General features: G+C 48.0%; 6 protein-coding genes across 6 annotated transcripts; 2 read left to right on the top strand and 4 right to left on the bottom strand.

Annotated features, from left to right (window-relative positions):
* Window positions 1-18,151: 18,151 nt before the first annotated feature.
* On the bottom strand, window positions 18,152-101,235 carry IGDCC3 (immunoglobulin superfamily DCC subclass member 3; the record flags this gene model as incomplete). Its single annotated transcript, XM_079540921.1, has 14 exons — window positions 18,152-18,316; window positions 18,481-18,688; window positions 19,338-19,476; window positions 20,284-20,388; window positions 20,637-20,825; window positions 25,450-25,614; window positions 25,957-26,204; window positions 33,685-33,850; window positions 40,005-40,163; window positions 46,140-46,277; window positions 50,259-50,389; window positions 52,886-53,030; window positions 92,569-92,874; window positions 101,172-101,235. 14 exons carry the CDS (start codon window positions 101,233-101,235, stop codon window positions 18,152-18,154), a joined length of 2,328 nt encoding a protein of 775 aa, XP_079397047.1.
* An 8,563-nt stretch (window positions 101,236-109,798) lies between these two features.
* Window positions 109,799-185,307, bottom strand: IGDCC4 (immunoglobulin superfamily DCC subclass member 4; the record flags this gene model as incomplete). The annotated part of the gene is made up of 20 exons (XM_079540694.1): window positions 109,799-110,329; window positions 112,047-112,211; window positions 118,375-118,609; window positions 119,301-119,406; window positions 119,908-120,045; window positions 120,178-120,348; window positions 120,766-120,893; window positions 121,172-121,355; window positions 122,090-122,197; window positions 126,109-126,342; window positions 126,598-126,771; window positions 128,161-128,298; window positions 129,351-129,515; window positions 130,132-130,542; window positions 131,064-131,219; window positions 133,607-133,741; window positions 146,466-146,599; window positions 151,470-151,611; window positions 159,348-159,677; window positions 185,211-185,307. 20 exons carry the CDS (start codon window positions 185,305-185,307, stop codon window positions 109,799-109,801), a joined length of 3,882 nt encoding a protein of 1,293 aa, XP_079396820.1.
* Window positions 185,308-200,789: 15,482 nt separating this feature from the next.
* On the bottom strand, window positions 200,790-219,315 carry DPP8 (dipeptidyl peptidase 8; the record flags this gene model as incomplete). Its single annotated transcript, XM_079541150.1, has 19 exons — window positions 219,054-219,315; window positions 218,398-218,510; window positions 217,315-217,488; window positions 216,254-216,422; window positions 214,905-215,015; window positions 214,415-214,543; window positions 212,634-212,695; window positions 211,522-211,622; window positions 210,261-210,438; window positions 208,799-208,958; window positions 207,341-207,420; window positions 206,970-207,122; window positions 206,223-206,358; window positions 205,427-205,572; window positions 205,030-205,176; window positions 204,338-204,490; window positions 202,269-202,411; window positions 201,491-201,602; window positions 200,790-200,912 (listed from the first exon to the last, which is right to left on the bottom strand). Exons 1-19 carry the CDS (start codon window positions 219,310-219,312, stop codon window positions 200,790-200,792), a joined length of 2,649 nt encoding a protein of 882 aa, XP_079397276.1. The 5' UTR covers window positions 219,313-219,315.
* A 2,576-nt stretch (window positions 219,316-221,891) lies between these two features.
* Window positions 221,892-229,486, top strand: HACD3 (3-hydroxyacyl-CoA dehydratase 3; the record flags this gene model as incomplete). Its single annotated transcript, XM_079540762.1, has 11 exons — window positions 221,892-221,978; window positions 222,119-222,161; window positions 222,819-222,892; window positions 224,196-224,360; window positions 225,144-225,195; window positions 225,564-225,674; window positions 226,077-226,204; window positions 226,692-226,804; window positions 227,361-227,467; window positions 228,425-228,556; window positions 229,410-229,486. The coding sequence occupies 11 exons, from the start codon at window positions 221,892-221,894 to the stop codon at window positions 229,484-229,486; spliced, it is 1,089 nt and encodes a 362-aa protein (XP_079396888.1).
* A 2,628-nt stretch (window positions 229,487-232,114) lies between these two features.
* On the bottom strand, window positions 232,115-241,833 carry INTS14 (integrator complex subunit 14; the record flags this gene model as incomplete). Its single annotated transcript, XM_079540895.1, has 11 exons — window positions 232,115-232,366; window positions 233,375-233,440; window positions 233,789-233,907; window positions 234,005-234,138; window positions 234,365-234,509; window positions 236,049-236,141; window positions 236,666-236,808; window positions 236,912-237,030; window positions 238,147-238,302; window positions 240,135-240,242; window positions 241,612-241,833. The coding sequence occupies 11 exons, from the start codon at window positions 241,831-241,833 to the stop codon at window positions 232,115-232,117; spliced, it is 1,557 nt and encodes a 518-aa protein (XP_079397021.1).
* A 4,338-nt stretch (window positions 241,834-246,171) lies between these two features.
* Window positions 246,172-260,615, top strand: SLC24A1 (solute carrier family 24 member 1; the record flags this gene model as incomplete). Its single annotated transcript, XM_079540866.1, has 9 exons — window positions 246,172-247,092; window positions 248,828-248,887; window positions 249,893-250,001; window positions 255,640-255,726; window positions 257,281-257,381; window positions 257,973-258,173; window positions 258,537-258,626; window positions 259,474-259,640; window positions 260,366-260,615. The coding sequence occupies 9 exons, from the start codon at window positions 246,172-246,174 to the stop codon at window positions 260,613-260,615; spliced, it is 1,986 nt and encodes a 661-aa protein (XP_079396992.1).
* Window positions 260,616-260,934: the final 319 nt, after the last annotated feature.

Below are 260,934 nucleotides of genomic sequence, written 5' to 3'. Positions count from 1 at the left end.
AGCACTGATCCCCAACTGCTCCCTACCTCTGAATTTCCAATGGACAGAGCTTCCATTACAGCAAGCTGGGCCAAGTTGGGCAATGACAGCTATTGATAAGTTTGCTGTGTTGAAGCCGGCTATCCGCTCCCGTTCCTCTGCCATTGGATGAAACCCCATTTCACAGAGCAGCCACTTTGCTGGAGATGAAGTACGGAAAGCTTTCGGTGCTGCTTTTAAGGGAGATGTATCCTTGTGTGTTCTATTGCTGCAGGGCTGGCTGTGGCATGGGCAAGCAGCTGTCCTCCTCTTTCTTCTCTCAGACAAGTGCCCTTCAAACCTATTTACCTTTTCCCGTGTTGTTTTTTGCTAGATAGGAAAGCTGCCCTCGGTGCTTTGCTGCAGCTCGGTGCAAAGATGGCTTTGTAAGAGGGTCACTGCCAGCACAGCAGATCGAATAGCACTGCTGTTCTGCTCCTCATGAAACTGAAGATCTGATTATTTAACGTAGGCTGTAATAAAAATAGTTTCTGGTGTCGGTGGATGCATTTCAGCGTAGAAACAGGGCTTAAATGTCTTCATTTAATTCCAGCGTGTTTAAAATTGATCTCACGGACCGGAAAAGAGATTTTTTTCCCCTCCTTAACTAGGGCCTGTGAAGGAAATTAATATAGGGAAGGGAAAATAGAAATACAATACTACACTCAGTAAAACAAATGCTTATGGCTGAGGGGTTCGTTACTAGCTGGTAAGGCTGGAAAAGCCAGCTGTATGAGGTATGTTTTATTATGGAATTAACCTTGACCCAGGGTTCAAAGAGAAAGGTTAGCTGGAAATAAATCAGTGGTACGCTCAGGTCACTTCAAAGAGCCTAAAGCTGAGCTTGAAGATTACATGCTGTTTGTGTGTATGCCATTGGAAGGGAACATATGGTAAAGATAATAGATGTAAACTATTTATCTCTCTTTTTCTCCCTCTTGTAGGGTTTAATTTTTTTTGTCCTTTGCCTATAAGTGCTGCAGGGTTTGGCCTGGCTCCCTTTTCCCCAGTGCAGTACATCACTGTGCAGATCGTGGCATGTTTTAAGATTCACGATGGCCTGATTTTTTTTTCCACATTATGGGGAAATCTGATGATTTTCCATTTTAAAGTAATTGCTGAACAATAGGAAGGAGTCCACTTGTTAAAAGTGAACATAAAAGCAAGCTGCATCTACCTTAGGGCACTGCGCCTTTGCTAGATCTGCTCCTTACAGCACTCTTTAATCTGCCATGCTGGGAAATGAACACAGTGGGAGATTGGAGGTGGGATATACAGCAACTCACCTCTGGGTCATAGGCTCTGATGCAAGGCAGGTGAGGAGCTGGCCTGCAGGGCAGCATGGAAGGCAGCAGTGTCCTTCTGGAACAGCACTGTTGGGCTTGCTCTGCTAGCAAAACACAGCATCTCCATCAGTCTCTCTTTAGTCCTGCATTGCCACGTTTCAGCGTGGGGTGAGGTGTTTGATGTGGACCAGAGTTCCTCATCTGATTACAGATGACTGCAGTACAGCAGCCCAGTGCTCTGAAGCTTGAAGTTTGCCCCTCCGGGCTTGGCAATATGGGTTGGCCACCAGCGCTCCTCTGTGGCTGCTGCTCCTACAGCCAGGGCAAGGAGATGTGGTAGGGGCTCAAGGAGAACCAAAGGCACTGCTGAGGTTTACAAATGGGACTCACATACCTGTCCTCAGGTGGGAAGCTGCCTGGTGGGTTGCTAGAGTGAGGGTAGCCTTACAGTCAAAAAGATTAACACAGTGGAAAGGTGATACAGGATAAACAGTAAAAGGGACTAACACAAACAGGATGGCATTACAAAGAGAAAGTGCTCACCTGTCTCTGAAGGTCTAAGCTCACAGGGAAGCTCTACAACAGAGGGACCTCCAACCACAGATCCTTCCCCAGCAGCAGTCAGTCCTTAAATGAGGTCTAAGAGAGGTGAAGTTGGGTTCCACCCCTTCCTGTCTCACAGCTGAATCGCCTTCACCTGTGCTCCCATGGCTGACCGGTCCTTTCCCAGGTGCTCAATCAGTGGTTCAGGCCATGACTTAACAGTTCCCATACAGGTAGTATGGTTAGGTTGTGGCTGGGCTTGATGACCTTGAAGGTCTTGTCCAACCTGAGCAATTCTGTGAACCCCAGAGTGGATTCCTTCATGTGTTGCTTTATAGTCACCCTGCCCCAAAACCTGACTCTGAGCTGAGAAGGAACGTGGGAGAAAAATAGAAATCAGGTGTAAGAAGTGAAATGCTCAGGGACCTTCAGTGCTGGGGAAGGCATTTGTGTTCTGTCTGATGGTTCCAAAAACGGGGATTTTGCTGCACCTCGGCTGCATCAGATCTGAGAACTGGTTCTGTTTTCCCTCACACCAGAGGCAACTGCCAAGGTTTATCTTTGTGGGTTTTTGTTGCAGAAAGGGAAACGGGAGCGTGAAAGGTCCAGAAGCCTCGTGTAGCTCTGGCCAAAACCGCATTGTCTGCAATAGCAGGTTATCTGAACCGTGGCCAAACCTCACTCTGCACCTCTCTCAACATCAGGCTAGAGCTGTGAGGATAGAGCCAAACCCTTAGAGCAGACCCAGGCTGTTTGCTGGGGGCCTGCACAGCTGAAACGTGGGTCTCTGTCCCCAGAGGAACAGTCTGGAGAGGCTCCAAAGGAAGCTGAAGTTCTCAGTGCAGGTGGCAGCAGCCTCCCACAGCACCCTGTCTGCTGCCATGCTCCTATTTGTGGCCCTAAAGGGCGCTTTCCTTGCCCCAAGCAGGATCGTGCCCCTGTGCTGGTTCTGTTTGCCGGATGATGGCAGCAATGCATCTAACCTGGAGGCAGCCGCTCTGCCTGCTCAGAGCATCCCTTTCCTTTGCTGCTTCCCACCAGCCTGTGTGAGACAGCCGGTGTGCTGTATACAACATCATGTGCTGTATTTAGCAGCTGGACAAAAACGTTGTCAGGTAGAACTTCTCTCTTTCTCTTGCCTGGGCTCATCCCAGACTTGGGAATCTCAGCACAGCATTGAGCAACAGCGTGCTGCTAAGTCTTGATGCTCATACAGGTCTTTATCACACCACCCTGCAAAGTTCAGGATGGGTTTTTAAAGCCTTTTGATGACGTTGCTATTTGGAGCAGGACCCCTTTGGTGTGGGGTTGAGTCGCTCATAGCCGTGCTGCTGAGAAAGGACAGGGAAAAATGGGGCAAGAGGGAAAGAAATGCATGCCCTATTCCAAGGAAGTTACCTTTTCACCTCCCTAAGCCTCTGAGGTGAAGCTCTTGATAAATTTTGGATTAAAAGGAGCAGTATGCCTGCATGGACATCTGATCCATCATCAGTAGTGATACTGGGATCTGTCACGTAGGAATTGCCATCTGTAATCTGGTTGGAGGTGTCCCAAAGGGTAGGGAATGGGAGGTGTAGTAGGGGGTTGAAATACAGGGGTGGTTTGCTGCAGGGAAGAGTGACTACAAGCCTAAAAAGTGCCTGTGCCCTTTCTTTCCAAATCACTCCATTCCTCCACCAGCTTGAGGAAAAAAAGTAGAAAAACTCAGGAAAAAAAAAAGGAATTTTTCTATGGGATGGGTGCTGCATCCATGGGACACATAGGCACCCAAGATTAATCCAACCACCAGCCATCAGCTATTTATTTAAAGAGGTAAATTCTCATCTTGTGTTTTAGCCATCAATCCCCATTAGTTTCCCTCCATGGTTGATTGAATAGTCCATCGGCTGTACTAATAAGCACCCATTAGCTGTCCCACGGAGCTTTCATTTTATTAGAAACAATTCACGTCAGCCTCAGCCAGATGGAATGCTTTTAGCCCAGTTGTTTTGATTGCATTATTTGGAAGGTGCAATCTGAGCGCCTGGATGGCCACAGAGGGGCAGGAGCTGTGGGGCCATACAGGAGCTGTGGGGCCGTGGGGAGCTGTAGGGCCGTGGGGCCTTCCTTCATCTCTTCTTCTTTGGACCAAACAAACCAAGAGACCTCAGCTGCTCCTCACACCTTTTGCCTTCCGGACCCTTTCCCCATCGTCATAAGCCTCTTTTGGATGCCTTCTGATAGTTTTATATCCTTGTATCGAGGTCCTTGAGGCAATGCCTTGCTTGAAGGGATGAGTTTCCTCCAAGGATTTGCAGCAGTTGTTTCCATCACCTCCCCTCTGTCTTTGGGCTTTGGAAAGCCCACACCTCAGGACTCACTGTCAGTGTTCCTCATCCCATTTTGTCCTGCTTCTTCATTCCTCAGAGCACAAGTGCAGAAGTTCCCCCTTTTGCAGTGTTTCAGGTTGGGGTAAGCTGTTCCCAAGCAGTTTGGCTCACTGCTCCACAGGGATTGCTGCAAATCACTGCTCAGCTGCTCTTCATCACGCAGGCCTGGCTTCCATCTACCCAACAGTCCTGCTAAAAGGATAATAATGCTTTAAAAATTAAAGTCAGCCAAACAACTACTTCATAAATTCATGGCCTTGCCCTGATCCTTTCCAGAAGTTTTTCTTTTGGATGGAACCCGTATCAGACCTTGGATTCTTTTCCTTTGGAAATGCTGCTGCTTTTCTCCTTTGAGAGCGTGCTGGGTCACCCGGCTATGCAGAGGGGGTTACCAATTATCTGTCATTAGCTCAACACAAACAAGCCTCACTTCAGAATAATCTTGTGATCTCTCCTTCAGAGAACACAGGATAATCTCTCCGTGATATTGTCTCATTGTGGGATTTTTGTCCTTGATGGATAAACCAGCCCTGAATCCTATTAAGAGCTATTCTGCATCCCTTGAAAACAGACAAACTCGTGGGAGAGGCAAATCCCAAAGAGACTCTCAGTTCCACCTACCTGATGAGAAGCAGCTCTGTTTAGCAGCAGCTGTTTCTATCTGAAGTGCTTCTGAAAGCAGTTTAGGTCTGAGCGCAGCCCTGGCTCTTCCGTGGGGCTGATGGTCCTCAGCTCTTCAGATCTGGCCACCAGCAGGTAACCATGGCAGATGAACTGAGGGCCAGTGGAAGGCAGCAAGGCTTGTCTAATGGGTGATACAGCATCTTCTCCATCAATGACAGGTCCCCAGGTACTAAGGCCTTGGAGCCCCCTGCAAGGCGCATGGCTCACAGCTGTGGGTTTCAGCCCAGGCTTTTCCCATGCTTTGCTCTTTAGGAACGGGCTTTTTTTTTTTTAAATCATCCTCTTGCATCACCACCTGACTGAGGACTGCCCTGATTCCCAAGGAGATCCTTGGGTGGGGACTGATTGAACACGACGTGCAATTTGCTGCTAGGTGTGCCAGCGGGGGTCAGGTGCCTGTTGCATCTAAAAGAACCAAGGAATTGACTTCTGAGTACTGAATGTGAAGCTGTCAGTGCCTTGGCTGCTTTCCCATGGCAGCTTCATGGCTTTACACTGGCGCATAGACTTCAAGGAGCAAAGAGACGTTGGCTTAGCAGGAGTCTCTCAGACACCACTGCAGTAAATACAAGTGGTAAATTTTTGGCAATCCCTGCTTTCTCTTAAAATCTGTGGTCTTTATATCTTGAAGAGAGTTATGACAGCGAAAGAAAAACAAATCCATCAGCCACGAGGGGAGTTTGGAAATGTTTTTTTTTTAAAAAAACAACACGTAGATTTGATAGGAAATATTGAGCAAAGTGTAAAAGGGAAAATCTCATCTTGTGGAAATCTGACAGCTCCAGTAAAGTCAAATTGCTTCTCAAGGGATGTCAGTGGGAGGAAGGAGCCTACTAAAGCCTGAAATTCGTTAAAAAGAAAGAAAAGGGAAAGAAAATTGTCTACCTTGCCTTAGATATTTTGTTTTTCAGTGCTGAGGTCCCAACAGTCTTTCTCTTCCCAACCTCTCCTGGTGCCACCAGCCATTTCCAATCGGTGCAAAGAGTGGATCTGATTTTTAGCAGTGAGTGTTCCAAAGGGTTTAACCACGGTGTTGTGCTTTGTCCTCTGGGTCCCAGGGGATGGGGCAGCATCCTGGGCAGCTCCTTGCCTGGGGATGGCTAATCACACAGTGGTTTTCAGCAATAAATCCATTGCAGGGGCAGAGAGTGGATGGGGATGCTGAAGATATAAAAGTCATGTTATAAAGGCCTGTTAAAATATGCTCGTAGGGAACTACAGCTCGTAAGAGCCCTGTTATCTGATTACTTCTGCCAGGCAGAGAATTCTGGGCAGCAATTATTTTTAACCGGACCACTGCTGGAGGAGCTTTCTTGCTTCTCAGCACTTCTTAAGGGCAAAACGAGAGGCTCTGCAGAACAAACCTCTGTCTCAAAGGGTTCATTTTTCACTTCTCCGGTGTCTGAAATTCAGGTCGCTTCTTTCTTTTTCTGGCATGGGATTGAACAGGGCACATCTGCACCCCAAAAAGGAACCAGGTGTTTGGGCTGATGGTCCACACAACCATATGACACTGGCTGGGCTTCCAGCGCCTGCATGACCTCACGTCTTCCATCAAGCTGAGAAAAGCTTCCTAACCAAATTAATTCCTCTGTCCCGTACAGAGAGATCCTGGGACAGCATCTCATCTTACAGAGCACTTCAGTCCCAGCTCTTTGACCCGTGCTTGGGGAGCTGCCCCCTGTTTTCTCAAGGTCTTTTGAATATCAGTGGGGACGTTCATCATCCCGGGGCATGCAGGAAGGTATCGATCACATATGATGAATTGGTGCATGTGTCGTGCAGGAGGAGTGATTAGTTAATGGACGAACGATGGCAAAACTTGTGCTTTCATCCCTAATGGCTGCTTGTTCCCCTTCCTGAGGAGGAGGAACTTTGGGTTTTGGGGTGAGGGAAATGGTGCTGTGAAACCACGAGGACCTCACCCAGCAGATATCACAGGGGGCCACACGGCTCTTGGTGAAATCAGTTTCTCTTCCAGCTTCCCACCAGTGCAATGGAGCCCTCCACAGACCAGCGCCGATTCCCCCCTCTACCCCCTCATTTTTTTTTTCCCCTATACGAACGTTTTGGAAGCAAAGCACATCATTCCAAATGGGATTAAGTCGTTTGGAAGAGGATTACGGTGTTTTGGGAATAACACCCTCTTATTCCCGAATGAGATCAGTCACACAGGGAGTTAATCGGGGGCTCTGCTAAGCCTGCAGCCCCACATCAATCCCAACCTTGGCATCATAGCAAGCAGCAGCAGCCATGCAGCCATGGCTTGCATCATCCCCCAGCGTGATTTGTTTTTTTTCTTTCATCCTCTGATATGTATTTATTATTGAAAATTAACGGGTTTCCTAAATTTTGATTTCCAGGCTGGGACCAAACACAGCTTAGGCAGTTAGCGATGCATATTTATTTCCATCTCGAGCAGGAAAAATATAACTTCTTTACTCGTGTTTCTATAATTTCTTTTCTGCCCATATGCAAATTGCTGGTTTATTTGTGCGAGATTTATGCAGCTAAATGATGGGGAATTATAGAGGCAATTCAGCACTTAGAAAGGAGAGAGACAATTGCTGCAATTTGCTTGTGCCGTGCACTAATTCCTTCAGAAAATGCTTCTGCTCATTTATTTGCACCAATTTCTGCACCCCTAAGCAAGCTTGGAAAATCTTCTCCAGGGTCAGTGCGCAGCAAATGGTGTATATTTCTTTCTGCCCATGCCATCGCCTCCCCATAATCCTTTATAGCAATTAGTAACAATAATGAAATATAGCTGTGATTTCTCAGTGCTGGCTGAAGAAACGCAGCCTGTGCTGTGAATCAAGCACATTTTCTGGTCAAATTGGCCATGCGAGCTCGCTGCTCAGGAAGCTTTAAATCCTCCTCTGCATTGCTACGAGCTAAGCTCAGCAGGGGGAAAAACAGCGCTAGGAGCAGAATTGTTCCCTGTTCCTACCCAGGACTTTGTCCTTGCCAAAAACACTCCACCGTGCAATGCTCACTTTTGGGACAACATGGGATCACAGAATCACTCTTGGAAGAGAGTTCTAAGTCCAACCCATCCCACGTGGCCATGGGATGGAGATGGGACGTGGGGCAGAGGAGCAAGGCTGCAGGTCCTGCAGGGGGACTTGCTGTGCTCGGACATCACCGGGCAGCTGGAGGCCAACTATGGGAGAAAGGGAAGTGATTTAGGTTTGACCATTAGCAGAAAAACATGTGCGGAGGACGGGGCAAAGAGAAGAGCAGCCGTTTCCTATTAGGATAAGAGTAGGTCAGGTGTAGTTAAAACTGAGTAAATGGAGCAGGAAATGTGGCCGTATATTACTCACCCAAGATATATTGCACACATTAGCTCTGTTTGATCGGGCTGTGCTGAGGTGCGGGGCTGTGGGGTGGCCAAAGCCCAGCTTTGTGCTCTATTAAAATAAATATATGGCCGGTGTTTAATAATGCCGCTGCGTTTGGATGTAATCGAAAGGCTGCGCGGGCTCTTCTGGAAGGCTGTGCCTGTAATGAATCCGTGCCTTTTGAAGGCGGAAGGTGCGATATTAATACTGTTTACATAGCAAAATAATTTATGGATATTCACTTAGCAACGTCACTGACTTGTAATGCGTGTCTGCTCCTCCCAGGAGCAGCTGGGGCGTTTCTGGGAGTTGCAGCTGGGCAGAGATGAAGCTCTGCTGCCTTTATTTTTGCTAGGAAGTAGGAAAATAATGCACTTTTTTTTTTTGGTTAAAAACCACACGTGGGGTGGGCAGCATCAAGGGTGAAAATGTGCTGAGATTCTGGTGATGGAGCTTGGGCATTGAGTCTTAATGGAGAGTTGTGCTGCTTCTCAGCACAGAGCGGTGGGGATGGGGCTGTGCAGGACAGCCACTACGGACGGTGCAAATCCATTTGCAAAAATAATTGGAAAATAATAATAATAGAAAAATGCCAGCATGGGCAGAAGGTGCGATAGGTTCGGGGGAAGGACGCTGTCGCCCCAGGGAGACGCCGCCGTGTCCTGTGCGCATTAATGAAACACTTTCTTTCCGGTTAGGACTTGAGTGATGCTCATTGAAAATCAGGCTGCCATGGAAACCGGAGGTGTTTGGTCTTTTGGGAACGCTGTCGGACGGAGGTGCGGGGAGGGGGAGGAGGCGGCTCTGCCAAATGCCCCATTTGCTGTTCCCGGGTCCCCATGGCCGTGGCTGGGGCGGGCAGCCTCATGATTTTCCTTTCTCTTTGCACTTTGGTTTCTGTCTCTGGGATTTTACAATCTCCTTTTGGAAGCGGTTGGTGGTGGGTTGGGCTGAAAGGTGACGTTGTTTCCCAACGGCCAGAGCCGCTCTGTGCGCTGCACTGCGAGGATTCCCAAATCTCCCAGTGCCTGCGGCTGTCCTCCCAGGGAGGGGCTTTCCTTCCGAGGTTCCCCCAGAGAGCGCGCATTAGAAATACCCTGGGAGAAAACAGAGGCTGTAAACCGAATCTGGTGATACTCAGCCTCTCGCCTGTAGAGATTTTTCCTCTTTTTTTTTTTTTCCCTCCTTTTTTTTTTTTTTTTGAATCCTATAGAACCAAACCCAAAGCCCCAAGCCCAAAATCACTGTGTGTTCAGTAGGTCTCTACCCCTAAACCCACACGTGAGGGCTGAATTTGCTTCCACCCTGAAGGCTTGTGTTCCCTTCGGGGGTGCTGGGCTCTGCACATCCGGAGTTGGACTCAGTGACCCTTAGGGGCCCCCCTTCCTCCTCGGGATGTTCTGTGGCTCCACGCATCCAGAGCCACATGTGTGGTTTTCTGTGGGCACCCGTGTCCCTGCAGCTGCTCGAGGTTGGTCTGTGTGTTGCATGCAGCTTCGTGTAGTTCTGCTGTAGCAAATACAGAAATAACGTGAGGGTTAAAAAAAAACGAAAAGTCTGGAGGATGGCATTGTTCGTGCTGGCTAAAATCCTGTGAACAAAGCAAGCGGCGTCATTTCACTTGCAAATCGAGCAGCAGAGCAAAATACCGTTTATGAAACTGTAATTTATTCTTGGAAAATCAAGCACTTGGAGTGTCTGCTCATCGCAGGTTACGTTACAGAAAGGGAAAAAATAGATTAATGATGAACGTGACAACATTTCAGGCTCAATCATTGCAGCAAAATCCTGCTCAGGTTGGGTTTCTGTGGCATTAAGGCAGCGATTGCTTTAGGGTTGGAGACGTTGATCCCATTGGCAGCTGGGGACATTGCCAAACCACCAATGGGCACCAAAGCCCATCACTGGGGGCACTGCAGGAGGTGCTCCATGGTTCATTTAAGGTCTCCCAAAGCCTGCTTTTGGCACTGGGCTTTGCTCCCCGTCCCTCTCAGTCCTTCCATGGCACAGAGCAGTGTGGCTTCCTGTTGTGGTTGAGTCTGGTGGGTGGCTTGGCACTGCACAGCTGTTTGCTCACTCCTCCATTCCCGGTGGGATGAAGAGAGAATGGGAAAAAAACAGAGTATAACTCATGGGTTGAGGTAAAGCTATTTACTGTGATAGAGAAAAGGAAAAGGAAAATAGTTATGACTGTATATACAAGTGATGCACAAGTGATTGCTCCCCAACCCCTGATGCCACACTAGTCCCTCAGCGAGTGGAAGAGCCACAGATGAACTCCCGCCCCTTTCAAAACTCTCCTTCCATATGGTATGGAACATCATTTTGGCCAGTTAATTCAGCTGTCCTCATTCTGTTCCATCTATATCTCCTTGGGCCCTTGGCTGAGAATAACGGCCTTGGCTCCTTACAACACTGCTTAGCAGCACCTATAAACATCAATGTGTAATCAACATTGATAGACCCAGAACACAAACCATACCAGGCACTGGGATGAAAACTATTCCATTTCAGCTGGAACAAAGACAGTGCCCCCTTCCCTGGAGGTGCCCGAGGCCATGGATGGTGCCTTGGGCAGCCTGAGCTGGTGGGGCAACCAGACCCCAGCAGGAGGTCTGGTTAGGGTGAATGGACCCAACCGTTCTGATTCTTACTGCAGGTGGCGGCCATATACCCAGTGCTCAGCCCTGGTGCCAGCACTGCACTCCCCTGGTACTGCAGGCGGTGACTGTTGCTCCGTGTATCCCTGCTGCCTGTGATTGCCACTGAGTGCCCTGAGATCCCAAACCCCAGTCCTGCTTTTCGGGCTGCTGGTGGACCAGTGGGAGGCTCCGTGTGCAGGAACAGCACTGGGTTTTGGCTCTGCACCCTGGAGCTGCCAGCTCAGTGCACTCTGTAGGGTCCCACACTGAGCTCCGATGGAACGGAGTTCGCGACCTGGGGAGCTGTTGCCAGTGTAATAGTGTGTCACGTATTAAGGGAGCATGTTTGAAACCACATTATATTATTAAAATTCATAGCAGTGATTTATAGGGTGTTTTAAAAACAGCAGCTTGCCAATATAAATTGGCTTAGAAAAGTCAACTGTAATCCACACAGGTCCAAATAATGACATTTCCTCCAATACATCGAAAAAGCTGAAAAGCAGAAAATAATATCCAGGCTCCAGAGATAAGGCGAGTGCCCAAGGGAGAGAGGACTCTGAAATATTCATGCAGTTGTAGATTGAATGTTGGAAACGGCCGTTCCCAGTGGCTATGTTTAGGGACTGATGAATTTAGTTACTGTACCTTTATATTTATCGCTCAATAAACAAGACAAGCTCCTTTACAACTCCAAGCAAGACTAATTTAGCTGTTTTAGTGCTTAGGAAGTGGCTTTCTGGACCACGCTAGGGTTTGATAAGGAGTGAATTTCATAGGAAATTAGGAGAGCTTTAATTCAGCCCGATGGGAGGCAGAGCACTGGGGTGGAGCTGTACATAGCTGGGTGGAAAACCCCAATTTGAGGGCTGTGATGGTTAAAAACCAAGGAGGTGGGAGCCAGGACCCCCCATGGCACACGTGTGGCAGTCAGGGCACCCAGAGCCCAGTTTTGTCCCTTGGTGAGCACAGGACCAGCCCTGTCAGACGGCGCTGATGAAGATGTTCCAGCTCGTGGCTTTTAAAGGTTATTTTTCGAGGCAGAGAACAGTGCTGTAAAGGTTTTACGGCAGCTGCGCCGGAATTAAGCGGCGATTCATAAAAGTGTCACAAATGAAACTGTAATGCCTGAGCTGTATTAGCGCTAAAATGACCTTTCAGATAGAGAGGGTTTATGGGATATTATAAATTCCCAACGTGCTGCAGGGTTACACCTCCAACAGCAGCAGCGGCAGCATGTGAGGCAGGAAGAGGGAGGTTGGTGCCATTGGCCACACCAATGAGGCCATGGGAACGTTTGGGATCCCTGAAACACCCATCCTGAGCATCCTCCTGCTGCAGGGAGCGGGGGACATCTGGGGACCTTTTTGGGGTAACTTCTTGGGAGCGCTAATCATCCCAACAGCCCCAAATCAAAGAGATTTAGAAGTATTGCTTGGCTTCTTTTTCTTTCTTTAGTTTCTAAGGCGTTAGCTTAATATCATCGAGCTTTTTGTTATTGCTCTGAAGGCAGGGGAAGTCCTTTTTTAATGAAAGCTGAGAGCTCTGTGTAATACCCCGACTCCAAAGCCGCGATTTGAAGCACCGTATTGCACAGAACTTACAAGAAAATCCCCGGAGTGAACCAGCTCTGATCTTTCTTCACCTCTTGCGTTGCCACTGGGAAATAAGATCAGTTTTTATGCCCGTGTTTATTAGGAGGTGTGTGTTCAGCCGGCGCGTGGCAGGGAGCGGCTGCGGGGAGCTGTGACGCGGCCCTTTGCACTCACTGCTTATTGAAGGGCTCTTCCCAGGAGCGTCTGCCTGAGCGGCAGGGTTGTGTTCCTGTCTCCATTGGGACCCACTGTGCCCCAAAAAGTCAATGTTCAGCCCCGTATCCAGGCATCCCCCAGAAAGCAAAGGGCCCAGCACGGTGTCTCCGTTGCAGCTCACAGTGCTCAGCCCATCCCAATGGGTCTGCAACCAATCTGCGGTCAAGGAAGCACTTTGCTTAATTGCCAAGACTTCATTAGCTGTTCTTAACCCAGTTAAGAATCGTCTGCCCATCCCCACGCGCTCTGCTCGCTGCCGGCCCCCTCCCTCCCTCCTTCTCCCCTGAGACGTTGGCTGAAAATACCATTCTTCAGCAGGTAGAGGAAGGAGCTCAAAGCCTCCTCCGATGGCCGTGGGGCCGCCGATGGCTTTGTGCTTCCCAGCCGGTTCCCAGCCCCAACCCTCAGCCCTTGCTGATGGCCTTTCGGAAGCCGTTCTGTACCGAGAGCAGCCAACCCAGCAGCCTCCGCCGCCGCCATCCCGGCACACCGCGCGCTTCCCACGCTGCCGCCATTCATCTGCTGCGGCAGGAACAAAGCACGGCTCAGGCTGAATAGCTCTAGCTCATTTATTCTAGCTTTATTTTCCTTGTACAAGTAGACACGGGCTAAAATCTAAACAGAGCAAACTACAAAAAAAAAAAAAAAAAAAAAAAAAAAAGAAGAGGGGGTTTTTCCTTTTTTTTTTTTTTTCTTTTCCTTCTTTTTTTTTTCAATACAGAGCTAGCAATTGTAGGATCAATGGGATTTCAAATATCAAGACAGTTCAAAGTAAGAAAGGTAGAAAATAAACAGTAGAAAAAAAGTGCTTTGCAATTTGGGTTTTTAACATTACTCTTTAACGGTAGATTTCCAAAAAGGACCGGGACAAAAGCTGAGCATCATCTTTTTTATTACTTTCTTACAAACTCAAGGACATTGCAAGTTCCAATGACGCAATGATGACCAAAGTGAAATCCCTCAGCTCTGCAGGACTGTGACCACAGCTCTTAAAATCTTTTCCCCTATCTCTGGGCTTTGCCCTGGCCCACCACCCTTCTTGTACAAAACGAGTTGACCAAACATTGCTCCAGGGGTAACCCTGGAGCTGCTGCCCTGGGTTGCACCACTGCATGGATGTGATGCACGTTGGCAGCCCACATAACCATGTCCAGAGGTGCTTCCCTTCCCCTATTTCTTTTTAATTTGCCGAGGGAGGAAAATAAATCAGCCGGTGTTGGGTTTGCTAGATAGGATCTTTAATCTGCCTCGAACAGCCCAGCATCGGGAGGGATCCGTTTCCAAATCCTGTTTGCACAGATGAAGGGAGTCAGTCGCTCCCCCTGTGCTGCTTGTTTTCACAGGGCTTTCATTTCCTTTTCCCCTCCTTCCTGGGCAGCTCGGCGAGGATCCCAACGCCTGATGGGTTTGAGGCCATTGCAATGAGCGTGGGCAGGGATGGAGGAAAATGCTGCGGGCATGGAGATGGAGTATGCATGGCCACACTGACTGCCTATCAGTTTGAGTGGTGGTGGAAATGACCGCTCAGTAATTCTCTAATTAGCAGCGTGTTTGTACATACTTACATAGAATAAACCCGTCGGTGCAATTATGGTCTGATTTTGGGGTGGTCCCATGTGGAGCCAGGAGATGGAATCAGTGATCCCTATGGGTCCCTTCCAATTCGGGATATTCTATGATTCCATGAAATGTATTACGTTCAGCTCTGCTTTTGCAGCCCTGCACCTATCTCTCTTATGCACACACCAAGCAGCTGCCACCCAACTGACACCAAAATGTCTCTGGCACAGCATCTCTCATTGTATACTGCCAACCAAAAACATACCATCTGGGGTGGAACCTTTAAAATTCCCAAATTGGTCCAGCACTTAAAGATTTCAGCATCTTTCCAAAACAAGGAAGAAGAAAGGTACGTTAAGACAAATAAATACCTGAATCCAACAGCGTGAAAATACCCTGTCACAGCATCAAACTAGTCCCTGTCCAACTAAACACAACGTGGATACTATCCCTGAGGTAGCAGCCATCTCTGGTAGACTTGAGAGCTCCGAGAATAGGTTGTGCCCATTATGGGTTACAAAAAAATATAATAAAATGAGAGTCAGTTTTTGGATACCTTAATTCCTTGCTGCAATTTCATCTCACCACAGCCAGAAAAGTGAGGGGGTTTCTGGATGTGCCCTGAAAAGGCAGGTGGGGTTGAATTAGTGGGATTATTTTCTTGTAAAATACTTCAGGACACGACTCCTGCCCCAACCATGGGTGATCGCCAGCAGCCGGCTTGGGATCCAGAGCCTGCCCTTATCCACTGCTTTTTGCATCTGTATAAAACAGTCTGAGCCAAGAGGAAAAGGGAAGAAGAGAAGGAATCCAAAAGCCGGCAAGCTTTGGGTTGAACGTTTAGGACGTGGTGGAGCACAGCAGTGGGGCTCATCTGCATCTTCTGGAGACCCAACACCCAATGCAGAAACAAAGCCCTGGTGACACAGTACAGGGAAGGGCTCACAGAACACCTGCGATGAGCATTTTGACACCAGCAGCCTCCCCCCAAAGCCACGTGGGGACCTGCTGTCCTACTTGTCCTCCCAGTGGCAGCACAGAAATCCCATGGTTTCCAGCAAAAACAGGGCAACAGTTTGGATGAACCGAGGGCAGGCTTGATCCTCTGCCCCGAACTGAAACCAAACACAAGCTCTTATTTTTTCCTCCTTCCTGCTTTACAAATTAAAGCCACTCCAGACAACACTTCCCTCACTTTTTCTGGCACAGGTTTGCCTACAGCCTGGCTCATGATGACCCCACAGACCGGCTCTTGCCACCTTTTGGAGGGTTTTTTTGCCCAGTTTGGTATACTCAGGAGGCTTTGATGAGGTGGGGAAGGCTGCATCCTTCTGGCCACACAGCCTCAGCCCTGCAGGGCTGCCCCACCATCGGCATGGGTTGACAAGAGCGTCAAAGAAACCCAACAAGAGGAAGAGCTACACACCTAAAAACAGCCTTTAAAGATTCACATCCATCTTCAAGCGTCTCAAACCAACCCAGAATCTGCACTGGTTTAAGCCATTACATATCTGCATAATTATTTAAAAAGAAAAAAAAAAATCTACTCTCGACGTACTACCATATTCCAACTAGTCAAATGGCACAGCATTTCCCTTTAATAAAAGGAAGTAATGAGAAATACTATTACAATATCACAATAATATGATATTAAATTAATAGCATATTCACAGCTCCGGGGATCCTGAGCTGAAAGCTACTCTAAGTCATGGGTTCACTTTGGCAACAGTACTTCAACGTGAGCTTCGGCGTTCCGCGCAACGACAAGGAAACAAGAAGCGGGGCCGGGAGCAGGATGGGAAGAGGTTTGGGTTTCTGGTCACGGCTCAGCTCCGGCCCTGTTTCAGTGATGGATGGATGGTGCTGTCCCCATGGCACACCGGAGCAGGAATACGGCCAGTGGGGTGAGAGGGGCTGCTTGAATCTGGTCTGGAAGCACAGGGACCCGCTCACACCTGGCCCTCGCCATCCCCAGGATGCAGCACACGGGACAGGACTTTCCTTACCATCCCATATATTGTATTATTTACACACTTACTGGCAGCATCCCGTTGCCAAATGTGAAGGTGGTGGGGGATGCTTCTGACATAAGAGACTCTCCCATTGGTACCATTTAAAAAAATACAATTATTATTTCTCTTAAACTTATTTCTTTTCCTGATTCTTTTTGCTTTTCTCTGCAAACACGGTGACGTTGGATTTGCCACCACCTCTACAAGAGTTCAAACCTTCATGCTTGTCTGGTTTTAATAACCACATGGCAGGGGACCTGATGGGCAACATCAGTCACACACCAAGCTGTGAGGCTGGGACAACATAAAACAGGCTGCCCAGTGCTGTGGGTGCCCATGCTCAGGATGGATGGGGCCCTGGGCAGCCTGAGCTGCTGGAAGGCAGCCCTGTCCCCATCAAGGGGGTTGGACCTAGATGATCATGAATGTCCCTTCCAACCCAACCGTTCTGTGATTCTAAGAATCTATGAATCCCAAAATGGTGGCAGGTTGGTGGAGGTCACAAAACCTCTCTTTGGTGTTGCTAGCCCTTCTGCATTGCAGTCAGAGCTCCCATACTCCGTCCTGACAGGAACAACAAGACCTTGTTGGCCATGCATGGACCACGGTGGCCACTTCAAGACGAGGTCTTGCTCACTGGAAACCCATTCAGGAGCATCTCAGCGGGTTCTGGAAGTGCTGAGCTGGGGTTTCCACGAGCTCCTGGCCAGAGCACCCATCCCACATACACCCAAGGATGGGCCAAGACAGCTATTTGGGACCACCAAGTGGGCACTGTGAGAGCAACGGTGCTGGCAAGCCGCAGGGCATCAACCACCATGTGGGCCATATCCGTGATGGTCCCCAGAGTCTTTAAAGTAAAAAATAAGAAACACGACACAAATCTCCACCAGGCGAAATCCCACCGTGCCTAAAATAAAGCTCATAACACCAGCTGCCTGCACGAGAGGCAGGAGGAGGGGGTGAGGACGCACACACACGAATTTCTCGCACACTTGAGGTAGAACATTGCTTTCAAGGTTTGGAAGTGCTTTACACAGGAAGGACGACAACAAAAACAACAACGATGCGGCAGGTACAGAGCGGGACGGCTGAGGTAGGACCAAGCTTGTACTGACCAAGTGCTACACTACTTGTTTTTGAACACGAAGGAAGACGCAGGCATTTCTGCTTCCCAGAAGACATTCATTCCGGTTGAGGTAGGTTCTGATTTCACTCGGGTTGTTCATCCAAGTCTTTCAGTAGCCCTCAGGCAGGCTTCCTCTGACACATTTTTTTTTCTTTTTTCTTTTTTTCTTCATATTCTATAATCAATCAGCAAAAAAATATCCTGAGAAATAGTGAAAGTGTACAAAATCATCCAATCCACAGAGAAATGGCCTTCCCAGGCCTCAATTTTTGGAGTCAAGTTAGAAGGACTGCTCCGAATCCAGTCTTCTCAAAATAAAAAATAGATCCAAAAAGTAGTCCTAAAGCTGCTGGTCAGGAAGAAGTCTGTGATGCCAAGAGACCGAGGCATCCCGGGCCGTCGGGGACAGGAGTTTGCCAGGCTCTGCAAGGAGCCTTTTACTTAGCAGCTATGGGAAAACCAATCATGACCAGTCTTGGTAAAGCCATCGTTGAAAGAAATGCACCAAGGGGCCTGAGACAGGTCAGAAAGATAAACTTCACAGAGTTTCAAAAAGGCTGTATATACACATACATATATATATATATACTTATATATATATATATATATAAAAAAATAAAGCAAAACAAAAAAATAACAATCAGACTGCAGAAATCTTCAATTGACCTGAGATTGATGAATCATTGTAAAGACATCACCAGCTGCAGTTTTGGTTTCTGGTAACTCCTGCAAGAGGGTTTGAGTCTTGGCAGTTTATCCTTCATTGGCAGGGCCGTGGCGGGGAGCCGAAGCAGCGGGGCTGCCATTGTGAGGGCTTTTGGGGGGAGAGGCTGGCTGCTCCTCAACAATGCTGAACTCGTCCATTGGCAACGTGGATATCTGGGTGTCGTCGTGGGTGGCAGGAGAGCTGTGAGCAGGCTGCAAAGAAAGAAAGTTCACTGATGGTGGCAGGTGACCAATGCTCTTAGGCATTTCATGGAATCGTAACGTCATTAAGGTTGGAAAAGACCACTAAGATGAGCTAGTCCAACCAGCAACCCACCCCCACCAGGTGCGCTCCCACCTCGTGCTGCTAGACTTACCATTATCCCCTTGTCCTGCTGCTCTGGACATGGTGATGCTGGGAACAACCTCTCCAGCTCGTTCATGTCCAGCTGCTTTCCGTTCAGGTCCCGCTCGTCCCTGTCCCTGCGGGCGGCTCCGTTCAGGATGATCCCCGCAGCGCTCCTCTGGCTCCTCGGGATCTGCGGAGTCGACAGCTGCTCCTGAACATTTTTACACATCAGCAGCCTGAAAAACAACGAGGCAATGCCTGAGGGTGAGCAGAGCCAGTGGCTCTCCTTCCTTCTCCTTCCTTCTCCTCCCTTCCTTCTCCTCCCTTCCTCCTCCTCCCTCCCTCCCTCCGTTCTCCTTCCCTCCCTCCCTCCCTCCGTTCTCCTTCCCTCCCTCCCTCCCTCCCTTCTCCCTCCCTCCCTTCCTTCTCCCTCCCTCCCTCCCTTCCTTCCTTCCTACCTTCCTTCCTTCCTTCCTTCCTGCCTGCCTCCCTCCCTCCCTTCCTTCCTGCCTGCCTTCCTGCCTTCCTTCCTTCCTACCTTCCTTCCTCCCTCCCTCCCTTCCTCCCTCCTTCCCTCCCTCCCTCCCTTCCTCCCTTCCTTCTTTCCTTCAAGCTTAAGTCTGCCTTAGCTTAAATCTGCCTTATTTCTTAAATCCCAAATTTCTTAAAAATTCTTACAAATTTCTTAAATCCCAAGCTTAAATCTGCCTTATTTCTTTGCTACCTTCCTTCACTATTTAAATCCCTCCTATAAAGTTACATGAGGGTCTGTGTGCCTGGGGGGAAGGCAGGGAACACGGTACCGACATCACCAGTGTGGCATTCCCAGGGCTGTGCAATGATGCTGCAGGATGCACAACCCACTGCATGGTGAGCAGCTCTTACCTTCCTCTGTACCCAAACATGAGGAAAAGGACGCAGAATATGATGCACGTGACGCCGATGTGGATCCCAATGATGATACCAGTCGCAGAGGTTTTGTTGTTCTGCTCATCCTTCATGCAGTCGCACGGGGGGTTCAGCACTGCCAGAGGAAAGCGGGGGCAGGAGGTTAGCAGTGAAAGTTTCCTTTTTCTTGGCATACATAAGCATCTCCCCTGCTCCTGGTACCCCATAGAGGCTGTAGAGAGCCATCCCCATCACGCAGGCTGCTGTTATCAGACTTTCCCTGAGTGAGCACGGCACCTGGCAGAAGGCACAGAGCTGGCAGCTGCCAACAGGATGAGTATTTACTCTAGCATAGACAGAGGAGTAATACCTCTCTCTTGGAGATATTCCCACTGGAAGGCTTAAAAGAACGGTAAGAGCAGCAGGATGTTTTTTACACATAGGTGAAAATTAAAGGTGTGAGCAGTTAGAGATTCCCTCTAGAGATTTCCTCTTCTGCTTCATATTGTAATGCTCTGCAGCCCTTCTTCTCAAAGCCACGTGACCTCCTTCCTCACCACCAATAAAGCTCAAATGTCCGTGGGGGCTGAGCAAAGATGCTCAGTGCGCCATGTCTCTCCTGAGGACAGCAGTTTTTACCTAATGCTTTGAGGTGTTGGCTTCTAAACCTAATGAAGGGCAGCTGGGATGGATCGTGGCAAGGGAGCCAAGTCCTATCAGCACAGCATGGTCCCAGCCCCACACACTCTCATCATTTGTGAGGCTGAAAATAACAGTGACTGAAAGTGGTGCTGTCTGGGGGATGTGTTGCCACTTGCCTCCAAATGGTCTGATTTTTGAGTGGTCCTTTTGAGTCAGGTAATGATCCTTATGGGTCCTTCCAACTCGGGACAGTCTATAAATCAGTATTCATTAACTACAACTGAGAACAGCCTCGTCCTACCTGTCCTCTCCGCAGTTTCCCTCAAGGACACAAAGCGGACGGTCGAGTTTCCATCCCCATGCTGGTTGTAGGCAAGGAGTTTGACCTCATACACCATTGATGCATCTGTTTGGAGAAACAAGAAGGGTATTTCAGGCTTCATCATCAGCGTTCTCTCCACAGCACAGCAGTTCTTTAGGAAACACACGTCACCAACACCATCACCAACGAGATGCTGCAAACAAGTCACAAGACAAACTGCACCACCTGCAAAGTGCCCATAAACCTGAGACAGAGCTGCAGCACCCCCGGCTCAATGGCTGAGCCCTCCGGGTGTCAGGAGGTGGTGCAGATGGAGCAGTCAGTGCACTCACCCAGGTGGGTGATGTTGTACGCCGTGACGTTGCTGGCCAGCAGCACCGGGCCCGTGTACTGGGAGAGGTGGACTTTGCGGTAGTAGAGCTTGAAGCCTTCGTGCTGGCCCAGTTTGATGGAGGGCTCCCACGTCGCCTGCACGGCCGTGCTGTTAATGACTTTAATAAAGAGGGATGGCATGGCTGGGACTGAAACATACAAAGAGAGACAGTGGGTTGTGCGCGCTCTGTATCTGTACAATGAGAAATTCCCCACCAGCATTTCTCTGCAGCCACTGCGACAAAGAATGTGCTAGATGAGACTGAGAAAATCAAATTAGACCAGGGCCCTGGTTTAACAGCATAGACTCTCTTCAGGGAGCTGTGTGAATTTCCAGGGGCTCCCTGTGCTCAGCTCATCCGGCACAGAGGCTACTCTGACAAGCAGCTGCAATCCGATGCTCAGCCCCGCCGGGTCAGGGCAGGAATGCAGCCACTTTGGAAACGCATTCTCAGCTTCCACTTTTCTGCCCTCACCCCGAGGGCAGCGAGGACCTTTCAGAGTGATTAATCCCCACGGGAGGAAGGAACCAGAAAGGATGGAGCCGGAGACATCTGTCTTAAAGCAGAACGTGAGGTATGTATGCTGCTGCCTGGCTGAGCGCACTTGGTACCTGCAAGGGCTTGCACGGTGTGCTGGGCTGCTCTCCCTGCTGGCTTTCAGAGGGACATTTGGTTCCCTGCTGGGGGAATGAGGAGGGAATGGAGGCATCTTCAGTAAGAGCCCTACTTCCCTGAGCAGCCTGAGCTCCATGCACAGCTGTGGCTGGCACTTACCTGGCTGTAAGGGTGCAGGGGGATTTAGTGGGGAAGACGGCCATGCTGCTGCCCACTGCCACCAAGCCCTGAATCAGAGCCCACCTGGATGCCTTCTGCTACCATCAGTGGCACTCTGCTCAACAGACCCAAAATCCTGCCTTCGTTTTTGGGGTTACAAACAGCAAAGTGTCATTGCCACTTTGTCCCCAGGTCCCCAAAAGCTGCCCAGTCGCATCCTGCCCCATCAGGCCAAGGTTTGCAAACCAGAGTCGTTTTCTTTGAATCAAATAAATGTTTTCCAAAGCTGGTTCTGCACAAAACCCCGTGCAGAGCGGTGGCACACAGCACCACGTGCCCCTAAGCATCCTCCTTCCCATCTCCCTCCCTCTCTCCCACACTGAGCACATCAGTGCAGAGATGTGTCTCAGCAGGACCTTTCACTGATGATTTTTTCACTTCATTTCCACACAGCTCCCCCAGGCCAGATGCTCCCATCAGCTCCTGTGCCTTTTTCAGAAGGTGGATGGATGGCAGCAGGCACTGTGGGCTCTGTCTTGCCCAAGGGCTCTGCTCCCACACGGGTTTTTGGGCAGGGAGCTTGGCTAAACCCAGCACAAAAATCACCGAGCAGAACAACAGCCCTGCTTGTCTTTCAGCCTTTAGCTAAGAGAAGGCTTTGAGGCAGAGTTATTTTCCAGTTCTGAGTGATTATAAGCTCAAAATACCCCAAACATGAGGGCTGGTGGACTTGCATTGCACTGACGCTGCTTTTTATCTGGTTTTCCCCACAGGTCTCTAAACGATGAGCAGTGAAACCCGGCCCTGACACTGTCCTTTGGCACAGAGTTCAGCGCAGGCATTTAGCGAGCACTGCTGAAAAGCAGATGAAATGTGGCTGTGACAGTCTGAGACTGACAAGAGCTAAAAAGGGCACTGCCTCCATTTAATAGGAAAGTCAGAACAACACAGCACAACAGTTGGCCTGTTCCCGGGCACTGAGAGCCCAGGTGTTCCCACAAGGAGATTTAGGGGGAGGCGAAGAGATTTCTCCTGGTGAGTATCCCAAAAAGATGCCCTTCTTCTCTGAGCCAATGGAATAACAGAAACACGTTTAATTTCTCTCAGTTCCCATTAGGGCAAAACAAGGAATCGGATCTCCCCTCCGAGAAGTCGAACCCTTGCTCAGAGCATCAGTTCCTGAATCATCAGTGCAAACACCACAGGAAGGGAAATTGCATTATGGAGAAAGAAATACTAGCGTGGCCCATCCTGATTTGTGAAGAGTTGGCTTTATTTTATGGTTGCAGAGCCTTACATTTAATAAAAACCACAAGAATCTCTCCCCTTCAAGGTATGAAATATATAGTATTTATTCAAACTCTGAGTATATATAAGTATAATATTGATTAGATGGACGTACTTGTAGGATGCACGTGCTGCTTATAATGCCATTACACAAATAAGTGTATACAGATGGAGCACATCTGTGTGTGCAGCAATATATGTACTACACACACGAGTGTATATGCGCTTCACAGAAGTATATATTTAAAACATAATATGACTCTAATATAAGTAAGGCATCTCCCTCATGCTAAGGGCTGGGATATTCGTTTTCCTCTTCTGTGCTGTTTGGAATTTTCCCCAGGTCATTTCAACTTTCTTCTTGAAGGCGTCTTTAGCCGAAGGTGACTAAAGGAACAGTCTTCATCCTAGAGAAATGTCAAAAAGTCCTGGAGAAAACCCTAAAAAGCATTAAAAGACAAGAACAGGACTGCATGCTGCTTAATGAAGCGCACAGAGTCTGAGATTTAAAATACCGTGGCATAAAGAAGCCCTGAGCTGGGCACAAGAGCTCCCAGAAAAGCACTGGGTTGCCAAATTGAGGAAGTCAAAGGGCTTTCTATGGCGAGTGCTCCCTGCCTACCCAGATCCCAGCACCAGCACAGGACGGGCACCAGGCAGAAGGGCCACCAGTGCCGGGGGGAGGAAGAACAGCGAGGAGGCGAGCAGACCTTTCTAGCAAGGAGGACAAGGTTGTCTTGTTTGGTTTCTCTGCAGCACCTTGCTGCCTTCCTCTCATCCAAAATTATGACTGGCCACAAAGGAAGGGGCACTGTGCTTACAGAAAGCATTGGGATCTTCAGCCATGTGCACTGTCTCAGCATATTACTACCCTGAAAAGCAGCCCTGCTCTGAGAACCACACCAGCAGAACACGGTCAATGCAAGGTGGGTCTGAGCAGTTCCAGCTGCCCACACCTTTGCCTGCAGCTCTGACAAGCTCTGTGGAGCTGAGCTATATCCTGCAGCCAAAAGGAGCCCTCAGCTTCTTTCCAGCAGAGCAGGACAACTCTGCTCCCTTCCAAGGCCGTTTAACAGTACGGCTTCACAGCTCCCCAGATACAAAGGATCACTCACTGCTCTTTGGTGTAACCTGGGGAGGCACAGTGTGACATGGCTTGGCTGTGCATGAGAAGGGGCATATCTGCAGCAAAACTGAATTTGGTGGCCAGAGCTGCTGGATCCTGGCTCCCTGCCCCTCTCAACTCTGTGAGCAAGAGTGAAGCAAAGCAAAAAAAATTCAGAGAGAGCCAGCACTGTCTGCACCATGTCTACTTACAAATCAAGACAGAAGTGGGCTTGTAAATCTCCTTTTATCATCCTGGGAGGCAACCCCAGGTTGAGTGATCTTAACCAGGCCAGCCTGTCCATCCTGAACACGTAGCTAATTGCTGCAGGTTCATTAACACAGAATAAGACTTTTTGAAGGGTAGCAGAGCAGGACAACGATGCTTTGCAATTTCAGAGAGCCTGGAAATTTATGATCCCATTACCAGATACTTAACTATTCCTGCTGTGATTGAAAGTAATAATGACAAAATGCCCTATCTTGCTTGACCCAAACTTCAGCAGAAGCACCAGACTCTGTGAAGCATGGCTGGCTTTTAGCTGCAGTAGCTGAACTCAGAGCATCGGGTCAAGGAATTTCAAGTTGCAGCTTGGTCAGTTCCTCTGTCTCTAAATTGGAAGGAAAAACAAACTCAAAGGGTGACTGATTTCCTGTGGAGCACCAATAAAATAAACTTGCGAGGCAAGTGTCTAGTGGTGGTGTTGCTTAAATGCTGTAGTAAATGGCAGCAACAGCTCAAGATGGAAGGAGGGCCGGATTCCCCACCTGTAAGTCAGCGTACTCTTTCATTTAATCTTACATTGTACCTCATGCCCTTCCTACTGCAAATTTGTAAATACTGAGTGTTCAGGAGAACAACGGCAGGCTCCTAGGAAATGATTCTCAGTGAGACAAGGATTCAGAGGTGCTGGAGAGGCACATGAGATGGTAGGAAAACGTCCTCCAAATGCCAGCAGCTAGATGGGTGATGTTTGCAGATCACACTCAGATTGTGGTTTCTGGCTGGTGTCCATACACAAAGTGCCCTGCATCAGAGTTCCCACTTTAACTGGAGAAGCCAACCGGTGGCCACATCTGGGAGGCCAAGGCAGAGAAAAGACCTGGAGACCTGCCTAACTTCCCACTGAAACAGAGGGCTGCTCCAGGGCAGGGACTCGTGGGCTAGGACAACCCAAGTCAGTGTGCTTTCTCAAAGGCAGAGCATAAAAAGGTTAAATTCAGAAAAGCGTGGCACCTATCAGGTAAGAGCTGTGAGTACCAGAGCTGCAGAGAGAACTTCTCCAAGAGGAAATGTGCATGTAGCAAGCAGTATAGGAAAAGCCCACAGCTGCTGCAAGATGAATGAGAGGACTGATTTGCACTCACACTCTGCTACAGCGTGAGTAAAACACAACATTTAAGGCCATTGGTTGATCCCCATGTAACAACAATAAATGTGAGCTTTAAACAATACCCCACAGTGTGAGAAGAGCAGGAAATCAGGAGCAACAACAACACAGGCTGCATGCCAAGGTGCTGGGGAATGGGTATCAGGGTGAGTGGTGCTGCTGCTGTGCACAGCAGGTTTCAGCATCTGACGGCCCAAGCGCAAAGCGATCCTTACCTTCTCCCAGTGTGCTCACCACTGTGACTTCTGAGGCTTTGCTGGCACCCCGGGAGGTGTAAGCCTTTATATAGAAGCTATAGCTGGTCGAGGGTTCTAAATCAGTCACTAGCTGCTGGAAGGTGCTCTTGCTAACAGCCTCCTGATACTCCATCTCCACGGGATCTAAGTTGAAAGACAGAACAGAGACACATTAGACTTTGCAAGAGGTAAAGGGATTGAAGAGATTTTGTAAGCAGTAAGTTTGGTCCCTAATGAAGAGATTTTTGGGTCCCTATACCCTCTTTTGGGTCTCTATACCCTCTTTTGATGCAATTTGATCATTCAGCTTCACTCTCCCAACCCTTTTGCTACTCATACCACCCCTTATTGCCCGACCAGTCTTTCAGAAAGACGGAGGAGATGGAGTTGATGGCAGCACTGCAGTACAGACCCGGTGCATCTATTGGACCTCACTGCTACATTCTGTGAAGGCTGAGGAACCTCTGGGCAGTGGGCAGACCATACCTGCAGCTTTCCGGATGTGCAGCACGTAGCCGATGATCTCCTTGGTGTTCTGCAGGGGCTCCTCCCAGGACACCTGGATGGTGGTGGCAGACACCGTCTCGGCCCTCACGCTCTGCGGGGGTCCAGGCAGCCCTTCTGCCCACAGGACCGTCAGGCGGGCGCTGGCCTGCGTGGAGCCGGCGCTGTTCTCGGCGATGCATTGGTAGATGGCTTCATCCGCCTGGTTGATCCCATAGATGGACAGAGTGCTGCACGGGGACACGAGAGGGCCAAGCATAGAATCATCAAGGTAGGAAAAGACCTTAGATCGTCGGATCCAACCATCAACCCATCACCGCAATGGGGATTACGTGAGTTCCCAAGGACACTCCTACCCGAATCCATGCTGAAGAGGTGAAGGTAAATACAAGGATCTCCAGATGGCCACAGGTAACCCAGCCACACAGCATGCCAAACAGCCACCAGCAGTGATTCTGTTCAGGCACCGCACATGGGTGCTAAGCCAGGACTGACTGAGTGCAGCCAGAATGCCCCTCGGTGATGCTCTAATTGTATTACAGCATATTAGAGCAGTCTTGGGGTGACAGGAGGATTAGCTGACTTATTCAGCAGGGTTACGTGCTCAGCTCCTAGCTCTGTATTCTCAAAGAAACAGTCACCATGAGCCCAAAGCCAAAGCCTATGAGTACAGTGCAGGTTTAAAGCATCTGCAAAAACCCTCAGTGCATTTCCATGCATCAAAGACAACCATAGGCAGCCCTGCTGGAAAACAACCCTAATAGAGGGAGAAAGCCACTGAAGCACCTCTTCCCCAAAAGACAGTGCTCCTGTCTCTGCACCACCCCTGGTGAGCACACTCTGGGATGCTGCTGGTGGCTTGATGGGCACATAGACAACTGGACTGCATGTACACATGGGCACCTCAACTGTTTCATTTCAGAGGTAAAGTTCCTGCTCGAGCCCCCGGTCCACTTCATTTGAATTTTGGCAGAACGTTTGGGAGACCTCAATGCCTCTCAGTTTTAGCATCATCTCTTTGCCTTGTGCCAAAGCTTACACGAGCCTTTTGTTCACTGTTTTTTCTGCAAAAAATGAGCCAAATCTAACCAAAACCACACCTGCTGCTTCTAGGGAGGATGAGACCAGTTTCTTCTCCTGAAGTGAATTCCAGGTGGACCTCAGAGCTGAGTGCACACGAGTAAATCATGAGCACCTCTGCTGATGCAAGGGGCACTCTGTGGTTTTTAGGGAGTCGTAATCAAAGCTGTCTTTTATGCAAATGAAAGACAGTACATGGGAGGAGGCAATGATAAATAACCTGCCTGGATGACAGAATGAATGCTTCTAATTGCAGCAAAATATTGGTCTTCCAGTGTTAAAATTTATTATCGCTGTTGATCTAACATTTGTATTTCTGCCTTGCAAATTATCCAGACCATGGTGACTGAGCAAATGTTTAACAGCCATCTATTTATGCCCCGTGCCTTTGTTTCCTTGGAAACATTGTAAATGGAATATCAAATGTGATGGTTTCAGCTGATATGGTGATTTTACAGAACAAGCCCTAAGCCCCTCTCATCGCCACGGGCTCAGCAGATCTGATTAAATGGAAGGGGAGCCCTGGCGTGTGGCTCAACTCAACGGCCCCACTCCGGCGAGGACAGATGGCAGCAGGCAGGATTATGCAGTGCAAGAGCTGCACTTGCAGCTCTGCATAAAGCAGATGTGTGCAGGGAGCAGCGGTGTTTCCTCCTGCCCTGTCAATGTGGGGATTATTTCTGCACGGCTGCAGTGCATCTGGGCACCGAGAGCAGGCAGCCAGGGTTGGAGCAGGCAGCCAGGGTTGGCATACACACCGAGAGCAGTGGTAAGCACAAAGCCAGCCAGGAACAAGGACCATTTATCTGCTGCCTCCAAGTGTACTTACTTATCTGCTTTGCATTTAAAAGACAGAGAGAGGAGGGAAAAGGGGAGGATGCTTGAGATGCATTGGCAGAGCCCCGGCCATCCTCTGCAGAGTGCTAGTGGGTGCCACGCCAGAAGGAATAGAAATATGGCAAATTCCCTCAAAGTGATCATGAAGATAGCTTCAAATGTGCCTCTGGCTTTGAAAAGTCCATCTTAATCGTGATTTGCAATGAAAAACAAAACAGCTGGGTTTGGCTGTACAATGAGTCACCTGGAAGGACGCACAAGCAACAGGGTCAGTAAAGCTGCCGGATTTGCAGCTCTGCCTATAAACCTGGGGGAGGAGCACACATCAAGTGAGTGGGATGCCCAGCATCTAAACACCAGCTCTGTGAACACCAGTTTCTCTCCCTTCAACTCACAGACAGAGCCCTACAAGGGGCTGCCAAGCTGCAATATAAGGAGTTGGCAGTGGGTTATGGGAACCCCAGTTCCCATACTCTCTTTGCTGTGCATCCTTTTGCATCTGAACTACTGACACATTCTGCCTACCTCACACAGCACCCCTGGATGCAGAAGATGCTTTTCTAATTGTTCTCTTTTTCTAAGGAAGATCCAACAAAAGGAAAAGATGTGGCTGCTGTGTGAGGCAGCGCAGAGCATCGCTGCGCATCAACCATCTGAAATAGGAGGTGTCCTTTTCTTCCTTCCCGTCACCGGGAAAAATCTGTCACTCCTGGGACATCTGCTGCTGGAAAACTTTCCTGTGAGCGGCAGGCCGGCAGCGCCGCCACCACGGCGAGATGCCAGAGGACTTTGTGCTGCTCACCAGAGCCGTGCGGGCTGCGTCACATCTGGGCACAAAGCCCCACTGGGTGTTGATGGAGGTGGGGAAAAGAAAGGCTGTGGGTTCACACTCTGCTGAGCCAGAGTGAGGAGGGGAGTGGGAGGGCTCCGAGCTGCTATTCCCAAGCTGTCTCGCGGCTTGCAGGCAATCAGGATGACTGATCTTGCTGAGGTCAGGGGTCCGGGCCGTTGACCAGAGATCAGCTTTCCAAAGGCTCCTCTGCAAAAGTCTGAGGATTGAAGGAAGGCTCTTCATCGATTCAGTGGCACAAAGGAGGAGAGGGGCCCAGCTGGAAGGAGATCAGCATGCGCGCGCACGCACAAAGCGGGAGTGTGATGAAATTAATGCAGAAATGCCTGGGTTTGGAGGCTGCCTTTAGTGTAGGCTGAGAATAAGGTGCAAAACATAAAGGGTGACACTCGTTGGCCCAGACGGACGCTACAGATCATTCCCAGCCTTTCACACACATTCTAACGCCCCTAGGAATTAAATGCCCTGCAGGCTTCTTAGGTGGAACCAAATCGCCTGGGTCGTGCTATGCAGGACAGGAGGATAATCCCTTTCTGTGCAGCCTGGCTGGTGTCTAGAAAACACAAGCCAGGATCCCACCCAGCTCTTTGGTTACAGACTCACCCCAGTGCAGTTCCTGCAGGAATGCTGCCATTCCCAAATAGGATGCATGGTGCCAGTGGGAGCCTCCCCACCCGCTCACCTGCAGACAAAAGGGTCACAGCCAATGCTCAGCCCTGCAAAGCTGTCAGACAGAGATGCTGCTTTTTCTTGCAGCCCTGGGAGAGGACAGCTTCCAGCAGGACAGGGATGTGGCTGTAGGATGGCTTTTCTCAGAAGAGGATGCTGTAAAAAGGTACAGCAGCAGGACCACTTCATCCTGAAATGCTCATTCTTCCCTGCTGGCTTCAGGACACCTGGGTTTGCAATGTTATATAGCACTGAGGACATGTAGTGAATGAGCTGCTGCCACTTGCTCTGTTTGAAACTACAGATTTAACAGAATCCCGTCCGAGGCAGGGAGCAGAGAAGGTTTTACATCTACAGAAACACAGAGCACAGAACATCTCAGAAGAAGCTCCTGGAAAGGAGGGTGGATGCCTGTGTTGGTAGCAGTAATACAGACAGCTGAGAGAGCTACTGCTGCTCAATAATAAGCCCTCCCAGGTGTATTTTGTCCCAAGAAACACTGAAGCCCCTGAACTGAACTTCCTGAGTAGAGCAGTAGCAACACAACAGCAGCCACAAGAGGACAGACTGACACCCATCACCACCACCTGCCCTGGGGCTGCAGTGTGACCCTGGCACAGGACTGGTGCCCATGGAAGGGGCTGCCCCACCGAGCATCACGCTGTGTGCGACCGTGCGCAGACCCACCCCCCCACAAAGGCAATTAGGAGCCTGCACAGCCTCCCCACGTGTCTCTTCCAAATGAAGTCAAACCCATAAATTATTCTTAAATCACAAGCAGCTGGTTCGCATCCCGGTCCTCCACGTGCTTATTTGTCATGCTTCTGGGAACTGAAATATGATTTTCAATATCTTCTCATAATCACCCAAGGTCTTTAAGCTCATTGCGTGCACAACCCACAGGCTCGCCTGTCCTCCTGCAAGGCGCCCAAATCCCTCCAAATTCAGGAGCTTGAAGGGATGCACAAATCCCTTTGTACCTCTCTGCACCCAGCTAACATGGATTCCGTAGCCAAATGCCTCCTTGCCAGCAGCAGGCTGTGGTTGCCATGGGTTTGGTACCCAAAAGCACATGAGGGTATCTCCTTGAAGCCCATTCTCCATATCTGCGACACAACCAGTCAAGAAAAGCAAAGTTGTCCTCAAATCTAGGTAGCGGAGTATTTTCTCTGATAATCCCTTGAAGTACATGCACAGCCCTTGAAGTGAGTCATTCCCACTGCACTAAAACAAGGACAAACCAGTGATGAAGAATTTAAGCAGCAGACAGTTCATAAGCAAAGGTCACAAGGAGAGCAAACACCACCTGAGCCTGAGTTCTAACGAAGCCTTCCTCCCGTGGAACAAATTAAGTCCCTTAATTACCATTTTGTAAATAAAATCTTCTTGGAAAATCAATATTTAGAGCCTGCCTTCTCTGAAGATGTTAGCCTTTGTTCCTTGCTATTACAGCAACATAACCCCCACTCCTGGGCTGAAAATTATCCCCCTGAATCTGATTGGGTTAAAGGAAGAAAAGCAATAAACCTCTCAGAGCAGTAATTTAGGTAGTATTTCATGCTTCCTTGTAGATTTTGAAGTAATAACCTAAAAAGCATGATTTTACACAAGCTCACAACTAATACATCCAGTTACCACCCCTTCCTGCTGCAGCAGCCCACATGTGTTAGGGCTGTGTTGCCAGGTGGGAATGCAGCTGAAAATGCCGATTTCTCTTTCTCTTAGGCCAGAGCACTGGTATCACCATCGATCCAAATCACCCCATCAAAAGCAAGGGCAGCATGTCAGCTCTGAACCCAGGGGCACGGCTGAGCACAGCATCCCTCTGACACCTCTCAACCCCCTCCCCAACCCGGGGATCACATGGCAGGACACCCCCCATCATCAGCCCCTCCAGTGCTTCTTATTCACAGATTTTAATGGCAAACCCCACAGTTCCCCACACCTGAGCCTTCATGCATTTTTCATCAACAATTATCCACTATCCCAGAACTGCTTTTGATTTTTGCTAATCATCGATTGGGTATTTTGTTCCCACGCAGCTGGCATTTACAAAACATAACAACCACCTCCGGAGAGGGCACAGCAGAAGGCTGATCTTTAATGCTAATGTGTCAAGAAACCATAAGCACACCAGGCAGCGACGATTCGCATCAGAAGGACCACGAGGGAAGAGGAATTTATTGGACACAGCCAGAAGATCCATGCTTCAAGCAGGGGCTGTGCTTGCAGAGCTCCACCTCGGACACTGCAGGTCCGGATCGCACTTCTAGTTGGGTTCCTTTCCAAGAACAAGGTTGCTCTGAGTAACATACTTTGAAAACAATTAGCACGTGGTATGATTTGGGATGATGATTTGGGATGATGTACTCTTTTTTTTCCTAAAAATCCCTATGGGGGCATTGAGACCTTTATTGCTATATTAAGCAGAGTTTTAATCCAAATGAATTTTCTAGGAAACCATGAAATCTAATTAAGTAGCTCACGGTGCAGTTTAGTAGCTTCATTACTAGTAGATTTGTGATCCATCTTTACATGGACAAATATTTTCCAACTTCAATAGACTGATAAATCCAAGGCACAGTCGCAGATTCTGCCTGGAACTAAGTGAACTCGGTCATGCCCATGAGAAAGAAACAAAGCACAGCTTGAAAAAGGTCAAGAATAAAACACTAATCCATCTTTTCCCTCGATTCATGGAGCACCAAACAACAAACTGGACAAGCAAGAGCATTTTTCAGACTGAAAGCTTTGGAAACTGCCAGGCACGGACATTTTGCTGAACTGGGGGTTGGAGTAGGCCAAAGGTAGAGGAAAAGAAGCCAAAAGTTCAGTATTGTCAACAGCGACGGCCTCGGGGTTCTGCTTCACAACTGCATTACTACAGCTGCAGAAGACAGCACATGTCAGCTGAGCCCAGGAATTGGCTGAGCTCCCCCAGCCTGTTACAGATGCACTGTAATCTGATCGGTTTGCTTGCAATGGAAAAGGCTGCAGCTAAATTGCATTAAATGACTGCCATAAGAAAATGATTACAGCCATGTTCACCGAGTGGCAGTTAACAGGCACGTGGAGCGCAGCTCTGGGCAATGGGACTGGCTGGAAGTCGTGGTCATGATCAAAGACCCTACTTTTGCCTTCCTTTAACAGGGAGGAGGAATGATTTCACAGGCAAGGCACAAGGAAAGACCCAGATCTGGACTCTGTGCGAGTTTATTCATGGCTTTTGAAGTCTTTGATCTCTCGTGACTCTGCCTCCTGGCCGATACAGGGGGACGCACCGATTTCCCTTCTCCCATTTCTGTTCATATTCTAAGGGCAGACATGCCTCAGAAACCCAAGCAGTGAGCTATTACACCGTGAGGATGGAATGAGTGGCACAAAGTTCACTGAAGTTTTCTGAAATCTCAGTATGAAAAACCCTCCACTGATCAAGAAGATGTTATTACATTTCACACCTTGTCCTTCCTGCAATTCACATCCTTCATGGAACAAACCTTAAAAATGCCTCGACCCTGAAAACAAAAAGCTGCCTTACAGAGAACCTTACAGAAATAAAACCCCCTTTTCTCCTAGGGAACACGTGTTGGTACCAACCCAGTCTGAACTGAAGGTCCTGACTTTCCATCGAGGTGGACTTGTGAGTCACATTCATCAATACAGAGAGCAACTGCATGACACTACAGAGTGCAAATCTCTACCAATAATTTAGGTTTACAACACAGGTAATACTATTTTTCAGCACATTGTTCAATGCCATTTCCATAGGAAATATGTTGTCAACTTGCAATTTTCACACTAAGTGCATCCCACCGTATCATTTGCGCAGTGCAAACATCCCCATCCCCTCAAATGGAAATGCAGTTATTTAGTACTCAGAGAAAACACTCTTCCCTGGTGAGATAAAAGGCTGTAGTTCAGTGACAGCCAGCTTCCATGCAAATATCTCAAACGGAGAAATGCATTTGCACACCCAGGCAGATCAGTGTATGAGCTCTTCCACCGTGGAGTGAGCGTGGTGTCCCAGCCAGCATCAGGGACAACATTTGGCCCTCCCAGAAACACCCAGAAGAGGATCAGGACGGTTGCCAGGTCCCACGGGTCAAAGCCTGTGTGAGCTAACGTGCTCTTTATTCAGTTTGATCCCATGTTTGTAGCTAAACAATGTGAAACAGACCTGCAGCAACAGCTATTTCTGGGCCATCAGGTAGGTGATGTCAATCCTTTGTGCATGGCAACTCCAGGCTGACGCTGCCCTTCACCCTGGCACTTACCTGTTGTTATTCTTCAGCTTGATGTGGTCACTCGTCTCCAGGATCTGCCCATTCCTCAGCCAAGTGATCTGCGGGGGGGGCTCCCCTTGGGCCACACACGTGAAGATGGCTGTGGTCCCCACGGGCCTGGAGATGGACTGGGGATGCTGCACGAACTCTGCAGGGGCTGCAGGGAGGAAGAAGGAGAGAAGTCAGGATGATTAGTCTTCATTCTGGCATGAAAAGCAACCTTGTAGCTTGGTTTGCATCGTCTCAGGTACTTGGAAAGAAAGTCCTATTATTGTCAGATCCAGGGACATTTGGCTAAGCCACAGCATAGGCAGCAAATAACATATAAAATGGCATTAGCAAACTGCTTGCAAATGGACAGGAATGTACAGACATGCACATGGCAATCTGGCAGGCTCTTCTGTCCCCAGCAAATATGGGATTTGCTGCACATCATCCTGATGGCAATAGACAGGAAGCCCTTTTTAGCTCAGATCCGCAGCTTGGGACCCTTCTGGAACTGCTGAGCCTTGGAGGAGATCGCATAGCCTGTAACTGCTGTAGCCTCATAACCAAACATTTTTACCTTCAGATTTGTAAACAGAAAGTGATTTCTCCCCCTCCCAGCAGCTCTGAATAGATTTAAAACCATTTATCAGAATAAAACAGCACAGCAGCCTACAGAAAGCAGGGCTGAAAGGCGCTGCCAAACCGGTGAGTTTATTCAAGCAGTTACGCTTCAAAGGGCAAAGTGATAAATACACTCCATGCTGATGCTGAGACCTAAAATCAGGTGGAACCAGCAGCAGCCGCAATGAAGACAAACAGACGAGAGGCATGAGCCCATAATGAATTTACCAACCAGTGCTGCACAGCGGATGGCTGGCGTTAAATTCTTCCGACAAAAGCAAGATCATCCAGGGAGAAACACTCAGTGCTACCTGCAAGATTTTCCATGCATGGGGCCGGTGTGAGATGCAGAGATGGGAGGAAGGAGCAGACTGGTCCAGAAAAATGTGCTGGCTGGGTGCAAGCTGCAGGCAGAAGCAGCTATGCAAGAGCAGAGCCTCGTGGTTCATGGCCAAAAAAACCCCAGAACAAAAACCAAGGGGTTTAGCTATGACAGCACAGCACGATTAAGCTTTTCCCCACCTGCATGCATGCAAGGAAACAGCATCATTATCACTGCAGTAAGGCCAAAGCACACCAAAAGGTGCCTCTGTCTCAAAGCAAAGTCACTGGTTAGAAGTCCTGCAAGCAGAAAAACACAGAAGCTCACTGAAGAGCTCATCTACCTTGAAGGAACCCCTTATTTCAGTTTTAATAACCAAAGGGAAGTGGAGCATGGCAGCCCTGACTTATGTTAGCAGTCAGGGGCGTCCCCCAGCACAGTTTATTGTCAGGCACTCGGGTCTACTAATGAACCTGAGCTCAACAACCTAATGGACACATATTTTCAGAACCTCCTGCTAAACTTCGCCAGGTGCCGATCGATGCATTGTCCTTCTTTTTCCTTTCCACATTTTTCCCCCTAGACTTATAAATTAAAATAAAATTCAGGACGGGTTCGATAAAGCTGAGAGCACAGACAAATGGGGATGAAATCTCCCTTCCCTGCAGTGAACGGTTCCCTTTGTGGCACACACTGAGAGCACAGCACGTTAGGGACCTGATTTTCAAGGCTTCCTTAACCTCCTGCCCCCCATTTTGTGCTGGCGAAGGTTTTGCAGGAGCAATTATTCTGCAAGTGGCTGTGTACCTCCTGGCTTTCATCTGGGCTCAGGAGTCACGCCTGCAATGCTCACAGGTGCAAGATGCAGTGCTAAGGAAGGGCATGGCCATCTTTGGATAGCTTCATTATGGACCCCTCTGATGGCTCACCCCATACCGAGGGGTTGGAAATCACCTCTAAGACCACCAAATCCAATCCCAACCCATCCCCACGGCCTATGTGCCTCAGTGTCACATCTCCATGGATCCAGCCTACCCACATCCCTCTGTAGGGCCTTCCTGCCCCCAGGCAGATCAGCACTTCCTCCCAACTTGGTGTCATCTGCAAGCCTACTGAGACTGCACTCAATCCCCTCATCAGCAAGAAAGGAGCAGCAGCACAGCCCTGTCTTATTTTCATTCATAATTAACAGAGCATCTCATTAGTGCTCAGCACATTGAGGCACAGCGGCCTCAAAAGCTCACGTCCTTCCACCCTGCAGCCAAAAGGCCACTGCAGGTGGTGAGGGGAAGCATCTCAGCCCTCCCAGGAAAATCTTAATGTAGACCTTAACAAAGATCACTCTTCAGAACAGAGGATTCCATCCAAGGAGGAGCAGGCAGGCTCCAGCTCTTGCTTCTGTGGGATGAGGAAACCAGAATGTTGATTCTTCAGGACTTAACGGGAGGGAGGGGATCATTTTTAATGAATTTTTAATGAATATTTAAGGGCATGACATTAGTATCAAAAAGCAATAATGCTTAATGCCACCTTCAGAATCGTTAACAAAGTGCTGCAATAGGTTTTTCTGTGCACAAACTGTGATAGCACAAAGATGCACTGTAACAGCAGGCTGCAATGGGAGAGCTGGGCTGGATCCATCTCTTCCCAGCCCTTGGGCCTCAGATAATGGGGAGCCTCTCTATGCAGCCCCAGCCCCAGCACTGGCTTGGTGTGCAGTCTTTATTGCAGTGAAATTCGAGGTGCCAGTGCCCCTTGCACCCAAAACACTAAGCAGTCATTAATTCTCAATTAGCTACAGTCATAGGTTAAGGGAGGGAGGCTGGGGTAAGGAGGAGGAAGAATAATCTAGAAGCAACAAAACCTCATAAATTAGGCGTCCACAGTGCACAAGAAGGGCATAAAGGAGAAGATGGGTCAGCAGGGAAGTCAGTCAAGCACAGCATCAGATGACAGAAGATAGAGAACCACCTCTCATTTTGCCTCTTTCCACTGCCTAAGAGGATGCACAGATGCTTCTGTGAGAAACTGCGTAAGCTGCAGAGCTGGTGGGACTGCTGGGGCCAAAGACAGAACCATGGCCATGTCACCTCCTGGTCACCTACCTGGCCCAGGGTGGACACACTGGGGCTCCAGCATCACAGCTCACTACATCATCCTAATGGATGAGATCCAACGCCCCTGCTCAGCTGCTTTCCTTGGGAAGGCAACCAAGCAGGTGGGCAGGCTGACCCAGGCAGCGGGTCACAGGGCCAGTTCTGAAGCATGAATTGCAGCCAGGGCTGAGGTGCAAACCACGTGCCACGGTGCTGAGCCTTGACCACAGCAACTGCAGCACATCTGCTGGCAAACTGAGCCCTACAGCAACACCAACACGGCACGGAGATGGAGGAAACACCAGGAAGTGCAGCGGCAGCCAGATCTGTTGGACCGAGGAGCAACGCTCTGTTCTGCCAGCAGAAAACAACACGAACAAGGCAAGCATTGTTGGCAGAGCCTTCAAAACCACGTCCTTAAGATGGGTACCCATTTATGAGATGGGCTCTCATTTTTCTGCATAGCTTTCAGGAGGAAATGAAGCGTGGAGTGGAGAACACTGGTGACCATCTGGCCATTCACAGCCCATCAGTTTGTTATGACACCAAACACATAATAAAGCACAAAAGATTGCACAGGAGGTAGGGAGAAAGCGCTTTGATATGTTTTTCTCCCCTTGCCACCAAAGCTTGCTCTTCCCTTGCACTGCACACACGCATGCCCTATGCTTGGCCGTGCTGCGTTTGGCCCTTCCACAGCTCCCCTGGGAGACTTCCATTGGCAGCCCGGCACAAAGCAATATTCAAATGTCTGCACTGGGATCTGGAGAGAAAATGGAAACTTTCTTGTGTGAGAACCTTACAAAAGAGATCAAAGGAGCCTAAATGGCCAGGGGAGGGCAAGGAGGGAGGGAGGGAGGGGGGAATTGAGGCCTTATCCTCTGAAGGGAGGAGGAATTCCCAGGAAGATAATAAGATGATCTGAAGGAGAGCCTGCAATGCGAAAAGCTGGAGGAAAAGCAGAGCCCTGTGACAAAACACCTCTGTGGCTGCTGGGATGGGGACCCTGGCATCCTGCAGAGAGGCAGAGGCGGCAGCAGGAGGGCGGATGGGGTTTCAGTCCCTGCCTCCTGCCAGCTCCTCGCCTTACAACAGGAAACATTGCTCTTTCTGCCCGTGTTTCCCATCTATAAAACTGTGCCTCCTTCAAAAGGCACAGGGCAAGTTAATTTGTGCCTGCAGGCACTTCAATGGCCCTGTATAAAGGCAGCAAGTACCTGGCCTGGCGCTTTGAGGATTCTGGCATTGTCCTAGCCCTGTACTAACTTCCTCTCCAACCAGGCTTTTGATAGCCTGTTCTTGGCTTTTATTCTCTTTATGGATGTAATCTGCATCGCTGTCATCTCAACAAAGATAAAAATCAGTCTCCCACATCAGTCATTACCGGTGTTTGCTTCCCAGGCAAACCTGAACGGCAATCATTTGTACCTCTCAGCTGGAAAAATTCAGGCAAAATGAGATTCAGATGGAGAAGTTGCTTCTAGAAGGAGGGTGAGCAAAGCCGGGATGAGCCCAGCTGCCTCCTGGGGAAGCACAGCCTGCCTCAACATCGGGCACTTTATGGATGGCAACGCAGGTTCGACTCTTGCACAGCGCAGCTCATGTCCATAAGTGCTTCACAAAGGATATTCCACACCACTGCCCACTTCTCTGCTCATCTCCAGCACTGAAACAACTCCCTTCTATAGTGAGGCTGGGCTCCCTTTTAGGGACGAATTCTCATATTGGTTTCCTAGGTGAAAATCCACAGTAATCCTACTCCAGACAAACTGCTGCTGCTCAGGGGCTGATGTTCAGCTCTCCAAAGAGACTGCTTTGTGGCACTGAGAAACTGTGTTACCCTTTCCCCTCTCCTCCAATTGCTAACTGGAACCCCCAGGTGTATCTAATTTCTGCATTTTTACAACATCATAGATTTTTCAAGTAATTTCTTCTGGCTCTGCCTGTCTGCTACCTAGAAATCAGCTTTGTGCTTGGGCAGCACATGCAGCATGTGCAGAGCCATCTTGCAGCAGCTCAAAATTGTTTGTGTCAGTACAGTGAGGTTTTCTCAATGCTTGGGTTGTTCTCAATGCCTGGGCTGTGTTGCTTGAAAAGAGACTCCCAGGCCAGCTGGCAGTGCTCACTGCACAGTTCAGTTAGAAATGCAACAGCAAAAGAAATGGCAAGTTCTCACCTCCTGCCGGCACCTGAGACCCAGGAGGATCACTCAGCCCTGTACAAGCTCCCCTTCTGCTGCTCCCAAAGCAAAAGGGAACAGGGATGCCAGCACACAGGGACTGCAGGCGGTGCTGGATCACCGCAGCCACTCTCAGGACCTGTCAGGTGAGCATCAGGGCTGGAGCAGGGCACTTTCCCCATCACCAGCATGAAAGGTTCAATTAGCTCGCTCCGGCAGGAGGTGTATAATTTCAGATTCAGGATATCATCAGTCAATAGTTAATGAGTGAACTGATGAGAGCACGCACGATGCTTTAAGTGGACTAGCTTGAAGAGGAGGTGAGTGCCTGTAATCAGGGGCGGATTACTGCCATTCAGAGCACACTGCCAGCTGGGTTTGCTTTCTGAAATACTTGCCTGGCTCCCCTCACCATGGAGACTGGTTACACAGAGCACATGCAGGGGATTTGTTTGGTTTCTTCAGGGCTGAACTCTACTCTGGGCTGAATCACCCTCTCACAGTGACATTTCAGGACAGTTGCTGCAGGGAAGGGGAGCAGCATGCATTCTCTGAGCGTGAACCCAAATGGGGCTTTACTCACACTGGAGCAAGATGCTCAGATGCAGTGTAGACTGCTAAAGTAAACAGTCTTGCTGACTTTCTGGAAATGGCTTTAGTTTTATTTGTGCCATATCTACTCCTGGATATCACTGCATGAATGATGCAGATTTGTCCAGTAAGAGAACGGTGTCCACATCCCTGTATCACTAAGACCACACAGAGGGAAAGAGACAAATCTGGCTAACTAATTCATCCTGTGCTCTCTGCTGAGATGTACAGGTAACAGCAGAAGTCTGCTCAGCCATATACTTCCGATGAGGTGCTAAGACACTGCAACTCTTACAGCTGAGACCTCAGTTCAAGGATACCAAGTTACCACTCACCTTTGTGGGATACAGAAACTTTCACCCACCTGAAGAACCACTGCTAAAAAAGAACTGCTTTGTCTGACACCGTCAGCGAAGCCCAAACCAACCCGTCTCACTGCCCAGAGACACACACAAGCTGTGCAAAGCGCATGGGTACCATCACTCTGCAATTGTGTTACCCCTGCTGTGCTCACCTTGTACAACGAGCCTGCCCTGAGCAGTCCTTCGCACCCGAGTGCCAGGTTTGTTTGCAGCACACACGTAGATGCCAGAATGCTGCACGCTGAGGTCTGAGATCATCAGATTTCCTGTCCCCAGCACCTGGATTCCCTCCACACCAATTGGGCGGCCGTCTGTAAGAAAGGGAAAAATATAAAGGTTGCAAACTGGGCCTTTGTCTGAAATTCTCCAAGGCACAGACTTTCTTGAGGTCCAATCCAAGTTCTTACGGAGTGGTACCACGCACTTGTACTGGGATCTGCCAAGTAAAGTCAATGGCTTATAGCTGATGCTCTTAGCAGAGCTGTCTTTGGAGAAAAACAGCATTCTCAGTTAAGCGTTTGCCCAAAGCCACGCTTTGTGCTGCTTGGAAAACCAAGGCACCATCACAGGAAATGTGGAAGCTTTCAACATCACGTTCAGGTTAAGATGAAGTTCCCAGAATGCTTTTCACTAGAGCAATAAAACCAAATAAAATCATACCAACTTCTGCAAGTCACTGTCCAAGTTCCTACATTGGACTGATGAAGGATTCAACAGACATGTTGTGGAAAGCAAGCAAACACCCTGATGCACTTCCCTTGCCACCAGCAATTTATGACTTGGGGATTTCCTGAGCTAGAAGTGATGCTTTGTGTCTGTTAACCCTTAGTGGATTTGTGCACTGCCTTCAGAGACTGCATGAACATTGGGTTTTCGATTCCTGAACTCCTGAGTACACAGAATAGCCAGGAGTCAAACTCTGAGCTGAAAGGGCTGCCTTCATCCTGAGTGCTGGGTCTGAAGGAGGACGGCTGGAGAGCAGCAACATTTTCAAAACTGAAACACTTAATATTAAATAGTTCAGAATCAGAGAATTCTTCTTTCTCCAACAAAGCCTGCTTTCACTGGAAAACTCTCAGCCAGCTCTAATTACAATGTGTTTCATTAGTATCAGGCTATTGCTTTTTATTGTTTCATTGGTTTGTGTTTTAAGACACTGTCTGACAAAGGCAGCTTTAAATCACTCCTAGCATGTGTCAGGGTGTCTGAGCAGAGGGGCAAGGCAGGGAATTCGCCTTACTGGAGCAGCAGTTAGAAAGCATACTTTCCTCACATGGGAACTGGGAATCCAGTTTAAGGAGCTTACAGAAAAGGAGAAGCAAGAACCACCCTTGATGATTACTGCATCTGAAAACCCCGTGAGCCCTCCAGAATTGTGTGCTTCCCAGCAGAAGAGTCTGTGCCTTACACTTCAGAGCTGTGGTTAGGAAAGGGAAACATTAACCCAAAAAATTTCCTCCCAGGAGCTCTGCTGGTCTGTGCCATAGTCTTACCCACCTCAAGTGGGTAGAAATTGTTGCTGGGGTCCATTAGCACCAGACAACCTCAAGAAAGTCACCTTGTAATGGTACGCTTTAGATCTCATCTTATGCTTTGCGTAATAAAGAATATTATGAGGATTGGATCCACTGGATAACCAACAGGCTCTGGAACAGACTGGGAAAACAGAAAGGCAAAGCAGCACCTGGAAGGAAGGGCAAATTAACTACCAAGACATACGGATCCACTTGGCAGGGCAAGGATGGGATGGGGAGCTCACGCCTCTGACAGCAGCATTGGAGGGATCCCATTTCAGACTGGCAGCATCAGGCTATTGGCAAAACACGGTCCAAAAGCTACCGAGCACTTCATAAACATTTCTCCTGTCATGCTCGTTGTATTGTTTTTCAGGAAATTTTTAAGCTTCAAGGTTTCCTTGCTTCATTAGGCAGGCAATGCTAGATCACTTCATTATTTGCATTGCAAAGAAAAATGCTTGGGTCTTCTAGACAGAGAAAAACAATGTCATTAAATGATTAAATGATCACATAGCTGGCCAAGCCACTGCAGCAGTAAATGGCTCAGTCATAAAAGGGACAATAAAACATGACCTGTCCCGCGTTTAATGAGCAATAAGAAGGAACCATTTCCTTCAAACATCATTTGAACTGAAGTGTAAAGAGGTCTGAATTAAATTCAAATTGAACTTGATTTCATCTTTTAAATTAGACCTTTTGGATGCCTGTATTTACAATGGGTGTAAAAATCAAATCTCCCTCTCGAGGGAGGGACGGGATCAGCAAAAATGCAAAGCAGCCGTATTTGGATGCTTCATCCCATCATTGCCTTGAGAAACACCACAGAAATGTGACTTGAATGTCAGTAGATTTACTGTATTATTTATCATGTGCTGCATAATTTAAGCACAACGGTCCCAGCCTGCAGCAGATACTCCACACAGCCTGAATACCTGCATCGATACTTCCTTCAGTCGTTTCTCTGGCTCCAAGTATTAATTAGAGGTGTGATGCTCTGAAGAAACTCTCCTGTCAACCCAGCATCTTTCATCTCCCTGAGGAACAAAGCCCTCCGAGCCCAGAAGCCCCAAGGGAGCTGCTGTTTGATTCAAATAGCACAGCCACGTCTAGCAGCCACACAGGGTCCCTGTGCCAAATCAGCCCATATGTTTTTCTCATTTGCTGTTTTCTAAAAAGTCCTGCAAGCTTCTAGCATAACATCTGTACGTTCCCAACTTCTTATCCTTCTTGTTCTATTTGCTTTAAGGATAAAGAGGCAGATCCAGCACTCTTGAACCCCAATGGGAGGTCTGGGACACAAGGGAGGGTCATGCAGCACCACACAGCTGTGATGGGTTTGGAGAAATGTATGGAAAGGGCTCTGGAACCCAAACCAGCTCAACCTGAGCCACGCTGTGATCAGTTAGGTTTTCAGCTAATATGAGGTCTAACTTGGTAACACCGACAACGCGTACAAATAATACAAAGCATTTAAATAAGAAATCCTTTGTGCCCAGGAAGCTCAACACATTGCAGAAGTGCTGCGCATTGGGACTGATGTCTCACATCCACTTTGCAAAGACTGACATCTCTTTTAACCTTGTTTTTCTTGCTGGGAGGCTTGGATCAGGAGATTAAGACCCTGAAAACCCACCTTCTTGGCACTGCTTCCCATCAACAAGTCATTTCTCCAGGCTTCAAACTGTTGATCATTTACTGTGACCTTCCACTTATGAACTCAAAAGCAGAACATCTGAGAGCTGAAAACAAGCCAGACTAGGGGGAAATGACCACCAGGTTATCTCTGTCGGTCCTTAATTGCAGACAGATGAAGGACGTGAAGAGCAGCCTGGAATAAACTGGAGTGTTCTCCTAGTGGGAGATGCTCCCAAAGAATGCCTGTTGTGGAGCATTAGAGGCTCCCAGGTTTCCTGTTGGAGCAAAGGCTGGATGCAAGATGCCTGGGCTTTGGGAGCTGCGTTATTTGTTTTTCCAAGGTGTACACGATGCCTTCAGGAGTCCTTTCTCTGCCTGCTAAGAAGTGATTGGCACACTGGTACCAATTACAGGGACCTGTTAAAACACGCCAGGAGATATGAATATGCAACAACACCAACGCCTTTCTTTTTTAAGTAGCAAGTAGAAAGACAGTAACAACTTTCCAATGTTGATCATTTAGGTCTTTTGTGAATTCTTTGTATTGTGCCATAGTAGCCTTCTACTTCTTAGGCACATGGGTCTCCTGCTCCAGCGGACACTGGGCGCACTGGATTAGCATACTTAGAGCACATTGCAACAGTTGACTATTCAGTATGTGAAGTGGTGAAATTTACTCTATTATTTCTAAACACTTACAGGAACGGTGCTCCTGTCAACCAGTCAGCCATCTATTGCAAGCTTCTGTGTCCAATAAGTTACCAATTAATTGGCTCCTACAATTGTTGTATAGTTTACTTCTTGAATGGCTCCCTCTTCAGTAATTTCCTTCCCATTGTGTGACCCCTTCTGACAACTCCTGTATAACGCTATCAGATAATCACTGTCTTTTCTTGTTCGCCTCACTTTTCTGTATCTCTCTAAATAGTGTATTATTCTGCCTTGGTACCTTTTATGGAGGCCAGCTCAGTGGCCTGTCAGTTAAAGGGTAAGGATACATTAAAATCGTCATTCATTCAAAAGGCTTTGCTGGAAGTGCCCAGGATATTCATTTGTGCACACATACAGGTCCAAGCCTGAAGTGCGTAGCTCTGAAAGGAAAAGCCCTATCTTCCCTGAACAAACTCTTAATGATTTTACATTTCTCTCAGAGCCTGCTCCCTAATGAATGTTGACATTACACGCACTGCGACACACAGGAATTCTGTTTGTGGTCAGCAGCTACAACATATTCCCAAGGAAATTAAATTCAAAATTGATCGTGTGACAGTCAAAAACTGGCCCAGAATTATAGCTGCCTTTCCCACTGAAAACCAGCCAGGTTTTAGCAAAGGCAAAGCAGAACGTGCAAATGTTTTTATGGCTTGCTTCCCCTTGCAACAGATAGCTGTAAAAGCAAAAATGTTCTTCTGCTTCTTTCTGATAGAAGAAATGCCACAACATGAAAACTGTGAGCAAACGGATTGAAACAGACCCTCCAAAATGGCAAGACTCCCTGGGCAAAGTCCTGGCAGAACAGCAATGCTGTGACTCTTTCCCTCCAGCAAGCAGGAGGGATTGCCATATATCATTAACTTTGTTTAAATTAAGCCAGGTCTACAGCCAAAGCAGGTGCACATCTTTAAGACCTCATGACCATGGATTTTATCACTTCTGGGAGGGGATGAAGGCAGGAAAATGCTTCTGAAATCCCTGCAAAGAGACAGCAGGCTGTTGAGATTGTTGAAATGTCATGAAGATATCGTCATCCTTTGGATGTGGAAGGTTCACACTGAAGGGTAGGGAAAGTAACGAGATCTCCTTCCTGTTCAGCAGCTCTAAATCCGCTGCTTTGCCGCAAGGGGTGTTTATTTTTGGTGGAAGGCAGTGCTGAGCTCACACCATCCAGACAAATCTAGCATGAAGCCATTACATCTTCATTATTGCACTGCTCTATAGAGACAAGTGTTTTGAAGAAGGTAATAAGCACTTATAATTAAGGCAATTATAACATAGTTTATTATAGTTGAGCACTAACATAGAGCTGCTTTGTGTCCAGGAGAACCAGAACAGTGCTAGAGCTTATCTGGGGAATTTTTAAACCAGCATCCATCTGATGGTTATGGCTCTGGGGGAAAAGTAGTCAGTGGCAGATTTTATAATCCACCAGAGGACGCAAGCAGGAAGGCAAGCATGGAGAAATGCACTATTACTGCTGGTACGTGTCCTTGTGCCCTCACAGATGGCTCTGTGGTGGGACATCACTCCTCCCACAAGCCTCACTTGACCCTAGCAGCACGGACCTGAAGCCCCGCATCCAGCTCAGCAGCAAAGGACAAGATTATCCCTGTTTGTGCTTCAGAGCCACTTGGGGTGACTCGGAGAAATTAGCTTCTAAGAACCACACGACCTTGCAGATCACAAGGCCTTGGGGAATGCTGACTAAACCCAACCCCACAGCACGCTCACACAGAGTTACAAGCTCCAGAAGACAAATCAAAAGCCATCAGCTCTTCGCTCAGCACAGACATCTGTTGGGCAACAGAAATGTTGCTCTGCACAAAGTATTTTCTGAGTATTCCAGTTAGAGCCTAAAATAACCCTTGCTTTCAGACTGGGAATAACGTTACATTCCGCTTGTATGATGCCATCAGACACTGGCCCTGGTTTCCATGCCGATTAAAGAATATCACTGACCTCGGCAGTGAGCATCTGTTTTTTCAGAGCTTCAGACATGGCTACTTTAAGCTCCCTCTGCTTTTATAGAACTCTCTGAACAGGCAGCAAGTTTCTTTTAAGTCTGTTTTACATGGAAGACATGTTTGTGTTGTATGATTCTGTTTCTCTGGGGCCAACAGTGGTGATGTTTTTGATGCAGCTGAAGGAGACGCTGTCAGTCGGGGAAAGAAAATTATCACCTTTCATGATACATCTACAGATTGAACCAGCCCACTCCTTAACAGCTGAAAACAGGATCTCGGCAGAGGGAAAAAGCAAAGCGTAGACAAGGAAATAAAAAGCACTTCAAGCATACAATTAATCACTGCAGGAATGAAAAGAGTGAATCACTTGTTGCTGAGACAGCCAGTGGCACTCCCTGTTTCCCCTGCGATGGCGATGAGGAGACATGAGGCACCCCATCACCCCAGGGCTCACCTAGGCGGCTCCAGGAGACGATGGGCCGGGGGTTGCCTGTGGCGATGCACTCCAGCACTGCAGTCTGATGCACCGTCAGCGTGAGGTTCTCTGGTCCAACAAGAATCATGGGGTCCTTGTAAACGGTGGAGTGGGAGCCTGCAAGGACAGAAACATCATTAGAAGGCATCCGCACGGCCTCGCAGCATTTGATTCTCTCTTGTTTGATGGAAACATAGAGGGCTCTGTTCATCCTCTAAGGACAAACGATGTGGCTGGTGCATCTTCAGTATATTTAGGAAACACATGAAACAACAGGATTGCAATACTTGTGAGGCAGCTGCATTGTCTGAATGTGTTTTAAGAGGGCACTGATATTTCTGGGGAAAACTCAGCCATCTGACAAGCAGTTCTGTTGATCCCTGCACACATATGGTAGAGAGAAGGGAACTGCTCTGCTGGCTGCAGGCCATAGGGCAATCATTCCTTGTCTTCTGCAGCACATCAGTGCTGGTTCACTTCGGTGTACCAGGGTGCATGATGGGCTGCATCACATCGCCCTGAGACAGTCACGGTACAATCACTGCTCATGGTGAGATCACAAGTACTCAGCTGCACTACAGCAGCACCAACGTGCAGCAGCCGAGAACAAAAACCATCACCCAAGATCAGAGATTCATGGAATCTCCTGACATGGAAGGGACCCTTAAGTTCCATTGTGTCCAACTCGTGGATCTACATTAAAAGCTCAGGTGCAAGGACACTGGGACCAGCAGACGCAAAGGATAAGAGACAGAAATCACATTTCACCAGGCAAAAGACAACTAGGGACAAAACCATCACCCTGTGTCACAGCTGAACCTCCTGTGAACCCCAGAAAGTGCCTTATTCTGGGCTGAAGCTCCCATCAACCTTCACCCCCATTTCTTTGGAAGGAAGCGAGAGGAACTAAAGGAGGTACTCTCAGTTCTCCACCAGCGAACAAGAACACTGACAGCTTCCTCATTAGTCTTCACGCTCCACATTTCCAACAAGAGCTGGGTTGCACTCCAGAAATGCTGAGGTCAAGCAACATTTGAGCAACCAAAGCAATCTGACAGCTGCTGCTGACAAAAATGCTCTGTGAAAAACACCTGCAGGGAAGAAAACATGGGCTAACCGCCCCAAAAGGGCACTGGGGAGTGGGAGCAGAGGTCTGCCATAGGCAGGAATGCAGTGCAGGGCCTGTTCCCCACCAAAGAGTAAACCTATCTACAACAGTTCTTCTCCAAGATTTCCTCTCTTCCTGCATCTTTTTAGGGCTACCCTGTCGGAGCAGGGGCATTTCACAGTGGTACACATGGCCAGCATGGATCAGAGCAGCTCGTGTGTTCATCATCCCTGCAGGAAAAAAGCTCTGAGGTTGTGTCTAAATGGGCAAAATGCAAGAAAAATCACCGTGTCGGTGTGACTTAAGAGCTGACTTTCTCATTGAATGCATTTCACTGCAAGCCATAAAATGTAGATTTTTTTGATGAGAACCAGAATGCACAATAAATTCATATGACCGGTTGGCTAACCCCAAGAGATCTGAAAAACAATACCTTCCCCTCAGTATCTCAGAGTGCCTTTAAAACCCATGTAAATTTATTGTTCTAAATCACAATAGTAAATGTTCACGCTTAGAATAATACGATATTATCATCGTATTATATACAGATTTCAGTATTTCAAAACACTGAAAAATGAAACGAATTATCCAAGGTCACCCAAGAATATCAGCAAACGGGAGCTGAGACCAAAGCAGAATTTATAAAATGCTCCATTTTGCCAACAACAACAAAGGAATCACACTCTTTGATTTACACCCTGAGTCCTACATATGCAATCAAGCTTCCAGGCATGGGATCAGCTCCATGAGTTTGGTCAGATCATGACCATCTCTGGGACTGATGCTTCCGCCACTGCCAGCTCCAAAAGGTCCCAGAGGGGACAGTCGCCACCCTGGCCATCAGGGAGGAGGTTTCCTCCTCCAGCCAACATGCAGGGGGGAAGGAGCGACACAGTGAGGGATTCTCATCCTCAATGTTCAAGGCAACGTGAGGGGGATTTCTTCTGAAAGGGAAAAAGCCTCCATTGATGCTTGCGGTCTGCAGGGACTCCGCCAGCAACAATTGCAGAGGATGGGGAGGTCCCCAGCTCTGTTGGAGTGACAGGCACTTCAGCAGTGACGGCACGGGCCGTTAGATCTCGATCAAAAGGATGGCAGCAGAGAGAGATGCAGCTCATGCTGAAAAGGTGTCAGCGCCGAGAGGCAGGCAGCCCCTGGGGAGCAGCTCCGCTAAGCAGGCACTTGAAAATAATCAATCAGCAAGGCTGCAAGGCAGGGCTGTGGGCAAGAGGAAGGGATGGGCTGCAAGCAGGCTGCTTCCTCCCCTGCAGCAGCCATCCTCCTCTTTGCAAACACCCAGAGCACAAACCTGTTTCTCTGAGATTTAACCCACTGCAGTGCGTTTTCAGCAGGCTCAGAGCATGCAAGAGTGCAGTTACAGCTGTGCTGCTCACATGCAGTAATTGAAGCACAGCCCAAGCCCTTCAGCAGACACTTAAACGCTGAGCCCGTATTCATCATCTGAGTGCTGTAAGGAAAAGAAAAACCACAAACATCGCATAGACAGGAAACCTGGAAAATATCCATTTGCAATGAGGGATGGTAAGACGACAACAGCTAACAGCTTTCTGTCTTACAAGAAACAATAGCTCAGACCAGAAAATTGACACAAAGAACTTCAATGCATTGATAATTTACTGTACTTTTCCCCCCTCCATGCAGTTACTGTTCACAGAGACCAAGAGAACAGGCATCAAAAGCTCCCAGGTCTTTCAGAACCGGCTAACCTGATTTCTTTCTCCACAAGAGCTGACATACACAGCATCACTCACTCCTCAGCTTCTCCCCATTTCACACACACTGCTTTTTTACAGTCTGTAGGGGCTCATCTGACACTCAGTGCAGGTGTAAACCTCCCGCTGCAGGACCAGTGGCCAGGCAGCTGAAGGCAGGCCGTGTGATTTCTAAGAAGAGAGACAATGGTGTCATTCACCACCGAGGCTGGGTTGTATAATTTGACTTAATACTTTCCACTTGCTCATGCCAGGAGCAGCTACTGAAGCACCAACAGAGACTTCTGAAGCTAAAAGCGTTTCGAATTAAAAAGACTGACCGGCAAAGACATTCCTAAGCAGAAGGAGGCAATCTAAAAATCAAGTTTAGAAATTGCCCCACAGGGCTCCAAGAGGTCAGCCTGAGTCCCACATGGATGGCTAATGGAAGATGGGCAGTTGGCAGGGCAGTGGAGTATGACACAGCTATGGAAACGTGGTAGTGTATTTGCAACCTTCTTCTTCCTCAACTACATTCAAGCTCATCACTTCCAGGGCACAGTTTGTGTAGCCTCCTAAACAGATTGAACTTCTGCACATGCAAAGTGTGGATAGGAGTTGCTTTGGTTTGAATTCACAGTAGTTCTATCGCATTGTATTTCCAGCAGCACACAAAAAAGCAGCCAGTATATGGCTTGGGTCTGTGTTTTCTGTGCAGGGACCATAAGGCACTGTCATTCCTTCAGCTGGAGCTTTCAGAGGTGAAAAACCAGTTTTCTGCCAATTGCTTCATATCTGGATGGAGAGCTAAGTCAAAATTCAGACCAGGGAGCTCAGGGCTTTTCCTTCTCATCTTCCAAAAGAAAGGTTAGCTCACTCTGGTTGCAGTGTAACACTAACAGCCTACAGAACATAATTCCCCTATTAGATAAATAATTGATCACCGTGTGTGCTGCAATTACTTCCAGGGTGGGCATGTCTCACAAGGAAATGATAAATCTTCCACGTTTCCAGAAGAATTTATTTAATGTAAAGATGCTCTAACCCTTGTTTGCACTGTCCTCCCTCTCTCCAGAAACTGGCATTAATTTGAAGGCTAAGAGACAGATTTATCTGCTAGCAAATGGGCTAATCCTGAACAAGGAAAGTGCTTTTGCCTGACAGAGGAATGCTTCTCAGTGCTGTCAGCCTGAAGCACTCTTAAATGGTTCCAGCTTAGAACAGCAACAGGTAGAAAAAGAAGGAAAGGCAGCCAGGATAGCGTGTGCTGGTACCGACCTGACACAGTGAGCCTGGCCTCCCGGCTGAACTTCACATTAGCAATATTGGTGGCAACACAGTGAAAAATCCCACTGTCTTCTGCTCTTAGTCCTGTAATCTGGAGGACCCCCTTGGGAAGCAGCGTGTACCTGCAGCAGGAGGAAAAGCTGAATCAGAACCCTGCAAAGCAGGACACGATGTGAAAGCGGGACGTGACATCACACAAGGGAGGAAGGTTGGATCCCTTTTTCATCTTCTGATGCATCCTTGGGAAAGGATGGATTCTGATGGAAGGCTACAAAGTAGGTGTTTCCTACTTACCTGTGGAAAGCTTTGGAAGTGTGTTCTCATGTGAACACAGCTGATGTGTGTTACGTCCCATCAGCTGAAGCACAACGACTGCGAGCAAGCACCAGGGGAAGTGTGCGTTCCACACTCCCAGCTCCAGGCCCAATGCAGGACTCAAACCCATGCAACCTTAAAACCTCAAATGCACGGAAGAGAGTCTTTAAAATAGATACTGTGCAGGCATATATGTAACTGTAAATATTTTGTATATATAAAACAGATTAATTTGGAGCATGCATGCATACACACACACACACGTGTACACACATCACAGGTTGCTTGGCAACTGTGTGTTTAAATTGGCTGTAGTATGTCATTACACTGTGATGAGTTAATAATCCACTTCTGCCTGGAAGATGAGGAATATCTTCTTCTATGGCAGCATATGGTTAAATGCCTGCAACCTGCTCCCTGTGCCACCTTCCACGTGTGTGGCTCAGTGTCAGTGGCAGCCTGACAGCAATCAGTTCTACACGTCCTGAAGTTGATTGCAATCTCTCCGGGACTTTAAAATGCCCGTTGTTTTGGATGAATTATACCACAAGAAGCCTTCATTTTGTTAACAATCTGCCCATAGCATTAGAAGATTCAATTCCAAAGCTATTATTCTGCCTTCAAAGCCTCCAAGTGCAAGACTCAGCATACAAATTTATATACGCGTCTATAAGCAGAATTGTGCCAAGCATGATTAATGCAGAAATTCAATTCAGTTAGAGAAACAACCCTCACCACCTAGGACCACTGGTGTCAGAGATTAATCTACTGAGCTAACAATAAAAATCTTCCCTATAAATGTACTCCTATTAAAAGCCTGTTCAAAATCAGGACACCAAACATAGAAAACCTGCTCCTAGGCCACATCCTGGGCAAGCTCCCTGCCCCATACAGAAGCAGTGGGATGAATGCAGTTCGTGGTGGTCTGCCTCTTCCTCCCCAGTGGAAAAAAAGAGCCCTTATCACACTTGGATCATGCCATAAGTCTGGCTATCCCCACATCAGTAACCTTGAGCTCAAAAAGGGGGCAATGAGCAACTTCACCCATCCACCCATCCCGCAACATCTCACTAGGATGTACACGAGGTGTCAGGCCCAATTCTTCACCTCCACTCCTGCTGATGCTACCTTGGACCAGATGCCCTACTCTGCTACATAGTTGGTTTAGCGCTTGTTTGAGTGAGGAGCCTTCAGAGGAGATTAAATTTAACAAACCAACCATGTACCAGGCTAAAAAAAGCTCAGATGAAAAACACCAAGAAAAACACAACCTGACAGTTGCAGTTTTCCACTGCAGGGTTGGGCCTCTTGGGTCCTTCTACTGTAAGTTCACCGTAGCACTGAAAAGGTCAGGTATTGTTCCAATCCTCATGTTTTCTCCTGCCTCCAAAGAACCCAACCACGCGCTGCAGAAGGACTGACATTTCAAGAATAGAGGCTTTCAGGAAAAATATTTACAGCTTCCTGGTTTCGCCTATTCCCAACACACAGCCATCAGTTGGTGATGGAGGTGTGCTGCGACCGATTGTCTCCCACCGCCGGTCATGAAGACCTCCAGCTGCAGCTGGGAACACTGGTGTGGAGCACGCACTTCCTGCCACCTGTTGGGATGTAGGGATGTTTCCGACACGAATGGAGCAGCCTGGCAAACACAGGAAGTGAGGACGTGCCGTCCCAGGTCCAGCATGGGGGAAGGGGAGAGGTTGGCGTTTCTCTGCTGGAAGATTGCAGGGGAAACAGCAGCACTGTGGGACGCTCTGCAGAGCTTCCCTGCTGCCACCCGCAAAATGCTGTGGTGTAACTCGGTGCTTGTAGAGGTTCAGGAGACACCTGTAAGACCAGAAATCATGATTCTAGCTTGGAAAGAGTTGCACAAAATGGGGCCATAGAGTGATGAGGGGTGCCAGAGTTGCACTGAGCTCTGCCAGGACTGCTGGTGGCTCACCATGCTGGAATGTCAGCCTGGAGGAGGGCTGCCTCCTCTCAGGAGAGGGCAATGTAAGCCTATGCCCCAGAAAAATCAGCTAAAAGGGTTTAACTAGCTCTCCCGTAACATGGAATTATCGAGTTGGAAGGGGCCTTTAAAGGTCCCTACAACGAACAGGGACACCTACAGCACGCGCTATTTCTGGACAGTCTTTAGCCAGAAGGTGCCCAGACAACTCAAAACATGAACTGAAAGAGTTTTCCATGGCAGAAATGGTAGATAAGAGTCTCAGCCCACATCAGTCATGCCATAGTACAACTTTGTCACCTGTTTCCACGGGTGTGGAATAGTGTTATGTGGCTTGGACATGCCCTACCTTTCATTGTCCGTGTTGACCGGCATGCGGTTCTTCTGCCAGAGGATGACGGGCTCAGGGAGACCATGAATCTGGCACTGGAACCTTGCAACGCCCCCTTCCTCCACCACTGCATTCTGAGGGTGGATGTGGAAGTCGGACATGGCTGGAAGACACAAAGAGAGACAAAAATCATAGAATCACAGAATGGCTTGGGTTAGAATGGACCTTAAAGACCATCTAGTTCCAATCCCTACCATGGACTGGTTGCCCCCCACCAGATCAGGTTGCCCAATGCCCCATCCAACCTGTGGATCTCCAAGGATGGGGCATCCACAGTTTCTCTGGGCAGCAGTGCCAGGGCCTCAAAAATATTCACGTATGAAAAGAGATCCATGACCAACAGCTGCACATCAACTACAAATGTCTCAATTTCCTACAGCTGGCAAACTGCATCGCCCTGCATCCGCCGTGGCAGAAGAGCAGGCTGCTTGAAACCTCTTCTCCTACCTCGTGGCCAACTCTTGCTGTACACCTGCACACCGAGCCAACTGACGCACTGCACCTTCTACCTGCAAGCATTCCCAGACTGCAGAGCAACAGGTTTCAGGCAACACATAACAGGCTGCCAGGAGCTCAGCAGCCCCGCTCACCAACGTTGGTGATGTCAAGACCACCCTACAGCGAATGACAGACCCCAGCATGCCCACACAGGGTGCATGCAGACCTGCCCACTGCAGCACAGCCACAGCTGTAACCATTGTGCAGAAAGACGCTGGCGTGTTGTTAGAGCTACATAAATAATACAGTAATTATTACTATTAATTAATTGGAAGGTGCTGCCTGTTGACTCCGCAATAAACATATTCAAGGCTAATAAACATCCCAGTGGTTACTTAGCTCGTGATTCATTGATAGTGCTGCATCTGCAGGAAGATTGCTCACATTATCATATAAAATAAACTCAGAGAGAGCCCCTGCTCCACCACCCCAGCCCCATCACACCAGCCAGAAAGCCCCATCCCCGTTACATGTGTCAGGCATAATGAATGTACCTCTGCTAAGGAACAAGCTGCCCATGTGTCAGGGCAGCTTAATCATTCATCTGCAAACTCCAGTTGGGCTCAGGCAGATGGGAGGTGGCCATTAGCAATCATACATTAAATATGTGTTGCATTAACCCGCCCTGCTCCCCGACCCACGGCTCGCAGCAGATTTGTTAAGAGGATTGCAACGATGCACAGCAAAACCTCGACCTGGTCGTGGGGTCCGAGGGGTTTTCAGCCATACAGGGTTGGGTTGGGGCCCCCAGCCCCGTGCCAGGCTGCACACATCAGCACAAGGCAAAAGATCAGGCACTGATTATTTCCCTTTCCCAAGATGAAAGCTAATGCAAATAGCCCCTCTGGCACGGGGCAGAGCCCAATGCTCAAATGGTAATTTACCCAGTTGCTACAGGTTCAGTCTGGAAATGAGACTGCTCGTGTCCCAGAGCACCCAGCCATGTGGGAAGGGCTCCAAAGGCAGCCGGTGGGTCTTGCACAGCAGCCTCCAACGCAGGCAACCCCTTTCCAAAGTGAAACAAATGGGAATTCTCAAGGCAAGAGAACTCAGGCTGGGGTGAGCATCTCACAACCAAAGCCGATGAATCCTCAGCTTTGAATGAAGAACTGTGAATCCAAGAATTAAAAAGAATGACACAGAGGTTGTTAATAAAGAGGAAAAAAAAGAAAAAAAAAAGCAGGGATTCAGATGCCTGCAGGAAAATTGGTTACAAATGTACAGATGCTCAGCACTGAGGTTTTTTCAGTGGCTGACAGGGTTGATAAGAAGGAGGTGTGAATGAGAACAGCCCCAGCACAGACGTTGCTCTGCTGGCTGTAGAATTCACTGTCGTTCCTTTATTTCAATAATATCACCTCTTATAGGTAAAACTGCAGCAATAACCTCCGCTCCTAAAGACACCAGTATTAATATTTATCATGAATAAAACATGGGAAGTTATAAATAATTCAGTTATGAGGATGTTAAGTAAAATATTACTTTTCAACGACCCTATAATGTGGCTTTGAAGCACGGTTTTATGTTCAATGCCTAGGAAACACTGTGACCCTTGCCAAGACCAGCTGGTTTGCAGAAGATGCATTAAAAATTCATTCACTGAGCTACAAAATGCTATTTTTAACACAGGTTTACGAGTTTATTTACACTTGACAAGACAAAGGCTTTCGTAGCACCTCCTGTAAAACAGCAACCAAACTTAAATGCAGGTGGCTGCCTGGATGCTGCTTTCAGCCAGCAATAAATCTCAAGGTGTGCGGAGAGGAGCGGAACAGGAGCACGGCTGCTTTGCTGGGCATTGCTCAGAGGGCCTCCATCTCTGCTGAGCCACCCAAGAATTTTACATATGTGCCAGGTGACTGTAAACAAACTCCTGCAGCAAAGTGCTTGCTCATGGTTGTCACTTGTCCTTCAGCAGACTCCTGCTGCCAGCACACACAGAGGAGCTGCACGGCAGCCCGGTGGGGTTGGCCAGCAGCCAGGGAGCTGCATCTAATTTCTCTGCTAATGGCTATAATCATTTAAAAAGTAAATACATGCAATCACAATATTACCTCTTAATATAAGCCCCTAAGCAGGGAGACACCGGGAATCCAGCAGCCCATGTTACCCATCGCTCTCCCACAGTCTCCACCATCCGTGTGCCAACGGAGGGACTGGTGCTGCCCCAGGGCCCTCTGTAGTGTCATCAGGTATCCCATTTATCTGCCCTCTTTCACCTCCTTGTCAAGCACAGTTCCATGCATGGTGAGCACAGGGTACCCAGCAAACAGTAAAGCCAGACCTGGATCCTGCACACAGCCCCTACTCCACGCTGATGCTACAAACCATGGTGTCTCAGTGCTTTTGCTCGCGTCACTCCTGGACTTCAGCCATGGTACGCAGAGGCTGACACAAAGCAGAGAGATAAAAAACCAAAATGCCACAGAATAAGGCTTGCAGAAAATGGGGAAACACAGAATCACAGAATAGAATCATAGAATCACTAAGGCCGGAGAAAACCACTTACTCAATCCATCACCACCACAACCACCCAACCATGTTCCTCAGTGCCAATGGCTTTAACAGCCCCTCCATGCTACTGATGTAGGTGCACCTTCCCACCTGGGACAGACGCCAGCTGGGAAGTCTAAGGCTTGAGGGAAAGGAGTTACTCTTCCATTCTTTTAATCTTGGAGGACCTCTGTCAAAATGGAGTTGGTTCCCCAAAGAGAAGCCCTCATCCCAGTACATCTCCTACAGACACAGCTCCAAAGCCACAGCACCACGCAGGTGAGCAACAGCTCTCATCCTCATCCATATTCACAAGGGATTTGTTCTGGCAAACAAGCACGCTGGGGCTCCTTTAATCAAAGAGCAAACACACTCCCAACCTATCAGCTCCCGTGAAAAGGCCAATGGAATAAAACTGAGAATAACTATCAAATGAAATTTCCTTGACTCCATGAAGAACTAAATTGAAACCATTAGTGGCCAATCCTTTTTTGCTCAGCACAGCATTACTGCTAAGCCAGAGATTGACCTAGATTTGATATAGAAAAAGAAAACATTAACTTGGTATGTCAAAGTAAATCCCAGGCCTGCTAGAATCATTAAAACGCAAACATTATTATCAGCTGCAGACATAAGAGCAGGAAGAAAACTTACAAGGTTTGGTGCCAAGCATGGTGTTAGGAGAGTACTGGGAAGCCCACCTAGATCTGGAGTCGCATTGCCTGTTGCTTCTAAATTTCTTGTGGGAAGCAAGTACCCAGGGCTGCGATGCCCGAGGATGCTGGGGAGATGCTGAACATCCCAAACCAAGGCTAGAGAGCCCACAAATCGCAACCCAAGGGAAAGACCTTTTCTCCACATTTCTGCCACCAACCCATTACATTTGAGCCTCTTCCAATGGAGGCACGTGGCTAAAATGCCTCTGAATTAATTCAGTACATGGAACAAGGAAGTACCTGAGCTTCCAGCTGCTCCTGATGAGGAAGGCAGGCTTCGTTAGCTCTATTACAGTTGAGAAATATGAATCCTGAGAAGAACATGGTGAGAACAAGTCACGGGCAGGCACAGTTCTATCCTGGTGCTGGTAAGGCTGCTGATTTTCATACCAATATTTCCAACTTCCTAATTAAACTGAATTTCCCTTTGGGCCAGCAGAAGTCAGGGTTGTTTTTAAATCACCACAGCCCACCATACCAGTTCAACACAGTCCTGAACTGGTCTCAGATCAGGCTCACAGCTGCAGCAGAACCAACCCTTGGTATGGCTGAGGCTCATTAAATACCTGTCCTGGTTGGCACCACATCAAGGCACCTGCCTCAAACCACAGACTCGTTGAGGTTGGAACAGAACTCTCAGATTCCCAAGCCCAACCCACCCCCCCATGCCCACTGACCATGTCCCCAGCCACCACATCTCCATGGCTCTTGAACACCTCCAGGGACGTCGATTCCACCACCTCCTTTTCCAATACAAGCGGAGAGAGAAGAGCTTCTTCCACTTTCTCCCAGCCTAAGTCACCTTCCCACTGCCAGACTGCTTCCTCAGTCTTTAAGACAAGACGCTGCATCTTCTTTCCCCATGCTTTTTAAAATAAAAGATGCATTTATGTACAAAAAAAGCTGACACCACCTCAGCCCGGTGGCAGCTCCAGCTGCAGAGCTGCCCTGCGTGTCTAATGATGCCATTGTGCGAGGCCGGCGCCCAGCGCTGAGCGTCAGCCGCTTTGTGCATAGCGAAGCGTGAATGGCAGCGCCGCCCATTTGGCTGTTTAATTCTCCAGGAGGAGCGGCGGTAAGAAAAATCGCCTTTCTCTCAGCTTTGGAAAGGGAAAGAAATCTTCAAGAGCAGCTGTACTGCTCCCAGCACAGCGAAAATCCCCTCTGCCCCTGCCCGCTAATCAGAGCGCCGAAATCCTCAATCTCTATTGTCCGTGCTGGGCCTCAGATCCCAAAAGAAAACAGGCAGCAAGACTTAGGAGTCAAGGAAGACATTTTGGAGTTTAGCTCACGGAAGAGAACCCAAAATGCATGGGGGTAGGAAAGAAGGGGAAGCCCATCCCGCCCTCTGTGCCGGGCAGGTGGAAGGAGGGTCACACTTTGCTCACAGCCTCTGCACCAAACGCTCTCTGCCTGCTGCTGTCCTTTCCTCCCCAAGCTGGCGCAGGCTCTCTGCCTTCCCTGCATTCTGGGAGCTCCTGTTTGCTGCTGTCACACACTGTCGGCCTCAAACAGAGCTGAGTGCAATAATTTAAACGAGGTTGGGCGGTGCTCCCATTGGTCACGCTCCTCTGGCTGAAGGATAAAGTTCCCACCTGGCTTTTCTTCCCTGCCTTAAGCCCCTGGGACAGGGATGAAAGGGAGAACGCAGAGTTAATGCCTAGCAGCAGCTGCCCACAAGAGGCAACATGCAACAGATACTTTTGCAAGAGGGGAAAAAAAACTATCGGTTGCTTTGCCCAAAAACTCCAGTCCACCAGGAGGCAAGTTGCTGTAGATGCAATTCCATTCAGATGCATCTCAATTGCATTGAGATGGTAAATCTCTGCTAAGCACCAACCGAAGGAGGAGTGAGGCTTTGGCAACATCTGCAAGCTCAGTGCCACCCTTTGGATTGCACATGGAGCATCCTCGATGCCCAATGCCCACGGTGCCATTGCAAAGCTCCCTCTGAAACCCAACAAGCAGCCAAGGCTCTGTGCATCCTCTAACCTCTCCTACAACCCACCTACCTTGTTATAGAGTAGATGGGCACAAAGTGACACCCACAATCACGGCCCAAACCCAAGGTCCATCCCTACCAAGAGGCAACTCCATATATAAATCACTCCAAAAGATGCATCTGGGCAATCTCAGGGACCGAAGGCCTCCCTCCCTCCCCAGCACATCCCACCATGTGCACCCCATGTGGCCATTTGCCTTCCTGCACCCTGTCCTTGCACAGGGGAATCAAGTAATAACCAGTGCCTTCAGCACTCTAAAATTGGTTTCAGGGAGGGAAGTTTCTGGAGGAGAAACAGAAAGATTGGGAGAGACCTTTATCATGCAGTGCTATTGCAGTAATTTTTCAAGATGAAATTGCTCTCTGGCTCGTGACAGCATTTAGTGTATCCTGAGGCGACCATTTGTGACGCCAAACCTGTGGTCCTGCTGCCCTGCTGCTGGAGGGAGGGGGGAGTATTAAATGTCATAAACAACTCTTAATTTGCTCAGGAGGGCTGCATATGGGGCCTGCGATTCTGCAGTTCAGGAGGAGGTTATCTGCCAGCGTCACAGCATGCCGGCACCAAGGGTGATGGTGGTGATGAACCACAAAGGGCTCCTGTGTGTCTGTAAGGGGATTTCTCAAGTACAGCAAACCCCAGCACTGCAGGAGGCTCCTGCACCCCAAGCAGGTCCAGCATTGCAGCATGCCTCCTGTTGCACCCACAACTCACTGTGCCCTGTGCCACTCCAACGTCTCACCATCTGCCGGGCTTTCTCCAAAGCACGTTTGCTCTTTGCAAAATATCTATGTGTTATCCCACTGCAATACCAAGGAGATGGAGGGCACGTTGCCCCACAGACTGCAGGAGGCTGCAGGAAGCAACACGTGGCAGCCCTGCCAGCTTCCAGCGTGGTTTTCCCACTCCGATGCAGACAATTAAGGCGAATTACAGGGTTACCACTGTCATTTGTTGCACAATCGTGTTTTTCAGCCCGCTCCCAAATGTTGATGTGGATGGTACAAGAGGAAGCTCCTGCACAGCCATTTTTGGCTGCGGAGCATCTTGTTTGCAGCCAAGTGCTCCTGACAGCAAGCACAGACAAACACTCCCACTTTTAGCAACCCAGAGAGGCTGTGAGCCATCCCAACATTGCACAGAAGAGCAGAACAGTGCCAGGCGCTCTCCAGCCCCACTGCAATACCCCCATAGGAGCATCTCCATGTCGGTATGTCCCCACTCAGAGCTCCTGGCTGGGTTGCACACATAGCACTGCAAACCCTACAGCTGTGCCCATCTTTTTGAGCTTACAATCATTTCAGTAGCTCCAGGGGATACAGTGGAATTCAGAAAGGTGAAGGACAGGAAGCATCCCATCAGCGCTGCCCACGGAAATGCCATTGGCCCCACTCGCAGACTGGGAGCCAGCCTGATTTACAGGCTAATGAATTTTAAATGAGATGCATTTCTTAATTTTTTGTTGTCAGCCCCCATTTTTCTGCTAGCCATCATTCCAATAATAGCTTTAAATTTTCAGCATCTGTTTTTACCAGCTCTCTTGTAATTAGTTTACTAATGTATTTCAGTGCGCCTTTGTTATTTTCAGAGAACTGCCTCGTTCCCAGCTATCAGAGATAGCGCACTTCAGTCTATAAGGAGTTTGGCCTTTGTTCCCTCCTGGTTATTCACAGGGGGGAAGATGGCACGGTGAATGACAAGCCTTTCTATCACCGCACATTCTCCATTTAATGTCTTTATACCGGCTCATTAATTACCACAGAAAACTCCTTTCCGAATGGAACCTGTGATTTATAGGAGACTTGGGCAAGGTGCCATTTTTATCAGGCCGACAGCAACCAGCCCCGGCGCCGCTAATTCACTCTGCATTTCCCCTCCTGCTGCAGGGTCGGAGGGACTTCTACACAACATGGGCTGCTCTTGGCTGTAGGACCCCCAGACGTGTCAGGCTTGCAAACATTAGGGCCAGACCAAGGAGAAGAGCTGCACAAAGACATGGAGCAAAGCTTCTGCAGAGCTAACCCAGGTTGAGAGCAGATCCCTTCCTTCCAAAGGGAGCAACCTGAACAGCGGTCTCTCTGTCCAAGAAAAATGAGCTGAAAATCCCTCCATACATTGCTTCTTTCACCACTCCCATACGCTGCGTTGAGCAGAACAAGCGTCCTCTTTTTTTTTTTTTCATAAGTAATGAAGTGGAGGTAGGAACGGTGCACATGCTGACTAAAGAAGTGATTCAAGGTGGAAAATGAATCGCCCTGGATGTATTCCCATGGCTGGATGCAGAGGAGCCACCTCACAGCACTGCATGGGATCATTCAGCATCCTCTGTGCAGAGGAGGGACCAGGGGCCAAAGGACCAAATGCAGACGCAGAGCAAAAGGCACAGAGTTAGCATCACAAAGCACTGCCCTAACACTCCTTTCCATTCATTTTAACACCCAATTTCTCTTGAGGGTACGATTTTCCAACATGTTCTGCTCCCATCCCTGGTGGCAAGCAATGCCATTGTGTAACGGTGCTACCTGATCCAGACTGAAGGTGATAACGATAAGATTTAGAAAGGACTGAGCTGCTGTGATATCGAGAAAATACAACTTCCTCCACGGCTTGCTTTCCTCCGAGCAGCGGCGAAGCCGTCAGCTGTCATCTCTTCCCTGTGGCTGCGTTACTTACATAAATTCCTGTTCGCTCCTTGGCAATAGCAACAGCTTCCTATTTTTCTGGCAGCCATCCAGGGAAATTCAAGCTGAATTACAGCCATTCTTCAGAAAATAGGCCAAATCCACGAAAGCGGCACACATGACCGCGGACGTAGAGCTTGTCCTTTTTTTTCCTTTCTATTTATTCGCAGCGAGGAGCCCCGGCGGCTGAAAATAGCTTATCTCTGGAAGTTCCCTTTTCCGTTCGCGGCTGCCGCTCCTGGCTGCTGGCCAGACCATTACCACCTCAAAGAGAAAGTTCACAGCCGAGGCACGTCGGCCACGCTGTGCAGTGGCTGCGTTCTGATGTTGGCCGTGATTCCTCTCGGTGAGATGCAGATTGCGTTTCGGCACAAGCGCCAATGCCTGTTAGCTCCTTTCTGCTCCTCCACTGGGACGGCTGCGACCCCAGGGCTGAACCCATTGCAAAGCAGGGCCTGTAGGATGTCTGCATATAGGTGCGTGTGTGTCAGAGCTCTGCGGACAACAGGAGCTAGGCTCTGAGACCAGGTGAAGTGAAAGTGAAGTAATGAGATCCCTTCTGACACCCCAGGGTGTCTGAGAGCTGTGGCTTACCCTTGTGGGGTCCACAAGGAGCAGCTGCTCCATCCCACAGCAGTTCTGTGCCTGAAACGAGTCCCTGTCTCCTCTACCTGCACCACAAAAGATCCTAAATATGGTTGGGAAATGCATCCCTACCCAGAAGCACGCAGAAACACAAGCAAGGGACAGGACAGTGATGTGGAGGATGTTAATGCTGAGCATGAAACTGATGGCAGCCTTCAAAGAGGAGTCAGAACCTGCAGATCCCACCTTGCTATCACTGGACCATCACCAAACTCACAGACACACTCCAGAAAACATCGTTCTCCAAAGACAGTTGGCATCTGGTTGGCAGGAAGCAGGGAGGCTTAGCTCCCAACCTCTTCATACAAGCTCTACTGATCAAATTAAACTCATCAGATGTATCAAATCAAACTCCTCACCTTTGAGGACTCCCCAGAAAGAAACGGATCAAGGAGGCACTGCTCCCACCATCCCGCTGCGCTGCTCCTGGCTCTCATCGCCTCCAAAATCATCAGCAATGCCACAATACCCCAATATCACATCGAGGCAGAACCACAGCAAAGGTCAGAAATAGGGGGATGCACAAATCCACTGCGAGTGCTGAGGTTTCCACAGGTACACACACCATGGAGTGCTGTGGATTTCCCGTCCATCACGTGGCATAGAACTGCAGCAAGGGAGGGCCAGTAGCTGGCAGGGCTGCATGGAGGGACTCTATCAATTTGCTGCAGGAGGAGGAGGAGGGATGGGAAGAGCATGCACTATTTCCTATTGTGGAATTATGTGGAAAATATTTTACCCAAATGTTTGAGGAAGCAAAAACACATGAAGAAGCGTGAGCACCCCTCCAGAAATACACCACCACTTGCCAGCATTGCTTCTCAACATCTCCTTGGCAGCAAAATTCATGAGCAACAGACAAGAGGAGATGCACCATGGTCAGCCCAGAGGAGGACTCAGCTCCTGCCAAAGGAAAGGCACAGAAGGAAAGCTGAGCATGATGATCTTAGTTGGACTACACGATCGTAGTGGTCTTTTCCAACTTCAATGATTCTTTGATGCTACGAAAGCAGCCAAGAGATCCCAGTCTACCAACCAAAGAAACGACATTCAAGCAACTAAGCTCCCTGTCCTCATGAGGTTCCATTTTAGTTAAGGCGTGTTAAAGGTTTGGGATGCTAAGTAACAACGCTGACAAAACAATTTGGGTTCTGGAGAGCAGGCAGGGGTCGCACACTGTGCCTGGCCAGAGGGGCTGCAGGGGGCATTATTACTGACTATGAGCTCTGAGCTGAGCTTTAAGCTTTGCAGCACAGGGGGGAAATCAGAGCCAAAATCTTCTTGGTTTGCTCCTGTGTGAGCCGAGCGCTCCCCAAGCCTGGCTATCAGTCCTATCCCTTCTGAAATCTGCATCTTCGTTGGAAAAAATGCTCACACCTCAACTTCTGCTGTTACCCAGAGATGGAGAGCCAGTAACAGATGTGTGATTGAGGCACAGACTGCCAGAGTGCTGAAAAACTGCTGGGACACCTGAAATAAACAGGATGGCGATGAAGTGCATCTTAACAAAACCTCGTGGCACATAATGGCTCCCTGGGAGACTGATGGTGACATCCGAACAACTTGTTTATGTGACCAGATTGTCCAATAAGGGGTTTTGTGCATGCACAGGGCAGCACATCCTGCATGTACATTCAGGTGGGGAATAAAAGATAGGAAGCAGGAAAATCAGTAAGGTGCTGGCCCGGGACAAGGCACAGGAATCTGCATGGAAAACATCAGTAGCGACTTCACAGCTCTCCCAGCCACGAAATGAAACAAATAAATAGAGATCTCCAGGAACTAGCTGCAATGGTGACAGCGATGAAAGAAAATGAAAGCAGAAGGGGGAAAAAATAAATAAATCCAGCCAGGCCAGCTTTTGTGTCACCGCACAATGGGGCACGTCAGCCCTGGAGCCTCCGCAAGCCATCACCCGCCATCTGGCACTGGGCTGGGCTGCTAATGGGGGGCCCCGGCCCCCAGCTGACTCGCAGAGCCACGGGGGAAATCAAGCTGACGAGCTACCCGCATTAAGCCATCTAAATGAAGGCAGATGCGCGGCCGCTCGCAAGAAACTTGGCTGGTGAGCTGCTCGGATGGTGCAAGATCGCTGCAGCACGCCCTGGAGCATGCACAGCACCGGGGCTGCAGCAGGGTCAGGGTGTGTGCAAGTCATCCCTGCCTGTTTGTAAGATGAGCTGCGTGCAAAGGGATCCCTTCTTACCGTTCCCAGCTTGGTGCAGAGATGCACGATGGTCCCCACATGCAGATGTTGGGATGCAGCAGCCCAGCTGAGCACTGTCTGTTCAATGCACTGTTCTCAAAAGCAGCCTCCAACTGCTGCTCTTCTAACACTTCATCAAAGCAGATTTGCTAGGAGATTGCTGTGCAAGGGATGCATGCAGAGAAGGGGATGAAGGTACTGATACAGTGCCAGGCTCACCATCCTGCAGAGACGGAGGGCAGCACCTCATCCCTCTGAGCCAACCCCATTGATTTTGGCAGGGTCATCGCCACAGAGGAACACTCATCTCATTTCCCCAAAACTCTGTGGTACTGAATAAGGGTCCCAGAGCCTGGCACTGCATCACAAGAAGAAATTCTGCACTGTTCTGCTGAGGCAAAAGGTTGGCTGAGTGCCTCACGGCCCACACAAGGTCCGGCTTCAGTCCTCTCCCTGCCAGCTGCTGCACAAGATCAGAACAAGCCACTGGGGATTAAGGATGCACGGCACTTCCTACACAGGGAATTACAAGCTGGGGAGCACATCTTCATCCCATGGAGCATGCACTGCTCTGAACAAAGCTTAGATGCCAACATTTCAGCATTGCTATGTGCACTCGAGGAACCTCCTGGAGGGCAGCAGCACCTCACAACAAGCAGGTATTTGGGATCTATCACAGCTGCTGACAGCTGAGCTCCCGCTCACAGCACTGAGGCTAAACCCAGAGCCTTTCAGCAGGCAGCAGCCTGAGTGATTATGGTCCAGCTCTGCAGAGCTGCTATCAATCGCAGGGAGGCAGAAACACCCATATTTTACCTAATGAGGAGGGTGGTAGCATATGGTAAGCGTGGGTTACACTTGGCCCCAGGAGCAACGCTGCAGCTCCTGCACAGCTCCCACTATCCCCACATCACATTCCAGGTCTGTAATGTCCCACCAGAAGAGAAGCAGAGTTTTTGCTGGGGTGAGAGAATGGGAGAAAACCTCTCCACACAATTAATTTGCCTCCAAATTGAGGGTCGTTGAAATAATCTGTTGGTAAACACAACACACCACTGGGATAACAGCTGAGCAGAGGCTCGTGTTAAACAAGTATCTCCAGATGAAAATATCACTCATCTAAAAGGCATCACCATTCATTCATGCTCAATAAAACACAAAATGGTTACAGATAGAACTGATGGAAAATGAGAGCGAGAAATGGAAGCAAAGGTAAACCTGCCAGGCAGAAAACGGCGTTGGAAAGGAAAAACAGAACTGTGAAGAGGCTGACTCGGCAGCCTGCTTTAGGAGAATATTCAAAGGCGGGTTTTAATACCTAACAGAACTTTCCTGCTGGCTGATGGAAGCGCAGGAAGGGACTAACAGCCCCAGCACCCCACAAAAACACATTTCAAGCAGTGTCACTTTACTAAGTCCTGCTGCTTTTAAGGACATTAATGGTTCATGTCCATCCCTCAGTGCCTTACACCCACCCCGAGCATCTCCTCTACCTGCCAGGCAACGGCTTCACCCACGGCTGAGCTTCTCCAGCTCACACACTGTCACAGCTGTGACACTGCTGCAAGGGGCCAAGCGTGAAGGATGACAGGAGCCAGCCAGGACTGTCCCCTCTGAGCTCTTCCAGCCAGTACTGCTGCCTCTCAACTGCTTGGCTCCCTTTTGCAGATGATTTCCCCATCTAATAAAGAAGCAAAACATTATCTGCCACTGCTTCTCTTATTTCCCAAGGAACAATAAGGCTGGCAACAACATCTTTTTGTCTTGCTAATAAAACCTTTACAACCTTCTTCCCTGACAGCCCCTGAGCAACAGCATTTTCTTAGACAAGAAACATGGGACCAGTGGGGAAGGAAGAAATGCACTCTGTGTTCAGGGACCACCCCAGCTCGGGTGGGAGTGTGAAATGCCACACCAGCACTGCAGACAGCAAAGCTCTTCTCCCCATATCTCAGCATTTCCAGCATTGTCAAGCTGGTGTAGGTACAGAGGCAAAGCCATTCAAAACACAGAGCAGGCTGTAGCTATCATGAGATAGAAGATGATAGTAATTTCTCCAAAAAGCATGTGGTCATCAACAAATAAACCCAACGTGTATCAGTAATTTCCACTCTGCATTTCCAGGAAGGAGACACAGAACATAAAGGGCTGTCAGAATCTCTGGGTCGATGTCAACTGAGAAAGGAAGGGGTTGGCTATGGCAGATAATTACTGAGAAGCCCTAATTAGAAGGATGAACGGGGAACAAGGAGGAGAAAAAAAACACCCAAGGCAAGATGGCTTAATCACACAGGAGGAGCTTCCATTCCGGTCCATCCACACATGGATGTCTTTGAAAGCATTTAAATCCAGGAAACTGCTCCTGGCCACAAGCACAGGTCAGAAACAACAGCAAATCCATAAACCAGGGGGAAGAAAGCTGCAGAGGAGGAGGAGGAGAGCAGGGAACATTTTCTTTTTTTAATCACACAAATCAAAGGACAGAGAAGACTCCATGTCACAGAAACCCAAAGCTCAGCTACTCACAGTCATAAAGCCCAGGAAGGAAAGCGCTTTCCTTCCTTTCCGCCAAATGCTTTTTTTTTTTTTTGGCACAACTGGTTTTAATTAGCAGCCTGCCTCTCTGATGCCCGTCCATGAAGCTGAGCATCCCAGCAGGACTCAGCCCTGCTCCCAGCGGCAGCTCGTGCTCCTGGACCCAAACCTGAGAGCAGCAGGGGAGCAGAGCACGGGGTTGGTGTCAGGACGGTCAGATTTCTAAGGGCTCTCCGTGCTTCTCAGCAGCCTTGCGCTCCCCAGCAAGCTCCAGGTACAGCTCTGAGCTCCCTCTCCTCCCCACTTTTAACCAGTTTCCACAGATCAGCAAGGACACGGCTAACACAGCACTGCTCCTGCGTCAGCACTCCCTGGACATTGCCAAGAGCTCCACTATTAATGGCCAATCCCACGTCCAACCGAGTGCCCTCCACGTGCCAAAATGTCCACGCCATTTCCTTGGATGCTCCCTAGGTTTACGGACATGGTTTAGTGGGCATGGTAGTGATGGGTCAACAGCAGGACTAAATGATCTTAGTGGTCTTTTGACCACAATGATTCCATGATTCTAGGGTTCTTGCTCTTGTCCTGGACCACAAGTTGCTCAGATCCTAGCTTGGCATGCTGCGAACAGCTGAGAAAAAGCTCCTGTTGGAGATAACATTATCCTTTCCCTGTAGTCATTCAACATATCTGATAATAAGAACTACTGGTTCCTAAAAGCACAGTCTTGTTTAGAAGAGCACTCACCACTTCCTTCTACATTAAAATAGCAACCTGACCTCAATAAAGTACAGAACAATTAACTTACTAATTAGTCAACAAATAACTGTTTCACCCAAGTAGATACTAAGTTGTTAGGAAATCTATTAGCATTTCCACTGTAATTTCATGCTTTGCTGATGATGAATAAAACAAGGTTGAATGGGACCTATTCACAACCTGAGCACAACGCCCATTAGCTGTAAGGATGCTAGTAGGAAACTGCCTCCACAGTGCCACGTGGAGGGACCTGAACCTCTGACATGGCATCACCAACACCACAGCAGTCCCAAAAGCCAGTCAAGGTGAGTATAGTCAAAAGGAAGAGCAAGGGCTAGGAGGGAGCAAGCTCTCCCTGTGCTCCCCATGGAATCTGTAGGGCAAGGTCATGCATGCAGTTGGGCCAACGCAATCCTATTTAAATGAACTGTTTTAACTATCCCAGCCAGCCCCATCGTAGGCAACAGAAATTTTACAAGACAAAAGTTGGCTTTTTGACCATCCTCCTTTTTGATAGGATCAGTGCTCCATTCACAAAGCACAGCTGCTATCGCACTCACCGCAGGGTGACGATGCTGGGACCATCTGCAGCTCTGCCATCCAAGAGCCCACGCCACCCAGCAACGTGCAACCTCACAACACAGCCCCGCTTTCCTTTTATCCCCATGTACGCCAGCACGGGAAGAATTTGCATGTTAGAACAATTAGACGTGAAACATTACATGCCTTATCTCGGTGATATTACATAATTGGATTTGCAGCGCATAGAGATAATGAAAGCCAGAGCTTCCAGCAGCCAAAAATATAAATCATACGCTGCATTTTCTGCAGTTAAAGTTTGGAATATTTTAAGAGGCCTCACCAAAGACACTGTTTACATTAAGAAATCAAATCATGTTATTAGGCCCTGCATTTATCTAGTAAAATCTTTAAAAAGCTCATAAACTCGCTACTATATTAGTTCAGACTTATTATACGTATTTGAAGTGATACTCGGAGGTATTGTTAAGCTACTGCAGGCAAGGGTTATAGGTCTTATGTATTTTCCTTTTGGTAGGACCAGATGCGTAAGGGCTGGTCTGGAAGCTTTGCTCAGAGTAAACCCAAGCAAAACTCTGTGTGTTCCTGCTCCGCTGGGACCTCCAGCATGCTCAGCTCAGGTTTTGGGATAACTCTTCCCCTGCCTGCCCTCCCCCCAAAAAGGAAGGCCACCTGTCCATGCAAACCCAGCTGCAGACCTGCTCCTGAGGTGCTGGTGCCTGGATTCCTTGTGCTAATTAACCCAAATGCATTCCCGCCCTGTCACCGGAGCACCCAGTGTGTGTAAGATCCTGGTGTGACAGAGAACCGTTTACACAGTGATCCATCTCTATCATCCTCTCCGATGCAGAGGTCTTATGCAAATAGATTAGTGCGTTCATTTGCATGTTTGATGAATATGCATTGTCACGCCCATAGAAGTGACAGCAAACATCCTAATTACCAGCTTGTGAAGCAGAGCGGTGCCAGGACTCTGTCAGTAACACCATTACTGCTTGCAGCTCTGGTGGGAGCAGGGCAAAGAGCTCTGATCCTACAGCCTCCTGCTACCTCCCACATGCATGCTTTGATTTGCAGCACTGCATGGGATTCCCCTGCCACCCTGCTCACAGGGATCTGTGGGAGGATGATGGCTGAGATGGGGGGAAATAAAACCCAACCTCAACAGGGGAACCCACAGCATCCTCAACACCCAGAGTGCAAAGCCACAGATCCCCAGAACGAAGGGGATGTTTTCTGATGGCAGTCTTGTTATTTTAACCAGCCTCTCTGATTTTGGGGGCTTGGATTTGATTCAGAAGGGCTTATAACCATCCACAGCAGGATGCATGACCATAAGGGTAGAGAGCCCAGTCTCCAAAGGGAGCACCCCCACGAGCCAGAATCATGCTCCCAAGTCTCCCAGACATGTGCAAAACTCTGTTAAATTGCTTTGGGCAGCATTACTCTGACAGAGCCATGCTTTTTCTGCTCTGCCTCTATGTTTCAGCCCCCCCACCCCAAAGCTGGCCCCGCAGTATCCCTCCGGCTCAGTCCCATGTCCCCCCATCCCACAGCAGCTGGGCACCAGGTGAGCAAGGAGCCGCTCAGGGGCTCGCGGTCCCCATGACCCCACTGCTCCTCTCCCCACTCCCCGCCGCCCGCCTGCCTTTGAAGCTCGGCTAATGACAAAATGACATCCTGCCCCTGCCACCCCCCTGCGCAGCCATGGGGCCCCTCTCCTGACCTTAAGGTGTGACAGCTCGTCAGGTTCAAAGCCCGGGGAGGATGCTCAGAGCTGTGGCCATTTTGCAGCCCCAGAGGCGACAGCGCTAATGGCCGGTGCAAACCACCATGTTCTGCCTTTCCCCGCAGCCCCCAAGCACTCAGGAAAACAGTTTTCCCTTTTTTTTTTTTTTTTTGTTGTTTTGCCAGCTGAGATATCAACAGATTCAAAGACAACGCTGGGAGTTTGTCCCTGGAAATCAAGTCTTTCCCACAGAGCTCCCCGTGCCACCAGAGCCTCAATACTTTATAAGGTCTAATTATCGACTCACGCCAACGGGGCACTGATCGCTGCTAAGAGAGGGATTAGATGAAAGCAGCTCTGTTTGATTTAATATACCATTACATCAGGCTCCCCCTACCTGCTTCTCAGCTCTGACACTGGTGAGAACAGCCAAGGCTTTATCTCTTCAAGTGTCTCCTATCTCCTCTTTAAAAAACAATAATTAAAACACTTGAACAAAGTCCTCCCAAGGTTTCTGAGCAGACAGGGAAAACATTTTTAATCTCTCCCTCCGCAGTTTAATATTGGCAATCAGTTACCCTGGGCTCAGATTTATTTAATAGAACATACAGCATGAACAAGCAAGCGTCTCCTATTAGAAGCTGGGGATGCAAAACTCCATCACTGGCGGCTGCAAGTGTCATAAAGGCCATTAAGGGAGCCAGTCTGCCTAAACGCACATAATCAGCAAATTTATGGCCTGTTCCTTCTGTGCAGTGAGGAATTGGCAGAGGAAACTAAGCTGTGAGATGCTCAGGAGCGTCGGCTCCCTGAAACCCGCAACAGTTTGGTGCAGGAATGCGCCATGTGTGCACACCGAGCGGCCCGCGTTGATTTAATGGACTCCCCCAAGGGCTTTGGTATGGGTTTTATAGTGCATAACTAATACTGATAAGCAGGCGTGATAAGGTAGTGTTATTACCCAACTAATGGGTCACTTCATCCACAGATACTTTTTAATTTAATTGAAAACAGCAATGTGAGCTGCCAGCAGCCAAACCTCTGCTACCATCGGCACCAGCACTCCTGGTGGTGTTCTGCTTTCCCCTTACCACCTTCAGTAGCTCCTGAACCATGGCAGATGCCTCCAGACTGTGTTTTGTGACTACAGATTCACAGCCAAAGACCTCTGGATTCAATTCAGCCGTGCAGCGAGGGAGTGCAGCTCCCAGGGACTTCAAAGGGAACTGCATCCATCACTTTCAGCAGGGCTGAATTGCCTTTTGCTTATACCTACCTCCCCAGGTCTGCCCTGAAAAGGAAATTCCTTGAATAACTTTCATGTGCTTAACCCTTCGGAAATGGTAGGCATTAATAAAGCCCCCCCCCCCCCAGCATCCGCTCACCCAACAGAGGTTGGAGGCCATCACAGCAGTGATGCTGGCTGGTCATTAGCAGAACAACACACCTCCATGTTTCCATTCTGCTGGAGAGCAGCGTACTGCTCGCCTCTCCCGAGGACATTCCTGAAGAGCACAGCTCCCATTAAGCAAATTGCTCTAATGAGAGCCTGGCCTCCTTTAATAACAGCGACGAGATCAGACTGAGATATCAGATCAACTTCTCAGTTACTGGGTGCTGGGGGAAAACACCACAGCTTCTGACCCACAGAGAAGAAAACATTTTCTCTCTTTTCTCCCTTTCCAGTTGGCACAGAGCTAGCCCTGCTCCTCGGGGTGCTTCAGCCCATTCTCACCAATCCTCTGCTCGGTTCCATGAGGTGCAGCACATGGCAGCGCTCCGGCTCGGCTCACGCTCACAAATCAGACCAATGCCTATTGCTGGAAACGAGGATTACTGAAGTATCAGAAGTTACCTCTCCAACTTGTGCCTACAAACGCCGTGAGAGGCGGCAAGCTCCCGTCCTGTTTAAAATCAGAAGTTTTCCTTAATTAAACAACAGGAAAGGCAGACCCCCTCATCCACCAGAAAGCACTGAGGTTGGCAAAGCAGCAATACGTCTAAAGGAAAATAAAATGTTTCCCAGCCCGTCTGTGTGTGCATTTCCTTTCATTAGCACTAAGATCAACAATTTAACAGGAGGCAGCTAGGGGATAGCAAGACCAATCCAAACAGTCTTGCTTAAATTCCATCTAAATGAACCCAGTTTTCTGGGCTTTTAGCAATGGAGGGATAATGTATGGCTATTAAAGAGCATGTCAAAGCCCCAGTCACACAGTCTGGGCATTCAGTTAAAGCGAAGGTCACAGATATGTGCCCTGGGGCCAAGAGAAAAAGGCTCAGAGGAAGAGGAGTGGCCATCTGGTCCCCCGCTTATGCAGAGGTCACTGCTTTCTGTCACCCCCCTCCCCGTGGCCTCTGACTTCTAGGACTCAAAGAGAAAAAAAAAAAGCCAGGCATGATGAAAGCGGAGCCCTGATGTGCCGAGACAACTTGCTAAAAGAGCTCTAACTAAAACCAGCCCCGTGCTCCGTGCGGATCAAGGGACAGCTCTGACCGCCGGCGCCCGCTGTGGCTCTGCCGCGTGTTTTTCCACGCACGGAAAACACTTGGGATGAAACCCGGAGCGGGGCAGAAACCTGCAGCCCTCCAACAGCTGCGATGGGGCAGCAGCGACCTGGGGAGATGCACACGAATACAGCGGCAGAAAGGTCGGGCTGGAAAGCAGGGGCAGGACAGAAGCACAGCCAGTTTGCAAAGGTCTCTGAAGTGCCAGATCCTTGCACATGCCTGAGAGCAAGATTGATGTTATTCATGCCCAGCGTGCTCGCTTCCTGCTCAGCAATGGCATGTGCACTGAATCGAATCCACTAATTGTTCTGTCCGCATTGCCATTTGCAAACTGGATGGCTGAGGAGCCAAGAGAAAATAAATGAGGTGTTTATGAGAAGGAAGGCTGGTTTCATACTCTTTATAAAAGCTGAACAGCGCTGATTCTCCGTGCCCCAGCCCGGCTTTCTGGGTGAGATGTGACTTTGAGCTGTGAGGGGCTTTTATCCCTCCGGAGATACCCATTCAGCATTCAGAGCAGAAGGGCATTATAGCAACTCTGCCATTTATTTTCAGAGTAAACAGGTTTCTTGTTCATTAATTACATGGGTCTTCAGATAACACGCACCATTTCCCATTACCTGGGCTCCGTGCAGTTTGTTCCCTGCGTGCCTGAACACTGCAGTCGTTTTATCAAGCAATCCCGCTTCATTTTAATCTGTGATTTATCTGAGGGCCCAGCATTGGTGCCTGAAGGGTATTGTTTAAGTAACAATACTGATGTACACATTCCCACATCAAATGTCAAGGGAGAAGAGGCTGCTCCGAAGGATGCACGGCCTCAAAGGAAATCATTAAAAGCCACTGGCCTGCAGAAACCAAATTGGATTCCAAAAGAAAAACTAACAGCAGGCAGGAAGCCATTGGCAATCAGGCACAGCCTAGGGGGCAACAGCTCAGTTCTCCCCTACAAACTCTCATCACAACCCAGGTTTCATTTTTAGGCAGGGACAGTCCCGGACTTCAATTCCTAGTTGTGTGGATCGGTATCGTTTGAATTTAATTCTTATTTCTCAACATCACAAAAAATCCCTCTGAGGCAATGGGGACCCCTCACCTCCTCACTCCCCAACAGCTTTGCAGCCATTGCAAAGTAGTGCAGTCCCATCAGAACCAACAACTCCAATTCAAAGCTCTTGAGAACCCTTCCCACTTCACATCCCGAACGCACTCCTGTTGCAGCAGAGCCCAAAGAGAGCACAAATCAACCTCAGGGAACACAGTTCTGTGACAGTCAGAAAGGAGTCACCTCGTGCTGCCTCTCTCCCTGTTTGCTCAGGAGCAGTGCTTGCTTCTAGGATGCAACCTGCACCACAGTTGAGTTAGGAGTTACTTCTACACCAAGGAGCAGGCACAGCACTGTGTGAAGGGTTAATCAGTGCAGCTTGGACTGGAGCCTCTGAAGGGTAGCAGGGAGAAGAGTTCTGGCTTTAGTTTTTCAGTAACTGTGTTATTAATGTCTCGATGCTATGGAGGATTTGGGCTGCACTGCAAGCACAGGTGTCATCAGCTCTTTCCCTCCCTGAAGGCCAGCAGTGTTGGTGGTCTGCAGGAGCCAGGGACACGGCTACAGCCAAACTCTGCAGCAGCTTCCAAGACAAAACGGCTATAAAGGTGCTCCTTCCTTTGGAAGCCACTACGAAACAGAGGGAGAAGGGAAGGATGCCCTAAGAACAGTGAAGCTGACAAGAACTGAGCTGGGCTGCGAGGTCCTAGGGGCAAGCATTGCTTTCTGAGCACTGTGAGACATGGTGACACCAGTTCCAAAAGCAACAGCATCACCAGAAATGCCACTTACTGCTCAATCATCAATGGACATCGTTGTTTGCAGCACAGTTGCACTCTGAATTCAAACAGCAGCTCCTAGATGAGTTAGAAATGTAATGGATCTCCTCTCAAAGCAGTACGAAATGCCAATGCCTTTAGGGAAAAAAGCATTTCCAATATACTTCACAACAAGGAAGGGATAGAGGAATTAGATGCTAATTCATCTGCAAATATAATTAAAATCAGCAACACTAAGACTTCATTGTTAATCTACTTGCATGTCCGTGTCATATATGCAACAAATCAGAAACAGGCCCATTAATTTACAACTTTACATATAATATATCCAGAACGTAGCATAAAATGGCAGGAATACAGGCAGTTCCATCTAAAACTCTGCAGTTGGTAAATTAAATCTATTTGCAGCAAAGTAAATTGAAATACATACTGAACTTATTACTGTGTCTAGTTTAATATCTACAAATGGGCTGGATTTCTCCAGGTGAATGTTAGCCATATGCAGCGGAAGAAATTTGGCTCTTTCCATCCCTGCTCATATTGCTCTCATCCTAGGGGTGCTCCCAAACCCTGATGCTGCTGGGGTTTTGGGGTGGACGGTGGGGGGAATTGCCAGCATGCACAACTGCCAAAATTTCACAGTCTTCCAAACGCTAATAGGAATAAATAGCATCTTTTCAAAGCATGGGTGTGTTCTGCAGCATCAGAGTGGAAAAATGGCCGAACCACGGAATGGTTGGGGTTGGAAGGGACCTTAGAGATCACCTGGTTCCAACCCCACACTACAGGCAGAGCAGGGCAATGGGAAAGAGCCTTTAGAATAACAGAGAACGGCAATGCCAGAAAATAAAACGTATTTTGCTCTGGTACTTAAGGAAATAAAAGACAACACAAGATGCAGCAGTAAGGAACACAGCTGTATTGGAACGCTTCCATGGAAGCACTGTTTGGAAACTGTCCTAGCAGAAAACATCATGCTTTTAATTACGCAAACGAATCTACATAGGGGCCACACTCACTAAATACCAACAGCCCTTTTCTCTGGCACTCCCCAGAATCACACCCTGATGCAAAGCTGTTATTATTCTCAAAAAGGAGAAGAGTTTCACTGCTGCGCCTATGAGGCTCAACTCCAGTTGAGCACCAATGCAAGAGGCGCTCCTGTCCTCGTCCTCCTCCAACATGAAAAGAAATGGGGAAAAAAAGAAAATCACAGGCACCTCATGGATATAAAGGTGTTTTAGTCCTCCGCAGAAATATTTAGATGTTTTCACACCCTGGTGACCGGGCACCGAGCCTCCAAACGACGCAGCCAGCCGGAGCTGGGCTGCGCTCTGCTAACTTCAAGCAAAGAATACCAGGAGCAGCACATGAGCCTGCAATCAAATTTAATTTTCAGAAAAAAACAGCCCTCGTTCCACCCCCACCAGCCTGCTCCTGCCTAATGGGCTTTATTTAAACACAGCTCACAGCAGCTCTCCCCCCACCCGCCAAATACTTTCAATCCATAATGCCTGAAAGGATCTTTCCCTGGACCTTGCACGGTTTATAGGGTTAATTGAATGCACACTGATCTACTAAGTGTCCAGAAGAAGAAGAGCCATTCTTTAAGATGTCATTTGTCCCCCCCCCAGCCCCCTCCCCGGTCCCCCAGACAATGCTGTGGGGCTGTGCCTGGCCAGCCCTGGCCCCAGTGAGGTTATTGTTCCAGGGCAGGGGGGGCCCTTCAGAAACAAAGCAAAACAAAAGAATCCCTGACATGCCTAAAAAGGAGACTTCATGCCAGAGCTAACCTTTGAAGATTTATTCCCCGCTGCCCTTGTGACCCAATTCAACCTCCATTACTCAGGAATTCCCCAGACAAGCCCCAAAAGGCAGGGATGGAATTTCGGACTTTCTAACTCATTTGTTTGTGCAGGACAGGGTGGTCTGGCAACCCTGGCCAGAAAGGGGACTTGTGTGCTGGAGAGGGGTGAGGTTTGCATAGATACACATCAGTATTTATAGGTACTTTAGGTATTATATGTAACTATCATGACAGTTCCCTTGCCCTCTGCTTAAAATTACAAATCCCCACCTTGCAAAATGCGACACAATTGTAATAGGCTTTTGTGTGGTTGCTTCCTTCAAGCCTTAGAAGCTGTACGCTTCTAGGGCTGGAAACTGGATGGGGCAGAGGGGGGGGGGAGAGGTTCATCTACATTATAAAACTGAAGCATGTTTCTCTTGAGAATATCTCTAGTGGAGTGAGAACTTGGGAAATGCTCATTTGAGACATCTGCTGCAAAACACACCTTGTGTAACAAAGGCTTGGAAGAGCTGCGGGCAGCCCTTAGAGCAGGGCCACGGGAAATGCCCGGACAGATGTGTCTGTGCTTGGCACAAAGTCAGACAAACCCTACAGGAAAGATGCAAGAGCCATGAAGTCAGACAGACCCACCCTGCTCACGTTATCTCCACATCGCTCTTCATCTGCAGATGGCTCCAACAGCACCGCTGGGGGCAGCGGGAAGAATCCAATTTAAGCACTGAAAACTTGGAGGAAATAGCTTGGGAAGGAGTCATAAAAATGTCACACGCCTGGTCTCATTAGTCCAGCAAAGGGACGTGTCCCACCCGCCATGCTGACTGCAAACTGAGCCAGAGCACGAGATCGTCCTGGGGGGACAAACGGCGCAGCCCTCTGAGCAAGGTCCTTGCAGCCCTGGGGTCTGGGTAGTGCTGCATGAGGTCTGTGGCACAGCACAGCACTGCCTGGTAAGCTAGGCTGGGAATAACAGGGAAGCTGTGCTTGTGCTCCGGCCAGACCAATGCTGCCAGCTGCCTGAGAAGTGCCGTGCTCCCTCCAAGCCTCCTGCAAAGTAATGCAAGCAAGATTTTTAGCCAGTGTTTTGCTCTGGGCTCGCTAATCAGCCGTGGCCTCCCTCGGACCCTTGCTCCAGGATGGCAAGGGGGATTTTGCATGCCTCAGGTGCTGGGAACAATGAGGTCTCGCTCTCCGGAGGAAGGGGAGAATTCTCTCCCCACAGGAAGCAGTAGGTTAGAAAAAGTGCCTGGATGGAAAATAACTGCTTGCATCACCAGCTGCCCACTGGCCCTGTGCTGTGTCCATAGCTTGGGAAGAGTTCAGGCCATATCTTTGCCCAAGATACCATCTCCACACAGAGGAGATCCACTCCAGGGAGCAGTCCTTATCCCAGCCCCACTTCGCTGTGCTTGGTGGAAAAAAAGAAACATTTTTGCTAAGAAATACCAATGGAGCTGCTGAATGCCCCAGAAGGCACAGCCTGCATGCAAGCAAGAAGCCAGCAGAGGTTTTTCTGCAGGTGACCTTAGAGATATTCTTCTCCATGAGACAAGCTGCTCTACACTCACCAGCACAAAAAAACACATCATTGCTTTCTCCTTCCAAAAGGCCTGGTCCTGCCTGCTTATGCTGGGAGTAAGGCAGGAGAACTGAGCACTTGCAGGCCATTGAGCATGACATGGAAATACCCAAAGCCAACTGCTCCTCACAGTACCAGAAAAGCACCACTAGCGCTTGAAGCTCACAAGCACAGTGCATTTAAACACTGAAATCGGTTAAGTGCAACAGTTAATGAACTTTCTGCCACTTGTGCATCTAAAAAAATCTAATTAGAACAGGAAATTTTGACGTTGGCTTTGAAAAAGCATGAATGACTCCAGCAGAGCAGGTCTGAATTCCTCTCCAAGCACCAATCAGTTCCGCAGTAGAGCTCTGGACTGTCTCAGCACTTTCCTACCCCTCCTGTTTCTTCAAGTCCCCTCTGAAAAATGACAGTGATAGCAGTCACCTGCTTTGCTGGCCCTGCAAGCATTCCCTCACTAATCTTGGCACCGTCCTTTGTAGATAGAGAGCTGTTCTCAGCTTGAACTGTGCTGATATACACCAGCTGGATATCTGTCCCATTAAAGAGTAGGTGTTACTCAAGTCTATGTTCAATACCTAGGAAACAGGCTTGGGAAATGAGGTTATGCACACAGCATGGTGCTGCACATGAACTAGTAAAAAGCTTTCCTTCTGCCTCGCTGAGGCAGCCCCGAGTGACTGGATGATTACTGCACCTACATACAGTAAGGCTACGCTGTAAATACGTCAGCAAACAAACCTCAGAAGTGGTAAACACAAGGTGAGAGTATGGAATGTAGAAACAATCACACTTTTTGCTGGCATTTGCTAAGTGCATTGGCTAAATGCCTGAGCTACTGCAGGAAGGAGCTTCGAAGGCGCTCAGCACAGCCCAAATCACAGGCATGGATGCAACACAGCCTGATGTGCTCACAAACCAGGGAAGAGTCGATTGCAAAATTCACCATCGGGTTATCTGAATCTTTACAAAGTTACAACAGACTTACTAAAAGTCCCTCGGGTTTCTTCTGAAACTTCTCTCCCTAAGAAAGTCCCCAGGGGACATCAGCATTAAATTCCACATAGCCAGAAGCCCCCAGCTAAAAGCCCCGCACACCCAAAATGCAGATGTGTCCTCCAACACACACAGGGCAGGCTGCAACACCCTCACTAAGTAAAACTCAATTAATCTCCTGACCCTCCTCATTAAGATAAATGAGGTCTGACTGTCACTTTACCTTGCCACCCTTTCACTTAAAGCTGAGAAGGAAGCAGATTCTTAATTAGCATCCATTACGGTATTCACAGGAATTACTCAAGGAGTAAGCAATCTGCTATGGCTTAGCAGCCCTGGGTGACATTCTCCATCCCTGGGGGATGCCTGCCTTGTGCTGCAGGGGACAGAGCCCCAGCTGTGGCACCAGGGCAGTGCTGCATCTCACCTCCAGCACAGAAGGCAGCCAGGTGCCCACGTCAAACACCTACAAGGTCTGTGTGATCTCTGCATCTCTTCACTGTGGTTAAGGCTTAAGGTTTTCTAGCTCTTAGCCAAGATAACTCATCCACTCCAGTTAGAGCCAAAAATCCCATTCGCTGTCAGACGTGCACGAGCTCTCATTAGCAGAGGAGAGCTGGATGGTGAATGAGCAACCCTGGCTGCCTTACAGAGAGCTTCTTTTGTTCATGCCAGAGAGCTTCCTGCCACAGAATGCAAGGAGCACAGAACAGTTTCAGGAAGGATTAAAGAAAGCAGGTGGAACAGATTCAGGTTTTTTATACAGCCAGGGTTTAAGAAACTCATTGAGGAGCTGCAGCTACAAGGCCACTCTGACACAAACCGCAGGGCCCAAGCAAAACCACGTGTACCTTCAAACATCCCAGTGCCGGCCACCTCTGACCTGCATGCGATGCCTTCTCCTGAAGCACAGCTTTAACGCTCCCAGGGCACGAATGCAAAGTGCAGCCTGCATCTTACAGCACTTCTCACCTGCATCTCAGGGAGGAGCTGCTGCAGGGAACGTTAATGAGGAATAGGAAATCCCTGGGCTGCTGAGGTTGTCTCAGAGCATCACACACCGAGGTGTGACCCAGGCACTCCTGCTCCACCTGATGGGACAATCAGCTCCTGCCTCCAATGAAAGCACTGTGATCTCCATTGAGGAAGAGCAACGGATTTGATCCCATAGGAAAAAAGACCAAACGGTCTACTGGCTGTTTTAAGAATTCCTGACCTGAGGAGGACGGGACTGCGGTTCAATTTTATCAGCTGCTCAATAGGTGCGTTTAATGAACTTCATCGCTGGCTCTCAGCTCAGATGGGGATTAGCATTAAGCTGGGAGAAAACAAAGCCATGTGATGGAAAAACACAACTGAGGGTGGAATGCTATGGGGCCAAACCCATAAAAAAAAATCCCCAAATATTCCCACGTTATAAAGAAAATCATAAATCCCCCACAGTTCACCTTTCAGCAATCCTCCATTTATTCCCCATTAAAATCTCCCGGTTGTGCAAATTGGATTCAAATGAACGCATTTCCATTTGCAGGAGGAACCTCGACGTCAAGCTGTCAAAATGTCACTCTGTCACTCATGTTTTCATTGCTCCCTGTCACAACAGCGAGGCGTTCCCCTCCCCAGCGGCCTCCTTGGACACAAGGGAATGAGTGGCAGGGGGGGGACGGCTGCTGGCGGGGCGTCTCGTGGGGATGCCATGGTGCAAAAGTGTTGTTTGCCCGTGAATCCAGGCCCACCGGGCCCTTACTGGCATTGGCTGTCAGCCAAGCGCCGCCGGAGCACAAAAAGTCAATTTAGATGGGGATTTTCATTGACTGGCTGCCCCTCGTTCTTCATGTTTTCAGGGCGACTTATTACGAAAGCTGGCACCAGCCATACGCGGAGCTCTCGTGTAATGGTTTGACTCCGTTAGCAGCACCCAGGATGGAGACTGAATTATAGCCAGTGTGAAAAATATGTGTTATTAATTGAGGATAATCTACTGTGTGTCAGGGATTACGCTGCTCCTCTCGCCTTCCTTAACGCCAAGCCCATGGGAAAAGTCTTTAGAAACAGACCAGACCCATAAAATCCCTCTGTTCTAAGGGAAGTTTCTGAAAGCAGGAAAAATCTCCAGAACAAAAGTAAATCCCAAGTAGGGCCAAGATTTACCACTTGAGGCTACAGGGGGAAGGGGAAGCAGCAGTGACATTGCATGTGGGCTGGTTATAGGGCGCAGGAGACGACCAGGGACACAACCCAAAATCCAGGAGACAATGCAAAATAAAACTAGGGATCTTAAAGCTCAGATCCCAATTTTTATACACAGCTGCTCTCAGTGCAGAGATGGGAGCTTAACCATGCACGAGAACATCCCATGTTTTATTGATCATACTGAAAAAATACAAAGCACATCTCCTGAATGCCCAAACCGTGGGCACGAGACCGTACCAACCAGAGCCCCAAACCACCCTCAGTTCTGCACTGAGATGTTGCCTTCCAGCTCATGACCCCAAGCCTACGTTGCAAAGACTTGAATGCCATCATCTCACATCCCAGCAGGAAAAGGAAAAAACCACAGAATGAGATTCACAAACCCGTGATCTAACAAGGAAAGAAACTTCCAGTCCTGAAGCAATTGTCAGTTTCTCATCCTGCAAAGCACATGGGACTGCCGCTACACTTCTGCTTCCATAACACCCAGCAGTGATCAGCGTTAGGCCTTCCTAATGTGTCTCTGAAACAATAGCAATTAGAAAGTCGCCCATTCATATCTAAAGGCTTAGCAGACTACAACTTCCCTCAGGAGGCTACAGACATTTCATTGAAGCAATTATATTTATGTTGCATTAAAGTACTTTCCTTAGAGCCCCACAGTCACCTTTATACATAAGAAGCAGAGCGGTAAGGAGGAGCCCTCTCAACCCATCCAACTCCTCCAAGCAGATATTTTTGCCTGCTTAAAGACTGCTAAAACACACATCAGGGTTTCTTGCTGCCTTCTTTTTAATGCTATTATACTCGCTCATCCGTGGCATCTGACATGCAGATTGGAGCCTATTTACATGACAAGGAGCCAAAATGGAAGACACTCATCAGTTTATTCCACTCTCCCAGCGCTTGGAGTCTCATCAAGGAGCCAGTAATGCCTGGCAGTGTTGTGAGACCCCAACTTGCGGTGTTCTGCACCTCTATCAACCTTAGCTCTCATTACGATGAGATGCTTTCTAGCTTTTTTCTCTTCACTTATCATGCTATGCTAGAAACAGGACTCCAGTGTAGGAGAACAGCCATAGGTCAACAGACAAGCGAAAGGAATTAATAATTTGGTAGGTTTAAAAATCAAAATTAAATATCTGAGTTCAGAACCAGTGTTGTAATTTTGGGAGGGGAGAGATAGCCTGACTCAGAGTGTCTGAACACCAGAAGCTGTCAGCACAGTACAATACTTATTTTTCTTTTTTCCTCCCCTTTTCCTTCAGGAAGCAAAGCAGTCCTCCAGAGATATTCCACCTATGCATTTCAGAGCATGCAGTCAAAAATCATGTTGTCCCAAAGCCCTGCGATCCAGCAGCTGAAAACCTCTCCCTTCTGAGCGGCTCCAGCTGCTCCCTCCCAGCACCCCTGGGGCTCCTGGTCTGTGCCAGCAGCTAAGATCCAGGGCTGAAAAGACAGGTCTTGCAAAGCATACACACTGGGGGAGATCTTAGCACTACTGCTCAGAGCACTAAGGAGGGGACAGCTTCTTTGGCTCAGATCTGGGCTCCCCATCTGCCCTCCCAAGCTCTCTGCGTTGCAGGGCAATAGCTACCACAGCTCTGCATGCTGGTGCTGCCCAGCTCAGTGACCCAAAGGCATTGCCAGAGGCTGGAAACCAGCAGCCTGACTTCTGCAGCTAGCAGAGCATCTTGCAGGCATGAAACCCATCTCTGCTGCCTTGCTGGACATCACTGGGAATGCCACGGGCTGGGCTGGCCCCTGGTCGCATTGTCGTGTCGCATCCAAGCTGTCCTGGCCTAGGGATGAACTTGTTGCCATGGCGGGAGTCAAGGCATGCGTCGCGCTGCCGGCACGGCTTGCTTTTTGTTGCTTCGTTCCCATCCTCTCGCAGTGCTGGAGCAGCACAGCAAAAGCCAGCTGAGCAGAAAGCCCAAGGGCTCGGCGCTGCATTTCCCTGCTGCACACACTGCCTTTCCCCTGGGCTGCCTCCCGCTGGCAGGACACCACAACAGGCGAGAGATGCCAAAGCTTTGAGGCAGGAGCTCTGACCTGTGCAGAACAGGCTTTAAGTGACAGGAGGCAGCTCGCTCCATAAGGAGGTTGTCTCCTGCAATGTCACCCCTGGGCACGGCCAATGCGGTACTGCTGCGGGGATGTTTGTCACAGCAGCAGTATCTTTTAAAACTCCTCTCAGCATTGATTAGCCTCGGTAAAAAACCGAGGGTCTCTCTCATTCATACATTAATGAGTTGCTGAGGTTGGTATCCCTCGTCGCTACGGGCTTTAACAAGGAGGAAAGCAAAGGTGGACTTAAAAATGAAAGCGCCGCTCCTTCCTGAGCAGCGGTTTCAGTGCCTCTGAGATTACAAGGCAGCGCTGCTCTGCGTGTCAGCAAGCCTTGCCAAAATAATGAGCCTGCTTCCGTCCCAAACAGCTCCTGTTGCACTGGAGAAATGAGCAGAAAGGTATTATGGGCTCACACTCACCAGATGGATGTCCTGCTTTGTTCTCCGCTTACAGAAAACCCTACACACACAGTTTGGATTATCTTCATTGTAATTCTAATCACTGCCTCTCTGCAAGGCAAGGAGGGAAGGAGGGATCCTTGCCTCGGTCAGGAGAGCTAATTAAAAGTTGTGAGCCATCCAGGCTCCTTCGCATGCAGGAAGCACTCTTTGGAAGAGCAGGTAATCTCTCATTCTTAGGGGAGCCTCGTTAGTGAAAGAAAAATTAAGCAGGCTTCCCTTGGGCAGGGCGCTGTGCAAGCACGAACCCTGCTTCTCCTGCAGGACCACAGAGGTGCTTCACACGGATGCAAACTATACAGAAAGGTTTGTATGTGGTCCGTGGGTGCACAAACGCCTCTGTATGTATATCCAATGCTACCTTTTCTAAGTAGCTGCCTAGGAGCTGTAATGGAGCTGGACTGCTCCAAGCAGGAGCAGGGCCCCAGCCAGACCCAACCAGTTGGGAGGGGACCAGGAGGATCGGAGCCTCCATCCCCAATTCCAGAGAACAGATGGCTGTCACAGAGGTGCCCAAGGTCAATAGGATGCCATCAGTGGAGCCAGGCTTCCCAAGGCATTACCCACCACACTGCTTTGGCCAAAGCAGTCACACCTGAATCCTTACAGCCAGCTCCCAGGTGCTGTGCTTAGGGTGCAGACAAGTCCTTTGATAGGTGATGGGCAGCCCACTGCTCTGGGTTTCTGGGGCAGAGCCTGCAGAACCCCAAGTGTGCCCTGGAGCATCTCCTCCACAGCCCCTTCAGCACAAGCCCTGTATCTATCTAAAGACAGATTTTTCCCAATGCTCATAAAATACCTCCAAGCCTTATTACCTATGGGCTCACTTAAGACTCATTATTTTTATATGGACTTCTTCTTTCCCCTCCTTATTTTGGAGAGGGATTTTAAGCTGACCTACTTCTCCTCTCTGTGCATCAGGATCATCACAGACAGAAGCAGTCAGGACTTCCCCCGTCACTGCAAAGAACTCAAGATGAAGCAAAACCCTCAACCAAGACTGTCCCACAGCCCTCTGGGAGGGAGGAGGCTTATGGAAAACAAACACCACCAGACCTCACAGCTGTTATGTGAAAACCACAACCCCAAAATGTGCAGGAGCCAAGCCACAGGTTTTCACTGCACAGGACGGTGGCAGGACAAGCACAGGAGATGCTGAGCTGCAGGGAAAACACACAGCAATGGGCAACCACACCAAGAAACAAGTGGAAATAGAACTGCTGCTGTTGCCTGATCCTTGGGGAGTAGCACGAATCTGGTCTTTGCCTCAAGGGAATCCAGCTGCCCTGGGGAACTCTCCTGGCAGAAGGATGCTCTGGTTAATGCTCCTACCTTTATGCCCAAAGCAAATCCAAACACAAACAGGATCCGTTTCTACTACCAGAAGGATCTGCAAACTGACTTTAAACGGCACAGCTTAGACATCTGCAAACAGCTTACCCCAGAAAACACATCAACTCTCACCTTTCTTTTTATGAGAAGACTTGGGAGTGGCCAAAGGAACACAAGAAAGATCCCACTGCCAGCCACAACCATCTCGTTGTGATCCACAATGACTCGATGCGGCAGGATTGCTGCCCCTGCCCTTCCTGGGCACAGCAGGCAGGAAAACACTTGGTTTTCCCTTGATGAATGAGCACACAAGTATTGATCAAATGCAGCAGAGCACAATGCTGCAGCTGAAGTATGCACACACAGAGTCTTTTCTGCTAGGGCAACACCGCCGCTCATTTACACACCAGCAGCCTAAAACTCTCTCTTTTGTACATCCAAATTGATCCTCACTCTTAATTAGCGCTCTCAGTTGCAGCTAAATTTCATTTGTTTCTTCCAAACGTGGCCTGATCCATTGTCCCTCTCCTCTGACCTGTGAAAATTAGTCATTGAGCTCACTGACAGTGGTAAGTGCGAAATGCAGCATCAAAGGGACATAATGGGGGCCTCAGGACTGACAAAAAACCACCATTAATCAAGGCATGCTCAAGAGGTGCCAACTTACAGAGGCATGCGAGAGGTGCTGGTCTCAGGGAGGAGGGACAGGAGAGGATTCTGCCAGTACACAGAGAACATCTCCGCTCCTGGAGACATCCCAAGGATTCGCCTGCCTGCTCTCTCAGGGATCTCCTCGGTGCGAGGAGTGGGGACGGAGCTCGTCTCATGACATCACTGCTCTGCTCCAGATGCAGCCTGGCCCCTGCTGCTGTCAGGAGTGATGTGTGGGACACCCCAAGGGATCACGAGGGGAGCATCAGCGCTTCCTCCTGTGCTTCTAGAGCTGACACGAGTGCCTGCAGGCTCCCAGAGCTGAACATGGCATCATTCAGACAGGAGAGCCCAGTGCTGAGCCCTTGTGTCATCCCAGGGCTGAGCCAAGGAGAAGCTCAGGCAGCACTGACAGCACAGCGAGGCAAAACCGGGACACAGTCACCACATGGAGAGGGACCCCGCAATAGGACTGCAGCTACCTTTAGCTGGTAGGGGCAGAGAGACTTTCAATATCAGGAATCCAAAGCGAAGAGGAAAATCTGCAAAATTCCAACCTCTGTAGCCGAGCGGCGTGCTGAAGCCCTGTCCCGCAAATCCACATCGTTAAACAGACTCAGCAAATCCAAACGACTCTCACTTTCAAGGTCCTGCATTCAGAAGCCCACAATGGAGAACAATGAGGTAGAGAAAAAAACGAGGATCTTGACGCTGCATTCAGAAGGCCATCTGGTCCAGCCGGCACAGCCAGCGCTGGGAACGGGCAGCGCTGTGAGTTGAGATTTAATCTGAGCCACTTATTGAGTGACCTCAGGCGAATCGTTTGACCTCCTTTTGCCTCAGTCAACCCAACTGTAAAATTGGGTTTAAAGCAAGAACCTCTCTGAAAACCATATGCTGTGCCAAGGAGGAGTGGGAGCAGATCCCCTTCCCAGCAACAGGGCTGTGATGGAGGGTCAAGCCAAAAGTGGAGCAGAAAAGACAGGATCCAGCATCCCAACTGCTGTCTGCTCACTGATTTGTCCCTCCCAGCTTCGGGAGGAACGCTGGGGAAGCATGGAGGTCACTGGGGGACTGCCTTTGCTCATGTCACTTCTGCACCCAATGACCTCAAACATTCCAAATCAGGGTCCTCAAATCCCAAACTCATGGCGGGATCAGGGTGAACTACACAGCCCTGAGATGTCTCTACCAACAGCTTCCTACGTCTCTTTATTTATTTGTATTTTGGTCATTTTCAGTAACTGTAAGTCACAGGCACCATCAGAGCTTCGAGGCAAAAGCAGCAGCACATTCCTTTACCTTGGAGATACTTGCTGTTACCCACCAGATTAAGAGCATCGACTGCTATGGTCAAATGCCCTGGAAAGTTAATTCCTACTCACAGCCTTGCCAATGAAGGGCAGCAGGAACACAATCCCCTCTCTCACCTGAGCACCAGCACTGCATTGGCCTCTTGGCAGGCCTGCAGTGAAGCAAAGACGCAGATGAAACAATTCCCCAGCTAATGTGGGTCCCCAGCTTGTCCCCAAGGTGCTCAGAGCGCTTTGCAATAGCACTGACATGCACAGGGATTTGCAAAGGGCAAATCACTCCTTGTTCAGAGAAACTGAGGCACAGCTGGCTGAGGGGCTGGGCCTTTCTCAGGATACGAGAATGAAAGCCATACCTGTGGCACCATGCTAACACCCCAGGCAGAGAACTGGGGAGCATCCCCACACTGCAGAGCTGGCAGAATTTCTGTGCTCCGAGAGTTAATTGAGACAAATAACTCAACAGTGCTACCATTAATGAAATTCTTCTGATATATTTCCCCTGAGCTTTCTATAAATGACTAAGTGACATTACTGCCTGCAGTGCAAACCCACTATATGAGAGATAACATTGCTGGAGCGAAGGTTGGCGCATCTACGTCAGAAGCCTTGTGGAGAAGTGTGAGATGATATTTAAATAACTATCACACTGCTACGAAATGAGCAGCCGAGAGAAATATGGCCTTATAATGGGCTCGAGTCTCAGGATGGATTCTGGCTCTTAGATGCAGACACTGAAATGTGGCGAGTGGTTAAGTGATAAACTCTTTTAATCCCCCAAATCGACAAGAATTGCCAGCCAAATCTCCCCGCTCCCCCCGGTGGCTCCTAAATGTGTGTTTGCTTTGCAGCACATGTGGGGCCACAGTGTAGATGTAAGAGGCAGCATCATGTGAGCCAGAGTGTCCTGGAGGCAGCAGGAAGAAGAGCTGGTGAAGGGAAAGAGCCCACTCACCATCATCTCCCTCCCCTGGAAGCCTCTCAGTCTTTTTGCTCCACTCCATTTTATTTTTTCCTTCTCTTTTCCTGTAGCTCCTGTCGGGAATTTTTCCCCCCTGAGAACCACTGCTACACACCCAGAATTTGTGCTGGGTTCACCAAGACCTGTGAGCACCGAGAGCACAGACATCAGGAGGATGGAGGAAGTTTTAGGAGGAAGCTTAGGAGGAAGGGTGGTGAAGCACCGGAACAGGCTGCCCAAGGAGGCTGTGGATGCTCCATCCCTGGAGGCATTCAAGGCCAGGCTGGATGTGGCTCTGGGCAGCCTGGGCTGCTGGTTGGCAGCCCTGCACATAGCAGGATGATCATTGTGGTCCTTTTCAACCCAGGCCACTCTATGATTCTATGACCAGCCAGAGAAGCACAGCAGGTACCAACATGAAGCCCTTCTGCTCAAACTCAATATTCAGCACCAGATAAGAAAGAGCATTAAATGCAAACACAACTGTGTGTGTGAGTGCAGGAAGCCTGGTACGCAGCCCTGGATGTTAAACTGTGATAAACTGCAAGTGAACAACAGCCAGAAGTCGCTGGGAGGAGCACAACTGTATCTACAAAGCAGCAATGTGACACCAGGACACATTCTTTCCCACCAGCACGTGTCTCACACCCCAGAACAGACCACCACAACAGCATCCCATCCCAGCAGTGAGAACAGCCTCGCACGGTGCAAGCACAGGTGACAGCCAGGGCTCCGCTCACATGGAAGGCACAGAAAATCCCATAGCAAACCCATGTGTTTAAGGTCTCACTTCCCAAACTCAGCCTGCATCCCACAGTGGCACTGCCCAGGAAATACGCTGGTGACAAATTTGGTGCCACCTTATATAAACCTTAATTTTAAATGCTAACTTCATAATGAGTGGAACAAAACTGTGTAAAAACATTTCCCACTCTAAGCCTGGTTTGATCCCCCCAGTATGGCCTTCTTTTGTAATTACATCCCTTTGTGATCTCGCTCTAATGCCTTGTATTGTGACCCATAAAATAATCAGCCCCCTTTGTCTCTCTCTAATCCTTTTAGACTTCCTTCTTGTCTCTACACTCTTATAAATGCTGCCATTATTTGGGCTCAGCAGCTCTTCCCACCACCCCAGAGCCTGGAAAAGGGGCTGCAGGTTAAACCCTGAATGTATTCCACGCAGAGGAGCTGAACCCATGGGAAGAAGTGGGCTGCTTGGAAAACCCCACAACTCGCAACCTCCTCCCCTCAGCAGCAGCTTAGCAGGGAAAACAACTCGTGAGCATGCATATTCAGCAGACCTCCCTCTCTTTATATTTTGTAAACGGCCTCCAGACCCTCGGCCTGGGAGTCTGTGGGGAGAGCAGGTGACCCCAAGATAGGCTGAGAATGACCAGGGGGATGGAGGAATGGGACACAGGGCTAGATGCAGAAGGGAAGGGGTAAGGGAGCCCTGTGGGCACAGGGGATGCACGGTGCTAAGATAGGTGATGAGTGGTCCCCGATGGCAAGGCAAAGGAGGAGTGTGGCACTGCCAGCCCAGGTCTGTCCAGAGCTGCTCTCACACCAAGCTGTCACACACTGGGCCCGTTTCAACAAGCTTCAAGAAATGTCTCTGGATCCAAGTTGCACGATTGACTTACTTTCTCTTTTCTAATCTTTTTTTAATAGCACCAGATCAAACAGTGAAAATTGCTACTCTCAGGCTGGATGCGTGCAGAGCCTGAACCAATACCCAGTTAGATGGTGATTTCCAATTAGTGGTAACTGCTTGTTATTGAGTGATATAATCAATGGGTCTTACTTCACTGGCCGGCCTGTGATTTATGATGATGCAGAGCCAGCTCCATCAAATTACAGCATTGGCAAAAGGGCTGGAAATGCCACGAGACAACATGAGGAAGGCTGAGCTGAGCAAAGGGCAGCAGTGAGAAGAAAAGTGGAATCAATAGGCAGAGCTGTAAGAGAGCCACAGGTGGCTGCGGGTCAGGGAGCTTCCAAAGGAGTGGGTCCAGAGCTCAGGGGGTGTCTTCACCCACAGCCGGGCTCTCCTGGACACCCCTGCCTCAGGAAAACATCAAACTGATATTAATTAAAACAGCACCGAGTCATGAGAAATCATGAAACTGTCATTAGGGAAAAGATCTGTATTCAATAAGCTGATCAGATCATAAAAACATGCTGCATTCCACCTCTTCAACCTCCACACCAGGCTCTGAACAGGAGCAGAGACGCCAACCGAGGGCACTCCAAGCAGTGTGCCAGGCAGAGGGTGGGAATGCCGAGGCCCCTGCCTGGCTCAGCCACATGTGCACTGCTTGCACAGTCATTCAAAAGGAGGTGACAGCACAAAAATATGAGCAACGTGCTTCACACACAACTTGCCAACCCACAGAACAGACAAGATCTGCTTCCCTCCGCTCCGTATCTTTGCTTATTAGGAGCAAAATACAGAAATTCCCAAAGACTTCAGGCAATTTCATCAGCCCGTTTGGAGGAGGAAGGTTTTAAGACGTGTTCGCTCCATGGGGAAACTGAGGCAGGGGAGTAATAAGATCCGGGGCGGATGGGACTGACAACACAGGCTGCCCCGTTTTCCACTTCTACACACACCTATCACCGTGGCAGAGTTACAAACTGCAGCACCTCGGTGGTTTACAGCCTGTGCCAAAGCTGTGGTCTCTTTGCCAGGGGATACCTGCCCTCCCAGCGCCAGCAGAGCCGCACGCGCCGCGGCTGCGAGCCCCATATTCTTCCACTTAGACTTTGCTTCATGCCAACTGTCAGAGTACATTTGAAACATAAAAATATGATATCCAACCCACATTTCCTGAATGCAAATATGTACATTCCTCCGAGCCAAGAAGATTATATTCCAAGCAATAATACAAAGCCGGGGTCTGTAACGGTGATATGAGACTAACAGCGTGCCTTTGAAGACAGCAGAAAGTGCAGCAGAGCTCTCGAGGGGCTCTGCTCTGTCAGATCCCTTTTATTCCTCAGTAGCATGGCCTTGATCAACTTTCAAGATTTCTGTTTGCAAAAGGTTTCTGTTTCTCCTTTGCTTTTGTGCTCAGATGTCAGGCTCAGAGGGAAGAAGAGATCAGCGCTGGGATGAGGTTTTACTCGCTGGCACTGTTTACTTTGCTCTGCACAGGGCTGCTCAGCGCGTGGCTTTTTTCTTCCAGGCAGCCAGCACCCATGGCTTCAATGCGGTGCTCCCCTAAGATGCAGCTGACAACCCTTTGTTTGATTTGATTATCTGGAGCATGGAAGATCTCTGTTACCTGCAGGTAACCACCCTGAGATACAGAGGCTGGAGGGGACAGCTGGGATCTGCTCTCAGGAGGCAGAAGCGAGCCCTGTGCTGCCATCCATCACACCAGGAGCTGAGTAGGGCAGCAGGTTACACCTGCCCACAGTTTTCCCCAGTCACTCCTGTTATCAGCAGAAGCTGTGGCATCAAAGTCAGGTGCCCTACATTCTGTGCTGGCCTCACCCAGACGTTTTCTCAGAGCCTAAAGACAGAATGGGCTCCTGAGCATCTTCAGCGTGATCCCTTTTTTGTTTTGATTCACACGAAGATGGCTACAAAAGGAAATGCTATTTGGGGACACACAGCACATCACATACATATTGATGCCACAGCCAAGATAACAGTGTTTATTGACAATCTGCTATCCCAAAGGTAATTCCTCTGGCTCTCATGTCTCCTGTTTACAGGTCTGAGAAGTCTGACACTGTGCTTGCACGTCAGCCAGCTCCCAGCTCATAAATGCCAGAGCCATTCACAAAAGCGCTCTGAGGTTTAGCACCGCCAAGACTGACAAGTTTTAGATCCAGCTGCTAATCTGGCACGGACCCAAAGCCCTTGGCTCCTGGACAATGTCATTTCTTACACTACTGAAAAGCTAGGTTTGCAGATGGCCACTTCATGCACTTGGGAATTGTTATACACAAGGGCTGAAGTGTTCCCTTGGTGGGCTGCCAGCGGACCCCAGCGCAGCGGGGAGTGGGACGCGGAGCTTCAAAGGGCCCCCCAGGCTGGGGACTGCCACCAGGGGACCCTGGGTCTGGCCCCATACTTTGCCATAGACTTTTCTGCTTTGCACCAAGAAAGCATGGGGTAGCTTGCATATACAATGGAAGAAGTAGTAATGGGATTGCACACTAAGAATAGCGGTAGCCACCTTCCAAACAAGCTGGAAGACAATTCAATAACACTTAATTTAACAGATCAGCATTTGGCCAGGTCTCAGGATCTTATTGGACGCCCATGTTCCCAGCTTTACAGAAATTATACTTAGCAGCAACTTCTCATTACAAGCAAAAAGGATGAGCAACAGTCTGAGAGCAAAGCCATCTACACAAGGACAGAAGCCACAGTGAACAGCTCCTGAGCTCTGCTTCAGTCTCAGGACAGATCCACAACCAGAGCTGGCAAAGGGGGAAAGTCACCAGAATCACAGAATCACAAGGTTGGAAACAACCTGCTGGATTATCCAGTCCAACAGCAGACACCCCAAGAGGACCACAGCCACTGCAGCATTTCCAGATGCAAGGGGCTGGAGTTGCAGCCAGCCCTGTAATTCTTCCTCCCCCACCTTTAAATTTCATTCCCTCGCTGACATTTTCATCTCTCTCCTCCTCCAGGCTCACCCACCAGACTATCTGTCTGGTGTTGTTAGCCTTGCCCCCAAAGGCACTGCCACGCTTGATAGTAAATAAGACCTTGCTGCCTCCACACTGCCTGTCTTAAATAACAAAATGAGAGAAACCATGACCTTCTGAAGGTCTTCGTCTCTGGTTTGGCCAAGCAGAGTCCATCAAGCTGCAAAGCTGACCCTGGTTTCAATCTCCCTGCCGTGGGCTGGCTGCCCCCACCAGCTCAGGGCCCCATTCACCCCTGCCTTGAGCACCTCCAGGGATGGGGCACACACAGCTCTCCGGGCAGCAGTGCCAGGGCCTCACCACCCTCTGAGTAAAGAATTTCCACCTGACACCTAGCCTAAATCTCTGTTCTTTCAGTTTAAAATCATTTCTCCTTGTCCTATCACCGTCACACCACGCTTCCCAGCAAAACCAGAGCCCACAGCAGAACCACAGCACGGCAGGGCAAAGCCTCTACTTACTCGCCGCCTGGATCTTCGCCTTCCGGCTCACCACCAGCCCATAATGGTTCTGTGCCATGCAGTCGTACTCGCCCTCGTCGGAGGAGCCGTCTCCCCGCACCCTCTGGAAGCGGGAGACGTACAGCGAGCCGTTGGCCAACATGAAGGCGTTCTCGCTGTCCACGATCAGGGCGCCGTTCTTGCGCCACGTGATGGTGATGGGCTGGATGCCTTCCACCTGGCAGTAGAGGATCAGGGGCTGCTCCTGCACCGCTATGTCATCGCTGGGCTCCACAACGAACGCCAGCTCAGAGGAGTGACCGAAATCTGAAAAGCGAGGAGAGAGAAGGGCAACGCATCAGCAACAAGATGAAGCGACAGTCAACACTAAGGCAGCTAACAGGCCATTCACATTCCAGAAAAATAAGCAACCTTTGGGCGTGCTTTGCATCCAAAGGCTTTGCCCTCAGAATCCCAGGTTCGGTTTCCAAAGGCACATCCACAGACGCAGCTCTCCAAGGCTGAGATAAGTTACTGCAGAATTTGTCCCGACAACAGGCAAACCCCCCCTTCCCATCGCACAGATACACACTCCTTTACTTCTTTTGCCAACTGAACGTTTAAACTCTATGTCTTTGGCCTGCTATGCTTCATTTGGTCCAGCACCCCTTTTTAGGGTGTAATTTGCCATTCAACCATGATTAGGCACTACAGAAGGCGACAGAAATAGAGCTGTTGTTTAAAGGTTAGCCCAAAACACACACTGACATGAAAGACCAAGAAACAGGAGTCATATAAATATTTGAAGGGTGTAAACATAGTGATGGAGGCAATTTTTTAAATTTTTTTTAAGGGAAGAGCAATGAAGAAATTCCAGAAGAGCAAGAAAAGTGGTATTTCCGAGCACAGGGAAAACCATTCTGGCCGTTCTTTTGGTGCAGCTCCCACAGATCTGCTCTGACACCCAGCTTCCCCCTTCTCCTGGGCTCCAGGTGCCCAATGCCACGGCTTCCTTCAGGACTGGGATGCATGTGGCCAACATCTCCCAGCAGACAGAAGCCACAGAATGGTCTTTGGGATGCCTGCCTCTGGCAGACCCCAGCACGGCCAGGATCCCACCATGAGAAAGGTCCAACTGGGTGGAGAGCAGATCGTTAATGCATGGGAGGAGTAGGAGAGAGCTAGCCTAAAAGAAGGGAGAAAAAAAAAAAAAAGAAAAAAAGAAAAAATGCCTGTCTTTTTTTTGCTCTGCAAACCCAGCGAGATTTTTTTCTTTCTTTCTGCAAATCCCCATTGCTTTCTACAGCAACTTAAATTGGATTACGGGGGATAAACATTGAGTGCAACCTGAGCCAAGGCAGATGGACGGAGCAGACAAAGAAGGCCAGGGTAGTGCAGGCAGGTCAAAGGTACTGCTGTCAAGGTATGAGTGTGTGCAGGGAATGGACAAACTCTACTTAGTGACAGACACCTAAAGCACACACTTTATTAACCCATTAAGTCTTAAAACGTCAGGCTGGCCCCAGCCATCTCAGTGATCTATCGCTCGCCGTGACTGCTCTCTTTACGAGATAGCCTTGGGGTCCTCTCTGCAAGTTACACTGCAGCCAGCACAAAGCCATCAATTACTTTATGAAAATTAAGGAATTGAGATGAATGCTCTGCATTTTTCTGCAAAGTGGACAGAGCCTCATCAGCACCAACCACGCTGGGGCCCCACTCCATGTTATGCAGGATAGGGACCCCCTCCTGCCTCCCCTCTGAGCTTCTGGCTCTCTACAGACTGACCAGGAATTTAGGATTTAACCTAAAAGACAACCAAAAGAAAACAACCAACACAAATCCTAATGAATTAAATGCCCCATCTTCCCCCAGCTCCCCCGTATTCTCAGATAAAACAGCTTGTTATTATACGTACAATAAAGGAAGTAAGGAAGAATCAACCTAATTACATGCCCTTCCCACAATAGCTGCCATTATAATAACCATCATTAAGGCGTGTGATTGGAGATAATCATGTTTACCTCCATAAACATTCGGTCTGCATCCAAACCACGGGCTGCTCGAGCAGCAGCAGTGAGGGCACTCACAATTAGGACTGGTGGGACACAAAGTGGGGCAGGGACAGCTGCTGGCTGCTCCTGAGGTCTCCTTGGGACTGTGCCTCCAGGGGTGACACAGGACATCGACTGCTTTGTTCCCTACAGATGCCTGAAGCACCAGAAGCACCCCAAATTCTGGCTCCTGGGATGCTTTTCTGTCCTTGAAGAAATCCCACTGCCACTTTCCTGAGCTTCAGGGCAAGGCAACCAGCTGATGGGATGCATGAGGAGAGGGAAGCCCAGCCCCTCCTTACATCAGACAGATAACAAGTGCTAATATGGGATTAAGGGAGAAGCCAAGCTCCGTCCTTCACCCCAACACCCCATATAAGCTCTGGGACGCTGCACCATCCAGTGCTGCACAGCATAAGGAACAAGCACGAGAAACCAGCCCACAAACTGCCCAGCCTAGGGCCCATGGGCTGCTGCACAGCTGCTCTGAAGAAAGCAGGGCACAAGACACGGTAGGAACTGGGCACCTTACACGCTTTGTCCTCTTTGAAATATTTCCCTGCATCCACTTGGCTGTAACCACAGTGGGAATTTCCACTCAGTGGGATTACTCACAAATAGCATGGATTTCAAGAACTGGGCTCTGAACAGATGAAGCTGAGGTCTGGCCTTCCAAATGGGCACTGTGGGGACACAAGTCCTCAAAGCAGACCCCAGACCTGGGATAAGAGGTGAAGGCAGCAGGATGAGGTACTGGGGACGAGGGGCAGCAGCTCCATTAGCAGCAATATCTGACCAGGCAGCAGCGAGGCACAGAAATGATGGAAAGGAAGCAAATGATGCTCTGAACATGCATGGAAACAGCAAAAGTGTGACTAATTGTGAGAGAGGAAATCACTGAGGACATATGCGTTCCCTATAGAGTCTAAAAGCCCCAGCCACGGGCTGAGTACCAAACCTGCCCATCCCACACGGCATCCCAGGCCCCAGCCCTGCAGCATTATGCTCTGCAGTGCCTCTCCTGCAAGCAGGCACGGGGTTGGAGGTGAGGAGATCACCCATCAGAGCCCCAGCCCTTTGCTGGACAACCTCCTTCTCTCCTACAGAAGGATGAAGGGAGGAAGCCTTATCAGCTCTGACATAAAGGCCACGAGAAAATTATTGGAACCCTCACCCTACAAGTCTGCTTTTGAGTAACATTTACCATCTCCCTGAGCTACACAATATGAGACGATATGTGCAAATATTTAACAAAAACTACTTCCCCTATTGATCAAGCAGACAGGCATACTCAGAGAAACCAATTAGCACTTGTGCTTTTGAACCAAGAGATTTATTTAGTGCTGAGAGAAAGAACTTGGAATTAATGGGAAGCTTAAAAGACACTTTGAAGTATATTTAAAAAAAAAAAAAAAAAGTTTAATTATTTTTCACTTGACACTGTGATTCATGCTCAAAGCTTCAAAAGGACTCGCTCATATCTGAGTATTGTCCTTTTCCATTTGGGAAACGTGGCGTTGGCTTTCTGTCCTGTTCTTTGGAAAGGTACAGCATCCCACCAAGAAAGCCAATCCCATAGAATAGAATGATAGAATGGCCTGGGTTGCAAAGGACCACAATGCTCATCCAGTTCCAACCCCCTGCTATGTGCAGGGCTGCCAACCAGCAGACCAGGCTGCACAGAGCCACATCCAGCCTGGCCTTGAATGCCTCCAGGACGGGGCATCCACAGCCTCCTTGGGCAACCTGTTCAGTGCCTCACCACCTCTGTGTGAAAATTTCCTCCTATTCCTATCAGGAATGCCAATCCCAAAGGCCCAGCTCCCAACATCCTGGGGCAGGATCCCTGCATTGCCCATGGTCACGGATGGGGCCTGGGCAACCCAACATGGTGAGGGCAATCAGCCCACTGCAGTGGGACTGGGTGATCTTTAAGATCCCTTCCAACACATCCACTCCACAACCCTACAATTCACCCTGGTGCACCGACCTGCCCTGCACCCAGCCCTGTCCCAGCAGCACGTCCTTGTGTGAGCAGAAAGCTCTCGTGTGCCCTCCCCTGATTTACTGTGTTTGTTCCCAATGCAACGCAGCATAAATCAGCAGCGCCCCACCAGCAGCCATCACCAAGGTTATGCTCTGGTCCTGCTTCAATACAGCCAAAAGAAAGCATCCCCACTCATGAGCAGAGATCTGGGGCTGTGGGTTGGTGTTAGGACAAAGCACATGGGAGCAGGGCAGGTTGGGATGGCCCAGCAAACTACAACTGCTGCTTACTGTTGGTGCTTTTATTTTTAAGCACTCCTGCAAATGCAAAAAGGTGGAGGGAGCAGCTCTCCACAGCTGAAAGGCGTTCTCCTGCAGATTAAAACAGGTTTCAGCTGATGAAATTGGCAACCTAAAAACCCAGCTGGTGCCCCTTAAATCTCCTCCAGGCTGACCCAGACACTAACGAGAAAAGCACTACACTGCAGTAAAGTGCAAATTGGCTCTTTAGGGCATCCAGAAAAAATTTACATGCAAAGAAGAGGAGAATAGGCTGCAGCATGCCCCATGTCTTGCTGGCAGTAAAGTTTACTGGCTCAGAATTTTTTATTCCCTTTCCTTTTGGACAGAGGCTACGCAAAGCGATTTCTCCGTCAGGTACCCACTTGCTATGGGACTGCAGGAGGCTCTGTGGGGATAACAGGAGATCTTGGCCACCTGATGCCAAGTTCAGCCACGCAGCCAGCATCTCCGCCCTGGGTTTCATCCAGGGAAGGCAAACCCCACTCAGAGAGGCACAGAAACGGCTCCAAATAATTTTCAGATGTTTGAGACCAGATCGGGCCAATCCCAGGAGGCTGCTTGTTAAGCACAGAGTGGAAGCAGGAAGCATTCCCAGCACAAAGGGCCCTTCCAGGACACGCTCCATGAGCCCTAAAGAAAGGGCACAGCCTGGCAGTGGAGCTGGAAAGGGCAAAGACCCTTTTCATGCTAACAGCTCTACCCACAGGAAGGAACCCCGAGCACACAGCAGCCCCATGCTGTTATCCGTTCCCCACGTGGTCAGCAGCCCCAACCTGATCTCACCTCTCATACAAACACAGAATGACCAGGGAGAGAAAGGATGAATGCGGAGCTGGGCTCAGCATGGCCACAGGCACCCCAACATCACCGGGTCCCATCGCATCGCCCTGAAATTTGTGTGCAGTGCTGGTGGGCAGGAGCACGCAATGCACAGGGAGAGGCAAGGTCCTTCTGGAGGCACAGAGCTTTCTGCACGTGTTAAACACTTTGAAAGTCCTCACCACAGCGCGTTCTCAGGAAGCACCCCGTTCCCTCCTCCCTCCTTTTGCTTCCCTCCCCCTCTGCTCCATCACCTCCCACTCCACAGCTCTGAAATTTGGGATGAAGGGAAACACCACCTCAGTCATCTCAACGCACAGCTGAGCACCGCAGCACTCCCTTAGGTCCAAAAGCAGAGTGAAACCCAACCACTTCTCTCCTGTTTTGTGCACTCTCAGGTTCCAGCAGCAAAGCTCCTCATACAGAAACATCCCCCACGTGCAAAAAGCCAGAAAGGCAGCAAATCCTCCACTCTGGCTTTAAGTTACCAGCACAGGAGCACGTTGGCTGATAAGTGAGCAGACTCCTCTTGATGCAGAAGCAAGGCAGAGCAGCACACTGTGCGCTTTGCCAACGTGCCTCCCTCTTCTCTTAAAGTGCGATTATTGACATGTTTGCCTCCTTAAACCATTGGTTTTATGTGCTTGCCAATGGCTCCTGAACACGTGCAAACAATTATTTTTATTTTCTTGCAAAACCAAAATGTTGCATATTCTTTTGGATAAACCAAGCTCGGGTAGGTTTTCATGAGCCCCGCTCCATAATTTATTAGTTTCTAAACTCTGTAAACTAAAAGCTCCAGTAAAGTTCAAATAAGTTTGTGATTTCAAAGTAATTTTGAGCAGACCATTCGTGTTCCTGCCCAGCACTATTCAGCTGATTTCAGTGGGAATTCTTCATCTGCAGAGGGGGGCTCCAGCATTGTTCTGTTAGATCAAATAAAAGGACAATATCCGGGGTCAGAAGCCCAGGAGCGCAAAGCACGAGGAAATGATGGTGGGGGAAGGGGACACAGGAGAAGCATCTCCTGCCCCAGATCTGCTGCTGGCTACGTAATGGAACCGCTGGGGCAGTGCGTGGCTTTGGGGCCACACCAACACTGGCAGCAGCTTTGTGTGATAGCCACTGCCCCACTGCCATCAGAACCAGCACAAGGTCCCCGCACGGCTTTGCTGCCCCAGTGTTACACACAAAGGTGTTCCTGTTGGAAAGTGGGATGGGAGGAGATGGGGCTGCGAGCCCCAGGTTTGGGCTGCAGGGGGGTCAATGCTCAGCACTGTGTGTGCTGTGAAATGGGGCTCTGCAGAGCAAGAAAGGGAGAAAAGCTCAGGCAGAGGGAAAGGAATCAGGAGGCTTTTTCATGTATACACGCGTCAGGGGAAAGGTGTTGCAGCTCTCTGCTGGGCTGCTCTGCACTGCCTGCACAGGGGTGCAGCAGCCAAAATTGGGATCGAGCAAAGAGAGGCAGGGACCCAGGCTGCAACTTTGGATACTCTGCCACCATCCACTCCTAACGAGAGCAGGAGCTCGCAATGTGCATGACGAGTAACAAGGCAAAGAGCCATCCGATCAGTGCAGCATTTCCAGCTCCCTGTGCTGGGGGTGGCAGGGTGGAGTGGGGGCACCAACCTGCCCTGCAGCCCCATCCTTCAGCTGGCTCTCAAATCCCCCAAAGGAAGCTCAGTATGGGTGGCACCAGCAGACACAAGCCCTACACTGGTCCCAAACGCAGCACCGGTCCCAGTGACACACACAGTCCCCCAGACCGCCCTGCTCTGGGGAAAGCAGCAGCCCTGAGCCCAGAGCTTCTCCTGTTGGACCCCTCAAGAGAAACAAAACTCAAACGCAGGCTCGAATTTCATCCACTGTCTTTGAGTGGTACTGAGGAAATGATACCAGATACCCTCTTAGATATATTGAGAAAAAATTGTGTATTGTGTTACACCAATTTAGCAGAAGGAAGTCCTTTCTCACATCAAAAACCAAAAACACAAAGCCACGCAGAGCAGGACTTAGTGAAAGCTTACGGCTTCAATAATTCAGAAGTTAAGCCTACTTAAATATAAATGACGATGCTTAATTCCGAGGCTGCTACTGAGCACAGCCCTAGTATCCTATGCCTGCCTCTGAATGCTGGGCTCAGCAAGAAAGAAAAAAGCTGCCCACCAACCAAAACAAAGAGCTCCAGGAAATTAAGGGGGAGAAAAGAAAGAAAAAAAGAAGAAGCAAATAGAGTCCCAGTGCTGAGCGCATCCAACGCGCTGCGTTTGAGCCGCGCGAATGGGAGCCAAGCGGGCGGGAAGGGCGAAGCACCGGCCAGCACCTGCGCTCATCGTCCCCATCCGTCCCTTCTCCCCCGGCCGCAGGAGGCTGTTTGGGACGCAGCCGTACCTCACTGCTAAACACAGCGAGGGTGGGGGGAAACCTCAGCGCTGCAAAACTTCTCACGCAGAGCCAAGCGTCCGTGTTGGTCCTTTACAACCGGACAGCGCGCAGCCCAGGGGCTGCCCGACCGAACCGCAGCAGAACGCAACACGGGACAAGGAGACAGCGGCAGGCAAAGAACCGGGCAAACCCAGCTCAGTAAGGTTTTGCTTTCAACGATTCCCTCCTTTTCTCCCCCCCTTAAAAAAGAGGTACATTTGCAGCCAACCCCAGCGGTGCGACAGGAACCATGCCTTCACGTCCCCTCGCATCCCCCGCAGGTTGCTCCCGTTTCCCAGCACGAACCGCTGCGAACCACGTGGCGAAGTCTGCGCCGGGAACAGCCCGCAGCCCATCTCAGGACGCCCCGCATCGCAAGCCGATCTCCCGCACCCTCCGCTCCCTCTGCCCGCACCGGGCTGTCTCAAGCAGTTTCCGCATTGCTTTACGCGGCTGCTGAGCAGAAGGAGGGCGCGGGAGGCACGGGAAGCACCGCGCGGCAGCACCGCTCCGCAGCAGCGCGGCACAGCGCGAGCCCCGCGTCGCGTCAGCGGGAAGCGTCCCGTGCGCTGCGTGCAGGCAGCTCTGCGCGGTGCACGGGCTGCACGCCGAGCCGGGGAAGCACGGGCACGGCACCGCGGGCTTCAGATCGGCGCGTGCCGCTCTTGCGGCCGCCGAAGCACCGCTCGGTCTCATGCCTGCAGCCGCGGCTTCGGCCGGGCGCAGCGCTCAATGCGGCCGGGCTCCCAGCGGGTCGGGGGCCGCTCCGTCCGGCAGCCCCGAAATCTCAGCCCCACGGCCCCGTCCTTCCATCCCACGTACGGACGGTACCGCGGGCGGCGCCGGGCCCCGCTCAGCCCAACGGGAGCCCGACGGAGCGGCGGTGGCCGCAGGCGGGGAAGGGACCGGGAGAGGCGGGGGGTCCCAGAACGGAGCGCGGAGCGGGGGCTGAGCCCATTCAATGAAGGGGGCTGAGGAACCGACCGACGGACAGAAAGCGGCGACGGCTGCAGGTCCCGCCGCTCCCCACGCCCTTACCTCCGCAGCAGAGCAGCAGCAGTCCCAGCAGGCGGGCGGGCAGCGCGGAGCCCCGCGGGGCCATGGCATCCCGGGCGGGCGGCTCGGCTCCCCGCGCCCTACCGAGAGGGAGCGGCCCAGGAGGGAGAGGAGAGAGGCGAGAGCCACCCTCCAGTGGAGAGAAGAAAGAGAGAAAGAAAAACTGAAAAAAAAAAAAACCACCAAACAACCGAAAACGGGGGCGAAGAAAGCAAAAAGCGGATTTCAGCGCAGCTCCCCTCCGAGCGAGCACGCCGCCGCGCCGGGCGGGCGGGGGGCGGTGCTGAGGGAGCGGGGCCGGCGGGGGCGGGCAGCGGCTTGCGCCATCTTGCGTGTCCGCCCGCCGCGCCGCGCTGCGCTCCGTCAGGGGCCGCGCGCCGTCCCTCGGGGCTGTGCTTCGCCGGTGTTTCTTCAGCAGAGCCGCCTCGGGGGTCTCCCACCGCCGTCCTCCTGTGAGGGGTCTTCCTCACCCGAGCTGCCCCGTGGATCGCCGCCGAGGCATCTGTCCTCTCCGGTCTCCCTTCGCTACTACTCGGTCTCTTCGCCTCAGCTGCCTCACGGCTTTCCTCTGAGCGGCATTCCCTCATGATGTCCTCTCACCATCTTCCCCTCCCTGGTCTCCTGACTGCTCTCCCCTCGCCGCTGTTTCCCCACAGGTGGCGGTTGGCTGGGGCAGCCCATGCGATCAGTAGAATCACAAGGTTGAAAACGACCTGTCAGATCATCTAGTCCAACTGTCTTCTCGCTACCGTTGCTACCACCGAGTAAACCGTAGGGTTTAGGGGATGTAGGGGGTGTTCTCATCGTGGCTGCCTCAGGCCTGGACCCTCGCTGCGCCCGTCGGTGCTCAGTCCCTGTGTTGGAAATGGTGCCCAGGCCTGCAGCACACGGTGAGCTCAAAGCTCTCGGCCCCACGGCTGCAGTGCTTCCCAGTGAGTGCCTCAGCCGTGCCCGCACCTGGGAGCTGCCTCTTACCCACCTACAGGAATGGTAACCACAAACCTGGCGTTAAACTGGGCTGCAAAGAGAAAAGGCGCTGTTGAGATGGAGCAGCTTCAGACTGCTCTGTCGTGGGTTTCATTCTCAGGCTATCTTGGAAACCCAAACTGCCCACTGAGTTGGTTGTCAGTGCCTGGAAGTGCATCTGCAGAGAGCGGGGCAGTGCGGTTGCAGGGTGGCAGCTGGGAAGAGATCCCAAATCTGGGGAGGCACAGAGGACAGGCATGACAAAGAAGCAGCTTGGCTTGTCCCAGCCCAGCGCTCCTTATTCTAAGCACCATGATGTGACTTAGCTGGGTGAGTCATACAGCCATATTGCCTTTGAAGGTGCTCTTGTATTCGATGAACAACCCAGCGAGGAAGGACTCAGCAGGGGATGAGGTGCCCAAATCCTACAGCAGCCTGAAGATAACGTCCCAGTTTATGTCATGAAATGAGGTAACAACGCTGCCCAGCTCTCAGCCCTAATGCCAGAACAGTACCTTGCTGACACAGAATCACAGAATTGTAGGGGTTGGAAGGGACCTCCAGAGATCATCGAGTCCAACCCCCCTGCCAAAACAGGTTCCCTACAGCAGGTTGCACAGGTAGGCATCCAGGCAGTCTTGAACATCTCCAGAGAAGGAGACTCCACCTGTTCCAGTGCTACCAGTCCTCCCACTGGTGCTGCCCAGTACTCTGCCCCTCTCTGCAAACACAACTTCCACTCATCATAATCATCGTTAGTGAAGTCATCTCTTCAGTGACCGCTCAAAGTCTTTTGTGTGTTTGTCTGAGGGCAGAGGGGGCAGACAACAGGAAAAAAAGAAAAACAACAGAATTAGATCTTAAGTCTAATTCTTTGCACCAAAACAGGTTACTAATCCTGCCTGGGTCAGAAACTGATGAGAACACGTTGTAAAGACAGGCAATGGATAGAGACAGCTCCCTGGATGGTGCGCTCTGATGTGGTGGAGCCGGTTAGAATGGAAAGGAGACGTCACTGCATCTGCTCCACATTAAAGGTTTGCTCATTTAGAGTAGAGCTGATCTGTAAGAAGTTGCTTTCAGTGGGGAAGAATTTGCTCTGGGCTGAACTGGCCCTGTTGGCCCCTCAGGAACATCTGAATTCCTGCACCGTTGCTGACCTTTTGCACAAACTCTGCTCCTGCTTCCTGCTCCCCAGCCGTCTCCCTGGCTGCCACCATGCAAGTATTTCTCTATCACTCACAGCCACTACAGGCTCATAGCAGCTCCAGGGACGCTACCAGTGTGGTAAACATCTCCAGAGTCTGACCAGCCCCAAGGATGTCTTGTCAGAATCAATAATTCTAAGGGGAAAAAAAAACAAAAGAAACAAACAAACAACAAAAAACCCAACCCACCACAGTGTGTTTTGTAGTGCTTCTTTCCCCCAGAAGCCTGATTTTGGATGCTTTTGCTCCTGTGCGTAGGTGATGGCAAGGGTGGCAGTGGCAGGACACAGGACTGGGGACAGGCAGCCATCTCTTCGAGGGCATGACTCAGTGCAGCCCACATCTTGCAGCTGACATGGGTGACACCACTGGTGTCACATTTAGAAATCCCAAGTGTGCCCAACAATGGGACTCGTGTTAAAAGCAATGAGATTTTCAAAGAAAAATGCAAGTTTGCAGCCTTTCTTAGAGTTACTTGAGGACAGCATCTGGAGCACTCATGTTTTTCTGTGCTCTTCTGTAACTATGAGGGCTTAAAAAGTTTTGTAGTGCTGGACCCGGGAATTTGTTTATCACGCTGTGAGCAGAAATCTGAAAAACGGCCCCTCATGCAGAGGAGTCCGAGCACCATCTGTCTGTTGTCCCCCTCAGATGTTACCCAAGTTATCCTCCATGAGAAGCAGCTCAAAGGGCTCAGCTCACCGCCTGCTCAGTGAACTTCTATCAGTGCCAGAAGTGCTCCTGATTTACACCAATTAATTGCAGACTGAGGTCCCCAAGACACCATTAGTAATTTCAGGGAACGAAGCGGGAGATTAACCTGTCTGAATTAACTCCATTTATTATTCTCTGTGTAACTGTGGTTTCCCTGTCTGCTAACAGTCTGGGAGCTTTTCGCTTCCATAAATATAGGTGGGGTTTTGACATCTGTTTTGTGATCTGTGTCATAGGAGAGCCAAAATCAGGGCACCCATCTGGAGGTACCGAGCTCTGCCGCTCCTGGAAGCTGCTTTTCAGCATGAAAACTCTGCTATCCGTGCTCAGGGCTGTGGCTGGGATCAGCCCAGGCTGTGTGACAGAGGGGTGATGACATGGTGTTGCTGCATGTCCTTGGTCAGACCTCTCTCCCTCAGGCATGGCTGTAAAATACTGCACGGAGGCATGCTGCTGTTTGGAAAGCCTGGGAGAGGCTTTATAACTGCTTTATAACACATTGCTTGCAGTGCAGAGTGTAGTATGGGGTGCGTACAGCTGTGGAGCATCATCCCAAGCCACCTCCCTGCATCACAGCCCTTTGCCTCATTGTGCCACTTCCCACCAGGCTGTGCTGGGCAGCATATCTATATATATTCTATACCGGCTGCTTACCGACTGAGCTGACCAGAGCCTTGAGCTCAGTGCAGTGATTGCCAGCTGCATCACAGCACTGGATACAGGGGTGATAAAAGAATGAAAGGCAGACAGATGCCTTGCTCTTACCTTCACTCGTCTGTAATCCCAGTTCCCCTGTAACTGCTCTGTCTGTGAATCCCTCTGCTGTTAACTCAGTTGCTGTCTTGTTTCCAGTTGTCCCACTCAGCAGCATCACACTGAGAAGTGGGACAAGCAGTCAACCCCCCACAAAGGTCCTTCCTCGCTCATTACCTGTCATTAAGAGAAAGACTCATCGGAGTTACAGTTTGACAGAGTTCCCTTCAACCACCATCAGAGAACACTATGCTAAGTGCAGATTTATTACCACTGTAATGCAGATAAAATGAGATTTTATGGCCCTGTAGTCCTGGAAGCATAAAGCAATAATGGAAGCTATCTACTCAAGTAGGGAATGCATCCTAGGAAGAAAGGGAGATGCACGGGAGGTTAATAGCGTTCCTCAGGCACTGCCAGGCATCTTCTCACCAATCTGGCTGGACACAAGCCACTAAGTGTTTAATTTAGTGCATCGTCTAAGAGAGGTCTCACCATTTGTTTGCTAGATGCTTCTGCTTATTTTCCAAATAAAATTCCTCAATAATGTAATGGATAAAACTGGAGGGTTTGGGTTTGTTTTGTTTGTTTTTTTTTTAATAGGAATCAGCTCAATAGCTGAGAAATGAGCAAGCATCAAGAAAGACCTGCTGACCCCAAACTGTGCCTGAAATCCCAGCAGAGTGATGTCTAAGGAAGAAAGCACTCACCACCATAACACTCCCAGCCTCCATGGTTACAAGCTCAGGCACTGAAGTGAGCATGAATCCCCAGTCCTGCTCCCACCAGCAAGCACTGCAGCTGCAATATAACCTCCAGTTAGCAGACCAGACACTGGTTCTGGGGCATTTGCCTCCACTCTTTCCATCAGTGATGTCTATCAGCTCACACAGATGAACAAGTCCTGCATCAGTCGGGTATGGGCTGCACAGAGGTGGTGAAACCTATGCCATCTTCTCACTGTGACCCAGCACAACACCAGAGGCACTCTGCCACGTAGCCTCAGGGCTCTCAGCTGCAAGGTCTTGCTCAGATCCATCGTGAGTTCCTCGGGTACGCATGAGGAGATTGGCGATGTAAGCAAATGCACATGCGGTCCCTCTCACATCACAAGGCACAGCTCTAGTCAGGCTGCAGAGATACACAAGCATTGGGGCAGGATCAGCCTTCCACAGCAAAACTCTTCCTCAGAGCAAGAGCTGCAAAAGATGGACTCAGGAGACAAATTCCACTGGTTTTCTGTTGTGCGTGTGAGGTTTTTTAGGGTTTTATTAATAATCCATTAGTTAAGGAATATAAGGACAACGTTTTCTTACACTTCAGCACTCGAGTATTTGTGGAGTAAGAACAGTCTCTGAAGAAAGAAAGTTATAATTAAGTACAGCATGGAACCAAATACAGACACAATCTTCAAACAAGACCAAGCTCTGGTTACACATCCTTATGCACTGTGCAGAAAGTGAAACGAAATTTAATTTTAAAATATTAGCATAGGAACATGATAACAGAACTAGATGGTAGGTTTCTGCTGGACTACACACCTCTTTTCTAACAAGGGTATTGATTAGAAAAGACACAACGATCCCTTCCAAACATCTATTTCTAATGAGATCAAAAACATACACAGCGATCCACTACAATGGGTGTTTTCTTATAGGTGTGTTTCATGGGCTGATCTCAGGATTATTAGCTAGTAACATAACAAATTCTCAAAGCCTAGGTTATAAGTTAGCTCATCTTAACTATTTAAACCAGAACCTTACTGTCTGTTAAGTAAGAAATCAAATTGCAAAGTTGAGATATTCAGCTCAGTCATGTATTTCATCTAACAAAGATCTAAAAGAAGAAAAGGATAAGAATTGTGACTCTCACAGCAGCATGGAAATATACAGTTGTGTAGCCAAACGGTAACATTAATACCACAAAATTATGCCAGAGAGACAGATTTGACATTTTAACAAAGTAAAACAACACACACTGGCAAAAAGCTGAATAGCAATAACCTTTAGTGTTACTGGAAGGGAGAAAAGGGGGAAGGGAGCCTGATGATTAGGAACATATATTAAGTACAATGGGTAATTAAAGGTAACAACAGTTTGAGCGTCTGTGAGAAATTGGCAAGAAAGCTACTTATTTCATGATAAAAAAATATACGCACTGGTTGTTTCAAGCTTTACACGAAATGTATGTTATCTGTCTTCTTCCTTTCACTTCTAATCCAGTCCCACATGTGCCCAATCAGCATGGGGGGGGGGCTGGGGTACAGCTGCACCAAACGAGGGTACAGAGATCAGCTTTGCTGCTGCCAATCAGCAGTGATCTCTTGTTTCTGAGAGACCCGCTCTGATTTCTGCAGCTGAGGTTTGCTGCCTCAGTCCACCGTCACGCAGCACCTGGACATCCAAGCTTCATGCTTCAGAAGCCTCAACGTGAGGAAACAAAGAATTTCTGCGGTGCTTAAGGAGAGCACTCTGCTCTCAGACTATGCAGCTAACCCAGTGGTTTGGGACTGGCCCAAGATGATCCAGGTGAGCAGTGCCACACCATGCTTGCTTGTGCGGGCTTCCGTGACTGGCAGGGATGGATAGTGGGCTGATCAGCATTGCTCAGCCGATGGTTATGTGATTCCTAAAGCTGGTACAGACAAAGCAGAGGGTGGATGTACCTAGGAGTGTCCCTATGGCACAGCCCCTCATCAGCCACGGGACTAAGCCTCCATCCACACAAGTCCTCTGTATGGAAAGATCAGGGCTGACACGTGACCTGCCCCAGGTACAGCATGACCACAGGAAGCCAGCAGAGCTCCAACATCCATTGTGCCTGCTGCTGGCCCAACTCCTCCTGGCGCTGCCCTCCAGCAGTGGGATATCAGTGGAAGTAATCCTTTGGCGTGCTTTCATGCTTGCAGATGGCAACTTGGCTTTGGAGATGAAAGAAGTCACAGAGGTTCTTCTAGAGCGAGCTTTTTTGGAGCATGGTCATCTCCTTTTGCACACCAAAGTTAGCATGGCTTGTCCAGGCAAGGACTCCCCCACAAAATTGACTACCAGCTCAGGTCCAGCTACAGAAATCTGCCCCCACCTCCACAGCTGGTGCCTGATAGTCCCCAGTTGGAGGGTTTACACTCCTGCAATTGCATCCGCTCTCATATAACTGTGAATGACCCTTATTGCCTGCAATAACACTTCACTGCCTTATCGGTAACACTGCTAAGTTGTTAGTTTCAAAGTCTTGTGGCAGTGAGTTCTTGGAGGTTAATTATGCACTTCCACTGCCCAGTTATCATGGCTTTCTAGCTTCGTGCATTAACTCCTGCCTAGCAATGATTTCCAGCCTCTGCTTTTCAGCCATGGTGCTTCAGAGCCCAGAACAGCATTTCTGAGACTCCTGGGCTGGAGTCGCTCCAAACACCAACTGGAGCAGCTGAGTCAACAAGTAGAAGTACAGACGTGTAACAGAGTGTCATGCTGGGGGGAGAAACTGCAGGATGGGGAAAGGTGGAAGCTTCAACAACAGCTTCCCAACAGTGTACATGGAGGCTTAGAGGTTCCCTGCTGAACAGCAGTCTGGCAGCAAGGACAAAGGCTGGTCCAGCTCAGCTCCAACGCAGGGCACATTGAGAGGGTTCTCAGAAATGATGAGAAATTATCTCCTGTTCATCCAAAACCTTCAGCAAGCTCGCTGCTTACGGGAGGCTGAGTTGCTCTCTGGAACTTGAGCATGAGTGGTCTCCATTTGAGCACAAAAGATGTGCCCAGGCTCACAAGTTGATTTTGTAATTGTTGGTTCTTTTCTTCCTCTTTGCTAGCATAAATTTCTTAAAGAAAAACTGATCAACATCCTGCCAGCTGAAGCAGTCTCCTTTGGCCAGCTCCTGTAAAACACAGTCCTACAAAGAAACACAACCCCCTCCAGCTGTAGGGAACGTGTCTAAGCAATACTTAGAAACAAAGCAAGATAGACATCAGCTCTGCAGCACTATTCAAAAAAATAGTCAACAACCAGTGCAAACATATTCTTTAGAAAAAGGCAGTATAAGAATAAGTTAAAACCTATAATGGACTATAACAAAAGAGTAGATCTACTGCTTTTTTCTCCAACAGACATGAGGTAGTTGTGTTGTTAGGGAGGACAATAAAACAAAGGAAAGAGAGAAGTAGTAAAAATGCTACTCTACACCACACGCTACTCCACTTCATAAAATTAAATAATATAAAGATGCTCCAAGGAAATAAAAATACATGTCGTACATTAAAAGGACAGATGCGTACCTAAAATATTAGGTACAAGAACCTTCATAAAACAAAGTCCAGGTTGGTGAAATGACCCAGACACCAAAGAAGGTTCTATACAGTACAAGTTGTTAGAGGCACTCGTAGAGTGTGTAATAAAAGGCCACTACATCAGCCTGCTAGCAATGGTTACTGTGGCAGCGTACCAAGAGAGCCTTATAATCCTTTTAACCACGGGAGGGCAGAAAAGGCTGGTGGTTACAGCTCTGTTGCGTTGGTTCCACCCCCGTGTGGGACTCCGACAAAGTCCATCCCAACACCAGAAGGCAGCAGGTAGTCCAAGGCCTCCGTGGACAAGAGAAGTTGAGGAGACTGGCTCAGCACACCGTGCCTCTTGCCAGGCGTACAGGGGCCTACAGTGAGGTGATGGCACCAGCCCAACACAGAAGGCTCTGCTCTAGCTGTGGTTTCACGTCAGTCTTCGGCAGACACCTCAGTTCTGCTCCCAGAACACCAGGTTGCTCATTAGCTTCGGCGGAAAGATGGGCCCTTATCAGTCTACCTACTGATTTCTTGAAGGCGATATGTACAGCTGACAGGTCCTAACCCCGTTCTGGTGAGATGCTGCACCTTCTTAGCTCGATCCAGTGAACCGAGGGCATGCAGTACCTCAAGGGAACAGGCCCTTAGCGGTGCTTCTAGCTCTCCCATGATCAAAATCAGATTAGTTCACTCTTCAATGATTGTGGACACATGCTATGTTCTCAGATGCTGAGGATGAACTGGTTAAACCAGAGTTACTACACAGGGGAGCCTCCTCTGGGGCCACAGATAGCGCCTGGCACTTGACTGCCTGCACATCCCCCCTGCCTTCCGGGATGGAGTCCAAATCTCCACTCTCCACTGAATCCAAACTTTCCCCGTTCCTGTGGAAGCCATTGGTGAGCCCGGGGATGCAAACTGCCTCTGCTGTGTCAGTCTTTCTGGTGGCATACAACAGCTCATCCTGGGTCTGAGCCTCCACGCTGCCCGAGCAGTCCATCAATGCTTGGAGAGCATCCTGCTGGGTGCTGGGAGAGCTGGGGAGAGCCAGGTCACCAGAGGAAAACTCTTCAGGGTCCTGCTCCTCGGTTTCTGTCTCTTGAGTATCCAGGGTGCGCAGCTGGGAGTCATAGTCTCTGTCAGAGGCTGAAAAATCAGAATGAACAATGACCTCTGCTTGCACTTGGTGGAGGCTGGCTGGCGGGTGACTCTTCTTTACTTCATTCTGTTATCAGAAATGGGGAGAAAAAAAGAAAAAAAAAGCCATGTAAATTAATTGAGGCTGTGACCTAACCAAGCACTGCAACGTGTGGGTTTTTTTAATTCCACAGAGTGCAATGGGATGTACACCTGCTGCTATTAAGCACTATCTTGATATGTTTCTCAGAGCTGAAGCCTTAAGAAGCAACTCAAATAATCTCAGGATCATTATTCCTGTTTTACATTTGGGAAAGCAAGTCCCAGGGGTGATCTGCCCAAGGTTTCTTGGCAGGCTGGAGCAACCACTCCTCCAAGCCTCTGTCAGACAACAATTTTCAAAACTCACCACTCCATTTCCATATTGACAACCAGATTTCAAGAGCAGCAATTGAGAAAATTGGCTGCTGAGAAAGCTCGTGGTAAAGACCCACACCAAGGCTCCCTTCCCTTTTCTGGTTTAATCTTGGTACATGCCACCAAAGGTTTGCTCATTTGCTCATTACAACCCTTGTCACAACTTGCAAGGGTTGGTATAAATTCAAACACTTCAAATCAGAAAGAAAGCAGTTAACTTCTGCAGAGTTTAAGCAGAATTCAGGCTATAGGTCTCCACAAGCCTGGCTAACAGGTCACTCATTCTGCCAAATTATCATTCAGTAATTTAACAGTCAAACTAGTTTGGAAGGTCCCAAAGAGCTCTTTAGGCAAATCAGTGCTCAGACTCTGCACTGTGTGATTTAGGAGTAAGAAGACAATTCAAAGTATGGAAGTGAGATATCTCGTGTGTAATTTGTGCCTTCTGTTGAAGGCAATTTTTTTGCATCATTTACATATTTTAACAGTTTTCCCCTTTTGTTGACAAACTCTGATGGAGAAGCTGTGCTGTAAACAGTGCCCTGTAATTGGGTTGTAAAACATCATCTTAACTCTATCCACAATGTTAATTACATCCTGTGTATAATTGATTTTCACACTACTATCTAGGAAGAAAACATAGGTGGGTTACTTAGAAGTATTTGTTGGGGGTGAGCTTCTTAAAGCAGTAATTAGATCCACCTTCTGGTACAGAGCCAACCCGAATAGGTACTGACTTACTTTGCTGGGATGGCATAGATGTTATGTGGCACAAATGCTATTTATTCCAATGAAACAAAACCAGAAATAGCATTTTCTCCCAATCTATACATGCACACAAAGGTGGCAAGTGCAGTGGAAATTGCTATACTCTATCTGGAGTTTCAGGAGCTTAAATCAACCCTCAACCTTTGACTCCTACTGTAGACCAAAATGCAATTCCTTCTCCAAGCAGGCACACCATACATGTTAGTGAGACTGTGCTGAGCACTGCAGCTCCTAACCCACGGCCACAGCGAAGGCCCAAAGGAACCAGGGCTACTGCAGCCCTCCTGCCAGCTGAGCTGCCCAAGACCTGTGGACACCACCAAGAGGACAAAGCCCTTTTCAGCTTTTGTTTTTCTTCCAGCCCTTTTCAGGCCCCCTGGGCTGCCTGAAGTCAAGGCAATGAGGGGAGAGCTGAGGCTTTCGAAAACGAGTGGAAAAAAATATGCACAGATCTTACTCAAATCCCACCAGTGGCACAAGCATACACTCCTATACCTAGGAAAAAATAAAGCCCATGGTCAGCTATTTTTTCCGATGTTGCAAAAAGGAAAAACAGAGATGGGGTACAGAAATGGAAAAAACACTCCGAACCCACAAGGCAATAAACCAAAGACACCCACCATCACGGCATCATAAACCAGAGCTTGGAACAAAAGCTTCTGTCCTGCACTGGAAGGGAGCTTCAGTGATCCGTTCACAGCAGGGAGAGGCTCTTTTGTGATAGTGTCCCCATATCTGGCTGTGCTGTTTGTCCAGGGCTGGTTAGCTGATTTATTCCATGAAGACTGCAGAAAAAAAAAAATCAGAAGAGAGAAGAGATCCAATTACCACAGATACAGATTCTTATCCGCTTAAACCTGAAATGAGAAGCAGCTCGAGAAAGGAAAGAGCAAGTTGGGAAAAATACCATGGTGTCAGAAGAGCGAGTTAAATGCAGGGAACGCTTCCAACAGCATCAAAATAGAAACGCTCATCACAGCGGGCCAGTGCAGTCACCACATTACAGCAGGGTTACAAGGTCTGATGCAGAGCAAGGGGATGAAAGTTGCCAGAGGGCTCACGAGCGGACTCAGAAGGGGCTTTCCTCTGCTTCCTACATATTGAGGCTAACTGCATCACTGTGCAAGACCCTACACCGCAGGGCCCAACTGACACCAGCTCCCTGCAAAGCTGCCAACAGCCCAGAGCTGTGCAAGCCTGCTGAAAAACACTGCAAAACTGAACAGGGGTGGCGGAAGTCTGGAGCTGAGTGCTTCCGGTGTTTGCTTTGGCAAAGCAATGCTCCGCAGCATGGAGAAGGGCTGTCACCTGTGAGTGCTGGCATGTGTGCTCCAGTATGAGTTGGGGACAACTGCTCTCTCTTTCCTGCTCCGAGCTAGGGCCTGGGTAAACACTCTGCTATTGCCCATCCATAAAGAGGCACAAAATTTGGGGCCTTATTTTATTGATTTATTGCAACAGACCACCAAGCAATTCTTAGCTCAGCTTAAATCCCCTGGGCAACCAGTGTTACCTTGTTTGTAGATCTAATTAAATTATATGAGCTGAATGCAATTTGTTCTGGGTTCTCTCAGCTTCCCCTTCCAATAAACTGTTGAATGCACACCTCTGTGTATGGGAAATGTGTACCTTTAAGAGCTGAAGTTATTTAACAGCTCAGACTATTAGTTCACAGGCAGAAAAGTATTTTCTTTCCAGGGTCTGATTTTACTGGGCCGCCCTGCGTGTACCTGAGCTCAGCCTTGCTGCTGGCACACACACACACACACACACACACACACACACACAGACAGCACGAGGAAGATGTGAGCCAGCCAGCTCTGGGTGTGTTCCACAGATGTTACGTGTTGCCTGGATAGAAGGGAAAGAACAGTGTAAGGCTGAAGCCAAGAGAAAGTGAAGAGGAAATCTGGACCTGACACAGCTGTGAGCATGCATGTCTGTGTGTGCATACAGAATGCCGTGGTGTCAGCACGACGGCACGTCTATCCAAACCCACCAGACACCTATTGCTTACTGTCAGCCAGGGGAAACACAAGTTTCTGCTCTGCATATGTGGCCACCACTTACTCAGGCCCACTCAATTCCAGCAATGAGGAGCACAGAATGACCCAGCTGAGACGGCAAGGAGATTTCTGACATCAGCCTGACCTAGCATGAGTCATTTGACCTCCTTATGCCTCGGTCCATCTGGCTGGAAATTAGGTAGAAATACATGATCAGATGCTATACATGAGCCAGGCGTTTCTAAGTCAGCTATTTAGCAAGAGGCAAATGCTACCTCATGCTGTCGGTGCTGGCAGAAGGCACAGCTAAGCAGTCACATAGAGCAGAGCACTGGACCCTGACTGCAACACCCAGTGGGAGGCAGAGCAGTGTTACATCCCATGCCAACCCCAACTCACAGCAGCTTTGCCATAACCTCAGGATCCAGCCCCTAGAAAACAGCCTTGGTTATGTGACAGCACCCTGCAGAACAGCAGCTTCTGCGCTGCAGCTGTGGATGTCAGGCAGTCCTTCATGTAGACACGGATACTAGAGGTGGCATCTTCGCCATTCCTCTCTCCACAATTTTTGATGAGGATTGCCAAGAGCATTTCCTAATTGCTCCCCTTCTAAGCGGACAATCATTAAACCACACTAACAAGAAGAAATTAACCAAGCAACGGCACACGGCTCACACTAAGGAGCATCACTGAACACGACTACCCAACGAACGCGTTCAGTTTGCTTCTCCTGCCATCTGAAAGGCTTTCTGCAGCGACAGCGCTGACTGATGGCTTCTGTGCCTTTTCCAAGGAACATACGTTACTGAGCAAATACTGCCTGGAAACTTCAGCATTCAACCTACACAAATCTGCACACACACACTGAAACGCGTGTGTCCTATTATAGATGCTTACATGCATATTTGCCATCAGAGAGATCTGAGCATCACACGCATACACATACACAGACCAAACTTGAAAACCTTCTTGCAGGCATCTTGTGAATACCAAAAAATGTGGAAAGAAACAGGCAGCTCTACTGCAATCCCCAAAGGACCATCTGTTAGCGGAAATGTCAATCTGCCATGTTTACATAGGTTTTGATGACTCTGGGAACAGCCTGTTCGGCTCTGGCTGAAATTGGCTGCAATGAAGAACAAACTTGTTTTGTACCACTTTGCAACTTTCAACAAACAGAAAAAAACCATCAGCCACACAACATGGCCTGTATCCCACATGTTGTTCATGCACACTGTGTTTGAGGGGGGGAAAAAAACAACAAGCTCTCTCTGGGCTTTGTCTGTAAGGCTGGGTAGCTGCAGTTAACTCCAGGTCTGCTTTCACCATGGACCTGAAGAAGGTCTTGTGTGCCCAAACATTTCTGCTTTTTAAGTTTTTGGCATAAAAAATGATACTTTTTATTTCTACACAAGCACAGTGATGAATTGCTGAAGGAAGACAAGGAAATGGTCTCTTGGTTTTTACAGCAGAAGAATGAAAGCAAGGAGTGTCAGTCTAATACCATTTTGAAGAGGGAAAAATCCCCTTTTCAGTTCACTGCAAAGACGAAAATGGAAACTAAGAAAAACATCTTCCAATAAAAGGTGCTTCCATTACAGCTAAATCCTTATCAAAGCAAACAAGCCTCTTCATTTTAGCCTTTTTATAGAAACTCCAACCAGTAAAAATGTGCTGAGATCATATTACCTTCGCAGCGACGAGGAATGATTTCATGCAAATATATGAGCTGAGAATGAACACATAGGAAATGTTGACATTGAAACCCTCTCTGTTTCACATGGACAGTTACTCAAAGTAGCTTGAAATCCTGCACAGAACCAGGCTGGGGATGTTTGAGATGTGCCTGGCATTTAAAGGTGTCACGGTGGAGAGAAGGGATTTGTCCCAGACCAGCAGTCAGCAGGAGTGGGGAACCATCATGGCATGCAAACATGTGGCATCCCTGCCAACAGCTGTGCCCCAAAACACACTGCAACACAACAGACCTCTCCCATCACACAAAGGGAAATCTCTGCTAGCTGTCAGCAGGAACACAGCTCTCATGGAAGACTTTTGAGAAAACATGAGGATTTTTCTTCTACACAGAAGAATGTCAGTGCGAAGATGAAAAACAACCCATGTTGCTCCAAGTTCCTGATGCATTGCAGCTTTCGCTCTCTGAGTCCCAGGGATGCTTCATGGGAAGCACATGGGAGACAGTGGGGCAGCAAGCAAGCAAGGCCCCATCCAGCTCACAAGCAGCACAACAGCAAACGTTTCCAAGCCAAAGTGCTTGAGTTTGGCTCCGTTCAACAAAAACCTCAAGTATTCCATGGAAAGCAGATGCTTCTTAACACTCTCCCCCACCCCCAAATCACTTGGCCCACAAGTAGCAGTGACAGGGATGTCTGGAGCAGAGCCATTTTATCATCCTCAGTCCATCTGTCAGGGAAGCAGAGCCGCAGCACCACAGTCTGCACGTTACGGCACCGTTTATAAGGCGGGCTACTGGGGGCCGCAGGCTGGGCTCACTGCAAAGGGGAAGACATTCAAAGAGGAAAATCACACAAGGACTTGCACACGCACCAACAAGTGTTTCCACTGGGAAATGCAGAGAGAGGAAGGAAAAGGGCCTGCTCAATGGCTGAGTGCAGGCCTGCCTAATGAGCTGCAGCCATCAGAGGGTCCTGTGCCAACAGATCGGTCGCAGCAGGAGTGTGCTGTATGAGGGGGACACGTCCCCATCCAGGGTGGGAGCAGAGCTCAAACCCACATCGTGCTTCCACCTTCCACTCACACCATCCCACTCCCCCAGCAGTACTGATAGCGGCTCAGGAGGACTCAAAGCCTGCATGTGAAGAACCCTGTGATCCAAACCTTAAGAACACCCAATGGCTCTTCTCAAAGCCCTTGCCTATGACTCTTTGCAGGAGCCTGCTCAGTCTTGCTGTCATTAAAGGCTTCCTGCCCTCACTCTCTGTTCTCCATCCCTGCAAAACAGCATTCATTTGCTTCTGACTGCTTATGGCACAGGGATAGTCCCTTCGTAGTGTCTGCACATCTCCTAACAACATGGAGCTTCCAATCTCCACTGAAGCCTGAGGCTGCAACAAGAACAAGACCAATGGAGAATAATCTGTGAAATGCTAAGTAATGCACCAGCATGGGAAAAGTCTGCAAGCACAGGAGCAGCAATGGCTGCCACTAACAGCAAGTGCTACCCAGCCAACACAAAGCATGTTTCAGGAGAGATTCTCAGGGCAGAGGGCGCAGCAGGCAATTGGAGAAGGTCACACATCCTCAGTTGCCAGCTCGTTGGCACTGCAGCTCTATGAACCTGCCCCACAGCAGCAGCGTCAAACTGCGAGGCTGTCTCAGCCAAAGTCCTGAGTTCTGCAGTGACGTGATACGATGCAGTCCAAGAACTCCTTTCGATGAGGACTTTCCTTCCTGCAGCTCTACCACATCCTTTGCCTTCAGTTTTCAAAACCTCAAGCACACGCGGCACACGAGCACAAAAGAAATGGCAACCGAAGTGTGAAGACGGCTTCAACCTCAGACTTCTCAGCTTTGAATATGCAGACTGAAGGAGGAGATTGGCTCAGGGGGCACCTCCTGCAGGAAGGGGCAGTGGGGCCTGCTGTGTGGAAGCACATCTCCCTCCAGTGCCCACTGCCAGCAACAGCAGCCTGTTGCTCCCGGCTGCCAGCCAGCTCTGTCACCTGCCAGGTCATCCTCACTGGGCAGCACGGGTGACAGCACTGCTCTTCGGGTGGCTGCTCCTCGGTGATCCTTGATTCTCTGTCCACATCCATCAAAAGCCAGGCCTTCTGTTCTGTTAGCAAGTCTCCTTGGCAAATTTAACTCCTAGTTGCCTTTCCCCATCCAATTAGGGAGGCAGAGAAACTGCAGCTGTAATTGCCCCCTCCCTGAAGCGCTCATCTCTGAACATCACCTGACTGCTACCAACTTCCAGCCTCTGTGACAGAACCCAGGGCCCTGAGCTCATAGCCCATGCCCTGAATGGCTGGACCTTGGCACTGCCCTTTCCAGCCTCTGCTTTGTAGGCACAAAAACCTTTCAGCAAAGCTTTGTGAATAGAATCCTTTTGCAAAAGAGAGACCTGGATACACCGCCCCTAAAAAGGCCTCTCAGAGGAGGGGATTTCCCTCCACTAGACCTGTTTTCTGGGTAAGTCACCATCATTGAAAACATTTGTTCCTTATTTAACTGAAAGATCTGTAGGAAATTCCTCACACGCTTCGGCCTGGGTCCAGAATGGGAGCCGCATTCCACTGACATCCATGGATGCATTTTGGCTGCAAACTGTCTCCTTCAGCTGAGCACTGATCCAACACAACACCTGGGGATGGTCACGAGCATGGCTGCAGTGCACAGGACTATTAACAGCAGCTGGAAATTTCTCATTTCTAAAAGGCCATAGCTGCTTCACTGCTAGCAACAAGCACAGGTTCGCCAGGTATCCTCCTGTGACATGCAGGCATATCGTCAATGCAAACATGAAATCCTGTGTGTTCACAATGCATTTGTTTTACTGAACCTCCTAATTACTTTACATGCTCTCCCTGGGTTACAAAGAGAGACATAAACAGATTAACTAAATTAGGCCAATTAAAGGTTCCCTAATGGAATGAAATGTTTCAGACAAGCTTGAGAGAGGAAATGGGCAGGGAGGAGTGAAAGACAACACAATGTCAGGCAAACCAAGTACGGCAGGAAAAGACTTCTTCAAAATAAAGTGTTCACAAAAATAAAAGGGTTTTACTTCTTGTACACCTTCAAGGGTATGCCAGTAAACACAGTGCATGCGGTCAAAGCACCTCTCACCCTAATTGCAACAGTATCTACCAGCACTTTGCAGAGCTAAGACAGAATCAGATCTGGACTTCCCAGCAGCAGAACACCAAAGGGAGGCTCCTGCCTGGGGAGGAGTCATTACCTTCCTCTTCCCATGGACAGTGTCTTCAGGGAGGCTCGTGTGGATGAGGCTGTGCACTTCTGTCAGTTCTGTGATGTCTCCCAGGGGCACAGGTGCATCCTCTGGCAGTGGGGACATGAGGGACTCCAGCTCATGTGTGTCCGAGGTAGCACAGGGAGCTGCCACCCCTTGCCTGCCCCGATGGTAATAAGTATGGTTGCCAGTTGCTTGGGAATCCAGGCCTGGCAGAGCCTCCCTGAGGAAAAAGAAGCAGGAGCTGACATCTCCAATTATCCTCACATTTCCTCTGCCCCAAACAGCCACAAGACTGCCAGACACAGCAGTCCAGCCCAGTCAGCTCAGCCTGCCCCTGCAGAAGCAACTAGACCCAAGCCCCAGCCCTGACACTCTGAAGAAGTTGCTCACTCCTAGTCCTAGCATCCCTTACCAACCTAAAGTCCTTCTCAAGAACTAAGCTGGTTTCCTACCAAGGTCTTTCCGAAAGTTTATGGCTGCATTCAGACTGCTGGAATAGCAGAAGGCTTTAGGCTGAGCCCAATCCTACTGAAACCAATCTGTCTGTCACTGGAAATCTTTCAACATCTTCCCAAGAGAACGCTAATGTATCCTTTTCAACCATCCTTAGAGTTGCCCAACCTCAGAAACAAAACCTGCCCGAGCACACAGGCAATAATTTGGCAAATAGTGCTTTTTCTCTTTTCTTGATATTTTTTCCACTGCAAAAATCTATTACTCTAACAATAGAAAATACTGAGAAAATAAATCAGTGAGATTACACTAAGTATGCTCCTTAGCTAGCTAGTCCCACGACTCAGTCTTTACATTAACTGCTGTCATTCACTGCATCCCAAACAGCCCATCTGAACAGAGGGAAGCTCACAGCACATTTTGTCTCCTTTATCCCCTGGGATCTGAGTGACACCTACCTCTGCTTGCTGTTGCGGAAGCTGGCACACATGCAGAAGAGTATGCAGAGCAGCCCCAGGCAGACTCCCACAATGATTCCCGTGACAGAGTGGATATCCAGGACATCTAGCAGAGGAAAGACAGATGATGCATCATTTCAGCTGTTAGTAGAAAGAAGGCACAAAGTATCCTGTGTTCAGAGAAGCACCAGCTACACTAAAACCAATGGGCGATACTTCTGTATACACAAATGAAAAGAGAGTTGGCAGTGACAGTTTAGAACACCTAAAAGCAAACTGGCATCTATGCACATTCATTAATTTCATGCTACGCAGGCCTAATAAAGGCAGCGAGATGCAGATGGCATGTGATTTTCCACAGGGCAGAGATAGAGGAAAGAGATCAAGTTCTATTGTTGGATGGGTTCTGCAGCCACTTGGGGCCTACAGAGATGCACCTCTGAGGACTGCTGTGATCCTCTTCACTGACCTATCCCACAATCACATCCCACATTCTGCAGTGACACCAGGCAATTCAATGGCAAAAGGAGAAACGCTACTGCTAACAAACAGTGATTTCCAGCTGTGCAACTCGTGTCCTGCTCTGGAACAAAGGGGAAATTCATACCAGACAGCTTCTCCCGGAGGGTATGCACATCCTTCACGTTTGAGTAGGGACCAGATCCCACGACCGTCTTTGCTCCCATCTTGAAGAAGTATCTGGTATCACTTTCCAGGCCATGCACCTCAGTGCTGAAGATATTTCCTGATCAAAAACCGAGCCAAGAAAGGATCACAATGTGCAGTTTCAAGCATATTCATATGGTGGTGGCAAAGCAGCAGCGGAACTCTGGTATTTAGTTATGCGTTTGTGTGCCAGTACCTCAAGACGGCTCACCTTCTCGCGTCAGCAAGGTCCACATTTCATCAGGCTGCGTGTTGTTGGCGTTGTACAGGATGAGGTACTCCACGATGATGCCGTTGGGCTCAGCAGGGGGACACCAGTGCACCTGGACTGCATAGGGGTTGAGGGGGTGCAGCCGCAGGTCAGATGGAGGGGTCGAGGGACCTGGTAGATGCAAGCAGAGACCCAGCGTGAACAGCAGAAATGAGGAGCAGAGCACTTGAATGTTCTGTGTTTACTATGAATTCTTTTCAGTAATGCCATAGCTATCTTTGATTGCACAAAATGAGGTGTGACCCAGGTGAGCAGGCATCTCATCCCAACAAGCTGTAGAGGGTGAGGAGGGAAGGCTCCTGAGCCCAGCACAGGGCAGGACTTGTGGCCAAGCACTGTAGCCAAACACCCAAGGGAAACACGACAGTGCTGATACTGCTCAGTTTGAGGTTGTGCAGTGCTGATCATCTTTAGGACAATGAGAACACACACCCCCTCCTTTCTTTCATCTCCATCTCCCCTAAAGCTCTATCTGTACTTCAACAGAAATCCAGGAAAGGGAAGGATTCAATTTGCATCAATACTCACGGTCAGGAAGGGTGAATCGCTCCACCACGCTGCCAAAGGGCCCATCAATACCAACACCATTGGACTGCACAGCAAACTCGTATCTGGTATAGGGCTTCAACCCACTAATGAGAATGTCTTCATCCGAGCTGCCAAAAAAGGAGGCATTCATGGGACCATGAGTATCAGATGGCACGAAGGGCCACCTCTGTACCTTTACCAAATGAATGGATAAATCCCCACTGTGGAAGTTCCACTGCCACATTTCAGCAGCTCTGACTGTGTCTATGACAAAGCAGACATTTCCAGCATTTCAAACACCTGAGATTTTGCTCAGCACTGTGACTTCCCTGCAGATTCCTCCTTCCTTGCGTTTATTCCTGATATGAGTAATACATGGCAGATGAATCCTTAGCATCCCCCTTACCTTGTGTAGTACGTAACAAGAGAGGCATTTTTCAGGCCCCAAGGGCTGAAGCGCACGGTGTAGTTGACAATCTTGACAGTGGTGAAGTCAGGTTTCTTCCATCTGAGCCATATAGAAGTTGAGCTGTTGGACTCTGCATAGACTTGGACTGGAGGCAGTGGAGGACCCTTCTGCACAGGGGGATCTATAGTGGTGCAAGATGTAAAGAGAAAAGAGATGTGGGAACGTAAATGACAGTGAGGTAAGGGACCCGGACACAAAACAGGGGAAAAAATACACCAAGGTTGTGAAGCCTGCAAAAAAAAGTGCCTCCAGCATTATCATGCTTAACCTGCCTGTGTACGCAGCCCATCCATGTTTTTCTTTATGTGTGAAAAAAAATCCCACTGAGGATCCACACGCCTTACTGGCACTGTACTACTGTGGTACACAGGAGGTCAGCCTCAAGGGCACCCACTCAACAGACCCACGTCAGACAAGGAGGAGCACAGGCTCTTTGAACACCCCACAACAGACTGGCAGAGCTACAAATGGAGTCTGGGTCCTCAGAGCTTTTAATTTCTATGTAATGATGTGAGAAAAGTGGTATCCTGCTTACTCTTGTTCTTTAATGTTTACAGGCATACCTGGCATTTCCATGACCAGCCCTGAGCCACTAACAGGGCCAGAGAGAAGACCATGAAGGCTATTCAACTCTGCACAAGAACAATCCTAATGAAAAAGGGGTAATTTGCTCTTTTCTCTCCTCAGCATAACTCCTCCAATGCAACTGCAATGGTCCAAGGGAGTTTCCTTATGTAGGGTCTTCTCGTGTTTTGCTAATGTCCCTCCTGAAGTCCTTCTTCTGTAACTCTACCTTGCTTTTGAAGCCACATGCCAAACAGAAGAGACAGGCAACAAACAGAGGGCATTCCTCACCTACTGCTGTTGCAGGCGCCTTTTCTGTTTTGCCCTTCCAAACTGCTGCATAACCATCTTCGTGCTTATTGAACGCCACCAGCTTCACCTCATAGAGCTTCCCAGGAGCTAGAAAAAAAATCAGTCAGGGTTTAACCAGGGTTATGTTTGTAAGCAGCTCTCCTCATTTAGACATGTTTTCTTAAATCTGACTCAAGAAAGCAGCTCTGATGGAGCTGAATTTGCTAAAACAAATCAGGACACATTTCCCCTTAGAGGATTTTTGCACTCAAATACTGTCTCACAACTGGAGCATGTATTATCACAGCCACTCCCAAGCTCTCCATTCCCTTTTCACAGAAGTGATCAGCAGCAAATTGACTTTCTGCAGCCACCAAGGGGGCTAACCAGTGTCACAGCCTGTAGCACATCATCTCAGGACCTCCTGATTTTTCTCCCCTTTAAGCTAACAAAATCCCCATGGGAGTGGATGTGCTGCATTGTTTATTCTTGGAGTAAGAACATCCTTTTGTCTCTTCCAAATGCACCTCTTGTTTCTACAGTCCTGATTTACTCACTGCTAGGAGGAACTTGCTCTCTGGAAGTCCTTAAGCTGCCCATCACCGAAGTCACTTTGCCGTGCCAAGCAACATCAAAGGGTTTTTTTTCATGGAGATGTTCAATTGAGAAAACAGACTGGGACATCCAAAATTCTCAAATGACACTCAGCAGCTCCTCCCTTCAGCCCATCAAGGAGCTCAGGAAGAGCACTCTGGACTATCTTTAGCTGAAGTGCGTTAATGAAGTTTGTTAATTTGGGATGTGCCTGTTCGTTCCCTGCCCTGATGGATCACTGCTGCCTTTGCCAGACAACATACGCAGAACAAACCCCTTCTTATTGATGCCAATTTTATTATTACTGCACTCATTATGCTCCCAGAGGCTAATGGTACCAATTACCAAAGGCTCTCACTGCTCCACAACACATGTTCATGCTCAGAATATAAAAACAGTTCAGCCACATTTTTCTCCCTGAAAGAATCTCAAAAGCAAACAGAGTTCTGTCTGCCTCCAAAGATATCTGATCTGCATTTCAAACTCACAAGAAAACACTTCAAACCCACACAAGGAGGAAAAGGCCAAAAGGGAGTTGCCTTTTAAACAGTTGGGACCATAGACTTGGTGGAACCAAAAACCCATCTCCTGCCAGCTTGAGCATTTGGCTGGGCTTCACTGGGACACGAGCTCATCACAGATGATGAGATCCAAAATGAAGAGGAAGAGCATGCAGATGTGATGCAGCTGTGGGCAGCTCCTAGCAGAGAATGAAGTGAAGGGAAGGAGAAGTCCTGTCTCCATCCTCGTGTAGGATCAATACAGCAGACACTTACACATGAAGCCAGAGCAGCTCTGCTACATGATCAAGCACTTCATATTCTGCAAACGGGTATTTTGGGCTTCTCAGTCAGAGGTTTGGCTTCAATTTTTATACACAGGCCCAGATGTTCAAGCTCTTAGAACTGGCAGACATAAAGCTCTATCAAGCTGTCAAGAAGCTAGTAGGCAGCATGAAAACAGATGTATTTCACTACATTCCATCATACATTAAATATAAGCAGAATAATCTAGTCCAGATCATTTCAAGTCACTAATCTAGATGACTGCGTAATATATTCAATATGCTAAATATGTTGTTTCATTCAATTTTTCAAGGTGTTCATGTAGGCCAGATGCCATACCTTCCCCTGAATGGGAAAACACCCAGATCTCCGGGGAGTCACTTGCAGAGGAATGCACTCTTCCTTCACAGGAACGTGGAAGACAGGATCAGATGCTTATTGTTTATTTTTCAGTCAGTGACAGCTCTGGTCGTAACACACCATTACAGAGACTAATTGTAGAACACAGAAATTGGTGAGAACTTCTCAGCAGTAAGTTACCCCAGCAATCCAGGACAACTTCCTTTGGGTTTCAGGGGATCATGAAATTGCTGTGTTTCTTCTGTAACTTTGAACAGCTGCCCACCTCTCTGACAGGATTTCAGCATATCTCCCCAGAGATACAAAGAGAGACCTTAGTGATATCACTCCAAGGAGGTACGGTTTCCTTCAGAGTTTAACAAGAGCACAGGAGAAAATATCTTCCATTGTTTCAGACAGCTCAAATAGAGAGAGCTGGGACATAACCAAAATCAAGAAGACAAATACTGGGGGGAAGAAGGATGAGGAAAAGGAAGCCTGCAAGACAGAGAAGAGGTGGTGGAGACAACTGGAGCCCATTTATTGGCAAGACCAATTGGAGAGAGAATGAAACAAGCTCTTGTCCCAACCTGCAGTTTCAGCCACCATGCTTCTCCAGCAGCCCATCCCCTGAGGGCCACCTGGGCAAGCCTCCCTCCACCAGACAGCACCATCAGCAACTTGCACTGATATCAAGAGATGTAATGTTGCTTCTTATCCCCCTCCCTCACCCCCCACCTTTTTTTTTTTTTCTTTTCCTTTTACTCTGAGGGATCTTAAGAGAAGTTTCCTTTCCATTGCTGTGGTTCCCACATGGACATCAATGTGCTGGAAGCCCCTCCGGCTGATTCCCATCAGCCACATGCAACAGTGCAAACTGTGTCAAGTCTGCCAGTCTGCCCTGAGACTGGTACCAGCTCTGCCTGCAGGACCCCCAAAGCAGATACAACCACCTGCACTGGGGAGCTCTGAGCCTAAACCCTTCCAAATCCCAACCACTACTCCTCCCTGCTCCATGCTCAGTCCTCTGTCTTTCACAGCACAGCCAGATTCTGACCCCTTTCTGTACTGTACACATGCAGGAGGACATCATTCAGCAGCTCAGGGGTAGAAAAGAGAACGTCCATGCTGGAAGAAACTCAAGACTTTCTTCCTGATACAATGATAGCTGATACACAACAGCCAAATCATAAGGAAGCCATTAGGCCTTGACGGATGCCCAAATTTAAGGAAGTAATTACAGAAGAACAAGCAGCCTTCTAGCATTGCCATGCCAGAGCATTTGGAACCAATTGAGCCCACTCCCGAGTCCCTCTGCTCACTGATTTGCCAGTGGTTAGAGCAGCACGTGAGGATGTTCACATGTGGTTTCCTCAGTGCAATAATTACAGACCTAAATTCTTCAGAGAAACTCGTAACTGTTAACACTCTCTGTGGCAGGATGGCTGCTGCACTGGAGTGCTGGAAACTTGCTCAGTGATGACACAAGCTGTTCTTCCAGGTGCTGCAGGCTGACCTTTACACCACGCATCATACATATGCTAGACACTTCTCAGTTTCAGCAGCAGGCACAGATGAAGCATGAAGTGGGTGATGGAAGAACTCTTAAGAAGCGGAATACTGCTTTAAGGACTCATCTGCCATGATTCTTTTCATTCTCCATCCTGTATCGATCAGCAAGTCAATTAATTAGTACAATCAGATGTTAAAACGTAATGTCTTATGGGAAAAAAAACAAAGGCAGTCAGCCCAGCAGGTATACCTGACTGCAATGCAGGCTTGTTCTCCACTCACAGACACTCTGCTACCTCTTTTCCTTTAGGGGAGGTGGAGGAGAATACTGACCCAAAATTAGTATGCTGTGAATTAACCCTTATCTGCATTTTAGCATAGAAACATTTCAAAAAATATGCAATTGTGAAGTTTCTTAGAACTAGATAGCCAAGGAGAGATCACTGCCCTGACTGGTGATCTTAATCCAAGCACTCTCATATTGACATAGCAATGAACAGTAATTGATTCATATCCTTTCATCAGTATATACTATGCATTGGTGTAGTCCTTACTTAAAAATACTATCTGGTTTCATCCGTTTCTTTCTTTTATACTCTTCTCAGAATATGTCCCAAAAAGCCCAGACCACAAAGTACTTTGAGTGCTCTTAGAAACAAATTCAGGAAGGGTGCTCATATGGTCATGGACCTACACAGCTGTAGGCGAGGAGAGAATCCTGGGACTGCTGTCAAGTGTGAAAGTCAGACCCTGGGTTTCCATACCTATGCTGGGGTGCAACCAGCTCACCTAGTCGAGTCAGTTCATACTGCTTCACTTTCTTCTTTAGCTTTATGGGTCCTACGTCCCAGCTCTCATCTTCAGCACCATCCAGAGGGCTTTCATCACTGGACTCCTCCTGGCCCACCTCCCGGTAGTAGAGTTTGTAGCCTGATATCTGGGCATGGTTGGCTGGGGGTTGCCAAGTGATCAGGAGAGATTCCATCTTCGCTCGGACTTTTAATTCTGCTGGTGCAAATGGAACTAGAACAAGAAAAAAAATGTTCAGTCACTTATCTCCATTACCAACTACACATAGAAGGAGGAAAGACCCACTACCCAAGACATACAGGGGCTGCTCAACAGAAAGTCAGAGGCAGGTGTTCTGCTCTAATCAAAACCAATAGTTAGAATTCCCTAATGAACACAAGCATTTCTGGTTATGCCTCAAGTTCCCAATCTGAGAAATAACACCCTGCACCCCGCGTCCCCAACCCCAAGCTACACCCAGCCTCCTACCATGTGTCTGGTTGTCCCTGTCAGGTGTCCGATGCTGGGTCCACTCAGACGGGGCCCCATAGCCCACGCTGGTGCTGGCTGCAATGCGCACTTTGTACACCTTGTTGGGATGCAGCGAGTACAGAGTGATTTGTGTCTCATTTCCACCCACTTCAATGGAGTTAACCTGATCTGCTGGAACCAAGGTGACACCAGTGAAAAAGGGCTTTCCCAGTCAAAGTGTAGAAACAAACCCAGCAACAATCACATGGTCTACATGCACTCTTGCCACCAGGAAAATTGAGAACTGAAGACTGGGCAGAGCTGATATCCTGACTGACTCCTTCATCACATTCAGAACCGCAGAGTGCCTTCAGCACCACTGAGCCTGCCTGGGGGCAGTCGTCAGAAACCTTGCTGCTGCTGACACGAGAGAAGAATATGAGCACAAGCTGATGGGAACTGATGGCACTCACTGCTGTACTTAAAGCGTCACCTTAATTTGAAGAGGAACCATGCAGCAGCCTTGCTTCTGTAAAATTCACAACCTCACCAATGCTACATTGAGGTCTGACTGCTCCGTTTTCAGCTTACCCAAATTCATAAGGAACATAACAGGAAATTTAAACTGAGAGCAACCTGAGATTTCAGCTGTAACAACTAATGGGTCTTGCTAGGATTCATCCTGACTATTGGTGAATGCACAGCTCTTGCTTTTCAGCTGCACTTGACCTAAGCTCAGCTGAGAGTGCTGTCCTGATACGTAGCAAGGTACTGCTAGGTGCAAATCCTGGACTGCAATGTCTAAGGTCTTATGATCCCACAGAGGTGCATGCAGGCTCAAGGCAAAAAATAAAAATAAAAACAAAAACACAAGAGCCAAGAGTCACACTGCAGACTACTAATTCAGATCAAACACACAGCAACATGTCCAGCACTTCATCACGTTCCTCATTGCTTTCTTACACAGAAGCATAACCTTGGGAAGTGGCAGCTGCAGAGTTTTGATGATTTTAAAAGTGAACACCCAGAAAGATTTGCAAAGCAAGCACACATGGAATCAGAACAACTGCATTCAGAGTACGGAAGTGTTACCATCCCTGCTGAAGGCTTCTTAGAGTGGCTGACAATATAAAACCAGATAAAACTTAGCAACAGAGCAACACAACCTTGCCAGGATACTTACATACAGATCATTGAGTAGACTTGGTTTTAAAGGAACCAAATGCATTCACCCTTCTTCCCCAGCCAGCATCAAGCTCTTCTCCCAAAATACAAAGCACACCAAAGAGCTGTTTATGCAAGCATTCATGGGGCAGCACAAACACACGCCATCCCCTGGGCACACTGGTTCCTCCACAACCACAGAAAAAAGCACCTCAGAGGAGTATGAAGTGCACAGTAGCAGCACTGTTGTGACTATCACCAGCAGAGCCCAGATATAAGGGATGGCTGTTCTGCTCCTGGCAAAAATGGGTCCCCTCCGTTTTCAGTCTTATACCTCTTCCCCTCAGCAAGCCCTGTTGTTGAAACTGCTGGAGCAAAAGACAACCTTCCTCCCTTCAAACACACTTTTTTCCTTACCTTCCTTGATAGTGCAGTAGTCAATCTTGTACTTCGTTATCTTGCCATTACTCAGCTCCGGAGGCAGAGGTAACCATGTCACACGGATGTCACCAGGAGTCATGCTTGACAGGGACAGCTGAGGAGCAGCACTAGGAACTGAGAAAATGCAAAAGAAAGTCAGCAAAGGTGGTGGCAAGACCTTGACACATCTCAGTTGGCTGGAGGCCACTACCTGGCACAGCTGCTGGTGACAAGCTGTCATGGGGTGTATCCAACATCCTACAGATCCCCAGCAGCTTGGAGAACCAGAAGGAGTTTTCTGAGGAGGAGGGAAGGTGAGTTGCTCAGCTTCAACAGGCTGCTCAGTGCCTGCTGGCCACACCACACTGTGTTGCCACATCTAGGTGACCCTGCGTTAACTACAAACCAGGCAGGTCAACAGGCTGGTTAATCTGCCTGTGCGGTACCATGGAGCATCAAAGAGACACTAACTGACACTAAAGATACCAGACTTCAGCTTGGTGATCCCCCTCTCCTGCAGAATCACAGCTCTGTGCTGCAGGCAGCTTTCATGCTTTCAACTCAGCTTTTCAAGCTTCAGACACATAGGTGTGAGACCATGCAGTGCTCTGCGTCAGGAGCATTAAAGCACACAATGCACCCCACAGCATAGCAGGGGCTTGCATGAGGTCTGCCAAAAACATTGCTTCTGTCTCTGTCCTGCAGTCTGTTGAGAGCTGTACATGTTCTCTGTTGGGCAGCAGTCCTTCTGGCACTCTGCCTTCACTGCTCAAAGAAATGCTATGTGATAAGTGGCAAAATCAACACAAACTGACTCTTAAGGGATCCTACTTCAAGCCTGTTCCCAGCTCTACAAATTGTAATAGACATCTTTCTTCTGAGTTGAAATCATGTCTGGCCTAGCAGCAAGTTTGGAGCAATGCTACATTACGTCAGTGAAAGTCCAGAGGACCTGAATGCAGCAAGTCCCATTGTCAGCAAAGTCACTTTCATGCTCACCATCACCCAAGCCAATGATCAGATCAGGGTGGGTTTCTTTATTTCTACAAAGGATTTACAACAAAAAGCTACAGGACATAGGTGTAGGCTTCCAGGAGTTGATACTATTCTCTACATCATCTTCAACACTCACCAGGAAACAGGAAAGAATATCTTTTAGACACTAGTACCCATCTAATTCAACGCACCGTCCTCCAAGGTCTGAACAATTATGGAAGAGGATGTCCGGCTGGCTCCAAGCTGAGAATACGCAACCACATAGAAGACATAGTTGGTGTTGGGTTCCAGGTCCTTGACTTGCAGCTCGGTGGTATCATTATTGACAGCAAACTGGTACTCCACGTTATCTGTTCCTGGAGTCAAGGAAACACCAATCAGCAGGTCAGTGAACTGCCAGGACACCGCAAGGTGCCAGGAGTTGGAAGCAGAGACTTTCTAGCTTTTCTTAGTTTCTACAGTAACAGAACCTAGTTCCCAGAAAAAAAGTCTAGCTGCCACTGCAACTGCTTCCAGAAAGGGGAGAAAACACAACTTAGGAGATAGCTTGGGCAGTTTCCAAAGCATCTGGATGCACTAAAGCTCTTCCAGCCCTGTTGGAAGAGAAATGGGAGTATGGGAGAAGATGGAAGAGGTGTTGCAATCACCCGGCTACAGCAGCTTGAACTACCCAAACTAACACATCCAGTTCTTTGCTTTAAGCACAGTCACAGAATCACAGAATCACAGAATTGTAGGGGTTGGAAGGGACTTCCAGAGATCATCGAGTCCAAACCCCCTGCCAAAGCAGGTTCCCTACACCAGGTAATGATCCAGGGGAATTCCTGCCATTATAAAAGGCCCAGTACTAAGGTGGGTCTCCTGTTGGTTTTGGAAGGATCTTCTGTGCCCAGAACCAGGAACACAGACCTTCATCCTTTATCACCACATCCCCGCAGCCACTGCCTGGTTGCACAGGCAGGTAACACCTACCCACAGCCCGCTGGTAATGTAACGAGAAGCCAATGATCTGCTCGCTGTTGTACTCTGGCCGCTCCCAGGACACTAAGACTGTGGTGCTGGAGAGGGACACGGCTGAGACCTTCTTGGGAGCGCTGGGCAAACCCTCCCGCACGATCACGGAGAGCTTGGCAGTGGCGCACGCCATGCCCAGGCTGTTCTCAGCCACGCACTGGTAGTAGCCAGCATCCTCCAGCCCGATCTGATTGATCACCAAGCTGCCGCTGCTCTGGACCTTCACTCGCCCATTGGAGAGGATGGCCTCGCCATTCTTCAGCCAGTGAATGGTGGGGGCTGGCTCGCCCTCCGCCTTGCAGACGAATCGAGCCGTGCTGGCTCGGGTGCGCGAGATGGTTTCAGGAGCCTGGGAGATGCTGGGCGTAGCTGGGAGGAGAGAGGACAAATTAATGCAGTAAGGAGGAGGGAAAGACAGCAGAGAAAATCCCTTCTCCTCCCCCCTCACTGCTATGTTTTATTCAGTAGCAGCTTTGCTTACAAGATAGGATTTGCCAGGCAGACTCTAGAGGCTTAATTTAGATTCTATCCAAAAGGAAAAATAAATTCCTTATCAATCATGCACTGCATTCCCTGATCCTAGGCTGTTCTCCCTCCTGAATTCCACAATACTGAAAGTTAATTGCTGATCCAGATTTTCACAGGGAAACCCTGGAGAACAGGAATAAGGCATAAAATGGTTCAGTAAATAGAAGGAACTAAACCCCAAATTAAAAAGGTTACATTAACCCCAAGAGCTATCCCAGCACAGGGCCTTCTGACTCCAACCTGGCTCCCTTCTTCCCCAGCAGGGGTCACAAACACAACACAAACTCTGGATGCCAGACCAGGTAATCCACAGCTACCTGGCAGCATTTCTCCCTGCAGCAGTTACTCTGCTCTCCACTCACCCAGGACCCGGAGCTCAGCCGCAGCTGTAACGAACTGCCTGGTCTGGGGTTTGTTAGCACGGCAAACATATACTCCAGAGTGATGGGGCTGGCTGGAAGGAATGAGGAGGTTTGTCCGACCCAGCACGATCACATCTGTGGAAACAGGCTTTCCATCTGCAGGAAGAAAGAAGCACAAATGCGGGAGGAAGTTCTAAGCAGAGACCCCAAATCCCAAACCCCAGCCCAAAGGAATATTTCTGCTGGAACATTCCTCCGCGCATGACTGAGCGTAGGCCAGCCCGAGTCAAAACTGCCTCAAGGTTTAGTTTAGCAATAATCAAAAAAGTCATGTTTCAAATCAAAATAGTCTGTAGTGCAAAGACTGTGCCTGGAATGAGATCCTCCAGGAATAGAACATTTGAGGGAAGGCTATGCTAGCATATTCTTTGGAAAAGCTGCTGGATCTCCTTGCTGACTCCCATGCACAAATGCACATCTCTCCTCATGTGTTAATGCAAATGTCAGAGAATACTGAACTGCTAATGACTTGGGGTTCTTCCACCTTCTGGGACCTGGAAGTGAACTCAAATTTAGACAAGACTGCTTGTGGAGAAGAAGGAAGTATCCTGAACCAAGGGCTGGAGTTTGGGCAAACATAGCATGGCCAAGGAGAGGCACAGCTGGGCAACTGGGAACCCAATGCCAGCTCTGGCAAGAGTTACTGAGTTGAGAGAGCCAGCCAATTTACACAGTATCTGCAAACATTACCTCTCGTCCCTCTCCAGCTGCAGATAAATGGGTGTCTCAAGCAGCAAAACCTACATCACTCCTCTGCCCCCAAAGACTCAGCTGAATCAGAGCAGCTGTGCCTACTTAGCACCATCAGCAGGGAACAAAGCTGCGATCAGATTCTCTGCCCCCTCCATTTATTTCATGGAGCTTCAGGTGGCCTCACAGTTCAGTGGTTGCACTCTCACAGGAGGAGAGAATCAGCACACCCCACTAGCACAGGAGCAGTCTGAAAATCCAACCCCAGATGGTAGCAATTAGCTGACCCCACCAGGGCTGGCAAGAGCCAAACTGACAACTTGGAGATAGAATCCTGTGTTACCTACATGACTAATCCTCCAGCAACCCAGCCTGCTCCTTACTGCTGTCTTCCTTGCATAGCACAGAACTGCTATTACAATTAACCCATCCTTTCCAATCTGAAGAGTCTATGCTGGAAAGCAGAGGAGAGCAAGCAAACACTTGAAAATAGCGAGGAAGCACTTGAATGCATGCAAGGAACTGCTTCACCAGCCAGTTCAAGGAATCGTAGAATCCTTAGAGTTGGAAGGGACCTTTAAAGGTCATCTAGTCCAACTCCCCTGCAATGAACAGGGACATGCACAGCTAAATCAGGTTGCCTAGGGCTTGATCCAGCAATTCCCTTCCCTTTTCTTTCCCTCAATTAAAAAAAAAAAATAAAAAAAATTAAAAAATCATAGCAATAATTAGCTTTGATAATATCTACTCTGAGCATCAGCAGTATCCAGTATAGCAAAAAGTGGTGTAGCACGGGAAAAATGGTAATTTCTAATTGTGAAGTGCACAGGATAAAACAGAAACATTGCTGCCAGAACATGTAATCCTCACTGATTTGATTTCCCAACTTGTGTCCTGTGAGACTGTTTTTGCTCCTTTTTTGAAGGGAAGAGGAAATATTTGTGTACACTAAAAATCACTGCCTGTGGACAAGTCTGGGCTGAAGACCAACCACAATGAATGGTTACAGGGGAAAGGAGTCTTAAATCATGAGTCGGATTTGTGAAAATAACTGAGAGCCTTTTCTGGGAGAGAATCAATCCCTGAGCTGGAAATGGCCTCAGTCAGAGCCTCTGAAGCATCGGACGATGTGACACTGCTGAAGTGACACTTGTGACTCGGGCTGTCGGCCCTGGGTAACCTATGCCAGTCTGGCTCATTTGTACACCTCTAATGAGAACTGAGCATCTTCTCAGCTTCCATTACGGTGGGGAAAACAAAACCAGAAAAAAACAAAAGCCAGTAATTTGAACACAATGGGACTTTAGAACAAAAACCTCCCAGCAACACTCCCAGCTCACAGCTACTCCAATGATTAACAGACCTTATCCTGTTTTATAGTCCTGCAAGATAATACAAGTTCTTTCTCCAAGGCAATGGCAGATTCCACAGAGTCCCCACTAAGCTCTGAGTCACCGGAGGAGTGGCACAGGCCCGACCCCATCTCACGACCTTTACTACTGCTCAAGCTCCTACACTGAGTATGACTAATTTAGATCCAAAGGCATCCAGACACCAAAACTTCGTAATATTTCACAGGCCAGGTGAATTGCGTGCTTTGTAACCTTCCAGATTTAATCAGTAATTCCAGTTATTGAAGACATCCTACACCATGACTCCACCTGCATCATTAGGCAGCAATGTAAAAGGCTCTCACCTTGTCCCACTGATTTGTCTGCCTTCTAACAAGTTTTGAAAATGAATGCCCGGGTTCCTCCTGCTGACAGAGGCTCCTTTCCATCCCTTGCACTCACCCTGCCGTATCCAGGAGACAAATGGGGTGGGATCAGCAGCTGCCATGCACTCCATCACCACGCTCTCCCCTGCCACCACCGTGGTGTTCTCCGGAGCAGCAATGATGGTGACATCTCCTCCTGCTGGCTGGGAACCTAATGCCAAAAACAAAAAGAAAAGGCTGTTCTTCACTGGAGAAGTGTGTAGAGATGCACAGCACACCAGAGTCCGCCATGTGTCTCACATGTGCTGTCTCATGCCTAGCTGGAGGAGAAAAATAGGTCTTGTTTTTATGTGACAGCATTGTTTTCCCTTAGGATATGAACACAGAGGTGTCCTAAAGATTTATTCTCATCATATCAACACCAATAGAAGTTAGTATCAGGACTTTCTCATGGAAGATAAGAAGAGTTTCAGCCCAGAATGTTCATCAGCTCTTGCAAATTAGTTTGTTAATCAGATGGCACTCAGGGACATGGTTTAGCAGGCACGGTGCTGATGGGTTGATGGTTCAACTTGATCATCTTCGAGGTCTTTTCCAACCTCTAATTCTAAGACACCACTATTCCTCAAGCACAACAACTGCTCAGGACACAGCGTATCTTTTGCCAAGGCACTTTAAGAGTTCAGAAAGAATCTAACATCTCGGCTAAAGAAATTCTGATACTCAGACGTGTGCTGTGAACTGCAACAAAGAGAGGCCAACACTCAGTGCCCAGGTTTTCACCTCAGGGCACACAGACTGACTCAGTCACTCCGCACCCGGAGGAGAGCACGCTATTTAGCTGATAGGCGCAAAGACAAATGGCCGGCACGTAAAATCAAGCAACATTTACATGAAGATTTATAGGCTACATTGCACAACTTCTTGAGAAAGGGATAGGGATTTTTTGCTCAAAATGAACCTTCTGTGTCTATCCACTACTAAGCAGAGGTTAAGGGAAGGTTAAGGAAATGCCTTTGCAGCGGCCAGATTTCTGTTGTCAGATTAAAACAATCAGAGCACGCTTGAGAAGACCAGACTGTTCATGACCTTCGACAGCAGCAAGGTTCTTTTTTCCCAGCTCTCCCAGAAACATTCAACTCTGAGGGACACTGTCGGTTGTTGTCCTCAGGAAGGGAGAAATAACTGCAGAGGAATCACGTAGCATGAGGAATTCCTGAGCCTGCTCCAGGTGCTCCCAGGATTGAGCAGAGAAAGCTGTGGGCAGCAAATCCAACACAGATCAAAGCAGCTTTTGGCACAGCCTGCAGTTAAGCCTACTGTCTCCTGATGCTGCAGGGTATAAAACGAAGAGGTTCAGGCAAACTCACAAAGGAACACACTTAGCAGGATGGTTAAATCGAAGCACTCACTGCAGTCCCCAGCCCAGGATGTCCCTACATCTCCAACTGCCAGACCCTGAGATATCCAAGGAAAGCACCATGCCTCCTTGCCCTGTTTCTAATGTACTTGCCTTTTGTGGTTGCTGTGCCTGCACACTGCAGCACCCAACATGTTGTGCTCAGCACATCTCCAGCCTCGCTGCCACCTGCTCAGTGCACAAATCTTACCAAAGAGAGTTGGTATCACTCTGATTTTCTTTCAGCCCATACAGATGTGAAAGGAAATTCCATCTGTAGTAGGATGAGTATTAGAAGCAGTAGGTAGAATTGCCAAGGCAGAGCAGGGAGAGCAGGAGCCTGTGCTTGACCAGCAGATGGAAGCAGAGACCGAGGAGTGCCCACAGCCCCCCCAGCTGGGGCCATGGCTGGGCACACCGAGCTGCACCCCAGCCCTGTGCAAACACCAGCAAAAAGAGCTGGCTGCACTGGCTAGGGCTTTGCTCTGTTCCATTGCATTTGCTATGCATATCACTCACACCTGCAGATGCTTTCAACCTAACATCCATCACATCCAGTTGCAGCAGGACAACCTGGGGCAGGATAGGGGCAAGAAGGAGTTACGTCAAAATGTGGTGGGTTCAGGGACCTCATCTCCACACAGCCTTGGCTTCCTGCAGCACCAGCGCTGGGCTTGAGAACTACTGAGCCAGAAATGGGCTAAATGTAAACCAGGCCTGAGAGCTTCCGCAAGAGACACGTAAGCTGGAGGCCCAGAGAAATACAAGGTTCTCTAGAATGGCAGCTTTTGTTTAGCTCCAGTTCCAGTTCAGCAAAGCACTAAAATCCACAATCAGTCATCAGTTCTGTCCACAGGAACAGGCCAAAGGCTCACTGCTCCAACAGCATTAAGAGCAGCTGCAGCCACAGGGACCTGCAGCTCAACCATCCTGGTCTGAGGCAGCCAGGAGTCAGGTCTCAGCCTCAAAAACCCAGTGGAAAAACAGTTCAGATGCCAGGTGTTTGTCACTGATTGCTACTGAAATCATATTACAAAAGTAAACAGTCCTGCTTGCTTTTCCAGCACATTCCCCAGTATGCACATGGATGAATGCCCCATGCACCTCCTGTACACAGGGACAGCTCTCTCCAGCTCTGCATTTTGGAGTGCAATCCTGTAAGTCAAGATCCCCTTATACAGCATCCTTTAGAGCACATTTTTCTCTTGCTATCTCAACAGGCCAGCTGGATAGGATGGAGCTCAGGTTAAGTGCTATGAACTGGGTTTGGTTTGGTTTGAAGACTTCCCAAGAAGAGTGCTCAGCTAAGCAGGAAAACCTCTGCTCAGTGCTGTCTGACAAACATCAAGAGCAAAACCAACTTCAGTTTTTGTCTCCACTGCCACTGAAATAATTTCAGGTCAAGAGGGAACATTGTTAGAACCAAAGGAAAAGGGAGCTGCAGTTTCCAAGACATCTTTCGTTGCCTGAACAAAACAGGTCACCGAACACATCTGCACCATGCAGTCTGTTTCGGAGTACTAAAAGCTTCTGCAGTGCTGCTATTTTAAAACTTGGGGTTTGAGATTCCTCTCCCAGTTCCCAGCTTTGTTTTGTCTCTCCAAGCAGCAGGGCTGCTCTAGGCAAAAGCTCTGCACAGCCCAAGGCACAAGCCCTGAATTCCTAGAAAAGCTCACCGTCACTGCTGCCTTTGCAGACTTGTTGCCCTTCTGAATCAATTTTGCTGAATGAGCAGAGCTCTGGGCACTGGGAAACGCTGAGATGAAGGCGCTACTCCTGCACGTTTTGCCACCCTGTGCCCATGTTTGTGTCTGCGCAGGGAGACACAAGGATGCCATCTCAGCATTAAGGGGCAAGACTTACTGACAATATGCAGAAATACTTCCAAGTGTCCCCTAGGTTTTCCTGTTCACGAGTGACTCAATGCAAGCTGATTTTCAGCATTTATGCATTTTCCCATCTTCCCATCACAAGTCAGCACAGTCAGGCTAAATTCAAGCGCTCCACTCCTTCACACCATCACTCACACAACATGGAGTGTAGTGTCAGGTGCAGTGTAGAAACCAAATGGAGGCAGCAAAGGGAGCACAGAAGGCTCTGAGCAAAACGCCCAGTATAAGAAACAGTTCTGTAGAGTCTCAATGAGAAGAGAAAGTGAGCAGGGATGTGAAGGGAGGCACCATGGGGAGCTGCTTGGGACAAAGCACAAAATGTTTATTTGAAGTTTGAGCTTGAGTTATAAAATACAGCAGCAATCTGAAACTCTCAGAGCCTACAAGCCGGCTCTGCCTCCAGAGCATCCATAATTCATCAGCTCTTTTCTCCCACCTCTCTGCTCTTCTTAGCGCAGAGCATCCGCTAAGAATTCAGGCAGAGCAACAGGAAGAAAATGGTTTCTGTTCAGCTAATTTGTGATGGTTGTTTGCAGTGACAAGAAGATGATTCTGGTCGGGAACTAACAGATCTTCTCCTGCTTCCATAAACAGCGCGCCTCAGCAGAACTGCCACAGGTGAAACATGACTTGAGTGGAGTCACATTCAGCCCTCAGCTGTCAGCAGTTCAAGACTTGGAGATACCCAGTGATCAAGCAACAACCTTCTGCTCAGAGAACTTTCTCACCCTCTCCAGAGGAGGAGCATGAAACCTTATTCATCCCCGCGAATCTCCTCCGGGAATAGATCCTAGCACTGAGCAGCTGCTCATTAGGGAAAGTCAATGCTGTCACTGCTGTTATTCCGCAGACAATAAAGGAGCAAATTGCCCATTGCAAGCACACACCTTCAAAAATGCAAGCGCAGTGTTTGCTGAGCACGACCCACTCCCACACCCAGCTCTCGGCTCACAGACCTCCTGGATCACGCAGGGAGAGTGCTGACAGCAGCCACAGAAGAGAACAACATCCTCCACACCCATCTTCCTCCTCTGTTCACACTGTCCTGGGAAGTTATCTGTGATTTATTTCTACTTCTGGTCTAGACCCAGAATGGTACAAAATCTCTAGGCAGGATGTTTGGCAAACCATATACTGACACACTGATGGATCTGATCTGGGGGCAGTATCAGTGACATCAGGTCTCAACGTTGAGCATGCAAGCAAGAGTTTCTTCTTTTGCAGCTGCCCTCACCTGAGCTCAGCAATGCACCACTTCGCAGTAAGGAGCCAAGGGAGAAGCAACCCCAGTGGCTTCCAGAACTGCCACGTACAGCTCCTCACACACCCTAGCACCCAGGCTTCCCCAGCATGTCATCAGCCAAGTGTTCCCTCCTCTCCACAAAAGCAGCTCTTGCAACCACGCATCCTTTCCAAAAATTACTATTAACTCCTCTGAGCCTCCTCCTGCCCTTTTGCTATGCCAGTCCCTATGATTCTTTGAATCCAAGCTGTTTTCCTTCATTAGTGCAGCTGGAGATGAGTAACTTTTGCTTTCAATACAACAGGTTCAGGAGCTTTTAGATATGCATCCCAGAGGCTCAAAGGAACAGCTCCAGCACTAACCACACCTAAGTATTGAGACTGCAAAAATCTTCCCACTGTGATCTAGCAGCACCAATGCCCATAGCTTCACTAGAAATGCTCATTTCTTCCCTTCTTAGGGGCTACAATGGCACAAATCCAACCTGGAAAAGCAGATGAAAAGGAACTGCTTTTTGCTTGGCTTGAGAGAAACAGCCTGGCTTTCCCCAGCTTGTAGTGCCCTGCATGGAGCTTGGGAGCACACAGTGACAGCCCCAGCACCAGAGGGGCCAATGGGCACTCCTCCTTCATTCCCCTCAACTTAGTACAACTGAGAGATTTCAGCCCAGGAACTGCTTGTAACCAGATGCCCAGGAGGGGCTGAACAGTGGCAAGTTTCCAGGAACTGCCCAGCATTTTCAGGGGGCTTTCCCCCACCCAAACCATGGAGCATTTGGAGTACAGAGCCTTATACATCCAGGGGACGTTCAGCTTTGCTGCAAAGCAGCCGGAGCGTGCTTTGCCCACCACTCCTCCTCCTGTAAAGCTGTCAACATTGGCTCTCTGTTTGCGTACACGCAGTTGGAACTGCTCTTCATTACGCCAAGAGGGACTGGAGCCAGCCAGACTGCACGAGGAATTCCTGCTTGCTTCCCCAGTGAGTGCTTGGAAGCGCCCACGTTTCGCTGCTCCGCGCAGGAGCCAGGCAAAATAAACAGGAGCTGAGAGCTCCGCGGCACGGAGCGGCTGCCGACCAGCGCTGGGGTTCTGCTGCTTTCCTGCGGGAGGCCCCAGTTAGCTGAGGGGCCGGGGAGCTGGGCCATGCGTCTGCATTTGCAGAAGCCTGAAGATATGCTGCATAGAGCTCTGAGAGGCAGAAGGCAACAAACGCAACTGTTCAAGTGTCACTGATAATGTCAGCACTGCAGATAAAAACCATCATTTAATAAGCTTTTAACCAGTCCTGGCACCTTTCCATGGATCTTCACGTAAAACTCCTTGTCAGAAAGTCCCTCAGTGCGCATCAGGATTTAACCCCCAGGTCAGACGAGAGGACTGCCGAAGAAAGGAAAGCAGCAGCGCTGTCTAGGGGTATCTGAAGCCCTTTGCAGAAGGCAGAGCAGCCCCCAGCCCAGCTCCCTGCCCTAACCCACCCCACAACCCAGACAGCTTAACCCAAACAACCCTGGGGCCCCAAGCCTGCCAGCCTCTGGGATTCAGCAGGAACATTCCCACATTTCTTTAACCATCATAACTGATTATACCAGCTCTGTGTGTAATTCAAGTGTGACAGAGGGGCTTCAGAGCGGAGCACAGGACACAAAGGCTGTCCTGTAGCTGCTTTCACCACCTAACAGAGATCCTCACAAGTATGGTTAGTTAGCTGATGACTGCTCTGTGCTAGCAAAGCAGCCTGTCTCCACATTTTGGCTCTGCCTTCAGGCTAGCGTGCAGGCAAAAAAATTGCTTGTCTGCACCTGCCTAGCCAGAGCTGCAGGCAACATCACTCCTGGGTCGGAGGGGTCAGCCCTGCACTGAGCACAGGGGAGAACACCTGTGGCAGAGCACGGGGTGGACTCGTCACAATCTCTGACACCAGCCAGCCCTTTCCCAGAGGGATTCTCCAGGACAACGTATCCAATTTCCAGGATGCTGCAGGTGAAACTTCCCAGAAAAACAAGCTGTAAGGTAGGCAAAGATATTCTGCTGCCTTTCCTGCAGAAAAGAGATACAGACACGGTCAACAGAAGGCTTTCTGGCTCATTCACACTTTCACAAGCCCTGGAACGCCTCCTTTCTCAGTCAGCCCAACTTGTGTCAGCGCCCGGAGCCATTTCACTCCGCTAACTTCCTGCCTGTGCTCGGAGGCTGACATTTCACAGGGACTGACACCTATTTCATCAGATCTATTTGCAATTCAGATCTACTTGCAACATTGGATCTATTTGCAATTCATGTAATCTGTACCTCTAGCTACAGCAGAGAGGGAACAGGCTGGAGGCCCCAGGCTGTGCAGAAGGACACAGCCTGCTTTCTTTGTCACCAAGGCTTGTGCTTTGTCCCACTCCTGCTGCCAGCCATGGGCACTCATGTTACCATCGTGCATGGCTTTGAAAAGAGAAATTACCTTGTGGTGTGTTCTCCTGATGCCAGGTATGCAGAATGCTTCCTACAAGCTATGCTTCAAACACACAACACACTGGGATCCTACAATAACACAGTCTGGCAGCAAATGACGACTGCCAACTTGGAAGGAAGAGCTAAAAGCAGATGGCTGCATCTGCATTAACTCAGGACAATGCAAATCTGTTTTCTAAGAAAAGTCTGGAAGGAAAGCTGGCTTTCTACAGGAAAAGATCATTAGTGATATCCATATTTTGTGTCAAACGGCTTCAGTTGGACACTTGCTGGAGTGCTGTAGCGATTCCCAATCTGTCTCAGGCAGTGCCTGAAGACAGAGAGCTCAGTAACACCACCTGCCCCAATCCCCTCCCTCTCTTCTGCTCTTCATTCTCCTCCACAATTCACGCAGCACTGCTCCTCATCTGCACTGTACACAGAGTTGGGCAAGAGCATCTCTCGCTGAGGACAAGGCCTTAGATCTGTCCCACATCCAAAGAAATGGGACCACAAGCTTTGCTGTGTCTCTGGACACTCGCAGCAACAGCATCCTCACTCAAGCTGTTAAGATTCTGTAAGCACTGCAGGGCACCACTAACGGCCAAGGCTCTGCAGTAACACAGGCAATTAATAATTAACAAGTGCCATCAGGAACCCAACCATATCCACCTTGCTGTCCCACAGCCCTTTGCAAGCTGCTGACCTAATTATTATCTCTATTCTTAGCTGCCTCCCAGGCTCAGCAGGCAGGTACAGCTGCTTTACACGCCCCAGGAGAGGCCAAGTGCAGTCCTGTAGTGCTGCTGTGATGTGCCACAGGGATCTACCAGCACCAAAAGACTCCCAGAGGAGAGCTGGCTGCAGTCTGCAGCTTAAACACTGCTTCAGCCAGAGCCTTACCAAACACCAGCTCTTATTTCAAAAAGCCTCAGAAGTGCAGTGCATGTGGACTATTAAGAGCTGCAGGTGGAGAACAAGGAGGACTGCAAACCAGTCCCAAATCCAGCCAGCTGCGATCTCGGGAGGCAGAGCTGCCTGCAACACAGGAGCAGAGCCAACCCCAAAAACTGCTTTGTGTGGGGGAGACCAGTTTGCCCTCAGGACCTGAAAACAGCTCACCTATTCCCTGCCTCACATCTCTAGTCCTGCTCGATTATCCTTGACACCTCTGTTGCCACTCACTTTGGTGCCAACCTCAGGTTTAGCTGTTCTGCTTAATAGGAGGTGAGGGCTCTGAGTTTTCTATCAAACCCTCTGTCACCGCGGGCTGCTGGAGCTGTCAGAAGCACAGCATATCACAGCCCTGCAGAACTTCACAGACAGCTGATCTGAAATTCCCCCTCTGGCTCCCGGGAACAGGCTGCTGATGCTCGAGCTACGGGAAGTTCTCTCTCGGCGATCTGCATGCTGTGATGTGTGCTGGCCCCAAACTGACCCCAGTCAAGGAAAGAGCTGGGTGTTTGGGTGGGTGTCTGCTAAGTGTCTGCACTAATCTTCACAAGTTTCACCAAAAATCTGTGGTCTCAGTCCTGCTCCATGTCTGCTTGAAGTCATCGGCATTGTGAGGCTCAGTAAAGGGAGACAGAAAGAAGAGTTTGCAGTTCATTTTAGGCAGAAGGTCACTTTTAGTTTACAGATTCGTTTATTAAGCTAGAAGAGCGTACATCTCCTGCTTCATCTGCCATCCTCTAAATTTATACTTACTATGGTTGGTTTAGCATCTTCTACTGCAAAGGAAGAATCAAGAGCATTTTTCACAATCCAGCAGCTCTGACATGTGAAGAGCTTCAGCTACCTGCAGAAACCTGAGCTGGGAAATGTGTGCAAACAGAGCCTTCATGGGTTAGAATTTGGGATGTCAAGTGCAGAGCAAATCCCTGCTTAAGAGCCAGAGGAAGAAGAAAACCAGAATGCTACACAGGAATAGTGGCAGAGGACAATGCTCAGTGGAAGAGACAAGGAACACGGACACAGCAGTTGCAGACTGAAGCTGGGATCCCCCCCATCTACAGAGGAGAAGCTCTTCACTTGTTGGCTGAATCAACAACTCACAGTGTTTGCTCTCCCCACGCTCCCCCTGCCCCACGTTGCACGGCACCCACATCCCAAGCTGCGAGGGGAGCACAGCGCGTGTCGGCAGGGCTCAGGCTGAGAGCCAGCCCAGCATCCTACACGTCATTCACACATGCAGAGACTGAAAACCCACTTGTGGTAACAGCACGTCTGTTTCTGCGAGGTGGTGGCCAACTGCGAGTGCTGCTCACTTCATCACCACCTTCCCAATGAGCCCCAAAGCTGGTCCAATCCTCTAGCTGTGTTCTTCTACAGCCTTTGGGGCAGAAGCCAGCCAGGTCCCAGCACCCGGAGCCTGGCTCTCCCTTAACACCCACAAATAAGCCACCGCAATAGGAACACCAAAAGAACACAAAATGCAAAGGTGTTTCACAGCTGCCTCCAAGCTGTGTCCCTGTTATCGTATTTCATAGAAATGCTTGACTGAAAAATACATTTCCTGGGACACTGCTGCAGTAAGCTGCTACAACTGTCAACGTAAATGATGTTCTGCCAACGGCAATCTCGTGGTGTCATCTCTAATAACATAGTACTAAATCCCAGCTCAGGGAGGACGAGCTCATCTGTTGGAAGGCTCCTCGGGGGCTGCTCACTGCAGCCCCTAGCCCTGCTGCATCTACACATGCAGATCTGTACTCCCCATTCCCATGTTTATTCCAGTGCAGGCACAGGATCACGTGGGCATGGCTGTGAGACCACTGTGGCAACACTGCTGCACTGACGTCTTGTCAGTGTCCCAGCAAGGCTGCCTGGGCATTCTGATTCTAGCCAGCCAGGTCTGGGACAAAGATTCTTACCCAAGTATCAGCATGAAGTGTGATCTGACATTGCAGCTGTGGTTACTCTACAAATCAAAGAATCACAAATCAAGAATAGGGTGCACAAGGACACAAGAAAAAAACCATATCCCACCAGGTAACACATCAGCATCCTCCTGTGCTTGTGCACAGGATCTGCAACTCACCTGAGCAGGCAGATCTCCAGCACCACGTGCCCACGTTGACACATTATTTTAAGAGAGCAGCTTCAAGCCTATTGCTTTATTTCTGCCTCTGGAAGTGCAGATAAAGAGTTAAGGAGCAGATTCTCGCCTGTGGCACACGGTCAGAAAGTGGAGACACCAAGAGCCCTGTCTTGCAGGACCATGCTTTGTTCATTCTGCTGCGGTGACCGATCTCTCACTGCAGATATAAACACTGAAATCTCCAGGATGGAGTTGTGGGGTCAAGATCTCAAAACAGATAGCTTTGTTTTAAGCTCCTGTACTTTTCTCAGCCCAGAGCTCTATTATGATCTGAAGCTGCTAGGATGTTTACCTTTCTGCAGGCATGTAGGCCATACCACAACAGATGTGGGGCAAAGAAACAGCACAAAGAGCCAGCACTGTGCATAGCATGGAGGGGAGAAGTGGAGCAACAGGCAAAGCGACCTGCTGAGATCACACATGATGATGCCCAAACTTTTCTGTTATCCTTCCTTAAGATAGAAGCACCTGAAGGGTGAAGGAATGGCACTGCCAGATGGGCTCGGTGCTTCATCTGCTGGGAGCAGCAGAGATTCAGGGGGAAAATCTGAGTTATCCCTCTGCTCCTATTCCTACAGCAGGCTCTGTTTCTGGGCTGAATGACAGAGGCCTGCTCTCCGGCTGCTCACAACACCAATTCTCCAGGGAACGTCTGGAAATTTGTACCATGAAGTCTGCACAGCCCAAACATCTGCAGAGCTCGCAGCCTGCCGCACTCTGCCGTGCCTCTGCACAGCCACTGACACACAGTGCAGCCTTCAGCATGTGATGGGGAAGGCACACAACCGAGAGAAATCACACTTTGAGAAGTGTTTTAGTGGGGTTTTAGCATGGTAGAAAGGGGTTGTGCTAACTGCTGTCTCTCCTGTGAAAAGGCCTTTAGTAAAGGAGATGGAACAACTCCCATCCATCACCCAACAACGGGCATGGGGAGGGACAGAAAGAACTGGGCAGAGGATCTACAGGGAAACAGATTCCTTTGCTACATACAGACAGCTCAGCCCCGCAACACCTGGCAGAAGTAGAGGCATGAGCAGGAGCTCCCAGGCCTGAGACCTGCCTACCCAGTGCCAGTGGAAGTGTTTGTATTACAACCAGCACAGCCCTGAAGTCCACCCGGAGCACTCACACTCAGTCATCACCACATGGCACTGTCTCATTGTTCCTGCCAGCAGACATGGAATAGTTTGGCCTCTGAAATGCCTGAACAAGCAACTCAAACAATACTAAATGGCTGTACCTTGAGCTTTACTTATTTTCTTTTCATTCTCTCACATCTCTTCTCCAATCTCCTCCAGCCAAAGGATTTCTGCCTTACAGTTCGCTCCAACTACTACCAGCTACTTCTGAGCAGGGAGTAAAAAACTCCTCAAGGCACTCAGGCACCCAGAAACAAGCCTCTGATGGAGACATGCTGAAACTCAAAAGGATCAATGCCATGCCAGTCACTGCTGGAGGAGCTTGTGGCCTGCACGGGTCACTACAGTTTCCCATCTGTCTCGGAGATACTTTTCCCCAATTATAAAAATCCCCAGAGATTTAACAGGCATGTTTTTCATCACTATCAGCTCAATCTGGTGAAAAACTCAACCTCGCATATTTGTTTTTGCAGCCAGCGGGTGGTGCAGTGCTGCAGAAGCGAGATTTGGGCGAGAACTCCAGGCAGAAATCTGCTCAGCCGGCTGCTGCTCCAGAAGGAACGCTTCCCATTTAACCTCTTCCCTTGCCTCCATTTGCAAAGCAGATTAAACATTGCAGAATACAAGATGCAATTATGCTGAACAAGTTACGATGCCAAGGACAGCATATTCACCTTTGTAGCTTGATCAATATTACTTATTGATATCAAACCAGACCCAATGGCACAGCGGTCTCTGGAATGTGGAACTGCCCATAGCAAGCGTTCTCCTTGCCTCTGAGCTTCATTAAGCTGGCCAGGGCTGACAATTAGATACAGAGCATTCAGCTGCTCATGAATTCTCTGCAGATTCCATACAGATTACCTCCATGACACAATCCATTGATCAGAGGTGTATTCTCAGGCTCCACAGTTAATTACACTCCCTGCTGATGGATGAACAGCAAAGCCATCTCTGTGAAAATACACTGGTAGCAGAATGCCAAGCAAAAAATCCCTAAACAAAGACAAAAGGAGCTGGGAAGCATTTCAGAGTTTTCAAGGTGAAATCTGCCGTGTAAACAAACAGGATTCAGCGCGAGCAGCAGACCGACATGGCCGAGGGACACCATCCAGAGAGCAGGGACAGCTCAGCCAGACGTGGTGATCTCACCCCCTAGCAGGATGAGGCTTACACAACACCGGGAAGTATGCGGGGTCTGGAGACCCACAGCACTGAGGCTCTCAGCTCCCTTCCCTTGCCCAGACTTGCCCACCACGCTCCTGGTTTACAGAGAAAAATGCACACAGAAGCTGAGGCCCAGACAGGGGGGCAAAGGACAGCTCACATGCAAAGCCCTGCTCAGTCTGCATCACCTGCAGAAATCCCAGATGAGTGTGTGCCCAAATGGCACAGAGATCTCTGAAGCCTCCCCACAGCTCGGCAGTGAGCCAGCTACATGGACACAGTGCTTGTCGGGTGTCAACGTGCTGCTCCTCTGGAGCAGCTCGCTATGCAATCTGGGGTAGACACAGCCCTGCTAACTATTCCATCCTCTGACTGTTTCTTTTGCTAGATTGTGCATCTTCCTCTACACATGCCATCCTTCGCTCATCTTCTACCTTGCCATCATGCACAACTTCCCAGCACGCACACAGAATCATCACAGAATGACTTGGGTTGGAAGGGACCTTAAAGATCACACACCCAGACCAACCTGTCCCTGCCAGCACCTTACACCTTACCTTTCAGGACACTGAGGACTGCAGCGTTGCTGTAGCGCTTGCGAGCAGCATTGCTGGCCACGCAGTGGTACACCCCTGCATCACTCTCCTGCACATCAACAATCTGGAGCACACCGTTTGGAAGAGTTATAAACCTGAGTGAACAAAAGGAAGAACATTAGACAGGATATGCGTTGCCTGAGCTATTCATCAGCTCAAAGCCCTTTTATCTCTGCCTTTTCTCCTTCAGAGGTATCACTTGCAGGTCCTGGTAACCACAGCAGAGTAGAACTGATGCATCCCAGTGGCTGAAAGAATGAGTGGTTCTTAAACAGCAGCAGCTACCGACCCACCCATGGTTCTGGGGCCTTCACAAGACAGGATCAGCTTCTGAGAGACTAGGGCTTTCCTGATGTAAATCAAATGCACAGCAGAAAATAATGTACACACATTCCTGCCTGCAGACCTGTAGATATCTAAGTGTACCAGTGCCTTTGCACACAGAGTCTGCCACTAACCTTTCAAAAAAGGTTGGAGGAAAAAAAAAAAACTGCATAGAATCTTTTTCCTGCCGCACCTCAGGTACACAAATGGACCAAGTGACACACAGATGCACCTTCATGGCCCAAAGCAGCCAGGACAATGCTCCTGCAGTGAGCAGCTGCCTGAAACCATGCCATTCCCGGGTTGTGTTGATTACTTTTGTTCTCACAAGAGCTCCTGGCTTTCATGAGCTGGCAAACTTACACCCAGGCATTCAGCATCCCTTATTTGCCCATGGGGTTCTACTGGGGAACACCTCCAAGGAGTGCAGTGGCTACATGGCTCGCAACATGAACACAATCCTTGCTGCATTATACTGAACAAAGCAGATGATTAGCAATTAGCATAAAAGTAGGAGCTAGTTGTCAGCATCTCCGTTTTCTGCCTGGATTCCTAGATGGCAGGCTCTTTATTCTTGAATGCAAGGCGCAAAGCCTACGTGATCCTTTTTTAATTATATATGAGATCCATTTTTAATTGCAAACCTCTATAAACAGAGCTGCCGAGCTTTGACAGGCAGCTCTAGGTTATCAGTCTTCATTATGAAGAGGACACATTCAAAGGCAATTGCTAAGGGGAGAGACAGCAGCTATTCCACAGCAGTAGCACAAAGACAAGTTATAGTCATGAATGCCAGCCCTTTCATCCACAAAGATTCCTGAAAATAGCCCTGATAGGCCAGGAGCATGGAACCAAAAGGACCTTAGGACATGATCCACCCCAAGTTCAAGACGTGGTCACCAGGAGCAGCTCACCCAATCCTGCAAGGCCTTAAACCTCTAGCAATGGAAATGCCATCCCTTCCCTAAGCAGTCTGTTCCAGAGATTAACATCCCCACTGCAAACCTAGAGCCCAGCCTGGACCTCAGCTGCCACAGTCTGAGCTCTTCACTTCTTTGTCTTCTGCACAACAGATATAGAAGACATAACAGAGCTTCTCCCATCACTACATGCACCATCCTACAGCCTGATTTAAGAATACAGACTTGCTGAAGCTTCCCATATTAGCAAGGGCAACTGCCCCAGACCCCTAAAGCCTCAAGCCATGCTTGCACTGTTTCCAAGATACTTCTCTCAGGATCAAGTTCCACAGTCCCTAGGAGGAGTCGTGGTACCCTGAAAACCCTTATAAGGATCCCTCATTAGGACACAAAAGGAAGAAGACAAATATTTGCATCCTCTCAGCACTGGAGGGAAAGCTTCCCACTGCGATAGTATTTATTTTTGTCGTGCATCTGCTCTTTGAGTCTGTAATTAATATCAACATATTTCAAGCACTACGCAAAGCAACTCACAGCCACATGAAGGAGACTCCAATTCTGTATCACAGAATCGTGGAGGCTGGGAGGACCTCTGGAAAACCATCTATAGCCTTCTCATCTACAGCCTTCTCCCTCTGGGGTAAGGCTCTGGTAGGCCAGGCTGCTCAGGGCCAAGGTCAGGAAGGTTCTGAACATCTCAGAGGATGCCCATGCTTGACTGCCCTCACAGAGAAGAATTTTTATCTTACATTTAAATAGAATTTCCCAAACTACAGTTTGTGCCCTCTTGCCTCTTCCACTTGCTCCTCACTCTTTCCTCCTCAGGTAAGGTATTCACACACATGCATGAGATCCCTGCCAGCCACTCATTCCCCAGCCTGTCCTGGTGCACAGGAGGGGACACTTCCCTGTATTGAAGCCTCTTAGGTTCCCGAGAACCCATTTCTCCAGCCTGCCCCAGTCAGGCAGCCCTACAAGTATCAGCCGCTTCCGTCTGCTTTCTAACACCTGGAACTTGCTGAGGGTGAGCTCTGCCCCACCATCCAGGTAATTAACGAAAATGTGAAACATGAAGTGTCCAGAAGTGCCTTCAAGCTGTTCTACAAGTTTACAAAGCTTCTTCAAGCTCTTTGTGATCCTACAGCTGTAGAGCAAAGAATATTCTAGCATTAACAGCCCACTTCCCTTTCTTACCTCTCCCCACTACACTGCTGCCAGATACTGACTGCAGATCATGTGATCTGAGGTACATGCTTATGTGCAGACTAAAGATCTCCATTTCTTAGCAAGTGTTCATTTTGGCTGTACAGAAAACAATCAGCTATTTGGAGCCCGGTGTGAAACTCAGCCAGACAGAAACAGAGAAGAGATGATGCCAAAAGCTGTAGCTGCATCCCAAAGCAACTACAGTCCAGTGAAATCCTGCAAGCCGCCCCTCAGCAGCTGATGCAGATTTAAGACTTTTCTTTTTTAAAAAGTACTTCAGAGCCAGAATTGCAAAATAATTCTGTCTTATTTCTATGCAGAAATTGGATTCTGTCCTGAACTTCAGAAGGGTGGGAAAGGTGTTTTGAAAACGTCCCTGAACAGCCCAAGAAGTGAAGAAGTGCTTAAGGATTTTTTAAGCTAAGCCTTCAACACATTCAGGGTGACACCACAGTGGAGCCTGTGTGCAAGAGTGCCATGAGAAGAAGAAAAAAAAAAGAGGTAAAAAAAAAAAAAGCTATGATCAGTTTTATCAGTTTCTTGTGATTGTTCTATCTGTCATAAAAGAAACCATAAGCACCAGTGTAAGAGCATTATCTGCAAGGCTGCATCTACAGCCCCAAAGCCGATGTGTGCGTACATCTAACGGCGCTGTGTCAGAATACGAAGTCATCCCCCTGATGCTGCCTACCCAAAGGACTGCACTTTCACAGGCTCATCAGATGTGTGCACAGGAGGGAGTCCCAGAAGCAGAGGCTGTCCCCAGGCCTGGTCGTTCGGCACAGTGGGGTGAGGATAACAGAGGTCTGGTTGGCAGCCAGCGTTTCCTGGAATTCGCTTAATTCCTTCAAAAGCCGGTTATATTAAATCCAGCAACAACGAGACAACAAGAAAGCAAATCCTTCTGAAGAAGCATATTAGCTAAAACACGATTTAAAAAGCAAGATCTGCAGCTAGAGATTACGCTCTGGTTTTTACAAGGAAAACAATTTTTAGGCTGCCTGTGTTGAAAGCAATCTCCGAGCAAGTAATTTCAGAACATCCATCCAGCTGTCTCATTAAAAAGCCATTGCCCTATCTACGGCACACTTCCCTCTGCCATCCCTTCTTTTGTTTTGTTTTGCTTTTTTTCCTTTGCTTTTTTATTAATTAATTTTTGTCTCATTACAAAGCAATAGCTTTGTATGAACCCTAGAACCCTTAGATGCCACTCTTCAGACTCAAGTAGCAGAAACCATTTTTTGTTGAAAAATTATTTCTAGATCTTATATCCCCTTTTCCTTTCCATCTTCTCCCCCACTCCTGGCTTAATCTTCTTGGGAGAAACAGCTCCTTCTTCAGAACAGAAATGAGTTTTTGCAAACTAAAGGACAACATGATCACTGATCCCATGCAGGGATGATGTCTACAGATCAGCTCTTATCCAGCTTATGATTTATTCCCTTCCCTTGCCTGTAAGTGTCTTTCATTACTAAAAGCAACTTTCATGCTGCAGGACTCTACCTTTCGCCCTAAAAACAAAATGTGGGGTGTTGAACTAGATGACCCCATACGTAGGAGTAAAATAAGTGGAAAGATCACCCAGGTTACTGAGCACACACAGAGCTCCAGAGAAATCATTAACACCAAGACGAATCTGGGTGAGAGAACAGTGAAGAAAATGACTGGCTCTAAAGTCACTACTGAAACGAAAGAGAAATGACATCTGGGTTCTGTCAGGTACACGCAGCCCCAGCACCATCCCCCACGGCCAGCCGGGGAAACGCTCCTCAAGCCACGATCCAATGCCCCAGAAGGTTTCCATCTACTGAGCTTTGCACAGGACTGCCCCAGGCAGCCCCTACTGCCGTGCTCTGCTCCACACACACATGGGCTTTTACAGGGTGCAGGATCTGTGCTGTAAGAACCTGGACGATCTGGAGTGCCTCCATTCGCATTTAGGCGCTCTGCTCGTCAGCATGCTTGTTTATTTCCCTTGAACTCTCTAGATGAGGAGTAAGTGGCTGATAAAAACCATGCTGAAATTGTGCATCCTTGCGTGCAGACCTTCCAGACCACCAGAGAATTGAGGCACAGGTCTCATTTAATTACTTTGCTCATTAGCCAATTTCTACCCAATTTCATTTCTACAAACTATTACAGACTACAAGACTATTACAGAGCACTTGGCCCGTTGTGGCAAAGGCTCAGGAAGAAGAGATAAGTAACAAAAAAGGGAATGATTTTGTTCTTATTGCTATTTTGGGCTGTTTGGTTTTGGCTTTTTTTTTTTTTTCTTCAGTTTGTTGGATGATGTTTGGGGAAAGTCTTACTTTGTGTTTTATCAGCTCATTCGCACGGGTCCCTCCAGCAAGTGCTGCTCTTTCAGCACTTCGTTTTCAGGTTGAAAACTGATTCAGACCATTTCTCTCCTCATTCTAGCTTTTTATGAAAGACTTTCACATTTTAAGTGATCAGGTTTGGGATTTTTTTTTTCTTTTCCTTTAAATAAATGGGAAAACAATCAGGACATCACCTGGGTTCTTCTGGAACAGCTACGTGATCCTTCTCCCACGTGATGACAGGGGAAGGTAAGCCTTCGATGCGGCACTCAAACCGAGCCATGCCATTTTCTTCCACTGTCTGCGACTCCGGCTGTTGGAAGAAGCGTGCCAAGCCTGGGAAAAGAAGAAAGCAAGGCAAGTTAGGAACTTGAGTTTCTGCTGAGAAACGCAGACCTGGTATGGAGGACAAGTTGGCTGTAAATGAGCCTGAAGTGCAGTTCCTCCCTTTGCCATCCCCTACAAGCCCCCAGCAATCCAAGAACAGCAAATGAAATGTTTCAACCTGCAAATTTGCTTCTCGCCTCATTTTATCCTGGAAGGCAACAGTGTGAGAGAAGACAGACAACTAGCTGGTTTTGCCAGTTGCTCTTCTAAATCGCTTCCTTTGTTCATTTACTCCACTGGGGAACCGCACACAGAATGAGAAACAGAAGAGGGGAAGCACGGGTTCCCCTTTACCTTGTGGCACACTCATAGCCCAAATCAAGAACAGGTAAGAGGAAGAACAGAGCCAGATGTCATCCTTCGTGACCAAAACTCTGCCCGCAGGCTGGCAATGCTGGAGCAGCACATACTTCATGGTGGCGTTAGCCTGAGGAAGCACGTACATTTTGAAAATAAAATGCTTTTACATGCCCTATTTTAACCTCAGCATATTCTCAACTGTCATTAGAATTCTGTTTCACTTAAATAGTTATCGCATGTTTAAAGCGACTCGTTGCTCTCTGCAGCAGTTGCAGACTGAATTCTCGCACCAGCTGAACGCCAGGTAGAGTTCTTCAGTTCAATGAATGATAATGAAAAAACGCTTTCTGGAAAAGTTTGAGAGATAAATTAATATAATATAAGGCCCCAGTTCAGGCAACAGTTTTAGTATTTTCAAATATACTCCGCAGAGCACCTGAGTGCAGAGTAATTTCCAAGAACTGCATGATCTTTTAAGCTCACGTTAATATATTTTGCTGAACCCAAGAGTTTAAAAGGAAATCCATCAAACACAAGTGCACTTTCACGTTGGCACCATCAAAACAACCTCCTTCTTGTATCCATAATGCTCTTTCCTGTTGTACTCTTTTCATCCTATGAGTGTAAATGAAAGCACTTTGTCAGTCTCCAAAGGCTCAACATGCCTGGAAATGGCACGAAGGTATGCAGGAACCCCTCTAAAAAGATGAAATCTGTCAGCATCTCTGTTCTCTTTGCTTCAAGTCAGGTCACCTGTTTTTCTTCCATTCATTTTTAAGTGGTATAATCTAAGCTGATACAATGGAGCCCCAAATTTTCCAGCAGCTTTAGATGAGCCTCCAGAGACAAGAAAACTTACGTGCAAACCATGGGCTACAAACAGCAATGCCACTGCTAACAGCAGCAAAAAGGCTCCATAAATTGCAGCAGGCAGCTCCTCACTCTTTGCTCTCCCATGTGGCAGCAGGCAGGTGTATTTTATACATTCTCCTAAGAGATGCAGGGTGTTCAGCAAGCCAGGCTCACCCCTGCACATTTTGCCATGAAGGCCAAAGGGGTACGAAAGGGAGCAGTGCTTTTTGAGTCCCTGGGCTCACCAGAGCAGCAACCTGTCCCAAAAGAAACGACAACTGGCTGCCCCTTCCCCATCCCCTGCCAGACCTGTGTCTGCAAGCTTGAAATGCACTGTTGAGAACCAAACCCTGCCCTACACCTCAAACCAGCCCCATGCCTGCTGTGCTGGGCTCCAGCACGGCTCTTCAAAAGCAAAGAGCCAAGAAATGCACCCATGACAGATTTCTCATTACGGTGTGGAGGAGTGTGACTAAACAGTGACCCTGATTAGGGAGCGCAGCATCCTGAGAGCTAGCAAGGGCTGAGAGCTCAGTGGCTGTAGCACATGGAGTAAACCTTCACTTGCCTGCTGGTGTCTCCTCCAGATAGCTCTCAGGGTGGGACTGGGAAGCTGGGCAGCTCTGCCATCCAAGTTCAGGATCCTGTTCCCTGTTACAGGGACATCCTGTTAGGACATCAGGATAGGGATTGCTGAGGACATCCTGGGAAAGAAAACTATCTCAGGAAGCTTTGAGAGGAGCAGCCTGCAAAGTCATGCATTGCCTGGAGGACAGAACAGCAAGGACCTTTGTGCACAGAAAGCAACACCAAACCAAGGTAAGAAAAGTGGAAAGGTTTGTTTGATGCAGGGCTGAGCAAGAACACCAGATCTCAGCACTGGTGAGATTCAGGTAAAGACAGCCTTCCTGGCCAACTTCACTGCTGTTCCACAAGCATCTCCTGCACCAGCTCAGAGCCATGACCATGGCATGCTGGCATCCTTTGTGATCCTCTTCTGTCATCCAAGTGATGCCTGGGTGGAGAGGAGGAGGCAGCACATGCCTGGCACCCACAGAGTGGCACAGCCTGGGCTCAGAGCTGTTCTGCAAGCTCATCCTAGGAGTATTCAAGCAGGGTCCATTCTCTTTCCGTAAATGTTCTTATGGAAAAAAACTTGCTGCAGAAGATGATCTTGCAGGTCATTTCCAACCTTGTGATTCTATGATTCTGCAGAGTAACAGGTTTCAAGGAGGCATGGAAGAAAAACGCCAGGAGTGAAAAGGGAAACAAAGCAGATAGATAAGACTCAATGGTCTTTTCAACTCCTCAGCTAGGGTTTAGCTCACTAAGCCTGCTAAAAGCTATGCCATGCCACAAAACAACTCCCAGCCATGTTGTGCTGGTTTCCCTGAGCACCTTAAGGCCACTCAGTAAAAAATGACGGACTGCAGGTGAAGAGGTGGAGGAGCACTACAAAAGCGTGCCAAAGCTCCACACTGCGCCTTTGGGAGCGCATCGCACCGCTCCCTTCCCACTCACATGCTCAGCCCAGCTGGAGCCAAGCTGTGTGCCAAGGCTCCCAGCCCGGGGGTGCCGGCGGCACAGGGAATGCTGCAGCCTCCCCCCCTCCCAGCAGCACAAGAGGCCCTGAGCTTGGAAAGGCTGCCAGGCAGCAACACTACACCCAAGGCAGAAAATGCAGCCTATGCGAGGAATTCGGCCTTCTGAAAGAGGCTCACAGCTCTCTCGCACAGTGCTTTGCCCCCCCCAAGTCTCCACGTGCATATCCCCTGCCTGCCTTTTGTGATTATCCCAAGGTGCTTTTAAGATGGGGGGGGGGGGGGGGGTGTGTGACTAAAGCCCCCAGTGAGATCATATATACTGCCCAGACAAACTGCTCTGAACTGCTAAATGGGACGGGAGACTGCAGGATTTGCTGTGATTGGTGCGATTTGCCACGGTTCCACAGCGCAGAGGAGGCAGAGCCAGAGCTCAGTCTGCAGGCCAGTTGGCAATGTAGGACCTGTGCTGCCCAGCTTACCCTCACAGGGCTCACTCCTACCTCTGCAGAGCCACTGGTTCCCTATCTACACCCAAGAACATCCAAGAGGCACAGCTACAGGCGATCCAGAGCCTGTGCACTGATGTGCTGGAAGTTCTTCAGCCCAATTGGAGGGAAGCAGAGAGACCTGGTGATGCACCTGGTGCCCAGAATAAATAGTATCAAATCCATAAAGTAAATCCTTAAAAATACAACTAAATCCCTGTCTTTCAGAGACAGTGCAGCACAGAGAGCTCTCTCTCAGGAGAGGAGCCCATGCACACACGTACACCTCTCCCTGCTGCAGCCTGTGCTGCCAGCTGCAACACCAAACCTCTGCAGCTCTGCCAGCAGCCACACGGCGCAGGCCTGTTCCCTCCAGGCACAGCAAACGTTTTCATCTGACAGCTACAATTACTGTAATTTTCTAGAACCTCCCTCGCACAAAATGTTTAGGCTAAATTAACAGCTTTAACAAATCTTCACCAATGTAGTTATTAACAGGTAGAAAGCTACACCTTCCCACGATGACAATAACGCCCCTGGTATTTCCATGTAGGAGCAGGCACAGCTTGGAGAAACCTGCAAATCTAATCCAGCAGCCCAAACAGGCATGCTTGTACCATGAGCCATGGTGTGCAGGTGGTGAACAGTGACGCAGGTCTCAAGCCAGCAGCACACTGGGATGAGCTCCAAGATGCTGTTGTGTCACACATGTATTCAGCAAAACATGAGCCAACACAGAGGTGACAATGGAAGGGAAAGCATGGAGGGCACTGCAGTGTTAGGTTCCCCCGGAAGGCACTGCTGGGGCCAAGGCATCTGGGCAACTCCACGTGTGGCAGATCCGTGTGTGCTGTCCCCCACCCATCACTGCTCTGTTGTTTGTCCCACCAAGGCTGTGCTCCCCAGGTCTCCTCTGCTGGCTGTGGCCCAGTGATCCAAGCAGTGACCCAGCAAAGTCCCAGGCACTCAAGAGGACGGGCGGCACCCAGCACACGCGTGAATGTCTTCTCAGCAACTCCTGAAGGAGGGCTGCCTATGAGGCCATCTTCATCGCTTTAGCATAGGCAGAGAGAGCCTTTCACGTTCATGCACATAACAGCAGGCTTTTGCATTTTGGCAGCTCCTGTCAGACAAGAGATGTGGACTTCTGTGCTTCCTTTAGTAATCACCTCCAGCAGCCTACAACTCAGTCCCTCATAGTGCTTCCTTGGACACTGCTGCCCTGTTAGCCAGCCAGCCTGCAAACTGCCCAGCCTCTGTCACTCCAGCCCTCACCAGGGTCCCATCTGTCTGCACCAATCAGCCACTCCTAGTCTCCCAACTTACCTGGCTGACAGAGAGCGAGCACAGCAACGCTGGAGCTGCCCTCAGCTTCTGGGGCTACTGAGAAGGTATATCTAATTGTGTAGAAGCACTAAGAAAGCAAGAGAGAAGCAAAATGAGTGCCTGAATGCACTGGTGCTGATAGGAGGGCAGTCTGGCAGGGCTTGTCCCAATTGCTCTGCAACTGCCTTGGCACTGAGTTTAGCAGATGCTGAGACAACCCACAGCTCCAGTCCCACAGTTTCCTCATGGTACTTTGCCTATATGGGGCAAGGCAGTGGTGAATGAACAAAGAAACGAGTATGAAAAACCACAGGAGATGACTCGATGTTATGAATGCTAAATGTTCTTGTCATCGCAGTGCTGTGTGGTGCACAGAGCCCTACAGCACAGCACAGGATCTCCCCTGTGCGGTGTATCAGGAGCACAGGCTGAGGGTAGTGTTGATATAACCTACCTGCTAAACAGGTTTTCATCTGTCTGGTATTGATCAGCAGCGCCCAGGGCAGTCAGCACAAAGAATAACTCCATCTACCCGTAGACAACTTCAGACAGACTGCTGTATTCAACCAGCAGGAAAAAAAAAGAGCCTGTACGATCCTCATTTGCACCAGCTGAATGCTAATGCAGCAAGCGCCTCTGCCCACCCCATGGAACAAAACACAGCCAGAGATGCATTTCATTAATAATTCTCTCTCTGCTCTCCATTCAGAAATGAGTGTTATGTCAGGTGCATTCATTTGCCATAGCAGCACCTCGCCTGTGCAGCTGGCTGTTAAGGAGGCCTACGGATCCATGACAGGAAATGAGCTGGAAAGTTCATCTGTAATTCCTTGGTTCTGGGAGGAACCCACAGCACTCCTCTGGAAAAATCCACAGGGAGGGAAAGGCAATCCACGCCTGTCTCCCATTTTTGAGACATTTTCACTGTTCTCACTCATGAAACACAAAACAATACACCCAAATCCGTAACAGGAGCACAAAGAGACGCACTGGAAAGGGAATCGATGCCAGTTCAGGGTGACTGAGACTGGGGGAGGAAGAGCTGAATAGACCACCAGGACTCATGATGCCTCTTCCACTGCAAGTCTCCCAGACAATATCTGTATGCAGAATCCTTGACTCCAGTTTGCAAGAACCCTTGTGAGATCCTCAGTGGTCTCTGTGTAGCACGGGTGGTACAGCATCATCTGCATGTTCACTTACCATAGCTCTGTGCAAGTTCACAAGCATCTCAGCCCTAATTTCCCAAGACTGGGAACGTGTTTCAGGCTTGCATCTCACGGCGTGCTGTCTGGCTGCATTTGTCAACATTTACATAGGTCTGTACTGGAGAGAAGTGCTATTGTGTTTGTATTATTTTCTAACCTCTCTTGTTTGGTAGGTCAAGGAATCATTTATTGGCACTCTCATACTTAAAATAGCTTTGGTAGCCATTTCGGAATACAAAAGAATTTTATTCTTGAACAAAGATTCAGTGGCTCAGATCTTAGAGTCTTGTTCTGAGACTGAAATGAAAAACAGCCTGAAGAGCTCTCTTTCATCTCTTCCATTATAGAGGGACATTTGCCTCACAATCGGTCCCGACACGGAGTGGAGCAACACTGTTTGACACACAGACAGATGTCTGTCCCAGCCTCAGTGAGCACCGCCCTTCAGTGTCTGGTGCTGCCCCAGAGCTCTGAGCTCCGCACCATGCTGAGATGGGGTAAATTCTGCCTGTGGGAACACCCCACAAAGGGATGATGGCAGAAGGCTGCCTGGGAACACAAGTCCAAAGCCCAGTCTCTGTGGGAAGAAAGGTTTCCATTATGGGCGTTTCAGGCCATGCTGATACACAAAGATGCCCTTATCTGGGAAGCCACAAGCAGACTGCTCTCTCCTGGTGCATAATGCAGTTGGACAGCAGGGGGCTGGACACATACTTCCAAATTGGGATGTGCTCAGTGACATCCAAGCACCATAAAACTGCTCTGCCTTAATTGCCTTCTCGCCATACCTGAAATTAGCAGTGCTGCTTTAGGAGAGCTTGGAAACTGACATTCAGGGCACCTGCCCCATCCAGGACCTGGTGCCTCCCTTGGCCCCACCGAGCACATAGGGAGCCTTGGCACCCCCATGCTCACTGTGGCTACCAGCTTGGGCTCTCAGCAGATAAGTTGCATTAAGCTCCTGCTTTTTCGCCACTCGCTGTGCTGAAGTCAGAGCTAAGATTTCACAAACAAAGGACATCTGAAGAGGAGACATTCAACATCCTGTCTGTCAGAACCCCACAGCGTAGATGAAAGACCCAAAGGCCTCCCTTGGTTCATCAGATCTTAACTATGTTCACAAGACCACACTCAGACACACTAAAGCCATCAGCGTCACGAGACATCGCAAACAGGGAAAGCAGCAGATTCCCCTAGAAGGCTGTTCTGATTTAAGCTAGTGATGGAGAGCAGGGACAAAGGGGAACTGGGACCACCTGAGCACAGCCCGGCCTGTTTCCAGCACTTTCTGTCCTCAGGTGGCCACCCACACCCACCTGACCATCCCTCAGTGATAACTCTTTCAGTAGCATAACTACGCTGCTCACTCATGGCAAATTCCCAGATGGGACACAGAGCTCAGCACAGTCAAGCAGGGAACACAGAGAACAGCAAAGCATGTTGTCCCACCCCAATCAGGGCTGATTCTCCCAGCTGCTCCCATGCAAGTAATGCAGGTGCATTCTGCACACACCATCCAGGACTGATGGATGCATGGGAAATGCAAAGGACACTTTCTCCCAACTCTTCCCATCACAGTTCCCCTCACACCAGGCAGTGCTCAGACTCAGAGCAACACTTCTTAACTATACCTACTACAGCCTTTGCTGGGGTTGCCAGAGCTCCACAGCCAACACCCCCCCCCCCCCCCCCCCCCACACACACACATTCCTACAAAAATGGTGCTGATGCATGGCTTTGAGGTACTGATTTCCCCACAAAAGCAAACACCAATTTTTGGAGAGCAAGTATGATCCTGGTTTTAATTTAAGGCTCATGGCACTTACCTGGGAGTGTTGCACATGAGAATGCCATTGGGTCAAGAGAGACACCACAGCTTATCTGTGGGCTGTCCCAAATCCCACATACACATCATTAATAGAATTTCAATTCATAGTCATTAGAAAAAAAAAAAACCAAGACCCACTTACTTGAAAATCTGACTGCAGCCGTTTGACTGGTGACAGCCCCTAGGGAGCTGTGAGACACACAGGAGTAATTACCCTCAGCATCAGCTCTCTCAGAGTATTTACTGTCCTTTGCCATAGCCTGTGACGAGATGAAGAGCGATCCATTTGGAAGCACGTGCAGATGTTCCTGCTCCACTAGTGGAAACCCATTCCTCTTCCATGTGATATTGATCACCTGCTCAGCAGGGGCCAGGTTACAGTCCAAAACCACGACTTGGTTTGGCTCCAATATCACCTTTGCAGGACCAGCACTACAGCTCAGCTCCACAGAATCCCCTTCCAACAGCCTCCCTGCAAAGAGAAGACAGCATTTCTTCAGGGGTTGCCCTGCTCGGTTAATAACATCCCGGTTATACACAAACGTGGTTAGAGATAAGACATGACATTCAGCCCCATAGTACAGCCAGCACCTCCCACGACACCTATGCACTAACTTCTCCATCATACATCTCTTGGGCTGCAAGCACAGCCTGCACCACCTCTGCTGCTCCCCACCACGCCCAGCAGCAGCCTTGTATCCACACTTGCTTTTTCCATCCTGGGTTCAAGCACAGAACAACTGCAAGTCAAAGACGATGCAGCACGGGCCCCAACCCCACCTTCACCTGCCACAACTGCCCATAAGTAGCAAATACTTCCTCCCCCCTGCCTCCTTGGAAGAATATTCCTACTGCAAACTGGCAGCCCGAGGGGCAGCCCCACATGCTCAGCCAGCTCAAACCCTCAGGCAGCTGTGTGCTGCAGCCGCAGGCAGAGCGCTGAGCAGCCGCTGGCTGAGCTGAGCTGGGTTGGGGCTGGCCCACTTCCAAACCCACGTACTCATAGGAGAGCTCCACCTCTGAAACAAGGCTCAGCATTTCCTAAAAGAATATTGCCATTAATAAAATGCATTTGCCGTTAGAGTCCTCCAGAGACACTAAGTCAATGTTAGCTGGCAGCGCTGCTTCCACACACCAGCAATTTCAATCTCTGCTGCACTCAAACCATCACCATCCACTCTTTTTATGGCTCTGCTCCAAATTATTTTGTCACTGCTCCAATCAGAAATGTTTCCTGCCTCTATAACAAGTTTATCAACACTGGATATGAACCACATGGCTCCCTGCCCGTCTCCTATCGCAGAAGGCTACAGATTAATTTTATAGGAATTCAAACACTCTATTAAACCTGCTACTACCTACTGCTGATAAAAGGGCTGCCTTTTAAAAGCGTGCGAGTTAAGCAAGCAATTAGGAGCAATGACACGCAAAATTACACGTGCAGGGAGATGGAAACTCCGGGTGTCCCGTAAGGAAGGGCCTTGCCCTGCCCACACTTGGGGCTCATTTGGTGCCCAACTAAGCACGCAGGGACAGGTACTCATTAGGAGGCTCCAGCCTTCTCCATGCTTTGCCCCTCACCTCCTCTGAACCAGCACTGCCAGCAGCGTCACATCAACGCATCTTGAGCATCAGGTGGCCCATGTTTCTTGCCAGGCACTCCTGCTCATCGCTCTGCAAGACAGCCTGCATCTCTGTCCTATTTTCTGCCTTCCTCAGGCTGCAATTTTAATGGTTTTTTGCTGAAAATACTCCTCCTCTCAGAGAGGCGCAGCATGCGGGGACAGCTGGCAGCTAGGAATAGAGCAGAGCTCTGCGGAGTGCTTCCTACGCCAGCACAGGTTGGCAAGAAGCAATTATCAGCCTCTCAGGCTTCTGCCTTCTGAAAACCAACCTGCTTGCAGTCCGAACTGACAGCACCACAGCAGATGAAATACGTGGTGTTCTTTTTTTAATATGTGATGGCGTTTCTTTACCCCTGAATATTGCCCAGATCTTCTCCCGAGAGTCAAAACCCAATAGGATCCAAGCTGCCAGCTAAAAAAAGAAGCACTTACACAACTCAGAGCCTGGCTGCAGACCCAGCTCAGGTCCCTGTGCTGCATCAAGAGAGCATAAACAGTCACTGGAAGGAAATACATGTGAAGCTGAACACACAGTCCAGGAACATGCTCACCAAGGCACATGTTTCACCACGAGCAAGGGATCCTCCATGAGAAACCAGTGCTCTCTCTGCTTCTAAGATTTGGTGCACGTGCTGAGCTGCTTGTGTGAATGCAGTCTCACTGGATAACGACAGGAGGAGGTTGCCTCAACACTTCACCCCAGTGAGCACACACATGCACAAGATCTTTAAAAAGCAGTAGTCACTCCTTTCCTGGAAACCTGCTTGTACCACACAACCCACTCAGTAATAGCAGCAACTAACCTCCAGGGTATCAATGTTTCTACTTGTACACATCTACAGCACTGCCAAGCAGCGCAGCCTCCATGCAATGCTAAGAGATACACGAGTGCTCAAACCACTGCCCTTCATCCCAGGAGCACCATAAGTGCTTCCAGACCAAGAAGCCAAGCAAAAGCCCTGGTGTGCTCACAACCTGTGACATCGGGCTGCTCTGACAGGTGAGCATAGGCTGCCCTCAGCCACCCAGCCTCTTCAGCCCCAGTACTGCAGGTTTTTGGGGACAAGCCCTTGGCACACACAGGTTGGGGCAGCAAGTGCCCAGGACTCAGATGTAGCATTGAAAAAGCTCCAACTACACTTCCGATGTTCAAAGAACTGTATAAGCACTCCCTGATTAAACAAAACATACCTTCCAGGCTCTGAAAATGTAGGAGGAGGTCTGGTTCAAAACACCGCCCTAAATTAGCAAGCCTGACAATGAGATAAAAACGCTTTCAAGGAAAAGGATCAGAAGAGAGTAAAAGTGAGATCAAAGACAAATGAAATCAGGAATGTTGAGTGCTTACAGAAGCTGCTGACTCTTTCCAACCTACATTCTTCATCGTTCAGTGACAGAAATAGATACAACCCTGCTCAAACACAGCCCCACGCAGCCTGCTGCTCACCTTCGCCCTCTTGCCTACTGGAGGTAATGGATGAGCGAATGCAGGGAAGCCACCCCACACACCACCTGCCTCATGCAGCAAGCACAGCCACTTCAAGGGAGAGCTGCAGCAGAACAGAGGCAGGCTGCTGAGCCAGGAAGACTTTCACGTCTCAGCTCAGGGCAGGTGGTTCAGCTGCAGACCTGTGCTACGGAGCTGGAGAGCTCATTGCCTTTGGCTACTCCAGGATGCAGCTTCAAGCATTGAAGCCTGGCAGAACCACAAGTTTTCAGCTCATGGATCTCCAAATTGAGGCCCTGAAACCCTGCACAGCATTCCCCTATGGAAGTCAACGCAGCTTCTATGTTCAAAGCAGGCTTTTACATCACAGCACGCAGAGCAACACTCAGAAATTGCCTAACACAACTGAGAACATTTCAAAATAACTCTTCGGAAGATAAAGCAGGGAAAAGGGGACCAAAAGCAGAGAGGAGATTTACTGGGAGAGAACAGAGATGTCTGTGTCTGACCGGCCCCAGGTAACAGGCAGAGCTCACACCAAACCTCACTAAGGCCAGCAAATCACTGAGCTGTCCCAAGGCAGTCAGTAGTGGTTCAGGACTATAAATATATATGCTAATACACACATAACACGTAGGTATATGCAGCATCCATCTATATGCACACACACACAGAGTTCTGCAGGAACATCAACATACTGAAATATTAACATACTGAAATATTAACATGCCCTGAAACAGAGGGCCTTCGATGCAGCAGGGTAAGTGGTTTGCTCCCATGAAACCACATTCTCCTCTGGCCCCAGGTGTTTTATTCTCTCCCATGTTGCCAACACCTACGCTACGCTACACACAAAAACAGTCCAAAAGATAAAAAGTCCTTTTCTCCCAATCTATTTAATCACTTCCTCACTCCCACTACCCACCCATATACTTTTGCTGCCCATGCCTAGTGAAAAAAAAGGCAGCATCTCCTCTCGAACAGCAAAGAAACAACCAAAAAAAACCAAAAAACCCCACCCACAAAGCAGGGCCTTGCAGACAAACACAGGCTGTAAAATCTTTAAGGCACAGCCCCTGCCAGCAGCAGCCTTCATTCCAGACCCAGAGCAGGCAGCTACAAACCATGTTAAAGCAGCCAACATCTCCTTCCCAATGCACGCATCTCAACACACAGCCAAAAACAACTCCTGTATCTCCTTTCCTCTGCACCAAATGGAGGCAGAAATTGACTTACTATTGAGCAAAGAGGAAAGAATCAGTTCTCCTTCCTTCATGATTACAAAACTGTAAATAACCAGGTGAAGTGTGAGCTAGCTACACAGCAAGGTTTGACAGATCCCTGACATGCAATTACTTGGTCAGAGGCAGGGCCCTCGGAGCAGTGTTTTCACATCACGAGACGCAGTACTCCAAGCCCGTCAATCTGGTGGGAGCTTGCACTCCATGTCCAAGTCCAGCACAACACTGGCCTCTGTATGCAGTTATTTCCCTGCCCTGGGGTTCACCACGCAAAGCAAGGAGGAAAGACCTACACAAGTGAGATGCTTGTTCTGGTGAAATTTTGGCTATCAGCAGTAAGCGTGTCCTTGAGCTCTGTTACATGGCACAAGCAAATAAAAGGTTACTGTTCAACAGGAGACCGGTAGCTTCGTTTGGAGATGTCCCAGCTTCAGACACGGCTCTGCCATTATATCACCAGACAAACCCTTAACAGCTGGGCAGCACAGCTTTTCTCTAGCTGGTTACAGCACCTCCTCACCACAGCCACAACCTTACTTCCATCCAGCAGCCCTTCACCACAGCCACAGCCCCGACCCCATCCCAACAGGCTGTTCCAAGGACAGACAGAAGGGCAGTGCCTGGGGGAGATACACCATCTTGTTGAACAAACCAGCTGAGCAAGAGGAAGCCAAGAAGGTTTAAGCACCTGCAAGGACTTCTTCAGGACTGAGTAGGGCACAGCAGACATCAAGCCAAGCTCCAGGCGCTGTCAGGCTGCACCCCACCACATTCATTTAGGGCTACATCCAAGCAGACAGCTTCACGCACCCCAACACCTGCCCACTGAACCTACTATGTCAGCTGACTCAGTAGAAGAACCTCTCCTACTCTTGAAGCACCAAGACCAAATACTGCTACTAGTGGCACAGGCATCTGACATCCTGCAGCCGAACCCAGATCCTCACCTACTGCCACAGGAACCCCAAATCTGGGTGGGACCCCACCAGTCCCAGGATCCCAGGGCACTACTGGCTCTGTAACCTACCCCAGACCATTCTGACTGGCTGGCAATTGCAAGGCTTACACCTTCCCTTCAAGTGCAGGACAGGCATCTTTAGCACAGATAGAACTTAAGGCCAAAGCCATTTAAGCAGAGCTGCTGACAGCCTCCAGCACCTCTAAACAAAACCCTCAGTGCCTCTAACCCAAAACAAATAAAGTTGCACCGAGCCAGACTGGTCCCGTTACAGCACAGGCTGTACAGGGAGATTAATACTTCACAGGGAGCAAAGTACAAGGGTTTTTAATCTGACACACTTCCAGAGCTGACATCACTCCTGGCTCTTGGCAGCCAGAGATTTTCCTGGGGAGCCACTGTGTTGCAGGTCCCACGGGCTGGAGCCTGGCCAGCACGTTTCCTATTCCACACACATCTGGCACTTTGGAACCCTTGTGCACCTTGCAGAGCTGCAGCCAAAGAAAACCTTCCCAGGAGCGAGGAACAGGCAGTGCAGGCAGAGCACTCGTCGTCGTGTGTGTTCTGCGGGTAACGGGGCTGCAGAAGGGCTGCTCCCCGCGCCCCACATCCTGCAGGAGGTGGCAGGCATTCAAGAGGCAGTTTAAGCCTCTGTGCTGTCACCCCTCTTAATTTATGTATTTATTTTGGATGCTGAACTTGTGGAACTCAGCAACACAATTAATCTCATTTAAGTGGGAGCGAACAGCACCAAAGAAAAAGTGCAGTTATTACTTAACAAATAACTATCAGCACATCAACTACCGCGCTATCGTTCTGCTGCAACCTCACCTTCTGCTGATGCTCTTCAGACACTCCTAGAGCCACAGAAAGACTTTAATTTCACATTGTCTAACTCAGAGAGCAACTGTACTTCAATGCATTCCCTCTGCGGAGCGAACACTCACCGAGGCAGCACAAGGGGCTCTCAGACCATCTCCTGTCACTGACAGCATCACAGCCTTTCCCAGCAGCCCAGCACTGCGAGCAGCCTGCGTGCAACACTGCAGGGGCAGGCAAACAGCAACACCCCCCCCCCCCCTTCCTACAGCTCCACTTCACTTAATTATAGACATCTTCGCATCTAACGGTTCTTTACGAGGCTTGGTGGCTTTGGAACATCGATCCTAACCCATCCACTTCATAGCAGCCCATTATTATATTTTCACATGTATACAAAGCCCCTCCATTTAAAAGTTAAATTAATCATAATTCATCGATCTGTTGTAGCATGCTCTAAATGCAGTTCTCCCCAAAGAACCGTGCTGGGCAAGAGCCCCTTGGCTTTGTTCTGTTCAAATTCCTGCTTAAAAACAAGAGAGCAGAAGGGATGGCACGAAAAACAACAACACTGTCTGAAACAAATGCGATGTCACATTGCTGCTTACAGGCTGTATCTGAAAAGCCTGATTTTATCTAAAGCTGTAATTAAGGTAAATAGGTTAATGACTAGACTCACTTAGATAAAAGCAAAGGCTGCTGAAGCCCCTGGTAGATGAAAATCTGTACGTATAAATACCACATACCAGGCATCAAAGAAATAAAGGAGCTGAAAAGGTTTCCATCTAAGTGCTTTAACAATGCTTCTGATGCTCCTATTGCTGAAGCCAGCTGCAGCTGCTCCTTTTGGCTACCCGAGACCACAGCCACTGACCTGCAGTGGATTGTCACCCTGCTGACTCTAAGGTGGCCTTAGAGTCCAACCACTGAAGGACAGAACCGGTTTCTAGGAAGGACCAGACACTCTCATGCTTCTGTGCAAGACCAGATTGGCCAAAGCATCTACAGACTGCAGCGACCAGTAGGGATGAACACAAAACCAGCTCTCAGCTGAGCGTGGGTTCATCAAGATGCGTGTTATTCCAATGCATCCCCTGCAAACAGATAGTTCAGAAAGATTAAGCAAATCAATAGCACTAATAATTTATTCATTGTGTTGACCTGTCAATAGCAATCATAATGCTAGAGTGCCTGACTCTTACACGAAGGTGAAGCCTTTCCATTTCCTTCTCTCTGATCCCAGGAAGGCTTTTGAAACAGCAGCTGAAGTCCAAAGTGGGCTCTGCAGAAGCCCCTACTTCAAGCTGTCATCCTTCTCTTTTCATGTCAATGAGGCAGAGCTGAGATGACCACTGCAGAAGCTGCTGCAAGCGTGGGATGCGTGGTGAGCTCAGGACGGAGCTTTGAGTTCACATTCATACATTTACAGTGTAGAGGCATATTAAAATTACAAGCTTGAACAAACACACTGGAACAATAACACATCAGAGCCCTGTAATTGGGCCCTGAAATATACTTAGCGAAAAATACAGACCAGCTGCAATGTTGGAAATGCTCCTAATGCTATCCAAGGTAATTATTGGTAACAGACCATCAAACAAGTGCATTAATATGCTCTGATCAGAGGGAGAATCAGATGGGCAGCCTGGCACAGCAGCCTGTACCTGCAAATTATGTAAATGATTGGAAAGAGCAAAGCCCCAAAGCCCTAGAAACACTGACTGTAATGAAAGTTATTAAATGCTATTTTTGTTATCCGCTGGTGTTAACATTATAGGGCCCATTTGCTGAGGTAACTGTAATTTTGCTGCTGAGCAGCAAGCTGAGCTGAATAAGCCTGAGATTTGCCATTTTAAAGGGCTCCATCAAGCTAAAATGACTGCCTGGGATTTGCATGATTTCCTGGACAACATTTTAAACACTTGCGGTGTTTTTTTACCGATGTTCGGAGGAAATCCATTCACGTTGCTTCTGTTCGAGGCAGAAGTTCCTGTTTTTATTCCATGCACACGTTTGATCTGTGAACATCACAGGAGAGTCCTAAAGGATCTCCTGTTACAATGTTATCTATTTCTGCACTTGAACTATTTAAGTCAAGCATGTTTTTAGGTCATACTTTCATCTTTCAATGCTTGAGAAAGCTAAAAACATGCAGCACGATACGATCTGCTGTAATGCCTCTTGAGAACATCAACTAGAAAGTAATATTATCAAACAGAGGACACAAAGCTCTTTCACCAATGGGCTACAATTAAACTCAAGTAGGTTCTGTGCCATTCTCCTCAGTTAGCAATTTTACATAATCCACAAGATAAATAAAAACACACTGGACGGAACAGCATCCAGAGAACGCATCATCCCTCAGTTCTTCAGCACCCTCCGGAGTAGCACGGTGCTCAATTTCAAACCCTGGGTGAAGAAACGAAGGCACAGAGGAGCGACACAACACGGGGATGTGCTGCAATCAATGCAAGCAGCCCCAAGAAGCAGGAGGGGACGCAGCTCAGCAGCAATATCCATCCACACACACGGGATGCTGCAGCCCAGAGTGCAGCCAGCTCTCCTGAGCGTTTCCACTGCTTGCATCGAGCTCAGAAAATTAAAATGATATTTTACGGTTAATGGTTGGAACAGGACCTGTGAAGTCCTCCTCACAGCCCCATTTACAACACAAACGCCAATGACAGAGCAGCAGATGGTCAGAAACACTCCCCCAGAATATTCAGGCGATTCTACTTGAATCCATGCCCAAATCATTTAACCTTAATGGATTCTTTCATTAACAACCAAAGAAAGGGGATCTGGTTGCCAGGACATTAAAATCACTTTTTCAATTATACCGTTATAAAATCGAACAAATTAGCTGTAATTCTTAGCTGAAGCCTAAATGAAAGCACGACTTTATGAAAGAAATGAAAATTGATTTGGATTAGTGGGCATCGAGGGCTTTTTAAAAATTAACAAGATTCTTGTGACTTCATAGCATGGATGGATTAGCTGGAGGGTTTGCTGCCCTGTGTTTGGTACCTGCCAAGGCACCGCAGCTGGCCCCGCTGCATTTGTTACAGCAGGTTCTAATTAGGCCAAGGGAAGAGGATGCAAAGATTGAAGCTGAAACCCAAGGTGTGGGGAAGCTGGGTGGTGCCCAAATTCACCTGTTGGACCTGGCCCAGCTGGGTCTTGGCAAAAGGTATCAAATCAGAACCTCTCAGCTGCAGCAGCACGTGGACAGCCAGCTGTATTTCTTTGTTTGGGGGCGTCTCACTCCAGGATCAAGGCAAAAGTGCATTGGATGCTTCACAAAACATGAAAAGCAAGCCCAAGATATTGCTGCAAAGAGCACACAACCTTAATGCAGACTATTTAGAACCTCCCTCCCTCCGAAAAAGAGCACCCAAAACCACAAAACAACAGGTAAGGGTAACCATGGAAGCACCAGAAAGTCATTAAAAAGGATAAAGGAGCCGTACCACTGGGCACCAGATACAAGGGAAATACAACACAGAGAAGTGGGATCACACTACGAAGGAAGGAAGATGATCTTTGTATTGTATATTACAACTTTAATGAAAGACATTTGCTGATTTGACAAACCCAGGAAACCTAAGGGATGTTCTAGAGAGCCGCTCTGCTGCAGGGGAGGTGAAGACAGAAAACAAACCTTCAGGATTTTATATGTGCACTGGACCAAGTGTTGAGGACTTATTTTTTTAATTAGAGAGGAAGGCAGCACTGCTGGAAACAATTCTGAGCAAAAAAGATTGAGAAAGATGGGATGTTCCAGCACACACTGAGCCCCACACATCTCCAGGACGAAGCAGTGCTGGGAGCATCTGGCAGAGCTGTTCCCTCTGTAAGGTAAATGCAGCACAACATTTCAAAACCGTTTTCATGAAATCTTGCAACACAAAGCACTTTCAACGATCCCCTTTACAAGTCAGCATTTCACATTTAGTTATTTTCACTCTTTATTGCAACACTGCGGTTGACAATTTGCATCAGTAAAAGCTGGCCTGAAAAGTTAATCTTTGGACAATTCTGAATGTTGTTTCTTTGCCATAACCACACTGGTTTGTCACCCTGCATCGGGCTTCCTGATATGCCACAGGGTATGTTCCAACAAGTACAGAGCTCTTCCCTCTGAGCCAAGCTCTGTCATGCAGCCCACAGGGCTCCACATGCTTATTTGCAGTTCTTGTACTTAAGAAAACATAAGAACACATTTAATGCAGAACCTATCAAGCTCCATGTGTCTGAGAAATCTCTAGTGATCTGAAAAACAGAGGACCCCATGATTTTCTGATACAGCAAACAGGTTTTGGCATAGTAGAGCAGCAACTATATAGCCAAAGACAGGGTCTGCAAGCAAGAGTTCATGTCTTGCCTGGGTTTGCTGCTCGAAAAGCAGAGCAGTTTAAGAAAGGACAGCCCCAGATGAGACTGTCACTGCCAGTGACCTCTCTGCAAAGCAAAGCAGAATGGCCTCTCCAAACTGATGCTTTAGGCTGAAGGTGACTTAAGCAACATTGCTTTCCTTTTACACTGCTGCAATGGAACAGGAGAGTGCACTCATCAAATTACTGTGCTTCTGCTGAATGGCAGCAAATGCCAGGGTAGGGAACAGTAATTTCCAGCTAAAAGCACTGGACCTTCCTGACCCAGCCAGCCAGCACAGATGAGCACACTCGACCTTACCTGGGAAATCTGCCCTCCCAGGCTCACTGCCAACTGGCAGAAGCTGGCACTTCTCACCACACTGCACACACACCAGTACCTCCCTGTCCACCAGCTGAGATTTAAAAGTGCCTACGGGGCTTCTGCACATGCATTGATTGTCTAGGAGAAGCAGCTTATTATTATAATTATTAGTAACAATTATACAACTATTATATATGTTAATATATGTCAACAGAATAAGAATATTAACATATTCTCTACAGGGTATTCCACAGAATTAATGAGATCTAGTAATGAGACTAACCTCTCTGACATCTCACTGATGCTTATTTCTAAGCAAACAACTGAATTCAGCACGCATCTGCTCAGGGAGAGCACTGGGCTGCAGCTAACTCAGTACCTGTAGGTCAAAAGGACACGAATGCTGATGAACAGAGGTTTGTGCCTCACTTGGAACAGTGTTGGAAATGGTAGACATGCATTTGCTTGTTAGCCACGCTATCAAGCTAGTACCCTCTTCCACAGGAATTGGCAGACAGTTCTGAGCAACCCTGTCTCTAACCACACCAGCTGTCTGCTGCAGTGAACGCCAATCAGCCCCTGAGAGCTCCCTGCCTTTGTCATATTAATTCAAGCGTTTCACACGGCCGTCCCTATTTGCAGTCCCACCTCTGCTCCAAGACCCTCAAGCTTGGCATGCTGCAGGATGAAGAAGACTCCAGTGCTGTCACCAGGACACAGCCCTGTGAGTGCTTCTAGCAGGGCTTCCCATCCTCTGACACCTTCCCATCACTCTCAGGAGCCAAGGAAAGAGAAACAACTCTCTCCAATGCACTGAGATCAGCGGCAGCCCTAAGTCCAGAGAAGTGCTCTTGGGACAGCCTCAGCAGTACACGGGGCAACTGCAGTGCTATTTTGCAGCCTGCCTCCTCTGCAAGCTGGGCAGCTCTGGAAGAGCAGACAGCTCACATCATTTCAGCAGCAGACCCTAAAAGCTCCAACTCTGGTGCAGTAAAACCAGCAGCCAAATTCCTCCAGACTGAGGATGGAGGATTCAGCCCTAGAGAAGTGCAGAACAAAAGCAGGAGCACTTCTGTGCCTCACCCATGAGACACACAGCACATGATGCTGCCTCCCAGAGAAGGATTTCAAAGCTGCTCTCCTTGCAGCCCCCACCTCTGGGCCCACTTTGGCCCGCTTCTGTTCTACACTGGGTATTTGCATGGATACAAAGAGCCCCATCTCTCAGCTGCTCATCTCCACCTGCTGTGTACCCTTCCCCAGCAGAGGACAGACTACACAGAAGGCCTGTTTTTGCATGCAAACAGCCTACAAGGAGCCCTGCAGAGGAACAAAGCGCGTGAGCATCTCACACTGGGAAGAGTTCACTGGGAGATGTGGGGCATCTTCAGGGAAGGTCAGTGTCTGAGATCACGGCCAGCCAGGAAAAGTCCCAGTACCCTCAAACACATGGAAGTGGGCAGGAGATGGTCAGCAAGAGACTCAGCCTCTCCCCAAAATGACCGTGGTTACAGCAGGTTAAGAACCTCTCTGAGGCTCTTGGCCCTCAATCTTCCTGTGATTTTTTGGCCCTTTTATATACACGTTAGCACTGTCCTGGCAGGTCAGTTCTGTGGATGCCCAGCCAACAGGGAGCCTGCCAGCACCCAGCTCTGGATACCCTCGGAGCGCGAGCCAGACAGCGCTGTCAAAGGGCAAAGAATACACTCTGCAAACAAAGCCTCTTTGTTCCTCTAATTTTGTTCCAGTTAAGTCAGTTCAGCTGTTCCATATAACCAGTCAAAAACATTCAGCATTTCCCAAAGTATTTTAAGACTTCAAAGTTGTAAGTTTTGTTTTGACACTTTAAAACTGCAAGAGCTTTTTTTCTTTAGAGATTTTTTTTGTATTAAAAAACAAAGCTGTTTAATAAATTAAGCTTTTAAAACAACCACCGCTGCTCTGCTTTTATCATGCCTTCAATTAAAATATTGTTTCTTGAAGACTGATAATGACTTCTGAAGGAAAAAAAAAAACCAGAGTGTTACACTGAGAATGTTTTCAATGGATTCCATTTGTTAAAACTTACAACTAAAACCAAACTCCAAGTGGGACAGGCTCCAAACCGGGGCACTGTAGGTTGGCTATCTGAACTTAGCACTTTCCAGCCTTAAAGGAATGTATTTACCCCCCAAAAATAAACTCACATCCATAGCCACTGCTGTGATCCTTGCAACACAAGACCCTCTGAAAGAGCCACATTCACCCTCGAGGTGGGACTGTGACACCAGGGAGGTGGAGAATGGCTGCTGGGGGGACACCGGTAACAACGAGCCCCTGTGAGTCTGCATGGAAGGAGATGCTTGCAGTTATCGAGGTTCAACAGAAGCGGTAGCAAGGGTGAGCACAAGCAGCTAGCAGCTAACAGCTCTCCAGCACTCACCCATGAGGAACATGCAGGAAAAGCACTGCTTAGATGAGTGCCCGGCAGCTCGGCAGACAGGAGCTGATTGGGAGCAGGCTGTTCCAGAACAAACCTTTCTGCATAACCCCGGCAACAGACCTGACCTTTTCATCTACAGAAAGCAGTCAACCACCGCTGAGCTCATGAACGTGGGAGATCTGCCCCTGCAACTTGTTTCGTTAGCAGCAGCGGGGCCAAGGCAGCACTGACAGCGATTGGCTCCTGTCAGGAAAGAGCCGAACAGCTCAGGGACCAGACCTGGGCTGAAACCAAAGCTGCCCCAACTCTCCCTGCGTAACGTGAATGCTGACGCCGACCCCACAGCGAACCAGAACTTGCATCTTCAAAAGCAAAGAAAAGAAGGTTATAAAAACTCATTAGCTGCTTGTGCTTACAACAGTGCTCTTCTGCAAAGCTGTAAGCATGGTGGGCTATGGGAAGCGAGCACACCTCTGAGCGCCTCTTACAGGCAGCGCTGGGATGGACTGGGCCGGGCCAGCTTCACAGTGCCAGCAGCACAGGCACTAATCCCTTCGTTTTGAGGCCAAAGCTCCACTCACACAGTTCACAGTGCAGCCCACAACCAGCTGTGTCAGCACAACCCAGAGAGCAGGATCAAGCAGCCGTGGGGGGGGAGCTTTTAAGCCCGCGATGCTGCCAAATGCTTCATATCACAGCCCTGCCTATTTGCATTTCTGCCTTGGGCCCCATCTGTAGCTTCCCATCCATGTAAAAGCTGTCCCCAGGGAGAAGGGAGGCCACTGTCCATTTGTTCGATGCATCTCAGGCGCATCCAGTTTCAAATGAACTAGGTGGTAAAACTCCCAGCGCTAATCTCTGCAATGCAATTCTGGAGCTTTTGGCACCTGGGGGCAGAGAAAAATCTGAATCGCAAAGCCTGGTCCAGCGGCTGTGCTCAGGCAGTGCCAGCAGTGCCTCCCAGCCCTCTAGCAAGCAGTTCTGCCTCTTACTACCTCCAACACAAGCACTACACTCTTCTCCACTTATTGGGAAACGCTGATTTACACTTCAGTTGAGGTGATCTTGTAAGGTAGGCTTCCAATTGCAGCCTCACTTAAAATCAGTTAGCAATAAGAACATAAGGAATAAAATAAAACATGGTTACATCCCATGGCAGAAGCCTTAATGGGCTGTATTTTTAGCCCTGGAACAACCTGAAAGCCAGCGCTGACATACTGCAACACCGAAGCTATGTCACTGCAAAGCTGTGTCATTACAAGCCACAGCTCTTCTTGCACAGACAATTTTTTCCACGAGCCCAGATGAGTCGGTGTAAAGTTTGCCAGCACACACACGTGTATGGCAGCCAGAAACGAGCCCAGAATGCCAGTTAAAATTGAGAATCAGGAAAAAGAATCCAAGAAATGCAAGCGACCAGTCCCTTTCAACACACACATCTCAAGAGAGGTCACTGCAGTGACTTGGAGCTGGAAGAGGGCCAAGGCACCATGCAGGCGCCTGTCCAAGGTGGCACCCAGGCTCCACACTGGCTGCAAAAGCACAGGAGCTCAGGCTGAGACCACACGACCTCCTCCTGAGCCTCCTGGTACCGCAGCGATGAACTGCCCCACACAGAGTGCCACTGAGCTCTGCACCAGCCTAGTGCTGCACCTGAAGCCCTTCCTCCTGCCCCTTAGGGAAATGGCAATGACCTTTCTGATTTAGTACAACAGAACAGCTCTGGCAGGCTGCAGGCTGGGTGGGAGCAGCTGAACATCTTCCTGTTCCAAAGAATTGCAGATCAAAAACCTGATCTGGATGAAAAGCTCATGATTCAGACAGCACACAATAAGCAAGGGGTAATGTTGGCCGTGCACGGTCTGCAGCGGTTGTAGTGTGGATGGCCTGCAAGCCTGAATCTCCAAAGGTTTCAGTGGCTCTCAGTCTGCAGAGATAAACTGTACCGTGCTCTTCTGGAAGCTGCTCACCCCTGCACAACCCTGGAAGAGCTGGAGCGAGAGCACCCACGCAGTCCTTATCTCCCTCATTAGGAGGGAAAGAAGTTGCTCAAGGATCTAAAACTGGCTGCTCCTCCAAATGAGTTGCAAAACCATCTCTGGAAAGGTTTGTTATCTGCCAGCGGCCCAAGCCACTCCTACCCACAGGATAATAAAGCCATTAGTACCAGCAATGAGACTGTTACATTGTTGTTTTACGTGGCTATAATTTAACAGTTCCTCACTGTTTACTTAAGGAAATCTCTTGAAAGGTCTATAAAATTATACACTCGATACAGTCTGAAAACATTGGCATACACAGGGATTTCTGTTCTTTAATAAATCCCATTCCCAAACTAGTAAACACCAGCTCATAGGAAACATCTCTTGTTTATTGAAACTAAGTCGCATGAAGATATTTTAAACAAAAAGAAGGTGGGAGGCTGAAAGGAACTGACAGATTATGTTTTCCACTTTCATTTTGCCTTGTGTCTAAACAAACAGTTCCTAACAGCTTTGTTTTCCAAACCAACTTTCTCCCAGCTGCTGCCTGGAGCCTCAGAAAAAGGAAAGCGATGCTCAGACCCTCAAGAGTTATTTGACTTCATGCACTCGCTTCACTCAGCCCTCAGCGTGTGGATACACAAACCATGGGGAGCGCTACCAGGAGGAAGCAGTGGCCTTGCAGAGGCTGGAAGATTTCAGCTACCAAGCAACAGCAGCAGGGCTCAGTCACAGCCCAGGCCATGCAGGGGGCACGGGGGCAACCTGCCCTTTGCTGAGCTCCTGTGCCAGCTTGCTTGCCATGGGACCAACCTATTGCCTCCCACCTTGCCACGATGGTTGGAAGAGGGCTCTGAACCCATTCAACATAATTAAGGGCAGCACAGAGACGCTGACCCAAAGAAGATCCAAGAAACTGTGTAAGGGTTGAGCACATCTAATGTTTCTGTGTTTTTCTTTATCTGAAAGATCAAAGATCTTAATCATCAAAGATCTTTCTCATCCCTCTGCCGTCAGCTGCTGATCAAGGATTACATTTCTGCCCTCCTCTCCCTTCTTGCTACACGGTTTAGTGTTATTTCGACTGTACATATCTCAGAGCTCCTTGCCTACACAAGAGATGTGACAACGCTGCTAAGGCTTTAGGACAGGAATAGCTGTCGTGTTGATAGAACTTTCACCCCCATTTCATTCAAATATCAGAAAATTCCTCAGATTTGACCATAAATGGAGATACGTCTCCATCAGAACCCCAGAGATGCTGTGCAAACACATGGCTCTCACAGCCCTCGCACCCACATCCCTGAAACTTGCCCCATCTAAGCCTCCACCACAGGTTACAGGCTTGTTCTAAATACTCCTAAAAAGAAAGAAGGGAAAATGCCAAAGCCCTCCACTCCTGGGCTGCCACAATTATGCACTGAGAGCTTCCTGCCGGGCAGCTATCACCTTATGGCCACAGATGGGGCTCAGCCCATGTGCTCCTGCAGGGAATCCCTCACAACCAGAGGACACCACTCACACACCAGCCCTTCCCCGAGGCCCTTCCCTGCCGGCCCAGCACAGCAGCTAACTCTCCCTGACAGCACACGGATTTCACTGCTATCACAGCACAAATAAGGTAATTAGGCTGACATCTTCAAAGCCCTGCCATTGCTGTTGGTAATGAGATTCTGCAGTTCACTTGAAAATAAAGCAGGGATATGAAGAATGGGCTTTACCTGCTCCACCAACAGCCTGAGCTCAGACTGCAGAGCCATGAGCCCAACAGGTCTGGCTTTGAGGCCACTCACGGTAGCTCAGAAGTCCATGTGCAAATACAAACCTTAGAAAGAAGAGCATTCATACAAAGAAACCAATGGCATGACACATTTACCAATAAAACATAAGCTACAAGAAGACAAACTCTGATGTTTTCATCAGTGACAGCCCTTTTATCTTGCTGTGTTCCGTGCAAAAAGGTGGCACATCACACCTCTATTCTTACCTGAAAAACCACCTGCCAAGAGAAAGGGCAAAGAACTCTTTTGCTGGGGTGATGCTGCTCTGACACACATCCCAAGGCACATTCATTCCTCAGACTGAGCTTCAAGCTTTCATAGCAAAGACCCCAGGATGTATTTAGAATTATTAACTGCATGTTTTTGTTGAGCATGTTTGCTCACAGTGTCTTGACGGGCTGGGGTTCAACCTGGAGTCTCTGTTCTGGACAGGGTGTGCAGGGCTATAACACAGGGCACATACAACACTCCTATCACAAACAATCCAGCCTCAGCTCTAGCAGGCACTGAGAAATGTGCACATTCAGCCCTATTCTCTGCTTCCCGCACACAGCCCACCTGTCCCAGAGCCCCAGGAGTTGCAGTCTCAAGAAGCTGCAGCTCTCATGTGCTGCAATTAGAAAGTCACCTACCCCAAAAAGAGAAGTCAGGCTTCTGAAATTCCTGCCAGCTCTCCTGCATTTCCCAGGTAATTGCTCAAATCAGGAATTAATGAGAAATAATGAGCCAGCACACAGGGGAAGAGAAGACAATTCAGAACAGCAACAAAGAAAACTAATGGAAGTATGCTTTAACAGCTCTCTGTAGATGGCTTCCAGCCTGTATCACCCCAAGAGGCTTCACCTCTGCAGGAAGACACAGGGGTCTCGGCATGTGTACCAGCCACACTGCACGGGAACACAGAGGAACGTGGCAGGGCTCTCCTTCCTTCTGCACAGCAAGCAGAGGGCTCAGTCCTGCAGCTCCATCGCCATCCATGAACGGCCTCTGGGAACTCACAGTCAGTCTAGGCTTCCTGGCCTGGCTGCAGCTGCACTCTGTGACATGGGCTCCATTCCCACGTGCAGACGAAGCCTGGCCTTATCTAGCTGCACTCCCCTCCTAGTTATCTCTTAACTAACAAAGGCATGTTATCAGTACAGCTAGACAACAAACCCTATGTGGACAATAGCAGATAAGAGGGAAGGCTTGAGAAGGAGACATAAATTATAAAACGTGAGGTGCTGAACTGTTAAGTCGTTGGAAAGTCCACAAAGGGACAACACCATAACCTACCCAAGGACTTGATCACTGCAGGACTTGGCATCCCCTTGGCACAGCTTCTCACATAGATCAGCTCTAAAAGATAATCTTCAACTGTGACTTGGAAAGTCAGTTATGATTGAAAACAACACAAGCCTGTAGAGCTCAGGCACCATTCTAGGAGGGACAGACAGGCTGCTCATGTCCTTAGCTGCTGCGGTGCACCTGGAGAGGCAGTGAGGAGCACCTCCTGAGGACTGCTAGAACCAAGGGTCAGATTGGGGGGATAGGGGAGAGACATCCCCTCCTGTTCCAAATTTAAAGTTCCATCTTAACAAGAGGAGGAAACCAAATTTCACAGCCTGTTCCAAAACCCCTCACACTTACTTTGCTATTTACCTCTCCAACATCAACAACACAGTTACCCGCTGTCAGCACAAGCTTCTTTTCAGAGCATGTAAATCTCCACTTTTTCCAAAGCTGCAGCCAGTTGAAGCCTGACAGTTTGAGGACAAAGCACTGAAGGAACTGGCTCTGTTTGCAAGCACATAAGACATGCTTTCAGCTCCAGGTAGAGCACAGTACAATGCCTGGTGACTGCATTCCACTCTGGGGTCCCCCCGCATCCACAGCATTCATCCAAGGTGACACTTCTCCCTCCATCCCTGCACCTGTGCTTATTCCACTTACCAAAACTAAGACATACCTTTAGGCAGAGCCCAAATTACCCATTTTTTCCCACAGAGCAGAGAGGTTCTGCCCCTGCACCCCAAACTGCTGGATAAGCTCTATGGATGGAGGTTGCTGTGGACCAAAGAACACAACCTCATTTGCTAGTAAAAACAGATTTATTCCCGTTAATCTAGGCGAATCGCTGCTCTTTCTCTCCTAATGAGGCCCTGTGTGCCTCAGCACATAGCATCAACAGAGGAGAAAACTCTTCAGAAGCAGGCAACCTTGGGGCACTTTGAATGGCACCTTCCCCTTCTTAAGGAAAATAAGGATGGGGATGGTGCCCCTCCAGAGAGCCTCTCATGTTCAGGCCACTAACAGCCGCGCAAAATCTCTTTGTCTTGATCCAACTTTTACTACTGCTGATCAGGGATTAACATTAATTGTGCCATCCCATATTAGCCAAGGATTATTTGTGAGGCACCAGCCTATAATCACTTGTATTTTCCAGCACAGACCTTACGCACATGGCTGGGATAGCTAGCGGGATAATCCCAGTCACATTTCTAATGAAATCTACATAAGAACTGCACATCCACACCCTTGTCTTCCCCCTTCCAAAATACCCAATTAGTTCAGCTTAGAGAACGCCATAAAAATTAATACTGTGAAATTTCCAGTCTAACGAGTTTCTGGTGAGAAAAAATATTCCCTACAAGGGCACAATTTTTTGGTTTTTTAAACCATAAACTTTAAAATATGCAAACAAGTAATTAGCCTACAGGAATTTTAATTTGCACACACGGATGGGTCCGGCTCCTGGCCCCATGCAGGAGCCACACTGAAGTTTGGCACGCAGCAGGGAACTAATGCCTGCTACCCAAATGCAGCAAGATCTCACCAGTGTTTTCCTGCTTGTGATGCACCATGGCACCAGCGACAGGCTGCCTGCTCACCAAAGCAGCTCTCAGAGCTGACGTCTCTGCACCTTTCCCCCTGCATAGCTCCAACCCAGCTGTGTGGCCGGGCTGAGGCAGCAGGTGTCATCAGGACTCACTGGGGCAGAATCACAAACCAGGCTCTGAAGAGAAGAGGCGCAAAAATCCGCTCTGCTCAGCGAACACCGAGCTGCTGGGAAAAGCCAGGCTGTTCCTTGCACTGCCATCAGCTGCAGGATGGCAAGCGGGTGAGACCCAAGGACCTGCATGAATTCAGCTTAGTGAGGCACGGGTTAACAGGGAACTCGATCAGCACACATACAGGCTTGCACACCAGCACATGCCTTCACAACCACCAATAAAGCACAGCTCACTGCATGCAGCCTGCCTGCAAGTGCATGCTACTGAATGAGGACACCAAGTAGCTTACCAAGGGCTGTGACAGGCAAGCACCCACTTCTAACAAAACAAAACACAGTGTCAGAAGAGTGGTGCTCTTAAGGAGATGCCCTTGCTTGAGCACCAGCAACACACCCTGACTCCCACCGCCTGCAGAAGAGCAAGGCAGCCAGGCTTCACTAGCCTTAAAGCTACAGATATGTCCCATGGTATTAGAAAAGAAGTGGAGACTGATGGCTGAGCCTCCTGCCCTTGTGCTCAAGTGTTGCTGAAGCCTTTCACCCCACACTTAACTCCCTCTGCTGCTAAACAGTGAATCCTGGCAGCTGCCATGGGCAGTAAGGAAATGGGAAACGATTCTCTGGCAGCAGCTGGGAGAAACTTCCTACTCTCCCCGCTTTGCACAGAAAGAAAAGCCCACAAGAGCACTTGAGGTACTGCTGCCCGCCAGATTTCCAGCAGCACACTCTCGAGGAAAGCTTGTAGACAGGGAATCTGTTTCTGAAGGTGCTCTTCAGACAGATGACATTTGACTTGAGGAAACTCATCTCCTCCAGGAAAAGTCCTTTGTTTTCAGTGTGGAGAAAGAGAACAATAGAAAAGAAATAAAAGTTGTATTCACTGTGACCCAGGAAAAACTGAGCTCAAGGGTTTTGATCAATATTTTGATTTCTCTGTCAAAAGCTGCAACCAGCACTGACACAAACAGCTGGATAGAGAGCGTGGGGGGGAGCATGCGGGGGAGGGGAGGCAGGAAGGGTCAGTTGCACCCCAGCGTCCAGGCACTTCTCTTTCCATCACAACAATTGCCACTAATGGCAGTAATTTACATGGCTAATAGGCAGTGCTATGTTTACAAAATCATTCTTGGGAAGAAGGACCTAAACAATTCTTGCCAAGCCAGCAAAGGCATCGCTGTGGGATCAGACCCTGCATTTCTTTTTTCCTCTTTTCTGTGCACGTTCTGCCAACGTGCTGTGCTACACAGCAGTGCAGCGTAGCACTCAGCACACACACAGCTGTGCCATGCCTCCTCCCACTCCAGGGGCAGGATCAGCCCAACAGCAGCAGTGCTGCCCCAGCCCTGCAGCAGAGGGTTCCAACCCAGCAGGAAATGATGGAGCAGCAAGCCTGCGTGCCCAGATTCCCCCACCCCACCACCGTCACTGCCGCGGGCAAGTGCCAGCATCTCGCACACCAGCCTTATCTCCACGCAGTGACAGGTTCCGTCACTCCCCAACCGTCTGCGCATCGCCCTGAACATCTGCTGACCCCTGCCCTCCCACCCTCGCCCCGCAGTGAGCTGCACGTCTCCTGAGGAGCTCGCTCAGTGCTTTGCCCAGAGCCAGGCACGCCGACGTGACAGGCAGGGCACGGACACAGCACGGGTGCCCCGGGTCAGCATGATAAACAGGAGGGCTACGTGAGACATCTTGGTAAAGCAGCACCGGTATTTCCAGAAAGGCGAGAGAATGCCGTGTCACGGGACATCTCCAGGAAGGTAACAGCATGACGAGGCACACGTTTCTCACTAAACTCCATCAGCTATTGACAGCCATTCAGGAACTCTCAAGCACGGCCAGCAGAGCAAAGCAGGGCCTGCCCTGTCTCAGCTCCGAGTTGTGCCAGCCTGCCTCCCTTCTCAGGAGCAGTCCTTCCTGCTCCATTTCCCGAGGCCTTACACTGAACAAGGTGGGAAGCACCCCAAATCCAAAGGGAAAGTGGCACCAAGGTCTAAGTAATAGACAAGAGCAAGGAAGGAAGGCAGAGCAAGGGAGCAACGCAGACCCAACACAGGTGCAATGCCATCACTGGTAGACTTTAAATTTCCCATCTATTTGGATGAAGAACAGCCTCTCAGGATGCTCGCATTTCATCATACACCTTTAATACTAACAGCCTGTCCCCAAGAAACCCTCCCAATGGGACATCTTGGGAAAAAAAAGAAAAAACCCAAACCAAAGAAACACAGAACAGACCATGCCGTTCCACAGCTCCGTTAAATTTAACGGGGCAGTACCCAGCAATTCCATTTACAATGCAGAAACAGACTTTTAAATAATTTCAGAAGATTTGATATTAATGTTCCAGTGGAGTACAGCAATTGCTTATCATAGCAGTCACAGAGTACGTTTATTATCCGCTGACATAATAAACTGCATTGTATTACTCTCTGCTGGACTTCTCACAGAAAGCAGATCCCTATCGCAGCAGCAGGATCCTGAGGATGAAGGGCAGAACGGGATCTGCCTCACACACTCGCACCAAAGGCACCGGTGCCACCAGCAGAGCCCAGGCCAACACCGCGGGCTGTGCCTGACCTGCAGGTCCTACTGCTGCGCGGAAGAGGGAAGGCAGACGGACAGACACAAGGCATGGCCTCGTCAGTCTCTTTCATACAAAACCAGCAGACAAACCCTGCAGACAAGTCCAGTTCTGCTCCAGAAAGCAACAAAATTGCACCAGAGTTGATTTTGGCCCAACGTGTACTTGGCAAATACTGATAAGAAGGATTTACCATATCCCTTCCAGTATTACAGCTGAATATAAAGCAAACATTTGCTTCCTACAGATAACAAAATGACTACGATTGCTCTGGGTCTATAAGGTTAGGGTTTCTTCCTACACCCAGTTCTCTGTCTCCCAGCAAAATCCCCTCTGTGAAACATGAGTCCTCCCACAGGTACCCACTCACCTCACAGAGATACAGCCAGGAATGGGCTTGGGATGGATTCCAACAACAAATTACAATCAGATTAAATATTAATTCCCATCTTAATTATATAACCATGACAAGGCTTAATGGTTGGGCAGTCATTTAAACAGGAGAGAAGCGTGTAAAGAGTGCAAGCAGCATCTCTTACTCTGCAAATGCCTGAACTCCTGGGATTCCTCCCCAGGAGATCAGCCAGCCTTAGGGAAAGCAGCTGTGAGGGAGAAGAGTTCCAGCCTCCCAGTGAGTGACAAGGCACCAGAAGTCAGCTTGAACCATGAGCCAACCCGGAACACGCAGCACCCTGCCTTCAGGGCACTTACTTGCTGACAATTAGACAAGTACTGAGCACTCATTGATGGATTTTATCCTCTCAGCACTTTGGACACACAAGAGAGAAGTGTGCAGCATGTTAGTTGTGTTAGCCCTGAGGATACCAGAGCAGACAGAGCAGCTGGCCTAAGATGACAGTAGGCACTTTAGTACAACATCCCATATGACACCACAGTTTCCAGCACAATTCCCAACTGCAGGTGACCCCAGTGCACTGGGCTGCCAGCATACACAGGGACAACCTCCTCCCTTCGTCCTCAGGGAAATGCAGATTGCCAAACTTTTCCTTGTTGAATTATTGCTTACGCCACTTTGAAGCTCCTCGTGCACCATCCGCGATGCTCTCACCCCGCACCGGGCCCCCTGCGGCAGATCAAACTTTGTGCAGCTGTCAGTGGAAAGCCTACTGCAGAAAGTGGGAGAAACATCAGAAAACGAGCTGGTTCTGCCTCACTTTAGACTTCAAGGTAGCGAAAGGAGAGGGCATTAAAAAGAGAACAGAAAGAACTGCCTCTCCATATGGAGCAGCGGGGAAAACAAGAGCACAGTCAAACCCAAGCTGCTTCTCTTTCAGCCTCACATGCCAACAGAGAAACACCAATGGAAACACTGCACTCTGCAGCAGCCTCAGCCATCAGGGTTGGAAGCATGACCATCCCAACAGCCAGAGCAGGCAGCAGCAGCTCCCAGCAGGAGGAACCTGCCCCAGGAACACACCACAGGCACAACCGCACCAACGTGCTGTCCTCAGTGCAGCCAGTGCTCCGCAGGGCAGGGAGGTCCCAAATAAATGGAAAAACTGGGGACTGAGTGACTCCCCTTCTTCACATGGCTCATTTTGCCTTCTCATATCCCACCCTGCAGGACCCACATGCAGGGGACATCCTGTGAACGCAATCCTGAACAGTAGCAATGCAGGCAGCTGCCAGCCCCGCAGGGCTGTGGTGCCAAGAGGAATGCGACGGGAAGGGCAGAGCAAACCAGAGCTCAAAGTTCGGTGATGTCAAAACAGAAAATCTGCTCTGCAGCAGCAGATGGGCTCAAACACAAATGCAGGTGACACAGCCCCAGATAGATTTCAGCGGATCCTTCTGATGGAAGGCTCAGCCCACTTCCCACTGCCGCATCCCTTGCAGAAAGTCCCTTGCTAGAATATACCAAAGAGGGTTTTCTTTCCCTTAAACCCAGTCCCACAGGGAAAGCTGCCTCTGAGCAGGACAGGCAAAGGGCTTCCAGTGACCCCCATATCGAGCAAGCTGGCACAGCTGCCTCCACGTCCACCCAACAGGGACGGCTCTCCAGAGCACTCCATACCCAGCAAGCCCAGAACTTCAGATCAAACCACATAGGCTTCGGGATCAGACGTGCGCTCTCCCAAAAGCATTTCAACCCCCTGCCAAATTAATTTCAGACTGAAAGGCGAGAGTGTTTTTCTTTGTGGAATCAAAGCCACCTGTTGGGAAGCACACCCGTGATCCGCACATCCACAGGCTGCGTGGACGGGCACACGGCCCATTGTTGGACAACACACACCAACAGCATTTGCTGGCTGCCTAATCGCTGGTAGAAAAGCAGAGAAGGCAGGGCTGCAAATCGGCTCAAAGCTTTTGAAGTTTGCTTGTTGAAGTGTGTTTGGAAACAACGTTCCCCTTCTAACCTCCTCTGCTTTGAATCACTTTGCTCCACCAGCAACCCCAGGATGCGCTTTGCTGGAACAGGGGGTGGCTCCCAACTGCCCCTCCTCACCTTAACCCACAGGGAGGCTCAGAGCTGAGGGACACACACACACATTGGTGACGATGCAGTGATTCCACAGACCGTTATTTGCTGCCACCAGAACGCTGCACCCTCACCAAGCGCTGCTCTAACCCACACAGGACTCTATGCAATGCTCCAAAAATAATAAATACAAACACCTTCCAGCACGCTGCCTTTCTCCCCAGAAGGCTGTCTTTGAAACCACAAATTAAGAAATTCTGTCGAGTCTGAAAGCATTAAAAGAAAAAAGAAAAACATCCAGAGCCACAGGGCTGAGCTCCCTCTGCCACCTCCTCTCAGAGGGGACACGCACAGGGCTGGGAGCTTTAGGAGCGGCTCCGCACCTCCTCAGTGCTGCGGAAGCGTTCCCAGTGGATGCAGCGGGCACTGCCACGCACCCCCGGACCGCGCTGCCAACTCTGCCGGCGCAGAGCAGAGTCCGTGCCCGCGCACGGTGCCCTTCACGCAACCACCGCAACGGGGCCGAAACCCGGAGCCCTCCGTGAACCGGGCAGGCAGCAGCCCGGCCGGGTCGCACCTCCGCCGCGGGTGCAGAGGCTGCTGCCAGCGCTCGGCCCGCCGCGGCCGAACCCCCAACCCAACCCCAACCCCCACCGCCTGGTAACGGCCCCGGAGCTCGGAGAGGGTCTCACCTCAAAAGGTGAGCCCAAAATTGGGCTCCGCAAAGAGACGAGCTTCAGCGAGTGGGAGGGGGACGCGGGAAGGGCTGAGAGCCGCGGGGCCGAAAAGGCGGCTGAGCGAGGGGAGCGGGCGCTGAGGGGAGCGGGCGCTGAGGGGAGCGGGCGCTGAGGGGAGCGGGCGCTGAGGGGAGCGGGCGCTGAGGGGACGCCGACGGACAGCCGCTTCCCGCCCCGCTGAGCGCTGTGGGCAGGTGGCAGCGCGGCCCCACGCGTGACCACCGCCTCCCGCGGGCGCGACCCCACTCTGCTCCGCTCTCCTCCCTCCTCCTCGCCTACCTTGCACGGTCAGCACGGCGAAGCAGACACAAAGCAGATCCTCCAGCGCCATGTAAGCCCCGCCGGGCGCCGGGAGCTGGGGCCGCCGCGGCCGCATTTACCAGGGGAGCGCGCTCTCCCGCCGCCCCACCGCCATCTTGTGCGAGCGCCCCGGCCCCGCGCTGCCCGCCGGGCCCGCTGCCGCCGGCGGGGGGAGGAGGAGAAGGGGGAGGAGGAGGAGGGGGCGGCCGGGCTGCGCCGCTCGCCGCTCCGCCTTTGTCAGCGAGCTGCCGCCGAGCCGAGCCCCGCACCGCCGCTTTCTCCTCCTCCTCCTCCTCCGCCCGCCCAACAGGTTGCTGGCAGCCGGGGCCGGCCCGCTGCTGAGGGCGGGCGGCAGGTGCGGGGCTGAGGGGAACGGGGCTCAGAACCGCTCGCTGGGCTTTTTGCTCACGGTGTTAAGATTCCTTCTCGTTAAGGGTATTTAGTCACTTATCGGCGCGCGCCACGGCAGCGGAGCCGTGCCGCACATCGCGCACGCGGCTGCCCGCCGGCGCTGCTCCGCCGCGCGGTTGGCGCGAAGCCGGAGGCGGCCGCGTGCTGAGCGAGCTCCGCTCCAGGCTCGGAACGCACGGCTCGCGGGAACGGACCCGAGGCAGAGCTCGGGGTGTGACAGCAGGCTGACAGCGCAGCTCCGTCCCGCAGCTCTCGCGTGCAGAGCTGACGATTAACAGCCCTCCTTTCTCTCCGGCTTTTTCCCCACCTGCTCCCTTCTGTGAGAGGTGGCTTTAAAGGTGCTGTCAGATGGTTTTAACGAGGCTGGAGGAATGCCCCCTCATTGTGCCTGCTCCGGTTTGCTTGCAGACACACCCCTGCTCTTTTTTTCCTCGTATCCTGCACATTTCTCCTTCCCTGTAAGCAAGGAAACCTTTACCTAAATTCTAGGCTAGCCCAGCACGATATAAGAAACGAAAACTGCTCTTTGGCTGCTTCTTGTGCAGTGGGGTTCAGAGCCTGGAGGTGTGGTCCAGTCAGAGACCTTAAAGGAAATGAAAGAGACAGAAGTTACTTGCAAATTCAGGAGGATACAAACTTAAAGCAGGATGACTATTTTAAAAACCAGCATGTGTGTGTTCTTATTCTGGGCTGAGCTTGTTTTGTATTCCTTTATTTTAACCCTGCACGCTAAAGAGGACAATTTCCATTTGGAATATGCACTTGCTTTCCAGACTGCACGCCCTGCAAACCCCCTATCAGAAGCAGCTCCACCTCAAACCCTGTGCTGCCAAACCCCAACACCCTGAACTCAGAGCACACTGAAGCCTTTGTAGACATGAAACCATCCCCTCCCCGGGCTTAGTGCCCTCCAGTTCCACAGATAATCCCTTCTGCCCACAGCCATCACACAGGGATCAGCGCTGGAGATGCTCACGTTGCTGCTCTTCCAAACAGGACTGAGTGGCCCATTCTTACACAGCCCCTGCCCTGGTTGCCACCTGCCTTTGGCTGCAGACAGGTTTCCAACATGAGGCTCTATGATGGATGTGAACTGCTCTCATTACCAGAAGAGGTGGCTGCTTTCTCCTTTGAGCCAGCATTAGTGCATGAATGAGCCTGGAGATGGACAGAGGAAGGGACGGAGCTGCAATAGCAGCAAAATCAACCCTCTGCTCCAGCTGCCTGTTCAGTCACCCATGAGCTGGTGCCAGCAGAACGAAAGCAGTGGGAACAAGTAGGCAGAGGCATGAAGAAGCTTTCAGTGGCAACACAAAGCCAGTGCTCAAACTCATTGCAAAGCTGCAGCCTCACTCATCCCAGAGCAGGAATCTCTCAGGGACCTTTCCTACGAGGATCACTTCTTTGCCAGACTTTTGGTCTGGCAGCAACTCCTGCATGAGGATGCATTGACTTCCAGATGAGAGAAGCGACGGTAGCCTCCTGCTCTGTATGTGCAAGCAATGCCAAACAGGAGCAGCTGGTTGCACATAATAACATGCATTGTGTAAGTGAGCAACACAATAAGCAATTTGCTCGACAACCCGGGGACATCAGGACAGTTCTGTACAACAGAGAATAAAGAAAAGGGGAAAAAAACATGTGATGACCAAACCCTAAGGGATCCTCAGTCTACTACACATTCATTTCATTACGCTTGCTCTTATAAATATTTATTATGCTGGCTATCTCATCATTCTTCCAGCAATGGGTGCTGCGTTACTGCTGTGCCCAGAGAGGGCTTTCCCCCTTCCCTGGTTCTGCTGCAGGCAGTCGGCACTTGCCAAAGATAGATAGGGAGCGGGAGCATGACATTAACAATGGAAAATGCCACTTAAAATGGGGCTCTGGGGCAGATATTGGCAGGTGCATTGTTAGGAGAAAAACAAATAGAAGAGGAAAAGCCAGCAGGTAATGAGATTTGGAAGCTCGTATTTAAAACACGCACACTGCAGACAAGGGGCTGGTCCTACAGCCAGAACCACGAGTGCAGAAATCTGCGTGCACCCAGGATGGGGGAGGCTGGATTCAGATGAGTGCTGGGCTGTGAAATGGCTCACAGCGAGACCAAGGCTTGGTCTGAATAGCAACATCACCTGCCTGCACATGGGAACCATCATGCTAAAGCAACCTGTATACATAAAGCTTGGGGTTCGTTTTTGTCTCTTCAGCTCATATCACTGCCTGGACATCCTCCATGCCCTGCTCCCAGCTGCTCACTGGGACTTGTCACCCAAGTGAGGATTTGAATGATCGAATGCTAACCTGCCTTGCACAGAACCCCACCACTGCTTCGTTATTCGAGACAGTGGCTGGGGTTGGGTTACTGAAAGCCTGCTTCAGGAAAACATGCTGAGACAGCCCAGATTGGCAGATCTGAGATGAAATGAATGTTTTGTTAAAGTTAGTCCCTTGCCTCCAGCCAAGAGTCTTTTTTGTGCCTATGTATTAGTTAACCACCTTGTTCACTGCCAGTTATAACCAAATAAAATTCCAGCAGAAACACCCCCGTGTGTTACAAGCAGTTGCACAGAACATCACTGTCCTATAAACACACATCTGTGAAAAAAATATTTGCTCATAAACAACATCTGTGCATCTCTCCCTACAGCAGTTGCCAAGCGTCACTAAAAGGTGTGATCCTTAAATAGTCTAAATTCTATCTGTTGCCACGCTACCTAATAACCTAATAAGGTTGGTTTTAGGCATAAAGAACATATGTAACATCAGGAACTGCTGCGCATAAGGGCTGCTGATAGAAACACCCGCCAGGCTCCTTTGTAGTGGGAAATGTGTCCGTGTGCCAAAAGGAAGGATCTGCTCTGAAGTTTTATTAGATCTCCAGCGCTGCTATAAAACGCCACGCTCCGAGCAAGCAGCAGGCAGGCTGCGTGCTGAGCATCATCATGCCACCCTCTGGTGGCCGAGCCCTGAAAATGGAGCAGCTAGCACCCAAGGATACAAGATACCTGTATGCCATCAGGGCGTTTTTGGCACCCACGGATCTGGCTTGTGTGCCAGCAGGTGGTTTTGTAGCACTGAGCTGAACACGGGTAAGCAGCAGCAGCCACCTTTCAGCCAGCATCGCTCAGATCTGGCTTCCAAGCTAAAGGGAAGGCTTGGATGAAAACATACCTGCACTTGGGAGATGCTGGGACCTGAGCTGAGGCTTTCATCCCAGCCTGACATGCTGAAGCTCTGCAGATGTTCATGGTGGACAGGCCTTAGACTTCTACGTCTCTGGCTATTCTCTGCTCAGAAACTGGCACCATATACCTTCCTCTTAAGATAGCTTTAGCTACAAAGCCCTGTATAGTATTTCACACAGAGGCACAGAACCTGACAGCTTTACACATTTCTCCCCTGCACAGAGAACCTCTGCTACCCTCCACCTTCCACCCAGCCCCACGCCGGGCACCAATAACACTCACACCTCCCTTCAGGTGAAGACTTCTAACACCATTACTCAGAAACGGCCATTCTGCACCAGGAGTAGGTGCTGGTTCTCACAGCATCCTCCATGCCCTCCTTGTGTAACACAGGCTATTCCCATCCATCTGACAGTCCTGCGACCCTCAATAGATGATGTATTTATTTATGGATTACTGACCACAAGAAAGAGAAGCTTTGCACCATTGTCAACCTTACAGCATTCGGTCTGCTATAAATAATGCATCATTGTTCAAGTGTTGGTTTATGGTTTAAGTTCAGTGGGCAGCGTGGAGCAGCAGACTCAGCAAAGATGAAGGCAGCGCAGGCTATGAGAAACAGCACCATCAGATGGAGAGCATTTCAAAAGCAAAGCCCAAATGTAACGTTCTCAGAGTTATTTTAATGTCAACTCCTGCAGCCAGAGACCTGCTTTACCTCTACGTGAGAATCACACAACTCTGTGATTATCACTCTGCTTTCTCCCAGTTGTGAGCTAATTCGATTTCAGATAAACACTAATTAACACGAGAGGTCACCGCCGTGGCCAGCAGGCACCGATGCAACGTGGCGTTCAAACACTCAGAGATCAGAAGAGCCTCCAACGCTTCCTTTGAACTTCCCAATTAAATTCTGCACAAATAAAGCTATTGTTTTACATCTGCTTCATCCACAGGGGAGAGAGGGCAGAGAGCGACGAGATTGCTGCCTCTAATTGGGCTGTTTTCCCTCTTTTCTGACAGGTTCCCTCCCTGTGATTTTTTCCTCCAGACCGGGTGAAGGAAAGCTTGGCCACACTATTTGCAGGGCAGCTTTTGTGCTGCGAGGCTGCAAGCAAAGCTGTGGGGAATCTGATTTCCTTCTCGTGAGCAAATAGCTTTCCTAGAAAGTCTGACAGCCCTTAAGAATGACTCATAAAACGTGTCTCTCTCTGGCTATTTAGGCAATTCTCTTTTGCCAATGAAGGAGAATATTAGATTAATCCAACTGCTGTAATAGCATTATCTCCCACTTGTAAAGAAAACGTATTTTATGTCGTATGTACCCTGATGGAAACAACCTGTGGCTGTGCAGGGCCAGGCTGGTGCTGTGCCACGGGATGCACCGGGTCCTCGGTGGGCTTCAGAGGGGGTTTGTGATGTGTGAATTTCAGAGCTGTGCCACCACAGAGAAACCAAGGGGAGGGAGCACAACGAGCTGCACCCCACTCTTATCTATGGGGAGCTCACCTCCTAAACTCAGGATCTGCTCAGAAAGTGGTGAGGTTCTGGCATTGCTGCCCATTGAAGCTGTGGGTGCTCCATCCCTCGAGGTGCCCAAGGCCATGGATGGGGCCCAGGGCAGCCTGAGCTGGCAGGGACAAACAGCCCACAGCAGAGGTGGGGTTCAAGGGCTTTAAGCTCTCATAGTTCTCATGGGCTGCCTCTTCTGCAGCTCTGCTGCTGTGCCTCAGTTCAGCAGCCAAGCCACCTGGCCCTCCACAGAGGAAGATGTGTTACTCTAAAACACTCATCCTCCCCATTACTGTGCTCCTGGATGCTGCAAATAGTGCTTTTCTGGGCCCAGGATTTAATCAGATTAATTAAACGGCACTTGTATTAATTTAAATTACAAGTATCTGAGGGCTCAGCCAAATCAAGTGATTTATGGGCCATATCAACCTAATTAATGCTACCAACTCTTAAAATAAAAACCTAATAAATGAGTTTATTATACAGATGTAGGATCGACTTATTAGTTTTGGGTCTCCAGTGCCACAGCCAATTTGAAGGAAGTTTTATATCCTCACTGGGAAAAGGTCTTCTTTTCTCCCCTTCCTAATTGCTGTATTTAACAAGTACGTCCTATGGGTAAGGGAGAAATGAAGCACGCTCAGTTATCAGACCTGCAGCCAAGCTAAGAGGTCCCTAAGGTATTGGTGTGCACAAATGGCATGGGGTTGACAGCTGTAAGCACTAACAGAACAGCATTAGGACCCCAGGACTGTGGAATCACAGAGTCATAGAATGGTTTGGGTTGGGATGGACCTCAAACATCATCCAGTCCCAACTGCCCTGCCCTAGGACCCTATGGCAGCCAGAGCTGGGAATTAATTCCTTGCAGAAATTTTTGCTTGTGAAAAGGTTTCCCCATGGGTTGAAGACCACCAGCTTACATTGCTAAAGAAGTACAAGGAATGTTTATTTCAGCTAAAATGGAAGAGCCCACACCGTTAGCCCCCTCATGGCTGTTGCGTGCAGCAAGACCTCAGCGGTCGTAATTTGTAATAACAGAGCAGCATTACCTGCTTTATTTAAAATTGCATGAGCTGGAAGAGAATTTGAGTTGAGAATTTGAAGCACAAATAGATTTTATTAGAAATAATTAAATCCAGGAAGAGCCAGCAGAGGTTTTATCACTGCGGCGTTGCTGCGTGTGGGCAGGGGCATGGTGACAGCTCTGCTGAATGCCACATATCACCGAGACATTTTCAAATGAAAGCCAGAGCTCATCCAGGAACACTGTTAAAAGGTGTAAAATGGCCGGATGGCACCGAAATGTTTAAATCTGGCCTTTGCTAAATGTTAATGGATAAATTCTACATCATACATCCAGCCTCCCACAGAAAAATCAGCTCTGGCCAGAAGGAGGATGAGAGATGGAGGATAGTTTTGTATGAAGATAAAAAATAGCTCCTACTTTGATGCGACTCTGAGCTCAGTTGGAAATAGCTGTGTTTCCTTCTTGGACAACCTATGTAAAAATATGACAGAAATGCGTATTTGGTACAAGTCTGGCTGCAAAGAAAACCAAACCATGGTGCAAGTACAAATGAGCTGGGGATGCTCTTGCAGAGAGGCAGTACAGATTTCAGCCGCAACTGGCACAGGGCTTTTGCAGCAGGGCTTTAGGGCTGCTGGCCACCTTGCGTGTGTTTGCATGTTTATACAAAGCTGGTCCAACCACAAGGAGACAACCCAAGCTGGAAAGGCCGCAGGGTGCCCTCCCAGGCTGCCTGCTGGGCTCCGAGATTGGATCAATGGCCACCATGTGGTGGCCAGCAGCAGCTGTGCCACAGGAATGGGAATTCTTCGTGAAGCAGAGCGCACACAGCAGGGAAGAGCATAATCTGCTTGATTTACGGGCTGCAGCTCTAGTTTAAAATACATTAGGCTCCAACTATTTAATTACTGGGCACTACCAAATCATGGAGACAGAGGAGTCGGTCACGTCTGCTAATGCCAACATTTATCATCCTATTTATCTGCTCCAGCTTCTGAGAGCCATATCGAATCACTTCCCTCTATTAGCTAATAACATGCGAGTTTATTCCTCGTACCTCTGGGCGGCCCTCGATGGATATTACAGCACTGTTGGCAGCACACATCTACCTGGGGATAGATAAACCAGTTTAGAGCATATAAAGAACTGTAATCACCATCCAGAACTGGCACCGCGACCCAAGCCCATTTCTCTGCTGTCCCTGCCCCAGGACATCGATTCCCACTGGGTAGCGACCAGAGCCTGGGCTCTCGGGCCACTGGAGGGGCTGGAAATTTCTGCAAAATCCTTGACTACCTACAGTTGTAGAAATCCTGCGTGGCAACGCTAAGAAAACACAAGTGAGCAGCAGTGCTGCAACAAGCACAGCATTTCGGGGGAGTCACCTCTGCCTCCTCACAAGGTCCCTGGGAAGAACTCAGACGCGATGCTGTCTTAATTGATAGCCTGGCCACTTGGGGAAGCAGTATCCATAGAAACTAAGGGGCCTCCACGAGCCAACAAACAACGCTGCAAGAGCCCAGTAACGGCAGAAATAACGAGGTGTGGCCAGAAAAAAAGAAAAATCCAAGCAGGCATCTCACAGGATGGAATGGGTCGGCCCAGCCTAATGAAAGCCTCACGGGTAGCGGTGGGAGCAGAGCGTGACCAGAGGATGGAGGAGAAGAGCCCTTGTGTCAGGAACAACTCTCCCCGGAGCAGCTGGAGGGCATGGCAAAGGAGCTGAGAGATGTTTCAGTGTCCCCCCATCGCCTTGGGGACAGCGCTTTGGCCCATGGGGACACTGGGCAGTGGGACTCGTGTCCCAGGGCTGCTCTCAATGCCACGTTCCCACGCGCCGCAGCTGAGCGTCTCCCACCCGCACGCACAGCACGGCACTGGGAGGGAGCCCTGACCTCCTTCTTAATTAGCTTAAAACCGCGCAATTAAAGAAAAAGGGAAAAAATAGAAAAAAAAACCCTCGGTAAAAGCCAGTCGCAAATCAAAAGAGGCAACAGCGAGAGCAAGCAATGTGTCACCACAAGTGTCCGAGTCAATGGAAACCTTGTTAGGTGGGGAACAAGGGTCTCCACTAACAAGCTCTTATCTGTGTTTTTGTTTTCTATTGAAGGTGCATGTCATTAGGAGAAGTGTTAACAAGGGCTCTCAATAGCTTCATATGGCCAATGGCCTCTGAATATTCATGAAGGTGCGAACAGAATGTGGGAAAGCCGGGGAAGAAAAGGCAAGAAAGGCAGCAAGAGGGTTCATTGTGCCCCAAAGAAAGGGCCCATTGCTCGGTGGGAAAAGGGCTCCCGAATCACTGGGACAACTGCGTATTCCCCGGGCAAAACCTGACCTCCAAGCTGCCAATGGGGGCCGATGAAGCCAAAGTTGTGGATTTTTTGAGTGGCGCTGGCAGGAAACCAATGCCATCACTTCAGGTGTTCAGCTGGCGACTGCTGTGATTCTACTTTAAGAAATAGAAAGGTGAAGGTGCACGTCCAGCCACTCCACCACCGCTGCACTGTGTGGAGGGGAATGGCAGCTGGGGACAAAAAAAAAAATAAATAGTGAAATTCCAAACACAATGGGAAAGAAAAAGGGCCTGTGCCCTGCCAACGCCAGGCCTGCTGCTGCCTATACCAGGAATGTTCCATCAGCACGGACAAAGTCAGCACAAAGCGGGGCTGAGCCGAACGACACCGGGACTGCGTGGACAAGGATTGCCTGGAAGACAACAGGACAGTTTCCAGAAGTTCCCAACCGCTCCGTTCCAATGTTTTGGCTTTCCATTTCAAGTAGGTTTAAACTTTCCGACCGTAACACTGTCAAACGCAAACGTGAAAGGCTTTAATTCAAAGTAATAACACTCAGATTCTGCCTCTCCAGAATTTCACTTGGCAGAGCAAATCTGCTGTTTGCTTTTGATCCGTTTCAGAGCAGAAAAAAAAACAACACTGAAACTGCGAATTCCCTGCAAAGTGCACAGCCTGGCTCCCGGCCAGCCGGGCTGCGCAGCGTAGGAGGAGCGCGAGCCCCCATCTGCAGGGACCCAAGCACAGCTCTGTCTGCCGGCTCAGCCTGAAAAAAGCCTGCGGGGAGGGAGATGCAGCTATTTGCTCTCCTGTACCATTTGCAGATCCGTTCTTTCTCTCGTAAGGTATGCAGAGGGTTTATTTAGTGCATTAGTTCTTCCAGGAAAGATATTTCCGTTTTGCTGCTCCAGACCAGAATTATGAACTCCAAACATTAAAAATAGATTGTAACAGAGGACAAATTGCTGGTGTAGGATGGGACTGGGCCAGGACCAGCACAGGATAATGCTGAAAACTGGAGGGATGAACAGCTCTCATTGTCACAAACCCCACACCAGGACCCTTCAATGCTCTCACGCAACAGGATTCCCCTTGTTGCAGCCAGGACACCAAGGACAAATTTGGAGCATAGTCCACATCCAGGACATGCCAGCAGCACAGCTGTAGGGGATTTGTTGGGTGCGTGGAGCCCAGCAGCAGTGTGGATGAAGCAGTGTTCTGCTGGCATGGAGGGCATTTTTGAGCTCCTTCCAGCAACAAGCAGCAGGAAGCACATCTATGCCCACCAGCTTGTCCCACTGCAAATGAAACCCCCTTCTAAACTGTGCAGGAAAACACTTTTTGTTGCAGCCTGAAAAGGCTGAGAAGTGCTGCAGCAATGCCATGCAGGGGAACGAATGAGTCTCCATGGGAACCATGGTACCATTCCTCCCCAGCAGCCAAGGGAGCGGGCTCAGAATGGGCCAGAAATGGGAGAAATGGGGTCTCAAAAGCCCGAAGGGTTTGCAGCCTCTGTTAATGCCAGCCAATGGAGGTGCACAAGGAAGGGTAGGAGCCTGCAACCCCACAGCCACCAACCTGGCCTAGAAATAAGCACCAACCACGCTGGGATGCTCAGCAGCAGCAGTCTGCCTGCCCAGTGGGGCAGGTGCTCATCTGACAGCACGATGTGGAAACACGGGAGCCACTAATCCATCATTCCCTGAGAATCACAGCTCTGCGGGCTCTGCTGCCTCACCTATCAGATCCAGGCACAGAACTGCAATCACTGCAGGAGTTCTTATATTTACAACTGCACCAAAACCCAAAGGCCCAGGTCCTGCCCAGCCCAGCTCTATCAGATCCGCAGTTCAGTGAGCAGGAAGCCAAGAGCAGCAAGCTGAGCTTGCTCTGAGTCACACAGCCAGTCTGCTGCACAGCCCAACACCTCCAGCTTCACTCTTTTCCACAGCAGCATCCCCTCCCTGCTCGGAACACAACAGTACTGGCTGCTTTCCATCAGTCCTACTCAGGGCAAAGATCCCGAAACACATTGAATACAGGCTTTGCTCACTCAGAAGCAAACCCAATGCACAAACGCAGATAAATGAGCTCTCATGTTTGCAAAACTCTGAGCACTGAGCAAAAACCCAGGCAGCCTCCAGCACGCAGCACTCACACCATGGCCAGCACAGTGATTTCTGAAAAATCTCATCTGGGATGTGACCCATCTGGGATGAGAAGTTCATTCTGCCCTGCAAACTTCTCATCTCAAGGAGCACATTTAGCTTCAATTCAGCTCAAATATCTGCAGAAAGTCTATTTTAAAGAGAAATATTTGCTTCCACTGCATACCCAAAGGTGCAGTCAGCTCAAGTGACAGCAATTAGTTAAGGAAGCAACTTCATAATTTATTCATCATACAGATGAAAATCACCACCACCCAGAAGGTTTGCAGCAGTTCATTCACCAGCACACAGGAGCACGTGGGGAAACCTTCCCCACTGCTACCTGGTGGTGAGGATGCCTGCACATCCAGCTGAAGGGCAGCAGTCCTCTGGCTGCTCCAGAATTGGCCCTTGGCTGGCATGATGCTCGTGGCCCAGCTTGTGCTGTATGATGGCTCCTGAACGCTACAGGGAAAGCTTTGCTATGTTATGGTAGGGTCTAAAACCCCAGATGGAGATGCAGTGCATCATCACACTGCTGGTTACCAGCTCACTTCTGGGAGCCATCAGAATGAGTGCCCTGGGAAACCTGATCATGTGGGTGGCAACCCTACACACGACCAGGGGTTGGGACCAGGTCTTTCTAAGGTCCATTCCAAGCCAAGCCATGCCATGAAGAAAAATCAGCAATAAATGAGCGACACAACTTGTTGAACATGACCTCCCCGTGCCCTCCACCATCCGTTCTGGGTCAGCACTAAGCAGAACTGGGACACCCATAAAGACCAATCACCTCAAGGCCCGTGAGGCCCAGCAGGAGGTGGCACGCATCCCCTCCTCTCTCCCATCTCACCACACAGGGCACCAGAGCCACATCCCACACTGTGCTGTGCCCATGCTGGGCAGCAAGGAAGGAATGTGCCCAGATCCACAGCCAAGGGCTGCTCCCAGCACACAGGAATGGGAAGAAGCAGGAGTGCGGTTATACCAAGCAAGTGCCTGAACTTCCTGTTTGTATCAATTAATCACTAGGGACAGGAAAAATCAGATGCTTTCACTAAATGCCCAACAAGTGCATGAAATGCACACGCACATTTTCCATCACTGCTGATCTCTGCAGCACAAAGCAAGGAGATCTAATTATGCACAAACTCTACTAAATCAAGAAGAGAGACAGTTGAAACTGAGCGGGGGTGGGGGGGGGAAGGGGAACCATTTAATTCAATTTATTTAGCAGCATCTTTATTGCCACAAAGGTTTTGTAATAAAAAGCAGCAAAACAAATGTCTCCACTTTACACGATTAAAAGCTAAGTCGCTAGAAAGGTGGGGGAGGGAGACCATAAACCCACTGGAGTGAGACATGCAGTTCTGTTAATGCAAACAGCAGGCACTTCTCCTAACATTAAAAACCTGAACTCTGTGCAGAACATCTACGTAAAAACCATGCCAAGAGCTCTCTGTGAAAGGACTGTCCAAAGACCCGCAAGGGGTGCATGGAAGTCTTTGCAGGGCTCTGGTACTCCAGTAAACAGGCAGTTCAAAGCAGTATCCTAATCCAGGCCGTTATTTCATTCACTTGTACTCTATTATTGCCTCATCGGAAGCCGAATGTCATGCCAGCAGCAAAACAGCCTTCTGTATGGACACAGCAGAAGCACAACCCGGTGCTCCCCCCATGGAGTGGTGCTGGGACCCCATGGTCAAGCTGGGAAATCTCTGCAGTGCGTGGCACACGCTGTGCTTGGGGAGGAAGCAGCACCCATATCTCTGCTCAAAGTATTTCTCTCATTCCCCAAACAGAACTAGCAATAACCAGAGAATGCATTTTCCATTGCGATATAATGAAGCTAATTGATTTTCAAAGCTTTACATGAGGCTTGAATTCATTATTTCATTAACGAACATTTTGAAGTTAAGAGAGCTTACAAAAACTCAGCAGCTCTGGTTAATTACCAATTATATTTTGTTCTGAATAGAAGACCACTGGAAACCAAGGGACGGGGTAGGGAGTGCAATTCCTGTAAACTCCTGAAGGCTGCCATAAGAAGGGACAGAGATTGGGCTCCCACAGAAACAACCTCAACAAATCCCAGCCACCGCCACTGCTGGCATCACCACCCAACTTCAGCACAGATCCCCAGGTCTCATGTATTCTTTGAGGTACGAGACGTTAAAACATTCATCTCCAAAGACATCAGTGCAACTGCTGGGAAGAAGCCAATGCCCACTGTGCAATGAAGGCTGCGTCTCCCTCCTGCTCAGTGCAGGTGCCTGCTGGGCACAGAGCACACTGCTGCATCCGACCCCCAGGCACCCATCTGTGCTCTGAGAGCCCTCGGCACCTCCCTACCTCAGTCTCAAAGCTCACACGAGGCATCTCTGATCAGAACTGCAAAGCTCTGCTGATAAATCCTCCCAGCACTTCTGCAGGATAAGAGAGCAGGGGGTCTTAAAGTGCTTGGCTGCTGTAAAAAGAAAAAACTTTTGTAGGAAAAAAAAGAATATGTTGCAAAATAGAGTACTTACAGTGCTTTGCACCTTAATAGCTTTTCAATAGGTATATTTAAAACAACGAAAAGATGTGTTATTTAAAAGTTATATGTCAGCACTTACAATCCTGTGCTAAATCAAAATCCAGCCTGGTTTACTTGCATAACATTTAGTTCTTCAGTTGCCAAAGAAGCACTGCTTGATGAAGGCTTTTTTTTTTCTTTTTTTTTTTTCTTTTCTTTTTTACACAAAAGGATCAATTTTGCCTTAAAAATCATAAACATTTACATTCAAGGGTACTCACCTCTAGAAAAAGAGCAGAAACACCCCAAAAGCAAGTTAAATATTGAACAAAATATAAACAACCTTGGAAAAGGTGATGCTATCCACGTGTAATTTTATACATATATGTATATATGAACAGATATAGATATATGTATATATCATACAGCATAAACATGTAAGGAACTGAAAAGAACTCCATCGTGACAGCTTTTACTTTTCTGTACTCCCTGCCACGCTGCTCCAGACCAAAAGCTTCAGCACAATTACTCATCTCTCTGCACTGACTACAGCAGACAGCCCAGGTTCAGCCACAGTTCATTTCTCAAAGAGGAGATGTCAGAAGGAGCTCTCTGCCATGCCAGATCCCAGCAGCAAGGCTGTTACTGACCTGCTAAGGGGATTTCAACTCATCCACTGAAAAAACAGTGATCTGAAACCCCAATCCCCAAACTAAACGCTGCCATGTCAGGGAAATGTACACCTACTGCATACCTGTTTGCTTTGGCTATCTTTTGCATAATCCCCAAGCCAAATCCTGTTCTCACATCACATTTCACACCCGTGTAACTGCAGTGGCTCTGCCAATGTCAGCGCTCAGCAGCCTGACTGCAAAATGTGCAGTGTGATACAATACAATCAGATGGTGTTAAATCCCAGAGTCTCATGGCCAAGCTGAACAGCACCACAGCGAGGAAGACAAGGGCACGTGTGGAGCACAAAGAGCATAAGTACTGAGAGGGATTCCATGTTTTGAAAAGATGAAAAGAAAAACCGTGCTCAGCTTCTCTCTAGCACCAAAAAGGAAAGGAAAGGAAGTTCTTAGGTTTCTAAGAAAACCATTAAAACTTACAAGAGTCTCAGAGGCAGGTCCCAAGAGGAGAATTTCCTGGATTAAAGAGAATCATTTTGCCATGGGTTTCTATCTCGAACAACTTGTTGCAAGTTTAAAGTAACTTCACATAAGACACTTTTTAGCCAAGCCTGCTGCTTAGTTAAAACCTCACTAACAAAAACACAACTGGGATTTCATATCCTTTAGGCTTAGAGGGGTTACCTTAAGCTATGCAGAAGGGAGTTCTCAAACACAGCATCACAGTCATGCTATGCAGCAGTGCTGGAAATGACCTGGGACCAGAGGACTGAGCAGAGCCTGGGAAACAGTGCCTTGAATATAATCAGGAAATCAATGGAGCAGCTCACACTGCCTGATGCGTAGTGTTCGTACGGTCTCTCCTCTCCAAATCCTCTGCAGACCCTTGAATCAGAGCGTTGAATCTCAGAACTGTAACAGGATGCATATATCTACATCATGCTGATGTGACAGTAAGAAAACAGTACTGCAAAAACAGCTCCAGGATGAACGTCAGGGAAAAACGTCAATGAGGAACGGGCTGCACTTTTAAGCTTCTTTTAGAATTTACAAAGTCTCAGCAATTTGCCTGAAATTAGTTTGCATCCCAAATAAAAGATTGTTATGCTCACATCACAGTAAAACATCATTTCACTTCCCCAGGTGAAATCAAGTACAATCAGGATAGGATATCAATCTGCTGGAAGGAAAACCAGTACGACTTATCCTGAGAAGAGAAGCCATTTTTGAAAAGAATCTGGCATCAGCTGAACTGAATCCAAAATTTAAAATCTTCTTAGGGCAGCTTAAAAGTGTTTCTCCTTAGAAAACAATCAGAAGCTGGATAGGGGACGTGTCTAACTTGGGACCAACTTTTCTGGAGTGAGACACATCCCGTGTAGGAAGCATAAAAGCTATACAATGACATTCAAAACGTAATGTACACATTGTAAGCATCCAGGTAAACTCCTGCTGTGTAGTGAGTAAACTTTCTAGTGTCAAGGAACACACTGTAAAAACACTGATTAGATCAGAGTCTTTTTAAAACGTGAAGATCTGGTGCTGTGGAAGTACTTTATCTTCAGCTGAGCTCCTCCCCCGAGAGAACACCCATGGTACTGCATTACAGACACTGGATTTTATTTACACCCTAAGCTTTAAGGTTATTAGGCCATCGTCCTTTAATTCCCTATATGGCACCAAATTTACTTTAAAAAAGTGTCTATGTATGAATGTGTGTGTACACGTGGCAGGCACCAAAATGCAAAGTTCCCTTCTGTTTTCTCTAGTTTCCTGTCTCCTCATTCGGAACAGCAGCCAGCTGAGCAGAGTCCTGCAGAGGCGAGTTACATTGCCTTCAGGGCAGCAATGCGAGAGCCCAGATTCTCTTGCAGGTAATACAGTAGATGGAGTTCATAGTGCTCTCCCGACTCAGGCACCCTTATACTGTGCCTCTCCTGAGGGTAGATCTAAAATATAAAATAAAGTCATGAGTACCCACAAAACTTTTGAGTGCCAACATTTAAACTGGTCCTGGAGTTCAAAACGTGCGTGTCATCCCCGTACAGCAGCTCTGTTTGCACTTCAGCATCCCCTCCTCTGCTTCCTGAGCCTGGAGACAACAACCTGCATCCTCTGATCCAGCTTGTGCTTAGCTGGATGCGACTCCTCGCTGAACAGAAGCAGATCCTGCTTGGAGCCATCAGGAACATCAGCGTGCTTCAGTTCTGTAGCACAATGCAGGGTACCTGGGCTACATCTGCACAGAACCAGCAGGGTTTCATTAATTACATAAGCCTGCTCTGTGCTGCACAGACACTGTAGTACTGCTTCCAAACTGTAGATCTCCTTGGGAGCAGCCTTCACTGCTCATTTACCTAGAAGTTGTTTGGTTTACTCATAAATCTTCCTTTAAAAAAACACAGCAGGCTCAAATACTGGAGTTTTACTCCAGAATCCCAAGCTGCCCAGAACAGACACAACACAAGCTTCTATTTGTACTCCTCAAAGACAACACTTCATTTTCACATCCTCATTCTTGCCTTACCTGCAAGTCGTATGGCTTCCCAGCTCTCACTAAAAAGCTGAGCAAAATACTAGTGTGTGCAAAGTGAACGTTCTCATCCAAGAACCCATGTAGCAGCAGCAAACGGTTTGGTCTGAGGAAAGCAAAAGATAAACATTTCTAGATAGCATCCCAGAAGCTGCCAGTCACTGCACAGTCCACAAACACTCCTTCCAAAAGAGCAAACAGTAAAAATGGCTGCACTGAAGAGAGTAACTTTGCTATTGTGAGCTGCCCTGGATGGACCTGCAGCTCATCACAAACCCTCTCTTCCTCAACAAGCTCTTCCTGTACACGCACATAACAGTCACACCTTTTATCTGCACATTATCACTATTTTCAGAAACAATTCCTATCTTGGATAATTCAACAGCTTAACACTTGCTCAGAATCACTGCTGGTTTTCTGCTCTTTGGCAAGAAAGCCTGCAGCCTCAGCCTGCTCTGCAGACAACTCTGTGCTGACGCAGACTGAAAGCACGCAGAAAGCATGCTGATAAACTAACTTTTGTCTAGCTTACTGCGACACTAAACTGCTAATCATATAACTGGAGATGTGTTTGTCATTTCTTTAGACATAAAAATAGTCTTAATTACAGCTAGGATAAAAGGGATTACTTGGAATGGTCCGTAATTATGCAAATGTTCATTCAAGTCTATTAAGCTCATTAGTGTTGTTTTTGTTTTAATACCAGCATTTATGATTCTGAGATTTAATTGCCAAGAACAGGAAATAAATAAGTCTGCAGAACCAAACTTACTCAGAAGGAAACTTGTCAGCCTGCATGGCCACGGAACCCAGGTAGTAGCCCTGCTCGTTGTGCTCCGGGTGTCCCATGTAGCGCTCTGTGTAACCCGTGTCATAGAAAACCCACAGCGTCACGGGCGCTCCGGCGATGGCAACCTGCAAGTCAGCACGGCTCTCAGCACAGGGAAGGGATGACAACCCTGACACCTCGATCTGGGGACATCCCTCCCTCCCTCACTGCTATCCCAGTGCTCAGGATACACGCTAGCGAGCTCTCCTTAGAGTCCACAGCAGTCCTTCCCACAGCTCGTGCATCTGCAGGCTTCAGCTACAGCCTACGTCCAGGCAGCTGCTAAAAGCAGGAAGATCCTATGGACAAATCGGGAGCAGCACTGAGCTCACCACCTGCAGGTCCTGCTGGAGGTAAGCAGACTTAATTCAAAACGTGGAGCGCTCTGCTTTGGGGTCACAGAACTTTTTATTAGAGCGTTTAACAGAAACTGGACTTAAAAGCTCCCTAGGACTCAGTAATCCCTCCTGCATACCCACCAACAGCATGCAGAGATGCTTGTGAGAAAAGACCAGTAAAAAACTAAACAAAATAAAACTCTTTTCCAGTCAAGTATCTTTATATGATAATCCTTAAGGACTTGTGAAAAGTAATGATTGAACCTCCCAAGAATACTGAGGTTGGATTTAGACAAAGAAAGGAGAACCACAAAGAGCAAACCGTGCTGAGAGCAATATTCAGCTTTCACCACATCTCTGCCTCTGACACTTGCCCAACAACAGTTTTGTCATTTACTGCAGTGCTCTCAAGTCATGTAAGCAGAAGCACCTCCTTCCTGCACTTCTCCCCACAGCCAGGTTGCCCCCTGGCTGTTACAGAACACACTGTTACAAATCAATCTGGGAATAGATCAAGACTACAGAGAAACCATTCTCTTAGGACAGAAGGAGAGTAAAGAGGGGAGGAGGAAGAGATGGTGGTGCTGTTTCTCAGCGGGGTAATTTCCCTTGGTTGATTCACAGCACAAAGAGCTAAGCTGGCACAAAGCAGGCAAGAGTGACACTATATGAGGGACCTTCAGCACACGTGACCTCAGACTGGTAAAGCTACAGCAGCACTGTTACACTTCTGCAAGCTCAAAAGTCCATCAGCTTAAAGCTGTTCTACACAGCTCCAGAGAGGCAGCACCTCCTGTGTTCAGCTGAATGGGGTGAACAGTTGATCCTCCTCACCTCGGCTCACAAGAACTCTCAGATGTTTCAAGAAAACTGGCCTACCTGAACTGCCTCACACTCCTCTCACGTTACATTTCTTGGATACCCAAAAGCACCCTGCCCACATCAGCGCAGGAAGCCTCACAGACAGCACAGCACCTTCACATCAGGTCAGGATTATGTCAAGCTCACGTGGAGCTAAAGGAAGGAAGCACAGCGATGGTGCAGTCACACCAAATCGCCCTGAGGATGAAGGCTGCAAACTTGCATGGGGAAGTGGGAAAGAGCAGCACTTAATCTTACAAATGCAATCCAGTGTTATGAGGCATCTCTATTAGCATGACTTACTGGGGCTGCACAGGTCTCACTGTCTCTGTTTGAAAAGCTGAATCACCTATCTGTTCCAGTACAGACTCAGTGTGAATACCAGTCCCAGACACCCCTGAAAACCCAACAGCGACAACAGGCTAACAGAGGAAGAGCATTTTCGTCCCCACGCTACAGATGGAAACAAGTGCAGAGAACTGCTCTTGCAGTATCCGCTGAATGCTGGTTTAAAACTGCACAGTGACTTGTTGGAAAGCACTAGTTTTAAAGTGTGAATAAATTTTAAGATCTATTTTCTGGAAGCATCAGAAGGCTAGCCAGTGTCTAATAAAAAAAAGCCTAATTAGAAGTCCTGTACAAGGAAGGTATTCTAAAACAGCAGAACTTGCCTAAGTAGAAAAATCTCGATGGAAACAGGCAGAGCACTGCGTCTCACTGGTCTTTGTGCTGTGACCACCTGAGGGAGGTTACACGATTAGAGGAAACATTCTGTTTGCACCACCAGAATAAGTACTCAATGTACGAACATACCCTGAAGATATCTGACCTCTGCATTAAAGCCATAAGAGAGAGGTAGCCTCCATATGACCAGCCATGAATGCCAACACGATCCAAATCAATGAAGTCATACTGCGATGCCAAGTAGTGCAGCCCTTCCACTTGGTCATCAATTTCTATTTGCCCCTGGGAAGAGAGAGAAAAGGGAAGTTGTCAGACCCAGACAAAAGGCACATTCTCATGATTTCTGAAAGCAACCAGCATTCATACCTTTGCTGCTTCTGTTTGTGCAGCACCCATCCACACACCAGCACTCCACTGTACTAGGCACGTTACAGAGAGATGACTCCTTTCCTTCTTTAGACAATAAACACATGCTAAGCCACCAGATAAAACCTGTATTTCTGGTGAGAGTCAGAGATCCTAGAATAGCTTGAGTTGGATTGGACCTTTATGATCTAGCTCCCTTACTAACAAGATTCCCCTTGCACATGATAAGCTTGCAAACTCAAATCCTGACATTGTATCCATCCCACACTGAGCACCTTTCCTCTCTCACATTCGTACTGCTCAACTGCACACCGTTTCCCTCCCCAAACTAAGCAGCATTGCACAAACTATATTGGATATCCGTGCCAGACTGCGACTTCAGCTCAGGTAACACCAGGATTCCAACCTGGCTCTGGCTGAAAATGAAGAACCAGACCCAGTTGGTCTACACTTACCATTTTGTATTTGAAGGCTCCTTCAAACTTCAGCCCTCGGTGGCAGGACCCCCTGTTGTCAATAACCACAACAACGTAGCCTAAAGAGGCCAAGGTGTTCAGTCGGAAATATTTGAGTCCTTTAAATCGATTGTTCACTAGCTGCACCTGGAACAGAAGGACAATGACACAGTCACCTATGTAATCAAACCTATTAATCCCATTTCAGGCTATTTTTATTTACTTCCCTTTCAGTGTTTTATACAGCTTTATAATGTAGATTTTTCAAAATCTCTCCTCCCCGCTGTAAGTTTGCTGCTACGAATTAAGCTCTCTTCCCTCAGTAAGAAGTCATTCTGTGTCATGGAAATGAAGGGTCCAAAGGCTCCACCCCACCACTCAGAAACACTGCACTCACCTGTGGGCCTCCATAGATGAAGATCACAGTAGGGTACTTCTTCCCAGGTTGCAGATTGTGAGGTTTGTACATCATCCCATAGAGCGTAAACCCCGTGGAGCTCTCAAAGGAGAACACTTCTGGGGGAATGTAATCAGGAAGAGGGCCTGGGAAGGCACAAAGAGCCTGGATTAACAGGGAATGGACAGCTCTGCTCCAGCCCTGTCCCATCACCGTGCTGCTGCATCCTCAACAACACAGCTTTCCCAAACTGCCCGTGGATGTGGCTGGGACCAGGCAGAGGCTGGGAATGCCCCAGACATATGGGAGCTTTCTCTGTCCTGTCACATACCCATTCCTCTTCTCCCCTGAATGCAGCAACGAGATGAAAAGTAACAGAATCACAGTGGAAAAATAAAAGCCTAAGAGCTGCCTCACAAAGACACCAGCAGACAGCAACACAGAACTGCCTCAGAAGCGTGCGGCCTCCCCAGAGGCCCAGAAGCAAGCTTGTTAGCATGCATTTAGCTAAAAAGTAAACAAGCTCACTCAACTCCCCCCTACTGATGGTAAAACATGCTTTCTACTGGCAGTAGAAACTTAGCAATTTCCACTCTAAATTCCTTCATGGCCAGCTTATACTCATTTGTCATAGAGCTGAAAATGCCACTCCTCCACTTCCACGAACTTTTCACACAAGCGTGAGTTTCACAGGGAAGCCTAATTACCCACAACAGCAGATCTCAGATTAGACTCAGGGAAGTCTCACCCATCTTCCTGATTGTCTTTTTGCAGTTTCTTAACAATTCTGTTTTACCTGCTGAATCTAAAATTGTAGCCCAGAATTCCTTTGTCCTTTGAGCTGCATCATCTTCATGTCCTGTCAGCCGGTAAAGGGACACACAGTGTGGGTTCTTCTGATTGCTGTACTTGCTGATAAACATGTCACAATCCTAGAGAGAAAAAGTGTTATCTTGAACTCCTCAGTACAGAGATACAAGCAAAAGGATCATTTTTTTCCTGTATTCATATCTTTTCGAAGACATTTAGGAACCAACTGAAACCAGGAAGTCTCTTTTGCAATAAGAGTGATAGACTCTGAGAAGCCACAGTCTGCAGCAAGATTCAGGCACTGATGTTTGAAAACTAAAAATACACCTGCAAAACCAGCAGTGGCACGAGGACTTTGTCATACATTCCTCTCCAGGCAGAGCAGTTACAGCAGAGCAGCTTACTGCCCCAAATGCCTCCCCACAGGTTCACCTCCTCAGGGGACTTCTCAACAGCCCACTTCAGGCAAGAAAAGCCAGGCTTGGTTTCAGACAATTCAACCTGCCTGAGCTCCTGCCTGAGCTGAAGAGCAACCTGGACCAGGAGGTCAGATCCAGTTTCCAGAGGCGGCCGCACGCTCACTGTACAATATTGAGCACACAGCACAGCGTAACATCGACTTCTGTTACACTGAAATACAACCTTGTCTGCTGATTGGTGAAGGACACGTTTGGCAATAAAACACAACACACCCAGGCAGCCCTGCCTATCCAGGCCTCGTGCAGATGGATACCTGGCTGACACAGCAGGCATGAGAGTAACCACGTTCTGTCAGTCGTTTTACTTCTCCAGGATTCTTGTAGTTAACAACATACAAGTGATGTTCTAAAGGAGAGTCTTTCGTGCCTTGAAAATACACCAGCTTTTTGGCTTCGTCTACATAGATCTGTCACAAACAAAAACAACACAAAACAAAACCAATATCCAGTTATGGCTGAAACAAAGCCCAGGTCTTCTTTCCCCACCAAGTCTTCCCCCCCCTCACCACTTCTATAATTTGGAGTTACTGTCCAGCAATCTGCAAGGAAGAAGCCAAATACCAGCTGTCTTCCAGCATGCCTGCGTTGCTTGCAAGATATCCATGCAGCACGAGCAGAGACTTACATTGGACCCGTGTCTGCCAAGCACTTCCCATTCCCCACTGGTAATGGCAATCTCCTCTTTGATGGGGCACTTGAAGTCACCTGCAAACACAGAGATTTTACACTCGCACATTTTACAGAACACACAGACACCATGACATTTCTTCTTTCCAAGCTTTTCTGCTAGACAAGCCAAGAACAACATGGCTTTGCAGAGGACCTGTATCTCTGGCAACTCCGCAGACAAATGTCAGAGCTGGTACTACACATTCTGAGAGCTGTGCATTGAAGGATTCACAGGTACTCTCAAACTGACACCTGGATAGCTTTGCTTCTTGCTTTTTTTAATATTGAAAAGGGTGCAAAGGGAATCTCTGGTGTCAAAAATGGGGAATTTTGCTTTGGGCTGGGAAGCAGCTCTGCTTTTATAAAATGGCTTCATTTGCCTTGGAAGGAGGGAGATCTAGCAAGAAGAAGTAATTGGATACAATCATAGAAGTCTAATGAACCCAATCTAATGCTTTTTGGAAAAAACCCACACCAACAATTGCACTAAGCTGGGACCTACAGTAAAATTAGGTGCACTTCTTGTGCACGCAGAACTCAGCGAGTGCCTTCAACACACAACAAGTAAATTAAGTATCACAGCATGAAACTGTAAATGAAAGAACACATACTGTGGAAAAAACATTCCAGGGGCTTTGTGCACAGCTCCACCATGCAAACTCTGACTGCAGCTTGGAAGCACGTGGTCCTTGCATTGATTTCTTTTTTTTTTTTGCTTGGAATTACTCTTTCCGCATTTCCACTTGCAACAGCTGTCAGTAATTTTCTCCTACTAACATCTCTGTCTATACAGCAATACCACGACTGTTTTTAAGAGCAGATAGGAATTCTCTGAATAGTTGCCATATCATAGGTTTTGCTGCCAAGCACATATGTTCATTTTAAAGGGACTAACAAGTGGGCCCCTTAGACAGGGAGGCCCTCTGCAGTCCTTTTTACAGCATGTTCAAACTGTGCTCTTTATCAGCCTCTGCTACGATCTGCTTGTAAAGGCTGACAGGAACTACGCTGGTTTCACTTCCAAAACCAAGTCTTGAACACCTATTAGATACACTGGACCTTCAGATCAGAGATAGCCACGTTATTGCTGTAATGATTAACCCACTGCAGTCAGGAAGTAAACAACCCCATCACTGTCAACTCAGTGCATGTCACAGCACCACAGGGAAGCCCATCTGGCATCTGATTTTTTGAAACTTTTACCTCCAGTCAGCAAGGAAGAATCTGGGTTAAAATGAAGGCGTGCTGCACACAGAATAACCCCCTTACAATTTCAAGAGGAATGACTGTACAGTGAAGGGCTTCTGAGGAAACAACAGGAGTTTCTAGTGATTCCTGCCACCCAGAAGGACATTCATTTCCTCACCAGTCAGCAGCAAATGCCCAATTAAAGCAAGAGAGTAAACTCACTTACTTGGAGCAGGCAGTCCTCCAGATGACCGTTTATATTTGCTCTCCTTCAAAATTGAGACAATTTTGTATAGGTGTCTGAATCCTGTTTTACACTCGGAGGCAAAAATGAACTCTATCTCATCTTCATGGGTTTGAGGGAAAACATAGAAGATATCATGGATCTGTGGAGACAGAACAGCACGTTGCTGTTATCAGCAGGACTTTGGCACTGAAGTCACCCATAAACACCTCTAACTGCCCAGCACAGGTTACACCAGCAGGCTGCAGCACAGTGTCCCTTACTGGCAGAACAAATAACGCATAAGAGCCAGGAGATGTCTGCAAACAGCAGCCACATGCTGCACAGCTCCAGGCTTCTTGATAGCCTATACCCTGGCCACAGAATGAATTAAGTTTTTTTGCAGCTGCCTTTCTAGCTTGTATACAGAGGTGAGTCCAGCTCTGCAGACAGCATACAAAGGCCAACCAAAATAAGACAGGGTTTGGTGGCCACCTCTGCCTGGTGCTGTCTAGAAGCCGATAAGGGCTATTTAGAGAAAGATGAACTGACATCATCTTCCCACTCATAAAGATGCCAGCTCTTGCTTCAAGTGACAATCGTTTGAAGCATCAGAAGCACTTATATGCACAATAAGTGCTGCTAGTCAAAAACAACTCCAGCCAGAAAAATAACAGAGAAAAGACAACATACTGCACCATCCTGAAACCATGCACACTACTACTAAAAAGAAATTACAGTACTACAGAGCACTCACTGTACAGAATCCATTTACTGGAAGGCTTTGTGCCCACACTCTGCTGAAAGATGCAACTACCCACCAGTGATTGACATTTTCAGGCTCTCCTGCACCCTGGTACACCCCCAGCAGGATGCCTCTTTGGAGATCAGCACAAGCAGGAACAACACTCCTTCCTACACCGTGAGCCTAGCACACCTGTGTGCAGGCTCACAGAGCTCAGGCCCTGTAGAATACCTCCACAACCAATACACAGGAATCCATTTCACCAGAATATGTGTGGTTCAGGAGGATTTTCAGTGACTGTTAGCAGATTCCTGAGACACGTTCCCCCACTGCCACCTAGATACATCTTCACTGGCTGAAGAATACTTCACCTGCTGGGACTGCTTCAGGCAAACAAAAGTACAAAGAAGCTGGAGGACAGTGGGTAACAATGTGGGAATGGGGCTATCCTGGAACAGCAGTGTCCTGGGCTCCGTTCCTAGCTCTCTGATCACCTAGCGGCCTCAAGCAAAGCAGCTCTGCTTACACATCACACATCTTTTTGCCCTCTACATGTTATGAGCCCTTTAGAGCAGCTCTCTGCCAGAAACAGGCACAGAACTTGGACAACAGGAATATTCTCCTCGGCAGCACAGCACAGCAACATCAACTTTGCCCAAGTGCTGCACACGGGGTCTTGAACAACAAACTGTCAGACAAGGCTGAAATTCAAATTCTTACATTTATCCATATGTCTGTTGTTTCCTCATAAATAATTAAAGGTGTAACAGAATCTGGTACGGCGTCGATAAGTTTCTGCCTTTCCATTGCATCATCTTCTACTGGGATGAATAATGCAGGGGGAATCAAGACGATCTGCAGTCGAGTCTGGGAACGATCCAGTAAGATGGACCAAATGCTGTTGAGAAGACAGATATTAGAGAAAACAGCATACAACAATGAACAGTAGAGAGATCTGAAAAACCTCAAAAGCAGCACATTACCACGAGGCATTTTGGGGGAGTCAAGAATGTTCGGCTTCAGATTAAGCAAAAAAACCACATGTAAAATCTCACCCACAAAAACAAACCTCTTCCATAACTATTTCTCTTCATTTCAATATTGCATAAGCACTGGTGGTTGAAAAGTTTAATTAATTCTATTCCCCCAGATTTGGATTGTGCTTTAAAGGAGAAAGAGAAGAGAAAAATCAGAGGGAATAACGAAGAAGAGGAATAACCAATGTTTCAGGATACTCGTCAAAATATTAATGTTTTAAATCTGTACCTGGCAGAGAGTAATACTGGCACCTAAATGAACTGGCAGCAGACCCTGCCATACTTCTGATGACTTTACATGTAGCTCTAATAATAATCCTGAAAAAAAGCAAGACAATGGAACAAATGTGTCCCTGCATTTCTTCCACATTTGAAAAAAATAAATAAAGTGAAATCTTTAGATTCAAGAACTGGAGAAGTGCAACTCTGGAGATGCTTCTGGTGAATTAGAAACACTGCACTACATCATCTACAAGGTTAAAAATGACATGCAAATGTAAGTAGCACTTATAGGAGGTTTTCTGATCAGTAACTCTGGTCAGTAAGGACAGTTCAGAGGTGAGGGTGGTAGCCTGGGGGACGTGGGCTCATTTCTGTCCTCAGCCATAGACTTCCTGTGTGACTATGGCAAGTCACTTAGCCTCTCTGGGCCTCAGTTCCCCATCTGCAAAATGGGGATAATAGCACTGCACTCTGTCTCACAGGGATGCTGGGAGGACACAGACATCAAAGGCTGTGAGTGCCCATCCCCAAGCAGTAGGGCCAGGCGTCAGAGGAGGTAAGGACTGTTTGGTTTTGGAGAAGCTGCCTTCTTTATGCAGATGTATTTGTAGCAAAGGGAAAATGAAAGAAGGCTTCAGCCCAAGGAAGACAAAGACCGCTACGTTCTGCTTCTAGCTGCATTGCCCAAACCCTCTAAGCAGAGACAGGATTAACATACGCACTATTTTCCTTCTGGCGTCCACCCAGCTCTAGCAATGTACTCTACTCCTTCAAAGAGGATCTCGAACGGCTGAACCAGCTCTTTATCCACAACACCTGCAATCTGTTGACAAAGGAGTAATTCAGTGACTGACATTGACTGAGACGAACTCACACAATCAGTTTTCATGCCCGATGAGAGTCTGGACACAGCAGACTTCTGCGCAGCTTAAGCAATTTAGATTGTTTTGTCCTTTCAGTGCAGGGTATTCACCCCACCTGCAGCCAGACACCAGAATATTACTAGAGCTGTTCATTACCAGCACAGCAAGGGCTGGGACTTGAGGAATACAGATTCTGCCCACAAATCCATCACGTGCCTTGCCTAAGACACTTAAAGGATCAGTTTCCCCATGTTAAATACAAAGGGAAGGTGATTTGTACCAAGCTTATTTGTAAAGAGTTTTTGTTGCTGTATGCTGAACATTCTGCATGGCATCCAGTTATCAATATGGCTCTAACTGACACACAGCTCTGCAGCTTGCCCCTGCTGGGACAAATCGCAGTGGTACCCCAAGGATCCTGGCAGCTTTCCCTCACTGCTGGTTCACATCAGCACCGCTGTCCCAGCAGGTGAGTGTTGATGAGCTGAAGCAGCTCAGGAGCAGACAGGATCCAACAATGTATGGAGGTTAATGTATCTGTTTGGTAAGATTAATTCCCCAATTGTCCAAAGACCTTGGATTGGCCTATGGAAATTTCTGCATTTGTTCAAAATTCCTGGAGTGAAAGCAAAGCTCATCTTTTCCCACACGTTCATGCTTTTATAAGGTGATACATTCTCTTTGCAATCAGTTTTTTTCCATCGTCTGCAGCCAAGCAATCAAGACATCTGTCACATAGCAAAGCCTAACCATTCACACCTAAAATGCTCTGCTCTGCAGCTGAGTTCATCAAACAGTCCTTGAGAAACATTGCTGAACACAAGGAAGGAGCCAAGTGCATTGCCTCCAGGTAAGCCACTGAGCTAACACAACAAAGAAAGTTCAGTTATGCTGAAAAGGAAAGCAGTTTTTACCAAGAAGAGTCACAGAAATCAAATTTAACTTGGGAACAAGGGGAACATGGAACTTACTCTTCCTTCTTCATTGATCACCACTTCAGAAATCTTGAAAGTGACCTTTGGATTTGCTGTACCTACAAAAACAGATGTTAGCAGTCAGGCACAAACTGTTTGCTTCCAAGAGGGCAGGCTTGAACTGTGGATTACTGCGTTGTTATTTGTACAGAACTGGAACAGGAAAAAAGCAGAACACTCTTTGGTCAAATAGCCTGCTTGCACATATTAGAGAACCAGGCACAGAAAAAAGAGACTACAGACACACAGCAGAATTGGTGGATGTAATGCCACAAACAGCTCTGATCAAGGAGCTATGCTACTGTCAGTCAGTTTGCTCTCCCACAGACAAAGCACGCACCACCTGGACAGCAAAGCAAGCTTTGGTTTACTGTTTGGCTGATATTGAATAAAAAGCAGAGCAACACTTTTCTGTGCTGGACAGTGAAAATCACCTAGCTCTCCATACAAAGCCTGAACAACACAGATGTACAGCACCTGCAGTGCTGAGGGCCTGCTGCACAGCAGAGGTGAAGGATAAAGAGTAAAGTTGTTGTGTCAGTCTAAGCAGCTCCATCTAGCAGCTTCCACATAGTTTTAATATTCTCAATGCTGCTTTCACTTTATCAACTCACAAAAACTGACGCACTGAGGTGGAATGACTTGCTTTAAGCCACAGTTCTGGCTCACTGAAGTACTCGTCTTCTCCCTGGTAACAAACCACCTCAAGCTTTGCCCTTATAACAACCCAAAAAAGCCTACTGCCTACGTGGTTCTGACTGGAAACTGAGGACAGAGATTAAAACACATTTGTTTGTTTTCAAGGCATTTAAGGCTTTGGCTGCCTGGTTTTCCTACGCTGCTTAGATTCAGCACTTAATAAAAGTATAATAAAACACCCTCACAAAATCTAAGTGTACCCTAGCACTGGAAAACATGAAGTCACCTCTTGCTTTGCAGGCTAACATGGCCCCTCCTGCTCCTTAAAAGGAGCAGTAAATCAGAATCATAAGCAGGAAACTCTTGCCAAAGGATTAGGGCAATTTCAAGACCTGATAATAAAAACAGATAAAAAGACTTCAGGAGTAAGAAAGAAACGAACTACTTTCATAATGTGATCAACACGTCCTGCAAAAACAGCAGCGAAATCTCAGAAGAGCAAGGGTCAGCTTGCTCAAACTTGCCCTATACACCTGGCACAGCACAGTGCACTGCACAGCAGGTCTGCAGAAGTCTCATTGGCTCCAGCCTGCCCTCCTTTACTGCTGAAGCCTTCGCATCACTCACTGTTTGAAAATGGCAGCAGAGGCTTTCCCTCATAGTCTGTAAACAAGCACAGTTTTCCAAGTCCGAAAGCATTCGTGGAGATCAGAGCCCTTTCGAACTCCCAGGGCACTGCCAGCAGCTAGCAGGATGCCTCCCCCTGGGAAAATCAAAATGCTATCATTCTGCAGCTATTCCCTCAGAGACACTGGGCTGTAACAGGAACCAGCTTCTCTGTGCCAGGATCTGAGACAGCAGCTCCAAAATAGCGACAATCAGGTAGGGTTTCTGCCAACTTCTGAGGGACCCAGACTGAGTTCTTAGTAACCTCATGGCTGGAAAATCAACACAGGCACCAGTGACTAATCAAACCTCCAGGGCAGAAGTTTTTCCACATACATTTCTACTACCTGAACACTAATTCCAGGACCACACGTCATGCCTACAACAACGCCCTGCTCTATCACCAGCGTAAGGCACATGGAATAAAATAAGCATCTCCCAGAAATGGAGATGCAAGGTCATCTGGGTCTCACCAGTTTTGGGGTACCGGAAGGAATCTGTTCTTCTTGTCTCCAACATGGGTGATGTGACATGAATGATTTCCACTTCTGACTCATCGTTTTCTTCATAAAGAATTCGAAGAACTTTACCCCCATTCAGTGCTGTAAAGGAATTAACATTTCCTGATCAGAGCAGCTCTCAAAATTGGTTACTGCAGACATCAGTGCTTCCCTAGGAGAGCATGCAGGCTGAAAGGATGAAGGAATGTCTGTGACTCTCGTTTCATTACACAAAATGCACCAAGTCTCATGCAATTCCTATCACTATTGTGAGAAGGAAAGTTTCTTCCCCCAGTAGCTCAGGCTAACGAGGGCACCTTAACACGTCCACCACTGCAGACACTTATAGCTCTTCTTGAAATATAAGGTTCCTATCCAAAGACAAGAAATAACTTTCCCTAGACAGCACAGCATGGGGGCAACTACTTGTGCCTGTCAGACACACTGCGTCCAACACACTTACTTGGCTCTGCCTTTGGACTCCACCAATAGCCAGTGTATCTGTCAAACTCCTCCTGCAGCACAAAAGTAGCCACGCCAGCAGACTTTGGATCTTCCTCTACATTGGCAAGTTCTCAAGAAAAAAGAAAAAAAAAAAGACACAAAAGAATTAGTTCATGATGTACTGCAGAATCGAATCAGCTCTGCATTATCCCAAACACAGCCTATGTTCAGCCTCTGGAGAACAATGACATGATAGCAAATCTGGCTTCTCAGCAGAACTGCTTTCACCCCACTCTGTTGATTTATCTGGGGAAGACCTAATCCTCTCTGACACAGCAGCCTCTTTTAGGAAAGAAAAGCCTCATCTTCCTGTCTTACTCCTACCCAATTAGTCTCTCAGTTTTCCATGCACTCATCCAAGAAAGAAAATGTTCTCTCTACCTGAGCTCAGCAAATTGGAACCACAAGTTTTAATGAAATTAAAGCAAAAAAATCCTGAGAACTGACACCAAAAGTACCAACATTCAGAAAAAATTACCAGCATTTCATTCAGTGTACAGGCTGAAAGTAACAGGCTTACATAACATCTCAACCCTATCCACAGGGCTTCAATATTTTTCCTGTTACCCTGGAGGTAACTTAGCAGCGCTCCATAAATAATTATCATCTGAGAAGGAGTCATTGCTATAGTTTATTTTTAATGTACTTACATAATATTTTAATAACTAACTTTCAAATAAGCTCAAGTATTGTTGTAAAGTGTCAAAAATTTTGATTTGGTTACAAATCTAATGATGCAGTTTCAGTACAAGCAGCATGCTTCAATTGCAAAATGCAATGGATTTTAAGAAGCTGTTTAGTCACAGTTTTCCATTTCCCTTCCGTGGGATACATGTCTAAACCAGACCTGGAGAGGGGTAGAAGCACAAACATAAGAGACTGAGTATGAGGGCACCAGCAGAAGCCACAGTGCTATTCAGAAACTCTGTATTGTCTCTAAAAAGCCCTGCAGCCTGACTTTGCTGGCAGAAACTTTCCCCCAGCTCTATTCCACCCACAGCTACTCCACACAAAAACGACTGTTCTAGTACATAAAAAGAATATGTGATTCAGGAGAAGTCTTTCCATATGTATTCAACAAATAACTCATCCTGCCAGATTCTGGTTTTCCCAGTGGACCCAGGAAAAGAATTTTCCTGCAGCATTTGCATTGGAGAAAACATACAGAACGTGACAACCAAACCCCAGATGAAGTAAACAGTTGCCATTCCCTCAGATCTCAGGAGATAACTTAGTGCCATTACTTAATTCAGTAGAGCAAGAACAAGTGCAGAGGAGGTGCAGAGATTTTAATTCAGGACGAATTACCATTGTGCACAAATGTTAGCCTCCTTTCTTCTCTGGTTTCTATATTAGATATCCAGATGTCATTGCTATGGATAAAGGCAATCCAATTTGGATCAGCTGGACAAAGCTTAGGATCCATCCGGATATTTGGACAACTGGTCTCTACCAGAATGGGTCTTAAAGGCTGTTGCTGATCGAAAGAAGAGAAAAAGAATAGTAAGTAGTGAAACAGTCACTGCCCTAGATTACCAGAAGGTCTCTATGACCGCAGCAATGTGCTTGCTGACTTCAAACACACAGGTTTACAAGAGAGCAATCTCTACAATTTCCAAAATACAGAAAAATATCAGCAGATACTTTATAGGGAAAGTTGTGCTTCCACCATCTTGAACAGTTCCACCAGGGCCTCTTTCACCAGTGCTGAGAATTAACTGCAAATCAGAAGACAGCCTGCCTATAGAAGCCTGGCACACCTAAAAATTGACAGGCAGAAAGACAGAAATCTTGTTCTCCAAAACCATCTCGAGATACAGTAACAGCTGGGTTAGGCAAACATCAAGCATCTCCTGTATCAACAAGAAATGGTTTCAGCTTTCAAATCCAGCATTAGCACAAGCAAAGAGTAAAGGCTGCTTGTTCACAAAGTTCTAAGCCAAATCCTGTAACACATACAGTACTGATTGCTGAACAGTGACCTCTAAACCACAGCTTGGGAACAAAAGCTGCCTCTGATATGACTTCAGAGTACATGGAAGAGCAGAGCACCACAGGCTTCATGTCCCTTTTTGTTGGTAAAATAAAATAAAATTCAGAAAGTCTAGTGACTTGCCTTGCCACCAGAGATTCTACCATTTCTTTTTAATTCTCCATCCAAGTTTCTGTAACCATGGCAATGCATCCCTAAGGAGGACTTCTCCACGTTTTGAGGTTGGTTAAGGCTGCTTGCCCCTCCAGTGCAACAATAACTTGCCAAGGCAGTGTAGCAATAGCTGAACCTCACATTCTGCCTTCACTAGGAAGCAAAGGAGCTTCCAGCCAGAGGCAGGAAGTACTGTGCAAGACAGAGAGATGAATAAACTCACAGTGAATCCATGAGGGCCTCCATCTTTTACATGATAAATTCCACTCCCAGCCTGAAACAGGAAGGTGCCGCTCTCGCGGTGGTAGTCGTAGCAGGCAATCCCAACAGTGCCAATCCGCTTCCTCTCCCGCAGCAACTCCTCTTCCCGAGAGTACATACCGTAGTCCAGGATGGCCTGAACACGGGCAGAGAAGCACAATCAACACCTCTGCTCTGCATTTGCTACAATACTGTCAGAGCATCTCTGCACGCCAAGCTTCCAGGACCAGATGGCTGTGCAGACACCCTCCTCCTCCAGAATCCTGCTGACAGCCGGGAGCCCACTCCTGCTTGTGCTTCTGCTGCGAGAACTTGTAGGTGCATTCCTCGACCGTATCCTACAGAAGTGGGAACCTGAGAGCCACTTCTCCCTTAGTAAGGTTGGCACTATTTCCAGTGTACGCTGGCATGAGAAAGATCAGACAGAAGGTCTATTATTTCTAGAATGAGTAGGACAGCCTCCACTAACTTTTGCAAAGATACATGGTGACTGGTCTGGTGGGAGGAAAGCACAGCATGAGTTTTATGTCTGGCTGACAGCCTCAGGAAGCAACATGGGGAAACAACACACCTAATTCCACACAGGAAATATCCTGCCTCCCTCAACCTGCTGTGGTGCACGGAGGTGAGAAGAGGACACACAACCTAGAGTGGAAAAGAGATTTCTTGTTTCAGCCTGAGTCACAGAGCCACTGACAGGTCACTGGGGAGACTCATCGCTTCCCCCTGCAAGACAGCGACTACTGGAGACTACAGGCTCCTTCAGCAATGCCCAGGATCTCAAAGCAGAGAATGTGATGCAAATTAGCACTTGTAATCTCTGCTGGCAAAGGAGAAATCAACCACATACACTCAGCTTTCATGATGCACACAGGCTGTAGCTCCAAAAACTGAAGAGAAAATTACACTTGTTTTTGAGACGGTTGCAGAGTTAACCAAATACAAAGAGAAGCTTGAAGTGTTTAAGACCAGAGTAATGGCTTATAGGTGCAACCTCAAAGCCTTGCTGTGTTGCTAAGATGTAAGAAAAAAAATCAGGACCCACCGGAAAAAGATCCAAGAGAGGCTTCCAGGAAAGCAACAGGACAGCAGCTTTGTTCACAGTTTTTGGAATTTCAGAGTAGAAGAGTGTGTTCTCTCTATTCTCCCCAGACATTGCTGTTGTCAAAAAGGAAAGAAACAAAGTACATTCGTTTTCTATTAATAATTCCAACACTCTCAAAAGATGCTAAGAAACAGCTTCACAGGCATTCCTACAAAGGAAGCACTGACAGTCTCTACAATGCAGCCTTGCACTGAGAAGTCCCCACTTCTCAGAAATGCAAGTCACAGGGAAGGTGAAGAACAAAGAACTACAGTCAGACTTACTACATGCTGCTTGAAGAATAACCTTGTCTTGTTGAAGGTCAGGGGTCTTTTTATTTTATAAGCTTTTAAATTCAGAAAGGTCTGCTCTGTTATTTCGCCTGGCTGGAGTGCAGCACGATGCAGCTTATGTTTCAAAGATGATGCACCTTCAGGAAGGTTTGAATGCCTCCTTCCTGTTCATCTCTCTCAGTGCTACTCAGATTTCTGACAGCTCTTGCCAAGGCATTTAGGGACCAATCAGAGGGAATCAGGTGCGCACAGAGGAACGGTCAAATCCAAACCACCTCTGCAGTGACTGTTTAGTCAAGGCACAGGCTGAGCCAGCAAACTTACCCAGATAGTAAATCCTATCAGAATGAGGTCCTTCAGGATCATTTTTCTTAACAAACGTGAAGTCATGTGGGGCTTTTGCCATCATATATCCATGATACTTTCGTGTATCTGTGAGCAGTTTCCGAAGCTGGCTCCAGGAATGTCTCTCTACATAGAAAGGTTCAGGTTTTGGCTGCTCCTCTCTCTGCACCTGCTCCTCACAGCCCGTGGTTTCAAAGACTTCGAGGCCTGGCTGTTCAGTTTCCATGGCTGCTGCCATGTTGCATGTTTCTGGAAAAGAAAAAACACCAGAGGGTCAGCGCTCCTTTCCAGCCAAAGTTCACATCAGACTCCAAAGACACAATACAGCAAAAATGCTACGAGAAACCTGCTATTTCACATGGAAAATCTGAAAGGAAAAGGAGATGCATTTCTGCTATGGAAAACAGGCTGTCATTGCTCAGCCTTTCAGAACAAAGCTAATAATTTCATAGATCCACATAGACTTATTAGTGTTTGCCTCTTTATCGTAACACCTCTCAATTGCTCAGTTCAATAAATCCTTCCCTGTTAAGCTCAAACTTCATTCTTCCACCCTGTGAATGGCAAAACTAGCTTGATACATTGATATCAGAATAAAGGCTGATTAGGACTGTATCAAGAGCTGGGACAGCCAACTGCTTAGCAGATACAGTATTTGAAGTTGATTCTGAACCTACTGGCCATACACAACGGGGCTGGGCAACCATCATTTTCCTGTAATTTCTCCTTTCAAACAAAGCTGTGAAGGGTCTAGCAATACCACCACAATGATACCATCTACAAGCACATAATTACAATTTCTGAACAGATTCTTCCAAAAGCATGAGGCCATACAGGAAGGTGACCCAGTGAAATGAGTGTTTTCCAAACTGACTGACCTGATCTTACCCTCCTGAACAGGTTGTTCAGTTAGCAGATATTTCTCCCTGAAGTTAGCCGTGCTTTACAAAGCATATCCAAGCTAGACAAAACAGCCCAGAGATCTGGCAGTAGGAAACCATAAATCCAAGATCTGAGTGCAGCTCCAAAAGGATCCCAGCTATAAACTCCTACACATAATCCATTAACAAAGACAGCAAGGCGTGACGATTGTCAATCCTCAAAGGCAGCTTGTTTTTTCTATATATAAAATGGAAAGGCTGCACAACTGTTTGACACGCTGCTATAGAACAGGCAGAGCTTGCTGGTCTGAGCTTGCCAAAGACACTAATGAAAAACAAACCGAGCACCTGCATTCAGCAAACAGGCACTAAAGGGCCAAAGAATTTCAAGGCATGGGCTTGGCCAGCACAGCTACCCGAGATAAAGCTCCCTGATGGACCGGCTGCTCCTGCTGCTCTTCACAGATGAGAGGAAGAGATTGCATGCAACTTGGATCTAGCCCATTTTAACACAGAACACCAACAGCAGAGCAGGGCAAGTCTCAATCAAAAGCATGTTTGCAATTTTGCACATCCAAACACAACAAAGGGAGGCACTTCTTCTGTCTTAACACATTTACAACACGAAAACAAATCAAAACGTAAATCTCGTAAGACTGAAAGGCCATCCCAGCCCCACACAGCACAGCGCTCTGCTCAGACTGAGCTAAAAACCGGGCATAAGGCTTCAAATCTGAATAAAAAAAAAACCCCAAAAACTTTCAGCTACTTCACAGAATTCCAACAAAGAAAAATCTCCCCTCCCCACCTACACGCAGATGCCGGTATGCCTCAACCCGACCTACTTCTCAGACACCCCTCCCAAGAAAAGCAGGAAACGAAGAGCGGCGGCCTTAAGAAGCAACCTGGCACGGACGGCAAAGGCACGGCACCGGGCTTAGCGCGAGGATCTGCCCGAGATCGCTGCCGCCTCGTTCTGCCACGGAACGCACCGTCCTTACGTGCGAGCTCCAGCACTACCGCAGCGCAGGGCCGTGCCGGAGGGGCAGACGGGCCCGGAGCGGGGCGAGCAGCCGCGGGGCTGCCCGAGCGGCCGGAGGAAACGGGCAGAGCCCGGGAGGAGCCGCCAGCCACGGTGCGGCGGGCAGGCCCGGCCGAGGGCAGCGAGCCGAGCAGCCCGGGGACAAATCCCCCACCTTCTCCAGGCTCGGTGCCCCTCCAGTGCTACCGGCGGTTCCCCGCAGGGCGTCCCCGAGAACGCCGGCTGCCGTCCGGCCCCGCTGCTCACGGCGCTCCGCGGCTGCGATGCTGCCCAGCCGCCCCGCCGGGCGCTTCCGCTTCCGCCAGATGGGCCGCCGGGCTGCTCGGCTACACCGCGCGCCCCCTGTCGGCGTGGAGGAAACGACACGGCTTCCAGCCCGGCAGCGCCGCGCATAGAGGGGTGGGTCGGTAGGGCGCCGCCTGCTGGCCGGGAGGACCAGGCTGTGCGGGTGAGGAAAAGGGCGGACGGCGCGGTGCGCGCAGCCCTCTTGCTCAGCACAGCGCTGTCTGAAGCAGCCGAGGGCTGAGGCCGGCGGTACGGCTCCCCGACAGCCCTCGGCTTCTTCACCAGGACCGCCATCGCTGTCACCAGCTCAGGGCTGAAGCGCACAGCTGAGCACAGAGCGAGGCGGGGGGTAACACGTATTGCCTCAGGGCCGCCTTAGAGCTCTGAGAAGGACGAACGCACAGCCGCGCGGGTCTGACCCGGCACCCTCAGCTCCCACCATCGCACCTCCCTCAGCTCAGCACCTCTCCGAGGTGACGCGCGCACCGCGCAGGCGCACCCAGAACCCCGCCCTCCCACTCCTCTCCCCGCTCACCTCCGCGCGCACCGCGCAGGCGCAACGGCAGCCCCCGCCGGCTCGGGAGCGGAGCGGCGCGGTGGGGCTGCGCGATGGCGGGCTGCAGCCTCCGGCCGCACGTGCACTGGGCGCAGCGGCACCACGAGCTGTACCTGCGCGTGGAGCTGAGCGACGTGAAGGTGCCGGTGTCGGTACCGGGGGGGCGGGGATGGGGCGGTCAGGGGGTTCCGCTGGTTCCGCTGCGCCGTGTTAGGGCCCACCGAGGGCTATCGCGGAAGTGCCGGTAATGCGGTCTCTAACAGAACTCGTCCCTTTGCAGAACCCGGACATCAGCATCGCCGACGACGTGCTGCGGTTCCGAGGTAGGGCTGTGGCCGCTGCGGGCCGTGTCTTATCTCGTAGGCAAAGCGTTGCGCCCCGCATTTACATGTGGGGGACGTTTCCGTGTCCTTCTGTCCGTCTGCCGAGCCCACAAAGCCCCGTCTGTGTGCGTTATCGCAGCCCCATTTGGAAGGTAAAGCAGCTCCTTCGGTAAAAGGCCCGGCCCGGCAGCACGCTCGGTTCGCTGCTCAGCACGTCGGGGTGCCGCCGTCAGTGCGGGTCGGTCACTTCTGTGGTCGTTTTCCCTCTATCCCGGTGGATGCCACCTCCTTGGCGAGCGGCAGGCACCCGATAGGGCACGGCCACACGTGCCTGCACGGAAAGGAAACTCGGCACTGCCCGCAGCGCTGCTCCCAGCGGTGGCTTCCCAGCCGGGTTCCATCGGGCACGAGCAGGCAGTGCGGACACCCAGCAGAGCTGTGGCTCCGTTGGTTCCTGCAGCTCCACGCCTCGGGGGGTTTCATCTTTGGGATCCCTTCCAGCACGGGATGCTCTCTGATTCCGTGATCGTCCCTCCTAGCGGGGCAGGGGAAGGCACTGTAAAACCAACGCTGAATATTCCTGTGTGTCAGATGTACTTTAAAGGTGCGTGGGACTCGTTAAGTACTTTTTGCTGATCGTCTGCTCTTGTTTCTTAGCTCAGGGTCATGGTGCCAAAGGGGACAACATCTACGAGTTTCAGATCGAGTTCCTAGAGCCGGTTGAGCCTAAAGTAGGTATTTCTTTTTCTTCTAACTTCTGCAGAGAAAAAGTTTTTGTGTTTTTGTTGTTGTTGTTGTTGTTGTTTGCTTGTTTGTTTGAGAAACATGAGAAGAGAATGGATGTGCATGAAGTCCACGATGTGCTGTTAGGTCTTCCTGGTGACTGACTGCTAAATGCTACGCATAGCAGTCCTGTGTTGCTGTGCTCAGCCACCATCCTGCCTTAACGCAGCTCATCTCACTGGGGAGCCTTGATAGGAACAGGGCCTTAAATTTACCATGGCTGCTACACGGTAGTTACAATTTGTACAGGGATTTAAAGCAGCAAGATAGTGGGAGATGCCTGCAATAGTTTGTCTGATGCAGCTATGCCTTGGAGAGGAGGGGGAACACCACAGTACAAAGTGTCAGTGTGGCTGCTTTTACAGCCCAGCAAAATAAATTCATGAGAACTGGTGTTTCTGGCTTGTACAAATTCCTTGGGTTGCCAGTACTGACACACTGCAGGTCTTATTGCAAAACACTGTTTTAATTGCTGTTGTAGTTCAATAGGAGAGAGCTTGGCTGGAAGAGCAAACTCCTGTAGGTGTCTGTGAAATCTGGCTTCGTTTTTCAAAACCCTCCAGGGCGTGGAAGAACTCCAGGCTCTGCTCCCAGCAGAGGATTTGTGCTGCTTACTCCTGCAGTCACTCCGGGATCCATGGTTTGGCTCTGCTGCTTTGGCAAGGAGGAGGCCGGAGGGTGGCCATCAGTGAGGGACAGAGCCTGTGCCAGTAGAAGCTGTAAATTACAGCTGCAGCCTTCAGATGTCCTAGGAGCACAGAGCCAGCCTTGACAGAAGGAGTGCTGGGGGAACATCAGTTACAAATGCAGGTCATGGCTCTTCCTCTCACCAGAGCAGGTTTCGTGTGGGATTCCCTGTTTTGGAGACGTACCTGTGACTGACGCTAGCATTATTTTTACCACTGGCTAAAGGAAGTGGCTCACAGTACGAAACACAAGAATGCCTAAAGCCACGGTCTGTAGGTTTTGTGTGGGATTGCTAGCACCAGGGGCTGTGCTAACTGACTGGTAGGATAGTGCTATGCAGTGCAGGCAGGCCTTCCAGTTGGTCATCAAATCACAAGTTCCATAACCATCTTAGTTGCCATCTTCACCTTGCGCTTGGTTTCTATGGCATGTCTTGGGCAGCAGGGAGATGCCTGTCCTGCAGCAATCTATGTCACCTCTGCGTTGTTGGTGGGGAGCTCAGGTATCAGCCTCAGAGCTCGATGCTTAGGGCTCTTGTTGATGTGTACTCTTGTCTGCCTCCAGCCCGTGTGCAGGGTGACTCAAAGGCAGCTCAACATCACTGTGCAGAAAAAGGAGAGTAACTGGTGGGAGAGGCTCACCAAGCAAGAGAAACGCCCGCTCTTCCTCGCTCCGGACTTCGATCGCTGGTTAGACGAATCGGATGCTGAAATGGAACTGAAGGAGAAGGTTGGTCCTGCAGGCTCGGAGGGTTTGTGCTGCCAGTCACAAAGCAAGGATTGCTGTGTATTAGCTCTGTGCTGGCTGATGCCTGCAGCTGAAGGCTTGCACTTCTTGCCTTACACTGTAGCAGTCCTGTGTGATCCATATGAGGGTCAGATTAATGTCAGAGACACCAGTCCTGACATTGCTTGTCTAGGAAGCAGGAACTTGTTTCCACATGTACTGCCACAGTACTGTTTCCTGAGCTGCAGGGCTGGCTCTGACTTTGCATTCCCACCATATGGTAAATTCAAGCAGCTTAATACAGCAGGGAGGTGAAAGCCCATCTTGGAAAGCACTTGAACGGAACAGACTACGTTTCTGCTTAACTGGTTTAAAAAAATGCTGCCCTATTCTCTGCCACTGAGGTTAGTGCAGAGGCGAAAGAGCTGCTGCAACAACAGAAGCAGCTGTGAAGGTTCTTCAGTTCTCTTGGCTGTGGGAACAGTTCTAAGAAACAGTAATAATTGTGAACACAAAAATCAGCTGGCTTTTTCAGCAAAAGCACCTAACTGTTAGAGCACCACATGCTACAGTGAAGGCTGTATAGCCGGTTAACACCCTCTGCCTTTTACATTACCGTTAATTGTGGATGAGAAACGTGCTCTGTTTTATGCAGGTGAACATTTAAGCCTTCTAGCAATTGGCTGCTTAACTGAGTTTTAAACCTACTAGCTTTGCAGTAGGGTAGTTAACAAATCAGTTGCTAATTACAGTAACGCTCGCTAAAACCTTATCCTTCATCTTAAGGAGGAAGAAAAGATTAACAAAATGAAAATAGAATCCAGAGTCCCAAAAGACCGTAAGTAACTGTACCTTTCTGGTGTGGGAGATGGGGAGAATCAGAAAGCTTCTGTAGCTCACATCTGTGATCTCATGGAGCAATTTTGAGTGGCTTGGTGTATGCTGGAGGAGGATCCTTGTATTATGAGCAATTTAGAAATTCAATACAAATTGCCTGCGGTTCCTAAGGAGTTCAAAAATCTGACTAACAAGAATTCTGTTCTAGCAGATAATAAAAGCAGGCAGAACTCACAAAGCACACAGCTACTCTTTTGCCACAATCAATAGTTTCCCTTTTTGTAAGCTGCATTTTCACAGAAAGCTTGGTTTGCAGGAGTGCGTTTGCATTGTAGTCTGCTCATCTGATGCATTTATTATTGATTTCAGCTTTCAAACACCTGAAGAAAGGATACTTAATAATGTATAATCTTGTACAGTTTTTGGGATTCTCTTGGATTTTTGTGAACATGACAGTACGACTGTTCATCTTAGGAAAAGGCAAGTAATAAGCACTACTTTATCATTTCAGAGTGTTGTTTTTAATACTTTTTAAATATCAAAGTCTAAAGGAAGATATATCTAGGAAATAAAGTAGTAAATCTATCACCAAAGTGCACAATGAAAGCCATCACATTTTCAAGGATAGGAAAATACTTTTTTCTTGAAGTGACAGGTGTGTATCCTAATGAGCCATGCTTGTACTCCACCAAGATTTCATCTCAAGAAATCAGATGGAAGAAAACTTCTTGCTTACTGCCATATTGGTATTTTTGAAAATAAGCTAGGCAGAATTCTTTTGGTTTTGAAGTGAAAATAATTCATTCTGCTGAGGTATCAAAAGTTATGCTTCCTTCATCTGAAGAGCTGTTTGTCCTTAGGGCAGTGTCCTGTGTCTTACAGATTCTTTCTATGACACGTTTCACACCATTGCTGACATGATGTACTTTTGTCAGACCCTGGCTTTAATGGAAATCCTGAATTCACTGATAGGACTAGTCAGATCACCACTGATTCCTGCTGTAATACAGGTAGTATTTTAAGGTTCTTCTTGCTCCTCCCGTGTTTGAAGTAAATGTGTATTTTACTTCTTCTAAGCAATATAATCTTGCTGTCCCTGAACTAGAGAATCTCTTATTCAAGTGGCAGATATCCAGGCTTCCCATACTCTGATGTGGGAGGCTGTCTTCTCTTGTCAATTAAGTATGATAATTTGGAACAGAAGAGAATCACCGAGCAAAAAGTAAATGATTTTGATTTGATTCCCCTTTTGTATCCTGGTTGTGGTTGTTGTGAATAAAAGTGAGGTTAAATGATTTAAGACGAGGTCCCTCGCATTGGAGCCAGAAGAGAAAGGTGTGCTTAAAAATCAGAGGTGACTGCTCAGCTGCACAATTAAAAGCTGGGCACAGAACTATTTTGCACTGGAAAAGTAGATAATCTGCATGGTTTTGACAGCAAGGACTTGCTCTTCTGTTAAAGAGTGTGAGTGTTCCACAATTTGTTTTCCTTAAACAGGTATTTGGAAGAAACTTTATTTTGTTTGTTGTCCTTGGAAGCCTGGAGGAAATGCAGAGCAGAGCTGTGGTGTTCTTCTTGTTTTATTTCTGGAGCATCATTGAACTGTTCAGGTCTGTGGGATTTGTCTTTAAATGGGTGTGTGCAAAACAGTGGGGTTGTTTCCAAGAACCTTTAGCAAAGATTTTGATCTTTGTACCTTTTGGAAGACTGGCGCAGAAATTGGCTCCAGAGAGTAAAATTCCCTTTAGACACTGGGTGTCACAGCCAAAAGCTGGGACAATATGGGAGTCTAAAAGGTAGTGCTGCCCTCAAAACACATGTTGCTTTCTTTTGGAAAATTTGGCCCTCTAGTTGAAGTATGCTTAGACTGTGATTAAGCGGGGTGCACTGTGCTCTGTTTCTCTTTCCAAAGAAAATATTTTGAAATGTCTATTCAACAAGTCAGGCAGTTCAATTCATCCAAATGATCAGAATAAGAGCTTTAATTATGTAAATTGCCAAGTAAGGGTGAGTGCATCAAGAGCCAGAAGAATGGTTTTTGATTATTTTTGTGTCACTTGGGAGTTATGTTGACTTTCCTATACTGCAGATATATGCAAACTTAATTCTGGCAGCAGCTTCTATTTTAAACAATATCTGTTTCTTCTCACACTTAATTGGCTTCAGGTATCCCTATTACATGCTTTCATGCATGGGTATAGAATGGAAACCTCTAACTTGGCTCCGTTACACCAGCTGGATCCCTCTGTACCCTCTAGGCGGCTTGGCAGAAGGTATGCCCAAAAAAGTTTAATAAATGAAGATAATTCTGGGCAAATAACTCAATTTTTGGCTTGGCTGCTGGACTAAAGACTAATAGAACAGCAGCAGATAAGTAGATGTGTGCTTTGAGCTGAACCAGATATAAGTATTTCTATCTTCCTTACTGAAACAAACACTTCTTGAATTTGATGTGAACAGAAGTCATTGTTTTGGGCACTGGAGAGGAAAATAAAGGCAGCAAAAGGCTAGTGGAACAAAGTGACCAACGGTGCACTGCAGACCATGCAGGCATTACAGGAAGACAACATTCACTTCCCTTTGCTGCTCTAAAGTGCTGTTCTTGCTTTTGTCTGCTACATCTGCTTGGTCAGTTGTGCTGGGGCTTGCACCAGCACAAGAGACCTTGCAGTTATCTTGTAAATCACTGGCACAGAACAGACAGGAACCAGTTCTTCCTATAAAAGCATCCTAACCTCTTCTGAGATAAGCATAGTGCTTTTCCAATGGGGCTGTGCTCCCCTTCAGCTTTGAAGCCCAGGGAGAGGACTTGATGGTGAACTCTTCTGTCTTAACATCTGAATTTTTAAAATGCCTGTCACTGCTTAGCATCTAGATTCAACAAATGTGTTGTAACCATACCTGTCAGAGCTTGCTTCTGTGAGCCAGGAGTAGGCTGTGCATTGCTTAATTCCTAATAGAGGAGAAACCATGCCTCTTTCCTTTCTGGGGCTATTTCAACATGGTAACCACTGCTGGCACAGCCCCTGCAGGCTACATGATTGTGTACAAGAACAATGTCTTGCCAGGCAAGTTTACCATGCTTACACCTTTGTAACTAAACTGCTCTACTGCCTGGTGTAGCTGCTTACCATTATACTACATTCCTTAAATAGGTTTGATTCAAACGTTAACAAGTAAAATAATGAACACTTTACCTGTGTCTGATAACCGTGGTTTTCTGCTTTCAGCTGTCTGTCTCATTCAATCCATTCCCATCTTCAGTGAAACAGGAAAATTTAGTCTGGGACTGCCAAATCCACTGAATGTCACAATCCAGTTTTCATTCTTGCTTCAGATGTATCTTATAGCCTTGTTTTTGGGTAAGATATTTAACTCTATTTCTCACTGTTGAAAATGAAAGGGCAGTTTCCTCTGATTAAGTATATTTTTCCTAAGAAAGATAAATTCCTGTGTCTTAGAGATCTTGACAACACTAATTTGCTCAAGGCTAAGTACCATCCTCATTGCTCACATACTTGTCAGAGAAAGGAACACAGCTACAATTAGCACCGGCTTGCCCCTAAGGAGAAGTCCTTATTAACAAGTTAGCTGCATTATCCACAGTTCATTTGAGTTAAAAGTGAAACTTTTACATGTATTTGTAATCTCAGTATGCTTAATTTCACCCTTTTACATTATTTGAGCTTCAGAATGATTTGGTGGAACTCTAAACATAATACCAAATTTAAGAAAATAGTTAACTGTGTTATAACATGACATGTTTTTGCAGGAAACAATTATAGAAGGCTGTCTAAGTAGTAGTGTATTTAAAAAGAATGCTGTTTCACATACCTGGTTTATTTGTTATATTTCCTAAGCATGAGATAACTTTGTAGTACATGCAGCCAGTATGTCTACGAATCCAGAAATCACTGAAGTCAGGGAGGTTGACTCTCATCTATAACATTAAACTGAACTTTCATTAGGTCCCCCCCTTGCAGACCTTGCTTAAAGAACACCTTCAGCTGAGACTGACTGAAACACCTGTTTGATCCTTTCCCAGTTCTGCACAGATTTTTCAGTGACAAACCCACCTAACCCCACAAGAAAACACTAGCACTAGCTTTCATTAAACTATTAAACTGTTGAGGGTTTTTTTGTTGAATTTGGTGCAGCCATCTAGCTTCAAAGTGATGCAGAGATGTCCTATGGAAACACTTCATTCTTTTTCAGGGTTATTTGTAAACTTCCGATATCTCTACAAGCAAAGGAAACAGCACCTCGGACCAAAGAAGAGAAAGATGAAGTAAAGGAGGATTCAGTGCTTTCTTATCTAACTGATCTCAATGACAAGATAAGCCTCCCATTCTTATGGTTTTATCCACTGTAAAGAATTTTGTAAAATTACATGATCATCCTAGATTCATGATTTCATAGTGAATTCAGGTAACATTCCCATATCTCTTGTTCCCTTTCAATCAAATGCATGCATGACATTTACCACTGAACAGCTGCATCTAAACTTGTATCATATCGACTACTGTATTAGGGAGAAATCCTACTATCTGCATATAATATGCTTATAAACGGTGGAGCAGCACTAAATAGAAATAGTGTTTATATTTTGATTGGATTTTGCTCTTTCGGTATTGCATGCAGAGAGGACTTCTGATGTAGGGACGTACCAGTAGCTGGGCCGTGCTGTTCCTGGGGTGCATCCTGACAGTAAGAGAAGCACAGCCTGATGTCAGTGTTTGGGTGTTATTAGCAGTTGGGATAAACTTCCTCAGCACCCACACCCCCTTTTCTTAGGCAGCATACTGATGTTTTAATGCTGCAGCTCAAACAAAGTACTGCCATACCAGCTTAGTCTGTTTCTAGGTTAGTCTTAACAGAGTAGAAGCATCTTGTGGACCGTACCAGCACCCATGTACCTGTAGCATCAGTAGGGAAAGGAAGCTGCCACTGTGTCCCATGGACAGAAATGTTTTTCTGATTGATAATGTCAGCACTGAAATACAAGGAGGCAAGAAAATACAGGTACCAGCTTTCTCCTAGCATGTGAACCCCAGAAGAACTCCATCCCATTCACACAAAGTAAAAATCTGGAGCTGCCCTGGGAGACTGAACTCCTCTGATAGTTCCTACCAGGGCTGTGGCTCCCTTATTGCCTTGGAAAAGCAATCAAGAATGTCTTTCTACTTCATTTTATCAGCTGCACGTTTAAATTTGTGTATATGCTTTCTTGGCTGTTCCCTGATGGGATGGAGTGATGGGTTGACAAATAATCTATTATTTTCATGCCATACATCTCAGTAAGGGAGATCCCACCTAGAGTTTGAAGGGACCCTTTCCTCTGTATTTGCTTTAAACAGGAGCTGTTCCCTTCACATCCCAGGTCACGTACTCTCTTACCTGAAAACTTCTGTTTCAGTAGACTTCATTTCCACGTGCCCTTCCTCACACCTAGCCTCTTGTAGTTGATTCTCAACTCCTCTGGTCCCTTTAATCTAGTTTAGAAAAACTATGGTTATAAACAAGCTGCTTCACAGCTGCTGCTGGCCCCAGGGTACTGCGAGCAATACCAGCAATCCAGATAAGGCACCAAAGCTGAGATTAGCTGAAGTGTCATCTTACTACTTGTGTTATCTTTTTCTACTGTGAAATGACATGAATCCTCCTGGAAGTTATTTTCTATACTTAAAGTTAACAAACAGCTTACTATTTACGACATGGACCGAGTGATTATTACTGGAAAGGAAGGAAAATAGTGCTATAGAGACAGTACCAAAAAACTGATACAAGCTCCACACTGCATTTCACAATTGTTTTGTCAACAAGAGGCATGATGCAACTTCTCTTTAAAGATACGTGAGGCTCACTTGCAGAGGAGAGTGCAGGTAACTTTCTCAAGAGCTGAGCATAATTTAAACACTATTTCACTACAGTACACACTGTACATATGTTAGATGTACATCGAAGGACTGAGTTAGCTGGCTTGGAACAGCAAGGATCCCTTTCACACTTTTAATTTCTTTGCTGGGCATTTAAACTTCTGTTATAAAATCTGTATGTACTCATACATGATGTTTCTCAGTGAAATTGTGGTACCTCGTACAAACTGTAATGGATCTTAAATGACTGAGTTTTTGTCCTTCAGAAAGAATGTGTTTCTATTAATAAAGATTTACAGCCAGATTTTGCATCAGTTCAGTTGTTTGCTTTTTCCCTGAATGCAGTAAGCTGTATAATTTATTACTTAACTCTCATGATAAGCAGATGGAGTCTGACCTTCACCAAGTCGATGTTTTAGGCTTGTGCATGCCTAAAGTTGCACACTGCAAAGTTGCTACGAGAATGGAACAAAACAAACTTCTGAAGAACTCCTTTTTATTAAAATTACACAAATAAAAAATTTGTCTCAAAAGATTAAGTTACTTTCAAAAGCATAAGCACTGCACTGCCAGTGATGTACATTATTGCCATACAGATTAGTAATCAGTGATAACACCTTGAAATTAGCTGCATGTCTGATCTTGTGCACTGATTCTCACACACTTTCTCTGGACTACTCAAATCCATCTGTAAAACAACAGTAGCTGCCTTTTAGGATGCTTTTACTACTGATTTCATTTATATATCAACCACATTTGGGAAGGCTAAAAGCCACAGAGAATCTGAGGCCTGTGATGCTATGTTCTCTGTCTCCTCATATGCAACCTCCAACACACCAATCGCTATGGAACACTTTCTAGAGTTTCTAGGCCTGACTGAAGCTACCACAGACAAGCTACATGTATTTGGAGAGCACTTATGCAAGTGAAGTTCCCTGTTACAATAGGAAGTTCCAGTAATTAAAGAAGCCGTAGAAAGTAAACGAGACAAGAAAATTTGAGTGACACGAGTCTCAGTGTAGAGAAGTTCCCAAATTGGAGACTTTACATTCTTTCAGTGCCAGTAGCGGGAAAGTCTGTCTGCAGAGGAGCAATGTTATGATCATAGGCAGTGTACTCTGATGCCCCAGTACTTGCCACTTTCAGCTGCTGAGCGGCGTGTGTGAGCTGAAACGCCGCGTCGGGGTGAGCCGTGTCAGGAAGCAGGGTGCACTCCCGCTCCAGCATGTCTGCCACACCTTTCAAGAGGTCCAAAAAGCCAAAGGCCAGAGCTGCCTTTCTCAGACGGTTAAGTTCCTGCAAAGAAAACTCCTTTTATACAAAGTCTCGTGGTGGCTTTAAAAAGATATATTACATTTCTTACTGTTAAATGCAAGTTTACTCAGTTAAAGGAAAATGACCTGTGTGAAGTGGAGCTGCTGCAAGATGCCTAGCTGCTCATGACAAGAAAACGCTTCAGGACTGAGGATTACAGCAGCACAGGCAAAGAGCTAGTTTTCCCTTCATCCCTACTTAGAAATCCCTCACTTCTCCTTTCTGTGCATTCAGCTATTGTGTGTGCTTGTTTTGTGTCCCTGCTGGGAGTGGCTTCCAAGCTGGACCTGACCAATTGCCGCCTCTAACCACAGTGCCCAGAAAAACATAAGATCTATTTTTCTTCATTGTAAACTATGATAGCTGCTTGTGTGCATGTAAGAAGTGTATTTGTTCTTCAGGTCTCTGAAGACTACAATAATAAACTGCTTCAGTACTTTTCTTACAAGAGAAACAACAGTTACCTCTGGCTACAGCCCAGATTATGGGTTTTTATGACATGGCCAGAAGTGCCTGGAATTTTGTTTCTTTGCTTCCCTTGTAGAAAAAACATAGGATATAGTTTCAGGTTCAGATAGACACTCATGTTCTTGTTCCTCTTTGACCCCTCAGTTTGTTTCTGCCTGGACAAAAGAGTAAGATCTGCACGTAAGTTCACTATCAAAGTAACAGGGTGACTCTGGACAAAAGCATAAAATCTGCACTGAAGTTCACCATCAAAGTAGCAGGGATCATAGGGTCACCTGTAAACGTGACACGTCTGTCAGCCTGGCAAAAAAATGTAACGGCAGGAAACCAGACTTCCCTGTCTCCAACTAGTCCATAAAAAGGACCCAAGGTGTCTCTTCACAGAACAACATGTGTTTCTGCAGAGCTCTTCAAGCCCTGCACAGAACGAACACCCCACATACACACAGTACATGCTTCTTGGTCAGATGCACCACTATCACTACGGATCAAAAATTCAGGCTGGCTTGTAACAAGACTCACTTTATAGAAAGTCTGAGTTTTTTCAGGGAGTTTCCGTGCATTTCTCAAGATCTTCTGCACATCAGTCTGCAGAAAGGAAAGAAAAGATCTCAACTGTTGGGTAAGCTGCAGAAAAATGTCCACACTACTTACTGATAAATAATCCTGACCACAGACTAGACTTCAGCTCACAAAGACTGAAACAAGCAGTAATTATACTAAATCCAATAAAGAAAGCCAGATGCAGCTTTCATTAAACAAACTATGCTTTCTGATTGCAATTTAATCATCGCATTTTACTGAGGCAGTTGTTATAAAAATGAAAGGAAAGCAATAAAGCAATTACATCAAGTGGATGAGACACACACAGACTCCATTTTGCTGCTGAGAAAGCTAGTGCTGATTAGAGTAAAGCATCAAGTCCAAAATCTGTACCTGGAGGCCACTTGGTTTAATCCACACAGTAACGTTCTGTGCATAGCTGCGCTTGTTCTTGGGCTGCAAGGGGAAAGGACTCTTATTGTCATCATCTCCATAAGGATTTTCCTTTGCATCTAGGGAATAAAAAGACTTCATGAATGAGATCTGGCAAGGTCACTCATGCAAGAAAATGCCGAATTCCAAAGTTACTCCAATGAATGAGACCAGTACCTGAAATAGGTCCAAGCTGTGCCATCTTCCCTAGCCATGGAAGGGGCTCAGGACCAGGTTCAAAGAGTGACATCATGAGGTTTGATTTCTTCTTGCTATCAGCTTGTGAATAGAGCATCCCATACCATTCTGGCCTATTGAAAAGAGCAAATCCCAAAGTCTGAACACTTTCCAACTGTCTTAACACAGAATTTGCCTTTCTTCCACTGTGTGGAGAGTCACTATTTGTAATTAATACTGGCAGAAACATGTCTACAGTTAAAAATCCATGGCTTTGTCTAGTGATGCAAGTTCTGTAGAGGGTGAAGCATAAACGAGCAAAGTAAGAGAGATCTTTCAGGCAGACATCCAGCTCCATACCCCAACTGGACGACAGCCACCATGCCTTCCACTTTCAGGCTCCCATGTAACAAAACACAGAAGTTGGGAATTTTCCCAGCAATTTGATTAGCTGAATTCTCATCTTCGGTGTCATCTGTGATCCCGGGTCCCACCTCATCACCTTCTGGTGAAGAAAAGCAAACAGAGGGACAACATTAATTCAAACACAGTACTTCTATTCCCACAACACTACCATTCCGTATCCTCTGCCATGAAGAACCTTTAATCCAAGCTTCATTCTGCAAATATACTTTTTAAGTGGCTTCCCTTCTTAGGAAAGGCTGCTGTTCCCATGCTCAAGCTATTCTTGAACTGATGGTGCTGTAATATCAGATTTTTTGAACACAACCACCAGTGCTTATCACAGCAGCAAAGACTGAAGACACTCCTAGTGCCTCCTAACCTTCCAGCCACCTGGCTGCAGCTGCCCTCTGATCTCCTCACAGAGCTCTTTATACAATCACTCCACAGCCTGTGCCAGTCAAAATAAGCTGCATTAATCAAGATTCATGTTTTTATTTGCTTGTTTATTTAAGTTACCCAACCCATTTCATGAGAGGGCAGGTAATCCCAGACAAGGGAGCAAAAAAGAGCAACCGAAAGTGGCAGTGACTGGCAAACCCTTCTGCTTCAGCTGAATGAGACTGAATAAAACCAGCTCTATTCAACAACATAACCTTCAGTAAACACTCTTCTAGAACAAATGGCTGTTAACTGTTGGGACAAAGTGACAATATAATGTTCTATGATTATTCTACTGCATTGTGATCACAAAACCTCACACATTTAACAAATAACTCTTCAAATAAACCTCTGAAGAAATAACCTCTGAAGAAACTAGAAGTGCAAAGGCACCAAGAGTGGCAGTTAATAACACGGCTGCTTCTGAACCAAAGCATCCTGAATCTCAAGCCCACCTCTCCCTGTGCAATTTGTGGTCATCACGAGAAACTTTCTGTGTTTCAGCAATTGGAAAACAGCTATGATGTAACTCTTAATATCTTTTAAAATGAAAGGCCTAGCAGGATAAGAGCGCTAATGCAGAGACGGAAGCACATCTGGGGCTTCCACTGTTCTTTATCAAAAGAAATCTCAGTTTCTTTTAGTTCCATCCCAAGACCTTGACAAAAGGAGTTGGGAAGCCCTTCCCAGCAGACAAGTCACTGCAAGCCACAAACATGCTCAGTCGTTCTTGAAGCCTGCACAAGTTGTTTGTAGAGATTCATATACACTTAGACTCAACGAGCAGTAATTAATGCTGAAGAACAACTCAGCAATCTAGACTTTACTCAGATCAGATTTTTCACAGCAAGAAATCATTCCAAGAACGATTTAGAAGCCAGTATTAATTATTCATCTCGCACCACATACTTCATGACCCATAAGTATCTGTAGCTGTAAGTTTAATATTCTCTACTCATAACAATGGTACAATGACACTGTTTTCTCTACTAATTCACTGCTTTGTGTACAGATGGTTTTTCCAAAGAACACGCTGTTCAGAAAAGGACAGATCTTCTGTCCAAGGTTTTGATCTTAATGCAAACATGTGAAGTGTCCTTAGAGACATTTGGCATAAAGCATAACATTTCCTTCTCAACAAAACCACCACAGCCATTAGAGGGGAAGCTTAAAGCAGTTATCAGTACAAGAATTTGCTTACCTCTGTTAAGTGCAATAGGCAGCACCAAGTGTCTGGATAAGACAGGAGGGCTAGAAATGTCAGCTATATCTACAAACCCAACAATTTCTAGATCTGTGGAGAGACAACAGGTTTAAGTGAGCTGAATTAAGTCTGAATTAAGTCAGAGCCAATTCAACACCACTGCTTTTTACACCACTGTCTGAAGCAGTGAGCAAGGGAGCACAGCAGAACCCTGACCTTCACTGGGATAGTAAAGCACAAGTATCCACATATAATATCATGGCATACATAATTTCCAACACAAACACACAGTTATCCATGAATCACATTGCCAGACAAACACAGAATCGTCTGGTGCCACACATATCAAGAAACTATATCATCAGTGACAGATCTTTGCAGAAAGAAAGCAGGTGAAACTACACAGGATAAGATACAATAGTGGTGGAGTCACCGAGCCTGGGGGTGTTCAAGGAAAGGCTGGATGTTGTGTTGAGGGACATGGTTTAGTGGGAGCTGTTGGGAATAGGTGAACGGCTGGACTGGATGATCTTTTAGGTCTTTTCCAACCTTGGTGATTCTATGATTCTACGATTCAAATATATTTAAGTAAAAAGCAAACAAAAACTTGTTACCTGTATTAATTGCTTTAGGAATGGGGTCTATTTCTTCATCTATAATGAAAGGTTCTGGCCTGGGAAATACTTGCACATCAGATGTTAAGTGGCCACACTTGAGAACAGCATGGAATGGTGTATAAGCCAGGTCTATCAGCTTTCTAGAACAAGGGAAAAAATGAGATCATCAGGTATCACTCATTCTTTTTATGTTACGTTTGTTTTCTTTACTGGAAATCTCACAAAGGCACACTGTCTACTAACCCAAACATGGACTGTACATTCTTCAGGCAAAGGGGGCCATCAATGGTAAAAATTTGCCCTTCCCCATTGTTTAGGTCTATGAGCCGTTCCAAGCAGTCTAAGGAATCCGTGCTCTGAAGCTGTACAAACAAACCAAAATGTTTTGGTTAAGCTTTATTTTCATTCATTTTACTCTGACATTTCTTAACCAGCATGTTTTCAGAGAATATAAACACAGCAAAATGTTGTTACCTTACTCCTTTCTGCATAAACCAATATCCTCTGCCTCCTAGGAAATGCCCTCCTTACGTTGCATTTGCATGCAGATACAGTATTTGGACCAGAAACACAAAATACATTGCTTTATCTCATTACATTCTGCTTCCAAAGCAAGGTTCAAGCAACCAACAATCACAGAAGCTCTCAGTCTTCAAGAGCACAGGAATGCCTTAAATACCACATCATTTTATTGGTAATTCTAAGTCTCCAGCTCCTTCAGGACAATACAGTTTATGAGAGGAAGGATATATCTTTCTCCTTGAGTTTCTAGAGAATGCTTGTGAAAGCACCTCAAGTTATCAGTAATAGATTTACTTCAAACATTGTACCAATAACTGATGTGTAAGCAATACTTCAACCCATTGCTTAATAGAGAGGATCAATCTTGACAAGAGACCCTGAAGAAGAAATATTTATTGAATCCCTAAGTAGAAAATCCTTCTATCCATGACAGCATAGCTGTCAAGATAAAAGCAAGCTATTAATAAAACATAAGTTAAGAAACTTTAATCTATACGAGCTTACTTTTAAACGTTTGTATTTAACAGGATCCTAACTATAGCAGATTTTTAAAGCTAGTACAGAGATGTTCAAAAGATTCACTCAAAACGAGCAGAAGTTGGCTTGAGCACTCTCTCTTGGAGACTCAGAGTTCTGCTTATTCCAATTTCCAAACAATTCTGCTGTTTTAAGTGTTCATCATCTCTGCAACATAAGTCATTTATTTAGGAATAGAAACTACATAATATTCTCCAGGAATAGGATTAATAAAGACAGGCAACTTTATGAGTGCAATACTAGCCTTCAAAAAAGATACTACCATTCAGTTTTACCAAGTAGCTACGTTAAATACTAAACATCAACTAAGCTTTAAGCACAAGAATATCAAAGCGTGCTTTGTGCCAATCTAATTATTAGGTCAGATGATAACAGTAATTAACCAGCACAATCAAGAAGGTACATGCTGAAGACATCACCTCTTCAAGGTTTGCCATGCACATGACATACAGCTTGGAAGGGAAAGGGAAAGGCAACGGAAATCGATTGCTTTCGCTCCGCTGGTTGTGAGTAGCTAGTGAGTGCCTCAGGGAGCCTCTGCCGATCCCCAGGCAGCCATCAGTGACAAGGACAACCTTGAAAGAGAGAGACCAGATTAGCACTTCGAGGCAGGGACGTGTTTCTATCTGTAGAGGGCAACTAAACACCGACACGTCGCAGCAGCCCTCCCAGCAACACACACTTCTATACCGCAAACCCCTTCTTACCCTGCCATTCCTCTGCTGAAGAATTGAGAGTAAACTTTCCAGGTACATAAACGAGAAATAATAGATGTAACCACTGCAATTAAATTGCACACATTATAAACATACATTTCACTGTACTAAGGCTAAAGTTGTACTAAAATTCCAATTCTATAGCTAGAAACACACTGTGGTCTGCACAAGTATAGCCACTTGTAAGTGTAAGCTAAAAGCACAGTAACCAAACAGTCAAAAAGCAGTCTGCTGCTGGCGGACTCAGGAGCTTCAGGTTTACCTTCAGACAGAAGGTAAAGCCAACCATGACCAATTGTCTGCAGGAGCTGGAGGGCAGCCCAAGTTCCACCACAGGCCTCAGCATACATAGTATGTATTACTTTAATTCTTTGCTAACAAATACAGCTGCAGGATGCTCGTGTTCTGTAGCAGAAGGCAAAAATGCACCTTCTTCCCTTCCACGGCAAGTCTACAATTACTGCCTGCAGAAATCTGCCCTAGCAGGTCACCCCAAGTAACAAAACCATATACACTCAGCTGAGACCCAGTCATTTCCAGAGGAGAAAACAGCTCCTCTTTCAAAACAGCACAGCAACAGCAGGCATTATTTTTTTGGCTGAGAGATAAGGAAAATCAAATCCAACTGAAACGAGCGTGTATTTGTTACAGCCAGATTTTTACTAACCATCTGATCTGCTGCTCAGCAGAAATGCTTTTTACTGTTACAGAATTCTGCACAGTACATTCCCCCCTGCCTTTCATCACCCAATAACATGAAGTTCCAGTACAGTGAAACACGACACAAACAGGAGATGAAATTGCTGGGAACTAATCCAGGCTTGGCTGTTACATCGTTCCAGTTCTTTGTGTTGAATGTCTGCTTCTCCAGGGTGCCTTTTATCCTGGTTATATTACAAAGTATCGCCTAGACAATAAACCTCCATCTCTTTCTCCTAAAGGACTATTGCTTGAGAGATGTTCTCAGCCTACTGAGCTGTAAAATTAAATTGAATTAAATCCTGACCCAAAGAGCAACAGGCTCTTACCATCTCAGAAAACTAGGGGCTAACGCTAGATTTTGCCATGAGAGATAGCAAATTCAGAAAATTGAGGGCTAAAAGCGGAAGCAGCAAATTCAGAATGCTGGGAGCTGCTAAGATTGGATGGACAGTGCAAACAGATGCACACCAAAATGACTCATCAGGGAGAGAGAACAGATCAAAACACAGTCAGCAGTACTCCATAATGTTGCCTGAGATCTGGAACTGTTACAGATCCTAGCAATCATCAGGTACAGAAAGACAAAGGTTGCTGTATGTGTGACTGTACTCCTTCCAAACTGACCAGGGCTCCTGGGACAGAAGACTGCATCCATCAAAAGCCAAGCTTCCTAAAGAAGGCTCTGAGGCCACATCTTAAAACACAGAGAACACCACTGACACACAGTGTCCCCAGACACTTCTCTCTCTCTCTGCTACAACACACTTCAACATAGAACTATCTGGATTTTTGCTGCTTAATGTTATAATAAATACTACTTTCTGTTAATATCCCAGATACATCCAGAATAACAATGCTTAGTCTTCCTGTGGTACCAGTAGCTGAGTGCTGTGAGTATTCCAAACTTTCAAATTGCATTTTCTCTCTTCAACTTCCAGGGAACACAAAGAATACGTGAGATAATAAAAACAGTGAAAAATCAGTCATACCTGGCAAGGAATTGCTGCACCCCATTCCTGCTGGACAATATTGCAAACCCCAAGTAGTGCTGACTCTAAACAGGTTTTGTCATAATCATCCATATTACTTAGGGCTTCCTGTAAAGACAAACAAATGATTGGTCATTGCTGAGTAAAATATCTCTAATGGGAAACCCAAAAAGTTATTCCCAGCTCTCTGCTAAGTCAGTATTTTTGCCTTGGTTTGTAACACAGCTGCACTGCAAAACAATACAAAGTGCTGTGTTCTTACATATGACCTGCACAGTTAAAAAAGAAACAGTGAACAATACCTTGAGAGAACTATGATGGCTGACTTTGAAGGAACTAATAATTGTGAACACAGGTCTTAGGGAGAAAATAAAAAGCCTCAAAGAAACAGGACAGTTGGAAACTGAAGCGATGTCTAACAAAGTATTTATTTCCAATTCTATTCCAACACTTAAGGAACAATAACTGCTTGCATTCTGGAAAAACTCCAAACACAATGCAAACCACCACGTTATCTCATAAAACGAGCTTTATTTCTTTTCTGCACAAAGCCTCATTAATGAGACCATGAAGACACGACACTTCAGAGTACAAAGTGTACTGGCCTCACCAAACAGCCCTAAGGAATCTAGCTCTATAAATCCTCCCAGGAGTCGCAACAACTCTAACTTCTAAGAGATCCAGAAAGCAGGCCACAGAGCTTGTCTAACACTCTAGTGGAGAGAAACAGAAATCACAACTCCTATCACCATTCTGTTTCTATAACCACAAATAGGCTTTTCTTCTTAAAATGAAAACTTCACATTGAACACAACAGCGTAAGAAGAGTGCAGCTGTAAATCGTGCTGCCTTGTGGCAAGGATCTACCATTTCTTGTTGATAGTATACACAGTAACCAGGTATGTATCATTTTGAGCTGACTCAGAGACATCTGGTGCCTCACAGCATTCATACAAAATGTCCCTCTCAGGCTCCTTCCACAGTGCCCCTACTGCCTCTCACATCTTCCCGGCCTAAAATCACTTTCTCCTCTTTCTCACTCATTTCACCTTACTGTTACTTACTCATTTCACATACTGTTAAAAGCATCTTCACTCTACCAAATCACCTGACTCAAAAACATTTCAGATGTTCCTTCTGCTGCCTCCTATATCAAGAGTAAATCAACAAGTACAGAGGAAAGCACGAATGTCACAGAACCACTGCTGTATACACAAGCTTCCTACGGCAGCCGTCTCCTCCTGGTTTTCTCCATCCCCGCTTTTAACTTAATTAACCACGCTTGAGACATCACCTGCAAAGGCATAACTTGCAAAATAGCGAGCATTTTATCTTCATTTTAAGGATAGGTAAAAGCAAACAAGGATAAAATACTCCATTAAGACACCGTGGACAGGACAGTACGAAATCACATCATTCCACTGTAATTCTGAAACAACACCGACAACTGACTGCTCTCAGGTTCCACAAACCCTACCTGCAGCGTGTTGTAATCTCTGGTGAAGGGCACCATCAGCTCCCAAAGCGATGAGAACACCACCAGGGCTGTGAACTCCAGCTTGTAGTTGGTGGCCATGTGCTCGAACAGCATGGTCAGGCCGTGCACTGCCAGGTGCTTTCGCTGGTACTCCTCAGAGCCCTCCACCGACACCGGCCGAGTCATAGAGAGCGACACGTCCATCACCACCACCGTCGGCATGATGAGCCGTTCTGCTCAGCCACCACAGCACAAAACAGAGATTCACTGAGAGAAGGGAGAAAAAGACCACAGACGGTTACTGGAACGCAGCCGCAATGGCACACGTTGCCCTGGCCTTGTCAGGATGGCTCCATACCCGCCCTCTCCTCTGAAGAAAGGAAAGCTACAGCTGTTTTCCCCCCAGAACGCGGGTTTCGCACAAACTAAACCAGCAGATGAACGGGAAGCACACGGTCCGGGTGGCTGCGAGGCCCTGCAAGCGGTGTGCTAAGCCTGGGGGGCAGCAGGGGCAGCCCGCGGCCGGGGACAACCCCAGCCCCCGGCAGGCTCTCTCCACACAGCCCACCCGCTCCCAACCCGGGCTATCTGGCGGGGCTGAGAGGGCAGCGCGGCCGCCTTCCCCGCAGCACCGTGAGGCACGGCGGCGCTCACCGCAGCGCGCCGGGCCGCCATGGGTCCGCCGCGATAAGCGTCCCCCGGAACGGCGGAGCGCGGCGGGAAGGGGCCGGGCTGCACGGCCGCTCCTCACGGCTCCCAGCCGGCTCCTCGCACGCCTCAAGCGGTGGAGAGGAAGGCCGGGCGCAGCCCGCAGCCCCTTCGGGACCCGGCGGTGGTCAGTGGGTTCCAGTCCCGCATTTGTCGAACCCAGCAGCAAAGCAATCCCACAAACACCTCACCGTTAATTCCTACAAATCCCGCAGCCCCGTGTTTGAAACGTTACCAGCCCCACTCCTCTCGTGGCAAACAAAGCCAGGTGTTCGGTGTGCCAAGTAAGGCCTCAGCGCAGCTCGCTCTGAGGAAGAACTGCAGGGTCAGCACCCAAACACACAGCCCAAAAGAATCGTATGCTGCTGCCTGGAGGAGATCTGCAAGCACACGCAAAGCCCAACAGAGAAAGGGAAGGTGAGGAAGGGAAAAGCGTGCTCTAAAGAGATGTTGGTGAGACAAGGAGGGCAAGGAGACATGGCCCCTCATACCGAGGGATTGCAGAGGTGGAGGCACCATGAGGAAGAGCTGTTCCCTCGCCAGACGTCAGAAGGTCGATGGGATCACACTGGGCCCAACTCATCCCAATGCTGTTTGAAACACTTGTCTGAGTTCCGTACTGCTAACAGCTCAGGTCCAAAAGGGACTGCAGACACTCATGCCGGGCCCTTATGGAGAGAAACTGCAAGTGGATACTTCTGTGGGACTAAAGCAGACTGAACAGAAATGTGCTTTCAGAATTCAAACGCGGTCAGAAGGAATTAAAACCAGAACTAAGTGCAGAAATGGAGCATTCCCAGTATTGAGGATGAGAACTGTTTGTGTAGGTCTCCCACAAGTGCCCAAGGAACAGCCAGCACCTCCTGGTGACTTCACAGTGAACTTCAGGGAAGATTAGAAAGCCCTGCTGCAGCACATGTTACAGGTGGCAAAATGGATGAAAGAAGTGACCAAAACCTTAAACGCACTCATCCAGAAGCTTTTTTCCCCCTAAACAACAACAACAACAACAACAAACCTTCATCAAATACGTTGATTGCAGAAAGCAACCTGCAAAAAGGACTTGTGAAGCTCAAAACTGTCCTAAGGGAAGTCAAGAGAAGCTCAGCAGAAGGTGGGATCTTGTGCACGGAACTAGTCAGAGTGAGAACATAATTTATAAGTGCTGGTTTCAGTAGTCCTCTCCAAGAATTCCCCAATAAACATGAATAAATAAGTGCAATAGGAGGAGAAAATAACCATGGGGAAAGAAGCAGCCATAGGAACATGGCCCACTAGGAGTCCTGTAAGCAGCATATGGTGCCTGAGCTGCACCGGAAACTCAAGGCATTTGGCACAATTGGAATAATAGTATCTTCATCAGTAAATCAGGAACCATCTATAATTTGATGCCAGTACTGTGGAAGAGTACTGCAATGATTAAAAAAGATAACTGTATATAGAGAATAGGTTATGAAAAAAGCATTCCCTGGGCTCAGGGACCTCCTTCTTCCATTCCAGAAAATACAGAGTAAGGGTGAGGTATCAGTGACATCTGTTGCAAAGTCTGAGTGTACTGCTGCTGTTCAGAAAACAGCTTGCTTCTCTGCATTTTCCAGTTCCCCTGCAATAAATGTGCTGATTGGAGCTATATGACCATGAAGTCTTTGGCAAGGAGCACGACTGTGCCAGCAAAAGTGGCCTCAGCAGATCTGCTGGTCCAGCCTGTCAGAGCAAAGCTGTGTGCAAGTTGTCTTGAAGCAACTACTGCAGCACACGAAGGAGCAATGTGAATTATCCAAGCAGTGGCCTGCTCCTGTCCGTAGCTAATGGTACATACCTCAGAGTTGATGCTTTTATATTATAGTTTGTAATGGAAATAAGCACCTGCCCTTATACTGAGAATAATCTGTAGTAGTAGACGAAGATACTGGCTTCAGATATAGATCCAAATCTATACAATACTCCTTAATCTTCTTAGAGACTGGAGGTATTAAAGTGGATTGGCTATTCCTCCACTAATATGTCCTTCACACCTGACCCCCCTCACCACTCTGCTAGCAGAGGCACAGCGAAAATGGGATCATTTTCATCTGCCTCTCTCTGCACCAACATCTCCCAATGTTAAGTGACAAGAAAGTTTCCAGAATTCCATTCAACTGCTGGTATTCCTCATCTTCTTGGACTGCATCTCTGGAAGGTAAGCCATGGAGGTCTGTAGGATTGCTTGAGATCTTTTTGACTGAGACAGTCCAACCAGTGAGAAAAGAGCTGACTGGGAGTTGACCTGTAGGAGACAATATAGTTCAAAAACAAAGTGCTTTATCCACAAGGCTGACGGTCAGATACCGCTGAAAGGCTGGAGAGCTCTTAACAGTTCGTCCTACCTTTGGTTATAGTCTTTGAAGAAGGTTTAAACAGGGGCATGCATTCACAAGTCTTCCATTCTCTGTGCGTCTTTCTTTTCACTCTTCCATTTTGCTTATGGAAGGTTACTCTGTATCAATGCACAATTTGTGGTGAATACTGTATTACACAACTCTGCAATATGCACGTTAATGTATTTTTTGCATATCAAAAGCAAAGCTTATGTGATCTATTTATCTAGATACTCCCATGACCCTCAATTACTATTGCCTTAGTGATCCTCCCTATTTAAAAGAAGATAATAATGCCTGTCTTGCAAGAAATTTAGGCTGATTACTTCACTGAGTGTTATGCAAGAGGGTAAGTGAGAACTGATTTGCATGAAAAGCTTTCCTGAGAATGGCTTACAAAACTGCGATTCACATCCAGCTGAAGGATAACAACATTACCACTCTAGGGAAAAAAAAAATAATCCATGAAGAGTGAAATTCTAAGGTAAAAAATCACAGCAGTGCTGAAGGGTAAATTCCGTCCACCCCTTAGTCACTGCCTCTGTACTATCACAGATCTAGGCTCTATCACTAGCATTTATAATTTGTCTCTTTCAAAATGCTGTTCAAATAATTATGCAAGATATGCTAATTATCCCCTAATAAAAGGTATGATTATAATTCCACTTTGCCAGTTCTGCTTCTACAGAAGGGCTCGAAAAGATGTAGTCATAGAAACAACATGAATGCACAGCACTCTGAGTATTACTAGAACCAAGCCTTCCTCTTGCTCTCTTCCAACTGGAAGAGAAAAGCTCACAATTTGCTTGGTTTGTGGGAGTGCAAGTCTGGAGAGCCAGAGAGCAGCGTAACTGGGAAGTAGCAAACAGTTTTCATCCACCTGTTGAGGTTACTGAGGCGAATAACTGGTCTGTTTGGTAGGAAGTTTTACAGCATAGGCTCATCTTCAGAGCTTCTTCACTTCTGGCAATTTAGAGCACAAGTAGGCTCCTTAACAGAAGCCTTATCCTCCCTCCTGCAGAAAGTTCATCCGATTATCAGCATTACAGAATTACCAGTGATTCCACTGAAAACACTAACCTTAATAGCTGCTGGATGTGATCATTAGGTGGAACCAGAATTCAGCTCAGATTGGACCATCTCAGCCTTTATTAAGCTAAGCCTACGTTTATTAATCAACATAGCCTCCCATCATAAAAAAAAATGAAAAAACAGAAGCCTGAAGTTAGAGTTGAGATTATTTGAATTGAATCCCATTTCCATTTACAGAAAAACAGAAAATCATTCTGCGAGATAATGATGGGAAGTTGCAGTTTTTGTTGTTTTTTTTTTTTTAAATGCTAGATCTTTCTTTACAGGATTCTACACTTCATATCACCCAGTTTCACTCCTGATGCTTAAGATCACTTAGAAGCTCCAATGGTGGCTATAAGGGCAAGCTGTTGATCAAGAGAAGTGGCTCTGGACACAGATCTGATTTTTGAACCTTTAGGAAATGCATTTACCACGGAGAAGACGGCTACAACGGAACCGAATCTTTTTCTTCCTTGCCACAGTGTCCCTCCTCTCTGTCTATCAGCTCCAGTTCAGCCCCTCTGCCATTCCAGCACTTCTCACTGCACACCAACACGAGGACCCTGTGAAAGTGACCTCCAGGGAGCCTTCCCGCAACAAGACTTCCAAAACCAGCAATGTCACAGCAGCACCCAAAATAAGGCACTGTGTGTATATTGATCCTGAGCCAACTGTGCCCATCGCTGCAGCAGAGGATACAACACAGCGAGAAAATGTCAGTGAAAGCTACCCAGATGAAAAGCCCGTGTATGAGTCCAAAGGAGAATATCCCCAGGACCTATTCAGTGTGGAAGAACGGAGGCAAGGGTGGGTTGTACTTCACATCTTTGGCATGACGTATGTATTTGTGGCCTTGGCCATAGTGTGTGATGAGTATTTTGTCCCTGCTTTGGGAGTGATCACAGAGAAGTTGCAGATCTCTGAAGACGTGGCTGGAGCCACCTTCATGGCAGCAGGTGGATCCGCACCAGAACTCTTCACCTCCCTCATAGGTGTCTTCATCTCACACAGCAATGTGGGCATCGGTACCATTGTGGGCTCAGCGGTGTTTAATATCCTCTTTGTCATTGGCACCTGTGCCCTCTTCTCAAGGGAGATACTACACCTGACATGGTGGCCTTTATTTAGAGACATCTCATTCTACATTGTAGACTTACTGATGCTCATCCTGTTTTTCCTAGACAGTGTCATTGATTGGTGGGAAAGCCTCCTTTTACTGACTGCCTATGCCACATATGTGTTCACCATGAAACACAACGTGTCTCTAGAGCAATGGGTGAAGGAGGAGCTGAGCAAGAAGCTAAATGCTGTGCAGGCAGCATCAGCAGAGCATATGCGAAAGGTTGGTGTTCTTATTGTTCAAAGGGCAAGTTGGAAATAATTAATCCTATCATAAATCACAAAAAAACCAGACTGCATCTTCTTCACAAAGTGCATACTCGAGTCCTCAGGATGTAGACGCTGGCTAATAATTATCATATAAAATGAAGGAAATACAATCTAGACAATAGAGATTCTAATCAATTAGAGAGAACACTACTAAATGCCCTAGGAATTATTAAACATATGTGTTGGGGTCACTTAGCATCTTCCAAACACAGACATGAGATTTTGCTCACTTAGTGGTTATGAAGGAATTAAAAAAGACACATACACACTTTCAGGAACAAGTCAGTCTGAAAACAAGATTGGACAATACTCAAACAGGAGAGAAAAAAAAAAAGGCTTCTGTAATGGGCAATCTCCAAGCCTCTTGTGGATGAGGGATGTTGGAAGAAACTCTTTTCCCATTTTGAGTTTAGGTGTGTTACTGTGATGCTGGTGGTATCACTTGTTACCAGTCTGCAGCAGAGAAAGGGGTCTGGCAGCCTTCCACAGCCATTGCCACTGCTCCCAGTCAGCATTCAGTCACAGGATCAAAATGCCCAAATCCTGTTTCTATGTATTAACCACAGCTGTGTCAGAGACACAATTCCTTATGTTCCTGGTGCACAGACAAGAAGGTCTGTGGCTGTAATTACTTTCTCAAAGTTTGAGACCAGGGCCCTTTGCCCACCATCTTTCGAAGGAAGACACGATTGCCTACAAAAAGACAGCATCTGAAGGCTGTTGCCAGAGCCAGTTACCCTTTCAATCTGGTAGATCTGGTCAGGACGTGTGGGCCAGAGCACTTGGAATCTGAGTCTGCCTGTTCAATTCCTCCCCCTCAGCCGTTCCTCCTTCTCCTGCTGCCACTTAATTCTCTTGGCTGTACTACTGCCAGATGTGGAGCAGACTGTTAGATGTAAAGCTGTTCTCTGGCACTGGCACGCTTTACCATTCAGATGTGTCTCACTGGCATTCAAACATGTTTTGTCCCTTCTGGTCTTGGCACTCTCTTCATATAATTTAACGAATTAAGGAAAGGAAGGAAAAGTGGTAAAGATAATTGAAGGCACACAAAATTAAGAGTCTTTTTTCCCTCCTGTTAGTCTGCCTTTCAGCCAGGGTTCATGGCTTGGAGTCCTTAAAGCCCACAGCCATGCTGCACCACTGTCTATCACCAATCATAAAGACATAAGCCCATCCCTTTAGACTCAGAGAAAAAACAAAATTCTTGCCTTTTAAGCCTACAAAGAATTCACATTAGGATATAATGGCATGACATACTGCTGCTGGAAATAACCCCTGGGGAAAATAAAGTACTTTTATGGAAAGTAATGCTAATCACTGGAAGACGACACATCTTTCTGTTTTCACTCTGCCTTTGAGAGAAGAGAAGTCAGGATGCAGATGTTTGGGGATGAAATCTGTGGCTGTGTACATCTACAAGGAACAGGAGGTAGAGGAACATTTCTGTTTCTGGATAGCTACATCCTCACTGAGTGGTTGCAGACAGAATCCCACTTCCCTCAGAGGCTGTGTTGGTTTAGGGAAAGCACACGGCTTTGGTACTTTCAGTAGTGTTCGTGCATAGTCGTTTCTTTTGATTGTGCACCTTCAATTCAGACATTAGTCTGAAGAGCGACCCATAGATCCCGTAAGAGCAGGTGAAGTGGTAATGGCATTCAAAGGTTTTCATTCTTTTTTATACACAGAAAAGCAGCGTGGCAGCTGCAGAGGATGGAACAATGCAAGCAGATGGGAAGAAGCTGCAGGTAGGTCTACGCAACTTAGCCAGGATAATAAGTCATATTTTGAACCCCTCCCTGTGTCAGGCTTTGAACAACAGTGTTGTCTTCTGTGTCAAGAAACCTGGACTAAATCCTATTTCACGCAAAGAACCAGCAGTTCTTGGCACAGTATTCACAGTTTGATTAAGAAGACACCTGGCTGAGTTGGGTCCTCAAAGGAATTTTAAAACAACTAAGAGACAGACTGCCCAAGTGGTAATTGACTAGCAGAGTGCTGTTAGTACTACATTTTAAACAGGGTGAAACAGACAGAGGAGAATTCAGATCATAGCTTTTCTTACCTGCTTTCATGGCAGATTTTCCTCCCAGGCTCCCAGGGCAGAGGTAGTGTCTGTTCTTCCCTATAGCAAGAGAGCCAATTGCTCTGCTCCTGATTGAATTCCTGCCACTTTGTCCTTCCTTGGCTGGCCAGTCACTGCATTCAGTGATCCATTGGCTGCACATGTACATAACAAAACAGGTGTTAGCTTCCTCATGGGTATGCTATTTGTTCCTCTACGCCTTTAACCTACCTGTACTAATTAATGTTCAGTCAAAAGCTCATTAGGACTGTAGTATTGACAGTAAAAACAGAGCTTGAGAGCCTTCAATTTAAGTTAGGACATTTGAAACCACTGTAGTGTACCTTGGAACAGCATACAAATCTACTATTATCAATTATTATTATTAATTATGACTAAAATCACTGCATGCTTTATTACAATCATAACATTGTACTGATGCTGAGTCAGTGAAAACTCACTGCATCAAAGGACAGCCTGGCCCATTAACTCAGGAGCGTGTATCTTGCTATGAGCAGCTGGTACCGACAGCCATCCTGTGAACCTGCATGCAGACGGTATCTGAAATCCAAGGTGCACTGGGGAGATCAGCCTCTGTATGAATGCATCCCCTGTGCAGAGGGAACCAACAGTGAAGATGCTTGGAGCAGGAAATTGCTACTGATTGTTGCGTTGTACCTTTCCATAGCCAACAACAGCCTTACAGCGAGGCAGCAGCTCGGCCTCCCTGCACAACTCTCAAATGCGCAGCACCATCTTCCAACTCATGATCCACACACTGGACCCCCTGGCAGGAGGTGAGTGAATGCTCCACCTGTGAGGGGCTTCATCTTAGAGCCTTTATCACAGAGCAGCTTAATGGAGGCATGTCTTTCGCTGGTGGAAGGCAGCATCACTGAACATAGAGAGGTGGAATCAGCTTTCTATCTGGGCTTTCCATCTGACAGCCCTTCAGGAAAGGGTTGGCTCAACATATCAGCCTCATTTAAAACTGGGAAATTCACATGGGAGGAGCCCCTTACCTGTGCATTTCCTCAGCTGTACACAAGTCCCTCACAAGGCATAAACCTGAAGAAGAGGAAAAAGTAGTCAAAACCTTGAAAAATTATCTTTCGGATGGTAATTAAAATCCCAGGTGAAGTTTAAAACACACAGCAGGTTCCAATTACGATGGTTAAAGTAACGTGTGTGTGACTTGGACCACTTCTGAGGACTTCTAAATGCCCACCTGCAACACCACATTGCATTATCACTGCCATAGCAAACTGTACCCTGTTTCAGAATGTGATTAAGTAGAATAGAATAGAGTAGTTCAGGTGGAAGGAACCTTTAAAGATCATCTGGTCCAACTGAATAATTTCTTCAGGGCTAGCCAGAAGTCAAAGCATATCAACGAGGGCATTGTCCAAACATCTCTTGAATGCTGACAGGCATGGGGCATTGCCCACCTCTGTAAGAAGCCTGTTCCGGTATTTGACCAAAGGTAAGTGAAAGGTATCCTTGCCCTCAGAACAGAGAATGGAACTGGGTGATCTTTAAGGTCCTTTCCAACCAATCCAAACCATCCTGTGTTGTTACTCACAGTACTTTGCAGGCAGCGGGCCAACTCCACAGGGCCTAAAGGTTGGAGCTCAGGACTATTTCACACCTTCTAAACAGTCCAGGTTGCAGGAAGCCACATCTCCAGAGATGTGTGTGCCTTTGAACACAATTTTCTAATACTCTACCTTGTTTCATTTTCCAAGAAATTCTAAAGAAAGTTTAAAAACAAAAAAAGAGAAGCTTGCTTTTTTTTTTTTTTTTTTTTTTTTTTTTTTTTTTTTTTAAGATTTTTCCTTCCTAGCTCAGCACATGCCTTGCCCCTCCACTGCCCTACTTGTTCTAAAGAGATTATCATTTGTCCATTCAAAGGGAGATTGAAGCTAAGCAGATAAACACCTCTCGTGTCTATCAGTGAGGTTACAAAAAGGACTCTCCAGATCAAAATCCCAGCAGCACAAACTGATTGAGGGAACTAAAGAGGCTTTATAAGGACAACAAGACAAGTAAGTGTTCCCTTCGACAAACTTTTAGTAATAGCACCCATCAAATTACTAACCATAGCCTAACAAGAGCTAAATTCATCAGGGTTTGCTGTAGTGCTTCCTGCTCCCCACAGAATATTGTATCAACAGCACATGGACAAAACCAGAAATCTATGAGAGATGTGCCACTTGATTCAGCATCATGCAGTGCCAGACCTGAGGGACTGCTGCAACCAAGAGAACTTCTGACTCCTCATCCTTCTTGCGCCTCTGCATGCCTTTGTACAGGCTGGTGTCCTCAGTTGTGTGTGACTCCCAGCAGGAATCCTGCGGGCCCAGGCCAAGAAGAGAACCGCAGCGCTGCCCCAAGCAGCTCAGCACAGAGCACATGGTGGGGGCTTTTCGTTACCAGTCTATAAGAATGGATAACTGTGACTAAGGGGCGGCTGGGATGTTGTCTTTAAAGGAGAGCTTCGCCTTTGCTTTTATCCAGGCAGACTTTGAGTTCCTGTCTGTGTGCCGCAGCCACTAGATGGGAGTGTGATCTTACACACTTAGGCAAGTCTAAGGGCAACAGTGAGGATGGCTTTCAGTCTCTCCAGAAGGTTGTTATTCCTTAGACTCTTTGCTATAATAATGACGCAGAGTTAACCTCTGCTCTGGGTGCGTGCCTGTTCTACTCAGCACTGCTGGAGCAGAAACAGCTCCTTGGAAAAGATAATTGTGAAGAAAATTATTGATATTACAACAGCACAGCACTTGAAATCAAAGACCCAGAGTTCCAGGTACTTTGTATTGTGCAGGAGATGCTCCTTGCCCTGGTAGATTCATAACTAAAGAAAAGGTAGTCTGGAGAAAAAGAATCAGTTCTGACTGAGCCACTGAAGTGCTTTGAGGATCCCTGCCAAAAAGATGAAGAGATTTCCCCAGGGTAACTGAAAAGGATGTTTTACAGCTGCAAACCCAGCCTTGGATTTAATATCACTGCTGCCCTTCGGTATCCTCAGGACAACTGGTTCCCACCCATTAAGTCCTTCTTTTTTGCAGCACACACACCACTATCTGTAATTAGGTTGCAGCATAAAAACAACCCCAAAGAAGCCTGTATCCTCAAGGATCCTTGTTGCTTCTTGCCAAAGCCTATAGCATCATGCACTTAGAGGCTACACTAAAGAACTCTACAAAAGATTGCCAACCATCTCTCAGCAGTTCCTGACTTAACCTAGTGCAGGTAGGATCTCCGGGGAGTTTCCTTCCTTATGCTGCAGTTGCCTTGTACTTCGGCTGCACAGAAGCTGTTTCAAAGCAGCCAGAGCTCTCAAGTCTGTGTCAGACTGACAGCACCAGGCCTGCCAAACCAACTTACAGAGTCCAGGATCTTAGAGATGAAGTAAAGTCTGAAGTACAAACTTTGTTTCGCTGTTCCTGGTTCAACACCCCTTTTGAAACAAAATTTCTCACTTGAACAGTGGGTTAATTAATGTTTGATTTTTATTTATTTATTTATTTGGTATTAAGAAAGGATCATAATTTAAGTCTTTCTCTGTGTCTGGAGGAGACGAGGCATTTTAACTGACTAGATGCTTTAGAAGTTTGAACACTTACACTGCATTCTGAAGTGTATTTTTGGCAGAAGCCCATCTTTTCAGACTACCTTTCTTAAAATGAGGAACTTCTAGCAACTTCAGATTTTTCCTCACTTTCTCAGACGCTGTGTAGAAGCACAGTATGAGGCCTTTTCAAGATCTCCCAAGCTAGACACCAGAGGGAACTGCTGAGGAGTTAAAGGCAGCAAGGATTTTTGGAAGACCAAGGAATCATTTCTGAACCCCATGTTTTACCATGAGGTTATTCTTTGCACTCTAGTCATACAGAGGACAAATCTGATTTTACTTTTATATGAAGGCAAAGGATCCAGCAGCAAGGTTATCACAGCTGCCTACCCTCACTATGTCCCAGTTAAAGAGCTATTAATTTTGGAAATCAGACCAGAATAAAGCAGCAAGCAGTGCTGCAGGCCAGAGCTCAGCTCAAAGACAGGAGGCAGTCAGGCAGCCGCAGTTGCATCTTTAGCAATCAATCACTTGTGTTAAGAAGGAGAAAAGGACCAAAAATAATCACAAGATCCTTTTTACTTGCACTTTCAGGATAGCAGAACTCTCATGTCCCTCAGGTTTAGGTCATATTTTAAAAAATCCTCCCCATTGCTCATAGCGTAAGTTAGTCCTGATGGGCTAAATACCAGAACCAAAGAATGAGCTAAATACCAGAGCTGGACCCAAGGCAGAAGCTCACCTGCAACGCCAAGCACAGCCTGGATGCAGGCTTGGAGTAAACTTGCCTGAGGGCCATCTCAGTGCTTCTGGATGTAGCCATGCCCTGTGCAAGGCACTTTCAGACCAGCTGGCAGAGTTTCCAGCAGAATGAATGCTTAAAAAGCAGTAAGAAAAAGACAGCAACAAAAAGACAGCTGGAGACCCACTGGTGCAGCAGCTGAGCGGACTGGGAAGCACACAGTGCAAACTTCATGGAACTCAAAGAGACAGCCCCCTGTGCAAGTTCCTGGAAGCTGACAATACCCAGTGTTGAAGTCAAGCCAAGTGACTGCACTGACACACACACACCGCCCACAGGACCATGGGCACTGCCCTCAAAAACAAGTGCTTGGCCACAACAGGACCCATGTTGTTGCAGTAGCATGCTGCCCTGCTTGGCTGAGCTAATCCTGAACACTGGCAGGAGCTGAGCTGACAGCTACCCCTCTGCCAAGCTGACCTGCAGATCTGGAGGCTTACAGCCATCTCTTCCTCCAGTTTCAATACATCCTGCACAGAATGTGTGTCAGAGGCATTAACACCTTTTTAAATGAGGCTGATCTGATGAGAACTGGATAGCGCCCTGGGCCTAAGCTGTTTATCCCTAACATGGAGGGTCACAGGCTCTGCTTGGGTCGGTGCTAACAGCCTGTGCCCAGGTGATGGCATGAACCAGCAGCTGGGGTTTGTGTAATCTCCTGCAGGCTGGGCCTGACCGCTCTGACCTTGACAGGAGCTTTTGTGGCAGCTTCTAGGAAAAGCTGAATAGAGGAGTGGGGGCCAGCGGTTCAAGGAATCTGCGAGCAGAAAGTCACCTCACTGCCTTGTGTAGGTGAGAGTGCTTGTGCTTAGCAGCAGTAGGAGGGGGAAAACAAAGCTTCACATCCCCTCTCTAGGCTTCAAGAGTAGCAAGTGGAAGGGAGAGCTGGGCTCCTCAGTCCCAGCAGCTTTTCCTAGGAGGAGAGCTTATCATTTCCCCTCTCTAGCCACTCACCTGCTGAAAAATGCTTCTCAGATGATAACAGGAATCGCACCAGACTAGGACTCATCTCCAGAGACCTTAATGTCAGAGCCAGGGACAATTATTGGACATGTCTGAAATCCACTGTTTTTCCACAAGGTTCAGCTCAGAACTTGACCTGCCCACATGGCTTAGAGCTGCTATTTCGATGAGCTCCATCTCACAGTGGTGAATAAAGTGACAGAACCATGCCCTTGAAGCAAGCAACAACAGCACATTCTGGTTGCTCAGTCAACAGTACAGGAGATTAAGTCAGTGCAATAAAACTTCCAGAGGAAATTAATTTACAGCCTCACGCACAAGCGAGGCAGAACACAGCCGATTTCTGGTAGCCACATCCACACACAAAACCTGTGACCATCTGCTTCCATCTGCTTGGTCACTGGGCAGGCAGCTGAGAAGAGGATAAAGCTCAGAGCAAAGCAAAGCTTTCCTCTGAGCTGGGGACTGGCTCATTTTCAGCAAGAGTAGGAAATAAGACACTTGAGTCAACATCAAACTATAGAGACAGAATCACAGATTCACAGAATTGTAGGAGTTGAAAGGAACCTGTAGAGAACATCGAGTCCAACTCCTCTGCAAAGCAGGCTCCCTACAGCAGGCTGCACAGGTAAACACAGAGAGTTTCAGAGTTCCTTGTAAAACTATAATAAAGCAGCTCAGCTGAGCGCAGCATTGGCTGCAGCAGGAAAAGTTCTCATCAGGGCCAGAAATACAGAGTGGGACACAGCACCGGTGAAGACGACCATTCAGTCGGTCCTTTTCAGAATAGCCTGGACCGCCTTGAAACCGGATACCATAAACTTAGATTAAGTTCTGGAGAGTCTCACTGGCAGGGATGACATTCGCATATACTTTGAAATATCATGAAGAAGATAGAAGGTTTTCCATTTTCCTCACAATCAGGTCATCAGCAGCAGCACAGTAAAGCCATGTGGCACAAAGAAGGTATCCATTTTTAGTTTGCACGTAATCTAGCATGAACAAAATCAGCTGCCCTTTGGGAACAGAATGATATTGCATCAAAACTGCTCCTGTTCTCCCATAGCTGACAATGCATCTTTCTCATTCACAGCAAAATTTAAAGACAGGGTTGATATCCTGAGTAATATAGCCAAGGTCAAGACTGACTCTCGGGCTGGGCAAGGAACAAAACCAGAAGGTGAGTGCAAGAAATGTCAATATCATTTGCTTTGTTTTGCACTGAAATCCCACGCATTCACAGCAATGAGCGCTCAGGGGCTGGCAAAGAAACACTACAGTATGACACAGATTTTTCTGTTATTACTGGTCACAGGTGGCTGCTGTAATAATGCAGCAGAAATCAATCAATATACAATAACAGTGGGCAGTAAAAGCCATTCCTACAGGACAAGTAGCTCTTGGGGTAGGATTCAAACAGAAAGTACTTGGAAGTTGCTGTGCTGCTCATCTTTGGTAGATGTGTTCTTTAAACCAAAGTTTTAGCTTTTAGCCTAGAAATTTGGCACAGCTGCAGAATAGTACAGAAGATTCCTCCTCAGAGAAAAGCCACACTGATATTCTCTAAAACCACCCTTAGTGCCTGTACGTCCTCCCTTTGAATAGTTCTTACTATTTCACTACTGATAGACAGACTTTGAGTAGTTTGGAGGCAGCAGCTGGCCTATGCTACACCACAGACCTGTGCTGTTGGTGATTTGGAAAAAGAAAAAGCAAACAATAACGGTTATGTGGAAGGTCCCACCTCCACAAGCACGCTGCTGCAATGAGTCACCTGTGTACCTAACAACGCTGAGCATCACCCACGAGAGTGAAAACAAACTTGAGGAAAATATTAAGAGACAAATTCTTGTGCAGACTACCGACACCACATTGACTTCATTGACCATGAACTTCCATTCTTTGACACCTTCCACAGAATTATCTGGTGCACGGACAGGGCTGTGCATTATCAATAGGTGCTGCCACTTTGGCTGAAAGTATTCCATGTCTACTCTTGTAGGACCTTGCTCCAGAAATCCCAAACACACATGAAAAAATGTTTCTGAAAAACTCCCTCTAAACTTGCTCCTTACTGGAGTTGTGAGAGACACTGGATCAACTTACCCAGCTCAGCATAAAATACCCTATAATTCCCCAACCAGGTAGAATTCTGAGGATAATGTGATTAACACAGGTTAACATGAGAACAGCACAGAGAACATTGAAGATTTTTTCCTGTATGCATCAGTACTTCTCTATTTGCATTTGAGTATGTATCAGATGACTGGGGATTAACGTCTGCTAGCACTTAGCTGTCATTTCTCAGAGGCCTCAAAGTGTTCCCTGGAGAGGGCTGTGCTCTACTAGAAACAAAGGGGAGTAAAGCTTTATATCCTTCTGGCTTTAGAGAACAGCTCTACTAAAGGCTTCAGAATCCAGACTGAAGCCAATAACAACCAGGCAGAGATCAGATAATTAGCATTCCCCTGTTACTGCATATGTGCCTCTTAGGGCAGTTTCAGAGCAATGCCTTGATGCTCCTAAGACCACTGGCAGCAGGTGGACCAGCTTCTACCTCCTTTTAAGAACAGTGATTCACAGTAGGCAAGGACGACAAACAGAAAGCATCAGCCATTGGCCTGGGTTTAACATGAAGTATTTCATGTTTCTGGCACAAACTAACTCACCCGCAGATAAAGGTGATCATGCTAACATGACTAAAATCACTGCCCCTTCTTACTCCTTTTTGCAGAAGAGAAGCAGGCACCACAGAAGCCCATCCAGGTAACTCCTGCCAGTGACTCTGAACCCAGCAAAGACAAACAGAAGGAGAACACACCACAGGATGGGCAGGTATTAAATAACGGATCATAGGCAATAAGAGCTCAGGGCTTCTGGGGTAAAACCCAGCATGTTTCTCATAATTAGCAACTTTAAGTAGACTGTGTGTGTAGTGATGAAGTAACATAAGGAGTTGTTTTAGAGGTTCAGGCTTATGACCGAAGACAACCTCGGCCTAAAACATGACACCAGCTGTTCCTGTATAATATTTTCTCCTCAGTTGACTCCAATGAGGTCAGAAGGCAACTCCAGGACAAGGGAAAGTGAATCAGTCTGGTCATCAGCATGTTTTTGTGCTTTATTTCCCTCATCCCCCCTTCCAATTCTGTAATGTGGTTGTTTTGATGAGGAAAGGTTGTCAAAGACAGCCAATCTCCTACTAGTGTTAAAACTTTAAGAGTTCATTCTAGTTGACTTATACAAAATAGTTAACAGGATCACAAGACAGGCACCTGCACCAAAATAGGGTAGACCTGGATTTTGTGCCAGAGTAACAAGATGCGGGCTCTGGCTGCCCTCAGCCACAGCACGGTCATGGGGAATAAGTGCTGCACAGCTCCTTGTGAGAGTGAAGCATATTGCTTTTTTTTTCCTGACCTACAGCCCCCTTCAGACAGTGATAACTCAGAAGACAGCAGCTCTGACAGTGAGGATGACAGTGATGATGACAGCACAGATGATGAAGAAAACGATGAACCATTATCTCTTGAATGGCCAGAAACCAGGAAAAAACAAGCAATTTACCTCTTCCTCTTTCCCATTGTCTTCCCTCTGTGGAGCACGATACCCGATGTCAGAAACCCAGTAAGAATCCATTTTTCTTCTGCTACCATATTTGTATCTTTAGCTCATATTTGAGCTAAAGACTTCTTAGCAAGATTCCCCCATTCTGTTCTTCCATGTCAAGAGTCTTATACATTAATCACTGTTAATGCTGCAGAGAGCAGAAAAGAAGCCCCAGCTGTAGCACAGCATAGTTCCAGAGACTTAATTAAAGTAATTAACAACTAGCAACAGTTGGTCATCTAATAAAGTTGTCAAAAAACCCACAAAGACCAAGTTCTATATCAAACAGTTGATTACAGCACTCCATGTGAACAGTTTTCACCGAGGATTGTTAACCTTCCTGAAACTTCATGTTTTTATTTTCAAACTTGATTTTAACAGGATTCAAAAAAATTCTTTGTCATCACATTTTTCGGGTCCATCATCTGGATTGCAGCATTCTCTTACCTCATGGTGTGGTGGGCTCATCAGGTGAGGGATTTATTTTCCGTCTGCAAACAAGATCATTTCAGAACAAGTAGATGTTAAGACAAGGAGCGGATTGTCGCTGGGGCATTTTACCTGATGAATTGCAGCTGCAGTCATCCATCAAAACAGTAGAAACTTTCTGTCAGAATCCAAAAGGGAATTCTCAGTTTCACTCTTTTTGATTTGACAAAAGGTTTTCTTTGAAAAGCTTCCAAGGGAAGTTGCACATCAGTGAAAGGAAAAGTGCCATCAAAATTTACCTTAATACTTTTAATTGATAAATGAAAGTGTGTGGAATAAAATTACCCCTTCTCTAATTGCAGTTCCAGGATAACACAGGTTCTAGAAGCTGTGAAGTAATTTCAACTCCAACTGCCTTAATATGCACTTGGAGCCCCGGCAATAGAAGTTTGTGCCTTGTAGATTCAGACCCACACTTTGTATCAAGTGGCTCATTGCACATCCACAACATAGTTAATTGCTAAGATTTTCCATACAGAGATGATGTTAAATTTGCAAAAGGAAAAATGAAATACATGCAGAAGAGGCAATTGTAGGACACAAGAACGTGTTAGGCTGTAACTGACTTCACCTTGCTTGGCCTTGGTAAAACTGTGATCAGATGATCACTGTGACATATAGTATGGAAAACAAATCTGAGGTTAACAAACTAACTTAACTAACTTAAATGTAGTTTTTCATCCCACACAACATGCTACCACAAATGAAAAGGGCTAAGGGAATGAAAAATATTTCAATTCAAATATGGCACAAAACCTAGAAGGCAGTGAGATTACATTCTGTGCTCCAAAATGAACAGCCCTAATTTACTTTGTTGCTGTTCTATTAGGTTGGTGAAACAATTGGGATATCAGAGGAAATTATGGGGTTAACCATACTGGCAGCAGGAACGTCGATCCCTGACCTTATCACCAGTGTCATTGTTGCACGGAAAGGCTTAGGTGACATGGCTGTCTCCAGTTCTGTAGGCAGCAATATCTTCGATATCACTGTTGGGTGAGTATTAGTTCCATGCTGAAAGATGCAGTTCTTCCAAAAGACAAAACACTGTTTTTAAACTGAAGAAATGTTTCAGTTAATTTCATTTCATCTGCACCTAACTGAAGGACAGTCAGACCACCAGTTACACCTATTTCTTCTTAGAAAACTTAACCAAATCAGGAAAGATAGATTTTAGCAACCCAGCGCAGAATGAATATGAAGTTGCACCTCATTCAAGGCATTGTTCTGCAGCTTAAAATAACAGTGCCATTTCATACTGTGCACTATCGTCTTCCCTAAGTTCTGAATCAACAGGAAACTGATTTTCTGGGACAAAATGCTACTCCTCTTAGGCCAACACTGAATATTTACAGGCTGAATACTCATCCGGTCACTCAGAGGCATTCAGATTCTCTGCAGCCAAGGCTCTGTATCTGCGCCAGTATCTTTCATCAATAAAGCATCAGAACCTTCTCCTTTTTGAGAGCATGCTGAGACACTTAATTCACAGTCATTATTTTGAAAACCCTTTTAGACTATTGTATCGCATTATGACAGTACAAGCATTATCCAAATGCGATTTTTCCACACCAACAACATCAATTTTAGATTTATGCTGAGTTACACTGAATGCAACTATGCATTTTTTCCTGTAAGAGTTTAGAAAAATTGCTTATTTATAATGCAGAAAATGACCTGCCTTCAAGCATTTATTTCAATTACTTTTCCTTTTCTTGCAGTTTGCCAGTTCCTTGGTTTCTATATTCAGTCTTCAACGGATTCAGTCCTGTTGCAGTCAGTAGTAATGGTTTGTTTTGTGCTATCGTTCTGCTTTTTCTCATGCTTCTATTTGTTATCATCTCAATTGCTTTATGTAAATGGAAAATGAACAAAATACTAGGGCTCACTATGTTTGCTCTCTATTTTGTATTTTTGATCATCAGTGTGATGTTAGAAGACAGGATAATATCATGCCCAGTATCTGTGTGACATCTGGGTGCTCCAACGTGTGTTAAGGCATACATCTAAAAATCACAAGCAGTTCAAGGTAGCTGTTGTTCTGATCAATCAGAGCAACCCAAGTTATATCCCACTTCCTGAGATTAAAGTATCTTTGACATACTTAAAAAAAAAAATAAAACAATCTCAAGTGGTTTGTCTGCTTCTACTGTTGCCGTCTTTCCTTAGGAAAAGAAAAAGACCAGGCACTGAAGGGGCCAGTACCAAATACTGTGCAGCTTCAAGCATTCCTGTAGTGGTATGATACAGATACATTAGGTGTTCAGTGTGGCTGAGCTTATGTTAGTGG

The sequence above is a fragment of the Tetrao urogallus genome (assembly GCF_951394365.1).
Source record: "Tetrao urogallus genome assembly, chromosome: 11".
Taxonomy (NCBI): Eukaryota; Metazoa; Chordata; class Aves; order Galliformes; family Phasianidae; genus Tetrao; species Tetrao urogallus.
Note: the sequence above shows the minus strand (reverse complement) of the source record. Positions and strands in the feature narration are given on the sequence as shown.